This window comes from Chionomys nivalis, chromosome 12 (genome assembly GCF_950005125.1).
Source record: "Chionomys nivalis chromosome 12, mChiNiv1.1, whole genome shotgun sequence".
NCBI lineage: Eukaryota > Metazoa > Chordata > Mammalia > Rodentia > Cricetidae > Chionomys > Chionomys nivalis.
This window is the reverse complement of record NC_080097.1, coordinates 35,569,049-35,857,406: the sequence shown is the minus strand read 5'-3', so window position 1 is coordinate 35,857,406 and position 288,358 is coordinate 35,569,049. Positions and strand designations below refer to the sequence as shown.

Here is a 288,358-nt window from a genome sequence, read left to right as displayed (position 1 = left end):
GTTAGTGTTTCTCAGTGACCTTTAGCTCATCTCCTTATCCCTCTCAGGTGCTAAGGAGGCTCCTGAGTAAAGAGCTGCCCATCCCTGTTGGCCTCTGGAAGATCAGGCTGTGGGAAAGGAGTTAGCAGGAAATGGGGATACTGATCAGATTCCGTTTCCAGGACTGGGTTACAGACACACAGGTATGCTTGCTCAGCCCTAGTTCATTAAAGATGAGCACTCGGGATTGGTCCAGTTTTCTGTGCAAATATTACTTTCATTTAAAATATACGTTCCTTCCTTGGACTGTTTTCCAGCAGGCCTTAATTGTTGCAGACTACTCTTGGACCCAAAGATGTAAATAAAGAGTGGTGAACACAGTGGTTCCCTACTGTGCAGCTTCTCATGGAAGTTCTGCCTTCTTGCCCTTACCTTCTTTTTGCCGCCTTGCCTGGGAGGTACAGACTCGGGGACATTTCCACTTTCTTCACCATCTCCCTTCACCCAGAGAAGCATGATTCTATAGCCAGTCACTTGTGTTTGCTGCCTGAATAAATAGCTCTATCTGCTAAACTGTGTTTGTCTCTTCCAGGTACCTCTGCATGATATTTAAGTATGCAGTCATTAGTCTACAGAATGGCAAGTTCTTTTTCTCTAGGAAGTTTCAAATATTCATGGGCTGATGGCAAATTGTTTGGAAGACTGTCTTGTAAGTGATCTCTTCTGTTGGACTTTCTGATCCAAAAACAATTGCTGTTTTCTTGAGCAGTCCCAGTGTGCAATGGGATTTGACTTAGTCCTGATCAACAAGCTAACTGTTACTCCAGTTTCCCAGATGACGACTCTGACGTCAAAAAGAATCAAGCAATGGAGATCATCAGATCGAGTCTGTATTACTGATGGGAACAGAACACAGGACTCACAATCTCTTTTGGTGGCTTGAAAACGGGGCAATATTAGCTGAGCGGTGGTAGTCCATGACTTTAGTCCCAGCTTCAGAAGGCAGAGGCAGGCGGATCACTGTGAATCCCAGGCCAGCCTGGTCTACATATTGAGTTCCAGGATTGTTAAGGCTACACAGAGAAACCCTGTCTCAAATAATAAACAAACAAACAGAAAAACAACATAACCAGGACAGCACAAGGCCTGTCTGTCCCAACCTACTACTGATCCCCATCTTCCTGTGTAGCTCCGGCATATGACCCAAACTTTCTCACCAGAATCTCCTTCCTCCACTGTTTACTCTGTTCTAAATGTACTTGGGAATTGTTTAAATTCCTTCATTTAATAAACACTTCCTGAGCACCTAGTAAGTGTTGGACAGCAGTACAGAGGACACTTTAGCTAACAAGCGAGGTGCGTTCCTGATCTCATGGCTCCCACTCTCATTCCTTTCCCTGGCTCTATTTGGTTCCCTCTCTTCATAGCACCTTTTTTTCCTGCCATCCCTGCAAACCAGGCAAGTTCCTGTCGACCCACCAGAACCCAGATCACAATCGCACCTCCTCCTCATTCCTGTCTACAACTCCCTGGAGGTGACGTTACCGACATTAGTAACTAGTCTGAAGATGAGAATGGATATCAGATGTCATCTATGAGTCCACCAGACTGCTGCCCTGTCTCACTGCGAACAGGTAACTCCCCAGCAGTGGCCATCCCCAGTGCCACACCAACACTGAAAGGAGATGGTGCTCCCACCTTGTCCTCCTCAGACCCTTCCCACTACAGTCACACTGACCAACACACACGGATGTGACCAGGAGCTCCTGATAGGGGAAGAAGCTTTTCTCAGATATCCAGAAGACTCAGAACTCAGGTGAAACTTAATAGACATTCAGCAAACCTCCAGGATGTGGATGAGTCACATAAGACACGGTCCGACCTCCATCCCGTATGATTCCCTAAACACGGTCCCTGTTCAAGAGCCTTTCTGCTTGAAGACTCAAAAGTGATTTGACATGTGCTGGTGTCGTTTCCCTTGTTTTTGAGTTTTCCCTTTAATTGTTTTTTAATTATTACATCTGTTAGTGGTGTGTGTGTGTGTGCGTATACTTCACAGCTTATGTATGGAGATCAGAAGACAACTTGTGGGAGTCAATTCTCTCTTTCTACCATGTATATACTTGTGGGGTAAATGTGTTTTACTTTATAGATATTTTTTAATTATTATGCACGCACATATGTGCACGGGAGTGCAGTGCACACAGAGGCAAAGGAAGGAGTCAGATTCCCTGGATCTAGAGTCACAGACAGCTGTGAGGTACCTAATATGGGCGCTGGAAACTGGTAAAATGATATGTGCTCCTAACTGCTGAGTCATCTCTCCAGCTGCAATAGGATAGTTCATGTTTACGTCTTAAACAATTAAGTTAACCTAATGCATTCATTACCTCACATATTTGTGATATTTTGTAGCCAAAACATATAAATGTTCTTTTATAATTTTGAAATATGTAATAAATTATTAACTACAGTCATCATGCTATGTGCAACAGAACACCAGACGTATTCCTTTCTTTTAGTTATCATTTTTCTCAACCTAACACCCCTAAGATGCATGTGTGTATTCATTATTCCCTTTCTCTTCTTGGTTTCTAGCTTACAACACAACAGTATTGTTGTTAGCCAAACTATGCTTATCTGAAACTTTTAAAGTCCTAATGGCCAGTACCTCAAAATGTCACTGCATCTGAAGATGACACTTTTGAGGGAGTCATTGTGCTAAAATGAAGTTATCTGGGTCAGCCCTAGTCCACTATGACTAGTGTCCTTGTAAGAAGAAATACGGGCATGGACCCTGAGAGCAGAAAGATAATGTGAGCAGTCTCAGGCAAGACAACCGGGTGTGAGCCAAAGGGAGCAGCCTCTCAAGAAACCAACCCCACTGATGTCTTGATCTTAGACTTCTAGATTCCAGCATTGAAAAATAATAAATAAATAGATTCCTGCCACGATGGCCAGCCGGGCTGTGACACTTTATTACAGCAGCCCTAGCAAATGAATGTATCAATCTCCCTTGCAATAAAACAGTGGCTATAGCAAATAACACAGATTTTCAATGTGTATGTGCTACCTCCAAGTGAAATGAAACTTCTGGATGTTAGTGAATATGACCTTTATTCTTGAGACTCGCATACAGCTCAGCATCATTTACATATATAATAGATATGCACCAATCTTTAGAAGCCACTCCTGAAGTGACAGAACGTATGGGAAGCATTCTTGCTCTTCACCCATGTCAGGATTTCTCAATCTGAACACTTGTCCTATACAGGGTTATTATTTCTAAGATAACATGCCATGACCAAAAGCAAGCTAGGGAGGAAAGGGTTTGTTTGACTTACACATCCACATCCACAGTCCATCACTGAAGCAAATCAGGACAGGAACTCAAACAGGGCTGGAATCTGGAGGCAGGAGCTGATGCAGAGGCCATGGAGAGGTGCTGCATACCAGTGTGCTCCCTATGGCTTGTCAGTCTGCTTTCTTATAGATCCCAGGACCACCAGACCAGTGCTGGCACCACCCACAATGGGATGGGTGCACCACCATCAGTCCCTAATTAAGAAAATGCCCTATGGCCTCATCTCATGGAGGCATTTTCTCATTTGACGTTCCTTACTGTCAGATGACCCTAGCGTCGGTCAAGTTGACATAAAACTAACCAGCACAGCATTCAACAATGTTCAGATTGGGCGCCAGACTTTTCCTTGAAGAGGGATGTTCTGAGCACTGCAGGATGTTCACTGTACCCTGCCCACGGGATGCCAGTAGCAGCCACCTGCGCACTCATGCTCCTGTGAGCCATAGTGTCCCCAGACACTGTCAAGCAGCTCCAAGGATTCAAGTCACTCCTGGCTGAGCTCTTATCTTCTCCTCTGCCTCTCACCTCCATCTAAATGATTTCCTGCTAATTTTTTCACAAGTTCCATGCAATTTTGAAGATTTTTCTTAAAGAATAATTTCTATCATGAGAAGGACCCCAGAAAAAAATGGGCCATAGGGATGGAGGAACTGTCTGGTGTGCCTTGGCATGGGATCTAGTGAGGTTACTTGGTCAAAATTATCTATAGTAAGAATAGTTTCTGGATTGAGACAAGTCCAAAGAAAAGACTACAAAATGTCAGGACCGTGGTTTCTGCCAAGCCAGAAGCCAGACCTCTGGTCCCAAGATTTTACCTTCTGGTCACTGATCTTTGCCTACGGTCAACACAGACAAGTAGTTATTTCCATCTCTAGTAGCGACAAACTATTTTAAGTGAATTCATGGTTTGGTGTCATTTCTTAGTAGACAAATTCCCACATCACAAAACCCACCAGTGAAATTGTCACTAATTAGCACACTCGTTAACAACCCCAAGGAAGAAAGTAGCGGCTAAAAGAGCCGGATTCCCCAAGCAGTAGTCTCCTCTTCGAAGCTGGCCTGGCACCCTGGTGCTGAGAACAGACATAAGGGACTCCGTGGCCTTGTAATTCCCTACACACTTTCCTTTTGCAAAAGCATCTCAGGATTTTAGAACTGTCCTTCAGAGTCCGTCAACGGATGGTGAGGTCTTGCCTGTACAGGAAGCTAAAATGAAGATGCTGAGCGGTACAGTGTCTTCCCCTGCCGCACATCTGGGGAATGCTGAGTCACGTGTGTGAACCCACTGGGTCCAGCCTGACGCAGTCTAGTTTAGGCCGCTGGCTGTGGGGCTGCTACCACACGGCCCAGAGGGAAAAGTCAAAGCTGAAGAGACATGAGCCTGGAGCTGTAACGGGAAGGGCCACCATGCCAAGACAGCATTTGGGTTATTACAGCTCTCATCGACTTCCCGTCTTGAGAAGTAATTTTGTCTGGTGTTTCTGGGGGAAAACGATAATGGTAGAAACAGCAATGGCGCTATTGGAAACCCCAGCAAAGTATTTATGTAGACGTCGTGACAGGGGATGATAAAAATCTACCCGGGCAGAAGCACAGAGTGCTCCTACACCTCTCCGGGAGCAAAGGAGAGAGCAACCTTTCATATTGATGTAAAACTCAGAGGCAACCCTCTTGACACTTTCAGTTTTCAGGTTCCGAATTAATCACTGCACTGTTTACTGCCGCAGACGCACGAAGCAGGGCAGCGAGACGAAAACATTGCCTGCACTTGGACTTAAAAGGAAGTCTGGGCTGTGTCTCACACCTGCTCCCTCTTGCTCGACTCTGCCCTGGGTGACAGATGCAAACCTCCTTCAGACATGACTCACTGCACTGCGACCCACAGGCCACAGACTAAATATGTCAGGGGGAGTTTTCTAGGGGTCCCCATAGCTTCCCCACTCCCTCCCAGCTAAGCAGCACCTTTATGGTTTGATGCTTTTGAGGGGGGGTTGACAGATACAAAGGGTGCATCTCTTTCAAGAAGGTGTTTTTAGTGGCCATCAACCATCATGTTCAGTGCAAACTACCTGTTATTCTTATCACCATAGTTTATATTATCATCTATGCTATTTTCTGTGACATACTAAACCTCCCATGAACAGGTCATTTTTCTATACACTCCCTATTTAGCTAGAAAAACAGATCAAGATGGTTTAATGCTTACAATAGTTTACTGTTATTGTACTAGGTTACAATAGCCACAGTGTTGTTTTAAATCTGTTAAATTAAAATTTTTTAATTTAAATTTAAAATTTGTTTATTTCCCTGTGTGTGCAGGTACCCCCAAAGGCCAGGAAGGGGCATGAGAACCCCTAGAAATGAAGTTGTGAGCAGTTGTGAGCCACCTCACATATGAGTGCTGGGAACCAAACTCTGGTCCTCTGGAGGAGCATCTTAGTGCTCTTCTTAACCACTGAGCCATCTTTCCAGCCCTAGCACAGACGTCTAAATTCCACATAAAAGTAAATTAATGAATTTTAAAAACAGAAATAAATAAAAAAGGAGTGGAACTAGGTGCTCAGGCTGAGAGTACAGAGTGTACTAAAGTTCCCTATGATATGAAGTTATCTTCATCCACTGCCTTTGGAAAGAGCGTTAGAACGTCATAGTCCTTGAGCATATTCTGTGTCGCAAAACCCTTCACCCCGTGAGCAAGTTACAAATGCGGGACTTTAAAAGACTTGTAAGAATCGGGGTGCAGCGATTTGCCGTCACACAGCTACTACCCCCAAAATGCAATGTCTCACTCTGAAGTGAAGCCTATTCCCGTTAACAGCTCTCTGCTAAAGGGACTGAGCAGCCCTGATGGAAGCCTTACTGCTCCGTGCGTCTCCCAGTGGCCCGGGTCCTTGCTGATCATGTCCATGATGATAACAACTCCTGCTGGCTTCTCCCTCCTCCTTTCTTTTCTCTTTCTGTCTTCATAACAGATTTTCACAAAGCCAAATTCTTATTTCCAAGTGTACCCTTCTAGGTGTCCCCCCATTCCCATTCCCAAGGACGTTGTTCTCATCTACAGCAACTATCTTTATCCCACCCCAGAGGAGAATTAAAGGGAGTATAAGAGCCACCTGCTGCTTTTTAAAATGCTTAAGTAAGACTCTGAAGTTCATGACACACCACACAGAAATCAATCAGATCCCTGCCTTAGGGCTCCAACTAAAACCTGAAGAGTCCGCCACGGGGGATGAGGAGGAAAATGAGCTCGATTAGTGTATTACACCCGCACAGGAAAATCCTTACAACACTTGGGAGTTGGAGTCCTTTCCAATATCTAGTAACAACTAAGAATAGAACACCGTTCACACAGCGTCAACAAAACAAGTGTTCAGTGAGACAATCTCCACCTACTTTTGTTCATTTCTACCTATCACTCACTTTCACTTTTTGTGAAGATATGAGTCAGTTAGAAGCACGGTATTTTGTATTACAGAGATATTGCCAAACTATTGTCATTGTTACCTCCGTTTAGCGCAATCCAGCTTTTATTCTTGATGACTTTGGCCATCATAAAATGAAGAAACCTGTGACATAAGTACCCTTCACCCCAAAGCCTTTACAGAATTTTTGGCAAGTTCAGAATCATCTAGCACCAAGATCAAATGTGCTGGTCCAAAACATATTTCCTATCCAATATGCTATGATTTGGATATGATCTTCACGTCTGTGCTGGCTACTTTTATGTCAACTTGACACAAGTTAGAGTCATTGGAGAAAGAGTCTGAATTGAGAAAATGCCTCCGTCCCATAAGATTGGACTGTAAGGCATTTTCTTAATTAGTAATCAATGGGGGAGGGTCCAGCCCACTGTAGGTGGGACAACCCCTAGGTAGATGGTCTTGGATTCTGTAAGAAAGCAGGCTGAGCAAGCCATGGGAAAGCAAGCCAGTAAACAGCACCCCTCCATGGCCTCTGCATCAGCTTTTGCCTCCAGGTTTCTGCCCTATTTAAGATCCTGTCCTGGCTTCCTTCAATGGTGAATAATGATGAGGAAATACACACTGAATTAACCCTTTCCTCCCCAAGTCACTTTAGTCATGGCGTTTCATCGTGGCCATGGTAACCCTCACTAGAACAACATCCCATGACGATTATGAAAATGCAAGAAGGACCAAGTTCTGTGGAATGTCAGTCTTCTGGGTGGCTTCTGGCATTTGCTGAAAGCATAACTAATTGTTGGCAGAGAAAGCTTCTAAAGGAGCCATGAAGAATAAAAGATGCTATCGGCATATAAATTAAGAGATTGTTATGTTCTGCTCATAAAATGAATATGCTGTTATAAATTTCAAATTACCAGAGCACCGACTGATAGAAAGCTTTTTCTGTTTAGAAAATGCCTAAGAGCATTACCTACTATAATACGTTGTCATAATGTGTTGTGTGCATGGCTTGGCAAAGGTAGATGCCCTTGGGAATCATCAGAGCAGTAATAACAATAATGATAGTAGCTATAATTTCTCTAATCCTAGCACTTCTTGGGCACTATGCTAAATACTTTGACCCAGTCTTATAATTTTCACAAAAAGTTTTCAGGATAATATGGAGTGTTGTTTTCATCAGTGTTTGTGCCTGGGGTGGAAATATCTAAGAGAGCACCAATGCATCTTTAAAGCCATGGCATGAGCTAAGCACAAAGCTGAGATTCAAATCCATAGTAACTTTTTCCTGGTGCTTCACAAAGACCTCTAGCACCACCATACTCCATGGTTGGTATCTGATATGGGCGTCACATTGCCATATGTAGCCACTTAAGTTGCTCCAAAAAGTATAGATACTGAGCTAGACATGGTGTTCATGCCTGCAATCCCAGCACTCAGCTAGCCGGGAAAGGGAGACCATGAGTTTGAAGCCGGCCTGGTCTACACAGTGAGTTTTGAGTTAGCCTGTTATACAAAGTGAGACTTTCTGTTGAAACACTAAAAGCAAAACCAATAATTCTGAATATTTATCTCAGGGTTTCTATTGCTTTGATGAAACACCATGAGCAAAGTAACTTGGGGAGGATAGGGTTTATTTGACTGACACTTCCATATTCCTGTTCATCATTGAAGGAAATCAGGACAGGAACTTATCCAGGGTAGAAACTTGGAAGCAGGAGCTGATGCAGAGACCTTGGAGGGGTGTTGTTTACTGACTCGCTCCCCCATGGCTTACTCAGCCTGCTTTCTTGTATAACCCAGGACCACTAGCCTAGGTATGGGACCACCCACAATAACTGGGCCCCCCCTCCATTGATTACTACTTAAGAAAATGTCTTACATCTGGATCTTACAGAGGCATTTTCTCAATTGAGGGTCCCTCCTCTCTGATGACTCTAGCTTGTATCAAAAAACTAACCAATACATATGCCAACACAGCTGGCAGTGATGTGGTATTTCAATATGAACTTGGCAGATGGGAAGCTCACCCATTCTGTCATGTCTATCATCTCTCTCAACACGCTGTCTAATTGTAATGGATGAATGCCAGGCCCTAAGTACAGAAATAAAACACATGCCAGTCAACAAGAGTGCTTTAATTCAAACCCTCCCGATTAGTCTGAAGTAGATAAGTATATGTATACCCTGCTGACGTAGCTTGAATGTGGCACTATCAAAATCCAGTGCTGCCAACATGGCAGTATGAAGCAGTATGACCTTCTGGGGTATGTGGGTCATGAGGACTCCTTTCTCCTGGGTGGAATTAGATGCTCTTGTAGATGAACGTTTCTTTGACCATAACGAAAAGGCATTTATTTCCTGAGAGGACAAAGCACTCAAGGCACTCTTACGGAAGCAGGACAACTTAACCTACAGCACCCTAAGCTAAATCTTATTAGCCTCTCTGACAGCAAGAAATAAGCGTCTGTTCTTTAGAAATTTCCAGTCTCAAGTATTTGGTTTTAGCAACACAGAAAGCAGTCAGATGCCTGCATCTTCTCAATCAAAAGAAGCACGAACCGGGAGTTGTGAGAAGATACTCTGTGTAAGCTTAAAGTCCTCCTAGTACTTGGTAGAAGACCTTCACTACTACTGGTGTGCTATGATCGTCTATAAGAGTGTGTGTGCACAAGTGTGTGTGCATGTGGAAGCCGGAAGTCAGAGGTCAACATCAAGCATCATCTTCTGTCTTTTCCCACCTTATTTTTTATTGCTTGTTTGAAACTGTTTCTCACTGAGCCCTGTACTCACCAATTAGCTTCTGATGGTTCTGATTACTTCTGAATTAGTCCCTACCATGTTTGTATCATTGAATCAGTGCCCTCCATCCTCCCAAAGGGGAATTTGGAGGGAAGAGTCCTTATTTTACAGTTTGCTTCATTTACCCCACCTTATTACAGCCCTAGTGACTTCCCACAACTTTGTGTGTGTGTGTGTGTGTGTGTGTGTGTGTGTGTGTGTGTGCTGGAGAAGGAACTGAGAGTCCTTCATTTTGATCCACAGGCAACAGGAAGTGAGCTGAACTAGGTGTAGCTTGAGCATAGAAGGCCTCAAAGCCCAACCCCATAGTGACACACTTTCCTCAACAAGGCCTCACCTACTCCAACAGACCACACCTCTATAATGTGCCTCTCCCAATGAGTTTATGAGGCCAATTACATTCAAACTACCACAAGGAAAACACTGATACACATAAAATCAAAATGAAATTTAAAAAAGATTTGTGGTGTGTGTCTATGTATACATGTATGTGTTGTATTGACCAAGGAGGCCCAAAGAAGGTGTCTGCACCCTTGTAACTAGACTTATAGAATTTGAGAACTTAGGTCCTCCTGCTTGCAAGCCAAGCACTTTACACACTAAGCCATATTCCCAACCCCTGGTGTTTTTTTTCTTTGTTTTGTTTTGTTTTTGTTGTTGCTGTTGTTTTACAATGAGGTGGTGTGATGGTGAGAGACTGAAAAGATGGCTCAGCAGTAAAGAGCACCCGTTATTCTTCCAGAGGACCCAGGTTCTGATCTCAGCACTCACATGGCAGCTAGGTATTATCTGTAACTCCAGAGCTAGAAGATCCAACACTCTCTTCTGGCCTCCACTGTACATGCACAAAAAACCCATACACAAAAGTAAAGATAAACTGTAAAATAAGTAAATCTAGCAAAAGAAAAGAAGACATGAAGATGGAAGGGGGATGTGCTGGTGGAAGGGTCTGAGAGGAGTTGAAGGAAAGGAATGTGGGGTAGATATGACTAAAATACATTGTTTACATCTAGGGCATTCTCAATGAATAATGTATTGTTTTCTTCAGAAACGCACGTCTGCTGAGCTGGGAGCTACATCTGCATAATTAGGATCCATTCTTGCCACATGGATTGTGACCGTAGCACTGCTGAAGAAGGCCACATAAAATTTTCTCACACAGAAAACCTTTTAGATGCAGCACTACCATGGGAGGGGGAAAGGACAAGCCTGCTAAGACTCTGAAGAAGTCACCAATCAAAACTGGCTCACCAGAAGGAAAGTAGTTTGTCTTACTTAGGGTTTCTCTGGCTATAAAGAGACACCATTACCATAGCAACTCTTATAAAGGAAAACATCTAATTGTGATGGTTCACTTACAGTTCGGAGGTTTACTCCATTATCGTCACGGCAGGGAGCAAGGCGGGGGTTGGGCAGATGTGGTGCTGAGAGTTCTTGTTCCTGGAAGGCAACAAGAAGTGGTCTGAAACACTGGGCGTGTCTTCAGCAAATATGAGACCTCTAAGCCCGCCCCCACAGTGACACACTTCCTTCACAAAGGCCATATCTACTCCCACAAAGTCACACCTCCTAACAGTGCCACTCCATTTGAACTTATGGGAACCAATTACATTCAAACCACTACAGTTTGTATGGCTTTTTCTTGATGCTTTGTCAACTTTCTGCTCTTACGTACTCTTAGCAAATGATCAAAGTCCCCTAAGATTACTATTTTTGTGTAACATGAAGGGGCCTGCTTGTTGGGGTTTCTGTCCCACCTGGTACCCCACAGCAGACAAGCCCCAAAGAAAATCACACAGAGATCTCTATAAGTTATAAAGCTAATTGGCCCATTAGCTCAGGCTACTTATTAGCTCTTGTAGCTTATATTAACCCATTGTTCTTATCTATGCTAGCCATATGGTTTGGTACCTTTCTCAGCAGGGCAGCTCACATCTTGCTTCTTTGGAGTCTGGGCAGGAGTGGGAGGAATCAGCTTCCTCCTTCCCAGAATTCTCCTGTTCTCATTGCCTCACCTCTACTTCCTGTCTGGTTTTTCCACCTATACTTTCTGCCTGGCCAATCAGCATTTATTTAAAACATGATTGACAGATTACAGACAATTCTCCCGCACCATTTTTTTAGGTGACACATATTTATATTTACTATATGACAGATTAAAACTAATAATTTTTCACTATCTATGGATCTACTTAAAAAATAATGGTGAATTTTGCATATTAGAATAATGTGTTATTTTTATAAAATTGCATTCATCAAAACAAGAGAACTAGTGGGAAAATGACATTGTTTTCTGTTTTGGTGATTCTCCTTAATATCTGGTTAAGAGAGAGAGAGAGAGAGAGAGAGAGAGAGAGAGAGAGAGAGAGAGAAAGAGAGACTTTGGCTGAAATGCCTGAAGAAAATCCCGCCTCACAAAGACATGTAATAGAAAAGGCAGGCAGATTTCAATAGCCCTTGAGATTGCCAAACCTCAACAATTGGTGGTTCTTAATGCTTAGCTGCAATGAGTATCTAAAACCATTGCATCAAAGCCCATTAGTCTTTTTGCAATTTGAATTTTGTAATACCATGCACTGGTCTTTTGGTCAAATCTACTGGCAAATCTTTGAAATGCTGACACTTCCATTATACAATGTCAAAAGCTACGTTTATTCCCATCCCTGTTGCTGTCAATGTCAGAGCCTTGAAGTATTGTAAAGCTGCCAAGCTCTTAGTGGCTGATGCAAACGTTCCCAAATCCCAAGTCTCACTTCAAGATTTGAATTTTATCATTGACCATAAACACTGCCGTTTGTTTCCCCTGAAATGTCACGCTCAGGTTTCCCATTTTTTGAGAATATGTCTGCCAATATATTCAAGTCTGAATCACACAGCGCGGCTGTCAGTCATCCTTTCTAATAACTGTGGCACTCTCCAGGGGAGGGGCCCAAGGGAAGCAGCCAGCTGGCTCAAGGCTCAAATAATCCCGAAAGTGTTGTTCCTCAAGAGCCTGCGCCAATTCATCCAAAATGTAAAATTGTACTTATAAAACATGCTTAAATAGTAGTGACAAAGTAATGACGGATGGGTTGGTGAAAGACATAATGACAGTCACTAAATATAGTGCCAGTGCCTGGTTTGGAAGAATGCAATGAGTGTTACTACAGCCCTGCCCTTGTGCATGCCGACCTTAGGAAAGGAACCAATATGAAAAGTATTTGAGCCTAATGGTCAGATGCAGGACCCCACTGTGAGAACCGCTGCCTGGAGAACTGGCCACACTCATCTTAACCTAGGACTGAGGTGTCTTACGGTCCCTGCACCTCATTAGCCACACAAACGACTTATCGTAAGTATAAATTAATGACGTTAGCACCATTCAATGACAGTTCCACATTTCTGGGCCATTGAGACCAGCGGTTCACAACTGGCCACAGCAGCTATTGTTTGATGCCAGAAAAAAATAACCCCAATTACCAATTCTCCTTTGTCCTTAAAAGCAAAAGCCGTTTCCAACTTTCTCTTCAACACTTGGGTTTTAGAAGGGGGAGTTTGAATAAGAATGATCCCCATAGGCGCACAGATTTAGATGCTTTGTCTTTATAGAGTGGCACTGCTTCACAGGGATTAGGGGGTGTGGCCTTATTGGAGGAAGTGTGTCACTGGGGGGGTGGGTTTTGGGGTTTCAAATGCTCAAGCCTTGCTGGTTACTAATCTGGATGTACAACTTCCAGATCCTCTCCAGCCTGTCTGCCTGTGCACCGTCCTGCTTCCTGCCATCATGACGATGGACTGAATGTCTGAAGCCTGTAAGCCTGCCCCAATTAAATATTTTCCTTTATATGAGCTGCTGTGGTCATGGTGTCTGTCTCTTCACAGCAATAGCAAGAACACTGACTAAGATAGAGCTTTTTATCACATATTCCTGTGTGCTTAGTATAGACTGATTGATAAGTCCAAGGGTTAGAAAGAGATTCAGAGATTGACAGCAAAGCATACCACACAGGGATTCTAACCTGCTCTTTAACACAGGACTTTCTTCCTCCTATTGTAAAACACACCCACTGTATTAAGTGCTTTTAGATACTTTGTACAGTAAGGAAAGTATATTCCACAATACTTTATAAGACCCTCAGCATTCCGATTGCAAAGATAGAAATATGATGGGAAAGTAAACACTAAGAACTTCATATATGGAATTTGTATGAATATGTGTATCTGTGTGTGCAGGCACAAATGTGTGCCAGAGCTCTCAGAGGTCAAAAAGCGATCGTCATAGCTCCTGGAATTGCAGTTACAGGTGATTTCAAGCCATGCGAGGCAGGTGCTGGGAAATCAAACTTCAGACCAATAAAAGAGCAAATCCTCTTGGTGGCTGCATCACCTCTCCAGCCCCATATGGAGGTTCTAAAAGTGGCCCAGATCCCATCAGGAATTCTGCAGACCTGGTTGGCATTCAGAACAGTCTGTCTCCTGCACCATCTTACATTGGTCAAAAACAGTATTTAGTCATTAACAGATTCTACTTTAAAAAGAATTTTAGCTATATAGAAAACGTTGAGTAAATAGCATAGAAAGTTCCCATATACCCAGTCAACTCAGGTAGAGGGGTTTTTTTTAATATTAACTTTTTGCATTGCTGTGGTAATTTGTTATAATTATAGATGAGACATCAGATGCATTTTACCAACTAAACCTTGCGTTTCCATTCATATTCCATGTGTGTGTAATATAGCTTTCTAGATTGATCAGTTTTACTACTCTAAACACCCATGTTTCACTCAGCTTTCTTACCTTTTCCCTTCCAAACCTTGGGCATTCACTAGCCTTCTGCCTTTTCCAGAATGTCAAGAGCATGTGGAGTCAAACAGTATGGACCTTTTGAGACTGGTTTCATTGACTAAGTAAGAAGCACTTGACAGTTAAAATGTTCTTCTGGTATATCAGGGAAGCAGAATTCGAGTCCCTTTATTGCTGAATATATCCCATTGTGTGATATTTGTTCACTTGGTCGTCTGTGGAAACACACCTAGGTTTCTCCCAGTTTTCCAGGACAACAAATGGCACTGTTATGAACATCTGGATGGTGGTTTGCACATGGCTCAGAGTTGGGACTGTGATTGCTGGGCCATTTGGTGAGCGTGTTTGGTTCATTGGGTCAAATATTGAATGCTTTCTTTCACATGTAGAATCTAGATTTAAATATTGTGTAACTATTTATGTATATATATATCATATATATAGATATACATTATATAATTGAGAGTAGAAGGGAAGCCATATGGAAGGAGGAAAGGATCTAAATGGATAGGAGGAGAAAATGGGGGGTAATGGAGATAGATGATAGATAGATAGATAGATAGATAGATAGATAGATAGATAGATAGATACTTCGTATTTGCTACCATATGGGGAATCTAGATTTAAGTGAATATGTAAACATGAAAGGAGAAAGACCGCTGGTCTGGGTGGAAGGAGGAGGCCAACAGGTGGCAGCGACAGCAGACGATAACTCATGCAGATGTGAGTCAAGAGCAAGGTCATGTGATTCATACGGTGTCATAGTGAGACGCCTTGTTCTATACACATCTGAAAGGATTCAGTATAAAAGCCAGGCCAGGTGGGGCAGGCCTGCAATCTCAGGGAGAGGCAGGAAGATCAAAAGTTCAAGGCTAGCCTGGTCAACATAGTGAGAGCCTGCCTCAGTGGTTTTTAAAAATTCAAGAGCACTAGGGACACAAGTCAGTGGTACATGGCTTGCTTAGTGTGCAGAATACCCTTGGCTCAATGCCAGTACCACACCAACCATTAAGAAAAAAGGAAAGCAATTTTAAAAGATTATATTGGGTTGGGGACTTAGCTTAAGAGCTAGGGTGCTTACTTAGCATCCACGAAGCCCTGGGCTCAGTTCCCACAACCCCATCAACTAGTCATGGTAGTATTCACCATTAATCCCAGCACTTGAGAGGTAGAGAAAGGAGGATCAGAAGTTCGAGTTATCCTTGGCTACAAAGCATGAAGGAGGCCATCCTAGACTCTAGACCTTATCTCCAAAAAATAAAAATATTTCTTAAGACACTTTGTAAGTGTAGCAAAGAATGGGAGGCTTCAATGCACTACATTTTGTCTCAGTGTGCAAACAGACACACAGACACAGAAAATGTGAATGTCCTTCAAACTGCAACTGGCTAGACTGTCTTTTCACACCCAGGAAACTCTCTCTCTCTCTCTCTCTCTCTCTCTCTCTCTCTCTCTCTCTCTCTCTCTCTCTCCCTCTCCCTCTCCCTCTCCCTCTCCCTCTCTCTCTCTTTCTCTCTCTCTCTCAAACAGCATTCTACTGTGCATTCTGACTGTGGTTTGCTGTGTAGACCAGGCTGTCCTTGAACTCACAGACGTCCACCAGCCTCTGCCTCCCAAGTGCTGGGATTAAAGGCGTGTGCCACCAAGCCTGGCTGGAGGAACGTGTATACTTTCAGAGGTGGATAACACAGGATGGATAACTGGAAGTGAATGTCCTCACCAGCTGTTTCCCAGCGCTCACAGAATAAGTTCATAGTCACTAATGGGGCCAACTGAATCCCAATCCCCAGCCTCACCCTCTTCCTTCAAAGCTCTCCTCTTTTCTCCTTCCTCTAAACAGCTGTGTACCTTTACCCAAATACATAGACTCTTTTACTATGAGCCTTCCTGCTCCTTCTGTCAAACCCCCCTCCTCTCTTCCCTAAAGGTCAGTTTAATGCACTGTCGGAATCAACTCCTTTCTGCAGTTCTTGCTTCACGTTAGCAGCTCCCCTCCAGGCCTCTGCCCTGGAGCACCGGCCAGCTGGACTCATGTATCTGCCTCTCTACCTTTCTGTGGCAGCAAGCTACACTCTGGCAGCAACCCTGTCCTTGCCCACAGCACCTAAACCACAGCAAAGAGGAGGCTCTGAGATATGCCAGGCTTAGCTGAGGTGGGTGTCCCTGGACAGCAGCTCAGACTCTGGAAGTAGCGGACCCTAGTACACTTTAGTGGTACAGACAGGGAAGCTTAACCTAGGGAAACCAAAGGGAGAGGTTTGGGCAAGGCTGTGGAGAACCCTGAAATCCATGTCAGGCAGAGAAATTACTGTACTCAGAGTTGACAGTGACGTCCTTACTGGCCGTTGAGCAAGTCGTCTCTGACCACCCCTACGCAAAACCCTCCATTCAGTCCTTGTCTAGCCCAGGGTCAAAGTCACGCCCTATAATGGCAGGATACCCTCCCCGCCTCCATCTCTACCTGTCTACCACTCTCAATATCTTTATAAACCCAACTCCAGCTGACTTGCTCCTGTTCCTTTGTGTTCACTTTACACACCCTCACGGCAGGACGTGTGCATGGTCTACCCTTTGTCCCTGGGACACTCTCCCTCCAAAGCTCCCGTAGTCACTTACCCATTCCAAACTCCAACCTTCACCCCTTCCCTCCTTCGGAGCTTTGTTCCCACATTAAACCTCCTCTACCTCAAAATCCCCGAGAAAAATGTCTTCCTCACAGGATCTACCCAATACTGTTGAGGGAGAGACAGCAATACCCCACTTAATGTTAACCTCAGAAGGAAGGATTATCTAAGTTGAGCCAGGGCAAGACCAGAAAGAGAGAGTGAGGGATACAGACTCACAAGGGCCCAGCTCATGGGTGTGGCAGCCTCCTTCAGGAACAACAACTTCCCCATGGTTGTGCAGCCTCCTTTTAGAAACGAACAACGGCTGTGCCAGGGAAGCGGTCCTGGAGGGGGTAACCAGTGCACTTTGGATCTGTTGCTTTCTAAACCATTTAGCGTGGCAGGCCATTAGCAAAAGAGAGCTTCCCTGACCAGCCTTGCGGTTGCCTCTGCCAAAGCCTGGCTCCTTCCCGCCCACACCTCCACTGTAGTTAGCTGAGAGCTGAAAGGATAGCACTGGCTTCCAGACTCCCAGCTCAGAACTCCTCCAGCCTCTCCCCAAGGCTGCGACTCCCTGACAAAGAAGAAGAGGTGCACATTCAAACTGTTTACGGTGATTATAAAGTGATGTACACGCATGGAGTCGCAGACGTTTCTGGAATCTGCAGCAGTACTGCTTTTAGGTGCATTTTTTTAACGTAGTGAATGTTTCTGGTTACCCTGCAATGGCCAAGATAAGGTTCCTAGGGCTCCCCAGCATAAGGCCCGCTGGCACAAGAAACACATGCTCAATTTGCATGAGGACCACAAGAATTCTCAACAATGACCAGGAGGAGCCCCTGGGAGAAAACTGTTAAGGGTCAACCCCAAAGAAATTCCCTATCGGGCTCTGCAGCTTCCCACTCTGCCTTGTGCTGCCTCCCACCCATGCCTCCTTTTCTTCCCACACAATCCACTCTAAGCATAAGTAACTCCTACTCTTACTTTGAAACTTGACTCAAATGTCATCGTCATCTCTTTCTTGAGGGGTCCTTTGATATCCACATTATAGCACAACGAATTGATAAGTAGTCAGATGATAAGATGGAGGAAATAAAAGATAGAAACAATTGTAACATAGAGGCAGAGGGCCTAGGTCAGTCCCCCGCAGGCTTCCTGGGTGTCGGTTCAGTCTCCGTGAGCCCCTGCGAGCTCCGGTTAGCTGATTCTATGAGTTTTCTTATTACAGTTGTGTAGCTTAGTCCTCGTGTGGGACTCCTAACGGTGGGAGCAGAGGCTGTCTCTGGCCCTATTACGTGTTTTGGGGACCCTTTCCTCCTGCTGGATTGCCTCATCCGGCCTTAATAGGAGAGGAGGTGCCTAGTTACTGCAACTTGATATACCACAGCTGACGGGTATCCATTCTGAAGGAAAAGGAGGAGGAGTGGATGGGGCCAGGGAAGAAGGGAGGTGGGGGGGGGGGGGCTGGGAGGAGAGAAGGGAGAGGAAACTGTGGTTGGGATCTAAAACAAACAAAGAAAGAAAGAAATACAAAAAGAGGAATATGAGGTGGGAAAAGAAGAAATAACATGTAAGAGTAAAGTGAGAAGGCAATCCTCTTACAAAAGATGGTGGCTAAAAATAAGAGATATTGACAGCTTTCTGCTGCTTAGCAAACCGCTCTAAAATGTCAGGATGTAAAACAGCCCTTGGTGTAGTTTTATGGCATATATATACATACATATATATACAAATACATATACATACACATACACATATACATACATATACACATATACATATATACGTATACATATACACATATACATATGCACATATATACATATATATACATATGCATATATATACACACACACACAAAACTTTTGAGTCCTTTTCTCAACTAAGCTGGGTTCAGCCAATCTTGGCTGAACTTGTTTGTGCAGCTGTTGACAATTGCTAGGGTGGCTGAGGCCCTGTTGGCTGAGGAGAGCAGGGACCAGGGACTAGGCCAGCGGGGACCCTTGCCACCTCTTTCTACCTCGCTTTCAGTCTCCCACTGGCTGCCTAAGAGAGCTTACCTGGTAGCTGAGAGCTACCAGCAATAGGAACAAAAGTTGTGTGGCATCCTGAGACATAGGTTCAAACTTCCACAAAGAAATCAGATCAAAAAAGGCAACAAGAATATCTTCTCTCTCTCTCTCTCTCTCTCTCTCTCTCTCTCTCTCTCTCTCTCTCTCTCTCTCACACACACACACACACACACACACACATTTGGAGGAAGAGGGATGGAACTGGAAATTAATATATTAAGAGGAATTAGCCAAACTCAGAAAGACAATGCCATGGTTTCTGTCTTTTGTGGAATCTTGATTTAAGTGTGCATGTATAAAAATTAAATGTATGTGCATGTATACACAGATATGTATAGGCCAAATAGAAAGGGGACCATTACAGGGTAGGAAGAGCGTAAGCGAGGTAGGAAGATGGGGGGAAAAGACCTAGTGAAATAAATGTCACGTGAGCTCAGAAAGTAAGAGAGACCCTGGGAGCAAAGGGACTGACGAAGGGGCACCTGGGAAGAATGAGGATGAAGCACAATGGCCTCGGTATGGAATGCCACAGTGAAGCTCATAGACTCCCACAATAACTTCAAAATACACACTCAGTAAATAAGTGCAATAAAAAAAAATGGGATGATGTAGGACATGGCTTTACAGGGAAAGGCACTTGCTGCCGAGTCTGTGCCCCGACTTGGATTCTCAGAACACACAAGGTAGAAGGAAGGAACCAACAATTCCCACAAAGCTGTCTTCTGAATTCACAGGAGCTCCATCATGCCCTCATACGCGCGCGCGCGCACTCACACACACACACACACACACACACGCACGCACAGCATGCATGCATGTACACACAAAAATACACATGCATGCACACACAAAAGTTCTTTAATAAAGGTAAAAATGTTTAACTAATAAAATAAAAGAAATGGCAAGCAAGATAGAAAGGATGGAAGGACAGGATCTACCTTTTCATAAAGGGTCAGGAAGCTAGGCAGCCATGCTGGAAATCCTGGAAATCAGATCTCAGGCTGTACCCTCCACACTGCTCTCAATTCTCTATTTCTCCTTGTAATTTTGTTATGCTGTGCGTGTGTGTGTGCGCGTGCGTGCGTGTGTGTGTGTGTGTGTGTGTGGTCAAACCCATGGGATCCGCTGGAGACGGAGCTAAAGTGGTTGTGCGCCACTTGATTTGGGGGCTGAAAGTTAAACTGAGCTGCAAGTGCGCTTAGTCACTGCACTCGCTCTTCACCCTACCCCTCTTGTAATATTTTATACGTCAATTATCCTTAGTTCAGACTCTTATTTTCTTCCCTACAAGCAATTATTCTGTTTTCACTTTTTAAAAAAGTTTTTGTGTCCAGATGTTTAGCCTGCAAGCATGTCAGTGCTCCACAGATGTGTGCGCAGTACCCACAGAGGACAGAAGGGGGCATCAGATCCCCTCGATCTGGAGCACCTGTGATCGTGAGCCATGATGTCGATGCTGGGTTTGAATCTGGGTCCTCTAGAGGAGCAGTCGGTGTTCTTAGCCACTGAGCTATCTCTCCAGCCCCTTAAGCATCCATTATGTGTTCATTATACATCTGTTTGTTTATGTTCCTCTTCGGGGCATGTGGGTGACTTACTTTATACAACAGGTATTTCAAATATTTCTCACTGTGTTACTCCTATTACAGATTTACTTTTTGTGCCTTTCAGATCTGTCTCTGATGCTGTGATCCACCTAACAGCACTTCTGCATTTTATAGGAACACCCTCCTCCATCATGATGTGTTTAGAGAAACATTGTTGAATTTATCTAGTTGCTGTTCTATTTAAGGATTATGAGTTTATCTGTTGAATTTGTAGTAAATTATCTTTAAAGCTTAATAATTTGCCTGTTTGTCTTTCAATTCCTTTTTTAATATTGAAGACATATTTTTTCATACAATTTATTCTGATTATGGTTTCTCCTCCCAGATCCTCCCCACCCACCCAAATCCACATCCTTTCTCTCTTTCTCATTAGAAAAAAAAATCTAAAAATAATAACAATACATCAAAAAACAAACCAAAGAAGGACAAAACAAAAAAACAAAAAGGGGGGCCAAAGAAAAAGCACAAGAAATACAACAGGTGTGCTCTCTCTCTCTCTCTCTCACACACACACACACACACTTTTGCACACATAGAAAACCCATAAAAACAAAATCAGAAACCAAAATATCTGAGCAAAAGATCTTTAAAGTAAAATGAGCAAATAAATAAATAAGTGCCCAGACAAAGCATTATGAGACAAAAAAAAAAAAAAAAAGCCCTCCAAAAATACCATTGAGTTCATTTTGTGTTGGCCATCTACTGCTGGGCATGGGGCCCGCCCTTGAGTGTGGTTTGTATACCTAGTGAGACCCTTTTCGGGTGGCTGTCAGTTGTAGGTAGTGTCTGGGTGGTAGATGGGGGCTCGTGTCTACTTCCCCTCTCAGCCGTGGGCCCCCATGTGGCTTACACTCGTAGTCAGTCTCTGTGAGTTCGTATGTGTGTCCGTCCTGTTGTATTTAGAAGGCCTTGTTTTCTTGGTGTCCTGCATCCCCATTGGCCATTACAATCTTTCTGCCTGCTCTTCCACAGGGTTCCCTGGGCCCTGGGAGGAGGGGTTTGATAGAGACATCCCACTTAGGACTGAGATTCCAAGGTCTCTCACTCTCTGTACACTGTCCAGTTATGGGTCTCTGGATTTGTTCCCATCTGCTGCAGGAGGAAGCTTCTGCAATGAAGGCTGAGCAAGACACTGATCTATGAGTACAGCAGAATGTTGTTAGGAGTTCATTTTATTGCTGTGTTCCTTCAGCAGAACAGTGGTATGTGGTTTTCCCATAGATCTGTGGCATATCTAATCTACTCTCTTGTCAGGCACGCTCTCCATCTCATGCAGCTGGCCTTAATGCCAATCAAATGGTGGTTGGTGACTCCTACAATGTTTGTGCCACTATTGCATCAGCACTCTTGCAGGCAGGTCACCATTGTAGATCACAGGGTTTGAAGTTGTGTTGGTGTTTACCATTCTCCTCTGGTAGCAGTACCATGAACACCAGTAAATGGGGGAAAAGGCTCTAGTTACACAGCAGATAAACCTCTCCAGGTCCAGTTCAACAAGAGGACATTACCATCAGTTTGTGGAAAACAACCAATAGCTTTTGTTGTTTGGGGGTTTTCACTGGGGCCCTTTAGCCAGCAACTAAATTAGACATAACCCACTCGTGACATTGAACGTTTCATTGGGTGATGAGAAATGTCAAGCTGGGGCTCTGCCTCCCCTTTTATTTGATGATTCCATTTAGATTTCTTTCGTATGTGTATATATATCTTAAGAAGCTTCTACTATTTTAGGTTTCTAAACAACCCTTCAAATGACCCTTAGTTTTGACTGTTCCTCCTAAATTGATTCCCCTACCCCCTCTTTTTTTCCCCTCCCTGTTTGCTCCTCTCATTCCAGCCCCTCCCCCTTCTAGAACTATCTATTCTATTTTTCTTCCTAGTGAGATGTCCCCCTGAGTCCCTTACCCTATACCTAACCTCTAAATTAAATGCATCATAGCCTGCTTATTGAAGACTTAACACCCAGCATCCACATATAAGCAAATGCATATCATATTTGTCCTTTTGGGTCTGGGTTACCTCACCCAGAATGGTTTCTTTTTCTTTCTTTTTTATTTTTTTAGCTCTGTCCATTTACCTGTGGGTCTTATAATTTTTTCCCATAGCTGGGTAATAGGTATAGAGCTCTCATTATCTTGCCATGGTCCTTTAATTTGATTTAATTTAATTTCCATCTGTAACTCTGAGAAATTCATCCCCATTTACCCAATTTCTTTTTAATTTTCTACTTCCTGGGACTCCCACTCGACGATACAAATATCGGACGTTATTTCTACTTCTGCCCTCTTTGACAATTATGTCTTGCCCCTTCCTGCATCCCTCAGTCTGATAGCCTAACTCACGGCCTAGTCTCAGCTGCACTTCTAAGTATTTATCTTTTATCATTATTCAACTATTAAACTTCCCATACATATTTCAACTTGTTCTTTCTCGCCAATCTTGTTTCATATTACAAATATCACCCCTCGTCTCTCTGGAGACATTTAGTTATGCTCCAGTTTTAGATGGTAGTGCTGTTCAATTCATTGACTTTAAAAATCACCACTATGACACATTTTTTGAGAGATATTAGCTCCTCTTTTCTGGGAAAGAGCCGCAAACAAGGCCCTACTCTGTGTTCCTATGGATGAGGGGAAGGAGGTTACCAGGTGAGCCCCAGGCCTGGGAGTATAGCAACAAAGTTTTGCTGAATGTCCACATTTGTCACCTCCTCTCCACTCAGCTACTCCAGCTGGAAGCCAGGCCTCTCGGTGCTAGATATGTACACCACAGGACACATTCTTTCCACCAAGGTGCTTCCTCTCTAGCCTGGACCCAGAAGAAAGCTGGAAACCTGCGTGCCGTCTGTATCTGCTCCCTTACCTCCTTCCTCCAGTACTTCACACTTCCGGGGGCTCAACCCAGAGCCCACCACCAGATAAGACCCATATGGTTTCCTATTAGTCATGTAATGAGCAACCACAAACTTGTGGCTTCAAACTATGACAAAAAAATGTATACCTTCACAGTTCTGGAGGTCAGAAACCCAAGGTGTTAACTGGATGGTTCTTCTGTGGTTCTGAATGCTCCAGACACAAATCCATTTCCTTCCTCTTCAATTTCCAGCAGCTGCCTGAGTTCTTGGGTGGATGCCTGCCCTCCCCCTGCCTCTGCCGCTTCATCTTGACAGAACTTTTCCCAAGCCTCTGTTTCAATAGCCAATCATCTTCTGCCTCAATCCTGTCTCCCACCTAGAAAGACTTCCGGGCTCAGAGCAGACCCACCTAATCATCCCTGATAGCCTCCTCATCTTTTGCACACCAAAATGATGTTGACAAGTTCAAGCGATTTGGATGTGAACACACAGAGATGGGAGCCATTACTGCGTCTCTTGTAGCCATTTAAGCTCATGTAGATCTGAAACCAACTCTGTGCAGAGTCCTCTGAGGAGAGGCTGCTAAGAAGTGTGAATGGAGCTTATCAATACAGATAAGATCGTATCTCTGCCTACAGAAATATTTATTGCACCGAAGTTTGCCCAAGACAGACATGGAGATGAATTGGATGTGCTATAAGTATAGACTAAACCAGAGAGAAGGCTCTTAAGTGTTACGTCCAACTCAGTCATGGTGGCACGGCCATGCTAGAAGAACCTTCAGTGCTGGGGCACAGACACCTACTTGGGCTCAACATGGCGGCCTCCATCTTGCGCTCTCCATCTTCCTTATAAGACAGTTCTGTGCCAGGTACTTGGGACTCAAAATGAGGGGGGTGTTGTGAAGAGGGGTAAAAAGCCAAACTGCTCCTTGTTCTTAGAGAGCTCAGTCAGGAGATGCACAGCTGAGGAAGAGCAACATGTACCGGGGCGGGTATCACCAGGGACCAGGAAGTCTGACTCACCGCCAGCCGTATACCAGAGAGACCTTGGCGAGGCCGGAAGGAAGAGAGGAAGCCCAGCTTTGACTGAGAGAAGCCAGTCCTGAAAAGGCCAGAAAGAGCCTGCTGTATCTTGCAAAGAGAGCGATTCATCCCGTTTGGAGCCTCCCTCCTCCTGGTTCTTAGGAAATCAGCACAACACCCCCTTCCCTTTCCCTGGAATTTGCCTTCTCCCTCACCTTTCTTCTTCCTTCTCTCCCCACTTTGATGGAAGCAGGAAAGAGTACGCTGCCTCCCAGCCCCTTTCCTCCCTCTACTCCAGCGTTCATACAATGACAAGCCGGCAGAGGCTTGAAGGTTGAGGGGCGGGGGAGAAGCGGTGGCCGTGAATGTTGTCAGCCCGCCGAAGGCCTCTGACCATCGTTTCATCTCAGGAAGCTTTTATCTCTCATGCTTACAGCACCTGCCTTCAAAAGCCTAAGAACTTATGGGTACTCTCCTGCCCTCTGCTTTACAGCTGGGACAGCGAAGCCAGGAGGACAGCCACTCTCCTGAGCCGGTTTCTCAAGAGCTGCAACGCAGCTCAGAACCGCAAACACTGACTCCAGGCACTGAGCCCCAGAGAAGGACGTTTAAGCCACAGATTTGTTGTGACAGAACAGACTCTGAAAATAATAAGCTTCTTCTCCACGTTGACTTGAGTCACGATCTTATGGCACACATACCCTGCCCCCTGTTGCTAGAAGGGGGGGAGGATGACAGAAAAGAAGGCACCGCCTCCTTTCAACTTCCTCCACAGTGATATTTCCAGTGTCACATAAGAGAGCATTTCAAATTGGCAGAAGGATGGAAATGAGAAATCACTCTTGTATAATCGGACTGAACCGGATGCCACACCGTTAATAGCATTTCCTTCATAAACACTGACTCCGGAAATCCACAAAGACCACGCTGACATCAGAGTTCTCTTCTTGCTAATAATGACTCCCTAACTAGACAAAAGCAAAAACAGCACCCTAACTTTGGCGCCAAGCCTTGCTCAGTGCACAGGCCTCCCTGGAGGAACCTTAGAGACTGACACGGGGTGGGGGTGGGGCGTCTTCAGAGCCCCAGGTTGGAGGCCAGCGCTACTGGGCATCAAGGTTGGAGCCTGTGTCTGCTGCAGTTTGAACTAACCTTGAGGGAAGTGGAGGTTAGTGCCCACTGCAGAGGGCCTGCTGCAGCTGCTGTGAGACCAGCCTAAGGGAGCTGAGCTTGCCCACATCAGCGGCTCAGACTTCATATTCCTGAGAAGTAGCATAAACAACTCAGGCAGGTAAATGAGGACACGGGGTTCCAGTCCAGTGCCAGCCTTCACAGCGACAGAGAAGGGAACTCTGGCTGATCTCTCCCTGAGGAACCACTGGGGATATTCGAAAAACCACCATCCCGAAACTCTTATGGTAATTTTATTCACAGTTTCCATGGGTTGCTCGAGTAGGCTGTGTTTGCCCTATGAATAATAACACAGAATGTAGGGCCATGTTTTCCCCCCAGATGTGTAATTAGATCATTCTTTCAATCATGCATTTCCTATGCTTAAAAACAAAAGGCTGGTTATGTTGCATGGGATCAGTTTAGGGCATTTAGGCAAGCCCTAAACATTTGGTTTTGATGTTTTTGTAGCATTAAAAAAGATCTGAACCAGAGAATGTGAGAATCTTTAAGAACACTGAAATGCTTTGAACCATATTTTTAAAAATTTCAAAAAAGAATGAATTGAGTGGTTTTCAGTCTACAGCTTGCAATAAATTAAAAAAGAAAGGTTTGGAATATAGATGCAAGCATGTGAGTAGTCTGCTAAGTTCCTGCTTTTGCATGAAGGCCCACCCAGAGTTGGCTGGGCTTGCTTCTGCCTGGTTACGGTGTCACTGTTAGCCAGAAAGCTGCACTTCTGTAAGGCCAGACCCACTCCTAATACCTTCCATTGTGTCTCTTAATGTGCTTAACACGACAGATGCAAGATAAATACTGCTAACGCCCACACGTTCATTCAGCATTCACTCACTCAAAGTTTTTTTTTTAATCATTCTTTGTGAGATAGGTGCTCCTAGGCTCTGAAGAAACAACAAGGGAATTCTGAAAAACAACAGACAAGAAAATTTTTGTCCTACGTCTCCTGTTTTAATGTTTTCTAAACCATCACTAATAGAGAAAAGAGGAAGAGCAATGAGATCATAGATCACAGGCCATATGCCTTCTGAGGTTCTAGGAAAAGGAAAAGGGAGGTGGAAGAGATGGAATTAGCAAGCAGGTAGCTGCTTCGTTGGAGGCCGATTCATTGAAGCCATTTACAAGTTCTTAGAAAATAAGTCATTTCTTCTGTGGTTAGCATCCTTCTGTGTCAGAACCCTCTGCCTTGAGCTTATCCTCAGGACCCACCCAGACAGTTCAAGACAACTCCTCGTTTCTAGAGTGTCTCTCTTTCTTTATTTGCAAAACTCGTGATGCTATTCAAGATAGTATCTATGGATGTCAGGGACAAGACTTTATTTTTGTTTTTATTTATTCTTTTTTTTAAAAAAAGAAAACAAACTATCCTTTTTTTCATTATACATACCAATCCAAGTTCTCACTCCCTCCCATCCTCCCATTCTCTCCACAAACCCTCCCACTTCACTCCCATCCAGTCCTCAGAGGAGTAAGGCACATTTCTTTGGGGAAGGTCTAAGGCCCTCCCTACTATGTCTAGGCTGAGCAAGGTATCCATCCAAAGAGAATAGGTTCCAAAAAAGCCAGTACATGCAGTAGGGATAAATCCTGGTGCCACTGCTAAAGCCCCTCAGTCTGCCCTAGCCATGCAACTGTCAACCACAATCAGAGAGACTAGTTTGGTCCTATGCTTGTTCCTTCCCAGGCCGGCTGTTGTTTGTGAACTCCCGTTAGCTCAGGTAGACTGTTTCAGTGGGTGAACCAATTATGTTCTTGACCATATTGCTCATATTCTCATTTCTCCCACTCTTCAGCTGGACTTTGGGAGCTCAGTCCAGTGCTCTGATGCAGGTCTCTGCCTCTGTTTCCATCAGTTGCTAGATGAAGGTTCTATGGTGAGATTTAAGATATTCATCAGTCTGACTATAGAGCAAGTCAAGATTGGGCCCCCTCTCCTCTATTGCTTAGCATCTTAACCAGGGTCATCCTTGTGTGATTCCTGGGAATTTCTCTAGAGTCAGGTTTCTTGCTAACCCTATAATGGCTCCCTCTATCAAGATATCTCTTTCCTTGCTCTCATCTCTGTCCTTCCAGTCCTTCTCGACTATCACATTCCCACAAGTTCTCCTCAACCCTCCCCTTCTCTGTTCCTTTTCCCCTTCCACCCTTTCTTTTCCCCCCACCCTCATGCTCCCAATTTTTTCAGGCAATCTTATCTGCTTCAACTTTCGAATTCAATCTATATATGTTTTTCTTAAGGTTCACCTTATTACTTAGCTTCTCTAGGATCATGAACTATAGGCTCAATATCCTTTGTTTATAGCTAGTATCCACTTATGAGTGAGTATATACCATATTTATCTTTTTGGGACTGGGTTATCTCACTCAGGATAGTGTTTTCTAATTCCAACCATTTTCAATCAAAATTCAAGATGTCATTGTTTTTTTTTACTGCTGAGTTGTACTCTAATGTGTAAATATGCCACATTTTCTTTATCTATTTTTTGGTTTAGGGGCATCTAGGTTGTTTCCAAGTTCTGGCTATTACAAATAATGTTGCTATGAACATAGTTAAACAAATGCTTTGTAGTATGATTAACCATCTTTTGGGTATATGCCCAAGAGTGGTATTGCTGGATCCTGAGGTAGATTGATTCCCAATTTTCTGAGAAACCGCCACACTGATTTCCAAAGTGGCTGTGCAAGTTTGTTTCACACCAGCAATAGAAGAGTGGTGTTCAATGAGGTTGCTTGTTTGTTTCCCGGCTGCCCAGACTCCTGAAATAACCACACAGAAACTGTATTAATTAAATCACTGCTTGGCCTATTAGCTCTAACTTCTTATTGACTAATGATTTTACATCTTAATTTAACCCATTTCCATTATTTTATATTTACCACAAGGCTCGTGGCCTACCAGCAATGTTCTGATGTGTCTGTCTCTGGCAGTGGCTCCATGGCTTCTCCTGACTCTCCCTCCTTTCTCCCAGCATTCAGTTTAGTTTTCCCTACCTATCTACTCTATCAGGCCAAGCCAATTTCTTTACTAACCAATGGTATTCACAGCATACATAGAGGAATCCCACATCACGTCCCCTTTTCTGTTTAAATAAAACTGAAGGTTTTAACTTTAACATAGTAAAATTGCATATAACAAAATAGTTATCAAGCAAAAATTGCAGTTACAATATTTTTATCTACTTTATCTTTCATAATAACTAAGAAAAACTATAACTATATATTCTTCAACTTCATCAAAGACTCCAGAAAGATTATCTAAGTTAACAGGAAGTGAATTGTAAGCAACTTCCAAAACTCTAGAATTGATAGAGACACCTCACTGACTGTACAGTCACCCAAAGTTCTTCTGTATCATTGGAGCATCCATCTTCAGCCTATAGGCCCATAATATCCCAGACTTTTCCATGAAGCAGGAAATTTCAAACATAGTTCTGCCTATATTAACAATTTGTCAGCCACTTTCTTCTGTGTCCTGCAAAATGTCTGGCAGCCTCTTTCATGAATCAGGAACCCTGAAGGACCATCTCACCTTTAGGCAAGTTTAGCAGTCATCTCTCTGTGGGTCCTGAATGTCCAGTTTGTTCCCCTTACTCCACATCCTCTCTACCATAAGCTATCATTGGTGAAAGACCTATTCAACAAGAACTTTAAGTCTTTGAAGAAAGAAATTGAAGAAGATACCAGAAAATGGAAAGATCTCCCATGCTCTTGGATAGGTAGGATCAACATAGCAAAAATGGAAATCCTACCAAAAGCAATCTATAGATTCAATGCAATCCCCCATCAAAATCCCAACACAATTCTTCACAGACCTAGAGAGAACAATAATCAGCTTCATATGGAAAAACAGAAAACCCAGTATAGCTAAAACAATCCTGTACAATAAAGGAACTTCTGGAGGGATCACCATTCCTGACATCAAGCTCTATTACAGAGTTACAGTAATGAAAACAGCTTGGTACTGGCATAAAACAGGGAGGTTGACTAATGGAATTGAATCGAAGACCTAAATATTAATCCACACCCCTATAAACACCTGATTTTGGACAAGGAAGCTAAAATTATACAATGGAATAAAGAAAGTATCTTCAACAAATGATGCTGGCATTACTGGATGTCAACATGTAGAAGAATGAAAATAGATCTATATCTATCCCCATGCACAAAACTCAAATCCAAATGCATTAAAGACCACAATGAACCTGATAGGAAAGAAAGTGGGTAGTAGTGTTCAATGCATGGGCACAGGAGACCACTTCCTAAATATAACCCTAGTAGCACAGACACTGAGAGTAACAATAAATAAATGGGACCTCCCGAAATTGAGAAGCTTCTGTAAAGCAAAAGACACAGTCCATAAGACAAAAAGGCAGCCTACTTAATGGGAAAAGATCCTCATCAACCCCACATCAGACAAATGATTGATCTCCAAAATATATAAAGGACTCAAAAAATTAGACATCAAAATTCTAAATAACCCAATTAAAAATGGAGTACAGAACTAAACAGAATTTTCAACAGAAGAATCTCAAATGGCCCAAAGATACTTAAGGAAATGTTCAACATCCTTAGCCATCAGGGAAATGCAAATCAAAACAACTCTGAGATACCATCTTACACCTGTCAGAATGGCTAAGATCAAAAGCACGTATTCACATTTTTTAAAGATTGCGCTGTTGCCAGGCGGTGGTGGTGCAAACCTTTCATTCCTGCTCTTGCGAGGCGGAAACAGTACAGATCTCTGAGAGTTCCAAGCCAGTCTGGTCTACAGAGTGAGTTCCAGGCCAGCCAGGACTGTCACACAGTGAAACCCTATATTGAAAGAAAAAAAAAAAAAAAAGATTGTCCTGACAATAATTTGAAAAAGGAATGAGGGGAGAGGACAATACGATGGAGGAAAAATTACCTAGGACGTGAAAGCAACCATCTTAGTGAGCAGAGGCTGTGGCTTGGACTGTCGTCGTAAAGTGGAAGTTGGAGGAGGCAGATGTAGCAACTGAGTAGCAGCAATGCTGGCAAGAGCTGCAAATGAATTGCATCTGGGAGAAGACTATCCCAAGGATGGCTCCTGGTACTCTGGTTTGCATAAACGATGGGACATTCGGAGAATCTTACAGAAACCAGGATGGAACACTGAGAAAAGGGTGGGCTATATGAGGCTTTGTTTTTTTTTTTGTTTTGTTTTGTTTTTGTTTTTGTTTTTTTACAACCAGTACCCAAAGGATATTTAAATAAGGAAGACTAGCAGGTGCCGTGGTCTGGAGCTCAGGGATGTGCATTTGAGGATCATCAGAACGTTGTCACTGAAGTGTGTGGGTGGTGATGTATCAAGAGGGAGAAAAGATAAAGAGGGGTACAGCCTTTAGGAACACTCACACTTAAAGACTGGGGAGATAAAAATCTGCAAAAAGAGAGTGAAAGGGAATAGCTACAGGGAGAGATGTTATGAAATCCAAAAGAAATGTGTATGTCTAAGAGGAATTGCTTATCAGCAGAACTAAGTAGTAATAGAAGGTGTAATGGGAATGAAGGCCAAAATCTCCACATTCATACACCCTGTGCATTGTTATTGATGGATTAGTCCAACAACAGACCCTGAATTGTAGGAGAAAGTGTGCTGTGTTAGCAAAAACACAAGCTTTGAATCCAAGACCGGATGGTTGCTAACTGTCATGAAGAGTATCAAGAAGGATCAGAGCCTGGAGGTACTAGGGAATGCTCACTAGAAGAAAGCAAAAATCGTGCCCTCGTGTCTCTATGAAAGGTACAGGGGTTTCCTTCTTGGGGTCATTTGAGTCATTTGTATATGTCGTTTGAGAGAAATGAGGGGAAATTGCAGGGTAAGGGAAAGCCTCCATTAACGCTGGGGATAATAAGGGGAACCATTGTGACAAAGTCTCCACATAAGAACACACTGAGCCAGGCATAGAGGTACATGTGTGTAACCCCGGCACCTGGGAAGAAGGCTAAGCAAAACCAGGATCGGGACTGCAAAGCCATCCTTGGCTATGCAGTAAGGCCACTCTGGTCAACTTGAGACCCTTTCTCAAAACATGAACAAAAACATTAAAATTCAAGTCTCGCTTTTCAAGAATATTGAATATAATAAATTCACAATGTAAGCAATATATTAAGTGATGTATCAGCTTCAATAATTCATACCCATTCATAGGACAACAGAAGACAAAAAGGTCTGGTTCAAAATGAGTCCATCCTTTAAAGAAGAGGAATAGACTATTACTAGGTAATGGCCTTGGAAGTTTACTTTTCAAATTAGCCCCAAAAGGGATGTCACATACCACACATTAATTGGGGACACCTGAAAAAAAAATGATTATACTTAAGAAATCTGTTTCCTGAAAGTAAAACAAAAGTTATTTGTTTTGTAAACTCTAGAGTGGAAAAAAAAACCATAAGCTCCTATGAGGCCCTTTCAGAATTACAAATTCCAAAAGGAATCCAAATAAATTAATTTGGAAAGCCCCTTGAATTCTTTGGACTGAAGTTAAACTTGTGGGTCATCCTTCAAAGTCTTGCCATGCCTACTATCAATATTTTATGGTGACATTTTCCTAAACAATTTGAGCAAGGACAGAACAGTATAATCAAAGATGCTTGAGTAAGTAATAAGCAAACAGATGTGTTTAAGATAGCATTTTTTTAAGGGCAACAGCACATTTTTAAGAAACAAAATACAGTAGAGGCCTAATGTGTCCAACATTGTTAAGCAATGACCTTGTCTGTACGAGGACATTTTCCAGATAACAGCTGATTTGACACGACAACACTTCAAAAAACGACCTTGATAAAGATGATTTTAAGATGTAATATGCACTTCCTCTTTGGCTCTCTGGAGCTAATCTACTGTCTTTGTTATTCTTTCAGTGATTAAGGTCTTTGGCTGTTATTATCTATTGAGATGTCCATAGGACACAGACATTCATGGGCAGGGTTGACTACAGTTCTTGGGGTTTAGCTCTGGACCCAGTGACTGCGTGTTCTTATCTGCCCCCTTCTTTCTCGTCCCCTTTTCTTTTTAAGATTTATCTTTCATATGTATACTGTGTATCTGTGTGAGTATATGCCTTGGGGTGGAGGGAAATATTCTCAGGAGCCAGAAGAGAGCTTTGGAGTCTCTGGAGCTGGAGTTTCTGAAATTTTTGCAAGCTGCCTAACATGGGCACTGGGAACTGAATTTGGGTCCTTTGGAAACACAACACTCTTGCTTAACCACTGAGCTATCATCTCTCTGGCCTGTCTTTCCTTTTCTCAAAACTGTCCATGTAGTTTTCTCTATTGGTCCTTCTTCCTTTTCATACTTCAGAAAGTGTCTTTTCTAATATGTTCACTCCATAAAACTAGAAATATGGAAAAATTAATAAACAGTCACCTCATATACAGATGTCCTGCTTGCCATTTTTTCAAACTCATGGTTAGTTTTTAAAGCATGGGCCAAGAGCAATAGCTGCAGTAAAAATAGATGTGTGTTCCACTTTCTGAACTTAATGTAACAAATGTCTTTCTTCCAAATAAACATTTTAAATGTGATTTGCCCCTCCCGTCAAAGCTATTTTCTCTACTCACAATATTCTCCTTGCCCCTCCTGTCTGGGTGACTTCCAGTTTTTCTATACCATCCGAAAGCTGAATATCACACTTCACATCAGGTCTCTCAGGCAGTCACCTCCCAAAGCGTTAGAGGAAAATGAAACCCACCCTGAAGGCTTTATGTAAAGTCATGGATGTATATACTTTATAATTTAGAATTTTATGATATCTGCTAACGTGCACATGCATTGAAGTAGTTTTTGCAAGGCCAGGTGCGGTGGCATAAGCATTTAATCCCAGCACTCAGGAGGCAGAGGCAAGTGGATGTCTATGAATTCTAGGTGCCTGGTCTACATAATGAGTTCCAGGCCAGTCAAGTAGTGAGACATTGTCTCAAAAAGAAAAGAAAAAAAGTATTTCAGCACTGTTCATATGCTCCAGAGACAGAGCATGCATGACTAAGGGATGGGTTTAACATACATATCCAGGGAACTATCATGACTTTTTAAAAAGGTTGATATAAGCCCATATTGTAAATATGGAATGATCACTAAGATGTGTTATAATAGGAATCTATATGCTCAGATAACTGTATACACTCCTGCACCTGTACACATTGCAAAATCAGAGACAGGAAGGCATATACGTGCACATGCTTTCAAAATATCAGTTGTTTCTGGAACGATAGACAGGAGCCAGCCCAGTGACAGCCTCGGGTTGCAGGCACTGGGGTAGGACGTTCTCTCCCTGTTACTCACCCCGCTAATGCTAACAGAGTTGTGGTTGCCTCTGCTGCTTTACCGTGCATGTGCACATCGCTTTTCAAACCCCTGTGAATGAACTTAGTTTCTTCCATTTCTAGAAAACAATAGCAATATCAGATATCTACAGATAGCATTTTCTCAACTGAGACTCCTTCCTCTCCAGGGAGTCTAGCTTGTGTGAAGTTGACGCTGTTTAATCTGCGCCCTGCCAAGGCGTTTGTAAAGGTCCAATCCCCTTCCATGCTCACAGTCATCCTGCAAGGCTGACAACTGTCGAGTTCAATCTGTTGATAAAGGAACAGTAGTTTAGGTCATTTGGCTAAGAGCATTCTGGGTAGAAACAGCTGAGATGTTGACGGGAAGATAGGCCTGTGGTTGCATTCTTAAGTCCTCAAACAAAAATAAAGGCATAAATCTATTGGCAAGTCCAACCGGGCTTCATGGAGAAAAGAAGTTACTCACTTAGGAAGGGGAAGATCCCCACAGATAATAGGATGCTAGGATGCATTTCTCCCCCATATCTTCTGCTCAAAACTGGAAGCATAGAACAGCGGTGAGAAATGGCAACATTGGGTAAGGACTGATGCTGGTATTTTGGTGTTTGCGATGTACTCCTTCCAGGAAAAAAAAATGTTTTTATCTGTATCCAGCCATGTGTGTTCAGATGTATACAGAGACTGGAAGAGGGCTCCCGATCCTCCGGAGCCAGAGTTCCAGGCAGTTGAGAGCGAGCTGCCAGGCTAGCTCCGGTTCCGGGATCTGAACTCACGTCCTCTAGAAGAGCAGCAAAGGGCAACAAGTGCTCTTGATCCCTGAGCCATCTCTCCACGCCTGCAATGTACGCATGTGTGGTTAACACAGGAATACTTAGAAAAATTATTTCTCTACTACGAAAAGCTCCTCCTGCACCCACCCCATGCCCTCGCCGTTTTGTATTTCCAGTCTCAGGGGTGCACTTGAGATATCTGAGGACAAACGCCGCCATGCCTCACTCCCGACACTGTTCTGTCCAACATGCTCTCTCTATAGTTGCCTGTCCCTATAGCCAGAATCACAGAGACCTTTTAAAGCCCGACCAGAGTCTGCCTCCCAGAGCGTCCCTACTCATTCACATCAAGGCTCATCTCTCCCTCTTCTCCAGAGCTATCTTCAGTAATCCTCTCACTGGAAACCCAAAGAATGGGAAAGAGATGTAGATTATGAGCACATCTCTAGCATCTGTTTGTTTATTTGCTATCTGTCTGAGAGCTGCTCTGCTCACTATAGCAACAGATGGCAGCAGCCTAGCTGTCCGTCAACAGAGGAATGGATGCTGGAAACTCAGTCTGTGTACAGAATAGACTATACAACTCAGCCCTAAAGAAAAACGAAACCACGAAATTTCATAAGAATGGATGGACTTAGAATATATCCTATTAAGTGGAGTCACTCAGTCTCAGGAAATAAAGACCTGATGTGCTCCCTCACTTGCGGATCACAGCCTGGGGTGGTTTGAATGAGAAATGCCCCCATAGGTTCACGTGTTTGAATGTTTCCTAGTTGGCAGAAGTGTTTAGGGGAAGCATTGGAAGCTATGGTTTTGTGAGAGGAAGTATTGACGCTAGGGATGGGCTTTGATGTTTCAAAAGCCCATGTCTCACTCTCTGCCTCATGGCTGTGGATCAAACAGCACGCAGCTATTGCTCCAGGGCTGTGCCTGTCTGCTGGCATGTCCCCTGCAGTCATGATGATGATTGTAGACTCACCCTCCGAAACCGTAAGCAAGCCCCTGGAATCAAACGCTTCTCTTATAAGTAAGTTGTCTTGGTCATGGGATCTCTCCACAGTAATAGAAAAGTAACCAAGGCATAGCCTATAATGTATAGATGTATTTACATGGGCAAAGGTACATGTAGGCACATCAGGACATATAGTAAGGAAGTCATGAAAAGGGTAAATGTGAGCTGATGAGGAAGGACAGCATGCAGACATAGACACATGAGTCACGCAGGAGGGTACAGTTAATTGTTTTTCTAGCTTTGACTCTGTCGTTGGCTGTGTGTGTGTGTGTGAGTGTGTAAATGTATGAGTGTGTGAGTGTGTGTTTGTGTGTGCTGGATACATATATAAAATATAATTAATAGTGAAACTGTAAAATCCAAAACACATTCCAGGGTTTCAGAATGGCTCTTCTAATGGTACTGAAGTTCTCTGAGCTGCATAGACCTGGAGCTGGGCATGTGCTTATTTGATGGCTATGTTAAGCTTGCTGTATGGTGTATTTTATTTGCAAGTCCTTTAGAATAAAATGATTTTAATTTTTTTTTTTTTAAAAAAAAGTATCTCCCTTGTAGTGTGGGACTCAAAAGAAGAAGAACAGTATTTTTTATCATTGAAGTGCCACCCTTGCCCTGTGTGGTACTGAAACTGTTAGAACGGAGCACTGCACATAGCCTGATCGAGAGAGCCTGGGGTAGATGGAAATGGAGCATCGGGGCAGCTGGGCCAGGTTTGTGTTGTTGGTGTGAGCAGCCTGGCTGGGCTTGGGCTGTTGGTGTGAGCAGCCTGGCCACTGGGCTTGGGTTGTTGGTGTGGGCAGCCTGGCCACTGGGCTTGGGCTGTTGGTGTGAATAGCCTGGCCACTGGGCTTGGGCTGTTGGTGTGGATAGCCTGGCCACTGGGCTTGGGCTGTTGGTGTGAATAGCCTGGGCACTGGACTTGCGCGGTTGGTGTGAACAGCCTAGCTGGGCTTGGGCTTTGGTGTGAGCAGCCTGGCTGGGCTTGGGCTGTTAGTGATCGTTGTTCATGCCAGGGTATGAGACAGAAGCACACAATCCTCACACATGAAGCTGTTAGCTACCAAAGGATGTGGGTTTTTTTTATATAAAAATAAGAGGTGATGGAGGTATGTATTTCTGTCATGGTGAGATCTATGTGATGCTGGACGGACCAAGAATCCTCAGGCTCCCGAGAAAACTGGTAGCAGCAAAGGGGTGTGTTTGTCCACAGCCTCATCCTATATATACCTGCTGTGTGTGTTTACAGTGGGAAGACGCCTACAGCATCTGCATCTAAATTTTGTAATTAGCAAGAGTGGGGGTTGAGTTCTGAAATATTTTGCGAGGTCCGGGGTGGAGGCCCAGTATCAGGACTGATCTTGGGGGTCATGTATTTGAAGCATGTTAAGGCTCTGCAGTCAACGGAGCTTGTCTCTATTTGGACCAGAATTGTTCTTGTTGGATGGGATGGAACCCAGAAGGACAGAGGGAGAAAGGAAAGGTACGAGAAGGGTCAGGAGGAAAAGGGATTCTAAACTCAGGCAAGGGTAAGCTTGTCTCACCCAAATGGAATCCTTAAAGGGCCTGGAAGGAGTCCCTGCCCCATCCTGCGGCCCTGGGTGTTTCCAACTAACCTTCAAGGAAGGGTCCTATCTGCTAATGGCTAGTCGACCCTTGGGTGCCACTGCAAGGAAAGTCCCTACAGCCTGGTCACGTGGGAAAGTGGGAGCCAGACTTGAATGGAACCTGTCTGCCATGAAGACCTCTGTGAACTGGAGAAGAAAAACTGGGTGATGAGTTAGGGTTCAATCACACTGAGCCTCCCATAGGAAGGGAGTAAAGGTAATGGCAGGGTCAGAGCTGATTGGCCAAGAGCCAAAGTTCTTGGGAAAAGGACAGGAAAGTACCTCCTCAGTGGACGCCTGAAAAGGGATCAGCAAGGGAAAAGGCAGGTCAAGCAGTGAGGCCACAGAGGACACCCTGAGGAGACAGGAGTTCTGCAGCTCTGGGGCCTGCACTAGTCCTGGCGGCTGGACTGCTGGCTCTGCCCAGTGCTTTGTTCAGATGCAGAGGTGCGCAAAGACCTGTCCTCTTTCAATTCTCCGGCCACTTCAACGCTGCTCCCTTAAAGTTTGGCTGCTTTGTTTTATTGACCCAGCAAGGCTTCCAGCCCAATTCTCGTTCTCCACCTTTAGAAGCTTCATGAATATGTAGGGAAAAATCACTTGCGTGGAAACCACAGCCTTCTCGTGACGGTCCCACACAGACAGATAATCTCACGAGCTGCCGGAACAGCTCTCCGGGAGTCCCGGGAATTGCTCGGCGCAGATTTGTACTAGATTATGTCATATGCGTCTCTTTTTTTTTTTTTTTTTTTACTTCCTTTAGGAACAAAATGACAAATTCTTCCCAGGTGGCAGGAAGAAAATTAAAAGTACAGCCCATCTGTACTCTTGCCTGAAATGGGGAGAAAAAAGAGAAAAGACAAAAATCACATTTCATGTGAACCTCTGCCATAAATTGAAGCCTGTCAGCAGTGGTGGGAAAGCCCAGTGAGTCACTTCGGCACCCGGTCCCCTGGGGAAGAAAACAATAATTCCCTGCACATGCTAAGAGGATCCATGCTTCCGGAGCACCACAAAGTGTGGCAGGAAGCATACCTGGAGGCCAGGTGCTGTTGGTATGTAGAAAGTTCTTACATTTCCTCTGCAGGAGTGGGAGAGAGTATACGAAGACGGAGAAATGGCACTGGGAGAGAAGGGAAAGATAAATCGAACTGGTGACTGGGAATCTCCATTGCAAGGACCAACGGCTGAGACTCAGCCACAAGAGCAGATGTCCGGGGCTTTAAGAACGTCTGAAGAGCTAAGACTCCATCTGAGTGGTTGTACCACTGGTAGCAGCACTGCCAGCCGCATTCTGAAAGGCGAACAGCTATTGGGCTATGGCAGAGAAGCCAAGGCAAATCTGGGATCCAGGAGGAGCCATGATGAGCTGATAAGCAACATCCTTCATGCTGCAGGGTGTGACAGGTATTTTCAACACCACATAAGGTGATCAATAAAGAGCTCAAAAATGGGTTTCGAATGTACCTTCACCATTCACTGACAACACAGCTTGCTGGGCTACGGTGACAATCTGTTGATCTAATTTGGCCGTTTCCAAGGTAGATAGAAGTATTCATCTATGTATAAGTCTCCATGAACACACACACTCAACATCCTATGCAAACATGGAGTCCCGTATAATGACCTAGGTACTCCGACAACCTGGCCTTCCCCTCATCTAGTCCTTGCTGAGTGCTCTCCAGTCCCAATCCGCAGCTAATCATTATTAATCAAATCTTAGACCTGTACCAGGCTTGCTTTGGGGCCACCAACCAGCTCCCAAATCATGACACAGAGACTTAATATTAGTTTTGATTGTCCAGCCTTATCTTATGCTTGTCTCACTAGCTCTTGTAACTTAAATTAACCTGTTTCAACTGTGTTTTGCCTCAGGGCTGTTTACCTTTCGTCATTCGGTGGGTGCGTCCTACTCTGTGTCTAGCTGACTGGCGGCTGATCCTGAGTGTCTCCCTCTCTTTCTCTCTTCTTCCCTCTCTCTTTCCTCCTCCTCCCAATCCTAGATTCCTCATCCTACTTATTCTCTCTGCCCACCAGCCCTGCCTATCCCTCATCTGCCTAGCTATTGGTCATTCCGTTCTTTATAGACCAATCAGGTGCCTTAGGCAGGCAAGGTGAAACGGCCACACATCTTTACATCATTAAACAAATGCAGCATAAACAAATGTAACACATCTTTATATAATTTAACAAATATTCCACAACATAGACCTAAGTCTTTTCTTTGTAGAACTGAGAGAAGTCTCTAGAAAGTCCTGGGGAGCCGCTGTTATGATTCAGCGTCTGCTTTGAAAGAGGCTGGATTAGTGCAAAGAAACCACCATCTGCTCCCACTTCAGTGGTGCGTCTGTGACCCCAAACTCCGAGAGGCCTAGAAACCCCTTCACTGGTGATTATTTTGAGTCCTTATTCTCTCTGTTCTTTAAAAATAAAGATATTTTTTAAAAGATATTTTGGGTCTTAAAGGTCATTCATCTGGTAAAGCTCTTGCTATACCAGATTAAACCTGAGTTTAACCTCCAGAATCCACAGAAAGGTAGGAGGGGAGAATCCACCCCTCAGGGTTGTCCTCTGATCTCCACATGTCCTCCATGGTGAACATACACATGTGTGTGCGCACGTGCACACACACAATAATAATTTGAATTAATTGATAAAAATCATATATCTATGGTATAAAACATGATGCTTTCAAGTATGTATACATATGGAATGACTAAGTCAGCTAACTAGTGTGTGCTTTACCTAACATTTTTTTCTGGTTGATGTGTTGCTAAGTCATCACGTTGTAAAACAGTCCTATTGAACTTCATATGGACCTGATTAGGTTTGAGCAGCTGCCTCTTAGTAGATATGACCAAGTGTCCTGGCTAGTTTTAACTGTCAACTTCACACAGTCCAGAGTCACCTGGGAGGAAACTGCCTCCATCAGATTGGTCTGTAGTCTGTCTGTCTGGGACTGTCTTGATTATCAATTGGTATTGAATGGCCCAGGTCACTGTGGGCAACACTTGCCCTGTACCATAGTCATGGGACGTATAAAGCCAGAAGTCGAGCCAGAGAGTGAGTGAGTAGTGTTCTCCCATGGCTCCTGCCTCCAGCTTTCTTCCTTGAGTTCCCTCGAGGATGAACTGTAACCTGGAAATATAAGTCAAATAACGGTGGAACACACCTTTAGCCCAGCACTCAGGATGCAGAGCAGGTGAATCTCTAAGTTCGAGTCTGGTCTGGTCTATAAAGAAAATCCAAAGACAGCCGAGGCTACCCAGAAAAACCCTGTCTTGAAAAAAAAAAAAAAACAAAATAAAAATAGTAATAGGTCAAATAAACCATTTCCACCCAAAGTCGCTTTTGGTCTGTGTTTTGTCATGGCAACAGAAAAAGGACTAGAATACTAAGTAAACTGAGTATTTCAAGATACATACAAATTCTTTGATGGCATTTCAAGAAATGGATTTAGTTCCAGTCTCTGACAATGTGCAGTACATTTGGAAAATTCCAGGCTGAACTGATTGAACATGACAAACCTTGAACTTTAGCTCGTGATAAAGCCTGCTTAAATGTTTATTCCTAAAGTCTCTAGTGGCAGCAGAATGATCCAGAAATGCTCCCAGAACCCTAAGAAGGAGGTGACAGAGAAACAGCAGGAGAGGGAACCTGGAAGTGACAGCGGTCAACCCCAGTGCTGAGAACACACTGTCCAGAAAAGCAAAGCTTCCCCATAAAGGGCGCTATCAGAGAGACACACAAAAGAATGTCACCACACACACTAGGTACAAAAATCAACTTCAAGCAGATCAAAGATGTCCGTGTAAGACCTAAAGTCATGAAACTGTTAGAAGAAAATGTGAAAAATGCTCCAACACTGGACCACGAGAGGGGGTCCTAGACAAGACCCCTTACAGCGTAAAAAGTAGATGCCGCAAAACACGAATCTGCCAAACTAAAAAGCTGTTCACAGAGGGAAGCAAGCAACAGGGCGGAGAGACAGCCTACACAATGAGCAAATGTGTTTTTCTTTTTACAAACTTCAGCTGATATATCAAGGATCCATAAGAAACTTGAAAAGCTCTATTACAAAAATAATGAAGCTGGTTTTTAAGTGGGTAAGTCTTAAATAGACATTTTTCAAAAAGAAAACAAAAAAACGCAAAACGGTGATGAAACGTGTTGAGCAGCACAAACCTCACGGCTGAAGCTGGACGGAAAAGAAAACCCTGCCTTGCTGCCGGTGGGAACTGAGTTTATTGTGGCATTGCTGTATACAGCATGGAAATTCCTCAGAAAAATTAAAACAAGAGCTGGCATATGATTCAGGAATCCCACTCTTTTTTTTTTTTTTTTTTTTTTTGAGTCAGGGTTTCTCTGTACCTTTGGAGCCTGTCCTAGAACTCCCTTTGTAGACCAGGCTGGCCGGTGGTGGCGCACGCCTTTAATCCCAGCACTCGGGAGGCAGAGGAATCCCACTCTTGCGTGTATACCCAAAGCGCATGAAATCTGTATGTTGAAGAGACATCTACGCGCCTGAGTCTATGCGGCACCATCAGCAGGGGCCGAGAAAGGGTAACAGCCCAAGTGATCTTCAAATGATGAATGAAGAAAGTGAAGTTCATACACCAAACAACAGCCTAGACCAAGAAAAGAAGGAAGTCCTGTCATTTCTTACAACAGACAAGGAACTACGGGCCCCCGTTCTAAAAGAAATATGCCAGAGACAGAAAGACAAGCGCCACGTGATCTCACTCATGTGTGCAATCTAAAATAAGTTCTCAGAGTCGAAAGTCAAACGGTGACTGGCAGGGTCTGGAGGTAAGCGTGACCAAGTAAGTGGGAGCGAGGAGCTGTGGTGTGCTATTACGTGATACAGTGACTCCAGACAACACGTGTGCGCTGTGTCTCAGAAAGCTAGAAGAAAGGACTTTGAGTATTCTAACCATAAAAATGATAGAAGTTTGAGGAGGCAGAAAGAGATAACCTGACTGAAATACTCTACAATGCGCATTGTGTTTGTGTGTCTAGATTAAAAACGAAGTTGCATGTCAGTGTGAAGGTCAAGCTGGTAAAGGTGCTCTCTCAGTCAATGGACTAAAATCTCCTGAAGTCACAAACTGAAATAAATCTTTCCTCCCTAAATGTGTCCCATAGCCATACAGAGGTGACAGAGCACCACACATCCCTCACATTCAGACAGCCACCTAGGAGGCACATGGAAATGCTCTGTGCCTTTTATTTTATCTAGTTATTTTCTTTGAGCTAACCACTGTGGGTTGTAAGAGGTGAGGTCTTTAAAAAGGTTACAACTCAACCTGTGGTATGTGTGTGGTATGGATGTGGTATGGTGTGTGTGTGTGTGCATGCGTGTGTGTGGTGTGTGGGTGGTGTGTGTGTGCATGTGTGTGAGTGTGTGTGAGCATGTGGGGGGGGTAGCGGTGTGTAGTGTGTGGGTGTGTGGTGGGTGTGTGGTGTGGTGTGTGTGTTTGTGGTGTGTGTGTGTGTGTGTGTGATGTGTGTATGGGGGGGTGATGTGTGGTGTGTGTTTGTATACTGTCTCTATTGGCAATGCTTTCATTCCCAATTCTCTTTCTTGCTTCTGGGTTTACACTGTAACACTCTGCTTTTGACCAAAAGCAATGACTGTACAGCTTAACCAACACCAGGGAGCATTTACTGTAATGTCTAGGTTAGCAACCTTTTAGAGGGGTCGTGAGCAGGTTTTGTGATTGGAGAGCAGCCTGTGTTTGGAGATTTTTGTTCTGAGGTGAAGAAACGTAGAAAAAAATATTGAAGAAATTCGGCCAAAATCCATATTGCCAACCTCAAATGATTAGTTTCCATACCGAAAACAAAATAAAGATGAAGACAAGATAAAGCTGGGTTCCAGGCTGTTCCACTCCATGAATCATCCCAACCCAGTAACCAGGATATTTCCGTCCACAATACCTCAAAGCAGACTCAAATGGCAATGAAATAAACTGTACTTCCCCGTTTTTAATGGCACAAAGTTCATTTGAGTTAAGCAGTGACCTCATACAGGAAGGGGGAGCAACATTTAGCTGTCTATTACTATGGCAGACACATTTCAAACTGTATATTTTGGACCTAGGGTGCATATGGAATCCCCCACAGACTCCACACATCAGTGTCAGGGCGGTAGTAAATCAACTGGCAATCTTCTCAAACTCTGTTCAAGGACTACTCATTGCTGGAGGAAATTATTTCTGATATTTTAAAATCTTTCTAAGCAGATGCCCGAATTAGCTGCCACAGTTCTCAGCCCCAATGAACGTAAACATTAGCAGCTGTGATAACAGGATTAAGGGATGCTAAACTGATCTTGAAGCAAATCAGAGGAGAATCAAATTTTCAAAGGCAAAGTTGGTCCCTTGATTCTGAGCTTGGGGCATTTTTCTCTGCACCTGCCGGGAAGCGGTCACAGACAGAAGTCGGTGGCTGTGCGTGGGTACTGCTTGGTATTTGGGCTACAAGGCAGCCTTCTGGTTTCTCTGCTTGACATTTCTGCTGAAAATGGTAAATGACCCCAGCCTGGAAGGGAGAGACAGCACAACCAACGCTGGTCACAAAGGGAAAAACCCAGTTTGCTGCATCCCCTTAGACCACAGCTCCTAGCTGCTCCGGGCGACTGTGTCTGAATGGACTTGTCAGCTTTTGTCAGGACGCCGAGGGTTCACTAACACCGATGCCGCATACTCTTTGTCTTTCTGAGCATGTGCTAGACATTCTTTTGGGTGCTGAGGACGTAGAGACCCATATAGGATTCCACCTGTGATCCAGTCCCAGAGGACACAGGAAGCCTGGCTTTCTCTAAGAACCCAGCCTGGATCTGAACACTGTCACTGCTCAGCACTAAGAGAATAGTCACTCATCAGGACAACTGTTTCTTACCTCTCAGGGATCCGGCACTGCTGCTCTGCCCAGGAGAAGCATCCTGTGGGCCAGGAATGCAAGCCATAGCTGCGCTTTCAATTTTTATCAGTTGCATCTTTAAATGCAGTTTTAATGAAAAATAATGTGTTTCATTTCATCTAAAAAACCAATTCAAGATAGTGCCCTTTTGACATATAATCAATAGAAATAAAATATTAGAGATTGTTTTTTATTTTTTACTTTTTCCCACTAAAGATTTGAAATTTATATGCATGTGACACAGTACGGTTTGAACTAGTCACAATTCAGGCAGTCACCTGCACATGACTAGTGGCTACCACACTGGATCAGCTGTTCTAACACATTACACAAACATGGAGCCTTAATATGTAGCTCCCGCCATTTCAAAGTTTCAGAGGTCAAGACATCTAACACGGGTATTCTCGGGGCACCCTCTGTCTCCACAGGCTCCCAGAATCCATTCTCACCCTTGCTCGGGTTAACAACAGCAGTCTGCACTTGTTGGCTCGGGGCCTTTCTCGGCCTTCACAGCAAGGATAGCACATCCCTCTCAGCCCCTCGTTCTGCAGCCACACTCTCCAAAAGCCAGACCCATCTCCCAATGGAGACTCACGGAACTCTCACAGATAGTTATGGTTAATCTCCCCATCTCAGGGTCATGACCTCCGGAGGCAGAACAATCGGGAGTTCAAAACCATTGTCATCTACAGAGCCAGCTGGAGGTCAACCTGGGCGGGACAGAACTCTGTCTCAAGAGAAATAAACAAATGAAAGTGGGCTGTGATAGTGCACACCTTTAATCCCCAGCACTCAGGATGCAGCGGCTGTGAGTTCGAGGCCAGCCTGATCTACAAAGCAAGTTCCAGGTTAGCCAGGGCTACGCAGAGAAACCCTGTCTTGGGAAAAGGGATAAATAAATGAGTACTAAGTGAAGAAATAAATCTCTCTTTACCACGTAAGGTAACAGATTCAAGGATTCCAGGGTTCTATATCTGGACGTATTAGGGGCAGGCATTATTTTTGCCAACTAAAAGTAATGTTCTGTCTTGATTTATTTGAAGACTAAAGAGAGATGACTGGGGAGCGGGCTCAGTGTGGGTGAAGATGTTTGTCACCAAACCTGATGACCTGAACCCAATCCCCAGGTCCCACATGGGAGAAGAAGAGAACAGTTACTGGAACTTGTCCTCTGACTTCCATGGGCATGTCATGGTAGCATGTCATGGTATGCAGGTCCACACACACACTCACACACACACACACATTCACACACACAAATAATAAAAATGCAGGAAAATGATAATAAAAACCCATAAGAGATAAAATCAAGAACTTGAAGTTGGGGAACCCTTGGAGCTACATGGATAGGTAGTCTCTTCAGCTTGGCTATCACCAACAGCCACTTTCAGGAAGTTTTAATTATATCCCAGCAGACAATTTCCCCCTCCTGCATGCTTCTGACCAGTCAAACAATACTTTAGTATGTTCTAGATCCCAGCGTGAATCGATCCTATAACACATTTACAAGCTCATAGCAAGACGAATTAGGACAGAAGGCGATAGTAAGGGGGTCCTTTTGCTACGAGTTTATTTTGAATCCTTTATCATACTGGGAGTGAGAGTGTATCTATCATCTTTCAGGAAATAATGTCGCTGACTCAAAAAATAACACAAGAGCCAAAATGAAGTGTATTTTTTAAAAAATCTTTGTCAGAAAAAAAAATAAGATCAGTATTGTCTGGGTCAGAGAGTAACTCATCCAATCATTTAAAAGTCGTGAAGAGGTTATAGGTCTGTCCACGCACACGGACGTACTTCTCCGTGCTCGGTCATTGCGCAGCTGTCAAGAATGAGGACTGCCACCTGGATTACGGCTCTGGCGCCTTCAAACGTGAAGTCTGAAAACCAAAACTTACTAGAAAAGTTACATTAGGCCGTGAAGTCCAGTGTGCTCCCTTCAGAGAGGACGGGTGCTCAGGTGCAGCATACAAGGTGCCCTGTGTCTCAGCTCACCTGACCGTCCGCCAGGCGGTTCCGACTTCCTCTCTGCCTTAGGCAGCCTGGCCCACACCAGGTGGTGGGGCTCAGGTCAGGCTCCGCGCCCACAGGAGCAGCTGAAATTGAAGCTGAGCTTAGGTAGAGAGGGGTTTCCTTTTTAGTAACTTAAGAAAACGCCCCAGTTCTGACTGGGGATAGAAACAGGCCAGCAAGAAAAGACCTGAAAATACAGGCTAAATTAGCACCCAGCCTGTTTGAAACAAGAAATACGGGAAACTAAGAAAGGCTTGGATCAGGCTCACCGGAATAAGGAGGCTTTACTGTGTTGTAAGCCATAGACTGGGCTGCTGTACCACCCTGAGGCACACAGCGGCACTGCAGCTTCGGCCTCGCAGTTAGCATCCAGACTTGGGCACAGTTTGTCCCATTCCAAAGGCTCCCTCTTATTGCCCCGGAACATATGTGCTTCTAAATCAGTCCCAAATACTATCTCGAGTGACCCACGAAGAACAGGCTGCAGGGCATTTGTGGGAAGGTAGCGTGTCCCCACAGCAGCCATCCAGCCCTGTAGTTCTGTGATCAGTCCACGCTGGCTGGAGGCAGATGGGAACCGCTGTTGAGAGCAGACTGCCAAAATACCACTGTGGCTGGCTAGCCGGAGCTCCAGCCTCTCAGTTAGACCCTGGCCTGTCAGCACTGCTGCTCATGCCCTAGGATCACCGTGGTCAGGGTGCAGCTTTGCCTTCCACATTCCCAGCCAAGAATAGCTTTCCTTCCCTGGCTCTAGCTGAAGGCCTGCTTCCTCCCACCTGTGCTGGACATTCTATGTCAACATGACACAAGCCAGTCATCTGAGAGGAGGGAATCTCAATTTAAAAAATATTTCCGTAAGATTGCGCTGAAGGCAAACCTGCAGGGCATTTTCTTAAGTAGGGAGGGCTCAGCCCATGGTGGGTGGTGCCATCCCTGGGCTGGTGGTTCTGGGCGCTATAAGGAAGCAGACTGAGCAAGTCATGGGGAGCAAGCCAGTAAGCAGCACCCCTCCATGGCCTCTGCAGCAGCTCCTGCCTCCAGACTCCAGCCCTGTTGGAGTTCCTGCTCTGACTTCCTTCAGTGATGAAGAGTGATGTGGAGGTGTTAAGTCAAATAAACCCTTCACTCATGGTGTCTCGTCACAGCAACGATAACACTAACTAGGACACTCCCCCAGTCCCTACCACCTCTTCCTCCAGCCTCTTTACAGGACTGCGGCCTTTTGTTCCCTCAGGCCTCAGCTCTGGCCCCGGTTTGGAGTTCCAATCTCTAAATCAGGTAGATGCAGTAATCCAAAATAAGAGCAGGACATGGGCATTGCAGACAGAGGAAACCTCTTCTCTGCCTGCAGCAGGGGAGCAGCAGGCTTTCCCCTCCCCCACCCAACTTTAATGAGCTGCAGAGAAAACCCTGAAATGTGTGCTTTCACGAGGGAGCAATTCAGAAGGTACAGAGATAACAATTTCTGTGTTTTAATTTTAATAATTTTCAGTTGTGGTCAAACCTTCAGCTTTCCTTCTTTCAAAAATTTCAGAAGCCATCTAACACACCCATTAATTCTTTATACAGATCTTATTAAGTAACATCTTTTAAACTAATTTCCAGGTTTGTGCCATGCGTGTAATGCTTCACCTTGAGTTATGGGTCAGGATGACCTGAAGACCCCTAGAATAACACAAGCAACTGTCATTTGTTCTTGCTTGCCCGCCAGAATTTGATGGTCAGACACTTTTGCTGAAACCACCTTTGGTTGCAGAACAAACTGTTACTGAGCCAGAGGCTGCCTCCCTGCCCTTCTAGCATTAATAGTATAGTAGGTGCTATTCAGGCTGCTGTGGGAGAGAAGCCATGAGCAGTATCACCTGTGGGCCCTGTGAGCTAGTCACAACCAGCCAACCTGATGAGACAACCTCTGGGTGCAATAGTGGTATGAATGTTATGGAGGCAACCAATCACTTTCTGAGTGGATTTACAGCCAGCTTCACAGGAGGAAATGTATGCCTGATACTGTAAATCTAACCAAGAATCCATGAGGAGCTCATAGGCCCCAGAGATAAACATGATACTGTTATTTTCCTAAACGGATAGTATCAAATTGCCCTCTATACTGACTATACTGACTATAAATATCAACTTGGCACTATCTAGAGTTATCAGAGAGGAGGGAGCCTCAATTGATAAAATGCCTCTGTCCAGATACAAGGCATTTTCTTAACTAGTGATTAGTGGAGAAGGGCCCAGCCCATTGTGGGCAGTGCCATCCCTGAACTGGTGGTCCTGGGTTCCTTAAAAATGTAGGCTGAGCAAAGCATGGGGAGCAAGGCAGTAAGCAGTACACCTCCCCCCCCCCCCATGGCCTCTGAATCAGCTGCCACCTCTAGGTGCCTGCCCTGCTTGCATTCCTGCCCCCGGTGCTTTTGAGAATGAAGAATGATAGAGAACTGTAAGCAAAAGATTCCTTTCCTCCCTGAGTTGCTTTTCGTGGTGTTTCATCACAGCAACAGAAACCCTAAGACTCCCTCCAATTGCATACCTCTGTGCCCAGGTACTCATCGGGAAAGCAGAAGCAGTCAAACCTTAAAAGATTTAGGGTCTATGAAGCACTCAGTCCCAAATAGGTATCACCTATTATAACACTCTCTACCCCCAAAACTCAGGGAGCATAATAAGGAGGGGACATAGATTAATATAAATGGGCCAAGTTATAAGAGCTAGTTTGGAACAAGCCTAAGCTATAGGCTGAGCTTTCATAATTAATAAGAAATCTCTGTGCCATTTTTTGTGAGTTGGTGGTCCAAAGAGAAATATTACAAGTCTTTGATTACATTTGAGAGGTAGGTAGGCTGTTCCTTTATATCCTTAAATTTTTAACAATTCTTTGACAATTTCATACATAAATACAAAATGTATCTTTAATGTACCCACTCCAACACTCCAGTCATTGCCCCAGTCTCTAACACTGTCCCTTCCACCTTCGTGTCCTCTTAATTTTTTTTTTTTTTGAGACAAGAGTTTTAGCCTTAGAGATCAGGCTGGCCTTGAACTCACAGAGAACCACCTGCCTCTGCTTCCCCAGTGCTGGGATTAGTGTATGCCACCACCATGAGGATTCTCTGTGTCTTAAAAGTGACAGCTACTTTATATTCTAACACCAGTCTGTAAGCTGGTTCTAATTCTATCACTTTCACTAATGGTTTTACAATTATTTTTCCTAAAAACTAAACTTTCTCATTTTTCATTTTATTTTTTGAACTTTAGAACCTTTATAAATAACTAGAAGTCTAAGGCGGATATGGGCTCCTCAAGACTTTTTTTTCACTTTGACAGGCATGGAGACTTAACAGAAATATGTTAAAGCAGCTCCTAGCTTTGAACATTTTAAACCACCCACTTAGGGTCAGTTGAGGCTGCAGACTCACATGGGCTCATAAACTCTGGGGTAGTTCCCTGCCTTTATTCATGGTAAAGACTAGACAGAAGCTTGTAGAATTTTTTTCCCTGTTTGCCCCTAACTTTACCCTTCTGTACAGTCTTCTAAACTTAAGATGTTTGGGCCGCTTAAGAGAAGATCTTGCTATGTAGCCTAGGCTGGCCTGGAAATGACTCAGGGGCTAAGGCAAGAAAACATCTAGTGAAAAGCCCAGCCTGGATTACCAAAGGCAGTTTCTTTCTCAGAACAAAATGCCTCCATCCACAGGCCCCAAGAAACAGGAGCAAGACACAAAGTATGACCTTCCGGAAGCAATGGGACAAGAGGCAATTGCCATTCACCTCCTACTGGATATTATTGTATTGTTGCCCCTGAGCATTCAAATTAAAAAGCTGATAATTCAAAGCATATTTAAATACAACATCTGCATTAGTGTTAGTGCTTACTTTTAAAAGATCTTCTATCAATCCAAACATATGAGTAGAGTTCTATAAAAAGTCCAGCAAGTCGGCTCAGTGAGCACAAGTACTTGCTGCCAAGTCTGATGACCTGAGTTTGATTCCTGGAACCTATAAGGTAGAACAGGGCCAGTTCCCACACATTGTCCTTTGATTTCAACATAATACTGTAGCATGTGAGACTCCACCAAAAAAGAAAAAAAAATTTTTTTTAAAGTTCAGTCTCAATCACATATTGTAAAAGAAGAAATCCATTTATTTAAAGTGGAGGGGGTAGTACATAGAGAACAGCTAATCTTAGGGCTTAAGTCTCTTCTCAGTTTTATTTTTAATTAACATTTTATTAGTGATAGTTAAAAAGTGTGTGTGTGTACACACTTGTGTATTTGGACAATTATGTGGATCAAGTCTCTTCTCCGCCTTTGCATGGGTCCTGGGGACTAAACTCAAGTGTTCAGGCTTTGCTCCTTAGCATTTTACCCTGCTGAGTCATCTCACTGGCCCTTGAGTCCCCTCTCAAATATTTGTCACTCATTTCAGTCTGCATATTTTCATCCTTGGCCTATAGAACAACAGTAAAATAAGTGTGTGACATTCGCAAAACTACAAAGGACAGAGAAAATGTCCTATCTCCTCTTCATTGCTTTGCACAGTGTTGTAAGCAGCTTTGAGACTGCTTGTCCCTCATTCTTTCCATAGCACATCATGTAGTGCTCACCCCATGTAGTGCTCACCCCTGCACACACGAGCTTTCCATACCCATCCCTGCATACACAAGCTCTCCATACTCATCCCTGCACACACGAGCTCTTCAAAGCCATCCCTGCATACACGAGCTCTCCATACTCATCCCAGCATACACAAGCTCTCTGTACTCATCCCTGCATACACAAGCTCTCCATACTCATCCCAGCATACACAAGCTCTCCGTACTCATCCCTGCATACACAAGCTCTCCATACTCACCCCGGCATACACAAGCTCTCTGTACTCATCCCTGCATACACAAGCTCTCCATACTCATCCCAGCATACATGAGCTCTCCATACTTATCTCTGCATACACAAACTCTCCATACTCATCCCTGCATACACGAGCTCTCCGTACTCATCCCTGCGTACACGAGCTCTCCGTACTCATCCCTGCATACACAAGCTCTTCACACTCATCCCTGCATACACGAGCTCTCTACTCATCTCTGCATACACGAGCTCTCTGTACTCATCGCTGCATACACAAGCTCTTCACACTCATCCCTACATACACAAACTCTCCATACTCATCCCTGCATACACAAGCTCTCCATCTTTCACACTCAGAAAATTGTATGGATGCTTCAAGCCTTGCACCTCATTCTCAATTCTGTACTCACCAAGAACTAATCACAAATGATCACTTAACTCACTCAAAAAGAAAACCTTGCTACACATCTTATTCTTTGGGACCATTCTTACTGGAATCTCCCTTAGTTTGTGTTGGCATTTAATTGTCTTCTTTATGACCATAATGTACTTAACACACAAGGTTTACATCTCTTGCTATTATTTCTAAGCATTTTGAAACATTAATAAGCTCTTCTCTAGTTTCTGGGTATCAAATGCTTGCCAGACAATGAATGTACTTGTATGACCTAATAATAATAATGTGTGTGTCCAAACTCACAAGGATGTATAACACTAAGAGTAAACCTTAACACACATCATGGGCTTTAGACAGTAACAGCGTGTAGGTTCATAGATGGTACTAAGTCTCACTGAGGTATGGTATTGATACTGAAGAAAGTTTAAAGTGGGAGGTGAGAGGAAGTAAATTAACAATTGTACTTTTAGTTCATTTTCCCCATACCCAAAATTTCTAAAAATAAAAAACATTTAAATTCTACTAGTAAAATCCCACTGTAAATTTAACTCACATCTTCACATCCACCAATGCTACTTTCCTCCCCTTTGCTGCTGCAGACTAATGTAAGTCTGGAGTTCCACTACTACTGTTACGAGGGGCTAACTTCCACATGGATTTTCTCACATACCTGATGGGTCAGGAGGTTGATCTCCTGTATATTACCAAAGAATGCTCAAACCAGATCAAAAGAATTTTAAAATCGTGCCCATGTTTGAGGCAGCATCCTTTTTACCCTTGCATTAAATCCAAAATGAACAGCCTGCTTCAAAGCCCCTACAGGACCCTTATGGCATCTCTGAAATCGACAGAATCTAACGTTCAACTAAAATATTCCTAACTTTCACCTGCCCTCAAAAACCATGACATAAGGTGGGCATGGTGGCACATGCTTTTAATCCCAGCCCTTGGGAGGCAGAGGCAGGCGGATCTCTGAGTTTGAAGCCAACCTGGTATACAAAGAGAGTTCTAAGACAGCCAGAGCTACACAGAGAAACCCTGACTCAGAATACAATACAAAACAAAGCCATGACATAAGCACGTGGCCCTTTATGTCTTCTAACATAGCATTCTTGAGTGCCTTTGTTTTAGTTCAACAGAGAATGAACACCATGCTACAGAATGAAAACCACAGCTTGACATTTCTTAAATTTATTGAATAATTCTTAGCTGGAAGAGGAAAGATCACAGGCTTGAACAAGAGTAAAGTGAAAAGAACAATTAATTGCAAATTATTACAAAAGCAATTTCTGAAACATTTTCTGAGCCACTGCTAAAACAACTCAAATGCATCTCGAAGTTCCTATTTTGGTAAATGAACATTAAATTACTCAAAAGCAAAAAGAAGAGTTACTACTACACATTATAAGACCTTAATGCACTACTTGAGCAAACCCAAACAAATGGCCACAATTATTCAAAGTAGCTTCTACTTAATATTCAGTAACTGAACAAGAATGCGGATTACTTTGAAAACGGCACAAGTAACCAAAGGCAGCAAGAATTCAGCAACATATAAGCCTGGCATTAAATAGTGTTCAAACCGTACGACAAACTGAAATAAGAACTTGAAGAATAACAGCTCTAACTACATGGAAGGAATGTACAAATGGTCAAAATAAATAAATAAAGTGGCAGGAGTGACCAGCACCGCACCCGCCTGTGCAGAGCAGGCGCACAGGAAACAAGGGATGCCTACAGGGCTGTGCTGACAATGAGAAAGACGCACTTCGCTTGAGTACGGCCCTTCCAATTCTCAGATACTCTCTACTTCTTAAGTGCTGGTGACAGGCAGACAGGGTTTTAAATGGAAAGCATTTTCCCTACTCATGTGTGGACTCGGCATATTTAAACTCTGTGTAAAGATTTCTCTGAAAAATTACAAAATAATACACTGATTAGAAACTGGTGATAGTAGCTGTGGAGAAATAGCAGGCAGTCGCATGGCTCCGGGTTCAAAGATGGAGAACATGTACCACCACTGTCAAAGCTGCCGGCTGTCAAATGGGTCAAGTATCTGCACTCTACACAGTGCATTTAATACATAAACCTCCCTCCCAGCAACATAAACCCTTTGCTAAGCAGAATCATAGTAGCATGAACTGAACTAATTCACATTAAACATCTTCAGGAATAAATTAAGCATTTCTCAAAGTACAAAGATACTATATGTGATCACTGAAGGCTGCTGTAAAGTCAGCTTTACATCACAAAGAGCCAGCCCATATCTACTGCCATTTCTTCTGTGGTTTTCTGGTGACATTTCTCTTGAATCAGGAGATACTTTCCAAAATCAACATTAATAACATATAAATGTCATTTAAAGTCGACTTAGGCAAAGATGGACACAAACAAATGCGCTTGCTATTTCAGTGTGAGATCGGTCCAGAAGCTCCTCAGCAGGGGTCTCTCACTTTCTGTCCATCACAGCACGCCTTTAAAATTGGCAAATCAAGAATCAGCTCACTGTACATCACAAGTTTAACATTGTCCAGTAAAATATATTTCATTGGGAGCCAAGTGTACATGATGGCAGTATACAATGTCCATTACAAATATGTCACAAGATCTGTGAGACAGAGCTACCTCAACAGAGGTGCCCCAAAGACTGAACACGCAAACGGATGGAGCAAGTCTGGGGAAAGCACAGAAGGCTTCACAACAGCTTGCTTTACACTGCACCTGGTCCATGGCACTGCTCGACACGCAAACACTTTCTGTAGGAAAACGACCCACACATCTGCTCGCCCTACCAATACTTCTAACGTTCTCCATGTTCCGGCACAGAACTGACACAATGTGAGTCCTACTATTATTGTTACAACTCAGGCCAGCGCCTCTGGCTGTTGTCAGCAGGTAGCATTTAAATAAAGAACACTGAGCACAGAGCAGCTTCACCAAAATGCCAAAAAAACAGGAACATAAGGGGAAGCTTGCCTCAAATGATTATACCATTAACATAAACAAGCCTAAAGCAGTTTCCGTTTTATAAAACCAATACATAGCCAATTACACTTCAAAGAAATTTAGAACTCAGTTTTGCTATTAATCTAACCAATACATACACGCAAATTACATACGTGTAGTGTGATATTTTCTTGTACAAGTACAGTATAAGCCCACAATGCACAAAAGCACACCTGGATATATTTCCCTGCACTTCCCAAAACTGAAAAATATTTGAGAAAACAGAAAAATGTATGTTTAAGGCTGGCCTTGTTTCTATGTTACACTGAGAAAAACTAGAGTTTATAATGTGGTTCTGGAGTAAAGGAAGGTGAGGCTTTCTTGTACAATACACTTCTCCACCATAATTACTAACGCAGGTCCATCTGAGCGCCTGGTAGGTGCTGTCTCCTACTCATCGCAGCTTCTAGGAAGTCAGATCTTGGGGAGGGCAGAGAAAAACCACAGCCCCACAAAACTGATTTACCCTTGATTCCAGACTCTCAGTGGAGGAAATGTGTGCAGCATCTGCACATCCCAGACCCACCTGACACAGAGCCTGGGTCACCTCACTCACATCAACTTGCTTTTCCTCAGCCAAAGACGATGTATGGGAACATCACAAAACAGTTAGGTCTGCTGTGCAGGGAGGGTGCCTACTATGCTAAAAGAGAATTATTCTTGGGGAAGTGGGGATTTTTTCTTCTTCTTCAAAAACCCAAAGCTGAAGATCATTATTAGGCTTCTTTGAGTATATTTCCACATTAATTATTAAAATTTCAATGTGTTTTACAACCTGAATTTTCATTTGTGGAATAAATCAAAAAGACAAAATTCTTACTGCACAATATTTAGACATTTTATTTAATGTTAGCAGTGGGTTTCTAACTGAGAAAACACTAAAGTGAAAGAAAATAAACTGGTGGAGAGGTTAAAGCTTATTCTCGCACACGCTCTCACAACACCCCCCCCCCTTCTCATTCCAGGATGACAGGCAGCAGTAGCAAATAACGTCACTTGATGGAAGAAGGCTAAGGAAACTCACTCGCGGTGTTCACAGAATCCTAAATCACTACGTGTATGCTAACGAATTAAATGTCTGGGGAAATCTACAAGTACCAATAGCTGTACTATGGAAATAACTGTTCTAAAAGAACAGTACATAAAGATTACAAACTTATCAGAAATAAACACACAACAAAATACCAGCCTCTGATTTCTTCCTTGATGTCAGACGAATTATCGTCAGTCGCACTTGCTTCCAAAGGAACAAAATCATCACTTGGGCCAGGCCAGCCGCCTCAGCCCTGTTTGCAGCAGCACTAAGTAGATCCAAACAAAGGCTGTTGGGCAACGCCCCCAGCCTCAGCATTAGATCCTCCTTCACAGACATTTCTCAGCATCACAACACAAAGACATGTACAGAAGAATAAGAGAATATTCTGACAAAGATTACAAAAGTATGAACTATATACAGTGTGATGACAGAAAGCATTTAAAAGGCTTCTTTCCTCTCAATTCAATTAAAATGTTAATATTCTGCATTTTAATTTTATTCTAACTATACTAAACATCAGTTTCTTTACTTCCGAAAACAAACAATAAAATATACTGGTCTGGAGTTTGACCTAGGCATTTTCCAAAAGCCAATCGAACAGCGACTTGCATCTTTCCTCACTTGAAGTTCTTTCCAGCACTTCGTAGTATTTAAACACGGACTGCAGTACATCTCCCACTCTCCATCCTTTCTCTTTCAATTGTTTCGAAAGCTAAGAAAGAAGGATTAACAGACATTAACACACATCAACAGAAAATGTTTTAACAATTATTTTTCATTTTTATCTTCAGACAAAACTGGGAACCCTGCTGTTGACAATGAACTATTCTTTCCCAGTTATAAGATGTCCCCTCAGCCACCACCCTTTCCCCAAACTGAACATTTTCCTCTCTTGCCCTTTATTAGCATGTCTCCACAGAATGGCACCTCAGGATCGCCAAAAACAGGACACAAACCCTGGAGTGGAGAGTCTGTGTGGGAGTGCAGTCAAACCGTCTGCAGGAAATTCTTTGTTTTGTTCTGGTTTGTTTGTTTGAGACAGGGTCTTTCTATGTATCCCTAACTTTGCCAGAACTCCCCCTATTTAACCCAGGGTAGCCTCAAACACACAGTAATCCTCCTGCCTCTACTTACAGAGTTCTGGGATTAGAGGCCTATAGCACATTCTTACTTCGTACCTACTATGCACTCCCACACAGACTGTCAGATGTTCTCCACAACAGCTTCCCCACTGTAGATTCTAAGAACTGTAGGAAGGATGCAGTATTTCCACATCCTCCTACACTTGGTAGTACCCATCATGACAGTTACCCTGTTGAGTGTGAAGAGTGCAGTGGTTTTGATTTACATTTTCCTAATGTTTTTATTTTACAAAGATGTGCAGTGTACTGGCTGACTTTGTGTCACCTTGACACAAACTAGATCTGTCAGAGAAGAACGAGCCTCAGCTGTGGAGTGCCTCTGTGAGATCCAGCTGTAAGGCATTTTTTTCACTTAGTGATCAATGGGGGCGGGCCCATCCATGGTAAGTGGGGTCATCCCTGGGCTGGTGGTCCTGGGTTCCATAAGGAAGCAGACTGAGCAAGCCAAGAGAAGCAATCTATATTGGTTATTCCCTGAACTGTTTTATAGTCTATGGTAAGATTAATATAAATTTTCATAAGGAAAAGCAGGAGAGAAACACTCGTAAAACTACAAACTGAAAATCCCTATTAACACAATGCTTGGTACATATTAAAAATACTCAAGAAAAGTATATTATCTACTCTGTTATTGGTTTTTCATTATACCAGCCTTCCATTTGCATGGGATAAGAAAGACCTAATTAATGAGGTACGATTATGAATCAGTAAAGTAGAATAGCTGGATCTTTTATAAAGAATACATTAGCTGCTTATTACTGACATTTAAATTTTAAGGTTAGGGTTAACACTTCTTTTTAGAGTATTATAATTAATCCTCATAAACCTGCAAGGTAAGTCTGTATCCTCTAATCCCACAATGCAACTAAGAAAACCAAGGCATTCACTGACTCCCCTCTCCAAGGTTACACCTACTGGAAAGCGGCAGGGCTGACTTCTGAATCCCAACTGTGAGATTCCATGGCCTACATGTTAATATTGTGCAAACAGCAAGCATTTTGCTAACCAACAATGTAGTAAGATTATTATATAGTGTTACTATTTCTTCACAACCACTCTAGAAGGGAGGTACTTACTAATATAAATTCCTTCTTTGAAGAGTCATGGAAATAAAGTTCTTCAACTTCAGCCTCAGAGGCAACAAGCCACTGAAGAATAATCCTTAGTTGCGGATCTACTGCTCCTGGTTCCATGTCAATGTTCATGATTAGCATAGTCTTTCCATTCTGTTGCAAATCTAACAATAAATTTAAACAATATGAAGTGAAATTCATCAACTCAACTTTCAAAACTCTGGTTTCAATTTAAAGATTTGAGTGAATGCTTTCCTTAGCTATACCATAATGTCAAATAAAGCATGTCTTAAGGACAAAATAATGCTTAAAACAAAGGAATAACATTGATTGTTTACTTGGAACAAATTACAAATTATTACATGGAACAAATGTAAAATATTGTTTGAAGTGAATTTAAATATAATATAAAAAGACAGGGCTCTCAAGTTTATTTTCTTGTTAATGAGAATGATGCTTTCAATCCAGAGGAGATAGCCTAGCTGGCTGATGGAACCAACACCATGTTGGATACTCCTGCTTCAGGATGACTGAGTACAAAAAGTATCAAGGGCATGCTGACAGTCTGCACACCAGTTGGAGATGTTGATGTTGATGGATATTTTTCTGTTATATGGAACTCTAGACCACTACTAATCATTTTTATAATTTGTGTCGACCCTTTATTTTTAATTCACAGTATTCTCAGAAATTTATCTTTTCTTCCTTTGTGCCAGTTAGTCTCAATCAAGAGTATGTCTAGTGTATGTTTCCTTTCCTATGCAGAATCAACATTTAAATATGTACATGTATACATACATGCACATGTGTATGTCTGTATGAGTCATGAAGGTAGAAGGAAGACTCCTGAGAGGCAAAGAAAAATAATCTTAAGGGGGAGGGAAGCAAGGGTAATGGGAGTCATGTGACATGAGCAGAAGGGAAGATCACGTTAGGGAGAAGGAACACAAGAGGACCACAGGGAATGAGGGACAATGAGAGACGGGGATGAGTAAGAGGAAAGTATAATATATATTCAGAAAACACATGAAATCCATCCATGATTTTACATGCTAAACATCAAGAACTAATTTAGGAAACGGTTTGTCTGTTTGTTTTAAAGGAGGTCTGATATACTATAAAACAAGACACAGTGTCTAAGGCCCTTAGTAAAGCCTGCAGTGTTTCTGGGATTGGTAGCTAGTCACTTAGTGGTTCTCTACACTGCTAGGGTTTCCTTGGTTAGGGCATGCTGGCTGCCCACCTGATGGGAAACTTCAACAGAGGTTAGGGCTGATGCCTCCTAACCAAAATAAATTAACAGGAAGGAAGGGAGGTAGGTTTAAAAGAAGGTTTAAAAAGCAAGTATCTGTTGTTGTAGGAATCCCCTAATTTTGAAGTTGTAAATCTAAACCAATCTATCTTCTAATGGAACAAATTTAGAAGCTGGATGTAACTTCATATATGAGAGATGCCTATGATGTCAAGAGCTGAGGAATAACACAACTGCATATAATTAACCTCCTGGTTTCTACTTATAAACATAAAAAATTCTCAGGCCCACTGATAAGTTCTTTTAATGAATTATTTTATTCTTATTAACTTGCACTTCTTTGCTTTATCATTCCTTAGCGAAGTTAGTTAAATAAAAACTAGGTAATAATAATAATAACAGTAATAACATGGCATGCATATGTTCATGAATAGTCTTTGAAATAATTATATCCATGAGAGTTATTAGGGAGAAGTATATGACTTTTAAAGGCCAATATTACCTAGATTATTACTAATTCTAAAAATTATAAATATGACTTGAAAGATGACTTAGTAGCTAAGAGCACTGGCTGCTCTTGCAGAGGAGCCAGATTTGACACCCAGCACCCGCATGGTAGCTCCTAACTGTTTGAACTCCAGTTTCAGAGGAATCTGATGCTGGCCTTCTTGAGTACTACACAGGCAGATGTAGGCAAAACATCTATTTGCATAAAATAAAGATAAAGCTTTATTAATAATCTGGGTTAGTTGGATGGCTCAGCTGGTAAAGGCACTTCTGGCAAGCTTGACAGCCTGAGTTTGAATCCTAAGTCCCACATGGTAGGAGAGAACTGACTCCACGTGAGAAGCATGAACAGAGTCAGTCAAGTGTTCACAGCTATGTGCACATGCATGTGCATCATACAAAACAAATAAATGTCATTTAAAAATTTTTAAATAGCAATAATCTTAAATCTGAGAATTTCGGCTTAACAACTATTATGCAACTTCCCTGAACAAGAGCACTGTGGACAAACTGGTTGGAAACTCAGGGGTTATATCCTCTACTCAAGAAATCCTCTGGAGCATCTGTCAGTGTCTCAGTGCGCCTACATTTGTGGCATGAGGGTATAGGGCTGTACTCCCAATATAGAACACACAAAGCCATCCTGAGCCTTCAGTTTTCTTATTTCTAAAGAAACAACAAAATTTCACTAGTTCAAAATATTAATAGTTATATTAAACAATATTTTTAATTCAGATGTGCTGTTTTATAGAAACTATTATCATTTTTATACTTTAAGAAAGATATGAGGAGGGCATACAAAAACTATCTGAACACAATGAAAACAGGTTTGGTGTGAGAAGTCTCTAGGCTCATTGGATATTTTAGTATATGAATTAAGATCACAAATCATGTTCAAAATTCTACAGTCAATGATACCTAATGTTGGCATAGTAAGAACTCTATTCACTAAAGAAAGGATTACTTCCTTCAAATATGTGTATATGTAAGTTCAGAATTAGAAGAGAGAGAAGGGAGGGAACATTTAAAGTGCCTTTCCATGTTTACTTTTCAGCTCACGGAAATTTGAGAAAAATACCAATTCTAAGTTACCAATTTGAAGGAAAACATAAGAGATATTGTTTGAATGAACTTCTGGTCCCCAGGTAAGTGGCACTATTTTGGGACATTGTGAAATAATTATTATTTGGGGCCTGACAGAGGCAGGTCCGTAGGGGTGGGCCTTTGAGTAGTACAGCCCCTCTGCCCCTGCTGGCTTCCTGTCTGTCCCTCCTCCAGCCAACAGCTCCCACTGCCACGCACCCTGCCAGAAACTCCTTCCCTTTCTGAAAGCACTTTGTCACAGCCACAAGAAAAGTAACTAAAACACAGAGTAATAAATAAAATGCTGTAATTACAATAAATTAATTTTGTAACGTAAGGATTTTAGACTTAAATTTTGGAAAGAAAAATATATCCTAAGCTTCTTCCTCAAACTTTTTATTTCTGAGACTGGGTGATTTGTGTGTTTCATACCAACAATCCAAAACCCATCTGTAAGTGGCATAAATACAAACCATGAAGACTTACACAAACAAAGGCTTAGAGAAGCAAATTGTGACTAACCTTCCACACCATCCTCCTGATCGTCATCTCTATCATCTGGTCCATCACTTTTCAAAGAAAACAACAGAAGCAGTTAAAAAAAAAAAAGGCTTAATTATTAATGGATTAAACCACTTCTCAGAAAAGTAGTAAGGAATGAAAATGTTACAATATGACGTATGACATTTAGAAAGAAGGAAATGACAATCAGAATGAAGCTTTGCTTCTCACATTATTTCATGTTAAAATACAGGTTGCACATAGTGCCTATAGAAGCCTCTCTTTATCATGACATTTAAAGCCAAGCAACTTCAAATGAAGGTGAAATATTCTAATTTGGTTTTAAGCAATATACTATTTGAATATCACAGAATGTCATGAATAATGAAGCATTACTGTTTCTACGAATGCCACTTAATGTTTTAAAACAATTTTTCTACTAATTATATATGAAATTAAACTACATAGGAAAACAAAACAAAACAAAAAAACAACAGAAATCCTGTAGGAAGCAAGCTCTTTTTAATGAAATCATTGGTAGAATGAAAAATAGCAAGCAGAGCAACCCATGCAAACAGTCACACATTTTGCAATTAGATGTCAGTCATATTTTAGCTAGTTGAAACTTTCATTAGATGTAAATGTATCGAGCAGAATTATGTCAAAATTCAGGAGAAAAGCAGGTTGATACATATTCTCTTAAGAACATGACATCATGCATTAGTGGTGAAAGACTCATCAGTTTTTAAGTTTCTAAACTGGACCAACCTGTCTGATGTTGGAAAGGATAAATTGTCCTCATACAAATCTCCTTCTAAACCAAGACTGCTCCAGCTACTGCTGTTACCATTACTGCTGGAGGGAGAAAAGAACAGAGCTGAACTAGAAAACGAATAGTGAAGACCACCTGTGCTTCCTTGAGACAGCGCCTGTGGAGTGGAGCACCCACAGAGGGGACAAGACACTGTCACTGCTACTCCATAGAGGGTAACTGGCAGGGCTGCCGACTAGGGAGTTTTTTTTCCTAGACAGAGTTTCTCAGTGTAGCCTTTCCTGTGTAGGCTGTCCTGGAATTTGCTCCGTAGACCAGGCTGGCCTTGAACTCAAAGAAATTCACCTGCCTCTGCTTTCCAAGCTCTGGGATTAAAGGTGTGCTCCACCATTGCAGCTTAGGGATTCTTTGCATTGTCCTCAAAACATCATGGAAGCATTCTAAAAGTACATTTGTTTTGTAGATAAAGACAACAGAATTTTTAGAATGACAAATGATAAAATTAGTATCTCACAGCAAATCTTAACATGTAATTTATAAAAAACAAGAACAAAAAATGCAATACACTTTCCTACTTCTCAGTTTGGATAAAATTTTAAAAAGTAGAGACCTAAATTGAGGTCTTCTGGTATTTCTGAATAGTACACAAAAACAATGATAAGGTGTAGGGGAGACTGTCTCAGCCATTCCTTTCTCATTACAATGCTATGCCAATTACCTCTATTTCTTACATTACACATAGGGAGCAGGTGGTAACAGCACATACTTTCTTCAGAAGAAAGCTAGAGTAAGAGGGCTTATTTAAGCAGTACGCTTGTCTGGCTGGCCAGTCGATGCCACACACAGCTCTACCTTCTTCTATCACCTAGCCAAAAGAACAAAGAGGCAACTCTATCTACAACTGCAGCAAAGCGTTGTTTGCAAAGGGAAAAAAGCAACCATATTCAAAAACAAAATTACAGTATATTTTTTCAGATTAAAATTTTCAAGATGCAACTTAAAAATTCTAATCATTCCTAATTATTAAAATAATTAGTAAGCACATTAGTTTGCAGTGACAAGCAGCTTTACTTCCTACTCTTGGCTGGTCATCATCTATACAAAGCTGAACTTTGGTTCTTTAACATCAACTCACTTCTTGTGCATCAGGAAATGTTGTCAAGGTAACCAAAGTCATGATTACCTAAAATAAGTAGTTTCTAAGCATTTTCAAGTAATTTACTTACCCATTTTTACTTTAACAGTATCAAACTTTCACAAATTACAATGCATTAAAGAATAAAAATAAAACTAAGCCATCTTTTCAACATATCCTCAAATAGAGTTCCATTATAAAACCATAAAGACAACCAAAGTTTTACCATTAGTCTGTCATTGGGCAAACGAAAATACAGAAAATATAGAAGCACAGAACACACAACTATAAACAAAAGAGAACAACCTCAAGTCCTATCTTTTACTTTAAAAAAATGATTCTCTAAACAAAGAAAAGCACAAAAGTAAATTTTTTGCCCATATTCTATTAACAATGATTTTTCAATCTAGTCAGTAATAAAAATCCATCATTTAAGTATTAGATAAACATGGGAAGTACATCTGAGTAACAGAAAGAATAAAATGCTCTTTAGAAGCCAGGCAGAACAGTATAATCCACAGCCTATAATATAATCCAGCCCAAGAGGCTGAGGGAGAAACTTCACTTTAAGATCAGCCTGAGCAACACCACAAAAGCCATCCCCTCAAAAAGAATTAAAATAAAACCAAACCAAAAAGGCACACTTGGAATAATAAAATAATGCTAGAAATATGAACATACTGCCAAATTGAGAATTTCCAAATAATAATGTAAACCCATTGTTCACTCTGCTGAAGTCTGAAGACCTTTATCACACAATTAGCTATTAAATCAGTTACCTTTCACTGAGATGGTGAAAACTGCTGCTTTCATCTTGATGGTCATCCTCAAAACTTAAGTTGGACCAGCTACCAGTACTGTCCTCACCAACACTGAGGTTCAGTTGTTGGCTGCCAAATGACTCAGTTGATGGAAAATCTTCCATTTCTTTTGAACTAAGAAAAGAGCACATGGTAATAATTTTAAAAATAACAGAAGCATCATAGATTCTGACAAGGAGGCAAAATGATAGAGATGACTCTATGAAATTATATTCCAAGTCACACTGACATCCCCTGAACACTTCACTGCACCCGCAAACAATGAGACTGAAGAACAACACAGCAAGAGCCACACGCTAGGCGGGGACATCCTGGGTATCATTCTCTGCATTCTCTCTACAGCAGTTCACACTTCTCAGAAGTGCACCTTACTACAAGGTCTAAGCGCATCATCTGCCCTGTAAAAATAGGACCTTCATTTGCATCCGAAGGAGACGCCTGCTGGTTTTAGAACAAGAAAAATTTGAAATTCTAGCTGTGTCAACCTGGCCTATATTCAAACTAGACAAATCTCTTCAGAACATGAATCATAAACATCTCTCTTAGCAGAGAGTGATGGCACAGGTCTTTAATCACACCACTTGGGAGGCAGAGACAATAGATCTCTTTGAGTTCAAATCCAGCCTGGTCTACATAGTTTTATGCCAGCCAAGGCTACGTAGTAAGACCCTATCTTTAAAAAAATATATTTTTTTAAAAGAAGGGACATTCATATTTTTATGACATGATAAAAAAGCCCATTTAGAGCAACTATAATAATTATCCCATCTGTATGTATGTATGTGTGTGTGTATATATGTGTGTGTGTGTATGTGTGTGTATTCAACACAGTTCTCAATAGTGATGTTTTATGTATGCAGAGAAAAACCATTAGTTCATCAAACCTTCCTTTGGCTTCAGAGCAATCATGATGTCCACTTTCTCACCTACAGTCCCCCAAGTCACTCAACACAAGGTCTCCACTGCCTCACACACATGCACTCCAACTCTTCACATGGATTCCAGCACGCCCAGATTCCCAATCATCTTTTCTATCTTCACTTTTGGTTCTTGGCTTAAGTGTTACTCCATTAGTTTTGTTTCTCTGCTACCCAATTCAAAAATGCAAGCCAGCCCCAACAGTTCTTGCTCATCTCTGCTAACAACACTCCCTTTCTTAAGGAACTTGCAATATGCATTTTTAAAATATTTCTTTTAATTATAATTACAACATTCCCCCTTCCCCTACCTTCCTCCAACTCCTCTCATATATCCCTCCTTATCATCTTCCAAATTCGTGACTTTTTTTCATTTATTGTTGTTACATACATGTATGTATATGGACAGACATACACATTTCTAAATACAGAAATTCAAGCTGCTTGTCTGTAGAGTATTCCTCGTATGTTTCAGGGCTAACCACTGGGTGTTGGATAACCAACTGATATGCTCCTACCTGGGGAAGACTCTATCTTCCACTCTCAGCATTCCTGTAGGTCTCCGTACATGGCTGAGGCCTCCTGACCATCTGCCTGTCCACATTAGCATGCCTATTGTTGTCTTTGTTCAGCTCATTTATCTGCTGTTTGTCTTATTCTTCTATAATATAAGCTCATTTCTTTTCTATCCCTAAAACCTAAAATAAGCCCTGAACTGCCCCTGCCCTCTCCACTTTTTGGGCAATTCTCACTTTGTATTTAAGATATAACAACTCAGTTAAGTTCGGTATTCCAAACACAGCCACCCTGCTCCACGACTTTATTTTATTTAACAAATTTTCCTCTTACCTACCACTTTTTATTTTTTCTAAAAGAAAATGACCCACAGGAGGAGGCTAAAAAGGGGGCTTGTAATGACTTAGGTAAATGGGCTCATAGTAATTGAAAATAAAGTCTATTATTGGTCTAAAATTCCTCTATAGTATGCTTTCCTATTTGATATTCATATAGCACCCTGGTGAGCTAATATTATGGGTTTGTGACATTCTACTATATAGTCTATTATGATTACCTTCATTAATCAAACATTTATGAGAAAAGGAACATTAGTGAAACCATTCAGTTAATATCCTAGCAAATAATCTATTTGAATCAATCATTCTTCAACATTAAATCATTGTGACTTTATAAAACTGTGATACAGAACTCCATACAACCACATGGACTTTGAAAAGTGCTTAGAAAAGCCTGGTACAAGTGCTAGAATAGAAACAGGAGCAGAAGTACAAAGAAAGTCTGTGCGAATATCAGCCTGGATAAAGACAAGCTCACAGAAAGAACTCAAGGCATGTCATTAACCACATCTAAAGAAGAAAATGAATATTCTGAAGAAAGAATAGCAAAGTTATTTGCCAGGTCCTGGAGTGAGGGCTTAGGAACTTCCACTTAGCTTCCTCTTATGAAACTGCTCTGATGGGGAGGAGGAATAAAAACAGTCCAACGTCACATGTAGAAAGCTTCTCCTGCCACAGAACAGACGTTAATCTCAGAGTAGTGAATATACGAGTCTAAGTTTGTGAATAAAATTCACCTGTTTCTTTATTTTTACCTGCTTCTTAGCTCCATAAATTTGAGGTCATTGTTCTCTCACTCATCTTCCAGCCCTGTAAATGGATGATACTGTCCCTCAAAAAGGATTGGGAAACAAATACTTCACATGGCAACCATGCACAGGATATGAAGCCATACACATGTGGACAGAGAGGAAAAGTTAGCTTTTCATTTTATCACAAGGCCCCAATGAAGATTTGAAACCTACCTGCTAACAACATGCTCCGCATGTGTCACAGCTGATGTCATGATTTCTGTGGTAAGGCTCTCAGCAAAGCTAATGCCATCTTGTCCAATGCCACTATCAGCTGCCAGGCTGGTATTGCTCAGCTCTCTCTCTGCTTTTTCAATAGCTTCAGCAACTATCTTCTCTGCAAGCACTGCCCTTTTATCAAGATTAACATGAATCTGAGGAACATCAAGATGAAAGACTCTCGATTTCAGATGGATGCTACTAAGTTTCGAATGGGAGCCTGGCTTAGCACTTGTACACACACTCTGCTTTAAAGGGGGCTGAGAGGGACTTCTGGCACAACCATGGCGTTCCTTAAGGTCACAGTATCTACAAGCTCCATTTAGGAGTGGTGACAATTTTTCTGCATAAGTGATTCTATCTGCTGATGTTGTGGTCTCTGGAATGTGGGAAACTGCAGGTCCTAAACTTTGCTCTAAAGTGTCATCCACTACTTTTCTAGCATACTGTTCTACAGCTTGAATATTCTCCCCATGACTATGTCCACTTAAACTGCCTGTATTCTGGCAGAATTCATGGTTTTGCAATGGTTGACGAGACTTCAAAAATTCTGGTCCAACAATACTCTCGCCATTGTCAATACATCCAGATTTTTCAAAAAGACAAGATTCTGTTAAGGATTGTGGTAAGTCAACTGTAGGTGCTGTCAGCTGTTTCTTCACATCTCTTGTTATGATGCTAGCAAGAGAAGCTGAAAAACTGTGTAGTTCAGAAAGTTCATTTCTACATGGATCCTGTGTCCGTTCACACGGTTGGTATTTGCAAAGATGGCTGCCATTTCTTTTTCTTTGTCTCTTTTTATCTGCTTCCTGATGATGCTCCTTGTTTATTTTCACATGAGAATTGTGCAGTGAAAACATTTTTGAACTGCACTTCATTTTTACTGTCTTAGCTGCTTCTTGCACTCCTGACTTGACAGATCGATAAGCCAGCCTACTGGCATACTGGTCCATGATTAGCTCATCATTGCCACCTTCCTGTTTAAGCACTTGGATAACATGACCTGCGTATTCATCAGTCACACTTTCACAACTGGGGTACCTGTATGTCAGACCTGGTGTACAACTTGGTAAGGAAAGAACAAACTGATCTACTTCTCTCAGGTGTGCAATATTCTCCACATTCAGCTTCTCTCCTTTAACTTGGTTAACATCAACATGACAACTGTTCCTTTCCTGCCTGAAAAGCATACAACTTCTAGTTTTTGCAATTTTCGTGGCTTCTGCAATGACATCAGCTACCATATCACTTGCAAAACTGCATGCCGGTATGTTTTCATCCGAATGATTTAGAGAAGTACATAGCACACTTCTTTGACTCTGAACCCTGGATTCATGATCGCTTTCATGATCTAAATGGGAGGCTGCCATCTCAGTTGCAAGAGAAATGATCTGTGTAGCTAATGCTTCTGCAAACTGAACTTTCTTTCCTGAGTACTCTGACTTCATATCCATTTCTGGGTGCTCTTCACCTTCACTGCTCTCAACTTCTTCTGAAAGAGATCGCATGAGTTTCAACATGAACTCTTCCTTTTCTATAGTATTCTGTTCATTCTCAGACAAACTACCAACAGAGGAGTTGTGAGGGGTAGAAGGTGGTGTTGCAGGTGCAAATTCTTTGGCTAACTCCCCCTTGAGCTTTTTGGTTAACTTTTTGATGTCCCATTCAGAACTAGTCTGAGATGGTACTAAAGGAGTTGATGGAGGGGTATCAGGTATTCCGTTTCTGTCTCTGATTTTCTGTTTATCTTCTACATGCAAACCATCCACACAAGTAAGCACTGCAGATGATAAAGCATGTGAGTGACGGAAGGAGTTTTCCTGTCCAAAAGACAAGGGCTCAAGTGCAGTATTATTTACATTATGCTTGTTCACTGGCTTATCCTTCACAAGTTCCTTCAAGTCAGATTTCTGACCTGTCATCATTGGACAAGGTGGGAGTGTCTCTAAAGAAAATCCAAAACCCACAGAATCTTTACATTCTGGAACACAATGGTTTCCGACCAAGAGTGAACCATGAGGTAAGTGATCTGAAAAGTCATTGGGAGATTCCTCCAAGATTAACTGTGATTCTTCCCCAAGAACAGGCATGCGTTCCTTACTAACTGTTTTGTTATCTATATTTGGAAGCATTGATTTGCTTTTATCCAGGGAATGTTTAATAATAGACTTCGATAACTGCTCAGCAAACATGTCCTTATTGCTAGCTTTGCTCTGTTGTGGTGCTGCTTGGTCACAAAGGGAAAGAGGACAGGCTTTTCCGTTTGCTTTAGTTAAATAATCTGCGTGTGCATCAACAGGTTTTGTAGCTTTGAAGGTTGTCATGGACTCTAAGGACTCATTGACTATTGTATGTACCATTCCTGCAGAAAAGTTGCTAATAATCACAGGACCACTAGTTAATTCTGAAGGACTCTGTATGTCAGTATCACCGTTGGTTGGCCTGAAGTCTTTCTGGTTACATGGGTTGAGTTCTGAAGGTAGAAGGGTATTTCTGAGACAATCCACTTCATCTTCACTGTTTTCTGTGGTGATGTGCTCTTGGGTAGAACCGCCATTCGCCTTACTATCCTCTAATGAGAGATGAGATCTGGACTGATACAAAGTAGATGAAATGTGATATGGGAGAAGGGCACTACCTGCCAAGGGTACTGGTATAGAAGTGACAATTCCCGAAGTACAAAACAAGGCCTGCTGCACCGTGTATTCCTTCTTATGTTCCTGTACTGGTTTTGTCATCGTAACTGCTTGACTGCTAAGGGATGAGGAAAACGTGCAGGTCTGTGTAGGCGGCACTACATTTTCTGTACTCACATACTTGACATTACCCATAGAAACATTAACTGCTGCTTTCGTTGTGAAGGTCACGTCTGTCTGTGACAGTTCTATGAAGGCTTCTTGTATTACAGATTCAGACAAATCTTTGGCATAAGACTTCACGGCTTTGTCTTCAAAGTCAAATGATGGACACTGTTGAGATGCAGGTGTCGGAGGACATGAAAACTGACACACCTCCATGATGCCTTCAAAAACAAGCTCTTCTGCAAGGTCTGCGGCAAACCTAGCGACTGTGTTTGTAAACATCTGCTTTTTCACGTACTGTAAATCTTTCAAGGCATTTGATAAGGCTTCACTTACCAAAAAACTAGCCAGGCTACCAATGGCTCGTTCTTTCAGTGAAAATGCACACTGTCTTCTAAGTTCATTAAATGCCATCTGAAAAACAGATGATGTCAATTTGACAGCCAAGTGGCACAATGCATTGGTACATGAAGAAACTCCTTTCTGTAAGTCTTTAAATGCACTGCCAAAGCTTTTTCCTACAAGATCTGCTGCAAACTTCTGAATGCTGTCTGTAATCATTGAAGATTTATTTTTACATTTATTTTTTTGATAAGAATTCCCAGGCTTAAAAGCTACAGTATAATTTTCTTCCCTTTTAATACTATTAATATCTGACATTGCATTTGCACATTGAGAATGAAGAACTGAGCCTAGTACTTCACATGAAAGATTATTTGCATAATCTTCATAAGTACAATAAAAGGGATCCTGATTTTCATGAATCCTATCTCTACCAGTATCCATTTGGCAAAAACATTCAGCAGGAGTACAGCTTCCAGGAGGACTAAAAGCAGAGGCTCGAATAGGGCTAAACAAGCCACTGTCTTCTGACGCCATCACTGGACGAGGGGAATCTGGAGCATCACACAGGTGACCAAATGGAGACTCAGGCTTTCGTGGAGTTGGCTTTCTAACATTAGCTGGAAGAGCTGGACACTCAAACTTGAACTTCTGAGGATTCATACAAGATTTCTCATGTCTATGCCCTATCTTCTGTGATGGCTTCCCCATGCCAGGATCTTTCATAAATGGACAAGAAGTCTCTAAAGTTTGCTCTAGTTCATCAAACTGATCAAAGCTATCAAAAAATTCGCTCACTTCTGAGTCTGAATCCTCTACATCATCTTTTGTCACAGGAATTTCAGGCAGCTCAAGTTTTGCTTTTAAGCTTTTTTGGTATCCCTCTTCATCCAGAAAAATTACAGGACTTGGGCTGGAGCACTCAGACTCTGAGGAATTGGCAGGCGAAGGAGGAAGGAGTATCTGCTGTGTGTCCCTGCCTTTATCTGAAGCGCTGGGTGACCTGTAGAGACTTCTTTGTGTCCAGGGCTCTGAAATTGATGTTGTAACTGATGTTTTCACAGAAGATGCTTCTTTGCGTCCCAGAACATGTGAAGATGAAGGCTTAGCCAATGACCTCTGTGGTCCATAACTGACCAGCACTTTAAAATCATGGGTTTCTAAATGGTGACCAGAAGTAGTTTGAGAGGCAGCATCACAGTGGCTCCTTAGTGTAGCAATATTTATTTCTAACGGGAAAAAAATAAAGTTCTTATGTTACTCTTAAAAACTTGTTTTAAGAAACTGACATAAAACACAAAATATTTACATCATAAATGTTTCCTATAGTATAGTATAGTATAGGAAATTTCATTCTCCCTAACACCCAGGAACAAACGTACCTTTTAATAAAACAATCCCATTTCACCCTATGCCTTCAAATAAATCTATGACCTATTGTCATTTATGTTAGAAAAATTACTTGTAACTGCCAGCTAACTGTTTTGACATTTGAGCATGGCAAAGTTTCAGAGAGTAGGGTCCAAGATAAACAAGGCTTGAACAATACTACCTAAGAAGAGAAACAGCAAATTAAAAAGTAGCTAATAATGAACTTAAATATCACAGAAAAATTAACTCTTCTGTAATAAGTAAAACTATTAAAATGCTTAAATTGGATCAAATTTCAAAGTAAATTTCAACTGTTAAGTCTTTTTTAAAACTTCAAAACCAAACTTTCAACTTCAATCTATTTCTAGGAAAAAGTCCAGCAAAAGACACACACCATCATTACACAGCTTTGCACTCTCCTCCTCCTCTAACTGCTCAAAGGCTGTGACAAAGTCATCCTCTATGGAAGACACAGACTGGTTCGTATCATCATCATCTTCATCTTCATCAGCGGTCTCAAGGTGGTGCTTCTGATGCAAGTGTGTGTCCAGAGTGTGTCTTATACCAGCAGCATATTTACTTAGGAGACTAAAGATAAAATCAATTCTGAGTCCTGGTGATGTAGGTGACACTCTCATGACACAAAGCATTCCAGAATGATGACTCTTGGGAGAGATGAAAGATGATAAAAATCAGTTTTAAGTTTAAATATAAAATATTACCTGGAAGTAAAGCCTAGCAATAAGCCAGAGGGAGGGGGAACAAGAAATGCATGCATCCTGAACGGTACTTTAACTCTGCAATGTTTAATGATTTTAAGTATTTAATTTTTCTAAAGTTATCTAAAGAAGTATATTTATTTTTCCATTTAAACCTCACTTTAATTTTTTCCTTAACAATCTTTTTTTCTCCCATGTATTCAGATTCTTCCCTCTCTATCTCCTTAGATATCAAAGAACCTACTGTCAATCTAGTCTCTTGGGAAATTAATTTTTTCTATATTAGTGTCTATGTTTGTAATGTGTCTTACTTAATCATTTACCAAACTCACCCACTACACTGTGAATGCTTGAGAGCTATAGGAAATATGGAATATGGATCTATCTAAAAATAGATCCAGGATCTATTTTACTTGTTATTCCATTTTCCAATGGCTCCCAGCATGTCAGCTTCCCTACCAAAAAAGAACTATTCTTATCTTTTAATTTATATTTCTCTAGTATTAAAACTTACAATTTTGCTTATAGCTTTGATTAAGAACACGAGCCATTAGTTTTCCCTATGCATACTGATTTTTAAATGCAAACATTGATAAGGAATTTATTTTTAAAAAGGAGAAACCAAATATAACAGATAATCACTCTTTATGTCCCAGCAAATAAAGCCAATATATATGAGTGAACAACATGATCCAGGAAACAAGGTAGAATTCTAATCATCAGACCTCAAGATTAGCAAAGCAGCATTTTAAAGCTACAATAAGTTCTCCAAATTGTAAAGTATTCATACAATTTTAAATATCATACTTCCTAAAATGCAAAGCATTTTTCTTTCATACATTATCAAAAATACTTACTTACGAACTAAAGACTGTCTTAGGAAAATAATATCATTCTCCATTTTACATGGAGAAATCTTTAGCCAGAAGGTTAACTGAAAGTCCATTTGCTAGAACATGCAGCATGGAACACATGTAAATATGGGGTAGCCATGAAATAGGAGCAGTCACACACATTATACAAAGAAATCTGAAGAGTAACATTTCACTAGAAAATTAGTATGTGCTTGCATACTGCTGAGAGAACTTCACAGGGGGGAATTTAGTTTATAAGCCATGATCAAAATTATTCTATCCTTCAACGCTGGCAATGTTTTGTTAGATTTTTATCAATACCATTTTCTTGAGACTGAATTAAAATAACAAGAAAAGCTCCAGCCACTTAAAATTTCACTATTAATGAGCAAATATAGTAAAAACCTGCCCTGAAAAACCTGATTAGAAATGATCTATCAGTTACCTGATTTAGAGGACTACTGCTTACAGCTGATGATTTACTGACATCCTTCATACAAATGATTTCATTTTCACTTAGACTGCAGAAATGGAGTGAATTCAGAAGGTCTGGAAGTTCCAGTGAAACTGCAGCTAGATCCTAGTTTTAAATAATAACAGTGACACCAATGAGTAACACTACAGAATAACACTGTCAAGGTGTCCACACACTGTCCATATCACAATAAACTGTCTGCTTCATAACAGCGCACATATACAGTTAATCTACAGAGAGCCATTTTTCAAACTCAAAAATAAAGCAAACTAAGGCTATTTAGAACTGATTTATAGTTTTCAAGCACATTGCTGCTGCTCTACCTAATCAATTTTAACAGGGCTCCTCATACATCTATGACATTAACATCTAATTGTTTTCTAGCAACGGTCATCCAGAAATCCTTTGGTGTGACTAGTTTTTCATGCAGAAAGCTACTGAACACCCTTCTTCAAAGCTTGAGTTTTAACTCTGTAAAAATACAAGTCCATTTTTTCTGAAGGTCTTGTAGTAAGCCTTCAAAGATTTATGAAGGCTAAAGAAAAGCTAGCTTTCTTTTTCACTTTCTCTCCTTTTTTTAGTAACTTTTTTTTTTCCAGCTCAAGACTCAGTCAAGTCTTTGACCCACAGAGAGTAGTGGCTTTGTAAATATGATCTTGTCTGCACCTCCTAAGGACCAATAGAACACTTTACAAGTGTCTTTGTGTTTTGATTTTGAGATAGTCACACTCTGTGGCTCAGGCTGGTCTGGAACTGTGCAGCCCTAGCTGAACTCACAGTGTGACCCTCGATCAGTCTTGCACACCCAGTTATATCTCTGTGTTGTCTGGAGAGACTGTGACCTGCCGTAGGAAGGCTGCCTGCTCGTTCCAGCCACCACAAAGAACTAATATAGAATCGCCATGTCTAACTGCAGCACGAGGAAGAACTGCAGTTACAGTAACTGGTCAAGCTTTCCTTTACTGGCCTCAAAAGTTCATCCCTCTATAAACAGCTAAATGAAACAGGCTAGAAACATGTGCACTAATTTATAAAAGGGTAAAAAGTGAGACTTTACAAATTTGATCTCTTATATTTAATTCTACTTTAATAAAAATACAAGAATTTTTACTGCAAAAGTCAAATTATGAAACTTATTAAAATATACAAATGTCGCATACAAAATGGCCTGTGGTTTAAAGCTTTCAGCTAAATGATTTTGATAGTCAAACCTAAAGCTCCTTTCCATAGCAGAATTATTGGCAAAAACCCAGGCATGATAGCACACAGTTGTTATCCCAACCTATGGGAGGCTGAAGCAGGATTTCTACATGTTCAAGGCCAGATCACAGATATATAACAAGACTTTGTCTCAAAAATAACAACAGAATAATCTTTAATAAAAATGTTGAAAGTGAAAATGTACATAACACACTCAAAATATTGATCTCAAATGTCATTTTTGTTCTGGGGGAGACAGGGTGCGGAGTGAAGGGAAGGGACTCATTGTGCAGCAATGGAACATATTATACAGAACAGCCTGGGGCTAGGCTGCCTTTGCTTTCTGAGTTCTGGAAATAAAGGCATGCACCACTATGTCTAGCTTCAGCCTTATCTTTTAACTTTAAAAGATACCTTAAAATTGTAAATTTTGATCATTAAAGTAAAATTTTCAAATCTCAAAAAATTTTAAGTATTCTCCCAGTCTTTGCCAATTCAATAAATTGACCACACCTGTATATGAGCAGCATCTGTTTCTTCATTAAATCCCAGAAATGTGACCTGAATCAAAAAAAGAAAGAAAAAGAACTCTCCATTACTTTACCTTTTAAAGTCTTGTCTCAGAGTGTTGATTAAGCACAGAGAGTATGCTGAGTACACAGGACAGGTAGCACTTCCAAAGATCATGGTTTCCATCACACTGTAGCTCTCGAAACTCCTACCCCTCATCCACCTTTCCCTCTAGCAAACTCACCCAACTGCACCCTCAAAGCATAGCTCAACATCCCTACTTGTCCCCATCCCCACTGCCATGCCCTCTTTCCCACTATCACTGTCCTTGTCCACTGTCATGCCACTTGTCCATGCTTCCAAGTGTTGCTAGTGGATGCCTTCAAGCTGCCCTCATTTTTATTCAATCCCATGGACCCCTTTTCTAGGTCTAACATATGTCTTGTACATGACTGCTTAAGGCTCTGGCCTCTGTATCCCCTTGATATGTTCTCTTCCTCAGGCACTTCTAGGCCTGGCTCCTCTTCATCCTACAAGTTCTTCCTCCAGGAGCCTTCTCAGAGAGACCTTCCTTGTGTAGAACCCCCAGGCTCCTTCATCATTGGGTGTGATTCTCCCTTCAGCACCCTCCAGCTACTCCCAACACAAGGTCACAGACATCAGATTTCTATGCATTTTCTAATGGCACAAGGAAATATATAATTAAGTAAAAAGAACAAATTACAAAAAAATATATAATATGCACATAATTTGTTCCCTTATTCTTTAAAAAAAAAAACATAAACATGAAAAATAATACTGAAAGGCAATGTACCAAACTAGCTAGCAGTGATTAACTGGGAAGTTTCCTATGACCTTATTTTCCTCACTGCTGTCCTCTGTTCTCCCTAACTCACAGGACAAACAACATTCACTTTTTTTTTATTCTCAGTACACCAATTTAGACTGAAAAAAAATATAGACTGAAAAGCAATTTTTTAAATGTATATTTATGTCCTTGTCATCATACTAGCACCTTTCCTTTTGGAAAAAGTATTGTGAATTATCTACCAAATCAGTGCTGTTTCTAGAAATATTTAAATAGCAATTAACACACTGGGGAGAAGTGGGATGGTTAAGATGTAAAACTACACTGAACACTCTGACTCCTTTCGGAAGACTCAGGAGATAATCAGAAACTACACTGAACACCCTGACTCCTTTCGGAAGACTCAGGAGATAATCAGAAACTACACTGAACACCCTGACTCCTTTCGGAAGACTCAGGAGATAATCAGAAACTACACTGAACACCCTGACTCCTTTCGGAAGACTCAGGAGATAATCAGAAACTAAAATTACCCTGACACTTTACTCTCACAAACTAGGGCTACTAATTCAGTGGAGTGTTAGGTACCCTCTGGGCATCTCTCTTGGCATCTGGCAAACTGTTAACCTATAGAAGCCTGTTTCTCATAACGTTTCCAGGCAATAGCAATATAGTTTCTCTCCCTAAAACATACGCACTTATTTCTTTCCTTTTTTCAAACATATTTATGTTCCTAGATTTTATACAATCACATAAAAAATACCCATTTATGTATTAAATGAAAGAAGTAAAATTGTCTAGAGAGACACGGATTAACAGAAGAGAAGAGATGTAGAAAGGGAAGGTATGGGAAACAGTATAGGGAAACAGATGTGACATATAATATATACCTGTAGGAAAACTTAAACAACAACAACAAAATTTTAAGTCAGCCACTGCCAAGTTGCAACAGTACTTGGTATTCAGAAATACTTGGCTTAACATGAACCAGTACACTGGGAACAGGAAAAAAAAAGAAAGAAAAAGAAAACAAGACTCAGGCATTTGAGATGTCCATACCCTAAAGTGGGACGGAGATCTCTTCTATTCTTTCAAGGTTTCTTGCTAAAAGAAAAAAAAAAAGCTGTCATTGGGTCCCAGAGATACCAAGGGAGCCTGCTACCTCTGGGTGACAGGGAAGACCTCATGAAGGAACAGGCTGGAAACACAGGCTCCAAAACTGAGTGGGAGGGCACAGGAGACTTATCACACATGGCAACAACTGAGTGAATTAAGAATGGCTCAGCCCTACTAAGATAAAGTGAAAGAGGGAGGCAAAGAAGATAAATCAAGTGACATAATTAGCTAGTCGACAGTGGGGAGATTCAGGTGGCAGAACTCTCTTCACCTAACAGGTTCACTCTTCTTTCTAGGGAACATCAATCAGGGAAAGAATCCCTCAGGAATAGAAACCTCCCACCGCCAAGCAAGAAAACAAAGTTTATTAGAAACCTCATTTCAGCTAGGCAGGGTTGGTCAGGTCTACAAAATGAGTTCCAGGACTGTTACACAGAGAAACTCTATCTTGAAAATCCCCCTCCAAAAAAGAAAACTCATCTCAAAAAGGGCAGTTCTAAGTCTGAGTACCAATTTTTTAGCTGTGAAGACCGAATATCGCTTTTTTTGATCATAGATACTAAACCTAGTCTCTGTACATGCTAAAAAAATGATCTATCCTCAAGCTATAGTATTAACTCCCAATACCGTATTTCTTAATTTGTAGTATGGATGTGATGATGGTACACAGATGCTTTAAAGAATATCACTCTTTCACTGGGTGGTGGTGGCGCACGCCTATAATCCCAGCACTTGGGAGGCAGAGACAGGCAGATCTCTGTGAGTTTGAGGCCAGCCTGGTCTACAGAGCAAGTGCCAGGATAGGTTCCAAAACTACACAGAGAAACTATGTCTCAAAAATCAAAAGAAAATATGTTACTCCTTTTAATAACAATAAATTCAAACAAAGATGAAAACACGGGCTATTGCAGATAAACAGATTAGAAAGATAAAATATATAAACAATATATTCATCCCATTCCCAAGTGGTAAGTATCTTAATTCCAAAGACAAACTTCCTACTTTATACTTTAAATCAAAGCTCTGAAACAGTCAAGTGGCCGGGCGGTGGTGGCGCACGCCTTTAATCCCAGCACTCGGGAGGCAGAGGCAGGCGGATCTCTGTGAGTTCGAGACCAGCCTGGTCTACAAGAGCTAGTTCCAGGACAGGCTCCAAAACCACAGAGAAACCCTGTCTCGAAAAACCAAAAAAAAAAAAAAAAAAAAAAAAAAAAAAGTGACTACATGAAATAATGTTTCAGGATAAAAAAAAAAAAAAAACTTAGTATAAAAGTTGCAGCCACTGAATTAGCTCTACCTGCCCAATGAGAGGCCAGTAACACCTCTGCACTTACAAACAGGCTGATAACAGCCAATGATGTTAGCTATGATTTAAAATATACACTTATTTTAAATCACATTTTTATCAATTATTAAGAATTTCACCCAGTGTATTTTGATCATATTCACCCCCCAACTTATTCCAATTAACCGCTAACCCTCTTCCCACCCAACTTTGTGTTCTATTAAAAAAAAAAAAAATCAGGTCCAATTTGTGTTGCCCAAATACTCTTAGGTATGAGGCCTGCATTGGAGCATGGTCAACATACCAGGTCACACCCTCAAAGAAACCAACAGTCTCCCAATACCTATGGTAGGATTATGTACTAATTTTTTTTTTTTAAGACCCTGCAGTCCTACAAAGGTACATGAAAACATACTGTGCTTGACTGGGAAAGGATTCAAAAAGTCATGTGCAAACCTCAGTGAAGTGGGCGTGTTCATCCTGGTTTAAACACTCTCCTCCGGATACACTGCACAGCTCCTTCTCACTCTGTAATAAAGACTTCACAGACTGGAACACATCTTCACTGAAGCTCTGGGGAATAAATAAACAAGACAACTTAGTTCTAAGATATGGAAAAAAGCTAAGTTACTGAGTTTTACAGAGTTACTCATTCTTCAATTAATTCATTTGACATTTTTTGATATTATTTGAGAAACTCAGTTCAGCTAAGAAAAAAAAGTCAAGTTACTCGAAAACCATACAAGTCGTATGCTCCAGATTTGCTTACACTTTCCTTACACTAAAATTAACAAATCGTGTATTTTATTTCCAAGTCACTAGCATAACAGAAACAATTCATATAATGTGGGAGATAAAGGAACTAGAATGGCACATCAATACCAATGATTCTTCCCTTTACAGACAGAGAAAACGATAGTAGCTAAAAATAAGATTCTCCAGGTCTTAAGGTAGCTGGATGATAAAATAAGGCAAGAGACTCATGTCTGGGAAAGGAAGTTGTCACAAATGCAAAGCACCCGAGGAAGGAAGAGGACACTGAGTCAGACCGAAAGGCAGCACCCACTTCCCTCTGTCTCCAGGTACTTACTGCTCTTCTAGTCTACAGGAATGCCTTACTCTGCAATCCTGACCTACAGAAATGCTATCCATGCCAAGACTGAAGATCTCCCCCATCCCTTAGTCTAATTTTCTCCTATACTGTTTTCAGATTAAAGCCACTTGATCTATATCATAACATATTATGATTATAATACTCATATGTTTATTTTTTCTACCCATTGAGCCAAATCATGGAAACTATATTCCATTCTCTTTTTCTTCTCACATTTTACATGAAGTCAACAAATAGCTGCTAACTATGAAAAATTTTTAAATACAAATCTATAATTTAAGAGATAACACTATTCAAGAAAAAAGTATATAACATTAAATTTCAATCTCACCTATTAACATTAGCCCATATTTCTTTATATATATAACCTTTTCCACTGAAGATGCTTGGAAGCAATGACCCCCAAGTAGCAATGAGCAGATCCCATAACCTGATTTTGGTTTTTAAATACCAATCATATATTAAAATAACCAGAGTGCCTCAAAAAAATGTCTGGTTCCAGATCATAGACAGAGAACATACAAAAAAGCTACACCCTCTAACTGTGCCAGACAACAGGGAAGTGTTCACAGACTAATAGGGCAATTTCAAAAGAACACAGAAGTCAGTGTATTAGCCAGGAATCCCTGCTGGCTAAATCTGGAATAATCAGATCAAAAAGAACAGAAATGATAATGCATCCTAACTCCTGCATTCAGTTATACAGCATGCTTCTTTACCTATGATCACTGGTTGACAAATATAGACAAACTGATACCATTAGAAAATCTTCTTTGTAACTCTCAACGTAATTAACTGATCTGGAAAGAGTTATCAATGTATCCTAAATCTACTGGGTTAAAAGCTTTGGGGAGACACATGACATAGTTTCCTTACTAAACACTTAAAGTTATTTTGCATTTATACTAGAGATAGCAGATGGTTACAATCCTGACCACTTCCTCAAAAACATCAATGCTTTTCCTAACCTGATAGCAAAGAAGAAAACAAAGCCTTTGAGATATTCCAGATGAACAGAATTACACTGAAAACTAACTTGGGGTGTTTTACTGGCTGTTTTTCTCATGTGGTATCATGAGAAAAAAAACCTACACCACTGGAATGGCGTAAAACGATGGTAATAAAAATACTCAAATGCAGTATGTGAGAAACCTGAGCAGACCCTAGGTAAGAAACAGGAAAAAGTTATGAGGGCATCTGAGATGACTGGGGGTACATCAGACTAAATGTCAGATGCAGTTTCAGACAAACAGTTTTCTTAGGAGTATAAATAAAACACATAAAGCAAGACCCAAAGGGCATTTTCCACATAATTACTAAGAGAAACATAAGGTATGCACAGGGAAGAGAGTGGATATGGCAAGATGCTAACAGAAGGTGAATCCAAGTAGAAAATACATGAGTTGCTTATGGTTCTGAGTTTTTTTCCAACTGTTCAGTAGACCTTAAAATTGCCAATATGTACAGTTTCGTTTTCATTAATGAATGGAGATTTTCACCCTAATCTGTGTACATAAACAAAAAAAAATACAAATATGAGTTTGAAGTATCAATATAAATTTATGACATTCTTAGAGCAAATGGCATTTCTAGGCAGAAGTCACTACAAATAAAACCACAAGGTAAAAGCCTGACTTCAGAGAAATACAAATAAATACCAAATGTGAGAGGGTAAACAATGTACTTGCTACTGCAGAATATGACAAGCTTACAGTACAAAGGTCAGAAAGCTGACACTGGTAATTAAAAGGCCTTTACCCACCCTCACCCACCTTAGATGAATAAGCATTCTCAAAAGAGAAAAGAGTCATCAAAATATAATTAGAACAGCAAGGAAAACACCTTAATGAACTCAAAGATCTTGTTCACGGGCAAGGTCAACAGGGTCATAAGAAGAGGCTGAAGTCCAGGAACTGACTCTCACCAGACAGCATCCTCTAATCTCCTTTCTCCTCTTCTTCCTCTAGTTATAGCAAACACAAAACCCAAAGTCGGAATGCAGACTAAGTAAACTGGTTTAGGAGGAGTAAGTAATGATGAGAACTAATGGCCAAGCCTGTTGCTACAGGCTTGCACTCCTCGCTACCTGGGAGGACAGGCAGGAGCAGTGGCGAGCTCGGGGCCTGTCTGGCACACAAAGCTACTTCAAAGTCAGCCTAGCTAATGCACTAAGACCGTATATCAAAATAAAAAGTGAAGGGGTGGGAAGAGGATGTGAAGGGGGGCTAGGAACACAGCTCAGTGGTAGAGCAACTTATTTGCACATTCAAGGCCTTGGGTTCAATCCATAGCACCATACACACAAGAAAAGTAATTTTTCACTACCTCATGAATCACTCAACATCTAGCATAGTCCTGACATACAACAGGCACTCAAATGCATTTTGCTGAATAAATGAGTGGTTAATATTTCTTATACACTTTTAAGGTAGTGATAAAGATATATAAGATAGTTAACTCAAAAAAAAAAAAAAATCCAGATGGAAAATGTCTGTGCAGAAATGAGAGGCATTGTGCTCTGAGCAGTAAGATTCTAGATACTAACATCATTACAACCATGACTTCACACCATTGTTTTCATACACGATGGCCTTTGCAGTATTTGAATGTTAGAAGTTAAGTATTAAGCTTCATTTAAAAACTAGAAAAGAACCGACATATTTTTGTAACCTTCACTGAAAGGAACCTAATACTGTGGACTTACTTTCCGGACAGATGCTTTATTCTTTATGTGACTGCTCCTGAAAGGCTGGAAAGCCGCCATAATTGTATGACTGCAGTATGCAATCGCTGAAGAGTAAATTCACAAACCACCTAAAGGAGACACATGAAAAGAAAACAACTTATTTACTCATTTTTGTGATTCAAGCAAGCATTTTATACTAAAAAATTTCTTCAAATGCATGCATTTAAAGAAAAATATGAACAAAAGTACTGAGACCTAAAAGCTCATTTAGCAACCATATATATGTTATATGGGGAAAACATTTATAAACTTGTACACTGTCACAAGAAGGAATCCATTTCTGTGGCCCAGAGACACTCATCTAACCCTGAAGCAACAATAAACACTGCAACTGAAGGTTTTAACACTACACAGGTGAGAATGTGAAATTTGTACATGTACTGTAAAATTACAGGTGAACAAAACCAAAATCCTCATCTGGAAGTTTGAGCGTATACCAATGCCTAGAGATCAGAAAGGGATTGGTAGAATTACATACCTCACACACAAAGCTCTCAAACTAATACTAAACTTTTTAATGATGCTTTCATAAAAAAACTTTTGGGGACTTCAACCAACTAAGAGCATTATACAGCCAGTCAGCTGCTCTATCTGTGCCGAATGCTGTCCATTCATTTAAGGTCTACTCGTGCCACACACTAAGGACAGTGAGAAAACAATGGTCTTATTGGACCCAAAGCCTCATGGGGAAACGGATTACAGTAAAGGTCAGAAGCTGAGAACTGAATTCTAAATAATAAAATCAAAAAATTAAAGCAATAAATATATAAGAAAAGTTAAGTTTCAGTCTCTTCAGTTAGTTAAGCGAGTCTCTTTAAGGCATGCCTATTTGAGGTTTCTAAGCCAGTCACTTCAGCACAACTTCATTCTAGCCCCCCCCCCCCGATTTTAAAAAGACTAAAGTTTAATAAAGTGCTAATTTCATATTCTTTTCCCATACTTTCACTACAGAGATAAAACTGAGGTGTGAGTGTATATCATACATCATCATCTCTCTTAGTCACTGTTCTATTGCTGCGAAGAGACACCATGACCATGCCAACTCTTAGAAAAGAAAGCATTTAATTGAGCACTTGCTTACAGTTCCAGAGATTTAGCCCATTATCATCATGTCAAGGAGCACAGAGACATGCTGCTTTGTATTTAACTTAAGTCAAATACCTACCAAAAGAATATCTGTGCAATGTAAAAGAGAATCCGTATGGAATGACATGGCACTCTTCTGGGAAAAATAAACAAAACAAAAACTGGAACTGCAAAGACAGGTGGAGGACAAAGAAAAACAGCAAGGGAGGATTATTCTAGTTTACAACTGCCCAAGCAAGCATGTAACATCTTCCCATAAAATACTGTTATAACAAGCTGCACACTTAACACCTGCTCATGCCCTATTCTGGATGAGTAAGGAATTCTAATCAAGGAATCACAATACAGTAAAAAAAAAATAAGAGGGAACTTAATTGAAAAGATAGTGCTGAGAGACAAACCTAGCAGAACGCAACAGCTAGAAGTGGAATAGCTAGAGCTCAGGGAAGAAACAGGAAATAAAAACACTGCTAACAAATCTCTTAAGGAGCAACACAAAAACAATGTGCATCAACAAACAACTGCACACACATATCTAGAAGAAAAAAAGATCACAAAATTCATAAAGAGACATAGAAACGATTAGAGAAACAACTATAAAGAACTCAGAACAGAGATGCAGGGTGCTGAACAAATATCTACACCTCCGATCCTGCAACTTCACATCTCAAACCTCCCAGCATACATGCTTCCACAAAACTCACAAAAAATAGTGCAAGACTGGTCAGTGAACCAAAAATAAAAACTAAAAATAATCTATAAGTTCCTTGATTTAAATAAATTCGCTTATTATCCAGATGTGGAAAATGATGAGGAAGCAGATTTTCAGAATGCTGCAAATGATTTGCACAAACCTAGGAAAGGAAACATCTTGAAAACAGTTCCATAAACTGATAACAAGAACTTTTTTTTAATGTTACAAAATACCATCTATCTTATTTTATGAGAAGATAAAAAATTATCAAATAAGGCCAGTTCCAGCATGCATGCATTATCCCACCCAGTGTAAAATCTGTAACTGAGTGTGCGTAAACGTAAACACACACACATGTATATAGTAGGCAGGCTACAGATAGGGATTTATCATGGATAATTATCTTTTATTTTTCTAGATGCACATAAATTCTTTAATGATTAAAAAACCCACAACTTCTCAAGCCTTCCTACTTCATCTCCAGTTTAAGAACTGTTCAACTCAACTCCACCTGTAACTTGACCTTTTTACAATCAGAGGACTCAGGCGTAAAACACCTTCCCACCAGAAATGACACCTCACAACCCACGATCTTCACTAGCTCTCAAATCAAGACCTATAAATCAGATTGTTTCTAAAGCCACACACTTAGAAGATCCAGTTTCGTCAATATTATTTCTTTCCTTTAATCCTTGTCCTCATTAGTTTGCTTCCTTTTAGTTTTCCAAAGATACTTTATCTGTGGTTTAAACTACACAATTACGTTCCTAATTTAGAGTTTCAGTTCCATCCTATGCTTCAGTTTCAAATCCTCTTATCTAAATGTTCTACTAGACATTTACAAGTAAGCATCTCTGCTAGGCTTTGGACATGGCCTGCCCCTAGAGTTGGTCATGAGAATCGTAAAGACAGTGGAACATTAAAGAGTTGAGGCTCTGGGGATCTCTAGGCCCTGGAGGCACAGCCTTCACAAATAAATTACTGTTGCTCCATGGCAGTTCTGACTCCCATGGGACTAGATTAAGCACCCATGAGCTGTAGACAACAGCTCCTTCCAGCTGTCCAGCTTCCAGTCCCACCACTTATCTCTTCCTCCAGCACAAACTTGGGCCATAATATCATCTACTATGTTGTGATTTATCTAGAAAGCCTTGACTAGAGGCTGAAAAAGTGGAGCTACTCAATCTGGGGCTTTGAGTCTCTAAATCTGTGAGCTAAACAAATCTATTCTCTCCAGAAGTAACTTACCTTAAGTATCTTGTTACAGCAACACAAAACAGACTAAGTCAAGTATAATTACTATAAAAAAAATAAGTATTGTTAAGCCAGATACTGGGGGGGGGGGCACACCTTTAATTCTAGCACTCCAATGCAGAGGCAGATGTGTCTGAGTTCAAGGCCACCCTAGTCTATAGAGGGAGTTCCAGAAGAGTCAGGACTACACAGAGAAACTCGATCTTGGATGGAAAAAAAAAGTATGCTTAAAACCCGAATAAAACTTCTCTAAACACTCTCCAATCTATTTCATTAAAAGTCAGCAAACCAAGATCATAAAGTCAACCACAACTTGTCCTCAATCCATACTGTTGATCACAACTAATAAATGACCAATCCCTGCTAAGTCATGCTCTAAACCCACTCACTCACTTAGCTCTAACCTGCACTCATTCTTCATGCATCTTCAAGGATTTCTCTCTGAGGAAAGCTTGACTCTTCTCTCATCTTTCCCTGCCCCCTGCCCAACATTCAACATCTCCTTTATTCTTCCAAGTGGTTTGTCCTTTAATTTTCAGGTGCCATTGTTTGCGTACATCTATTTTGTGAGCTCAAATTTGTATCTGAACATGGCAGGATTCAAACAGTTGCTAAATAAAAAGTAATCTTATGATTGCACACACATGTAATCTTAGGTTCAGGGCTGAGGCAGGACTAAGAGGTCAAGGCTGGTCTAGGCAAGACTCTTAAAAAATAAAATAAATCTCTTTTGAAATATGTAATAAATGTACTTTAACACATACCAAATGACCAAGTGTTAAAAGGTAACTTACCATCAAACTACAACAAAATAGTGTAACATACATACAAAACACTGGTTTTCAAACATCAGACAACAGCAATGCAGGGTGTGACTGATGCCTCAGAAAGGAAACATTGCTTGCCAGCTACTTCCAGGTCACAACACAGGATAGCAAAGTTTGGCAGTCACAGTGAGTTTTGCAAACAAACATTCATATTACGGGACAGAATGTTAAAGGGAGAATGCAAAGACAGTAAGAGCACCTGAGGCTGGGGAATTAACCAGAGAGCAGTATACCAAGCAGTATTTAAGACCAAACAAGGTTTGGAATAGTTCACACTCTACTGAGCAGAGTAGGGAAAACAAAACGTCCTTGTTGTGGCTCATCAGGCAAGAGCCAGCTCTCTGGAAAAGTGCACATCAATTAATAAAGAAAAACTCAACTGTGGGCAGACAATTAAAGATGAACATGCAAAGGAGGAAAATCTGACACTGACTGGACAAAAAGGACAAGTGTAGACCTAGAAGTGATACACTGAAAAAAAATAACAATGAGGATCGGAGCAGAAAGACTGTGAAGTCACAGTGTAATGGTGTGTGACAGTTGATCTTGGTTGTCGAGTTGACTACATCTAGAATCAGTGAAGACCCAAGCAGCTGGAGCCACCTGTGAGGGATTTTCTTGTTGTTTGGGTCATTTGAAGTGAGAAGACAGAGGGAGCCCACAGATCTGAGTCTTGCTCTGATGTGAAGATCCTTCTGTCTATGTGCTGCTTTTATTGGTTAATGAATAAAGAAACTGGGTTGGCCTATAGCAAGGTAGAACTTAGCTAGGTGGGAAAAGCTAGGCTGAATGCTGTGAAATAGAGGGCAGAGTCAGAGAGAAGCCATGGAGCCACTGGAGATAGACACTGTAACTTTGCTGGTAGGCCACAACCTCGTGGTAATGCACAGATTAATGGAGATGGGTTAAATTAAGATGTAAGAGTTAGCAAATAAGAAGCTAGAGCTAATGGGCCAAGCAGTGATTTAAATAATATAGTTTCTGTGTGATTATTTCAGGTCTGAGCATCCAGGCAGCCAGGAAACCAACAAGGGGCCCCTCTTACAACATTGTTCCACCTTGACTGAAGGTCAGAGAGTTTGAGCTTATTTTTACTCTTTCAAAGAAGTTGACAACATGTGTGGCTACAACCAAGATATCCTGACTGAGGGTGTGTTTACTTGGTGTTTTAGACATTAAGATGCCCAAAGAGGTGGATCTGCTCCACCCTGACCAAAGGTCAAAGAATTCAAGCCTATTCCTGCTCCTTCTTTAAAATAGAAGGTTTGACATAGGGAGTGGCTGCCTACAAGATACTTGGTCTAAACTGTATTCACTGCATATACTTCCCAAAAAACCAGAATGCTTAACTCAGGAAATAGTGGCTTGATGTCTCAAGTACTGAAGGAATTAACTGTTCTGGTTGTCTTTGTATCATGTTAAAGCGGTCTTTTGCCTTCTTCTCTCACTTTGAATTGGGGTATATATACATATAGAAAATAAACACAGGCGGATTCAGTATTCATTGAGTTGTCCTCCGGGCACTATCCTATGTCTCTGTATTTCTTTGTAGCTCTGTCTATTCTGCCTAACATTTCTAATCCACGCATCCCTACCCTAGAATGTATGAACCCATTGTGTCTGGACCGCAACAAATGTAACCCCAATATATGGTCTATGACAGAAGACCCATCTTAAATCCAGATCATGTAAGGACAGGAGACCCACCCTAAATCTGGGCTACACCTTCTTATGGTAGCCTACATCAAAGGACATGGAAGAAAGCTTTTGCTTTTAAACTGCTTGCCGTCACTCTTGCTGACAAGTTCACTGATCCTGCTGCTGAGGCATTCCTCGCTGGTATTAAGAACCTAGCTCTACAGGATTCCAGCACAGACTGAAGACCAGCCAAGACACTGAACATCATGGACTGAACAACTACCAGATTTTGAGCCTTTCCATTAGGAGACAGCCACTGTTGGACTAGCTAGCTTACAGCATGGAGCCACTCTAATAAATCCCCTTTTAATATACATTCCTCCACAGACTCCTGACACTGTGTTCCACACATACAAGGGTGAGGAAAACACGGTCATGATAAAGGAAGAAATACTAGACACCAAAGACTAAAAGAGAACTTTAAGAAGGCAAGAAGGGGAACCTTGCAGGTGGGTAGATTAAGCAAAAAGGAGTGGGTGGGGAAATGGAAGAGAAGAAGTGAGGAGTCAGCCAAAACCAAGGATTATGAAAAGCCATACATATGCATCATACTTGGTGAGCTATCTTTAAAACAAAAACAAATCTAAGTATGAAGAGGTAGCCTGCACAGGTTATTAAAAGTCCAGGGCCAGGGGATGGGGGGTACCTCCTTATGGGCTATTAGTCAGGGAGGTCCCTAAGGCCCCCCAAACAATACAAGCAATTGCCACTGTTGGTGGCTGTCCACCAGAGCTAGACAGTAGATGTTATTACTGAAGACACCACATAGCTGATCACAGGAAATGACATAGGGCTGCTTCCTCCCTGCTGGGCAGCCCTCACAGTGATGGAAATCGCGATGCAAGTATCTGGGGTTAGACTGTCATCAACAGGCTTACTCATCTGGACTACATTACTAACCTGCCAGGCAAGATGTGCCCACTGATGCAATAGGAGCAAATTACAGGAATAATCAATGACTTTCTAATTAGAACAGAAGGGAATTCACTCTGGTACTATAAACTGGTAAAAGGCTCCCATGGCTGGGAGGTCACAGGCCCTAGTGAAGTAACTACAGCTGTAGACTTACAGAATGAAATGCCCACCAAATTATCTTCTAAATTACTATGTCTAGGGCCACAGATCAATGCTGCTGTTGACTTTGATTAGACCAGTTCTTTTTGCAATGGGCAGTGGTAAAATGCAGACTAAAACACGAACAGTGATGAGAATAACTAACTGGCTAGTGAAGGCTCGGGAGACCTGTATTATCCCTCTAATTCAGGGACCATCAACAGAGGGGATAGGGTGGGATGCTGTGTTCCCTATAAGGCTTGGCATGGCACTCCTGAACTCAAAGCAGCTGTAATCACCTATATGAGACCCATAGAAGATTGGGCTCATTAACATCTGTCTGTATTTACAGGCAGTTAAAAGTAGCTATGGAGTAGGGCTCCATGAGACCCCCCCCCAAAAAAATCCATAAACAGTTAATAGTTGCTGAGGGAGTGAAGGAGGCTTCCTTTGGTGGTGTAGTCACTATAGTGAGGTGCTCTATGGCCCTGTAAATAACCCCTCACCTATATTGCCTAAACAACCCTGAGAGTCACTGGGTCACCAAAAAAAAAAAAAAAAAAAAAAAAAACCAACTCATCAAAGTAGAAAGAGACAAATTGGAAAGTGGAAGGGAATCACCGGAATAGAAGGAGAACACACACATAATAAGGTAATGGGGTGAATATGGCTAATACATCATATTCGTGTACAAAATTGTTGGGACACTATGTATAATTCCTGTATTAATAAAAACATTAAAGATGAGGGAAGCATTTCTAAAATGAAAAAAATGCTAGATGTAGTAACAGCAGATTAAACACCAAAGTGAAATTGTAAATAATAGAATACAACTATCAAAGCAAAACAGAGGAATTAAAAAACAAGCAATCCCACAGTATCAGAATTTATTAAGCATAGTGTGTGTGTGTGTGTGTGCGCGCGCGCACGTGCACACACACAGGTAGCATAATTAATAAAAACTCAGGGTCGGAAAGTGGGGTTCAACCTGAAGATCCGAAAAGCAATATAGCCAGTCACTGGCTCTTACCTTTCCCTCACTCTGAAACAGCAATCCTTCCTCCAAGAATCTCAGAATAATACTGTGTCTGAGAGCTTTTCCTCCCTGCCTCCCCCTGTCTTATATTCCTCTCTAGGGCTGGGATTAAAGGCATGCACCACCCGACTTCTATAGCAACGCTACTGGGATTAAAGGTGTGTGACATTATGGCTACTGGGATTTAAAGTGTGTGTTATTGTGGTTACTAGGATTAAAGGTGTGTGTCATTGTGGCTACTGGGATTAAAGGTGTGTGTTACCATAATCTGGTCTGTAAGGCTGACCAGTGGGACAGCTTTACTCTCAGATCTTATTAAAATACAATTAAAACGCCACTACATATGTGTATATGTGTGTGTGCGCGCGCACACATGCGCGTACGTGTACACATGGAGCCCAAAAGTCAGCTGGGGTACAGAACCAAAAAAAGGAAGGCAAAATAGTCACTGGTCCAGAACGTACCAAATCTGATGAAGACAGTGACAGCTCCAAGAAAATCCAATGAATATTAAGAAGAAAAACATTTCTAAAAACACTGAAGCAAAACACAACCAGATTGTTCGAAACAAAATGCAAGCAATCAGGAAGGGGCGAGTCCCTAATGCAGAGAGAGGACGCCAGCACTCCAGACAGCTAGGCAGCCTGAAGCCGGCCATCAGCGCTAACAAGTCAAAGACAGAAAAGCGTTAAAAGCCACACATGCTAAAAAATATCTTTCAAAAATTAATACAAAATAAATTTCTTTTCGCTAATCAGAGCTGAGGGTTCATCACAAGCTGATCATATAACTATGAAAAGAATTTCTTCAGGCGAACAAGAACAACAGATGGAACCTGGACCTACCAAAGTAACAATGAGTGCCTGAAATGGTAACACAATGCTGACATAAGAGGTGGTGGCGGGGAGAAAGCAGAAATCTTTAATAAATAAATAAAGAAAGAAAGAATATTTCTTCAGAGTCGCTTTTAAGAAAGAACTTTAAAGAAGCGATTGATTAGACTCCGAAGTGAAATGCATGACAGAGAGAACAAAGATGTGGTGGGTGAGCAGTTAAAGTCAATCATTAGATGTCTACGTTGTGTATGGAAACGTTCTGTGCGAAGCCTGTGCTGAGCTAAAGCTACAAACCCTACAGTGGCCACCAGGAAGCAAAACAGAATCAACCCTAATAATGAGCAGTGGGATACAGGCTGGCGTCATCCTCTCATGGCAGAGACAGAGGCTAAGGTTCACCCTCACAGTGAAGGGCGACAATAGTATGGCAAACAGGACACAAATGCTGGCTCCTCCCTTCAGTGCAGACCTGCTGCTTGACTTACTAAGTCTAAAAATACCACAGCTATCCTAACTGCTCTCCAAAACAATAGCCAGTTATATTAAGAATGAGCATTCCTAACAATGACTAAGACTCTTGCTTTCTGATAGTTTCTGGCTTTTTACACTTTACTCCTAAGTCAATCCATTCTTCCGTGTACAAAATACACTGTGTTCTTGCCTTCATAAAATTCTCTTCGCAGCACTACTGGCCAGTCTTTGTGTACAGTGGATCTGCTGTCCACTGGATGCCAGCAGCACCTACCCAGCTGTGAAAATCAACTCTCCAAAAGTCATCACACTTACCTGGTGGAGCAAAGCTAACTTCAGCATTTGAGACTGTGGTGCTTTGCATTACAATTAAAAGCACCCAAGTTTATGGCCTGGGTTAACTCTAAGTACTAGCAACATTCAACTGCCATTGCCGAAGTGTCTAAGTAACAGTAGTTAAGACCTAGTGCCCAAGTGTCTTGATCTTGCATTCACTCAATAGTTCACGCACAAGCCTCAGTTATCTCTCAACATTTCTCAAAGGCCATATCAAAACCAAAACCTTTATTTACTGAGCTGAACAAACTGTAAGGTGAAGGGAAATTTCAAGCACATGAAAGGGCATGTGCTAACAAGTGACATCATCCAATAAAGAGAAGGGTCACCTAAGCAGGAGCTGTTTGAAGTTAACCCATATCTGTTTTCTTGAACAGCCATAAAAAATTGTCACTGGTCTTTCTACCACATTCCAGGTTTGGTCTCTCTTCTGAAGTATGTCTGAACCCAGCCAGTCACTGGTATTTCAAGTATCAGCACGGGCTCCAATGACAGACACTAAATATGAACTCTTTGTTACTGTCTTCAAACTCCCCTACAGCAACTGCAAATACAACTTCAAAAAGAAAATACACAAACTACAACCATACTGTCAGGACCATAAAGTCAGGTTCTTAATATTACGCATAACCCTCTAAAAGACAGTTTCTAAACAAAAACGCATTAGAATTTTAGCCCAGAGAACAAACTTCTCTTTATTACAGGCACCTGCATCTCCTGGACACTAGCAGTACATTACTGAAAAGCACTGACGTAGTAAGACTCTGCCCCGGGCTGCCTGAAGCAAAACTACGTGAATGGATCTGTTCTGCAAAAGGTGTGGTGCTTGGCTCACACGAGAAACCCCATCAGCCTACACAGAGGCTATTCATTGACAAGATATAATTAAAGGGATTATTAAAAATAACAAATGTGAAATACAAAGTTAAGATTTCCAATTTAGAAAATCAGAAAAAAGGTGGAGCCTTCACCAATTATGCAATAATTGGAAGATGGCGCTTTACACCAGTATGGTACTATCCAAAAAGCAACTAATAAGACAGGTTTAGTTAATATCAAACCTGGAAATGTTACACTCAATCATCCATATATTTGGAGTTTAAAGCTGACCAAGAGAGTAGGAGAGAATCTAAGATTAACCAAGAACCTAAAGGAATAATCACCATTAATGGTTTGGGACAAATAAAAAGAAAAAAAAGTGGGGAACCACAACTACATGGAATCTAAAACACAGACAGTAGACATTTTTAAGAAACAACTCTACATATGATCTAAGACTGAGGAGAAAAATGCTAGAAAGAATTAAATTGCTTCACACATGTGAATTCACAATTCTACACTATCGCTACACCTGTCAGACAAAGTATTTAAAGTAACCTGTCCAACCTTACAAACTTGGAGAACCTGTCCTGAAAAGGAACCACTGAATCCAGTTACATCCTACCTAGCTGAGACAGGTGCAATGCAGTGCTTAGGGGAAGAGCTCAAAACCCTGAGATACTGCAGTACACCAAAGGTACCAGTGTCCATTTTCTCCTGGCCTACAGGCCTTCCCTGTCTTAAAAGCTGAAGTCCTAAAAGTTACCAGGCATGCCTATATCCCCACCATCCATCTCCTCTCCCCATCTTCCTACCCCACACACAAACAACGAGGAAAGCTGACAACGACATTCTCTCTACACAAAGACATTTAGAACTAAGACTTGAAGAGATCTGCTCGAAACCATGATGTAAGTCGAGGTGGGCCAGATGGGGACTCTGGCAAACCAGATACAAAAGCCAAGCAGTTTCAAGAGAAGAACAGTGTTTAACAATCTGAATAGGGCAGGCAACAGTGGTAGAGAACAAAGAGAAAATCCGATGAGTTTCAACCTGAAGACTTTCTGGTCCCCAGGCCACTGCGCTGGAATCACAACTAGGCCTTAGAGGCAATGCTCCAACAGTATGACCAATGCCTTTTTCAAGTAAGCTAATTCAAATGGCTTTTTGATTCTTGCAGCCAAATAATCCTCAAGCCATTAAGGAAGGTCAAAGAAAAGACACCAAGTAAGCAGTGGCTAATACAAAATTGCTAAATTTCTCCTTCTGGCGTGTCCTGTCAATAATCCATACATTCCAAATGCTTGGCTCCAGGGAGTTCTTTTCATTTCTTTCTGGAAGGATGAGCAAAGGGAAATATATGGACCTGCCCCACTTGCTTTTAAAATTGTAAAGCACTTTTCCTTGTGCTAACAGTGCCAGTCTGGATACCCTCAACTAACACTCAAGCTAGGCCCTAAGAGTTTCCTACCCTGCCTCAAACACTCGGAGTGGCTGCAATTTTTTTTAACTACTTGGTCCACTTCACACACACACACACACAAAAGGAAACAAACAAAAAACAGTCTCCATAATTAATACGTTAAATAAGTAATAAATAATATATTAAATAAATTACCCCGATTGCTTTTCAATCATGAGATAGAGCCACCAATGCCCTCCAAGTTGGAAAGCCTGACTGCACAGTTAGAAAGACCAGCAACAAAATAGCCTTTCTCTGTGCCAAGACAAATGGGAGGCAACTTCTGTTATCTTCCTTTACCCCTTCACCTAAGTTTTTCACATCTTCGTGTGTGGCTAAGACTTCCCTACTTAGGACTGGAAATTCCCCTTTAAACAACCTGCTACATTACGATTTGCATTGGTAGAGTTCCTTCCCCAGATACTCAAGCTTTGGAGTTAAAGTAAAAAGTACCATCCTTCCTCTCAGAGGATTTCTTCTGCTTCTAGACTTAGCCCCGGAATGCAAAGGCTAGAAAAGGCTAGAAAAATCTCTCACTGTAGTTCTGGGGCCTTGACTGCAGTATGTATAGTCAACAACTGAGAAAAACCACAGGGTATACTACAAATTCCTTTTCCGATCCATTGAGCATCAGTCGCAGCTCAGATTGTGAACCCGCTTCTTCCCCAATTCCCTAGGATCCCTTTATGTCTCATAAGTCAGTTACTGACAGCAGAACTAATTGTTCAATTCACTGTCAACCCGTGGCTCACAGCTCTTCCTGAAGAACACATCAAGTATGAATAACCAGAATATTCCTTGAAAAGTGCTCATGTATTTTGAAAGATTAAGTGGCACTATCTGAAATGACATCAGTCATAGCAGGCACTAGGCTGCCATTTACAAAAAATAAAAAAAAAAGCTTAGACATTAAAACAAAATCATCTTTGCATAAATAAATACTCCATCTTCCCTGAATATTCTATGTTCTAAGTATTTTCATACATAAGAAATTTGAGTCTCAACATAAATAACACTGCTAACAAGGTAGGAAGAAGCAAAGGAAACAGGCGTTTTAGAAGCAACTGAAAAATTACAAAGCTAAAAAGAACTGCGAATATGAATTCCAGGATGCGTCAAGGCCATTAGCGCCGTGTCTCAGCGGTATTGCTCACCACCCAATAAATGCCTTAATGCCTGAAGCTAAGCCACCTCCAACTGATAGGTTTTTTAAAGAGGGTAAGCAAAGTGAACGGACTGTCACCAAGCCATACCAGGGCTTTAGATTGTACTGTCACTGTGGTTTTAGCCAGACCATTTTCTGATAGCGCAGTCCGGTTGCTTGGCCAGCCTGGGGGCGACGTGACAGCGATGCAAACAGCCGCACCTGAGGTTCGGGCAGCGCCGGGACCCGGGTTCGGACGCTGACAGGGAAGGATGCTGCTGCGGACAAAGTGCACCGTCCTCCTCCCGCCCGCGCCCCCAACGCAGCGAGGCCACAGCGCCCGGCCGCAGTCCGGACCCGGCCCGCTGGCTCCCCGCTCCCCCGCCCCGCTCACCCGGAGGCGCAGCCTCTCAGCTCCCGGGCATGTCACCCGCCCGTCACGGCCCGCAACGCCCGGTGGCGCGAGCCGCAGCGCAGCGGCGCCTCCCTCGCCCGCCCCGGCCTGAAACGCCACCGCCGCCGCCTCCCCACGCCGCCCACTCACTCTCGCGAGAGCAATCGCACCTCTCGCGAGAACGACCCCGTGGCCGAGCCCGCGCAAAAGGAACAAGGGGGGGTAAGAAAAAACCTTCCCACGTGCTCTGGAGGGCAAAGCTGCGGGCCTGTCACGTGACGCCGAGACGCCCTTTCTATTGGCCAGGTGCCCCGTGGCCCGTGGGAGCTTTTAACGCGAAGCTGACCTACGAACTCTCCGCTGACGTCTTGCGCGCTTCCTGGCCGTTGCCTTGGGAACGGCTTAACCCTTTCTGCCTGCGGAACACCCTAGCCTAGCTCCCTTGCCTCAGTCTGTGTGCCTTGGGCCGCCCCGCCTCCCAGGGGCTGGTTCCCCACATCGACTGCCCACTAGATGGGGGGTCCAGGCACCATCCATCCTTCAGAATGGCTCTGCTCGGTTCCCAGCACCTTCAGGGAAAACCACGCGTCTCGCGCCAGGCTTCGGGCCCTATCTGAACCTCCAGTCGGTCCAAGGGGAGCGCTCCCCCCATGTGGCATCGAAATTGGGAAATAAGACCCCGATCACCAAGAAGCCAAACCTCAGGTGACAAGCTGTGTGACTCCAGTTTAAATCAGAAGGACCAGTGCAGTCAAGTTGCATGGTCCTCTCAAGGACATCCGTTCCTCAGATTGGCTGATTGATGAGAAAGACATTTTGAAGTGTTCCCTTCTTTTGATTCGTCCTCTTCAGGGCAGAGGGATAAGAAAGAAAGAATGCATTCTGTTTTCCTACACGTGTTAGGCATTATTCCCAGTTGTCTACTGAACTATGATGAAGACAAATAGTCTTAAGTTGTCGAGATCTGTAGGGAGAGGGGGAATATCTGTAGGTGTTAAACAATTGAGCCAAACTTGGGGGCGGTGCTCTTGGTGGGGAAGGGGGAGATTCAGGCAGTGCTTTGGGTAACAGCCCTACAAGAAACGGAAGAGCGTTTCTAGCAAAAATAAGGCTACTTCACAGACCGAAGACTGGGATCAAATCTAGCGTATTTGGATGACAGGAAATAAACCCGCAAAGATACTAGAGGCTAGATTCCCTACAGCCTTTTTAACCAAGAAAGGAATTGGCAATCTAGTCTACAGTGGAAAGCATTGAAGACTCACAAAAAAAAAGGGGAAATATCCACAATTAACTTAAAAAAATAGTAAGGGCTTCCCTGTAGCTAACGAATTTTACGGAAGTCAAAGAAGAAGCAAGGGATCTTATACAGATGAGAGACGACTGTGCGAGACTCAGTTTCCAGTGACCTAGACATTCTCCCAAATCTATTAAGTCAGCACCTGTGCTGCCTCCTCCCTTCTGTTAAAATATTTCTCCTACCTAATAGGAATAAATGGAAGGTTTTGCTTTTGTTTTGTTGTTTTGTATTTTTCTGTTTTGTTTTAACTACTTGAGAAAACGAATAGCCAGAAAGGGTTCTCACCTTTGGTTTTCTTCCCTCCATTTTCACTACACAGATACCTGCATCTCTAAGTTAGTTCCAAGCAAAATGGAATATAAAATAATGTTTCTTGTAGATATTTATTAGAGTGAGATTTGAAAAGATAGAAGTTGGAGGCTGGAAAATAAAGAGTTTAATAAAACAAAACCAGGAAGTCTTCCATTGTGAAACCCTCCCACTAACTATGGACTAAATCAAGGCTCTTTATGGTCCTGAGTTTCAACTTCCTGGCATATAAAACAGTGCAATTCGCTCTCCACACAGGGTGGTGAAGACAGAATTCCATTTTGTGATGCAGGCACTGGCAGAGGAGGTCGGGAAGGGAAATGAACTTTTATGAAAGGCATAAGAGTCAACAAGCAGCACAAGCCAACTGGGAACCTGTAACTGATGGAGGCAGATACCAGGAATGCTTTCCTAAGAAGTGCTGGTCCTGGGTGTGAAAACGGAAGAACTACCACCTGCTCGGCCTCACAGTCCCTTTCCCTGGAGCCACTGTGAGTCTGTGTAGCATCCAAAACATCAAATGTGCCTGGTCAGAGTAAGAACGAAACTGCAAGTAGTCTTTTAAAGGTCAGAGGCTACGTCTGAAAGTTAACACCTTGGTTTTAATACAAAGAGTTAATTTACTTTTTAAGAAGAGGAAAATGTGTCAGAAATATTTTAACCAGACAGTTAGTTAAAATACCAAATAAGGCCGGTTTCAAGGCTGGTTTAGAGTGCATTTTGAAATGTCTGCAGCTCTCAGGATGATTAATTGAAGCAGCTGCTTGGTGTTGCTAATTTAGATGAGCAGAGGGCTCAACTCTACCATCCTAACATATTAACAGGATCATAAAGCATCCTGACTTACTCTAGTAGGGAAGTGGTTGTGGTCCCTTATGCTTGCTGTTTGGAATAAAATGTAAGAACTCCTACAGAGGTCCTAGTTCTTAGATTCTTTTAAAACATCACACACACACACACAGTTTTACTCTAATATAATTTACATGCCATGCAAGTGCATGTTTTCTGTACAGTCACAGAACTGTGCAGCTATCACTGTAATCTAATTCTCAAAATAACTTAGTTCTCCTATTTTAAAAAAAAAACTGCCTATTAGCAACCAATAATCCTCTATTTCACCCTCAACCCTAAGCAATTGATAATCATCTTCGTTTCTATTAACTTACCTAACCTGGGTACTTAATATTAATGAAATTAAATTGTAATATGGTCTTTTATGTCTCAGTTTATCCACTTAGCGCATTATTTTTCAAGGGTCACCCATAGCATGACATTATCAGTTTTTCATTTATTTTTATTGACAGATGATGATTCTATTCTGTGCATATAGAACATTGTATTGATCACTGTATTAGTCGATAGACATGTGGATTACTTCTACTATTGTGGACAATTTGTGTTGAACATTTCATCACATATTATGTGGTATTGTTTCCCATTCTGGTGGCACACACCTTTAATCCCAGCACATGGGAGGCAGAGGCAGGCAGATCTCTGTGAGTTCACAGCCAGCCTGGTCTACAAGAGCTAGTTCCAGGACATGCTCCAAAGCTATAGAGAAACCCTGTCTCAAAAAAAAAAACAAAACAAAAAGTACAAAACAAAACAAAAACTATGTAACACATTATAGGGCTGAAGAGATGGCTCAGCAGTTGGAGCCCTGGCTGCTCTTCCAAGGGACCTAGATTAGGTTCCCAGAACCCACATGACAGCTAACACTGCCCACCACTACAGTTCCAGCGGACCCCATGCCCACTTCTGACCTCTATGGGCACCGCATGCACCTGGTGCACCTACGTGGATGCAGCGAAGACACATACATAACATAAATCTTTCTAGAACTAAAAACACATAAATTTCTCTAGCATACAAAGTTGTTACTTGAGTCCAAGCATGCTTTCTCTGTTCCTGCGGCTTTTCATTTTTAGTCTGTTCTGCTAAGCATGATAGTACATTCACAGGAATATCTGTGCTCATTTACACGTGACCCTGTCATTCACCTGCTTAAAATCCTCGGGCTCTCCCCATGGCCTGCCTTGATTTCTTGGCTCTCATGTCATTCAGCTTCTCAGATCGGGAGCAGGCCCTGCCTCAGCCCCTCCCCTCAGACAGTGCCTTCGGTAGCTTTGCCTGTATACACCCTTCATCTAGGACCGCCCAGAACCCGAGGACTTTCAGCTCTGCTGTCACTTCTTCAGGAACCCCTGTCCTAAGTCCCTATATGAAGTGCATTCCCCTTTATGGAGGACTCTGCCTTCTCTCTGAAGCATCTGTCAACACAGAACGGTTTTCATTTGTGTGGTTATATTTAACCAGGGACTGTCTCTTCCACTAGACCAAAGGATCGGAGCAGGAATCACACCTATATTTCTTAGCAGTGACTGGCACACTATAGGATGGAGGAAGAAAGGAGGTGGAGAGAAAAAAAGAGGTCTCCTCCATGACTATTATGTTTTTCTTGACTTAAAAGGAACCATCATTAAGATCTAGGTAAAATTACAATCTAAACTTGTGCTGGGCTAAGGGCAACTGATCCCAAGGGCTGCTGTAGGCTGGTTCCAAATCAAAGAAGAATCCGAGTGTCCCCACCCCCAGAAAAGGAGTGAGAAGGAGGTCAGTGTACAAAAGACTGAAGACAGCCGGCTGCCAAGTTAGAGAACACAGTCTGAGTCTAAGGACACCTATGAAAGAAAGCATCAGAGAAGCCCTCTCCCTGCCCTGGCAAATATTTGGTTTTTGCTTTTGTTTATTATAGGCCTGAGAATTGAACTGAGGGCCTCAGGAATACTGGGGTATGGACATCCCCAGCCCTGTTTTTACTTTCTGTTCTGAGACAGTGTCCCGCTAAATTAACCCAAGCTGACCTGGATGGAACTCACTTTGAGTTCTCAGGCAAGCCCTGAGCTTGGGATCCTCGGGCCTCACCCTCCTGACAGCTGGGATTACAAGCCAGGCCTGGCTCCACAGGGATATTGTAGTGGACTAAGTTTTTAATGGTCAAATCAGTACTGTCCTCGCTGTTGTCTTGTAATTAGTGGAAATGATGCTTTCACTTGTAGACGTGGTCCAGTGGAGCCAAGATACTTGTGTGATAGGCACATAAAAGAATTATGGCCCAGCAACATTGAATGATCACATCCGGCACTAAATGTCATAGTTCATACTACAATCAAGTAATGAAGTCTGGCCCTGCCTTCCAGTGAAACTGAGCATACTACACAAAACTGACTCTTGACTTAATCCCCCCGATGCCATTCTGACTACAAAGGAAGGCATCATCTTTCCCCAGAAGCTTTGGGGCTTTACACCAGCAAACTTGGATAGCCAAAGCAGATTCCAGGTCGTTTCCTGTTTGAAAACTTGACTCTCCCCTTGGCTGAGTGGCTGGATTCCTCCCTGAGCCATGCTGCATGAGTGATGGACCCAGCTGTCAGTTCACTTGTAAGAGCCATGTCAAGTCCTCGTACACATCCTTCAGTTCTTATATTTGTTTTTTTTTTGTTTTGTTTTGTTTTGTTTTGCTTTGTTTAATGGGCGTAAGTTAATACATACTCATTGTGGTGAAAATTTAAGAAAGGAAAGAGAAACCCTCTTGTATTGTGGTTGCTTTGCATGCATTATTACTTGATAATAAGCCAATGTAAGGATTCTGTAAGTAGAAAGATAAAAGTTATATAGACCATTTCAATACATTAAGGGCTTTCTAAATTGAAGTGACGAAGTTTTACAGTATTTTTGTTTGTTCGTTTCCACTTTGTTTGAAGTGGTGGGAATCCAACCCTGTCTTGTATTCTACCACTGAGATATCCCCTTAGTCTCTATGGCTTTGTTCTAAGACTGTACTAAAGTGTTAGTGTTACATTGTTGTAATAAAACACCATTCATGACCAAAAGCAATTTAAAAACAAAACATTATTTTAGTTTACGGTGCCAGAGGGCCAGAGCCCACTAATGGCCGGGTGGCAGGAGCAGGAAGTAGATCACATTTTGTTTGTGCACAGGAAACAGAGCGAAAGACAGCAAGGAGTGGTGGAATGAGGTATAAGCAATCAAAACTTGTGTGTGTGTACATTTTGTATGTGTACATACTTGTGTACATACATACATGTATCCATACAAATAACATACTTCCCCCAGCAGGACTCCACCCCCTTAACTTCTCCCAAACAAGAGTCACTGACTGAGGACTAAGCGTTGGAATACTGAGCCCATCGTGAGAGGGACGTTTCTCACTCGGACCACTACAAAGGGCCTATATATCATATTCCAACCTATTAGAACGTTTATAACTTATACAGATAATTATTTTGTAGTAAGTCTCTGGACCTGAGAAACACGACTACACCAGTTTTAGAATATAATACTTATTAATGTTTTAATATATAGACAGTGGTCATTAAATACTCAAATGATTCTAAAACCATGCCTCTTCTTTCCATTTGTGTGTGTGTTTACTGCATATATGTATTCATTCATACATGTGAAGTCTACAGAAGCTAGCAGAAGGTACCAGATTGCTGTGAGCCCCGAAACATGAGTTGAGAACCAAACTCTGGTTCTCCTCAAGAAGAGCAAGTACTCTTAAGTGCTGAGTCATCTTTCCCACCCACCAAGGTTGTATTAATAAAGAGCACAGGGGCTAATACAGAAACACTGCTCCAAGTTAAAGCCTTCTTGACTAGAAAAGAGTTGAAGTGTTATTACATATCATATGCAAATATAATTCTCTTGATTAAATCATCAGAGTGTTAGCTAATCAGTAACTTCCAATGTATAAAAGTCAGGTGTATCTTCTTTTAAGAAAATGTAATGTATAATTATCTAAAATCCAAAAGTAAGCATTCTTGAAAGGATGTAGTCAAGGCAATAGCCTTTAACTTTCATTGCCCTGCTTACTTTAAATGGCCAGTATACACTGTAGCTAAGTGTAGAACAGAAGCACAAAGCCGTATGAAGAGATACTTTGAGATGTCACAAGTTTAAAAAATTATGAAAGTTACCAAGAATTCCAAGAATACTTGGGGATATCTAAATGGAAAAATAATGGCCAATTTTTCATTCAGTTTTTCAAGTATAGCTTTCTCAAAAGGTGAAATAAACATCTTCATCATGTGACTGCATGAGTTGTTCTAAAAGATTCTAGATAACTCCCCTTAGACTATAGGTTCATATGTCAAGGGCAGTTGGTTTTTTGTTTGTTTGTTTGTTTGTTTTTGGCATGCCCTCATAATCACCCTGTGAGACAGACAGAAGAAGATCTTAGAGCAGGATGTTCCTGTGGCCACCATTCCCAGTCTTTGGTTGTTTCTTCTTTTCATGCCAGGAGGTGTGTCTTCATTCATTGGTTAACATGAAATGCCCACATAAGACGAGAGCTTTCCCGAGGGCCCATGCATGTGGAAGAGGAATGTTGTATGTGCACTTCAGTCACTGGATGCTGTACGTAAGTCTAGGGCCGAAGTAGCAGAGCTTGGAAGACACTTGGACTTTAGGAATTCTCTCTTCTACTTGGAATTTTAAGCCATTAATTTATGCTAGATAGGTTTAGTCCTGCTCGCCACCGTATTTTGGTCCCTGTTCGTTTTAGATTCTTTGGGGGACATCTTAAATAGACCTGGCCGCTTCCCACGATGGAGCTTATGAAAGCCAGTTCTATAGTCTGTCTCTTTGGACATGAAAGTAACTGCCATCACTGGCCTGCATCCTTCCCAGGTGAGTTTAGGCTCCATTGTCTGATAGATGTGTCTATGGGAGAAAGAGTCGCATGAGTGTTAGTATAATGCTTAGAACAAAAGAGGCACAGACTCTGCTAGTCTGAGCTAGTCATTCCTCACATTAACCAAGTGAGCTAATATCAGAGGGGAGGTGACTGGGAAACACGTTAGATACAAATTTCAACCTGATTTTATTCCACCTATACAATGGAAGACCTGAACGGATCATATAAACTAAGGTTGAAGGGCCAGCATGCAAGAAATGCCTCAAGTCTCTTTTCCTCTTTCAGGGGAAAAAAGACATTTTTGACTCAAATAAAAGGTGAAAAATAATAATTAGAACTCTCTTAAAATGAGTAAAAAAACAGACTGGCCCTGAACTCAAAGAGATCTGCCTCTACTTCCTGCAGATGGGTTCAAAGGTGTGCACCAGCAAGCCTGGGGGAATTTTTTTTTTTTATGAAAAAAAGCTGTCAAATTTTTTTTTTTTGGAGACAGGGTTTCTCTGTGTAGCCCTGACTGTCCCAGAACTCACTCTGTAGTCCAGGCTGGCCACAAACTCACAGAGATCCACCTTCCTCTGCTTCCTGAGTGCTGGGATCGAAGAAGGCATGAACCACCACCACTCAGCCAAAATACTTCCTAGTATCTATAGTTTTTAAAAATTATTCTCTGTAGAGCCCAAATGTATAAGCTCTTATCCTGTCATTTTATCATATTCTGTTCATATTTCCACACTGATTTTAAAGTTTTTCCTTTGTGTGTCTTTATACCACGTTTGATGGTACAGGCCGCTGCCCTGCTCTGTTAGCGTAATGAGATCCGAGAGACCTTCTTATCTATAAACCTGTGGCCCAGTATAATGGATGCAACACGATTCCCCTGACCTCTTGTTTAACAGTCAAAACCCTTGTAATTTTCTCTTTGTTGATGGCCAGGAGCTGACCCGAAGTCACCGTGTAAGCTCCAGAGGGATGTGAGAGCTGTAGCAAACAAGGCCTCACTTGCATGTCTGGCAGGAAGACGTGACATTTTCAAATGGGAAAGAAAAGTCCCTGTTTCCAAGGTGTCGCTTGGGCTCCAGTGTTAAACTCTTCAAACTTTTCTACGAGTTGACATGTTCTGTAGATTAAAAAGAACAGCAAAAAATCCCACATTTCTTACTCACTTCACTCTGTGTGATCCTGAGACTTCCCCAGCAATTAAGTTTCCAGAATCCACTCAACCGATCTGCTGAGTTTCCTGTTAGCTTCTTAACTTTTTTCTTACTTTTCTCTTCCATCCCGGCATCTTTGGAATCCTTGGAAGTACCTGCAAGGCTATCTATTCTCTAGCTGTTTGGTCACTGTTGTTTTTGATACAAAATCCTCCCATTTAGGTGCTACTAAGGCCATTTTATAAGCGGGTTCCCCTCTCTGCAGAAACGAGTCTTATCCTTGAACACCACACAATACAGTCTAGACCCAGTCATTTCTGTGCATGTGTCCTCCTCCTATCACGATGATCCACATCCTCCCTATGTCGCTCCAGTTTCAAGCTATGATGGAGCTGGTACTGGTCCTCTTGGGGTTTGTTCTGTTTTGTTTTGAGACAGGGCTTCACTAGGTAGTTCTGAACATCCTGGAACTCATTGTGTAGACCAGGCTGGTCTCTGATTCAGAGATCCATCTGCCTCTGCCTCCCGAGTGCACCACCACACCCAGCTGGTCCTCCAGTTTTCCACTCAAGAATGACAATAACCTACAGAGACAAAGCTAATTCTTTGCTTGCCCTGGGTAAGAAGCACCTCCCAAATACTTGCTAGTCACAGGAGAGGGTTCTGAACCCTGCCCCTCTCTTCATTTGTCCACTTTGGCTAATTAATCTTTTATTTTCCTCCAATATTTGATAATTCCAGTTCTTAAAGTAATGAGATGTAAATATATACAAGACGCACAAAAGGCAGAAGTTGCCGCTGAAAGCAGCAAGTCCTCAGTGCTCTGTGCTATGCTTTGTGTCACTGAGCTGCCTTTGTCATGGATCTGTCACTAAGCTGATTCCTAGAACTCTCACCGCACCTCTGTAGCTCTTCCAGTAACACAGGGCTCACTTCTCTTTGAACCAGAGAAGCACAAAAGAATCTCCCGAGTAGTCAGGTGTCCTTCTTTAATGCCACAAAATGTGGCTGCTGCTATTCATTGCGCTTTTCGGAGGACAACCCTTGGATTCAGGTTCAAGGAGACTCTGTCTTCTGCTTGGCTACTACAGTCACAGACATTGCCTGTTAGCCCTTCTTTTCAAGTCATTATGGGAAAGAGGTTATATAGATACTCTTAAAAGGAACCTGTTTTGGTGCTGTCTGTCAAAATGTCTCCAGATACCACAGCCAAGATGCTAGGCCACAGAAAAACAGCCAAACCCTAACATGTATCGTTGGTGCCGCCTTTCCCTCCACCAAGACAACCCTTCCTCCATCCAGCTTGCTTGCTCAAATGTCACTCCCACTCATCTCAGAGCACACAATGCCCATCAACAACATTTCTAAATTAGTGGGCTTAATTATCCTTGCCAACCTTTGTAGCTATAGGATAGACTTTGGAAAATTCTGAGGTAACAGGCATATTTTCTCAAAGAAGTGAATAAGTTAAAATGCTGTGATACCCAAATACAACCCCAAAGAATCCTTTGGATAACAACTTGGCAACGTCTTTCCCTGCAGTCCTTCACAAAGCTCTATGTGCGGTCCATCTCCTTGTCTTTATGAGAGTCTCACTGGCGATAGGTTTCTATAGCTCCTGATGTCCTCCGATTCCACAGTGGACTGCATCGGTTGTCTCTGCTTAATCCTTCCTGATTCAACTCTTCATACATAGTTCATGTCATTCCAGAATCTCAACTCCATTAGAATCAGATATGCATCAGCAGGTATAATCCACATGCGGGTGCTAAGAGGCCGACACTTTCTCTCTGCCTGCCATCTGGTGTCTTTGGGCACTGATAGAAAAGACTCAGTGTGGTGGTTTCAGTAACAAACATCCCCCTTAGGCTCAGGCATTTGAACATGTGGTCCCCAGCTAGAGGAACTATGTCACTGGGGGCAGGCTTTAAGACTACACGACCTCATTCTTCTTCCAGTTCAGTCTTTTAGTACCTCTCCCCAGCATGATCTGGAAAGCCCCATTCCTGTCTCTCTTTCCAAACCCCGCCCACTCAGTCTCTAAACAAAGGCAACGAAAAGCCCAGTTCTGCATGCTTGGTGGCTACTGCAGCTTCCTTCCCTGAAGCTGCCAGTCATGCAAGTACCCATCTACAGCATTTCAGCTTTTGACCGTAAATGGGCACAAAGCCAGCTCGTGTGGACACATCATCACTCCTTGTCTACAACTTATATAATCTCCCTGCTTTAGTTGAGGGTGGGCGGCTTCTCTGGCCTCCATCTTTGGGACTGGAGGATCTACCTGGGAGTTGCTTCGCTCAAATAAACCTGTTGTGATACTTTTTAAATTGGGTTTGATCTGGCTTACTGCATTGGTGGAGAAACCTATTATGGGGTCAAGGGCAGAAACCTTATCAATGTGCTTTCTCAGCTTCCTGTTCCTGCCTGCCACCTGCCGCCAAGACTCCCGCCATTGATGGGATCACCTGTCTGGAAGAGCAAACCCAAATAAACTCTTCCTCCTAGAAGTTGCCTTGGTCCTGCTATTGTGTAACAGCAGCAGAAAACAGAGCTGCAATTTCCAGAGCCCTTTGTCCGCTTAGAGTTCTTTACTTACCAACTTCAACAAATTTCAAAGGAATTTTTTTTTTTTTCGAGACAGGGTTTCTCTGTAGTTTTTTTTGTTAGGAGGTCTACATGAGCTAAATTCAGCCCGGGACATTGGTTCACCTATTTTACTCACTACTTTACTTGCTTCTACACAACCAATTTGATTACTGTGCCACTTAAGCAGTCAGAAACTGAGCCTTGTTGATACCAGATCTAACACAGAATTGGGAGACAGGCATTAACCGGAGTCCAAGCGTATCTCTGCTGACCCATAATATCTTCTAACTCACTCTTTTCGCAGGGGCCGTGCTAATCTTCTCTGTAGCATTCCAATTTTAGTGTATGTGCTGCCAAATTCACTCTTTTCATATGCTTTCTGGAGTCCTGGCCTGCGAAATGGTCACCAAGCCAGGAGCAGACAAGGAATACGATACTGGCAGCCTGGAGAAAAAAGGGGCTTCCAGGTATGATGTAGTCCAGTTGCTAAAGTAGCTAAGTTAGGTAGTTTATGAGCTGTGTGTGATGGAGTAAGTAGAGGTGGCTTAAAAAAGCAAGAAGTCAATTTAGTGAACAACCAAAGAGAACTCTTCAGACAGCAAAAGGGTCAAGTTCGTCAAATGCAGAACTGAAGGCAGCAAGGTACCATGTCTCACAAGGCAAATAGCTTCCAGGTATGCCTTTTTGGGTACAACTTAAAGACCACATGTGCCTCTATCATTCAAAGCAAAGGGTTCCACTTCCGAAAGGACTTTAGATCTATGGCATTTAAGAGGCACTGAGGGACAGCTGTGTCCTAATAAATTTTCTATTTTGAGAGTCTGGCTCTCAAGAGGGCTTCATATGATCAGTCTGACACAGGCTAGGACGGAAGTTGGAAAGCTTAGCAAGTGCTGAGAGCTCCACGTTTTCGTCACTCTTATCTGGGACTCTCTGGCACTCTGCACCAAGCTGGGACAGGTTTCAGGCAACAGAGTGAAGTGAAAATCCAGGCTGGACCAGCTCAGCGTTCTGTATCCCAAAGATAGCACACAAATGCAGCAGGTGTCAAACAGTTCTACACCAAGTATGAGAGAACACCCCACATGCAGACCAGATGGAGCATCAGGGAATCTAGGTTCAAGAAACTCAAAAATACAGGACAATTTGGCTTTTGACAAAGGTGCCAAAATTGCACATTAAGAAATGGACGCCAGGTGAGACTCTCTGTGAATTTGAGGCCAGCCTGGTCTAGAAAGCACAAAAAGTGTGTGAGAGAGGGAGAGAAAGAGAGAGAGAGAGGGAGAGAGAGAGAGGGAGGGAGGGAGGGAGAGAGAGAGATTATTAACAAACAGCACCAGAAAGCTACGAATGAAACAAGACCTCCATCTCTCACCTTGTACAAAAATGGATTAGAAGCATTGATGTAAGACTTGAAACTCCGAGAGTACTATAGGAAAATTATGAGGGGCCTCATTCTTGTCTAGAATCCCTGAGAGGACTGCCTGCTCGGGAGGCTCCAACACAGGGGTGTCCAGAAGAAGGCTCTTGTCACACCCATCACGTGATAAGCACAGGCAGCTGGGAGGCTCCAGTGTCCACCTCCACTCCACTGATCACAGCAAACCCAGGAGGTTCCAGTCCAGCCCATCACCCCAGAGGGGACTGCACACCTGGAAAGTTCAGCCTCACACACTGGGCTAGAGGGCACAGCATGCGCAGAAGGCACCAGCCCTTCCTACAATCCCACAGAGCATAGCGTGTCTCTAGGCTAGATGTAAAGTCACAGGTTAAACCCATTCTCAACAATAGTGGAAAACTTCAGTATCTTACTGTCATCAATTGACAGCCCGGGGGAAAAAAATAAAACACCTAAACCAAATGACATCATAGACAAGAGGATTTAACAGACATCTACATTCTGTCTAGATGCTGAAAAATCCATGTTTTTCTCAGCAGCCCATGAACATTTTCTAAAGTAGACCATACATTAGGATATAACAAACATTTTTTTTCTTCTTTTCTTTTTGGGTTTTTTGAGACAAGGCTTCTTTGTGTAGCCTTGGTTGTCCTGGAGGTCACTCTGTAGACAAGGCTGGCTTCAAACTCACAGAGATCCACCTGCCTCTGCCTCCTGAGTGCTGGGATTAAATGTGTGGGCCACTACACCCAGTTTACAACAAAAATCTTTAAAAACATAGGAAAAGTAAAATAATTCCCTGTATTTTATTTGAACATAATAGAATAAAAGTACAAATTACAATCGAGAGAAACTATAGAATAATAAAACATTGTAACTAAAGCTATCAGAGATTGATGAATAAATATGAGTAGGGATAAGAGGAATTCACAAACAATCTTCGGCTTTTTGTCTCTCTTTGATCCCATTTTCACCCACTGTATCTCGTTATGCTGGATTCTATATGAAGTCTGTCTCAAGATAATTTATATCGCCATGATAACAGAACCAAAGTGTACTTTTAAAACCAAGAATGCTTCAGGCAGAAACGTTAGACGCATTTGTCAGCTGCTGTAATCACTTCCAACCCAGCAGATAGTCTTCAACAATCTGATTTCCAGTTGGAACTGCACAGCTCATCAAGTCGTAATTAAGCTAATGAGAGTGTTACATATTCGTGGGTTTTGTCAGCTGAAGATTTGTCATTCTGGAGTAATGAGCTTTCATACACTTCATCCTTGAGATCCTTAATATTCTGATCATCGGTGAAGGGGCATTGGCTTCTGTCCTTCAATCAATTATAGAGACATTCTGAGATGAGCTATGCTAAAGTTCAGACTGCTCATTAATATTGTTCATGGGACTGCTCTTTGCTCAGACTCTCCAGTTTGTACACCCCAGGTTGTTAATATTTTTTTCTTTTCATGCTACTGAGGAATATACCTTCAATTCTGTGCATACCAAGCAAGTACCCCACTATTTCCTCATATACCCATCCCTCTTTTCACATCTTTTTTTTCTTTTGAGAAAGACTCTAAGTTACTCAGGCTGGTTTTGAACCCACTCTGCAGCCAAATCAGGCCTCAAACTTGTGATCCTCCAGCATCAACATCCCAAATAATTTTATATACACACATATAAGCAATATGTACTTTTAGGCTTATGTTGATGTTCAACAAAACAGCACTTATTTTCAGGCATGGTGCCTTCATTTCTATTCTATTTTTCTTTGCGTGTATGGTGATACGGGATTCCCCTTTGTATGCGGTGAATATGCTTTATTAACATTGGTTGTTAAAGAAGCTATTTTGACTCATGGCTTAGTAAAGCCAGGCAGGAAATCTGAACAGAAGTATAGAAAGTAAGTGGAGTCAAAGAGACGCCATGTAGCTGCCGGAGAAAGATGCCCGCAGGACCCTTACCTGTAAGCCACAGCTGGGAATGAACAAGCAGGCTCTATCTACATGTATGGTGTATGTGCATGTGAATACAGATACACATATAATGTGTGCATGTACATGTGCCCATGGAGGCCAAAAGTCAACATTGGGTTTTGTTCCCCAGATACCCACCTGGTTTGAGGCAGGACCTCTCATTTGAACTAGGCTCACAACTAAGTTAGACTGGCTGGCCAGTACCCCCCCCCCCCCAGGGACTTTCTGTCTCTACCTCTCAGTGCTGGATTAGAAACACATACCCTACAGCTGGTGTCTTTAGCGTGAGGTTCTGAGGATTAAACACAGGTCCTCATGTACCATAGTGACTATCCTACTTAGGATTTCTATTGCTGTGGAGAGACACCATGGGCACAGCAACTGTCATAAAGGAAAACATTTAATTGTGGTGGCTCTCTTATAGTTCAGCGGTTTAGTCCATTATCATCACGGCAGAAAGCAAGGCAGCATGCAGGCAGACATGGGCTAGAGAAGGAGCTGAGAGTTCTTACCTCTTGACTCACAGGCAACAGAAAATGGTCTGAGACCCAGGGAGTGGCTTGAGCATACAGGAGATCTCAAAACCCACCTCCACAGTGTCACACTTCCTTCGGTGAGACTGTACCTACTCCAACAAGGCCACACCTCCTGATGGCCCCCAGTCCCTTTGGGGCCCATTTTCTTTCAAACCACCACACTGCCTGAGCCATCTCCCCAGCCCGGAATTTTAATTTTTGCCCTGAGTAATAATTAAAATAACACAAAGTTCAAAAAAAAAAATTACATGAGGAGGTAAGTGATCTCTCTCACTCACGGCCTTGCTCAGTGACACTGTTTTGTGGCAGCAGGGATCTGAGTAGGATGGGGAACCGTGTCAGGAATGGAGGCACGCAGAGAACATGGGCTACTTGACTACGGTTCTTAGAGTTGTTTCTACCTATTAGCGTCACTCTCCCAAAGGACAGTGCCCCAGCGCCCACTTGTATTCAAAATGTCATTGCTAAAGAAGCACTAGCGCCACGGAGAGAGGATGCTCAAGCAGAGCTAAACATCTCCGGTGCCATGACTCACTGTAGACAAAGGTCACAACTGAAACACGCCCCTCTGCTAGGATGACACTGGTCTCGTTTTGTTTTGCTGCCGCTGTTGTAGCCTCTTTTTTTTTTTTTTGGTTTTTTCGAGACAGGGTTTCTCTTTGGTTTTGGAGCCTGTTCTGGAACTAGCTCTTGTAGACCAGGCTGGTCTCGAACTCACAGAGATCCGCCTGCCTCTGCCTCCCAAGTGCTGGGATTAAAGGCGTGCGCCTCTCATTCTTGCATGCCGCCAAAACCAGATTTTGTGAACATAGCAGTGGTGACACCAGGCCAAACAAACACCAGGCCCAGAGCATGGAGAGCAAAGATCCCAGAGGTCTGAATGGCTCTTGATTTTCTCAACAGGGCTATCAGCTATACTTGGATTTCCTGGTGAAAAAAATCCCAATTTGCTGACCATGGAAGCCATTAGCTTCTGAAAGCAGGAACTGGATGTGATGATTACCCAAGACAGAGCCACACAAACAGATCGGATTAGTCTGTAAGACAATATAATTTGCATTTGGAAGTGATCTGATGTAATGATTTAGAGAGTCTATCAGAATCAGACGACGCCATGGAATCCTCGTGTAGATGCATAGAAGCCCAGGCTAATCATGATTTATTTTTAAAGGGATAATTAGACCACTCTTTTGGAGTTTAAGTTCTGGTTCAACTATTTCCAAATGCAGTTAGGATACCTATTTTGTATTTATATGTGATCAACTGTAGAAATGAAAGGGACCTATGATTAGAAACCAGTCCTCTGATTTCACGCAATCATTTCCAATTTATTCAACTAATAAACATGTGCTTCATGTGTCAAGCACCGTTCCACACACCTGGATGTAGAGACAAAACAGTTCTCTTTCCCATATTCCCATGGGCAGGGTAATGGCTAATCTTGGTTATAACTTCGGCACTCCTGGGAAGAGAAAATCTCAGTTGAAGAATCATCCCGTCCTGTTGGCCTGTGGGCATGTCTGTGACACATTTCCATGATTGCTAACTGACGTTAGGAGGGCCCAGTCCACCAAGGACAGAACCAATCCTAGGCAGGTGGGCCTGGGGAGTATAAGGAAGGAACTAAAAAGCCAGCCAGCCCTTTCTTCCTGGTTCCTGCCCTGACTTCCTCCAGTGTGGGATTATAACCTGGAAGTGGATGAGATGATCTCTTTCTTCCCCATCTTGTTTTTGGTCAGTGTTTTATGACAGCATCATAAAGCAAACTAGAACAGACAAGTAGTTGCTGGCCAGTTTTTGAATCCCTGCCTCATAGGAAATCTTGTTTTTTATGACATCTAACACCTTTAGACATCACAGTGTTCAATCAGTTTCAGGCATCTCGTTTGCCAGCCGACTTACCATGGCAATTCCATATTCGAACCAGCTCTTTCATCCAACTTTACCTCCTCTGGTTTGACCCCACTCTCAACCACCTTATAGCCTGTGTTCTAAGCTCTGAAACCTCCATTCCCTCAACTATTACTCCTGGGCACGATCTCTCCTCCACCCTCTGAATGGGTGAAGATGGGTTATTCTAAGGGAAGGTGTGTTACTAGGCTTACTGGCAAACATGGAACTCTTCCAGTCTCTCAGCTATAAACACGCCTTGTAAGCCACTGCTGAGGTCCTGGGCATGAGGCTCTGCAAACAGCGTCTCTGTCCCACCACCTGCCTTCCCTTTCTACCCGTAGGAGCCTGGGAGAGGCTGGGCAGCAGCAGGAAGGACTATCGTCCGCCATGTTACTGTTGCCAGTGTCCAAACAGTGCAGCTTCTCAGTCAGGCCGAGGCAGATGGCTCCATTTTCTAACTTCTTCCTCTAGTACTGTCAGAAAAATCAGGACAGCGCCCTCTCCTCTGGGTCTAACGCTGTGGGACTGCTGTGTTCACAAAGGTCTTTTAGGAAAACTTCACTCTCTCTTATGACTTTAGCTCACAAGAGGTTGCCCTTCAGGTCTGTATTTCTGTCAGTAACTCTCTCCAATTTCACGGCTGCTGTCAACACCCTAGAGCCACTTGACACTGACCCAGACTCCTTGAGTTCATCCTCCTCATTCATCTATTGGCCATTTCCACGTCCAGGCCATATGTCATATGATTGGCATATTACCTGCATATGTGTCTGTGTGACTTTGTCAGATCCCCTAGAACTGGAGTTACAGTTGTGAGCTGCCATGTGGGTACTGGAGATTGAACCTGGGTCCTTTGGAAGAGAAGTCAGTGCTCTTAACCACTAAGCCATCTCTCCAGGCCCCACACTGTGAACTCAACAAGTATTTTGTAGTGAACTTCAGGACTTATTTCCATAGGGGTAAACCAAATTGTGCTTTTAACATTAGTAACTCTACCACATGGACTAGTCAAATCAATAATTAAAAATTAAAATTCAAAAATTAAACAACCCCCAAAATCCACACTAATATGTATATTGATTTGGATGTATCCTGGGGATAAAAATCATATAAAGTCATGATGTATATAATTCTACTAATATAACCTTCTTGAAACAATAAAAGGTTTTAAATGGAGATAGATTAGCAGTTGCCTGAAGTTGAGACATGGGTGAAGAAGGCAGGAGGTAAATAGCTGTGTTTATAAATGAGCAACAAGAAAGAAGCCTTGTAGTGGGTCCTTGGGGTGACTCAACTGTTGAGCAACTTGACCATATCAGTACCAGCATCCTGATTTTGATACCGTCTAGACTATTCCTGTTTTTCAAGATGGATGTGTGTACTTGGGGGCGGAGGTTAAAGGAATGAAGGACCCCTTTGTACTTTTCTTCCAATCATCTCAACGCCTCCCCTCCAGAAAGATGCAGGCCTCACACTGTCAGACGCAGTCTTTTTTATTTGAGAAGGTCACTCTGAAGGCAGTGCCCTTGGGAAAGACATCTCTCATCATCTCTCATCATGTACACCAACCATTACTCTCAGCAAAGCACAAAAATACACACATCAGTGACTTCCTTACAATAAATACATAGTCGTGCATCTCACGATAGAAGGCACCGAAACTGGTCACTTAGTAGTCATAAAAATTATTAGCTACATTAACAAAGTCACCCAAATTATCTGTACAAGGAAATGTAACAATATATTCCAAAGGTGAAAACACATTAAAACATCTTTAAAATAGTATGCAATAAATATCTCAATTGTCATATAGATTTTAAAAATTATGCCATTGTAAACAGCATGTAAACAAACAAAAGTCACGTCTTATCATTATTAAAAGTAATTAGAGCCAAAGTTATAACCTCTGCTCTGTCAGGTATCTCAATGGCAAGTGTGCTAAGCAGGTAAAAATTTCACTCTTTTCTGGAGCAAACAGAGCCCACTGTGTAAGAAATAGGCAGACTTTATCTGCGTCTTTCAGATACAAGTATTTAGTTTCAAAACAGACTACCAAAATGTAGTAAATTCTTAGCTATAAATATGGCAAGGCCAAACTAAAACTACTTTTACAATAGAAGGAGGAGAAAGAGCTATGCTGTTCGGCTCTCATCGTGATGGTAACAGGAGGAAAACATGTTCTGATTATCTTTATTGAAAGTGAAATGATTGTGCTGGGTACAAGGCCACAGTGCCCAGCCTTCCTTGCCCCCTCCTTTTGTGGACCATTTACAAAGCTGAACTAAGCAAAAAAAGTTATCAAGTTGAGACTTTTGCTAAGGGACATAAAAATGGTTGATATCTTATATGGCAGAAAATAATGACTTCAATATATACTTGTTGAAATAGGAAAATACAAACCAGCAGAGACCCCACCCCCACCCCCACAATCTCACTGACAGGAAAGATAAAGACATTTTTTTCTTCATTCTACTAAAGGAAACCTATAGCCTACCCATCAGTAAATATTTAGAAGACACTGCCATATCTCAAACACTTGCTGTGTTTCATCTACATATCGGAACCTTGCAGCATACAAATACCAGGATATTACTATATGCTGAAGTACATATGCTACCCGTTAAATGCCACTGCTTCCTGCTCTCCATACCTAAGGTGCTGACACCAACCTGTAGCTTCAAACAAAGCTTTCCCATTTCCTAGAAGCACGACTGTGAGACCTCCATCCTTGCCTGTGGGTTTACAATGTATTTTGCTATAAATGTCATGGATTTCTGCCTTCCCAGAAGAAAGCCTAGTTTTACCCTGGTTCCGTAAAGCAGATGCTAGGGCTCAGCACAGCCCCTGTAGTAGCAGAAGCAGCGAAGTATGGGGTTAATGAAGCACACACTTGATCAGCGATGGCAGGAACTATGGCCAACATGAAAATCTAACGATTGCGGAAATAAAAATGGGATTGCTTCTTGATGATGTGGATTTGGTTGATTTTGGAGGACGGCGGGGTGAAACTGAAACAGCCTGAGAAAATTTTTAAAAATTCCTACTTGTTTCTTTAAACAGACTTCAGGAAGAGCACCTTGAGAACAAACTTAAACTCTACCAGACACAAGTCACGTCTTAGTTTTCCATTGTTAGGATCTTAGTCAGTGCCCAAGTTAGAGCAGTAGGGAAAGCTTACCAGTGCCTGGAAGAGAGCGCTCCACTTTTACTATGTGCACTGATCGGTGTCCACTCAAGCAATTTAACTGAAAGAGCACTGTGCTCACTTGTCATTACCTAGGGACACGGTAGGATGGCTTCAGCCAATCATAGGGAAAACAGGCCCATGGGTAACAGCAAATGTTTCAGTCTCCACGCTAAGGGCAATGACAACGACAGAGCTTCCTACATTTGTCATACAATCATGATTAATAGTAAACGGCCTGAAATCATACGAATTTCACCTATGCCTTCTTGAGTAGATGCTGTTTTAAAAATTCCACTTTTACTATTGTTTTTATTCTTTTCCAAATCTCACAATCAATATGCATTTGTCTATGAAGATTCTACGTATTGAGTGTACAGAATAGAAAGACAATCTGTAGGGCAAGTATATGAATACAAGCAAGATTTTGGCAGTGATGTTGAAATTTATGTTTCACTTTCAGAAACAAGAATTCAGATCTGGCAAACACTTGTGACATAAAGAAACATAATTAACAAATGGTGATCCTTGACAAAACAATGACTTTGCCTGTTGATGTTCTGTTTGTCTGCTCAGAGGGCATGTGTCCTCACAAACATAAGACTTTCAAGGAGTTCTGAGTTTTTATTTGTGACTGTATAAAAATATAATTCAAAAACATTAGTCAAAAAGTCTCAATAAAACAGCCATTTAACATGAACATGGAAAACCTGAGACTGCCTTAACTGAAGATGTCAGGAGTGAGTTTCCAGTTGAAATGAATAATATATAGATTAAAAGACCCATGATCTACTCTGGTTACTCATTCAACCTCACCTGCATCTTGTTCTTTCTGCTCTTGCCATGTGGGAACTGAACCCGTTGAGGCTTCAACCGCGCAGACCAAGTTCTCTCCTGTTGGGCCCCAGGCTCTTCCACCTCTACACAGAATGTCAAGGGTTACTAGATTTCTCTTTCCGTTAGAACTAAAATGACACTAGGAAAGAAATCGTAAATTGAGGTAGGACTCAGGCTGATATCTGTCCTTTCTTAGAGTGGAAAAATGATTAATTACTTGCAAGTGGCTGTGTTGGGCAACCCTTCAAACGGGGAATCCCAGACATCAAAATATATTGGTTGTAAAAAAAAAACCACAATGAGCCATGACAGGGTGGAACTGAACGAACCTCTTCAGGTAACAAAAGGTGAGTTCTCTATAAATACTATAAATAAAAGAAAAAAAAAACGAATCTTAAGGAAAAAGTATCAGAGCTAACACATTTCAAAGCTCAGCTAATTCATGAAAATTTCTTTGGTCTTCAAGTTACAGATTGAGTCACCTTTACCATGTCCTTCACAGGAGTCATCTAAGCCCCTGTGACTAGTTCCCCGCTGCCTACTGCTGAGTTGAGAAAGCACAGACATCTCTACCACGTGAAATAAACAATTGCAGGGGCTGTTCTAAATGCCATAGGGATTAGGTCACCCAAACCGCCTCCTCAATTGACCTGTAATGTTTTTGCGGTAAACGTGCTTCCTGGAGAGTTAACCATCTAACTTCTAGGAAGGACCTCAGCCCTGACCGATGGAGCTGGAGCTTTCTGAGGTGCACTGCCCACCAGGTCATGTATTTCGTGCTCTTTCCTTCCACAATACAACATGAAAGATATGTTCAAATTCTTTCTTCCTAGGCCATGCCAAACTGCCCCAAGTTCCTGGATCAGCTACGAGTCTAACATAGTCTCATTTATTCTATCCTCAATAAATGCATCTACAACAGTATAATAGAAAGCTTTGTCATTAAAAGCAAGCTGATTCTTAATTTCCTAAGAGGCTTAAATAACCCACAACTCACCTGCTGTTCACATCAGAGAAACCGGTTGGATTAAAGTGTTTTCTTAGCTTTACAACGTTCAGTTGGAGTTTTGTTCCTTCCCTGACAACAATACTGGGCAACTGCCTTTTAAATGTTTGGGTTTTTAAATAGTTGAGTCAAGAATGTCTCCAAATGAAAATCAGAAAAAATTTGCTAATTACTTGACAGAAGTAAGCAAACAACATCCACCAGGGTACCATTTGCAGCGTGGCCCACAATCACATAGAAACAGAAGTCAAGCACAGCCTTTAGAACAGAGGTTTAGACATTAGAGGTCTGAGATCTTTGGGAGGATTCAAGATTCAGTGCTTGTCGGAATTGGCCAGTGCAATCAAAGACAATGCCCCCGCCACAAAGCTAAAAATCCACAGAAGGAAAGAGTTACAGATTGAAGGCATAACATACACGGGGCAAAATATAGCAAGGCAGATCTCTGGACTACACTATTCATTCTCGTGCCTTCTCTCTACTTTGTGACTTTTTAGATATAAAAATCATTTTATAGAAAAAAGTTTCTATGACTATTCAGTTACCTAAGACAGGAAAGAAAATAGAATTTTGTATTTTGGTTTTTTTTTTTTTCTGTTTTGTTTTTAGGAAGGAAAACACTGGGCATCTGTTTGACAGAAAAGAGCATTTCAAGTATATAAGTCAACCATTAACAGAGCTATTACACTCCAGGCAACAGCAGTAAAACAAAAGGAGTTCAAATACGCATTCTGTATAAAGAGTATATTTCACAACAGAATAAATAAGGGCACTGATTTATACAACTGGTTCTAAGTAATACTGCCTTCAAGGGACGGTGCTGACGTCAGCACTGTCTCACAGAGAGAAATTCAAAGGTACAGTTCTTGCCCCTAAAGCCACAAAATATACAAAGCTTTTATATCTGTTTGTTATTAAATGTTTTATCTGCTAAAAGGTTTGCAAACTCAAATACATCTTGGCAAGTTTGAATAACCAGCATGATAATCCTTTTGGTATAAAAAGGTAAGAAAAGTTGTAATATGAAAATTAATAATACCAGTAAAGGAGACAGCTGTTGTACAATAGATTTAAACATACGAGTGACTTTTATCTCGTTGACAGAGAAAAGCCAATGCAATTTCCTTGAAAATAATTTCCATATTTACCAGCTCTAGATAATAAATATATTACTCCAATGTATCAGTCATCTTCAGTATACAATATATGACTCACAACACTGGATGTGCTATTCTACCCAAGTCTTCCGCATCCCCAGGTAGCACTTACCAGCACTGTAAGCAGCCTTCGGCTGCACATGTGTTGAAATCTCAGAATGTAGCCATGGAAAGGGCTAAGCTGTGCAGAACCACACCGCAATCCAATAGTAAGGGTCATAAACCACATTCCTTGTTGGCTTACATATTCAATTGCATTATCCTACCTTGAGAGCATCAGCTGAGTATGAAATGTCCTTATATTAATGCATTTTATACGTAACCCTGTGTTCGGCTGGCTAATCTACTCTTGAAATCTAGACAGTATGAATTACCCAGACTAGTCACAAAGTCTTACACAATGTGTAACTTGTAACTGAAAGAAAATATTTTTACATGGATTTAAAAAAAAAAAAAAGTTTAAAGCTGTGGCTCGCTTTTTATTTTCCAACTAAAACTTGGAAGTGCAAAAAAATTAAGAGTATATTAAATAATGTAAATACAATATCTTAAATTACATAAAAAGAAGTAAGCTGTTCATCTATAATATATAATGTGGAGTCTATCTTAAGCATGGTTATTGAGTTAATACAGTCTTAGCTACTCTGTTTAATTTCTTTACCTGAAAATAACAGAGACAAGTATAGAAAAAGGCAGGTACAGTCCAGCTGTTTTTAGCTCTCTGTCTTTTCTATCAACAAACCTTTATATATTTTCTTCTAACATAAACATCTCTAAACAAACCCTGGAAAATAATAATAATAAAGAAAAACAAGGCTTTGCTTATTATAAAACAACAATAATTATCACTCTCCAAGAGTTCTAGTTACATCTTTGTGAAGGGATCCTGTTGCTAAGGTACCAATAAGACAGAGATTGTGATACAAAAGTCAACTGAGGATACCACAGCAACAATAAACTAGGGGAGGGGTCACGACTCTTGGGGAGGCCCAGCAGCCAAGTCCTGGAAGCCACAGAGGACGCTTCATTCCCAATTCCTCCCCCGCTCAACACCTGTACTGGGGAGAGGTAGGTGTTTGAAAACCTAACACTACAGAGAATGTGTCCATTGAGAGAGACACTAGAAATCAGAGGTGAAAAAGGAATTGATTTTACAGCCTAATCAAAACTGACAGCCCCAAAGAAATGACCCTTGGAAAATGGAAGTTCACCCTGTTGGAGTGGTAAACGATTTATTCTGCAAGGGCTATGCTGAGGGGCCACCGATATGTTTCATTCGTAGCTTGTCAATTCATGTCAAAATAACCCATGGAGTCAAAAAGAGTTAAGATCTTATAGATCAAAGTAGTTAGGAAGCTATGTTTGGGTAATTTATATCAAAATATCAAAATAATTAACAGACAGATTCCTGACAATAGATCACTGGGAAAGAGAAATCTCATTATAGAGTTAACAATTTGAATTTGGAGGCCAAGAACATATTGTTTTTCAGGATCTATTTTTAAGGGATCAAGAACCATGTAAAAATCCAGGAGTCGGCACACGACAAAGGGACCCAAATGTAGCAAAATAGGCCTGCTTTCAGAGTTTAAATGGCATTCACTTTCCTTGTGATCATTTTGATTCTTTCTCTCTCTCTCTTTCTCTTTTTTTGTTTTGTTCTTTTGCATAGTGATTCATCTAATATGTGTGGGCTGCTTCGTGTCTCCAAACATGAACTAGGTTAACAGGATAATCTACTGATACAAGAAAATGAAAATGTGCAAGTTGAAGAAGACTGCCTAATCTTTATCTCAGGACATATTCTTCTGGGACGTTCAGTGTGAATAAAGTCATGAGCCACTGAGCATATCACATGAATAACAAACTGCACAACTGTGGATGGGTCAGTGGCAGCTCAAAGTCTCTAGGGGCTGGAGAAATAGGACTAAAAGGAAGATCCGGGTCCAGCAGATCTGGAGTGGACCTGAGGTTCTGCATTCAAAAATTCATTTATTTATTATTGTGTGTGTATGGATGGCACATGTGGGTGAGCATGCTAGGGTGGGCATACTGAGGCCAGAGGACAAGTCTCTAAGTGGTTTTCTTCTCCCACTTTTATGTGGCATCTGGTATCAAACTTGTTGCTAGACCTGCTGAACCATCTTGTTCACTTCAAGCTTCTGCAATTTTTGTAAGCTCCCAAATAACATCGACGCTGATGGACCCAGGGACCACATTTTGAGTAGCAGCGACCTAGTCCACTGCTGTCAAATGGAGTATTTTTGCCATGGTGGAAATGTTTTGCATCTATGTTTACAGGGCCCTCAAAATGTGGGTGGTACAATTAATAGATGAAGTTTCTAGTAAGAATAAACACATTTAACAGCCACAGGCATCCAGAGGCTGAAATACCAGACAGCACAGATCTGAACACCCACAGTTTCTCTCTCCTCAACCACAGCAATATATTTCTAAATGACCTAACCCATCAATTCAGTTCAATTATCTAGCAAATTGAAAACTTATTTAATTGGCCCCAACATTTTGCTAAATGACATTGAAAAAAGAAATCTGGGGGGTGAAAGGTCTCACGGGGTAATGGAGAAAGGGGAGCAGAAGGCAGTAAGAATTTGGGTGACCCGAGTCACCCCGAGTTTTACTTAAACCTGACTCTGTTCCTTTCCTTTGGGGTGGAGGGCAACAAATGAACCTTAAATAATTTAGAGACAAGAGCAAGCTACAGACAGGTGCACAGGTGAGCATCTAGTCTCTCTCCACTTCATCAAGGATCAAAGACACAGTCCTCTACATTCCCAGATGTGGCTGGATCTTAGCGAGAGGCAATCCCCACTGTCCTGTTTCTGAAACCCTACTTAGGATGAGACGGTTTCCTCACGGCACTAGCAGAGACGGATGGAGTCTCCGAGAGCACACTGCTGGTAAACAGGCCTCAGCACTTACTGGAGTCCAGCCCTGCGGACATGGATTACAGAGAAAAACGTTCACATGGGAACAAACCGCTGGTCCAAGGGTTTGTCATCTTAAAGGATTTCCATCATCCCAAAGCCATTCTACTTAAAGTTTCCATGAGTTGGGATTCTACAGGATACATAAAAGGTGTTGGCAGGAACTGCAAAGATTATCAAACAAAAGCAAAGCCCATCACTGCCCACCCCTAGGGAAGTAGTCAATAGAACATTGTTTTTTCTGTTGACAAAGATGTATTTGGGGGAAGGTGAAAACTCAATAATTATTTTTATAGTAATACACTCTTTATGCTGGAGCCCCAGCCCCAACCCTAGCCCTTTCTCCTGAGCAATGATCTGGGGAGAGTTCTGTGAATCTGACCTCCGATAATCTGGTTTCACAGAAAGTGTTGGCAGGGTTCTCACCAGAGGGTATACAAAAGGGATTGCAAAGGGCACATTCAACTTCCCAGGTGTGCATAACATTAAAATTACTAAATGGTTGGCCTATTATCAGCTCAAAAGCCTTGATATGAATTATCTTTGGAAAATTTCCATTGTGCACAATTTAGGTAAAAAAATATATAGTCAGACACACTTATATGGTCAGGAACCCATCGAGATTGTCTGTTGATTTTTTTTGGTTTTGCCGTTTAAGGTATCTAAATTTTGTGATTTTTTTTTTTTTTACTAGTAAATACCCAAGCTAGAAATAAAAATGAAATGTCAAACATTGAGCAAATATTTGTCTAGAAAATACCAGGGATACTGTATCTCAAGACACTATGTAAAGTGTATATATGCAGGTAAGGGTATATGGGCAGGTATGTGTACACATGTGTGGGCATGTTTATCTACTGAGCACCTAGCAAATTACTTTATCAAAACAGTCTCCGCTGGACCAGCAACCTGCTTGCTCCTCTTATATACAGAACTTGCAAATATTCCAATTAATTTTTGGCATATAATGACCAGAAAACACTTAAAAAGATTTTTTTTTTACTTTTTTTTTTTGACATATATACCTTTGGCTTTCAAATACTTGGTAATTCTACTGAGCAACACTGACATATAATGGTTTCTTTAAAAGGGAAATGATATCTACCTGATAGACTATCAAAATTTGTATAAGATAGTAATACAAAAGCCCTTAAGAAACAAAATTAAAATCTTCCATTAAATTTCCTCATGTCAGTAATTGCTTCAGCTAGTCCATACAACTCAGGGTGCAAATCTCAGCTGAGACCTTGGACAACTCCTCTATGCCAAGAGTCTTACCAATTCAAACAGAAACTCAAAATGGTTTAAATTGAAATGAAAAAAAAAATGGGAACAAAATGTGAGGTTTGGAAAGTTGCAATTTAAGTTTTGCTAGGCAACAGAAGGTGTAAAGCTTATGAAAATGCCCAACAATTCTATGAATGCACACACCTATGGTTTGGGACAGGCAAATCAATTTGGTCTGCATAAGATGTACATCATTTGTTGATCATGGCACAGAGTCTTAGGTGTGGGATATTCTTTCCCAAGTCCACACTGAAGAAAAGCGCCCTTAACCAACCAAAAAGTGCTTGAGTAGTCAGGTGGTAATAAATTAAATTCCACTATAACAGACATTACAGCTACTGAAGTACTACAGTAATATACATGACATGCAAGAAAAAGAAAGACAACTCAGGCAGGAGCATCGTGCATTAGATTCACGTCATTCATAGTATGTGATGGGTTGGTCCCACCATACTCTTTGACCAGTGGATACTGGGAACTTAGGGTGAAAACACTCAAAATACAATTCCCATCTTCATCTCCTAACCAGCGGTGTCTAGGCGGGAGCCAATGCCTTCACTGAGGAAGCCTGAGACGGTTCGGCTGCATACTGTTGACACAGCTACGCATGCGTGGAAGAGCCTCCTGCCAGTCCTGCTCTAGGCAGAGTGGAGGGTCGCAAGTGAGAATTCCACCTTTCAGACAAGGCAACTGCCTCCAACCATTCCCCCACTTCTTCCTACTGCAAGCATTTTCTAGCATGTCAGGTTTGCACAGTAAGAAAATGGCTTCGTGGAATGGGTTGGGTTGTTTGCTTGCTTGTTTTTGGCACAAAAATGATTTTCTAATACCTCAAATCCAAACTTTCACCCACAGCAAAACTCCAATCCAGAGAGGTGCTTCAGTGGTGCATATCTACCAGGAAATCACTAGAACAGCAGTGGCTTCCAAGAACTCTGTATTGAGACCCTAGGACTTCTCTTCCAGGAAATAGCACCTGTGCAACCACACCTCAGAGCAAGTTGGGAGGGTTTCTCTCAAGCTCTTTAATTCCCTGGAGAATTCGCTTCATGTGACCCACTTTCGGGATCCCCAGGTCCTAAAAAAGAAAAGAAAAGGAAGAAAGAAAAAAAAAAACAAGAAAAACAGAAAGATAAAAGGAAGGGAGGGAGGGAGAAAGAAGACAGGTTTACCAATAAGGAAGACTGGAAATTAAAATTTCAATTAGTCATTAGCAGAATTAGCATTTACTTCATCCATTTTTTTAAACAGTTTTTAGTCAATGGTTCTGGAAGTGTCAGCTGAAAAGCTAAGCTACTAAAGCAAAAATAGCCTGATACTGAGAAAGGGACCAATCAATAAAAAGATACCATGTCCTATACAAAACCCTCTTAAATGTGGTACTGTCATGAATTATGTACAGCTAGGGACACCATTCAAGAGCCAAAGCTAATATGGTTTCTTCCTCTTTTCTTTTTCTAAGGACAATCTCTTCTGCACCTGAGGCAAACGCTGGAGGAGGGCAGGTCTCTCCAGGCATATGCTTCTACGTGTCCATGCACACACACATACATTCTTTTTCCTTCTTGAGAAGAGCCCTGCCTCCTTGCCCAGCCCTACTCTTTCCTTTTTTTTTTTTTTTTTTTTTTTTTTGGATTTTTCGAAGCAGGGTTTCTCCGTAGCTTTTGGTTCCTGTCCTGGAACTACCTCTTGTAGACCAGGCTGGCCTAGCCTACTCTTGACTTCAGCGATTCTCCTGCCTTAGCTTCCCCACCTTAGAATTATGTGCCACCAGGCCCAGCTTTTGTGCATTATTTCTGTTTTGTGCTCTATGACACTGAACAATTGCAGCCTGCCAGGCATAGTGGCACGGGCCTGAAGGCCTGCGACTTAGGAGACAGAAGTCAGTGGAACAGGATCTCAAGGTCATCCTTGGCTATAGAGCAAAGTGGGCTACGTGAGACCCAGGCTTTGGGGAGAAAACACCATGAGACTTGGAGGAAGACGCCAGTGCCTCTACCTAAAACTTAAACCATAAATTATTCTGTAGTGCCGGGCGGTGGTGGCACACACCTTTAATCCCAGCACTCGGGAGGCAGAGGCAGGCGGATCTCTGAGTTCGAGGCCAGCCTGGTCTACAAAGGGAGTTCCAGGACAGGCTCCAAAGCTACAGAGAAATCCTGTCTCGAAAAAACAAAACAAACAAACAAACAAAAATTTATCTGTAGTGGCATCAAGAGTCCTGATTTGACTGAAGGGTCTGATTACATATTCTTTATTTGTGTGTGTGTGTGGGGGGGGTGTGCACATGCATGCATGTGCATGTACATGTATGACTCTAGGCATGCACATGTTACAGTGACCATGTAGAGGCCAACTTTGGGTCGGTTCTCTCCTTCCACTATTCTGAGGCAAGGTCAGTCCTCTTCAGTGCATGACAGGCTAGCTGGCCCTGGCACCTCTAAGTGACTCTCCTGTTTTCGCTCTCCTATCTTTCCAGGACGTCCTCCGCCCCAACGACCACAACAACAAAAAGTTCACTGCGAGATGACTTGTGCACAAAACGGAAATGTTCTAAGAAAGTCCACTTAGCTCTGTCTCTAATGTAAGGGCTGAATTTACTTTTAAACTTGTAAATGAGACAGATCAAATGGATTTCAATGAACCCCATGCACACTGCATACATGATCTCTCTTACACTTCAGAGTAATAATAACTATCAGTCTAAATCCTTCCGGAAAACAGCTTTTCCAAAGCCAGTGCTGGTCAAGCGTGAGATCACTTCAGGGTAACATTTTTATCAAACTTAACTGACCCAGAAAAACAGATGCTCTCCTGTGCTACCAGGGTAAGCAAACTCAGTCCCAAGGCCCTACACATTTCATGGGTGTGTGATAAGCATCACACCTGAAGGCAAGGCTAAATCCATGCCAGTGGCGCATGTCTGCAATGTAAATGGAGATGGCTCAGTGACTAAGAGAGCTTGGTCCTTTTCCAGAAGACACAAGTTCAGTTCCTACCACCCACGCCAAGTGGTTTACGACTCCCTGTTAACTCCAGTTCCAGGGATCCTGTGCCTTCTGCTGGCCTTGTGGGCACTGAACACATGGCTGACACTCACATATGCACATACATAAAAAAATCATTTTTTTTCTTTTTTTGCACAAAGAAATGCAGATGCTACTCTTCAGAGTTCCCATTCAAGCAGAAGACTTGTTCTTTAGACTTTGTAGTAATATAGTCCTCAGCTTATAGAATATATTTTAATATTAAATACCTTATTTTTAGGCCATATAAACACACCTTTGGTATTCTACTCAGAATGACTGCTTTGGTACAATGGGAGGAACGTTTACTAGAAGGTAACACAGTTACATTGGCTTCTTTGCTACAGCTTCTTACTTGGAGCAAATTCAGTATCTTTATGTCTTCTAGCTGTTAGGTTATGATAAAAGATTCACCTTGACATTTGATACAGCTGTCATTTTAGTGGGTGTCATATGCTTGTATCACCGTGTATATAGTTTTTATGTGGAATGTGTTTGTGTGTGGACGTATGTGTGCAGACAGGTGTGTGGCTTGTACGTCCATATAGTAACCAGGGATCAGGGTCTCCTTCTTTATCTTTTTCTGGCTTTAGGACTCTGGTTCCTGGCCATCCAGGCAGTGTCGGGGTGGGCTCCCTCCTGTGGCGTGGGTCTCAGGTTGGCCCAGTCATGGTTGACCACTACTACACACTGGGAGCTACCTTTACCCCAGCACATCTTGCAGGCAGGACAGATTATAGGTCGAAGGTTTTGTGGCTGGGTTGGTGTCCCAATCCCTCCACTGGAAGCCTTGCTGGTTTTGAGATTGGATCTCTCTGAACCTGATTTGGCTAGATTCCTGCCCAGTCTCTCCAGACCTTTATACTTATTTTATTGTAATCATACTTTATTTCTGACTTTTTGTTTCTTTGGATGAATAGACAAAATTTTGCCAAAGACTCTTTTGAAGATACTGAGCTATCCTTGCAGCCAGCCATATACAACTTTCCCTCTAGTAACCCTCCCTACTGTGTTCCATTGCCGGCTTTCCCCTCCACTAGAGTACGTTAGAAATGTATCTCTTTGTCAAGTGTCTGGGTATTATCTTCAGTTGTTTAGTGACCTCCAATGATAAGGGAGGGACGCTTGTTCCAAGCCCTGGGAAGGAGCTGACTGGGTGAGGGGTAGTGAGAAAAGCAGGCAATGAGGACATATCCTTATTGTCAGAAACAATATTTTTAAGCAACTGAAAGGAGGCCAAAGTGGATGGGTCATGGGCCAGTAACAAGAGGGTGAGTAAACAGGCAGTGTTTGGGCCTCCACAGAGATGGACACCATTATTCTCCCAAGAATGAGAAGCTGCTGGAAGATCTGAAGCAGAAAAACAACATGCTTGGTTGAAGATGGCAAGGCATCACAGTGATTCAACATGGATTATGAGCTGGAGAGACAGAGGAACAGTGAGAAGACCAAGATGAAAGGTGGTCCTCCATCAGAAGGTGGATGTGGGATGCAGGGAAGATGCGGGGTACAGTGTGAAGGATGGTCCCGGGAAGATGTGGGATGCAGTGAAGGACGGTCCTGGGAAGATGCAAGGTACAGTGTGAAGGATGGTCCTGGGAAGATGTGGGGTACAGTGTGAAGGACGGTCCTGGGAAGATGTGGGGTACAGTGTGAAGGACGGTCCCGGGAAGATGTGGGGTGCAGTGTGAAGGACGGTCCCGGGAAGATGTGGGGTACAGTGTGAAGGACGGTCCTGGGAAGATGTGGGGTACAGTGTGAAGGATGGCCCCAGGAAGATGTGGGATGCAGTGAAGGACGGTCCTGGGAAGATGTGGGGTACAGTGTGAAGGACGGTCCTGGGAAGATGTGGGGTACAGTGTGAAGGACGGTCCCGGGAAGATGTGGGGTGCAGTGTGAAGGACGGTCCCGGGAAGATGTGGGGTGCAGTGTGAAGGACGGTCCCGGGAAGATGTGGGGTACAGAGGGAAGGATGGCCCCAGGAAGATGTGGGATGCAGTGAAGGACGGTCCTGGGAAGATGTGGGGTACAGTGTGAAGGACGGTCCTGGGAAGATGTGGGGTACAGTGTGAAGGACGGTCCTGGGAACTTGGGAGCAAAGATGGAGCAAAATCTACAGTGTTAAGAGTTTGGCTAGAATGGTAAGGTGGGTCAGGAAGAGGGAGGTGCTAAATCTGACTCTGGGTATCTCTGCTTCCAACACCCAAAGGGCTAGGGGCATAGTTCAGAACAAAGCAGAGTTGGGGATGACACAGAGAGGGACAGAAGATGAGAGTCCCTCTGGGGACATGGGGATCTATTCCCTCTGTGATACTCAAGTATCAGCAGTCAGCTGGCAACAAAATTCTAAAGTTCACTTCTGAGGTCAAGGGCTAGAGGACACTGAGAGTCACTTAGGGGTAGGTGTTGAAGCAATGGGAGTGGGGGAAACAGCTCTGCAGTAGGCGATTCTCTCCCAGCATTCTTTGAACTAGTCTACTGTGGTCTGCTGCTTCCGACAGCTCAGACACAGAGGGCAGGGATGCAGCTCTTCAGTTTCAGGGTTTTGTGCTCCAGGAGGCTCTCTCTGTAAAAACATCCCCTTCCCATTGCCTATACCCTAGTTGAGGACCAAAAGGGTTAGGTGGCAATACAAATTTCTAAAGGAACGTGTCAGAGGAGAGAATATAATTGGCATGAAAATCACAATGGAAACAAAAGCAAATCCAGAAAAGCTAATGAGAAAGATTGGTAAATTAATTCTTAACCATCTCCTTTCTTCCCTTTTGTACTTCTGTGTATGTATGAGTTTGAATATTTGGCAAATATTTGCTACATTCAATATATATGTGTATGTACGAGTACACATCTGTGCCTTGAGTATGTATCTGTATATGGATTCACATAATGTGAACATGTATGTATCTGGGTGTACTTTAACATATACAAGTTCAGCATACATATGACGTGAGCCTCTAGAAGGCAAATGGCACTGAGGGACCCTGGCACAATCCTTAACAAGCAACTGACTAGCCAATAAATATTGCAACCTGACAGTGCTACCGAAAGGTCCATGCACACTAGCCATAGAAAGACCCTACAGCTCTGTGCATACGTCGTGGGTATGCACGTGTGCATGCATTCAAGTTTTGAGATCAATCTTTGCTTTACAAACGTTAACCCAGTGTATTCTGAACTGCATCAGTTAGGACACACAGGATAATTAATCTATTATTTCATCATTATTATAGCTAACAATGTTTAGGTAGGAATAGTATTCTCCTTTCGATCTGCTAAAGCACTGAACAACTCCATAATAAAGACATGAACTTCACACTAGCCACTACCAGGACCAAGATTTCTGCTAAATTATGCAGATGAAAGCACACAAGTCACGAGTGAGCTAGAAGAGCCATAGCTGTGCATTCCAGAGCATCATCTATTAGGAAGGGATTGCTGCAGCAGTGATATTTGTTGCAGTTTAAAATGGAAACATGTAGCAAGAAAATATAACACAGTAAACTACTATGCACACTTCCCTGCAGGTGCATGCCTGTGGAGGCCAGAAGCCAACTTGTGCCTTGCTCTATCACTCGTGACCACATTTTTTGAGGCAGGGTCTCTCACTGAGTTTAGAGATAGATCATCGGCTGAACTGGCTGGCCAGAGAACCCTCCTGTCTCTACTCTACAACTTAAAACTCAGTTCTGTCTCTACTCATCCCCAGTTCTGAGGTTTAAGACACACGGTACCACGCTACTGTCGTTTGCACGGGTACCACGGCTTGACCTTAGGTCCCTGTGCTTGTTGTAGGGGAGCAGCTTTACTGACTGCGCCATCTCTCCAGCGCCTATCATTCTAGTCTTAAATCTTGGACAGAATAATCCTGCCTCGGCTGGTCTACTGTTGAGTATGTACCCAGAGAAAACCAGGGCATTCATGCGCATCATCAAGGAAAGGTTTCCCTGCTTTGGCATACGTGACTGGGAAAGCAGCTATGCAGATTTTTAGCTCTATTTACTAAAAAAAAAGGTCATTTCGTTTTGAAACTATTAAGATATCAACAATGTGTCATGGAAAGGAAGTTTTGATTTACTGGTTGGGTTATTCATGTGACCTCTAAAGTCCAGTTTAGAAACACAACAAAATCATAAGACTCTAAAATACCACTATTGTCTCACAGAAACTTTCATATAATAGAAAGATGTTCTGATTGTTATTTTACATTAATTTTTAGTCAACCTTATATTCAATTCATTTTTAGCCTTTCCCAACAATAGCCATCCACCATCCATGCAGCTGCAACACAATGAGATGACAGAAACGCGAGCAACTTGGAAACATTAGGACAGGAGCAGCCACACCAATGGACACAGACGGATGATCGGGTGCATGCTGAGCTGCAGCGATGAGCATCAGAGAATGGCTCTGACTGGAAAACACTGCTGACATTCTCACTGGAAAAGCAGACACCCAAGTCAGACCAGGAACAAGGAATGTGTGAGATGACTAACCGTTTGCAGAACACAAGCCAAACTGGGAGCGTGTGACAGACAACACACAGGGAGAAAGGTTCTGTGTTGCAAGCAATGTTCCAAAACCAAAGAGAAGCTCAAAAGGAGTGGGGGGGAAAAAGAGAATACCTTAAGATCTCGTCTTTCCAGATGCAAAAGTTCAGCCCCTCTGATGTCATGACGGATGAAGATTTCTTTGTACTCTCCCAAATTGAGCAGATCCAGCCAAGCAGCAACTTCCTCTGTGCCCCAATTCTGAACTACCAAAGTTAAGAGCAAAACCCCCTTAATTTTCACATGCGCGATGCAGTCACAAAGCAGAGGTTGGCCATAGAAGATGCAAGACAGACAGACAGCAGCGCTAGCAGAAGGGCAGGCGGAAGGCGGTGCTTCGCGAAGAGGCCCTCCCCTCCCCATGCAGGTTATGGACTGCCAGCGGATGGACGCGAGGAGGATGTGACGATACAAAGATGTGCGCCACCCGCACTCACGCCTTCACCTGCAGGTCAGCTTCTCAGCTGAACTACACAATGTGTGCTAGGGCATTAATTCTGCACCCTTAGGATCAAGGATGCAAGAACCATAATGAGCTCTGATGCCTTGCCTTCCTAAGACCACGAGTGAAAACGCTGAGTTCGAAATGAGCTCCAAGTGTTAATTAAAATTAGAATATGATCTGGGCTACTAGGTCCTATACTTTCTTCTACTTGAGGTCTTGCCGACTTCAAGTGTTGCCTTCACTGACTCTACTGTTCTTGACAATTCGAACAATAAATGGTTACAGGAAATGGCTACAGATCACTTTAACGTCATTTAAAAACTGTTCAGACTGCTGCTACCCAAGATTAGTTGAATTATACTACTTTTTAGTATGGATAATCGTTTTTGTTTTTTAAACCATTCATTCAATGTGAGTTAGCATAATAAAACCCTATTTTTTTGGCTGCGTTTGGTTTTTCAGCACAATAGCTATTCCTGTAGACGTAAGGTTTTATATCACTTTTTAAATAAAGACCACAAGGTTAACTCAGAAGAATTAATGAAATTCTTCTAAGAATTTATAAAGTGATTTCATTGTGAAAGGCAGGTCTAGACATAGAACTCCCAAAGTGCTGGCACAGAAGGCATCCAGTTAAACTTTGAGGGAAGGGGACCAGGAAAGTAGCAGGGTACAGAAGGAACAGGCACCAGCATTTTCAAAGGGAGCGCTGGCCTGAAAACTGGGAAACGAGGATCTGTAACTTCAGTGAAAAAATATATTTAGCAGGCTGAGAAAAAGAACAAGTCTATGTCCCCCTCATCAACACGATCTGGATTGATAACTCTGAGAAGAAAATGAAGTTACACACTGACGTCTGAAGCAGCTGCTGAGAAGATAAAGACCCGCTTGAATGGACTCACTGACTCAGCTGGACAGAACAGAAAGAACTAGTGACCACCTTGTCTTCTCCTTCCATTTGGAACCACACATTCTCATCAGTTACTGGACATGCTGGCTATATGACTTGCATGGTTCAATGTAGCATTTTAACCAAAGTGTACAATCCAGTAGTGTTTAGCATATTTACAGTGCTGGGAAATGCTCACAGCTGCCTAGTCCTAGAGAATCCTCTCATCCCCTCACTCCTCCACTGTGGGGCCACCTACCAGGCTGTGAACTTGTTTTCTGTTTCTGAGCCTTTTCCTTTTTAAACTTTGGCACGATGCGAAAGACTGTGCTTTTGCTGTTTCTCTTGGTGCAATCCATTGGAGGTTCCTGTTCAAACCACGGGGAGGAAAGAAGTCACAGCTTTAGGAGTTATGGGAAGAAAAGAAAACCCCACTTCATTAATAGGGATAAAATAAGAATGGTGTCCTAATTAGGGTTTTCTCTTGCTGTGATAAACACCATGGCTTAAAAGGTTTATATTTCAGCTTATACTTCCATATCACAGTCTATCTGTGAGGGAAGTCAGGGTAGGAACTCAAACAGGGCAGGAACCAGGAGGCAGGAGCTGATACAGAGGCCATGGAGGGGCTGCTTACTGGCTTGCTTATCATGGCTTGCTCAGCCTGCTTTCTGATAGAACCTGGGACCACCAGCCCAGGGGTGGCACCACCCATGATAAACTGGGCCCTCTCCCATCAATAACTAACTAGGAAATGTCCTATAGGCTTCCCCACAACCCAACCTGGTAGGGTTTTCCAACTGAGGTCCCCTCTTCCCAAACAACTCTCGCTTGTGTCTAGTTGGCATAAAACTAGCCAGCACAAACGGGTTTGGAAGACCCACCATGCACTACTCTACTAACTGCCCATGCTCACAAAAGAGCCCTTCCTCCCTCCCTTAACAACAAAACATTTCAAAGTAGTATTCAAAATTCATTTCCGTGAAATGTCTCTTCTTCAAAAGTCAGTTCAAACACTAAAGTCTCACTGCACACATTCATCAGCAGGCTGAGTTTTCCATACCTCATCCTCATTGGGGCGGAGGATGTAATAAAGCCAGGGGATCTCTGTTAACTTCTGCAGCTCCACCTCCACAGAGTGTAAGGCACTGGATACCAGCTCTTCATGGGGAGATTCCAACTGCTAGTCATGGGCAGAGGGAGAAACCAAAACAAAGCAAGACTCAGCAACCAACTTCATGGAACAGCAAGGTCACTTAGAGCATCCTTCCTTCTGATAATAAGCTGGTGGATTCCTTCTACCTCCTGCTCCTGACATGTACAACTGGAGCTGAATAAGTTCCCCTCCTTGAACACGATACCTTTCCCTTCCCCACTGCAATTTTCTCCTTCACTGCTTCCAAGCACATTATCTGCGAACTGTCACATATGGGTCAAAATTTTATGACTCACAGACTTTGTTCCATGAAAAAAATGACAGTTTTAAAAACTCAAATACCTGTCATCTAAAAAAACACATCACAAAAAAATCTGAAAAGCCAAAAGAACAGTTTAAGGGAAAAATGAATCTCAGAAAAAATAGTGATGAAGAACTATTACAAAATCAGTATAAAGCTGAAAGCCAAGGGGCTGGCAACCGGGAGCCGGATGTAGATACTTCAGAGAGAATACGACTGCCATTTGTTATTCATAATAACTAAGCAAAGGCAGTCATTAAAATATACAGAATTAGAAAGCAGTAGGTGAGATTCTAGTCCTGGGTGGTTACTAACTATGCAAAATTAGAAGGGTACTGAGTTTAGGCACTTAGTCTCCTCTGTGTTAGAAAGAGCACAGCGTGACTAGAACATTTCTGAGGGCTTTTTTCTGCTAACCAGTACCTTTATAGACCATTTTAAAACTCCACAGTACCTACACCGATGTTCGCGGAACAACAGAAAGGAAAGTTCTGAGATTATCTTTATGGTTTTTTATAAGCATTTTTCTGTTGTTGACTCTCCGTGATACTGAAAGTATCTCCCAGCAGTTAATAAAATAATGAGATTTTCCACTCTACTGTACGACATTTACCATTTTCCTTTTAGTATAAGGAAACTGATTAGATGATTTTTCACATTTGTTCTGGAAGTAAAATGAAAAATAAACTTTAGTTGTTCTCAAATACAATAAACTATTGTAATATCACTATTGCTAAAAGTTTGGGTAAGTTTTACTGGGACATATTTCAAACCAAGCACCCATATTTGAGGATCATGGAAAATTAGAAATGGAGGGGGATGTTCTTATATTTTAACATAATATAACCACTAATTATAATACATTAGAGCAAAGGAGTTATTTTTTGATATAAAGGACAAATGCTTCTATTTCTTATCATGAATGACCTTCAGGGACACAAAGAAGCATTTCTCCATTTAAAAACTGGGATCTTATTCACAGTCCACAGGATTTCTGATGGGCTTATTGTGGAAAAGGCAATAGAAGACTCTGGTCAACAAAAGTAGTGTTAACGATAGCCAAGAAGGGAGTAACCAATGCTTCTTCCTCCCAGTTCCGGGTAGCAGGCATGGTAGCAGCCACCCTGTGACCTGGGAAGCTGTTTCAGCCCCCCGGAAGGTGGTGAAGAGCATTGGAGGCTCCGGTGGCAGCATCTTGTTGGGACCACAGCCACAGCCCAGCAGGGAGTCCAATTCTCTAACCCACCGCTTCAAGTAGGATGACGTTAATGACTTCTATCATTTTATTGAGGTTTATATTTGCCCAAAGGGATGAAACTACTATCAGAAGAAATGCTCTAAGATCACTGAAAGGGATACAAGGAAGGGAGAGACAGCTAATGCATTCAGTCTTCCACACACCTAATGCCACAATCCAGCTATAGGTGGGGACAGGATCCAATGTTAGAACATTCAAAAACCATTCAGGTGTTTTTACAGAAAGGGCTGGTCTGTATTTATGCTCCAAGCCTGCAGGCTTTAATCAGATTCACACTTTCATATGCTTGATTTCCAGGGCCAAACTGAGTTAAAACAAAAACAGTGCTTGAAACACAATGTTTATAGAGCAAGTCTGAATGACCATGCCAACCATATTTCCAATATTCGCTGGGAGAATGAAACTGACTTCTCCTAAATGTGTGCACGCACCAAGAGTGGAGGGATGTCTACTATCCTTTAAACAGCTCACATCTCTCAAAGTTGACCGGGAGAGAGGAGTGGCATGAGAATATGGTGGCCTGAATCACAGCTCTAAAGTTTAGCATGGCTTTCCAGAAGGCAGCAGTTTGGCCGAAAGGGAGGTCAAGAATGGAGGTCAGGGGTCTGCTCAATTCACACACTCCCTAACAAAGCCAGGCTCAGATTTTTATCCCATCATCTGCACTACTGTCACAGTTAGCATCAGGGGATAACTTGACACGAGCCTAGAGCCGCAGGGGGAAAAGGGACCTCAAATGAGGAATTTCCTTCATCAGACTGGCCTGTGGCATGTCTTTAGGGCATTTTCTAAATCACCACTGAAAGAGGGCATAGCCCTCAGTGGGTAGCACCATCCCCGAACAGCTGGCTCTGGGCTGTTAAAGACGTGAGCATAGAAGCAAACCATTTTCTTCTATGGTCTCTGTTTCATTTCCTGTCTCCAGAATCCTGCCCTGACTTCCTTCAGTGATGGATGAGGACCTGGGAGTCGTAAAATGGAACAATCCCTTTCCTTTTTAATCTGCTTTGGGTCACAGTGTATCACAGACAAAGAAGCAAGCTAGAACAGCTAGCAGTCATTTCTTTTCCTTACCAAAGGAACCCGGCCAACGAGCAAAGACTCTGTTTCATTATATAGGGCCTTGACATTGATGGCTATTTCAGTGGCAGTATCTCTCGTAAGGCTCTAGAAAAGAATAACAAAGACATATATTTCCACAGTAAATGAGGATTCCATCACCAATAAATCCAGTAAATTTTATTCTCATTATAATGATTGTTAAAAAATACCAAAATTCTACAACAAATTCAAATTTTCATACACAGGTTTGTTAGTATGGTTATTTCTGCTAATTAGTAAATCAAAGAATCAAAAGGATGACCTAAAATGTATATATTCTCAGGCTCACAACTCCTACTATAAGTTCATATATGATGGAACCCAAATATACATAAATGTTCCCATAAAAGGTAAATCAAAGAATTTTTGTTTGTTTGTTTGGGTGTCTCTGTCTAGCTTTGGAGTCCTATCCTGGAACTAGCTCTTGTAGACCAGGCTGGCCTTGAACTCACAGAGAACAACTCAGTCAAAAATGACACTCAGTATCAGAACGCAACCAAGAAATGACTGCACCTCTCCAACCAAGCGCGTGTGGTCATTTCTAGGTTTTTCCTTTAAGATCCAGGGGAGAGGAAGAAGGAAGAAGGAAAGACAACAACAGACGGACGGCATTAGCCCATGAGATGACTCAGTAAGTCAAGGTGCTTGCTACCCGGCCTGCCAACTCGGAACCCATGTGGTGGAGAGAACGAGCTCTTGCAAGCTGTGTTCTGACCTCCATCCCCTGGCGGGAGGTAGTCCTCTGAGGTACAAGGCAGCCAAAGGTGAGCCTGAGAAGCCAGCCAGGAGGCAGTATCCCTCCACGGCTTCTGCTTTGATTCCTGCCTGAGTCACTAAGCTAACTTCATGACGGAGACATGTAAGTCAAATAGACTCTTTCCTCCTCAAGGTGCTTTTGGTTAGCATTGTAATCGTAACAACAGAAAGACACTACCATCTTTCACAGGGAGGGTTTCTACAGGATGGTAAGTAGTTGAAATACCAAAAGAATCTGTGGAAAGAGGATTTACCATCAAATCCTCACCTCCGGGAAGCGTGGGTTGGCTTTGTTCAGGGCATGCGAGCATGCATTTACTGCATGAGCCAGTTCCTGCTCCAGCAGACAGTGAATCGTGGCTGCATCACAGATCCTAAAAGTAAAGATGAGACCAAATAAACAACTTGGGGCACTGCTGAAGACTCGCCTTGAGAAGCGTCTCCGCTTGCCTGGAGACAGCAGTGCTGAAAGGCCACAAACAGGGTGGCTTTCAAGTCTCCAGGACATCTGCTTGCTTGCTGGTTTACTGCGGTGCTGGGTTGAGCCCAGGGCCTTGCCCATACTAAGCTGGTGTTCAATCAATTTCACCCCAGTGCGGAAACGCAGACACGACACACCAAGGGACAACTCACCATATTTACTACCTACTTGCTGATCACAGCCCACGATGATAAATTTTCCCAAGTCTGCAGATGAAGACATGGAGGCTCACAGAGATCAAATATATATACAGAGCCAATAAACGGCAGGCTGAGAATTCACCACTCCTCCTTGGAAGCTAAGTTAGGTGAAGAGGGGTCAAGGATCTCGTCACAGCCTTTCTCCACTCTGAATAGTGCTTTGTAGTGATTTTTATATCTTTGTTTGCTTTTTTTTCAAGATAGGGTTTCTCTCTATGTAGCCCTGACTATCCTGGAACTCACTCTGTAGACTAGGCTGGCCTCGAACTCACAGAGATCCTCCTGCCTCTGCCTCCCGAGTGCTAGGATTAAAGGCGTGTGCCACCACTGCCTGGTCGATTTTTAGATCTTTTACATTCATCAAACTCTTTTTTAAAGATTTCTTTCTTTTCTGTCTAGGAAGATAACTTATGTGTGGTCCTAAACCTTTGTGTGTGTTTCCAGACTTCTTCCAACATCCCATCCACAGTGAGCAATTACAGGACAACATGTAAGTGGGTAGAACAGAAACACTAACGAAAAGTGCACTATGTGGCGGGGCAAATCCAGCATCGCTTCCCCAGCTATGTAAGATACAGGTTACAGGGGCATCAGAAGCACTTTACCTAGTAATGAGCTCCTCTGCGGCCTGGGAGCAGAGCCGCATCTGCGACACTTCTTCTGCTGCCAGGTCGGCGGTGGGATGGATGTACAGGTTAGTTCGAAGAACGGGCTTGCCGGCGTCACACTTCTGCTTGTCTTCCCAAGACTTCAGAGTGCTTTCAAAGGCCTGTTTAGACCAGGATTGCAAGGAACGGTTAAGATAGCGTTCAGAGACTGACAGAACTAACTGATTAACCATATATCTGTATCTGTATACACATGTGTATACATACATTGTATATACAGATATATGTGTAATATTCATGCATGTATACTTGTGTATTAAGTATATATGTGTATTCATGTGTATATGTGTGTATATAGATAGAGCTAACTGTATATATATTTATGTATATACTTACATATGTATGTGTATACTCATGTGTATATATGTATGTATATATGTGTGTACAGATATAGACATATGTGTATATATTCATGTATGTATGCTTGTGCATAAACATATGCGTGAGCATATATGAATATACAAGTATACATGTGTGAATATATATATATACATATATGTATGTGTGTATACAGCTATAGATATATGTATATATTCACATATATACAAATATAGATATATGGTTAATAAGCTAATTAGTTAATAATTTACACATACAGATAAAGATAAAAAGATATATGCATTTGTTTATTTACAGTTGCATTTCTTTCACCTTGCCTGCCTAAGGCACCTGACTGGTCTAATAAAGAGATGAACAATAACTGCCAGGCAGGAGGGATAGACAGAATTGGCAGGCAGAGAATAAAGAGGAAGAGAAATCTAGAAGGAGAAGAAAAAGAGAGAAGAGAATGCAGGAGAAAGAGAGGGTTATGCCTGGTGCTAGAAGCCAAGTAGTCAGCTAGTCATAGAATAGAACCTACAGATGCCGGGCGGTGGTGGCACACACCTTGAATTCCAGCACTCGGGAGCCAGAGGCAGGCGGATCTCTGTGAGTTCGAGGCCAGCCTGGTCTACAGAGTGAGTACCAGGACAGGCACCAAAGCTACAAAGAAAGCCTGTCTCAAAAAACAAAAAAAGAACCTACAGATGTAGAAAGATAAAAAGTGCTGAGGCAAAACATAGATAATGAGAAATCGGTTAAGTTCTAAGAGCTAGTGGGACAAGCATAAGATAAAGCTGAGCATTCACAATTAAATAAGTCTCTGTCATGATTTGGGAGCTGGTTGGTGGCCTAAAAGAAAGTCTAGTACACATCGCTATTAATAAGGAGCATGCATGCTTCAATCTTTATTTATTCAATTTGACCAACCGTAATTTTATTTTACTTTACTCTTTTACTAGATACTATGGATAGTGTCAGCCATATTTGTCAAGGGCTGACCTTAATGAGAAATGCTTTTTATTGGGGGGGGAGGGGAGATCAAACTATGGAGATGGTTAGAGGAAGATCAACGGCTGCCAGGAGTAAGGGTGAGGGAGAAAGGAAGACTATGTGGAGCACAGGAGAACAACAGGAAGAATAATGCCACCTAGGAGGGAGGGAGAGAGAAAGTGTGTGTGTGTGTGTGTGTGTGTGTGTGTAGGTGCACTTGCGCGCACGTGTGTGTGTGTGTGTGTGTGTGTGTGTGTGTGTGTGTGTGTGTATTTGAGACGGTCCCACTGTATATCTCTGACTGGTCTGGCACCAAGTATGTAGACCAGGCTGGCTTGAGCTAATAGAGGGTTGACCTGTCTCTGCCTGCCAAGTGTTAGAATTAAATGAGGGTGCCACCATGTCTGGCAGCTAACAATATATTATTAGATTACCAACTGTAAAAACTGCGCCACAAATACAAAATATAAGCAATAGGGATTTATGTGTGCTGGGGGTAGAAGGAAAGAAATATACAGAAATAGAATTGGAGTTCTATGTACTTCCTGCTTAATTGCTCAGTACACCTAAAAACTATAAAAATTCATTTTAATTTAAAACAAAACTGAGTAAACCTTTGCTCATGGTTAAAACTTCAATAAGCTCAGAGATGCACACAGGCTAAATGGCATATTTAAGCAACAATCTAAATTCCTCTCAATGTTTCCTGTGGTTTTTTGTAACTTTCAACTTTTAAGAAGGAGTTTACAAAATTCTTGAAGAATATGAAGGACAGAAAGATGGCTCATGGTGAAGGGCATGCACAACTCTTGCAGAGGACACGGCACTTACATCAGATGGCTTACAATCACTCCAGCTCCAGCAAGGTGCAACGCCCCCTCCTGACATGTGTGGACACTGCACTCATGTGCGCACATGATGAAAGGTTACCATGAGAAGACTGTTACGTACTCTGTCTCTCGTTAGCATCTGGGCTCTGTTTTTGTGCACGATCTTGATGATCCCTGGAGGCTGCACCCACGCTTCGCCATCCACCTGCACAGGGACTCCCTCATCACCAAATATGGTGATTTTCACTGTACGGCACTGAAATAAAAGCCAATGTGTTACTAGAGAACACAGATCAGCCTGAGCGCCTCTGTGGAATGGAACGCTATGCTTTACCACTGCAATGACACTGACAGACAGACAGTACTTTACGGAAGCTTATCAGCACAGTAGTCATCAGAGACAGCCTCCTTCCATGCTCCATGACCCAGGAAATACAGTGTGCTGTGATCTGGGACACCAACCTGTGCTATCCGGTGATGCTGCAGTTTGATGACCCTTGATACTGCCATCTGCACACTGTCAAACACGGCAACGACTTCCAGAATCTTGTCATCGAATGATGGCGCAGCAAATATCTAGGAGGGAAAATCAGTGGTGCTCATTTCTACCCATGGTTTAGATAGAGGGGAACCTCAAACTCTGCCACATAGACACCAAAAACCTACAAACAGTGAAGAGGAGGTAAGTATCGGAAATTAACAGTCCAGGGAAGTAATCACCGAAGACAGCTTAACACAAACGTCCGTCCAAGAAGGGTTTCAGCATCCACAGGGTAGTCAAACATCCCATTCAGCGCTCTCTAGACCAACACATTTCTAATTACTTCATCTGGATATGAATGTGGCAAATACCTCACAAATAATTGATAAACATTATGATTAGATGACATATAACTTTTGAAAATCTACAAGGGCCCAAAAGTTGATACTGATGAACATGCAAACTGTGATTCTATGCACTCAGCGAGCTTTAAAGACAGTCTTTCAAGGTGTTCTAGGCAATACACATTGCTGCTGTTATCTTTTTTAAAATATTTTTTTAATTATAGGCATGTGGGTGTACCTGTATGTCAATGTGTGCAAGTGAATACGGGTGCCCAAAGAGTCTCACTATATAGTATAAATAATTATGACTGAAAAATACTCACTCTAAAAGAATATCCTAATTAAAACCTGCATTAGGACTATGAGCCCACAAACTTGCTGACGCTGATAATTTCCTCTAATTTCTGCTATCAGAGCACCTGGATTCAAGTTGTTCCTCTGTTAGCAACTGTGGAAATGCAGGGATCTCAGTTCTGATCCCCGCCGTGCGCACACATGCACACACACGGAAGGAAGGGAAGGAGGGAGGGAGAAAGGGGGAAGAAAGTCATGTGGATATCAAATAACGACTATAAAGCCCTTCTTAGTACCTAGTGGGTGTTTTGGAATGTTGACTTTATTTACTCTCACTGACTTCACACCGTTAGAATATCTGAGTGGTGTTCTACTGGAGAAAAGAATGGGTGAGTTGGTTGTTACACTTCAGCAGAACCAGAATCGAGCCACAGCATGGGCATTATACCTTGTATGCTCATTTAAGCCTAAAACCGAAATTGGGGTACAAGTCTTCAAGACCATGGCAATACATCTGTGGTATGCCCAGTTCAATACTTGTGCTTCTTCATTCTTTTGAGAGCAACAGTATTTATACCACACAAATGTGACTTTTTTTTTTTTTTTTGTAATATAAGGAAACATAAAAGAAACAGAAATAGTGTCACGCCTTGCCAGGTGTGGTGGTGCACACCTTTAATGCTGGAACTCAGGAGGAACTTTAGAGTGTATTCATGAGAGAGACTGTTTACATAAGAAGCTATGAATTCCACCTCTCACCTTCCAAACATTGTAAAACATGTGTCAGGTAAATATCGATATGAAAACAATATCATCAAGCACATTTTAAAAAATTAGACATTCTAGTGATTTTTATGACCTTTGAGGAAACAAACTCTAAGTCCACCATGCTACTTACATCATCCTCTTTGGTTCCGCCCCAGAAGTTGGTGCCTCCTGCGTAGCTAGGGATGTTCAGCACCGCTATGCCTTGTAAGCTGGGTAGAGGAATGTACTGCCCATCACACTGCAAGGTAAAATACTTGGAGGTTAGAATACCTATAATCCCAGCACTTCAGAGTAGACATAGGAAGAGCAAAGGGGTTCATGGCCATCCTCATCTATGCAGCAAGTTCAAGGGCAGCCTGGGCTACATGAGATCCTATCTCAAAAGTAACAAGTTTAGAGGTCAGACAATAAGAGTAAAACTGTTACTTCAGGGTACTAGGACAGGAATGTGTCCACAGTGCTTGCCTTCTTGTTGTTTTTTTGTTTTGTTGTTGTTGTTTTTTGAGACAGGGTTTCTCTGTGTATCTCTGGCTATCCTGGAATTCACTTTGTAGATGAGCCTGGCCTCGAACTCAGAGAGATCTGCCTGCCTCTGCCTCCGGAGTGCTGGGATAAAGGCATGTGCCACCACCACCTTTCTTGTAAACACACTCTTCCACATTACAAAGGATGAGATACAGTGTAACATGTCTGTAGCTTTCTTGTAGGTAAACTCTTAAATATTACAAAGACCTTTATCTTACTTTTTTCCTAATTAAAATTTTTTTTAAAGTATAAATAACTTTAAAAACAAAAGCTGGACAGTAGAGGCATACACTTTTAACTCCCAACACTAGAGAGGCAGAGGTAGGCACCTCACTGTGAATTCAAGGTCAACCTGATCTAGCTCCTTGATCTAGCTGTCCTGAACTAGCTCCAGGACAGCCAGGGTGATTACACAGAGAAACTCTGTCTCAAAAATCCAAGGGAAAAAGTATAAATTTCTACAAAAACTGAATCAAAAATATGCTTTCCTCTGCCTTTCCTCATACATCAGGCAGAACTTTTCTTAAACCTCCTTCAGATCACTTCTAAAAATTCTAGCCTTCCTAATCCTGTGACTCTTTAATACAGCTCCCCATGTTGTGGGGACCCCCATCCATAAAACTATTTCATTGCTATTGTAATTTTGTTACTGTTATGAATTGTAATGTAAATATCTTACATTATAATAAGTTGTAATGTAAATGGCTTTGGCAGCCCTGTGAAAGGGTTGTTCCACCCCCAAAGAGTCACAACCCACAGGTTGAGAAATGCTGTTCTAGCCTGTATTGCTGAGGTCTCTCTGTGCTTGGTCTAGGCACCCTGTTAAACACAAGCCCTACGGGAGCAGGCTCTGACCCCACCCACCTCACTCAGAACTCTCACAACTGGGTACTTGCCAGGGTTTGGTAACTAACCAGCAACCATCGAAACCGAAAGCTGGATGGGGCTGATGAGATGGGTAGGTGGGTAAAGGTGCTTGCCAATGACCCTGACAACCGGAGCTTGCCAATGACCCTGACAACCGGAGCTTGCCAACGACCCTGACAACCGGAGCTTGCCAACGACCCAGACAACCGGAGCTTGCCAACGACCCTGACAACAGGAGCTCAATACCTTAAACGCACACACATGCATAGGAAAAGAACCAATCCCCCAAGTTGTCCTCTGACCTCCCCATGTATACTTGGAACACTGGCACAGACACACACACACACACACACAGAGACCAAAAATTTTAATCAAAGCTGTGTTGTTTATGTAGCTAGATGCAAAGGCAAGGGGAAAAATGCATATTGAATAGTATTGTACACTCCCACCCTCAATTCAACTAAAGGAAAATTAAATTATCACTTAGATGGGAAATGCACCTTTGACTATTACAGTAATTACTGAGTAGAGGCAAAACTAGCATTTTCATAAATGTTGCTCCTCAAATGTATTTTCTTTTTTTGTTTTATTATATTTATTCATTCTTAATTAAAAATACGGATACTGAGATGGACACAGGCAGTTAACGAATGAAATGTCTGAAGAGAAAATATGTTTAAGCATACACTATATATATGTGTATATATATATATTTATTTATTGGTGCCCCATAAAATGTATGTTTTATGTGTCAAGAATATTTCAAATTATTTTAAAACTTCTCTTATAATTATCATATTTAATTATTTAAACAAGGCCATATAAGGTTTTTCTACATAAACATTTGATGGGGCTAAGCCTTCATTTCAAAAGAAAAGTTCTTGTAGATACCATATGTAAAATAGATGCTGTGTCTCCAGTTTATTAATTCTTACATTAAAACATGGTCATCAAGAACACATTTTAATGTCCAACCAAAATTATTGCTAACCTTTAAAACAAATGAAAACTCAGTGCGAACCAGCTTTTACAAAGTAAGCAACCGAGATTTCCTATTTCCCCATGTGCCTATTCACCGCCACCTGTATTTCTTATAATTGTTTTCTTTACCAAGAGGTAACAGGGCTGACCACTCAACAGGGAGCTTATTTCTCAAAGATCCACCCTGGTTCCTAGCGCTCAGGAACACACCTGCACTTGGTGTGCACTCAGCGTACAGCTGGAACAAAGAACCCGCTAGAAAAACCAGCTACAGTTCCTTGAGAAAGAGCTATTTAAAGTCACATGACTAAATTAACGAAGGTATTTTAAAATGCTATTTTTTGCAAATAGAAAATAAGTTTCTTTGTCTTGGTCTGCATTTTTAAGACAGGGTCTCACTCTGTAGCCCAAACTAGCCTGGCATTTGCAGCAATCCTCCTGCCTCAGCCAGCCCCACAAATACAGGATTACAGGCATGTACTACCAATAGTGTAAAATTTTTTTGCTGGTTTTTTTTTTTGTTTGTTTGTTTTGTTTTGTTTTAAATTAGAACAGGGTTGGGGCTGACAAGGTGGTTTAGCCTTTAAGAGTACTGGCAGCTTCCAGAGAATTCAGGTTCAACTCCCCATACCCATATAAGGTTAACAACAATCTTTAACTTCAGTTCCAGGGAATTCAACACCCTCTTTTGGTTCCCACAGGTCCTGCATGCATGTAATGCAGAGAGATACAGACACAACACCCACATAACATATTTTAAGAATCTGAAGAGATGCTAAAAGGTTTCACAAATGAATACAGTTCGCTTGCATCCACTAATGATGGGCATTCCCACACACAGTGAATTTGACACATGTGCACTGAACACAAACCCTGATGTTATGTATACAATCTCTATTTAACTGAGTTCATGAGGAAACACAGGCAGTATGGATTTGATAAATTAAGGTCACATGTCTGAAAAATGTCTTATGTCCTAAAAAACCTTCAGGAAATCTGTAAAAAATAAGAGGGTGGGACAGACAGTCTTTAAAGAGTAGAAAAACAGGCTGGAGAGATGACTCAGTGCTTAAGAGCACTGACTCTTCTTCCAGAGGACCCAGGTTCAATTCCCAGCATCCACATGGCAGCTCACAACCGTCTGTAACTCCAGTTCAAGGGAACCTGACACCCTCACATAGACATGCATCTGGGCAAAGCACCAATACGCATGAAATAAAATAAATAAATTATTTTTTAAAAAAGAGTGGACAAGCCCATGTCAGGGAACGCATGCTTAGAGGATTTTAGCAGGCATTCAGAGATGGGTAAAGGGTAAGTTAGAGTTGCGAGTCAGAACTCAGACAAGTGAGCAGACAGAAATATTTGGTTCTCGTTGCCTTTTAAAATGGGAGAGAAAAAGCTCTAGGTAAGATATCTTCTTTAAAATTTCAGCCACAAAGACCATTTCCAGTGATGAAGACCATTCAGCCGCCGAGGCTGACAAGCAGTCATTCTCTTGTTCATTTCTTGTACAGCACTCTGTAAACTTACGTGAGACAGTCAATACTTACTACAAAGCAGCCGTTGGATCAGGACATCAGCTATGGGCCAAGTAAGCATTCTGAGCATGTGTGGGGCTGGCAAGCCCTTGATAAGTTGTTTAAAAGGCTAGGCTTATTAAATGGTTTCGTAGTTGTTTTGTTTGCTTTTTTTGTTTGTTTTGTTTTGTTTTTAAGGAGGGGTCACTCTGTGAGGCCATGGCTGACTTGAAACGCCAGACCTGAATGTGGGCAATTGCCCTGCTCTATTAGAAGAGTTGGGGTTACAGGCATGTGTTTTTTGAGTTCCCTCTCCCCCAACTAATTTATGCTCAGACTAATTTATGATCTGGAGGAAGCAGTAGGTAAGTGAATGTGTGTTGTCAACACAGGCAGAGCCATGGCAAGGACCTGGTACCCTTGGGCTCAGAGGCATAGGAAAGGCTCAGAAGGCAAGGCCTTCCTCAGTACACCAAGTACCAGCTAGCACAGACAGAATGTGCAGAAAACATCCACCATAGCCTTCTGCCCCCTGAATGTTTACGGCCTGAAGGCAGCACACTTAGAGCATGTTCCTACCAAGGTTAGCTGAACCTGTCTCCTGGATCCAGCAGTTTACCGTAAATCCCGCCTCCTTGGTTATCATCATGAGATAACCCTGCCTCCCTGTTCAACCCTATACCCCCCCCCCCGCCCCCGCTATGCTCCTGGAATGTTGGCTTTCTCCTGCTGAGAGACCAGACCAACCGACCCCAGTTTTCTGTCCAAATGTCGGTCTGTCTGTCATTTCTTCATTCCTGCATGCCCCAGTCAGGTCTGGAGCCATGCTGGAAATGTCACTCATCACAAATTGAGGAGCATCTCTCCTTATCAAATTATCTGATTCGCTACTCACTTCTTCCTCAAGGCAGTGCCAGCTACTGTTACACACTAAGGCTAACAACAATGACTACAGCTCTCTACCTGTTCTTAAGAAGTGTGGTCAACTGAGGACATGGATCAAAAAGGAAGGAACACATACGATACGATACCATACCATACCTACGAGGGCACCAAAATTGACATGCGGCAGGACTGTGGAGGACAGCCTTTGCAAAAGGTGAACCTTCCTGATTTTGAAGCTGCTCACCTGGAAGTCTCTATTTTAATTTTATTAACAACCACAAATCAAAGCAGCTGAATGCCTGGTGATATTTTTTAGAGTGGAAAGGACCAACGGGCTTATCTTCATGACATCTAATAGCTCATCTAATAGATCATCTATTAGCCTACACCCCAGTGTTAAGACAAGGACAAGACAACAATACTCAGTTTAGTCTAGTTAACCAAAGCAGTTAAGACTTACTGTCTATAAATTTCTCTGTACTAGTGGTATACTTTAAATTAAAAAATGCTCTGATCACAAAAGGAAATGAGGTGGAAAACATATGCCCTGGTCCGAGCATGAAAGAGGTTTACAGTGATCGATAAACTCCAAGGAATTCTAACCATCTTTTCTCTGCTACTACAAGAAATTAAATAATTTTTGTTGTCTGTTTCTACTTAAATTAGAAAAAAACTGTCAAGATCCTATTTTTGTTATGTTTTCTTTCCTTTTTTTTTTTTCAGAAGTTGGAACCCAGGGCCTTGCACTTGCTAAATCCCCAACCCCCAAAATCCTATTTTTAACTGACTTGTTAGAAATAATTGGATCAAAATAGGTGTAGATTGAAATTAAAATGTATGCACTACAAATACTACTTTCCAGGACTCTATAAAACATTAGGCATTATAGAACTGGAGCATCTGAGTAAAGAAGTCCCTCATCGAAGACACGGTCCTACTCAAGTCCTTGCAAGACTCCACGTTGGTAGCCCCAGCTTCACAAAGGAGGATGGTTTAAGGTTGAGCCTGCTGTTTCTACACAGGGTTGACTCTATCTTCAGAATACACTGAATCATTAATTAAAAGGAAACTAGGTTAACTTCGCTCTACAAATTACCTATGCAAGATAAACTAAAATGTCTTCACTTCAAGATGAACTCACCTCAAGCTGGACCCTCTGCTCCAGGTTTTTGTATGATCTCTGTAATAACTCCCGGGTCCCCAGGACTCCGTACCACATCAAGTTTTTGGTTCGGCTTCTGAAAAATATTGTTGTGCAATCTCAGGAAATGTTATTTATTTACTCCTTAAAGTAAAAGAGACAACAAATGAAATTAAAGTAAAATTGCCTTCGCGTAACAAGATTATCGCCATTCCCGAAATTACCTGCATTTTTCAGGGTGCTCTTCTCTCTTATTATTAAATTCTAATGAAATTTTTGCATCTAATCCAATCCCAAAGTAATTGTTCATGACACATTTTTCTGAGTATCCGTCTCTATGATAAGGGAAAGTACATAAAAGTCAATTTCAGATGCGTTGCAACACGTCCAGTCTATTTACACGGTTACACTGAAAATAACTTAAGCATCCACTCTTCCTAGAGGATCAGAAAGCAGAAGTCATCCCCACAGACATGCCAAGTGCACAAGCACAGTACAGGTGCAGAATTTTTAGTAAAACCAAAGCAGAGACAAATATTGTTCTATTGTCCATTTAATTTGGCAGCCGTTAGCCTTCTGTCTGCCACATACGGCGGTGACTATACAGGCTGATGACGGTATCTACGGGAGAGCTTTGAAGCAAGTGCCAGTAGTCCTCTTTCTTAATTATAAGAAAGTCTCTTCCACTCAACCCATAATAATAGACAAACAGTAAAGACAAACTTCTGAATTCAATATATTATTATAAATACTGTTAATACTTGATTCTCTTTTATTTTCATAATTACTTTTTTATAGGGTGGATGGGTGTCTCACACATATCATAGTGTATGGAGATCGGGGGATAATTCGAAGGAGTTACTTCTCTCCTCCCACCACTGGTAAAGGTGCTTAAAACCAAACCTGATGACCTGAGTTCATTCCCTGGGATTCCCATGGTAGAAGGAACGAACTTGACACCTACAAGCTGTCCTCTGATCTCCAGATACATGCCATGATATGCACACATACATGTACACATACACGCACACTCCTAGACAAATAATGATAATAATAATAATGATAATAATAATAATAATAAAAATAAAAGGCCTGGTGGTGGTACAGACCTTTAATCCCAGCACTTGAAGGCAGGCAGATCACTGAGTTCAAGGCCAGCCTTGGTCACTCTGGTCTGCAGAGTAAGCTCCAGGACAGTTAGGGCTATACAGAGAAACCCTGTCTCAACAAACAAAACAAAACAAAAACAAAAAAGGAAAAAATTTTCCAAAAATAACATATAATAAATGCTATCCTTGAGAAATGCCAATACAAAAAAAAAAGTTTTGTTTTGTTTTTTAACAAGAACATTTCTGAGCTAGGAGACAGGTCAGATAAATGCCCAGTGGTCAAGACAGTCAGCCTGCAGCCAGCACACACAAGGAAGACACAGGTCCCAGAGCAAGCTGTCTACCTAGTCTATACCAGCCAAACTAACAGGGGGTCCCAGGGGGGACCCTGCCTCAACCATCATACAGGAGGGAAAGTGGGGAAGAAAGCCTCTCAGCTTCAAACTCTGGCCTCCACACACGTACATGCACCCATACAGACATGGATGGACACACACACATTCACAAAGCAAATTTTAAAATGAAAACAAAAATAAGTATATCTCCCGCTGCCAGAAGTGTTTTTAGGGAGTCTAGAAAGAGGCGAGACCGATGTGGGTGAGAAGCTGGGAACAAGGAAACTGCAGTGGGATGTGGAATTGGCAGGCTGAGAAGAGAAGGCGGGGGAGAGGGGGCATGGCGTAGATGCAGGCGCTAACCGGCACTATGGCAAACCTTCAGGAAGAGGCAGCAGTGCTGCCCCAGGTGAGAAAGGGACAGACCACAGAGCTGATCAATACCAACTTCTGAGCACGCTCACCACCCTTTCTGCAGATGGAACCATACACTCTGGGACACATGCAAAATGTCAGGATTAGGACAAAACAGACAGTAAAAAGTTGAGGCCGAATAACTAAAGTGTTTCTTACAGTGAATCGAGATCCGGGTCAATAAATGGTGTGGCACCAAAAGGGTCGATGTTGGCCAGCAGCACTTTGTTGATGATGGAACTCCCGGCAATCGAGGCGGCAAGGCCTGCTCTTAAACCTGACAGAAATTCATCAGGGGCACAGGTTAGGAGAAAGCAGAGGCAAACCTGCTCCACTCAGAGCCTGGCCTTGCTCCAGACATCTTCTACCAAAGCCCATGACCACTCAGGAGCCAACACTCAAACGGGATGCTACTTAGAAACATGCAGGTCTTAATATTTCCAAAGGTGTGTGTGCTATAATAAATAACTGTGGAGAGAATAACCTGAAAAAGGTATCTGTGATATTTTCTCACTTACCTTTCGGCAATTCTACAATTTGTCGTTTCCAGTGTTTCACTTCCTGGGTTAAATTCATTCCTAGTGTTTTTGCCATTTTTGGTGCAATTTCAAGGAGAACTTTATTCTTAATTTCATGGTCAGATTGTTCAGTTGCAGTGTATAGAAATATAATGATAAAGGTGTAATTTTTGCAGACTGATCATTTACTGTGTAATCTTAGTACACTCGCTTATTAATTTTAGTGGTTTACCTTGCTTGTGTGCACGTACAAGCATGCATGCACATGTATGCAACCCTGGGGGTTTTCTATGTTCAAGATAAATCTGGGAAGGTATATAGTTGTTCTTTCCTTTCCTTGCCTTTTTCCTTCCCTCCCCGTTCCTGGCCTTTTGAGACAGGGTCTCTCTATGTAGCCTGGTCTGCTCTGGTGCTTACTAAGCAGAGTACTGTACTGGAACTCACACCACTCTGCCTGCCTCTGTCTCCCAAGGTGTGTGCTACCATGCCTGGCTTTTCTTTCTAGTATTTTATTTCTATTTGTTCTTTTTTTTTTTTTTTTTTTTTTTGGTTTTTCAAGACAGGGTTTCTCTGTGATTTTGGAGCCTGTCCTGGAACTAGGTCTTGTAGACCAGGCTGGTCTCGAACTCACAGAGATCCGCCTGCCTCTGCCTCCCAAGTGTTGGGATTAAAGGTGTGCGCCACCACCGCCCGGCTCTATTTGTTCTTGAATGGGGTTTTTAGTTCATGTGGTTTTAGGCATTTGCCTGTTTCCTCTGGGTTTATGTTTCCATCAGCATCTTATCTCAAAGCTCCATAAAGATGCCTCAAGCCTTCTCTCATTCCTGATTTTAGTGATATGAATCTTTATTTGACTTTTTTTTATTTCCTGAGTTTTTAATTCTCTTATTTACACTCTCATATTATTATTTGTTGTGACCAGTCTGCTCCTGTCCTAGCTTCCCAGGGTGACTATCAGGAGACTGACGAGAGAGAGAGAGAGAGAGAGAGAGAGAGAGAGAGAGAGAGAGAGGGAGAGAGGGAGAGAGGGAGAGAGAGAGAGATTTTCCAGGCAGCATTAACAGCTACACACTCCACTCTAAGCACATTCCAGCCGCATTAGCTAGGTTCCGGATGGTGTGTTTCTGTTCTCTACTTTATCAATTCTCTATTATTTTCTCTAGTTGACTCCCCTGCATGTTTCCACATCTGTGTACTGCCCAAATCTCAATTCTCTCATTGGTTCTTTCACCCCACTGGGCTGAGATTAAGTACCCAAGCATGAGATCTTGATCCTTTTGATTTTACTGAGAACGGTTTGTGGCCAAATTGGCTACGGCCTGTCTCAGAGAATGTTCTACATACTCTTGAGAAGAATGTGTATTCTCCCGTGGCTGAGTGTACTTTAGACATGGACTCTATTCCCCATCAATTTCCCTGATCATCTGTCTGATGGTTCTATCGGTACTGAAAGGGGGAAGCAAAGGTCTCTAACCTTATTTGAATTATAAAAACCATTATTTGAAAGAACTCAAGAAATTACACTTTAAAATGCTAATTAACCCAATTAAAACATGGGGCACTGAACTGAACAGAGAATTCTCAACAGAAGAAATTCGGATTGGCCAAAAGACACTTAAGGTCATGCTCAACCTCCTTAGCGATCAGGGAAATGCAAATTAAAACAACTCTGAGATACCATCTTACACCTGTCAGAATGGCTAAAATCAAAAACACCAATGATAGCCTTTGCTGGAGGGGTTGTGGAGTAAGGGGTACACTCATCCATTGCTGGTGGGAATGCAAACTTGTGCAACCACTTTGGAAATCAGTGTGGCGATTTCTCAGGAAATTCGGGATCAACCTACCCCAAGACCCAGTAATATACCCAATATATCTCTTGGAATATACCCAAGAGATGCCCTATCATATGACAAAAGCATTTGTTCAACTATGTTCATAGCAGCATTATTTGTAATAGCCAGAACCTGAAACAACCTAGATGTCCTTCAATGGAAGAATGGATGAAGAAAGTATGGAATATATACATATTAGAGTACTACTCAGCAGTAAAAAACAATGACATCGTGAATTTTGCATGCAAATGGATGGAAATAGAAAACACTATCCTGAGTGAGGTAACTCAGACCCAAAAAGATGAACATGGGATGTACTCACTCATAATTGGTTTCTAACCATAAATAAAGGACATTGAGCCTATAATTTGTGATCCTAGGTAAGCTAAATAAGAAGGTAAACCCAAAGAAAAACACATAGTCATCCTCCTGGATATGGGAAGTAGACAAGATTGCCGGTCAAAAACTGGGAACGTGGGGGTGGGGGGGAGATGGGGGTAAGGGGAAATGGGGTGAGAAAAGTGAGAAGGGGAGGACGGGGGGAGGCTGGGGGAATGGGATGGTTGGGATAAAGGAAGGGTGGATATGGGAGCAGGGAAGTATATATCCTAATTAAGGGAGCCATCTTAGGGTTGGCAAGATACTTGACTCTAGAGGGGCTCGCAGGTGTCCAGGGAGATGTCCCCAGCTAGTACCTTGGGCAACTGAGGAGAGGGAACCTGAAATAACCCTATCCTATAGCCATACTGATGAATATCTTGCATATCACCTTAGAACCTTCATCTGGTGATGGATGGAGATAGTGACAGAGACCCACATTGGAGCACCGGACTGAAATCCCAAGGTCCAAATGAGGAGCAGAAGGAGGGAGAACATGAGCAAGGCAGTCAGGACCGCGAGGGGTGCACCCACCCACTGTGACAGTGGGGCTGATCTATTGGGAGCTCACCAAGGACAGCTGGACTGGGACTGAATAAGCATGGGATAAAACCGAACTCTCTGAACATGGTGGACAATGAAGACTGATGAGAAGCCAAGGACAATGGCACTAGGTTTTGATCCTACTTCAGGAACTGGCTTTGTGGGAGCCTAGCCTGTTTGGATGCTCACCTTCCTGGACCTGGATGGAGTGGGGAGGGCCTTGGACTTCCCACAGGGCAGGGAATTTGGACTGCTCTTCAGACTCAAGAGGGAGGGAGAATGGAATGAGGGGAGGGGGAGAAGAGTGGGGGGAGGGGGAGAGGAGTGGGGTTAGGGGGAGAGGAGTGGGAGGAGAAGGAGGGAAATGGGAAGCGGGGAGGAGGCAGAAATTGTTTCAACAAAAAAAATAAATAAAAAAAGATAAAATAAATAAAATAAAAACCATTATTTGAATTATAGAGCTCATCTTTAAAAAGAAATTCCATGAGAAGCTACCTTTCAGGTCTAAATGGACTCCAGCAAACAAAGATCAAAGGATTTTTTACAACCATCATAAATTTAGGAAGCTCCAAGACACATATACTTCCTCCAGCTCCTTAGGAAGCTCTGAGACACATATTTTTTCCCTCCAGCTTCTATCTATAGTCCCTGGTGTCTACTAGCCTAATCCAAGATAAACTCATTTCATCAAAGGTGGAACGGATGCGAGGCTAGAAATCTCTGCAGAGAAAGCGGTGGCTGACAACCACAAGGAGAGCAGTGGAGGTGCTTGAAGGTCACAGAATGGAAGGGAAGCTCTGTTTCAGAGACAGAAAGTAACCTGGGACTCCTGAGCTCCAACCTAGAACCAATGGGCTAACATCTCTCGGAGCAGGGCCCAGAAGCATGTGTGTGAAGATGCCCTATGCAGTGAGACGTGGATTACTCTAAAGACCTGGATTACCATGACTAAGTTTGGCAAGAATGCATTATGTCACACAGCTGTACTACCTGGGCAGATAATTCTGGTGTTGAGCACAGGGAGATTTTCTTTGGTGGCGGCCACAGCTGAACCAGCGGCAGAATCAGTTTGGAAATGACCACGACTTGCCTGGGCATCAGGAGACTGAGATGAGGATTTGGCTGTTGACAAAATATCCAGATTAAAAAAGGGCAAATGAAACCAGTATAAAATTGAATAAGCCCCTATAAACTCGACACACAACAACAACCACCAAATGCCTATTTAAAATCAATGAGTGGGAAGGAAGATGTTGATATTTACCTTCATTTATCATTTTATTTTCATTTCCTTGAGACATTTGGAGAGTATCTATCTACCAAGGGAGATACAGTGATCTCTGGCTTTGAATAGATGCTACCAGAACCCAGATATCTACTATCATTAAAAGTCAATAATATGCTTAATTTGAAAGTGATCAACCCACACTGGATAAATAGAAAATTTACAGTCTGGTGAGCATTACGACGCACACTACCAACATTACCTGCTACTCATGAATACTGGGTAAATGATCCTATTTAGGGGACATGACTCCCAGCAGAACACATGAACGCATGTGAAACAGGCGCTAAAACAGTCTTCAGTTAGTGGAGACCCTTGGCTGGGACTCAGATCAGTGCACCACTTAACCCTCATCAGAAAAGCTTCTTCTTGTAGAAATGGCGTTACCAGAGACCTACAACTAGACAGTGGATGGAGAGTCAAACACTTCTTCGGCGCATTCGGCCCTAAATGAGATACCTTTATCAAACTCCTCCCCTGAATGCTCAGGGAGCTAGACAGAAGAGGAGGCAGACAGAGTCTAAGAGTCAGGGGAGGTGAATGGCATCATATACAGAATCTGCATGAATTCAAATCAGGCAAAATACCAGGATGAAGAAGGGGAAGCAGACACAAAGTCCCACCTCTAACCAAGAAGCCATTTGTAACTGATACTTAGTAGGAGAGAAAATCAGTTTTCTTCAATGGAGTGCCACTGGGTATATCAGCCACATCCAGCGTAGGTTCCAGGCCCAGGAGTAGGTAGTCAACACGGAACAGAACTCTGTGTGTGGGGGGGTGGGGGGGTGGAGGGGGTGGGTGTGGTGTGCGTGTGTGTATGTGTGGGATTGTGTATTGTGGTATGTGTGGTGTGTGTATGCTTCTTGTATTTCATTCCTTTTATTGGTTTGTTTGTTTTGATCTTTGCTTTTATTAGTGGGGAGAAGGGAGGGAAGGATGTTTTGTTGAGGGGAAGGGTGAGTGAAGAGAGGAAAGGATCATGAAACTGGGTTGGTCAGGAGTTGGGGGGGGATCTGGGAGAAGCTGAGGGAGGGAAAATAATACAATCAAAATATTTGATTGTAAAAGTACTGTTTGTTTCTTCGATACAGGGTTTTTAGTGTAACAGCTCTGGCTATTCTGAAACTTCCTTTGCAGACCAAGCTGGCCTAGAACTCACAGAGATCCATCTGCCTCTGCCTCCTGAGTGCTGGGATTAATGGCATGTGCTATCACCACCCAGTTGCAAAAAAATACTTTTTTTTTAGGAAAGTCTTAGGAAAAAGAAAACAGAAATTAAATGGGAAGATACCATTCACAAAGGACTTTCCTTGCCATCATTTATTCAAATGATGCAAAGCTGCAAATAGTTTTGTTACTTTCTTGTACAAGTTCAATAGTTAAAAATATTCAAGAAAATAACAAAAAGGAAGATTTAATTCTATCTGAGGCAAATTAGTGAAGGAAAAACAGCACCTTGATCTAATCTAGAGACCATCAATAGGTATTAGAAAAAAAAAACAGTAGTCATTAAATTCAATTTAAAAGTACTCTAAAACTTAATTATCTTCACTCTCTCTCTGACTAATTACAAAGCTAACTGTATTAATTTTGTATGCTATTTTCCTGATCAAACACGGTCCACTCTGTTGTGTGTGACAGATGGGAATTCTGGGGCTAATCTCTGACACAAAGCAACTTTTGATGTTCACGTCTGATAAAAAGCAGAGAGTGCACTAATGACTAAGATTGATGCTTCAGTGGAGGGAATTCAATTAGTCCTTCATGTTTCCTCCTAAATAAAGCATCACCTTGAACACATTAATAGACTGTATTTCTCACATCTCAGACACCCATTGCATAATTTAATAATGACACGATATGGATGATTCGATAAAAGTAATGATCACTGAACACAGGAACACTTCTATTGCCAGTGATTTTCAGTAAGTTGGATTATAGGCAAAATTGCTGTCAAATGTGGCAACATTAAAGACTTTCCTAAATCTCTGGTGACCTCTCTACTGAGCACGGATAGTATCCTTCAGCTTCCTGTCTAACTGATGGGAATGCTGGGATCATGAGGGTGTGGTAAAGTGAAGAATGGCTTGGTGGAAGCCATGGCAACAGTGGACATGGTGTATGGATACCCTGCTACTGCAGTAAGTAGTTTTTAACAGATGAAAATGTCAAAGGCCTGATGACCAAATTCACAGATAAAGTGCACTGGAGATGGCAGAAGAATTAAAAAGATTTTAATAGGTGAAATGAAGGGCTAGGAAGATGAGGGAAAGCTATTGCGTTAAACTTGAAAAGAAATGCAGCAGTCTGGGCAACATCAGAACGTGCTGGATGAGCGGCATGAATATCTACGCTGTTGCCTTACAGAAAACACCCGGGGTTTGTTCAGAACATTCTAAGACAGACACAGACCACATGGATGCAGCCAGAAAAATAAACAATTTGAAACCACCATATTATAGACGAGTGGAGGAAGCTATGAGACACCAGATATGAAGGAAGACATCAGATGCAGCAAGGTGATATGACCCTGTAAAAGCCTTTCACAGCATCATTTAAGGACCGCCATAGGGAGCAGGGGGAGATATAGCCCCAGAAGATTCATCTTGGAAATCTTGGAACTGGTAAAATACCATGTGGGGAATTAGACCATAAAAAACACCATTGAAATGCCAGAGTTCATACTGCCAAGATAAATGATACATAATAGCCACCATCAGAGGTTGAATTTTAAGGCAGGAAAACTAAGGTCATAATAAAAAAATAATCTAACAATCCTGCTTCTAACAATTATAGCCAAACTCGAGAGAGAAAAGTACTAGAAGCAAATGGCCTGAGTTGTCAACGCCATCTGTGAGGAAAATCTCAGAATTTGCCGGTAGATATGTATGCTCAGTATCCGAACTTCACAGAAACTAATTTTAATTTCTTTAAGAGCCTTAAGTACAATCAAACAAATTTTTCTCAGTCAGTAATAATAATAAAACAACAATAATAGATAGCAAACATTTATAAAGCACTGCATAACAGACACAGTCCTGGGCACTTTTGTACAGTAAACTGGCCAACCTTCAGTGCAAGCGGATTAAAATAGTGTATTACTATCGTCACTTTTACAGGCAGGAAAACTTCAGAAAAATCTAAAATCAATCAATTCAAGCTTGAAAACAAAATCTTAATAAGCTATAGGAAGAAACAGTTCTGATATACCCTGTTGACTTCTCTTGGTACATGATGATTATATTCCCACTATCTCATATTATTAATATTCTATCTTCTGCTTATATTATCCAACAGTAATTACGAACTTTTCACCTATGCAAAATTCTAAAAGGGGAAATTCATTTCCTATCGAAAGCCAAAAGGCAAGGAAACAGTTAATAATCTTCAAGTGATCATATATCATTTCTAGGTAGAAATAATCTGGTAAAGAAAGGGTTGTAATCAGAACGCTTGTGACTTTTAAAGCTTCATCTAACACAAGCATTGGCTGATCAGCAAAATGTGAGAGATTAAACTTGGGCGTGTGAGGTCAGCCATTTTCCCAGGAATCTAGAGCTGGGAAACTTGGGTGTTTTTCTAAGACACTTACTCATTTTTAGCTCCACAGTGCTTCGTTTATTGTTAGTCTCTAGAGTACACAGGAGAGAAGAGACTACCTGACAAACCTACCTGACCTTTTTCCTATTATTTTAGTGTTCATGAATAACATACACTTCCCAAAAGCCTACTGAAAAGTAAAAATTCGACAGTTTGCCTCCAACTGAAAAGTACACGCAAGGTTACTTGTGACTGATCTCAGACGGAGACCACCACCGTTTTCTCACCTGCGGACGACTCCTTCGTGTCATCATCTTTAGATTCATCCGTTTCTGTGCTGTCATAGTCACCAGACTGACTAACTGCTTCACAGGGGTGAACTGTCTGTTCATCCATAACTTTAAGTAGTAAGAAGGGAAATAGATTTGTGTAAGTGAAAATCAAACAAGACATGCTTAGGAAGAAAAAACTGAACCAAGTATCAAAAGAAATTCTACATTCATAAAGAAACATTGCTTAGTAACAAAACTGGGAGTGGTGTCTGTGGATACTGGAGAGGATAAAACCAAATAAATCTGTTAAGATTATATATTTACCAGAACAAAATTACATATGAATTTAAAGCAAAATACACAGCTCGACTGATTACAAGTTACACACCTGGGAGGTGATTCCCAACATTATTTGTTTTGAATTCAACTTTCATCTAGTTGTAAAAATGTAAGCAGTATTTACATTATACTCATAAAAATTTAAATCTAGGTGCTGGATACATGACGAAGAGCAAAGAGCACAGAATGCTCTTGCAAAGGACTCAGGTCTGGTCCTCAGCATCCACACTAGGCAGCTCCCAACTGCCTGTTTACTCCATCCTAGAGGATCCAATGCCCCCTCTGGCACCTGTGCTTCCAAACACACACCCACACACAGATACACACGTATACACAGAATTAAAAATAAGAAGCAACCCCCCTTTTTTTTTTTTTTTTTTTTTTTGGTTTTTCGAGACAGGGTTTCTCTGTGGCTTTGGAGCCTGTCCTGGAACTAGCTCTTGTAGACCAGGCTGGTCTCGAACTCACAGAGATCCACCTGCCTCTGCCTCCCAAGTGCTGGGATTAAAGGCGTGCGCCACCACCGCCCGGCCTAGAAGCAACCCTTTTAAAGTTCAGATACAGATCTACACATTCTTAAACATAAACCACATTAAGAAATCAATGCTAAGAAGCTATTGTCTCTATTATCGGCAGTTACACGGTTGATTTTAAGAATTAAAGAGAAGCCAAAAAAGTAAGAAGATTGAATTTTTCAGACTTGTTTTATAAGCTATTATTCTACTCAAGTTGGGATGGAAATACTGCAACTTAATTTGCTTCTGAAATCTGATTTTCTGAGTCATTGCTGTGCTGATCGCACTGCCGAAAGGGTATACAGGACTAAGTTCAAATTTCCCACTAGTGAACTTATTGTCTTCTACCATGAGACTCTTATTTTTTAAACGTGTACCGAATCCGAGCATTATGCACACTGCGGTGATGTTGTCGGCCTCTTTGAAGCTAATTTTGTGTGTACCTTTTCCAGCTTCTTCAATGACTTGCCTCACTGCCTTCTTGAGACTGTTTGCACGCAGCATTATTTCCTGGGGTTTCATGCCTTTCTGGGAGGAGGGTTTGGCAACGTCATTCACGAGCTGGTCCTTGCTTCCACCCAAGGACTCTTCACTAGAGGACTCCACGGCATCCTCCTCGGGGATTGCAGGGCCGACCCCCGGGGGCACCCGACTGGCCTGAGCGTCTGCGTGCAGGGCTTGTAGCAGCTGTTCGAGCTTCTCATTTAGGACTGAGCACTAGGAAAACCAACAGAACATGAACAACAATGACAAGAAAGTACACAAACAGCAACGACAGTGATGAGGGAGAAATTCAAACACATTACGTTGGTAGACACAATATAAGATGTGTTTTTATGTAAGATAAATCTGGAATGTTTTTAATCACTGGCGACAAAAATACCAACATTCAAGTAGCTACGGTATTTTCTTCTGTAGATGTTTTGGGTGGAGGATATATCCATTTTCAACTTAGTGAAGACAAAAAATGATCTTTTTTTGAGTGGCTCTTAAGGTCCAGAAATGCTTACTATTAAGTGACCGATAAAGACGTACCGTATGAAAGGCCGAAAACAGAAGTCCGAGAGCTGCCTCTTGATTCAGACTTCTGGATCGCTCAAAATCTCTCTCAGGGTTTAAAGTCTTTTCAGAACAATATTTTATGTACATGAGAGTTTTGTTAGAATGCATGTATGCACACCATGTGTGTGTGTGTGGTACCACGAAGCCAGAAGGGGTCTCAGGTCCCTTAGGACAGGTGTCACGGATGGTTGGGAGCTGCCATGTGGGTGCTTGATACCAAACCTGGGTCCTCTGCAACAGCAGCAAGTACTTATGACCTCTGAGCCATCTCTCTAGGCCATGCAGGTTCAAATCTTTACAACCTATGTCAAACTGCTGTTCTTCCTTAGAATGCAACCAATACTAAGTTGAAAGAGATACAGTACACAAAACACCAGGCTTTGTTTAAAGTCATTGACTTGGGACACCCTTTTTAACTTCAGGAGCTGCAGGCATGGCTGAGCTGAAGCTCTGTAAGTGCCAACAGCACTATGAGGTCCCAGAAAGAGCAAGAAGAAAAATGTACAGGAATAAAGAGAAAAGGAAAGGGGATGCAGAAAGAAACACAGGTAAAGAGGTTTTCTGCTTCTCCTGTTTTTCTACAGGTAAAGAGACATTTGGGATCAAAACTGTTACAGCACTTTCGGTCTTCACAGAACTATTGGTCTGTCCCCTTTCTTTCTCTGTCTCTGATGAAAAGCCAAGGCGAGAACACAGTGGAAGGACTTCAGAAGCAAAGGTGTGGCTAAGAGGGAATCCCCGCCTACTGAAACTCTCCACAGGGATGGAAATGAGCTGAATCCCACAAGGTTTACTTCAGTGCTGTTGTCATTGATACTCAAGAAGGCTACTGGATTTGAAGGGTTAATTTTGTATCCTGCCACTTTGCTGGACGTATTTATCAGCTCTGAGAGCACTTTGGTAGCATCCTTAGAGTCTTGTGTAAAGAATCACAACATCAAGCTGGATAGGTGGTTCAGTGGTTAAAGAGCACTGGTTGCTCTCTCAGAGGTCCTGAGTTCAATTCTCAGCAACCTCACAGTGGCTCACAACCCTAATGGGATCCGGTACCCTCTTCTGGTGTGCAGGCATACATGCAAATATATATACACAGACATATGTGTGTGTGTTTACATAAATAAACATTTTTTTTAAAAAAAAAAAGAATCCTAACATCTACATTGGGACTGTGGATGATCAGCTGTGGGTGGGACAGCTACATCAACCCCACTCCAAGCCCCAAGATTTGGGGAACATGGCAGAAGAAGTGGGAAGAAAGAATGTAAAAGCTGGACGATAGGGAGGAGTGATGTGGCTTCTAGACATGACATGGCTGTTACACACATGAACTCAGCAGCTGTGGTCACGTACACAAAAACAACAGTTAAATATCCCACCCCAGGGCTAGCGCACTATGGGCAGCTGGAGACTCCTTGGTGGGGAGAGTCAGTTGTCCTTAGGACTGTGGCCATGGATGGACTGCCCCAGGCCCCAGAGGATGACCTCACCCCATGTCCACAGGAGCAGCACTAACCTGGTCCTGTGGGTTAAAAAGCTAATAATGAAAGGAGGACAGGAAGTCGGAGAGGAGAGGTGGTGGGGATGCGGGGCCTGAGGGGAGTGAGGGTGGATATGATCAAGATACAGTGCATATGGGTATAACATTTTCAAAGACTAAATAAAAATTTAAAGAAAAAAAAAGTTTATTTTCACTTTCTTTTTCTTCCACTCAACCCATTCCCAAGCCAAAACCATGCAAACTTCATGTAAAAAGGCCCTCTCGTGAACCTGAGCCGTAAAGACGCTGGCCTGTAAAGTAGGTGTGCTGTTTTTAGCAGCAGAAAGTTCACATAGGGGGAAGAAGTCTGTAAAGGCACGAAAAAGTCACGGAAGAAACAGAACTTTGGGAGACAAGGACTGGCATGGAGAGGACGGAGGACTCTGGACCACCAAATCTTATCTGACATGGAGAGCCAGGCCTGACCCAACGGGACCACTGGTCCCACAGCATCTTCCCCTGTCAGGTTGACAGTGCGTCTCTCTACCATGTCAATCCCTGTGAAAGGGATGTGAATCATAAAATATGGTTTGCTGAATCCTCTCCAGCAATGCAGCTTTTATGCATTTTAAAGGATAGCCATAAACCAGAAGGTGTTTTTGTAAATTCTCGTATCTAATTAATAAAAATCACTTTTTCTCTTTAGCTACTTTGGCAAGAGCACACCGAGGCAGTCTTTAAAGGCACAGCGCAATGCTCATGGTGTCAACCAACAACTTCCATGCCCGTCATCTGTTCCCCTTACTTTACTGGCCACGGCCTCGGCTACTACTGTATTTTCCAGTGTTTTGTCCTGTGCCTTCTCCACTTTGGCAACGAAGTCCCTCACGGTTTCACAGAGGACCCTTTGAGGAAGAGAAATCGCACAGTTCAGTCAGTGTGCTCTCATGTACAAACATTTGTAAATAAGCTATAAGAGGCAAACTCAAAACACCCAGGATCATTTTTACACAAGACCACACTCCCATCTGTGTTAATATAGCTCAGACACATTTAGGGCTTTCTAAGTGAAAACGGATACACGAATAAGCCTCACTATCAACACTTATAGTAACACTGCAGTGAACTGTTCATGCTCAAATAAGCCTTACAAATAATACTTTCAGATTCCCTAAGAATAATGCAGTATCTTCCACAGCTTAGGTACTTTTCTTCGTGTAGAACAGACAGACACAAGTTCTCCACTGTCTACAAGATCTACTGGACCTACTAGTCAGCAAGTGAACATCTTGGTAGCACACTGCTCCTGAAGAGGAACGAGCTTGTGTATTGTTACCAACCAGACACTCGAATTGAGTTATGTTCTCTGTAAACACATCCATTTTCCCCCCTTAAGATAACCAATACAATAATACATAAGCCTAATCCAATTGAGATCTCATTAGTGTCAGCAATATACAGTTGACTTGTTTGTTTCTTTTAATTACATTTGGTATCTTTGCAAAAGAAATCATCTAAAAGAAAAAAAAAGTGCATAACATATCCACCACTCAAAAAAGCTGCGTTTAAAAAAAAAAAAAAAGCCGGGCGGTGGTGGCGCACGCCTTTAATCCCAGCACTCGGGAGGCAGAGGCAGGCGGATCTCTGTGAGTTCGAGACCAGCCTGGTCTACAAGAGCTAGTTCCAGGACAGGCTCCAAAACCACAGAGAAACCCTGTCTCGAAAAACCAAAAAAAAAAAAAAAAAGGCCAGCAAAAGGTATAGGTATAGATTGGTTTTGGCAACATGTGTACACTGATAGAAACATCTTGACTGTGAAGCATTTCTATCATTGATAGAAATTAAAGAATTTAAGGAAAAAGATAAAAATGTTCCAGTAGGTTTTTTTTCTATTAAGCTTACAACTTTCTCTGGTAAGTAATAATGGCAGTTTGATTACAAAAATCAAACAATGCAAATCAAAACAGGCACAAGGTACATGTGCATGCATCCACATATACTCCAAGCCTTTGAACTGGTCATCTAGGCGTATTATTGCTAACAATTTTTGTTTTATTTGTTGCTAGCCATCTATCCTTTGACCTGCTTCCTGATGTCAGGAATAGAACCCAGGCCTCACACATGTTACGCAACCATCTAACTACTGAGTTACAATGTTAGATTCTCTTGACATTGGCTGATATTTCAAATTCCAGTTTCTGTTCTCTGTCTTTAAGATTAAAAAAAATTATGATTGTGTGTGCTTGCATGTATGTATGTACATGTATAACATCTATGCGGTGACCAAGGAGTAGAGAAGGTGTCAGACCCCCAGGACTGGAGTTGTAGGTGATTTTGAACTGTGGTGTGGGAGCTGGGAGCAAAACTAGAGTCCTCTGCAAGAGCAACAGACTCTGAAATGTTGAGCTGTCGCTCCAGCCCCTTAAATTCAATTTTTTTTTTTTTTTTTTTTTTTTTTGGTTTTTCGAGACAGGGTTTCTCTGTGGTTTTGGAGTTAAATTCAAATTTTTAAGGGAATTAAGAGAGTGTAGCTTACCATTTATTAGAGGCTCGTCGATGCACTCCACATAAAACTATTAGTCTTTGTTAATCTATAATATGCTTTTATAGAAATTCTTGAAACATGATGCCAGGGTACCATGACATTTCTCGTACAAGAGACTGAAGGAAAAGCCTGATCCTCTATACCTTGGGTCTAGAGGGCCGATGCACTGGTGTGAAAGTTAGAAGAGTGGCTGGTACTGAAACTGTGGGACGAGTCAGAAGAAACATTCTGCCTTGTTCTCCTGTGGTTCCATACTACAAAAGGAATCAGGGCTGTTTAGATTCTGGAGGAACGAACCGATCTAGAGTTTAGAGTCTCTATAGTGAAACCTAAGTAAGGTGGGCCAGGTGTGCAGGTCTACAATCTTATCCACTTGATGCAGGAGGAGTCTAGCTTCGCAGACTGCCCAGAATACAGTGAGTTCCAGGCAGTGTCCCTTTAGGCTTTCTACAGACACACATCTGATCACAGAGCAAGGCTGACAAAGTCAAATGTCTACTGGGGCCAGTGAAGTAATAGGTGGGCTGAATCCAGGATGAGAGAGGCACAAGTGTGTTGAGGCCTGAGCAATCTGAAAATGTCTCCATTTCTGGAAGTAACACAATTCACTAAACAATCACAAAACAGCCGGCAGCTCTGCCCAGTGTGCTACCCGTCTCTCTCTGCGTCAACCACAGTGGTCCACTGCCTGAAGCCTGTCCGTGCTGGGTCCTGTTCCCTGGGGATACGTCCGCAGAAGCAGTTGTTCCTGCATTCGCACTCCTGTCAGGAGGAAACTTGTTCGTAGTGACTCATGATGTTTCTTCTTCATTACTAATTAAGTATGTAATCAACCAAAATTTGCATTTTCCTTCTCAATTTCCTACTGTCTTCTGTCCCTTTGCCCCATCTTTTCCCTTCACTTCCTGTATAATAGTAATATATTCACTGAGCAGGATCTTAAAATGCATTCCATCACCTGTGAGCTGAGGATTTCAGCTGGCCCCATCCCTTCCCCCAGATGACCTTTTCATGATACGAGTACTGGATATTTCAGAAGTAAATTTGAAATTCCACATTTGGGATAACGACATTATGAAGCTTTGGCTCCATGTATGGAATTAACTTAACTAAAATCTGATAACTTTAAACTAAAATATAATTATGTGATTTAAATATACTGAGAAATGTCATTTTGAAGAATCTCGTTATTTTCCTTTTAGTGATGCAATAAGCAGTTGCTGAATAAATACAAATGTGTGTGTGGGAACTAATAAATATAATGAGATAGGATTTCCATGTTATAATTAATCATTGATACTTTCCAACTAGACATTTAAACTCTAAATACTTTTTATACTTTCCTGAAAAAAAACCCTTCAAAAGAAGCAGCAAAATATACTGCCTCTGAAGAGATTCCATGAAGATGCTTAATGTAACGAGAAAATCAAGTTCAAATTATCGTATTTACTCCTTTAAGCTACTTCACATAAATTACTAAGGAAAACTACCAGAGATGGCGTCACAGCCAGGAAACACCCTTCCCTTTCAAGTTCTCATGGAACTGTATTTTCTTCACGTCAGCCCCACAACTCACTTGGCAGACGATATGACCACTGCGTGTTCGTCAGAATTGAGGATTTTCGAAAGGTGATTGGCAACCGAGTCTTCATAAATCGTCATCTAGAAAAGAAAACCCTATACTATATGACTGCTGCTGGCATCTTGACAACCCAGTTATGACTGCTTCAGAGATGTGCTGTTCGTACCGTACAAGACTGCCATGGAAAGTGTGGGCGAGGGGCGTGGTCTGCCATGGAAAGTGTGGGCGAGGGGCGTAGGCTGCCATGGAAAGTGGGGGAATCATTGTACAAAAAGTGTGTATGTTGGGGAGGTCATTATGCAAAGTTTGTGTCGAGGGGCAGCCATTATACAAAAGAAAACTTCCCCTGACTCCTATTTTCAGGTTCTGGAGTTCTTTACATTTTTAGAAGATCCATTAATTTTTTGAAAATTATATATAAATGAATTATATAAAAATATATCCTGACTATAAGAAGTATTACTTAAAATGAATACAGTAAAAGCCAGACTAGTGCATATAAAATATAGACAAAGACCTAGAAACCCAGTGTTTGACATTCAGTTTCTTTGAGAACCTGGAGAATACAAACTGAAAACACACACTGAAGAGCTAAAAGGCAAAGAGCAGCAAGTGGGAGCCTGACAACCGGCGCAGCCGGCAGGCGATAAAAAACTCTCCTACATAAAAACCGATAGGTCTTAGGAAGGTGCTGGACACTGAAGACAGCCTAACTGTAGAGGACCAAGAAACTCAAGTCCTACGTAGACACCCAGGGAAACAGATGTGTGGGCACCAAACGACAGGAACTAGATGAGATGTCCGCGGGGTGTGAACATAATGTGTGTGTCCCATGGAAATACTCCAGGATACGGGACACTGAAACGTGTGTGTCCCATGGAAATACTACCGGACACAGGGCACTGAAATGTGTGTGTCCATGGAAATACTCCAGGACACGGGACACTGAAACGTGTGTCCCACGGAAATACTGCAGGACACGGGACACTGAAACGTGTGTGTCCCATGGAAATACTACCGGACACAGGGCACTGAAATGTGTGTCCCATGGAAATACTCCAGGACACGGGACACTGAAACGTGTGTGTCCCATGGAAATACTGCAGGACACGGAAGGGAAAGGGGCACAAGGGTGCCACAGTACAGATGAATCTGACAAACACTGCGTAGAAGGAGCCAAAGCAAAAAGCACACAAAACGATTTCCATTTTATATTCTATGTCTCCATTTTCATAAACCATGCAGAATTAGTGTAAGCTGTGGTCAGGACAGTGGTCATTCATGAGAAATATGGGGCTCGGGGGTTTTACAAGGGCAGGAGAGGGGCTTATCAAGGCACAGAAATGGTGTCTTGGGATCTGGGTGTCAGTTACATATGGCTTACCTAATTTGTGACAGTGTTCCAAGCTATACATCTAAGATATGCACGCTTTTCTGCCTATGCATAACACTTCAGTAAAAAAAGGTTTTTAAAAACTCAATTGTGGAGCCACACAATCCGGTAAGCAGCCATAAAATCCTACTTCTCCTGAAACACACTACATTCCCTTGCCCTGTACTTCCTTTTCTACTGAACTCAAACCTTAACATCGTATTGAAAGAGCACATCTTCCTGATATGTAAAAATGCGCATGCTATCTAAACAGCCTCATGCACAGAGGTTTCTGCCAAACATTTTCGTCAAGTGCATCCATGTCATAAACCAGAATTTTCCAAGAGAAATGGTAGCCCCATTCAAGCTGGTCCCCAATGGTCCCTCGCCCTCACATATCTCACTCTTTTTTGCCCATTTGCTCAGAAATAACTGAAGTTTCAGTAAACATTTTCCTCCATAATGCCACTCTGATTAGCATTGTCTCAAAAAAATTTCATTTTAATTTATAGTCAAGTCCATCCATTGGTAGCTAATTTGCAGTTTCTACCTCACCTCCTTCAAATGCAGGCCACACCCAGAAAAGCAATTTCATGCCACAGGTCTCCCAAGTTACATAATATTGCCCCAGCCCTCTAATCACCTGATTTAAATACAAGAATTGATATCGTTAAAGATCAGAACAGTGGAAACACATTTTTTAAAAAAATGCAAAATAGGGCAATATTCTTCAATGATCAACTTATTCTCTTCACAACAGAGTAGATAATATGTTACATGGCCAGTAATGCTATGAGAAAATGCATTAATTAATTTATTAATTATTATGGTTTGATTAACGCTACTTGAAGCTTATATTTATTTTTTATTAAAGATACTCAAAGACAAAAATATAACTTTCTGAGAAAAAAAATAATCTTTAGGATCAAGAACAAAATTTATAGATGCCACATTCTAATCTATTACAATGTCACTTAGCAGGGTCATGACTTCTTTTCCTCATTTTGGAAAAAAATTAGCATTTATGAAAAGGGCTACTGAGAAAACTGGCTTCTAGAGAAACAGTCGTGATAGGTACAGTCAGAGAGAATAATATTATAGTTGCAAGTTTTGCTGGAAATTAAACAGTCGATATATTAACCTCAACAGTGAGTACCTCTAGGTGACCTGGTTGTACTCCATTTCTGTTTAACATTCCATATGAATACCACTTTTTCATGGTTTAGAACATTTTTAGTACTTTCATGTCTGAAAAATACATCCAGTCTCTCTCAGGAATGCCCCGGGTTTCTATTTGCCATGCTTTGCCTTAGTTTTGACAAGATAATAATTTTCTCAAAGGCAAAACAAAGATTTTAGCTCTAGAGACGTGAATTTTCCAAGAGGGAAAAACATGCTGTTGTAGATCAAAGTCTTAATGAGTCAGAGGTAATCTCCTGGAAGGCCAGATCATTTTGGATTTCCATTGCTCCGAGGTCTAAACCTATCTGAAAATTTTAGACACTGGTCGTCTGTGACAGGGATAGAAGGAAGTGAGCAGCACTTCTTCCTCGGCTTGCTCAGAATCAGTGGGTTAACATGGGTCTACTATCCGCTCAAATAGCAGGCAAACTGAAGAGACAGTGCATGGCCTTCCAGCCGGGAGTACTGTGACATGGGTGGGAACGTGGGTGGCACGTGGGTGGGACAGGTTTTCTGGAGCTGCACTAACAGCTGCCTATCAAGCAGGTGCTCATGACCGATGCAGACGACAAGTGAACGCTCACCAGAGGCTGCTAGCGTCCTGAGTCGTGAGGATGGGACCTGGCATGCCCAGTGCTTTACACATCTGCATCATTAAATCCTCACAGCACTGTGGCCCATGTTACAGTGAGGACCACGAAGGTCAGCCACTTAGGGTTCATGGTCACAGAAAGGTTCTAACCTGGATCCTCAGGATTCTTTACTCTGGGAGAGAAGGCTGGAGGCAGTCAGGGACACCATGAAACAAGCATGCCACCACTGCCATTTCCCCTGTCTCCAGGATACCCCATTTCAAATGGTCAGTAGACAAAGGATTAGTCTTACAAAAAATTCTTCCGATGCTTCTGTGGGTTCAGGAAGCAGAGACGTCTTCGCTGGCAATTTGAGTTCGTACGTCATTATACTCCACCTGAAGAGAGAAAACCCTTTGCTCTGAAATCTCTTTAAATCTTAATGAACTATTTTCATGTCCACACACACACACACACACCACACAAACACACCACACACACACACACACACTACACACACACACACACATTTGTGGCCTACAGTTTTATTCTGTCTTAAACCAAGGATGGGACAGAAACAAAGCAGTGATAATCCCATAAACACTGGATTTACCTGATTTCTCCAGTTAGCAGCATCCAAACATTCCAACACCAGCTCACAGCAGGAAAAGCTGGTCATCCCATGACTTACTACCCTTAAAAAAAATTATTTCTATTTTGTGTTCATTGGTGTTTTACCTACAAGTATGTCTGCATAGGGGTGTCAGAAGCCCTGGAACTGGAATTACAGACAGTTGTGAGCTGCCACGTGGGTGCAGGGAATCGAACCCAGGTCCTCTGGAAGAGCAGCCGGTGTTCTCAACAGATGAGCCATCTCTCCAGCACCAACTTACTGCTCTTGATGCAATGCATTCTGGCTTTTCCCTTTCTCTTCTACTTTCTAAATAAGGTTCATTGTAAAGTACTAACTAAATTATGTTATTAATGAGCCAAAACCCAAAGGTCTAAAATAATGTCTTAGATTTAATGAATGCATATTACCTACTAAAATAAACTATTTCATATTTAGCAACTGCTCCTGGCAAAAGGGTATGATTGAGGGAGTGAGTGTATGTGTGAGAGTGGGGGAGGGGAGAGGGAGAGAGAAGGAAAGAGGGAAAGAGAAAGAGATGAAAATGAGGTAAACACTCCTTAATTCAAGAAAAGATAATATAAACATGAGATGGAAAGAAATTAGTTATAGAAATAATACTTAATTTAAAAAAACATATTTCAGTTATTAGTAAGCTATTACTAAGTCTCACTAAGTAATAATTCAAAAAAATTAGATCATTAGGAAAAGCCATCAACGGGATAACTCCAGATTAATATCTAAAACAATTCTAATTTGGGGGAAATAATGGGGTTAGGACATTATTACAGTCTAACAAGATGAGAGACAAGGAATTTTATAGATACAAAGCATTATAAAAGCAGTATCACAACACAAGAATTTTATAAAGAGCATGCACAGCCAATGATAGAAGCTGCAGAAAATTCCAAAACTCGCGTCTCATACACTAATAGATCCCAGAGTATGGTTCAGACTAATGCGAATAAGTCTTCTCATAAAAACCCCAATTTCCAGAAACTTCCCCAATAGGTGTGTGTTACTTAGACTATGTGAACTAAAACGTTACTTGTGGCTACCGTTCAACTCTCGACATGAAGACATAAACAGGGGCTGGAGAACTGGCTCCAGGACTCCAGCACAAGGCTAGACTTTGGATCCTCAGAGCCCACATACACGCCAGCTCCAACCTAAGAAGACAAGAGCTGGCTAGCAAGAGAAGCCATCTCAGCCAGCTCTGGGTTTAAATGGAAAAACAAGCAAGGATGACTTCCGGTATCAACCTCAGGGCTCTGTATGTGCAGGCAAATAACACACACACAAAAATTACAAGTTATAAATATATATATATATAATCTCAAAGTAAAAGGCGGATTCCACAACAGTGAACAGGCTTCCAAATGAAGCTCATGTGTTTGCACAGAAACTAGAAATCACACAAGTATCGGTTATCTCTACAAATAAGTAAAAGAAAACTGCAATCAGAAACTACAAAAATGAACTATTTGAAGCTGAACTACTTCTCTGGTCAAAAGACAAGAAGCAGGAGAGGATTCTGCCCCAAAACCACAACCTTCCAAGCTGCATCTCCCGGCTGGATAGATAGGAAACTCCTGGGGAAGAGGGAGAAGTGGCAGCAAGAGAAGAGTGGATCCGAGGTGAGCACCAGCCCTGGCGACAAGATGTTCTGGGCTTCTGCGGCACCCGCGCGCACTGTGAGGGAGAGACTGAACTTGACTGGGAACCTGAGCCTGGAGTCTGTTAACGACCAGCCCGACTGCTTACTGGCTATGTGACTCTGACCAGGTCAAGAATAGGGATGGCAATATGAGCTCACTTGGAACTGTAGAGAAGGCAGCATGAAATGAGTGCAACAGAACGCCGCCAGGCAAACAAGCTGTTCCTACTCCCACTGTCTCCAGAAGTCAGTGTACAACAGTCACAATGATGCTTTTGTAAACCAAGTCACAGTACAGCTCCAAAGACCAAATAAATATTAACGAAAAGCCTAAATAACACAGAATATTAAATTCATTTTTTCATCCCTTTTCTATGGGGCTAGGATCACTTGTTTTAAAAAAAACAGTAAAGTCACAAAGAAAACGAAACGATTCTAAGCTCCTCACCTTTGTTCTACTGGTTTAGGCATGCCAGGGGATATCAAGGACTTTAGCCACAGGGGTGCTATTTCTCGGCCAACCACTTGGGGGAGTGAATTTCTAGAGCCCGTTTCCTAGGCCCCATCAGGACTGCCCTTTCAATCTGTCTCATAGGAGAAGCATTTAAAATCCTCTGTGCTGCGGCTGGTCCGGTGGCTCAGTGAGTAAAGATGCTGGCGCTAAGACAGCCACGAATTAGAGCCACGAGATCCACACAGCTCAAGGAGAAAACCAATTCTGGAAAGATCTCCACACTCTCAATTGGCAAATGCAGGAACATGCACACAATTAAATATTTAAAAAAAAAAATCTTTAGCAGGTACTCTGAATTGTTCAGTAAGCAAAGCGTTGGACCATTTAGGAATTTCTTTTGGGTGCGCGCTCTCTCTCAAGCTGATTTTATTTCATTCAAAACCTTCTTTCCCCTCAGTTTTATTCAGGTTAAAAACTACCAAATACTATGTATTTATGACACACAACTGCTGTTTTGATGTACACAAATCTCACAAAGTCACCACAACACCTGAGCGACTTAACTGACCATCGCCACACTGTTATGCCCCCTTTCTGTTTCTCTGTGTGTATATATGAGGTGTGAGTGCATGCATGTGCGTGTTCACGGGTGTGAGCTCAAGCAGGCACGTGTCAGAGCCTGTGTGTGGCGATCTGGGAACAACTCTGTTCGTTGGTCCTCATTTCCCACCTGGTGGGAAATCAGGTCCCCTGTCCGCAGCAGTGTACGCCAGGCTGGCTACCCTGGCAGCTTCTGAGGTCGCTCCTGTCCTTCTCCCGTGACGTCAATGGGAGCGCTGGGATCACACGTGTGCCACTTCACTGGGCTTTGAACGGGTTCTGGGGAACCAAAGCGCTTGAGCCACTGAGCCCCTTCCCCAGCCCCACCCCTTTTCATTTTTCCTCCTTCCCTTCCTCCCTCCCTCCTTCCTCTCCTTCCTTCCTTTGGAACCTTCATACTGAATTGAGCCCCAGCCCAGATTATAAATCATCATGGCTCAACTGAGTGTCACCTTCACGTGATTTTGGATAAACATAGGCTAAGGTCCTACTGCCCAGCTCTAGTTTCCAGGATGTTGTGAGCAATGGAATCCAGATTACAGCACCGGCAAGCATTACACGGTCTGACAGACAGGGTTGCTGTGCTGAGGTTATCGCTCATCCTGGGATAATTGCATCTTTTTGACTGGTGACTCCCTGATGCGATTTTGTTTTCAGGAAGAGTTCCACAGATGGCTAATCCTATCAAAGTTGTTCTGATTCATGCGAGCTCAAGTCTGTAATGATATTTTCGTATTTGTCTTGAGCTCTTGGGGGTGGGGTAATTACAGCTTACTGAATCTTATTGTTCCCTAAACCCAAATTCTAAATGCCTTCACCACAGAAATCAGGCGACAAACACTGTGATTTCTGTTTTAAATATTACTGCTCAGAGTGGGGGAAAGGAGGATAAGAGGGAAGGGGAGGGGGTCAAGGACAATGTAAATACAGTGACAACTCCTTCATCTTCACCTGTTCCAAATCCTCTCTTCCTCCCTTTGCTCAACCCTGCTCCCTCCCAGGGCAAGAGCTGTATCCCCAGCCTGGGCAGGAATCCCTGGGCATGGTGGTACACTTCTATAATCCTAGTACTCAGGGATGATGAGACAGAAGATATCAAGTTTGAGATCAGGCTGAGCTATGGAGCAAGATCCTATCCCCAAACCACACCAAAACAAAGATTAGTGACTCCGTAATATTTGCATTTAAAATAATGAATTCACCGGAACCATTTTTCAGGGGTGTTTTTGGGGGGGCATTCACTCAAAAGCATCTTTCACTGAGTGTCTACTTTGTATAGGTTTGATTCAGGATCTCAGTGATCAAGAAACAAGACCTGGAAATTTGGACTTTCAGACTTGAGAGTTAGTGAAATTGAAAGTATACCTGTCCAACATTTTGGTACTGGCTCTTTCCAGCTTCTCTAGTATCTGAGGAAGTTGGGTGTCATCATCATAGGAACCACCCCAGCCAAGAACTCGAGCAAGGTCATTGCCTGTCCCCAAAGGCAGGACCCCAAGCTGGCACTGCAAAAGAAGGTAAACATGACACTTTGAGAGACGGGAAACGGGGCTGGGGTTCAAGGCCGGCTTAAGCTACACAGCAAGACTCCCACCCCTCGTCTCAAGCACCCCGGAGAACTCTTACCTGTTTGTTCAAGTTCAGTTTATCGATCTCTGACAAAACCCAGCCTACACTTCCATCTCCTCCACAGACAAGAATCCGGAAGTTGTCAAACTTCTGAAATAACCTTAAGCTGAAAGTGAAATGTCTGTTTTTAGTGTAAGTACATAAAAACCCTTTCTCCAACTACTGCCCACTTGACATTCTCTATTATCCACATTCATTTAAATATAAGAAATATAGAAACATAACAGCTAACTTGAGTGCAATAGTTAACTCAAGAAATGAATTCTAAAAAGGAATTATAAGCAGAAACAGAGATAAATTAGGAGGGGAAAGAAAAAAACAAAAGAGCAAAAGTGAAGCAGAGAAAGGGAATGAAGGCAAAGTGCCGGGGAAGTGGCATTTCAGGTCCTGTCATTCCCTGAGGAATTACAAACAAGGGAGGAACATCTCAGGGCTGTGAGGGACACTGAGGCCGTAACTAAGGATATCTGTAGCCCTCACCAATGCAGGCTCCCAGTATCCTCCACTCTCTCGGTCTCAGCCCTTCCTTTCGTTTCCATCCCCCTTCGTGTCAACTCTGTCCCTTGGAAAACCTCAGGTCCTGTGCAACAGCCTCACAAGGACAGAACCTCAGGTCCTATGCAATAGCCTCACAAGGAGAGAACCTCGGGTCCTGTGCAACAGCCTCACAAGGAGAGAAGCTCAAAGGTTTAGAGAGTAAAAGACCCCTTTATGAGAAGACACAGTATCACCTCCACAGAAAATTTTATGCAGAAAGGGGGTTGACGTATCCCAAGGCATATTCCCTCCAACGAAAATGCCAGGTAGTTTGTATTTGTTTTGGGACGTTAACTTATACAACACCACAGAAAACTCAAAGGACAGTCAGCTAAAGTCCCTTACCACGTATCTGATGTCAGCCCGAGATCCTTCAGGTACTCCCCTGAGGTGCCAGACAGCCCCCTTTGGTTATGTCACTGACCGTGAGTATTGATATGAATCAACACTAGTTTCCACAAAGGTGATTCTCCGATATCAGCTTCCACTTTTACATCTACACAAGTTTATCTTCCCTAAAGCGACGTATTTGTCTGATGCAAGATACACGCTTGCAATATTTTTATACACATTTTAGAATTTGGAAGTTTGGTAACAAATTTGTAAACAGACAGAAGAAATTTTAGTAACATCAGAACGGTTGCGTTAAATATGATTTAGGGAACACATCTTTAATCACAGAGTTGAGGAGGGACAGACAGGTCATTCCCTGTGAGGCCAGTCTAGTCTACATACAGCCCCAGGTCAGCCAGGGCCTCATAGTTCTGTCTCAAAAACAACAAAAACAAACAAACAAACACAAAAACAAATAATTAGAACTTTAAGCTAAAGATGTCACTTAATGATGAGGACTTGCCTGGGATAGCTACATCTGTAGGGTCAATGACCTACACCAGGCAAAAAGAACAACACGAAAACAAAACTTGACAAAGCTCAATGAAGAAATAGTGAGGGTAACAGAGAGATGGCCAGTGAAACTGTAATCTTCTGGGGTTTTCATTTGTTTGTTTTGTTTTGAGACAGGGTTTCTCCATGAAGCCGTGGCTGTCCTGAAACTCTCTCTACAGACCAGGCTGGCCTTGAGCTCAGAGATCCGCCTGCCTCTGCCTCCCAAGTGCTGGGATTAAAGGCGTGCGCCACCACCGGCCGGTTTGAAAATAGAAATTTTCATGTGGAGAAGGATCGGACGCAGCTCATGCTCAGGCCATACTTTACCCAAGTAAGATTTATCATTAGTGAATTACCCTAAGTGAGGCCCTCCGTTCATTAAGTCAAACACCTGAGCGGGGTTGAGCAGCTGCTTAAAGCGACGAAGGAACTTTACTCCCTGGTTATCTCCACTCTTAGAGTTGACGAACACCAAGAGAGGGCTGACACAGAACGAAAAGGTCGCTCGACAGAAACCTGAAAAACAGACCCAGGACACGATTAGTACGTACATCTTTCCCTCTTAAATTATTAACAGACACTTAGAAAAAGGAAGAGAAAAGGGCAAAAATAAGGAACCTTCCTGATTGCCGGCACATTATAATCTAATCCCCCAAGGGGGCTAAGGCTACTATTTATCCAACAATATAAAACTCACATTTTAGAATATGCTCTGTAGTTAGTGGGGGAAAAAATCACATCAAAGACAATAAATGCCTCAATCACAAAATATTTGAAACAGACCACCAACCTTACTAATTATTTGTAAGAAAAACAAATCTAGGCTATGGGTTCCTAGCTGTTGTCAAATAATCCATGTTCCTGCTTGGTATTTTCTAATATCCCAACTGTTCTTGGCAGAGGTCTGAGAAAATACTTTCAAACGTATAGTAAACAGAAGATATATCCAGGGTGGGAGTATTCAAGAGGCCAACCTCTAAGCTTTACCTCCATACTTGCAAACGTATCAAAAGTCTGTGCATGAAGCAGAGGCTGAAGCAATACACTGCAGAAGATATCTGTAAAGCGGCTTGCAGAAAAGGAAGTAATGAACGCTCTAGTCCAGAGCTAGTGATGTTAGGAAGTTTCCTCAGCACTGACGGTTAGGCCTTGTCAGACTCTGGACAAAGCAATGCATTCAGAGGACTACAAAGTCCTTCAAGGAAATTACAGGAGAGCCAATGTTAATAGTAGCCTATGCTAACGGGCAGCTTCGATTATAATGAGAGAACACACGTAGATTAATATTTTAGTACTAATAATAAACAATCTTCCTTCATCCACTGGGATGCAAAAACAAAAACCTAAAAGTCTTATGTGTGGTGATCTGGCTAATGTGTTAGTGGCCACACTACAACCTTCATTCGAAGATACTCGTCTGGGCCGGGGCTGGAGCTGAGGGGCTGGACACATGCCTAGCTCTTCAAGAGCCCGGTTTCATACCCAGCATCACAAAAATTAATTAATTAGTTAAACAACCAAATATACCTTCCTGCATTTCTAAAAACTGACCAGAATAGCAAATTACAGTTTATTTATCATAGGAAATGAAGTCAACACTACTGTGCCAGAAATACACGTACTTACACGGCTGCTACGTACCATCAGAATCTGTGCTGTTTAGTGCAATCGGAGGGATGACAGATACTTTACACTGGCCGAGGGGACAGACGGGATGGTACAAATCTTTGCAGGCGGTGTGGACCTAACAACCAACAAAGAGACCTTCAAGAATCAAAAACAACAGTAAACCAATGCATTTCTGTTAAGTTATAAACGAGATCCACAGCCCTGCTCAGTCAGGATCAATGCAGTCACAAAAGGTTCAGTGATTAGCAAGCCGCTACAGGCACATGCCCTTCCGAGAAACAGGCTAGCACTGCACACTTGAGACCATCTGAGGAGTCTACTCCTGTGGCTGTCCAAAAAGTAATATGTATTCAGTGAATACCTAGTGAAGGGAAGAAGGAAGAGATGAGGGGGATATACAGGGGACGGAAAGAAAGAGTGCTGGGATTAAAGGTGTGCACCACCATCGCCTGGCTAGAGAGTTTTAAAATGAAGAGTGTAGGAGAATCCATCACAGCGCTGCCTGAGAAGAGCAGGGCTGAAGGGCACAGGCTCTAGTCTTTAAATTCCTTGTTGGAGCACCAGGGTGGTAGGACTTCAGGCTTTGGTGGGGTTCTCGGTTTTGTTTTTGTTTTGTTTTTTTTTTTCCTTTTGGGCCCTTTTCAACTAGATGGCAGTGGGTAGGAAGCACCGGGTATCCTCCAGTACAGTATTACCATCTAAAGGCAAAAGAGCAAGCACGCCAATCAATGGTGGTGTAGGGAACTGAGAAGTTGTGGAATATTCGCTTAAGATGTGTAACATTGATTTATTTATGCTGTGGAGCATTTGTTTAACCATGCAGAGATGTGCTGCATTCTTTTATGTTATATTTGTTTAACTCTGTGAAGCTGTGATGCTTTGCCTGTCTGAAACACCTGATGGTCCAATGAAGAACTAAACGGTCAACAGCAAGCCAGGAGGAAGGACAGGAGGAGCTGGCAGGCAGAAAGGGGATAAACAGGAGAACTCTGGGAAGAGAAGATAGAGAAAGACTTCAGGAGATAGTCACACAGCCATACAGCAAACCAAGGAGTAAGAAGGAAAGAAAAGATATAGAGAAACAAAAAAGGTAAAAGCCCAGAGGTAAAACATAAACAGGATAATTTATGAAAAGTTGGTTAGAAATATGCCAAGATAACACCAGGCATTTATAAGGAAGAATGAGTCTCCATGTATTTATCTGGGAGCTGAGTGGTGGACCCTTCAAAAGAGCAAAGGAATAAAGAGTTTAAAAAAAAAAGAGAGAAAGAAAGAGAGAGAGAAAGAGAGAGGGAGGGAGGGAGGGAGGGAGGGAGGGAGGGAGGGAGGGAGGGAGGGAGGGAGGGAGGGAGGGAGGAAGGAAACAACAAAAACATTGAGACCAAAAGCTCTGTCACAGGGGTATGGTAACAGAGACTAGTATGTGTAACTAGTACAGGATAGGGCAGGAGAGTTAAGTTTGCCAGGGAATAAAAGGGGGAGAAAGACATTCCAGAATGCTGCCACACATTCCCTGTAACAGCGATGAATTCTATAGGGCTTTTTAAGGCAGAATTTCCTCTTAAGTACAGATTCATTAGTTCAGACTGAGGTACTGCTGAAATTACTGAGCAAAGGAAAGTAAACACATGTACACTGCAGAGGAAGACAACGTACACAAAGCCTCTCCAATATTTCATCTCACAGAGATGATGCGCTCTTCTCTCCAAGTTAGAAGTGAACAGCTAACCCCAGACGAGAGAAACAGCAGATACTCGGCGGTAGAGAGCAGGAAACGAGAGGAGTCGTAAGCTACCAAAGGTAACAGTAGCTGAAAGGATGATTTAAAATGTTGTTTGTGCCCGGAAGTGGAGAAACGGAGAGCGGCCGAGTTCCCAGCAGCACAGACAAGGTGACTTACGCCCTTCCGTAACTCAGCTTTCAGGGGATCTGGAGCCATCTTTTGGCCTCCATGGGCACCAGGCTCACACCCAGGGCACAGACGTACACGCAGGCAAAACACTCACACACACAAAATGAAAACAACGTATTTAAAAAATGTTGTTTGTGTGTGACGGTCCTCTAAGGCGAGGACAGGGCTTTAGGGGTCGGGGTGTACTGAGATGGTAAAGACAGCTGTGACAGTCTACATGCTATAATGCTATGCTTGTGAACACAGCTTTTTTATAATCCTGACACATGCTTGGGGCATCTTGGAAGAGGGAACCACCTTTGTAAGACTGGCCCATAGGCAAGCCTGTGGGGCATCTTTGTGAGTGATGATTGAGGTGGGAGGGCCCACCTGGTGGTCCTGAGCTGTGTAAGAAAACAGGCTGAGCAAGCCATGGGGAGCAAGCCAGGAAGCAGCCCTCCTCTGTGGAATCGGCTTCAGTTCCACTTCCAGGTTCCCTTCGTAAGTTCCTGCCCTGGCTTCCATCAGTGATGAGCTGTGATAGGACCTTAAGCCAAATAAACCCTCTGTGCCCCACCTTCATTTTGGTCATGGTGTCTTTATCACAGCAACGGAAACCTACCAGAGACCAAAGTAAAATAAACAGCAACACGCATACGGTTTATAAGACAGAATGATACCACAGCACCAGGACAGAGAGAGGCACATTTGATTTAAAAGCTGTAAGGAGGCACAGGTCCCCTATCAGACCTGACTAAAACACTGCAGGATTTGCTCTGCTTGAGAGCCAGTCCCATTAACTACACAACCAAGTCACCAGCCTCCCACCCTCTGCCCTGTCCGCTGATCTGCCTCACATTTAACAAAAGCTCTGGGTTTTCCACATTTTAAATGTGTGTGTGTGTGGGGGGGGTGTTAACTTCCAAATTCAAAACACCAATATTAAAAAGACTGCAAGACCCAAAATACCAGCAAACAAATCTACCCCCGGAGAAGGCAGTCACCGCTGTGGCAGGACAGCAGAGAGTGCATTAAGCAGGAGTCCACACAGCCGCCTGCCCCAGCACTGTCTGCATGGCCGCTTCCCGACACTGACAGTTATCATTCAATCAGAACATCTGACAGAAACGAGACACGAGATGAGAATCAATCCCTTGGTTCGCATGCAAACTTTAAAAAATATTTATTTATATAACATTCGTATAATTCCAATCGCACCAATGCACAGCCTACTGAGTTTGGTATCGTGTCAGAGGACAGACATGGGGCTGCAGCAAAATTCCATTGGGGATATCAGCGGTAACTTGGTAGCACCTTGGAGCAGGGCTTTCTGGAGGCACCATGTAGTTTGTGGGGGAGGGGATTGAAAGTAATAAATTACAATGTGATGAAATCAATACAGAAAAACACTAAGCTGTGAGAAGGGGATCCTGTGACATATGAAATATCTGAACACAAGCAACTACTATAAATGGACCATTTGAAAAAGACCAGGGCAGAAATGAGAAACACACACACACATACATACACATACACACACACACACACACACACACACACGCACGCTCACATTAGAGGGAATACAGTTTAAAAACATAAACAGGTACCATTATGTCACAGAGGGGAGTGTGCATAACCAGGGTCTGCTCTGCCTCTGGCCCACATGGAAGACCAAGTTAGGGAGAGATGCTCACTTAAAAGCACAGAATAATGCTGCACCCTTACCATGGTCTTACACCAAAGGCATTTCCAATCTTGCAGGCGGAGGACGCTGCCGCAGGTTTTGTCACAGACTGCACACTTGGCACTCACAGGCAAGTTGCCTTCAAGCCATTGGTGAGGCATGGCGACCTACAGACAGGAAGAAAGGGTGATCAGAGCGACGCCTGAGGACACCATCCTCATGCTGTAGAAGATGGGACTTGATCCTGCTTGTGCTCAGAGTCCCTCACTCATCTGACCCACATTTGTGGACATCCTATCAAGCCTGAGTCCTAAAGGTATACAAAGGGAAGACAAAGGCTCAGTCTTTGTCTTGAGATGCAGTAGGAATCTAGCTGAGGGGAAGGGCATGCAAGGTCTAGGAGACAGCGATCTCTATAGGGTTCGCAGAAAAGATACAATGGAGTCCAGCTCAGAAGTGGGGACTATTGAGAGGAAGCCCAGAACCTGCCAAATGAACATCCCAGCTAAGCCTTGAAGGCCCCTGAGTCAGACAAAGGTCTTTAACAGCAGCCCAGGCGAGAAGAGCTCGCCAGTCTTACTCAGAACAAACTCCCCTACAGAGAACTGGGGAATGCTCTAAAGTAATCAATCAAAAATCAAAACTCATAATCAACTAACACTCGCGATCTAACACAAAGAGTCCACATTCCCACTTAACTCTCTGTCATTGTGGTCCACAAGAGCAGGGCGTGAGAGGGCGGGGGCGGGGGCAGGGAGTCACAGCAGCTTACACCGTCCTCGTCCTCGATGATGTCCTTCCCGATGGAGGCCAGCGTGGTCCATTTGCAGTTATTAGTGGCTCTCACCGCACATCTTTTGTGAGCCTTGAACTTACACACTAAAAAAAACCAAACAAACAAACAAATAAAAACCCATAAAACGTCAACGGTTGTCAAGGGAAGGAAGTTACAGGATGAAATTTTTAGGGGGTGGGGGTGGGGCAAAAGGAGGCAGGAGGAAAGTGAGTTTCAAGCTCCAGGAGCAGTAACTGAAATCTTAAAATGTGATGTCTTTGTATTTATGAAGCCGTTAAAATGTAATATAATAGATTGTTGCTAAGAAGAGAAATTAAATAAACACAGAGACCTGGCTCTTCAGAAGAGAAAAACAAAGACTTGCACACACACTGAAAATAACACGGTCACCAGAGCACTTGGAAACCATCACCTCCCAGTCTAGGTGTAGACTGCCCTGTTTGGATGTGTTTGAGGAAATTCATGGAGGTGTATATATTTCTGACCTTTGCATTGTTGTTTATTTATACGAGCAGTTTGAAACTGTCATAAGGTAAAGATAATCCAGAAGTGGGTTTTAAAGTTCAAGCACATTAAGAAAGCAGTCAGGCAGCTGGGGAATCAGTCACCAAGATGGCAGGGCAGTAAACTGGAGCTGGGCCTGCGGCGTGCGCCTCTGATGCCAGCACTGGGGAGCTAGAGGCAGGTGGATGGCAGATGCTGCACGGCTGGTCTAGTATATCGTGAGTTCCGTGCAAGGACATAGAAGATGGTAAAAATTAAAACGTTCCTTCCTTACTTCAAAATCTTGCCATTAAAAATGGAGCAGTTCATTTAAAATAAAAACCACACTTTATAATAAAGTAGACCTTGAGACTCACAGCCTGCATAACAAGTAATGGCAAACCAGACTGTTGCTATGGTCACCAAGAAACGCAAGTGACTCTTCTGCACCTCTATGTTGTTAGGTGGCAACTGAATTTCTTCAGAGAGGGCTGGAAAACAGCCCATGCCCTGGCCAGTAATGTCACTCACTGTCTCAAACCACAAAGCTCCACAAGTACTGTAGGAAACAATGACTTTTATTCCAATATGTAGTCTTTACCATGCTGGGTCCTCCTAAATATTAAACAGTAGTTAAGACAAATATCCATATTTATATATTTGATATTATTGATTTCTTAAAATTGCCATTTAAACTTGCTTTCTTCAGATACTATTTAAATAACTGTGAAGGGTAATTTCTCCCTGGGACTATACTTAAAATCCTCAATTAAATTAGGAAATTATGAAAAGTAGTATATTAATTTTTTGTAGTGCTGTCTCTGCCTGTCTGACTTTTGTTTTGCATGTCTTAAACCCAATCACAGTCTGAACAGGAAGGAGAGGAAGAGGGTGCAGTGGCAAGCTCCATCCAAAGCAGCGTGTTGCCTGAGGTAAACAGCTGATACAGTCGCAGTTCTTATTGTTTGAAATCCATTAAGAGTGACATTCTATCACTACTTTAACCTAAATCCTAATTACACATGCTCGAAATTACTTAAGATGTGATTGCATTCCAGAAACAACTGGTATCCATTCTATACATGGTTCAAAAACAGTACCCAACATTCTCTATTCTTTACACTGAAGAGGCATGAGCCTTCCCTTGGTAGCCATTGACAGATTTGCCTTTGGTACTCACAGTTCCTAAATTAAGTAATAACTCACACATCTTATAATTAAAATTATGGCATTAAAAAAGGATGAAAGTGATGTGATATTTCCCTCTGGGTAATTACCACTGATTAATAAAGAAACTGCTTTGGACCTATAGCAAGGCAGAACTTAGCTAGACGGGGAAAACTAAACTGAATGCTGGGAGAAAGGAGGTGGAGTCAGAGAGAAGCCATTTAGCACTTCCAGAGACAGACACTGAAACTTTAGCCAGTAAGCCATAGCCTCGTGGCGATGCACAGTTTAATAGAAATGGGTTAAATTAATATGTAAGAGTTAGCCAATAAGAAGCTAGAGCTAACGGGCCAAGCAGTGATTTAATTAATACAGTATCTGTGTGGTTATTTTGGTTTTGGGCGGCCAGATGAACAAGCCACCTCCTTCAACATGAAAGAGAGAAAGCACTAGCATGGGTCTTAATTTTAGACGACATTAAAGAAGTTCTGAACACGAGGATGAGATAATGCACAGTGTTTACCTAACACACACGAAGCTCTGGGTTCAGTTCCCAGTGCTGTGCAAAATAGAAAAGGAAACAGCAATAGGGTATCCAATTAAATGAAGCGTAAGTAAAGGAAAATATTTCAAATAATGCAATATCAATAACCATTAGGAATTCTGCCAAAGAGTATATACTCGTCTCCATAGTCAATTAAAACAAAGAACACTTGAATGCTTGCACCAAGCTCAAGGGATCTTTAGACAGTAGAAGCTCCGTCAAGAGACCACTGAATTTTGATGTATGCTTCCTTTCAAACGGTTTCTGATTAGCAACAGCATTTCCCCCAAATCAGTCCTATGTGTGTAGAGCCCAACCCTGAACTAGAACAAAACTTAAATCTTGACTTAAACATATCTCCCAGGCCTTGCCCCCACCAAGGAAGGTGTTTTTCTGCAGGGTGTCTGTCTGCTTCTTTCATGATGGTGTAGTACCCTACCCAGGGCAAGGTGTCTACAGCACTTCGGTTTTGTTGGTGGAGCACAAAAGCAGACGGCTACAGTACCTTCGCAGGACAGGCCGTGGGAGGTCACTCCGGAGAGGCTCTCCCTGCACACGTTGCAGAAGGTGGGCCGGGCATGGGAGCAGGCATACCAGTTATGCATCCCTGAGAAATGTTCCACATTAAACTGGGCCACCTGCAAAGGCAAAGTTAGGACAGAGTTGCCAAACAGGAGACCACGGCTGGCCACTCGTGACTATCTGCAACGTTCGTGCCATGGGGCGGGCCAAACTTTCAGCCCATTACTCGATCAGCAAGGCACTCGATGTGAAAACAAGATCCACTTTACACAGTTCTGCCAACGCTTCCCTCTGCAGGGCTAGCTCTGGCACGGGCTATCTCTGGCTCTGTGGCTGCTCTTCTGTAAGCCTGTGCTCTGAGGACAGGAAACAAGTAGACGGTATTTACCTCATACGGTTCTCGGCTCTGCACTGACTTCAGAGAGCTGATCCAGTCTTCCATCTCCTTCCTATTGTCAGCACATAGCATCAGCCTTCTGAATGGAGTGATTATCTGAAAGGGACAATTTGACCTAGTGATTATTAGTAGCCAACAAGAGGGGTTTACAAAGCCCGGCTGCTTACGAGGCAGTTCTGTCTCTTCTGGGTCTTTGTTTCCTTGATGAAGAAGGAGGGGAGCTCTGTTCTGTGTGATATACAGTGTGTCCCAGAAGAAAGGTACTCGAGATTCTCGGCTCATCTCTGACTCTGTTGATACTAATGAGGCTTAGCTCTTTCTAAAGACCACTCGCCCAAATAAACAAACATTCTTACTACATGGAATGCATCTTCAAAGCTTGTTTTAAACACACTTTGAAGTAATTTGAAATGACACATAACTTTCAATAGGGAAAAGAGTTTTAAATTAAAAATGCAGTATTAAAATTCCTAACTGACATATTTCTACTACCCGTGTGAATAAGATTCATATGAAGGCTTTTCCCTCTCACTGTGTAAAAATTTACTGTATTAATTTTCAATCAGAGCCAAGTGGAAGACAGCATAAAAATCCTGGAGGAAAGAAAATAATTGTGGCTTCCACTATTTTTTTTCATGACACTGAAAAAAGCAAATTAATTGTATTAAGAACCTTAAAGAGAGTGGAATGGAAAATTGCAGCTGTTTTAGTACCAAAGGTGCTTCCAAGTAAATCTCTAACTGACTTCTGCTTACTAATATAGTATATAGCAGATGCTGTCTTGAAGTCACTGAAGCCTAAACACTCATTGCAAGGAAGGGACCATTTATGTACTTGTGGTACAACAGTGTAACACTGCATTCCTCCCAAGAAATTAATTTCAAATAATATATTAGAGATTTATTTATACAACAAATAGAAAAGTTACCCAAGCCCAATCTCCTGATCAAAATTAATAAAATATTTTATTATATATACAGCAGATATCATAAGTGATTATGAAAGAATAATCATCTACAAGAAAAAAGAAAGGGGACCATCCCCTAAAGAGGGAAGTAGGGTACTTAACACCGCGGATCTAAGCAAGCAAGCCTACAGGGCAAGCCACAGAGGAAGGAGCCCGTCTGGGCCACTCACCAGTCATTGCTGCCTCCCATGTTATTAGAGGACACAGTCTTCCAGAAGCCCAGAAGCTTTTACTCCTTCTGACAGGCAGCTGCACTTAAATAGAGCAGCCGGCCATCACATGGCACGGGGCACCAACCGCCCTGCTCTGCGTCTTTGTTAATTGCACATGAAATCGAAGAGAGCCTCACTTGTGCATTTTCTTGTTTGAAACGACCTTCTTGGGGTAAAGCTTATTAGCAGTTGGTCACTTCTCTTCCTGAATAAATAGTTAATGCAAAGAGCAGTGCCTCTCTCATTACTTGGAAGCCAAATGGATGCTTTATTGCTTCAAAATGTTTTCCTAGGGCAGTTCATCAAATGTGGCAGAGCGGTACCATTAAATCATAATATACTCCTGGCTCTGGAGGCTGGTACAGCGTCCAGAGACCTCCATGTTTCACTGGCTCACTAATGTTAGCTGGGTAAGTACTGCTTCTACCACTTACTTGACTTTAGCTCTACGACAGGCTGTAAATATGAGGGTTCCTTTCAAGTGTCACTTCATTCTTTGATTTTGTTCTTTGTGACATTCTAGGCAATGCATGGTGACTGACAACCAAAACTAAAGATGCTTTTAAAGCCATCATGAATTTAAAAGGCAGGGGAACACAAGGCAGGCGATGGCTTCTAAATTTTCTTAGAGATTTAGGAACTAGACAGACGCTTCAATCCCAAGTGATTCCAGAAAGACTGCATAACTCAGTCAAGGGCATGCATGCTAATGAAGAGCGATTTCCACTTTTGAATGGAGACTTGCTTCAAGATGAGCAATAGTGAGCAAGCAAAAGATCATCATACACAAAAATTCTGACCAAAAATTAAGTTCTCCGAGGGCAAGAAGACAGTAGAGTGATTTTGACGGGCAGGCCTTGTGACTAATCACAATTAAGAATCTACTAATTATAAAACCACACTCTCAGAAGTCAGCGAAAAGGCCATCAGTCCTTTATAAGCGACATGGAGCAGAGATGGCTAGCCTTGTGGCTCTAGGGCCAAAGAGCCCGGCTGTCTGGGCCAAGTCAAGCTTGGCTCAGCAAGCAAAGCTGCAGCCTCCAGGCTGACCTCGTACCTCAGCCAGCTTCCACGCACTTGGGCTCCTCCCACTGCCTGTGCGGGAAGACGCCCACAGCCACAGCCACAGGGCTGACACGTGGGTTCTGGTTATCCTCCAGCTGAACGCCATCACCTCAGCCCCAGTTCTCACCAAATTTTATAAGGGAGATGTAGGAAGGACAAATTTAGAAAATTATTTGCTTCGTAGCTGCAAATTTATCTGACTCAGACTCTATTATGACCATAAGCAGCCCTGGCCTAATGGGAAGCTAGAACTCCTCTCACATAAGGCGTGGGGAGAGGGGCAAGGCTTTCTTCCTACATCTGTTGAGGGCAAATACAGGAAGTTTCTGGAACTAGCAGCGGTGCTACCTTCCTCCAAGGATCTGAAGCTGACCCATCCTAAAGTGCTCCCTACTCCCATCTGTAACTCTCTCTTCCTGCTACTCCGGTATACACCATCACTGCTTTCATGCCCATCTGAACCAGCGTCCCCGGAACTATGGCAGTCCCTGACACTCTGGGGCACACACGTGTGTTTACCAGTCATTTACTAAGTTTGTACAGAAAGCCAAAGCCAGGGGAACACTGCAGGGTTGGTCAAAAGAGTCTGTAAAGGAGAAGAGGAAGCCACCGATTCACGCGTCTGGAAAAATTCTATGGTACCCAGCGGTGGCATCGAAATTGGTTTCCTAAACAGTACCTAGGAAAGTAGAAAAACTCCCCATTAGTAGAATGCTTAGCGGTGGGAGTTACTGGCAAAGCCATCAATCCAACCACACTATCACTCACTTCTAAGACCCAAGACTCTCCCAGTCTGGCTGGCTAAGGAGACTCTCTTTCTTGTAATCCCAGAAACAGGGGTGGCTGAGACAGAAAACTGCTTGAGGCCTTCCTGGACAAGATAGTAAGTTCCCTGTCAGACTCAGCTACACAGTGAGACCCTGTTTCAACCTCTCTCCCCAAAATAATTCATCTGATAAAGCAGTAAATGTAAAATCCTGTGGAACTGGGCACTGCAGTTAAGACTGTATATACGCTAATGCGCACAAGCAAAAACACAAAAACAAAACCCAGATACACAGCCCAATACTATCAAGAGATCACAGACCAATTTAATATGCCATGCTTCTGTAATAACCTTTTTTTTTGGTTGTTTTTTTTTTTTTTTGAAAGACAGAAAGATGAGAGGTTTAGAATATAAAAATGTGCAGGAAGGTTTGGGTAAGGAAAGGGAAGGATGAGGGGGCCAGGATGAGGGACAACCAATACTAAAGATGTTCGGGAAAGCTATATGGGAACTTACTGTTTTACATGCTTCCTAGACAGTTTAACTGGAGTTATCCTCCATGAGGGATAAAGCCTGGTGTCAGAAGGGGATACCTGCCCTCCGGGTGCTGGTCAACAGTATTCCAAAGACCACACACACACACACACACCACACACACACACACACACAACAGAGGTTACTAGCATTGCTCTTGGTTGCCCATCAGAACTCCATGTTAAGACCCTGCTGCTGAAGACACACCATACACTTTTGTCTCAGGGCATGGAGAAGTCGAGTTGGTTCTGATCGGAAGTCATCCTCCCTGCTGGCTCGCTTTCACAGGGCTGGGAAGAAAGTACCTGGGATGGGAGCGGGCGCAGGGGGTTTACCCATGACTGGTGTGGTAAGAGGATGTGACCGAGGTAACCAACTGTCTTATGACTGGACTTGAAGCTCACTCCACAGGAGGAGATGCCTGCTAGAACTGTATTCCTGGCCAAGAGTCCATGGCTGGAGAGATCAGAGGCCCAGGGCAAACCTACTGCAGTTATTCTGCTAAGTGACACAATGTCAGCCTGTCCTCCAAAGGCACGGCTATAAAACCATACATTAGTGCAGACCTCTGACCTCATCCCAAAAGGTTCCTCTTAGCAATGGACAGTGGAGAATGCAGAAACCCGCAACAGATCAAAGAATAAACGTCTGTGGGATGCCCAGCGACGGAGTTATCTCAACCACGCCCACTCCCCATTCCACCCCACAGAGACCCCTACACACAAGGCTCAGGGAAAACGGAAGAAGAGGGGACAGAAAGGTTGTAAAAGCCAGTGGTCGGAGAGACTGGGGCAAAGCAGTTCTTCAGATCCATCATGACTAGGCCCCCGTGTGCTCACAGCGGCTACGGTTTCCTGCGTACGATCAAGGCAGTGAACAGTACAGCACGGGGCCAAGAGGGCTTGTGCATTCCCAAGCCTAACTAAGGAACTTCTGGGGCAGGGAGAGTCAGTTTTCTTCAAGTGTGTGACCCCTGATAGGTCAACCACATTGCAGCAGATGGCTCGACACCCGTGAGTAAATGAACATCACAAACTGGACTCTGGGAGGAGAAGGAGGAAGACGGTGGGTGTGGAGAGGTGGGAGGCATAGCGGGAAGGAACAGGGGAGAAAGGCGAGGCACTAATTTGATCAAAATAAACTGTATGAAATTTTTTAAAAAACAAAATTATTATGTTTTAAAAACATTAAAATATATGGTGGGCCTATGTAGTACCCCTTAGTAGTAAACTACCTAGCTGTTATCTATCTCAGAATCACCTGGTTTGTTTGCTTTCAAATCTCAATACATAAGCTACTTGTGGTGGTATTTTGTTTGTGATCTAACAAATAAAGCTTGCCTGAAGATCAGCGTGCAGAGCTGGCCACACTAGTTAGCGACAGAGACCAGGCAGTGGAGGCGCACACCTTTACCCCAGCACTAGAAAGGTGAAGATGGGAACTGATACGGCTGGACGGAGAGAGGAATATAAGGCAGAGGAGACAGGAGCTTAGGATCCAGTCTGAGGATTTGTAGAGACAGGATACCCCATTCGGTCTGAGGATTTTGTAGAGGTAAGAACTAGTGGCTGGCTGCTCTGCTTTTCTGATCTTTCAGTTTTTACCCCCTAATATCTGACTCTGAGGTTTTATTATTAAGACCAATTAAAATTCACACTACAGCTACTATTCTCTCATTCAACGAAGGTATAAGCACCAATCGGAAGGAAGGAAGGAGGGAGGGAGGGAGGGAGGGAGGGAGGGAGGGAGGGAGGGAGGGAGGGAAGGAGAGAGAGAGAGAGAGAGAGAGAGAGAGAGAGAGAGAGAGAGAGAGAGAGAGAGAGAGAGAAAGAAAAGAACGAACAAATGAACAACCCTTCCAGGTGACTCCAAAGTGGACCAAGTTTGAGAACCAACGTCTATGGGTAATTTTCCTTCTTTACAAAAAAGAAAGACATTCCTAAAGAGAAGTGAACTAGAGAAACTGTCTGGAGTCAGGGCAACCTAGCCTAAACCCCACCCCATCAGCCTCAGGGGCTGAGACCATGCTTCTGAGCCTCCGTGTTTCCGCAGCTAACTAGGGACAGAGGAGTAGCTCAGTGGTGGTCAGGGGTCCATTGATGAGACAGTCCAGGTTAGGCTTTGCTAAAGACAGTCTCTGAACACTGACTGAGACTGCACCTGCACTGTCATTGACAGACATTTGTGGCCCAAGATGAAAGTCAAGAGAGCTTTACTCAAAGACAGAGGTTTCCACCAATAAAATCCCATGCCTGGTAAACTAACACCCCTCATCCATTGCTGGTGGGACTGCAAACTTGTGCAACCACTTTGGAAATCAGTGTGGCGGTTTCTCAGAAAAATTGGGATCAACCTACCCCTGGACCCAGCAATACCACTCTTGGGAATATACCCAAGAGATGCCCTATCATATGACAAAAGCATTTGTCCAACTATGTTCATAGCAGCATTATTTGTAATAGCCAGAACCTGGAAGCAACCTAGATGCCCTTCAATGGAAGAATGGATGAAGAAAGTGTGGAATATATACACATTAGAGTACTACTCTGCGGTAAAAAACAATGACTTCTCGAATTTTGCATGCAAATGGATGGAAATAGAAAATACGATCCTTAGTGAGGTAACCCAGACCCAAAAAGAAGAACATGGGATGTACTCACTCATAATTGGTTTCTAGCCATGGATAGGGGCCACTGAGTCTATAATTTGTGATCCTAAAGAAGCTAAACAAGAGGGTAAACCCAAGGGAAAACATATAGATATCCTCCCAGCTATGGGAAATAGTCATGACTGATGGGCAAAAAATTGGAATCTTGGGGGTGGGGTGGGATGGAGATGAGGGGTGATGGGGAGAGAAAAGTGTGAAGGAGAGGATGAGGGGAACTGGGGGAATCGGGGTGAATGGGGATAAAGAAAAGTTGGATAGGGGAGCAGGGAAACTCATACCTTAGGTAAGGGAGCCACCTAAGGGGTGACAAGAGACTTGAACTTGGAATGGCTACCAGATGCCCAGGGCAATGTCCCCAGTTAGTTCATTGGGGCACCTGAGGATAGGGAACCTGAAATGAACCTATCCTATAATCTTACTGATGAATATCTTGCATATCACCATAGAACCTTCATCTAGCGATGGATGGAGATAGAGCCAGAGACCCACACTGGAGCACTGGACTGAGCTCCCAAGGTTATAATGAGGAGCAGAAGGAGAGAGAACATGAACAAGGAAGTCAGGACCATGAGGGGTGCACCCAACCACTGAGACAGTGGGGCCGATCTATTGGGAGCTCACCAAGGTCAGCTGGACTGCTACTGAAAAAAACATGGGATAAAACCGGACTCTCGGAATGTGGCGGACAATGAGAGCTGACGAGAGGCCAAGGAGAATGGCACAGGAACTTTCATCTGGCGATGGATCGAGAGAGAGACAGAGACCCAATTTGGATCAACCGTCTGAGCTCTTAAGGTCCAAATGAAGAGCAGAAGGAGGGAGAACATGAGCAAGGAAATCAGGACCACGAGGCGTGCACCCACCCACAGTGACAGTGGAACTGATCTATTGGGAGCTCTCCAAGGCCAGCTGGACTGGGACTGAATAAGCATGGGTTGAAACTGGACTCTCTGAACATGGCGGACAATGAAGGCTGATGAGAAGCCAAGGACAATGGCACTAGGTTTCGATCCTAATACATGAACTGGCTTTGTGGGAGCTTAGCCTGTTTTGATGCTCACCTTTCTGGGCCTGGATGGAAGTGGGAGGACCTTGGTCTTCCTGTAGGGCAGGGAATTTGGACTGCTCTTCAGTAGCGAGAGGGAGGGGGAATGGACTGGGGGGAGGAGAAGAGGAGTGGGGATAGGGGAGGGGAGAGGGGGGAGGGGGCAATGTGTGGGAGGAGGGGAGGGAAATGGGAAACGGGGAGCAGTTGGAAATTTTAATTAAAAAAGAATAAAAAAAAATATATAATAATAAAAAAAAAGAAAAGCATGGAAGCTAAAAAAAAAAAAAATTAAATAAAAAACAAAAAAAAAAAAAAAAAAAAAAGTGTGATAGTGACCTAGTGACAGCCTCCTTGGACAAAGAAAATTACCAATGAATTAAAGGGGGGGGGGAGATTCTCTTATTGCTCTATACCCAATCTTACTTAAAGCAACAGCAGTGAATGAAAAAAGCCTGCACAAATGAAGAGGCCAGAGCCACTGTCCAGCTGAGAGAATTCTAGCATGCCACCGTTACTATGCATCATACTGAAGCTATAGAAGACGGAGAGCTCCTTGCTTTAACTCAGATGTCTGCCTCTGCCATCATGAAAATTCTCTGACATTCTCTGGTCATTTTCCAAGTCCAACAACCCTTCTGTTAGGAGATCCTTATTTCTGACCTAATGTTCTAAATGGCTGCATGCACTCTGCTTAGGACAAGCTGTGTTTTAATCTGGAGCCACCTCGCTGCAATGAAAGTTCTCACAGAGTGAGACATGGTTCCTGGAGAGCAGGGCAGCAGCAGGTGTAATAGGGCTATACTGATGTTAGTGTCTCTATGTGGTAGAATGTGACTCTCTCCAGATTCATCTTCTCAACCACACACCTTTTTAACACTAGCTTTGCTATCCCTGTGGACTGTCAACTGCTCAGTCTTAGCATCCTTCTTCCAGCCTTCCCTATGAATTCTAGATCCAACGCTTCAATTATGTATGTGGCTTTTTTTTCTCATTCGTTTTTTATGGAGTGAAATAATTCACTTTGACAACTTAAATGTGCCAATGTGCAATATGGTCACACAATTTAAGGGACTGCTTCAGGAGCAGAGACGCCCCCGTTTTTCAGAGTACACTGGGGACCTCCACTATCCAAGAGCACAGATGTGCAACAGCACAGGTGTGCAACAGCACAGGTGTGCACCATCATCAAGACGCACCCAGCCCAGCCCCAAGACGACACTCGGAAGCACCATCCCAAAAGCTCTGAGAGGAGGCGAGGGCAATTTTCTATGTCACAGACCCCCAGGTGATTCTGTCACTCATCCTGGGTATCAACCATGAAAGGTCATTTAAGTGTCTAACTTTCCTGTCAGTAAAGGCAGTGCCTGGTCTCAATGGTGTCAAACAGTACTCTCTTAGCCTTCGTGTTTTCCTGCCTCTCTTTTGGCATCCTTCTGATGCCAAACCTCAGTACTCCCATTGCTCCTTCTGGGGTGATCAGTCTAAAACAGCCTTCCATGAACATCACACCTCAGGTAATATAATATACCACAAGATCATGGCCTCTAGTGATTCGTTTGGCTATTCTGTATAAACTTTGTACTACTGTGTTGTTAAAAACACACTAAAATCCACCAGAATCTGAAGGGTAGAAATACATACAGCTGTGGTCCTATCTGGACAATTCATGAACTTCGGTTAATACCGGTCCCTTTGGAGGTGTGGATTTGAGTTTTACATTCAGCTTCCCAAGTGGTCTAGTTGGGGGGGAGGGGGGGTCAGTATTTCTCCCAATTGATTTTCTCACTGCTCGAATCCCATCTGCTTTCTAAGATGACAATTAGTTACTTAATTTTTTCTGAAGTCTTAATAGATAATATTTTCTTCCACGGTTGCTTACACTGCAATGGAAGAAACGACATTATAACACTGGTAGTACAATACATTAGTGTGCTGCACATAATGCCACAGGGAGTTCATTCAGGGCGCTCTGACCAAGGAGAAGCGCCCTGAGAATTTTCAACTGACAGTAAAATTTAAGTGAACGTAATTTCAGGATAAGAATAGGCCCTGTGGTGCTGAGATACTGCTCAGTGACTAGGAGCACTTGTTACTCTTCCATGGGACCTGGGTTACTCCAACTCCAGGGGATCCAGCAGCCCCTCTTCAGGCCTCTCTGAGTACTGTGTGCATTTGGTGCACAGACATACTGATAAACATTTTAAAAAAAACTTTTTTAAAAAGAAGATACATTTATCAAATTGGTGGAATTTAAACACATTCATTTTATCTGCGTGAACATTATAGAATCAGCACTGGGTGATCAAGGAGAAAAGGTACCATGAAGTCCTAGAACACAAATTTCACCATATCCTAGATGAAGTGGAATAATTTATAAAGACATTATAGATCATTGATAAAATTAAGGCTGGTATGTGCACACGCGCGCGCGCACACATGTCATTACTGATCTACAGATGAAATTCACTAACAAGTTTTACTATATAGGCAGCACACTATGTAAACAGGACTCCAGCTCATTCCCTGAGGATGTCAGGATGTCACAAACCACTCATGTTTGTACACCAAGCACACACACAATCCTCTATTTACAATCAGAGTGCTTTCACAGGCAATCTGCACTTCTGTTTTAACTGATTCACACTTTGAATAACAAATAATTACAGATTCTGTGCAGGTAAGGGGGGGGGCGGTCCTGTCAGGAAGATCTGTATTCTCTAAAGTCAAACAGCTCCCAGAGGCACTCAGAATAAAGGGTGGGCTTATTACAAACACAAGGAAGTCTGTGCCCTGCCTGCCGGTCTGGCATGGAGAAGCTGTGTACCCTCTGGATGTAAGATTTGTTTCAACTAGAAATCAAGCAATTGCATATATATAATGACACCATGAGGGAGAATTCTACAGTTGTATCAAACACTGTGATAGGGGTCAATGAAGACAGGAATCATCACTGAAGACTGATCTCTGATCAAAACTTTACAAAAACAGAACACAATTCACCTAAGAAGTCGAATTACAGAGGCCACCCTTGCCAAGAGTGTGCCTCTCTTCTACTCTGTAGGAATACCTGTCTCCTGTTCTTGGCAGAAAGACACTGATCCCTCCATTGGCTCACAAATTAAGTATGAGTTAATTCTGTACAACATACTGAAAAAAAAAAAAAGAAAAAAAAAAGGAAAGGAAAAGAAAAAAAAACACTAAATTGTCTGTCCATAATTTGTTATTTCTTATGTAAACCTAAAACACATAACAGGCCAAGTGGCAGTGGAGCATGCCTTTAATCCCAGCATTCAGGGGGCAGAGGCAGGGAGATCTCTGTGAGCCTGGTCTACAGAGTTCCAGGGTGGCCAGGACTGCATACTGATAAGATAAAAAAGGTAGATTAGTGAACCTACCTGGAAGCAAAGCCAACTACTAGTTTTAAATGTTTTACATTAGATTGGACTTTTATATATTGTATACAAATTTGAGATTAATTTTGTTAAAACTAACTGTACATACGTTTCTAATCTTGCTCAAGGTATTATACCTACCCATAAAGCTCATTTAACAATGTAATACAAATTTCTAGTCCTTGAAAATTATTATTACCAACTGTTTAGGATAACAAGGAAATGCAGGTTAGTAATCGGTCACATAATACAATCGAACTTGTGGTCACATTAGATATGTTTTCAAGGTCAAACAGATATATTTTTAAATATATCATCTTCAAACACTTCAGAGATCTACATAATATGTCATTTAATGTGTTTTAATAATATAGGTTCTTTTTTCTTTTTTCATGACAATGAGACATGTCTGCTCCTGGCAGCACCAATCTACTTCAGAGACGATGATAGGCATCGAAGAAACTCCACATGGAGTTTTCTTTCTTTATGTCAAAAGTAAGTCAATGGGCAAGAACGTGCCCTTGCCTCAATTGCTGACAGTATGCTGTCCTAATGGGACAAGCAGGGCACACAAAAAAAATGACTGCCAAACCTTGCCCAGACAAGGCGGAACAGTCCTTCAAAAACCTTCCTTCATAGAAAAGTCTGTCAGATATTGTAGGCCTGTAGGCCAAAAAAGATTGCCCCAATGTTGCAGAGGAACTTTGGGTGACTGTCCAGGCAGCCAGCTGTTTCTGTCACTTGTCTATACTTCCTGCTTACTCAATATTATTAAACTCTGGAGTAGTTGAAGACTAGATAGTTATAGTTTTCATTGTTTACGAGACTCAAAAAAAGAAATTCACTAAAGAAATGTAAAGTATATAAGGATGAGAGATATCAAAAGGTAGTTTTGGGTGGTATTGCAAGTTACGAAAGAAGGTAAACTAGGTACAAGACTTTGGACTCACCAAGATAGGATAGATATGGAGTATTTCCTATGAATTTGTCAAATGCAAATGGACTAGACATTGCTGATATTGCCTGTATGTATTGTATAGTTATTATACTTATTATATATAGTTTTTTATATTAGTTACAGCCTTTATTATTTTAGACAAAAAGGGAAAATATAGTGATATTTTATTTATGTTTTAAAAATAAAGCTTCCAGATGATCAGAAAGTAAAACTAGGTCACTAGAGGCCAGGCAGTGGTTTCAAACAACTTTAATCCCAGGATTTGGGAGACAGAGACAGATGGATCTCTGTGAGTTCAAGGCCCCCCTGGGCTACACAAGATCTATGCAGAAACAGATCTGGATGGTGGTGATGCACACCTTTAATCCCAGCACTAGAGAGGAATATAAACTGGGATGAGACAGGCACTCATACTCTTTTAGCCTGAGGATTTCATAGAGGTAAGAGCTCTCTAGTGGACTAGCTGCTTTGCTTTTCTGATCTTCAGGTTGAACCCCAATATCTGTCTCTGGGTTTTTATTAATCACACTACAACATACTGAAAAACCCAGTCTTGAAAAAAGCAAAATAATAATAATATTAAATTAATAGCAACAGTACTGCTATAGCAAGGAAAATAAAGCTCTTGGTTTAGCATGACTGCATCATCTGATGGTGAACTGCACAGCTGTATTCAGGGTCAGCCTCCACCCCACACCCTCACACCCCGCACAGATTTAGGGATGTCTACTGGAGAGTGTGGGGTGAAGGGTTCTACTGCCTGAGCAATGTTTGGGGTGAAAGCGTCACTGCTGTAACTGAGGGGTGTCAATTTAAGTGTAATAAAGTGAGATTCACCTTTACACTTCAGATACAACAAGAGAATGGATGGAGCAATGAAATAAAATAGGTAACAAGGGGGGAGGAGCGGGAGGGGAAAAAGGCCAGGACAGAATCATTCTAAATGTTTGCCTATGTTTGAAATTTGTCATTTTTAAAAGACTGCTATGGCCAATCATGGATATTAACTTGATACACTTGGCAAGAGGGACGGACCCTCAAGTAAAGAAGTCCCTCCATCAGACTGGCCTGTGAGCAGGTCTGTGGGGCATTTTCTCATGGTAGGAGGGTCCAGCCTACTGTGGGCTGGTAGAATCCCTAAGCAAGCAGGCCTAGGCTGGATCAGAAAGGCTGCTGAGCATGAGCCATGGGGCGAGCCAGAAGGCAGAAGTGTTCTACGGTTCCGCCCTCTATTTCTGCTTGTGTTCCTACCATGACTTCCCTCAGTGATCAACTATAACCCGGAAGTGTAAACCAAATCATCCCTTTCCTCCTCATGGTCATGTGTTTATCACATCAAAAGAAAGCAAACTGAGCAAGCTCTGATATATTTCCAAACCCCAACCTAAACTCTTTAACGGATAGAGTGAGGGACTTGAATGTCTCAGTCCCCTTACAAGACACTAATATCCTAAGCAACGCTTGGCCCTGCACTCAAACAGCCGCCAGAGAGAGTGGCTGGCCACCTGCTTCCTTCCCTGACATCAAACTCATATTACACAAATAAATGTCATTTTCCTTGTCCCGGCAACTAAATGGCCACAGCAGCTCACAAATTAAGGCTTTTGAGCACTGACTGTAATGGGAAGGAGGTATTGACTGACAATAGCGCTCAAATCCTACTTCCATAATTCATGAGTGTCCGTGGCTTTTCTTAAGACAAAGCCAGCTTGACTCCCTCCTTACAAAGCCTTCTTGGAGGTAGGGGTGTAGCTCAGTGACCTGGTGTGCTTAGCATTCATGAGACCTTCAGTTTGATATTCAGTAAAACAAAACCAAATTCACCCATTTCTTGATTAAGGAATCATGGCTTCACGACAATGCCACTTTCCATGTGAATTTGATTTCCACCTACAACTGAAGTTATTTTTAATTATAAACATAAACTCTAATGTCTAATTCCATAATAAAAACACATGGATTTCGGTGCTCTCTTGACTACCAATACATATTCCCTCATATTCTTTAAACTGTAGAGAAGGTAAGAGAAGACATGAGGTAGGATGCAGATGGGATGCTGGCCTGGAACATGCCTTTAAGATCTGACTGCATGCTAGAAATGAAAAGGATTGATTGGCATCTTAAGACGCACAATTAATGGCCTGGGACATGGCTTCTAGTGTTGATGTTTAGAATTTTATATGTCCACATACTAGGAGTAGTTATTTATTGGGTAATTGTAACAGACCAGGAATATATACCTATTGTATAATATGCTGGCATAATTCAAACAGTAGCAATCTCTGTTTTCCTTGCATGACTATAGATTCAAAGGCTTTACAAGTCACTTAAGTCCATGTACTAGATTTGAACTGAATTCTTCCCACCTTCCTAGCCACCTAGCACAAAAGAATGGGAGAGGTTGTGCTGGTCACTCTAGAAGGACAGGCTAGTAATACACACTACTCGCTTTTTGTCATGAGTTAGAGGGCGTGGAGAGATGGCTCATTTGGTAAAGTGCTGCCCTTGCAAACATGAGGACCTGAGTTTGATTCTCCAGAACCCAAAGCCAGGCTGTGTACTTACCATATCTGGTAAGGTGGAAACAGGCAAAGAATAGTAAGAGACACTGTTTCAAAAACCAACCTGATGAGTGGAACCCGAGGAACGACAGCCAAGCAACGATGTCCTCTAGTGTACACATGGGTTAGGGTTGGGGAGGGTACGTGGGAAACAGAATTTCCTGCATTGATTGTGATGCTGAGGATCACAGTGTATCAGAAATTATTAATGCGGGTTGTTGCAGGCACGCCCGCTGTAAATTAGTGGTGTTAGTTAATGGGCACATTAAAAGTGTTACCATTCACTTAGTGTTTTCAGGCTGTCCCAGAGATCGGAGCAATGCATTAGCTTCATTCCCTTGGCACAAGCTGTTTGGTTTCTAACTGTAAATGGTTTTGTAAGCACACGTATGCAACGGGAAATTTCAAAGCAAAATAATGATCTTGCATTGTGTTGCTCACTACACAAATGGGAGGCTTCTAAAACTTAAATTTTCCATTAGTCCGTGCTCAAACTTGAGTACTGGAGAAGACACTTGGCTTTGCTGTAAACTCATTTTAAGCCACGGAAATAACACCCCCCCCAAATCACTTTAATAGAGCTGAACACACCTCACACTAATTGCCTGCTCCATGTTTCCAGGAGATCTTACAACTGCTTCAAATTCACGCCGTCCAGGACTTTTGTCCCATTTCCACAAACCCACTTTTACATCTACTTCCTTTCCTTGATTCTAGTATCCCCCAATCCAGTTCTTCTTCCTCTCCTTGCCCCTCACTCTGGCCATGGCTCTCTGTCCACACCTTCCTTCCCTCCCGTGGTAAACAGCCATACTGCCCTACCAGGCCTTCTCCGAATGTGGCGATATTGCCCAAGGTGCTTCTCAAGCTGATTCTAAACTCTTGTTCAGTGTACCAGATGGGAAGCTGCCAAAGACGGTCAGGAATACATAACTCTCGATAGAAAATTCCAAATACTTTTAGAAAAAAACGTCAGCCGCTTAAACCTGCCCCAGTTACCAACTTCCCTTCCTAAAGATAAACACTGGTCAGCTTCGTTGCGCATCTCTCCAGAGACAGGCTATCTATGCATGAGAACTATGCGCTCCCTTGCAGTTTAAATATACAAAAATACGTACAGACACAAGCACACGGTAACATTATGGGATCTTAACTGTTCTATATCTGAGTTTTCTCACTGAATAAATTCAGCCTGCGTTGTTACACACACAGCTAATTCAAATGGCTGCACAGCATTCTGTCGTGATGTGTTTCATAGTTCAATCGTCTCTGCCTGACATATCTGGGTTCTTTCCAGTCTTTTGCTATGACAATGTGCAATCAATGCCCCTCTGCAAGCAAATACAGAACGGTTCACTATCCTTCATGACTCCAGAGGCTGAGGCAGCGAAGGCTCAGCTCAAGGTATGAAGCAACTTCTTTACAATCATTCCTGTGACGTGTGTGCACCAAGGAAGACTGAAATGCCTAGTCCTTGTCTAATAAAGACAGTCAGCCTAGTGACCAGCAGAAGAATTGGCACTGTGAAGTGTGTGTACCAAGGAAGACTGAAATGCCTAGTCCTTGTCTAATAAAGACAGTCAGCCTAGTGGCCAGCAGAAGAACGGGCAGTAGACACTAGGTAGGCACTCTGACCGTTGCTAACTGCTATACTGTTACACATCCACTTCCTCCGTGCTTACTGGGTGATGAGGCGTCCTTGTGCACGGCCGTATCTGAACACATCCTATCAACAATGGTGATCCTCGGGGAGGAGAAAGGGCTCGGCATCAGGAGCACCGGCTGTTCTTGCAAACGCTCAGTTCTGAGTACCCCTGTAACAGCTCACATTATCAGAACTCCAGTTCCAAGGGACTGGACACCCTCTTCTGGTCTGCATGGGCATCAGACCCACGTGTGGTGCGCATACACACACGCCAGTGAAATATTCACAGACAGAAAAATAAAGAATTTTTAGAAGGCTTTACCAGGTTTAAATTTTAGGAGGTTTACCAGGTTACTACCATCATATGAGCCCAAAATTTCTAATATGCCATCCATTCTCGTAGAGAGCACTCAAAATTGAAATATTAACTATGCTTTTGGATAACTACAAAAGTTTACGCCAAGTTAAGTTCTCTGAACCCCAACCCCTGTAACCTTTCTCCTGGAATGAAGGATATTCTGAGGGTTTATTGAGATAACAAAGTGAGACATGAAATGAAAACCAGCCATGCACTCACTACTCGTGTTTTATACACCACAGAGGTTTCAGAAGTAAATTTGCTTTCTGCTGTATAAAAAAAAATACCTTCAATTGCTAAGATCTTGTAAAAGAACAGGCTTTTTTGGTGCTATTTTAATTTTTTAACATTCAACATAAAACAATTAAAATACATTTTTAAAAACTAAAAGATTGATAGTTGTCCAACAAAGCTAGAATCTGTGAGGTGTAAGGTTGAGTTCTAGTCTTCTGGCTGTGTTGGACAGGACACAAGGCCTTCAGAGTTCCGCTGCTTCATTTAGATGGATTTCGGCTAGGAGGCCATCTCTAGACATGTTCAGGTACTTAATATTCTAAATATTCTAATTTAAAATTATTACTCTGGCTGGTAACTCATTTGCCCACAATTAGGACCCTATTCCAGGCATTGACATGAGGCAGGATATTGTCTTTACAGAGTCCTTCAGTCTGTGCTAGAAATGGGCACCAGAAATCAGAGTTCACCTACATGGATATGGGGCCAGAGTGATTTTAACTAAACCCTTCATCTAGACAGGGGCACTAAAGTTCAAGTAAAATCATGTAGCCCTTCCTCAAAGAAGGACTGACTTCTCAAACTCAGTCACATGACTGGGACGGACAGGAGAAGCCCTTCACGCTGCCTGAACATTCCCAAATCCTCTCAAGAGCAGAATAACTACAGAGGCCATGGCTCCCAGTTCAGGGCCTGAGACCGGCACCCTTGCCAGTTTCCATGCAGAAATTCTACAGGGAAAGGACGGGTTCTCAATGTCTAACTCCACGTAGTTAGAGGGAACAACTGTGGATCAGGGTGACAGCGATGTGACCGGCTCAGGACCATGTATTTGAACCCATAAAGGGTCTTTTACATGAAACATCCACAGAAAGTACAGGTTTATCATTCACTGGGCACTGCAATATGGCCAAAACACTGTGTACCTCAGTCTAAGGCAGACTCTAAGACAGTCTGCCAAGGTTCGAGAAACTCCATCTGGACAGAAATGCTCTACTGGTCAAGTACAAAATGCCTCAGACTAAAGGCCACCTAGGACACCAGCTTTATGAAGCCCTGACAACAGGCCCAGCGATAAGTTCTTTTTTCCAGGAGAAAAGGAAGGCTGGCCTAGAATTTGTTATGTAGTCTAGACTGGCCTCAAACTCACAGTAATCCTTCTGCCTCAACCTCCAAGAAGTATGTTAACACAGAGTCATTTTAAAGCTTTATAAAATATTTGTATCAACATAGACATAAAATCATTAGACTGGCTACTATTAGGTTTCTCATATTTATATAATCAAATTGAGACCTACAATGACTAATAAGGGTCAAGAATCATGTCTGTAAGACTTACTGGTTTAAAAAATAGTCTGAGTTACTGTATATAATACAAAAATGTCATGAAGATGCAAATATTTTTGGAGCTATGAAGAAACCAAACATCAAGGAGGAAAATGGGGAAGCTCTGTGCCCGTGCTTAACATGAAAAGCCACTGTCTACCCAAAGGAAAAAACTTCATAGAGATCGTTCATTTTTTCACTCAACACAAACGCTTCTTTAATTCATTTGACAAATCTAGGCTAGCCCTGGGGAGTCAGCGAAGACATAGAATTTGAAGCTAGAAGGAAACCTGTTTTCATCAGCTCATCTCATGGCACCGACACACTGACACCAGGCCGCGGGACCCCTTGAAGCCTTCTCGGAGGAAGGTCTTGCCGAGTGGTCTCGTGATACGGCATGTGGGAAGGGTGGAGGTCACTGTGCGGTCATTTTAACCCATGTTTCTTGACCATCCCAAACCAACAAGAGCCCCGCATTTACACAGCTCTTGGTCTTCCAACCTGGAGAAGGTCATTTCAGCTCTGAACTTCGGCCTGTCCTGAAGACTCTCAAAGTCCCTTTCCGCTAACAGGGAAGAAGATGACTGGGGATTTCTAACAATGGGCACGGTCATTACCTCATAAGGGGCCTGTTCTATTAGATGATTCTAGTTAGAAAGTTCTTTTATGTTGAGTTAAAAATCAACCATGCAGGGCTGGAAAGATGGCTCAGTGGTTAAGAGCATTGACTGTTCTTCCAGAGGTCCTGAGTTCAATTCCCAGCAACCATATGGTGAGTCATAACCACCGGTAATAATATCTGGTGCCAACTTCTGTCTTCAGGGACACATGCAGGCGGACCATTGTATACATAATAAGATATAGATAGATAGATAGATAGATAGATAGATAGATAGATAGATAGATAGAGGATGGATAGGTAGGTAGGTAGATAGATAGATAGATAGATAGATAGATAGATAGATAGATAGATCAACCCTGTAAATTCAACCACACAAACATATCACTGCCTCTTCTATATAATAATTCCTCAAATATTCCAAAAACTTTAAAAATACCAGCATCATCATTAGGGTGCACACGTGTGGAGTTGAGGGGACATCTCTGTGAGGTCGGTTCTCTTCTTCCACCTTTTGTGGGTTCAACTAACCAGCCTCGGGTAACAAGATTCTAAACCTGCTGGGCCCATGTTGCTAGCCCATATTCCTAAACTTCCTTAATAAAAATTAAAAAAAGTCCTTGCATGCCATTCAATCCCAGGATCCCCAGCAGCTTTAGAATACTGCTTCCCTTCTTCTGTGACACCTTTTAGTCAACATTTCTCTTTAATATCCAGCACCCAGCATGTACTGTGAAGAGTCTAGACTGGCAGTGTACCCCGCATGTTTGCTGTGTATCTATCTGGTAGCGAACCCTAAGAGCCTCATTGACTTGATGTAGAAAAGACAGCTGACCATGGGGACAATCAGGATCACTAGCATAGTCGCATCTGTTTAAATGGCCAAATAAGGAAGGATACAATAGGGTGGTCAAGGTACAGACTGGCGCTACACGCCCTACCTGGGTTCTATGGATTAGGCTTGCTTCTCTGCTTCCTTGCCTACCCAGTAGCAATAACAACTGTCTTACCTCACTAGATTGGCATAAAAAAATTAAGTGAGATATCACACATAAAGCATTTAGAAAAAGAATCAGTATCGGGAAGGGAACTTAGCGAAGGGATCATCCTTCCAGGTGATTATCCTATGTACCTTTTACAGGGTGTGCTTTTCACAGACCACATGGGAAAAGGCAAGTCTCGGTCATTTCCTTAGCTGAGACATTACAGATGAAAGCAAACTGACACTCTCTTAGGTTCAAAGGATGTGATAGCCTTCTTCAGAGAGAAACAAGCTGAACTTTGTCAACTGAGAGGAAGCCAAGGGAAAGCAGAATAAACAGAAAGCAACTGCTACAGAAACAAACTCCCAGGGACATTTTCCTTCCCATCGGACCCAGGCTATTCAGTCCAAGATGGCATGGATGCAGAATTCCTGGGGTTATAAGGGCCACCACAGTCTGATCCCTTTGCTTACTGGTTTCTTTGAATGTAAACACTTCAGACACTCCTGACAGAATCATAACCAAGTGCCATACTGGTGTCTTTTCTGGCCACTGTGACCAAATATCTCGCAAGAAGCAAAAGGGAGAAAGGACTTGTCTGGAGTCACGGGTGGAAAAGAGACCTCTACCACAGCAGACTAGCCTTGGCAGCAATGCACAGTAGCTCCAAGGTCGCAGGAGTGGGTGGGTGGGCCGCCCCACCCTTGCCTCAGACCAGGAGGCGGAGAAAGGAGACTGCTGACACTCTTTAGCTTTTCTTCTCCTGTTCAGTCTAGGCTCGGCCTAGGGGATGACGTCACCCATGTTTACAGTGGGTCATCCCCTCTCAGTTAAACCTCTCTCTGTTAGAGCCCTCCTGTGGAGAGAGGTATGTCTTCTAGGTGATTCTACGTGGAGAGGAAGGAGTGTTAAAGCTAAAGCGGCATCCAGCATACCTGCTTGAGCCAGTAACCCTGGGCAGTAAGAGCTCTCTGCTCCAGCACTCTTTCGGATCTAGACGTAAGAGCTTTCAGTTCACATGGCGCCTCCATTTGACCCAGCAAGGGACCAGGTAGACTCACACTAACAATGGAACTTCACACATAGCTCAGTGCCTACTGAAAAATGCTAAGGATGGGTAACTTAACCAACAAATCTCTGCATTCCTTCTGAGTTAAACAAATATGCAAACAAAAACTCCGTGCTGCTTTCTGCCCTCCTATGTCAGGGGTTCCTAAGGATTGGGCCTACGGCCCCTACATCCTCACTCTCACAGTCAGCACCCCCCACTTTTATTTCACAACTTATTGAGATACAAGGTCATCCTCAGCTGCCCGGTTTAACTAGCCTGGAACTGTCCTGCAGCCAGGCAGGCTTGAGTCTTGAACTGGAGAGTCTTCAGCCTCGACCTTCAACTGGGATTACAGGCCTGAGTCACAAAACCTGGCCAGTTATCTCCCTATCTCAGAAGATTTAAATACCAAAACAGCTTCTTTAAAATAATTCATTTGAGCCGGGCGTTGGTGGCGCACGCCTTTAATCCCAGCACTCAGGAGGCAGAGGCAGGCGAATCTCTCTGAGTTCAAGTCCAGCCTGGTCTACAAGAGCTAGTTCCAGGACAGGCTCCAAAACCACAGAGAAACCCTGTCTCGAAAAAAACCAAAATAATAATAATAATAATAATTCATCTGTCTGAAGTTTATCTTAATCTTCATTAAAGTTTAAAGAGACTCCTCTAAACATGTCTAGAAGCTGTGACGGGGGTCATGTTTAAATCACCAAAAAGCCCTCTTCATTAGGAAATAACACTACCCTACCCATCTGCGATGGCCATCTCATTGCTGATTGGTTGCTTTTCCCAACCATGCTCACTAACATAAGATGAAAAGTGGACATAAATCTTCCTTATACCTCTCAATGAAAGGCAGGGTGGAATGTTTCCTCAATATGGGATTCATCTTCATAACCTTCGAGGTTCCCAAACTTTCAGAAATGGGCCTCACACTGCCAGTTGTGAGGGGGAAAGATGGGCAGGACATTCAGGATAACAGCCACAGTGGTCTACTAAGCTGCAGAGACTCATCACTGCCCTAGGTATTTTATAGGTTATCACATTAATCTGATATTGAGAGTCCTAGGAAGCAGGTCCTCACTCCACCGCTGCAGATCTCTTTAAAGGGATCAGCTAATGTGACCACTGCCACATAACAGGGCTGAAACAGGCTCTTTGACTTCGTAACCTAAGCTTGTGAGCTCTGCCCATCATGGTAGCATTTACACTAGAAATAACTTAATGAACACCAACCTAATTTACTCATACGACAGTAAGAAGGATAGGAAAGGCAACATGGAACGGTAGGCTACGTACGACAGTATGCACAGTGTACACAGATCTTAAACCACACCCACAGTCTCCTGGCTCTCCTGTCTTGGTGCCCATGTGCCTCCATGGGACTCAGACATTGGATGCAGAAGGGACCCTGAGCTGTGTCAAGGGTGGGCTAGCAGTGACCCTGCTCTGTAGGACACTCATGATAGAAGCCATCTTCACAGAGCTGAGCGTTCATTTTCAAGAAAAGCCTAAGTTTTCCATTTTCCATCAACTATTTATAGATTGCCCGTGTACTACCGTTTCTTGTCAATATATTACCCTTAGGGACTTCTGGAAGACCAGACTTTGGCCACTCTTACTCCAACCGCAATCCTATCACATGGCACCATTAACCTTTGACACGAACCAGCTAAAGGAGCGTCAGGAGCTGTCAGGATGATCTAGGAGGGCAGGATATTTAAATATTTAAGCAGGAGGATTGTCAATTACCACTTGAAAACATGCCTTTTGCTGCATTTTATACTGGGGAAAGTTCTACCAAGCTCCTATTGTAGCGTAATGCCCAGCAGTCTACCTTTTCAGCCTCTACGTCTCCAGCCCACAAAACTTCAGAAAGAACAGCTGGTCGACGACATATCCAAGGCTCCACCTCATCTCACGCTGACAGACACTTTGGTCGTGTGTGTCCAAACCAAGGAACACTTTTGAATAAGGTGCTACAAAGCCCAAAAGTAGACACAGCCCCGGCCATCAGAGAGTCATGATAAAAAATACACCTACCTGGGAGCAGAGCAGTCTAGGGCAAGCTCTGTCTACAACAAGGGTAAACAAGTGCAGCTGGAGGGCAAGCAATAGTCACACAAGTGACTTCCACAATCTCTCCAAATGCAGGCTTTGCCTTTGCCTGCACCTGCTCTAAGCCCCAGGCCTTCCCTTTACTGAAAATCTAACCCTTAGACCATAAACTCTGGGACCCTCCTTCAGATTATCTCTAGCTTTCTTGGGTTAAAAAATGAGGGAATGAATGAATGAATGAATGAATGAATGAATGAATGAATGAATCAACCCTTGTTCACTCCCAGAGGAAGGCGAATGGTACTTTCTGTCTTTGCCGAGCCCACCGTCCCTTGGAGGATGGAACAGTAAGCAACATTTCATCTCCAAGGCTCCTCGCGTTTACCCGGAGCCTGCTCAGTTAACAGCAAGGCTAGTTCTGCCTTCTGTTGCTTTATCCTAAAGCACCGAGCATAGAGAGGTGGTGAAGCTATAAGATACTGGTGTTTCAAGCATCCAGCATTACTTCTAACCCTCTGCCCCAAGGCCTTATAAACCACCGCTTTGGATCAATCTATTTGTCTCCTCTCTATTAATTTAAAGTCTATTCTATAAGCACAGACGAATGGACATGGCTAAAGGCAGTCTTCAGTGGACACGGTTTACAGGTCCCCAATGGTTTCCATGCCGTCTCCACAGAAGCTATTCTAAGCCTTCCCGAGCTCCCACTCATAGCCACACAACCCGGTCTTTGGTTGCACTGAGAAAAAATGGTACTATTTGGGCTTGAAATACGCACGCTCACTGCCCACACCTGCCTCTGCCTTGGCTCTGCTTGCACCCTGCTCTTACACCCGTCGGCTCACTCAGCAATCTGGCCCCATCTAATATCTCTCTCCGTTCTTCACGTAAACACACTCAGAAGCAAAGCGAAGAGAAACGCCGAAACCACAAGGCTCCAGGCAATCTGCGCTCCCAACAGTCCGACCTCAGAGAAGAGCCTGCTGTCTCTCTCCGATACCACCCCACCCTGGAAACCACTCGCAGCCACGAGACCACACGAACCCCAAGTTCACAAATCCAAGTCACCTTGTCAATTCCTCCAGGACCTGCCCTCTCCACAGCACCTGACGTTTAGCAACTTCCGTCTTGAAACTCTCTGACGCTGGGTTCTTATGACATCACCGCCCGGTGACCCCACCGCTTCACTTAAGAATGCTCTTGCTCGGTCCTCTGGCCAAACCTTACATTTTAACATTTTCCCAGGATTCTATTCTTGGCTTTCCTCTTCTCCAACTAAACTCTCCCTGGGGAGAAGGAGCGGCAAAGCACTGTTTACACTATGAATTATCCCACATGCCCATAAATCAATAAGACTAAATTTGAATGCATGCGCTTCCTCTTCCCACTCAACTGCGCACCAGCGCTCACCTCTAGCATGGTCCTCTCTGTGTGCTTATCTGGCTGTCCCCCGTGCTCTGTGCACCTGAGGGACAGACACTAGTGTCAGTAGCAGCGACGTCCTGGTGTGAGGGCTGGAGGTGTGGGTAGGTGTGCCGATTTAGCAGAAAGGAACACATCACAGGGGAGCTAAGTACTGCGTCACTGCAGGAAGAACCACGGGGATCTCCCTGAACTAAGGAAAAATCTAGAGGAGAGATTTACATATGCAAAGAGATATAGATAGAGATAAGTATCTCCTTTCCTGCATTTCTCTGCTTATCATAAATGCCAGTGATATAAAGGGAAGTCAACTTATATTTTGATTTTATAAATGAAAGAAGCAGAGAAATGGGAGAAGTGGTCAGATTTCAACTACCACAGGTAGAAAGAAATGGGGGGGGCAGGAAGGCGGGGGCTGTGCATGCTGGGCTGCAAGGTGTGGAAGGCCAACGTCAGGGCACTGGAAGGAAGAGTACAAGATCTTTTTTTTTTTTATTTTGAGTGGTGACACAGTTTGTAGGTGGCAGCGAACAAGCGAGACCTTTAAGCAATGCACCTTCTGATTAGAAAAGAGGCTGGACCAGAGGGGCCCTCTTCAAGAGTTCCCTGATGAATTACCTCAGTGAGGAGAAATGGAAGCCTGAACTACAGCAACTACAGTGAAAACACGAGAAGAAAATATTGTTTTTTGACTGTAGAAAAATGACAAAGGTTTTGAATACTTAAATGAAGGATAAATTTAAAGGAAATAAAAACTTTAAAAACACAAAAATTTAAAAAGTGAAAAAGGAGCAGGGCAGTGGTGGCACAACGCTTAGGAGGCAGAGGCAGGCAGATCTCTGTGAGGAAGGCCAGCCTGGTCTCCAGAGAGAGTTCCAGGACAGCCAGAACTGTTAGACAGAGAAACCCAGTATCAAAAAAACAAAAACAAAAAACAACAAAAAATAAAAGTGGAAAGGAAAGCAATTCTTGTTTGTTTGAAACAGAATCACTGTGTAGCCCAGGCTGTCCTAGAATCCATGGCAATCTTCCTGCCTCAGCCTCCCAAGTGTTAGAATTACAAGTATGAGTCTCTCTCTCTCTCTCTCTCTCTCTCTCTCTCTCTCTCTCTCTCTCTCTCTCCCTCTCTCTCTGTGTGTGTGTGTGTGTAAGAGAGAGAGATGTAAGAACGCATTAAAGTGTACATATTCAAAGACATATATTTGAAAAACACACCTAAACCCAAGTTTCCTGAGCCAGTAACTGATCATATATTTGGCGTTTAGAATGTAACAACATATTTATCAGAGTCAACTGTTTCAGTAAGGACTGAACTGAGCATCCGCACACGCTTCAGAAACGCTACCCTCCAGCCCTGGAACAGAGAACTGAACATAGCCGTACCGTGAAGCTGTTGTTGGCATTTTTTGTGCTTGCTTCAGCGACACTGGCATCTGAGAGGTCAACTTCATCGAATATCAAGGACTGTTGATGGACAAGAACACAAACACGTTATGGAGAAGGCCAGCTCTTAGGTGTGTTTTCACTATCAGCCCATGACGATGGAAGTGATGTCAAGAATTAGGAATCAAAATCGAATGTTAAATTAGGGACACTACACAAGTTTGTCTCAGGCGACCCTACTGCACAAATGACCCATGTCTTCCGGAAGCCTGTCTGCTGTGAGTAGGAGAACCAGCTGAAGGACACTCACACTCCCACACCCTAAAGCTTGAGGCAACTCTGCAGGCAGTTGAAGACATCATTGCCCACAGGTTTGTCGAGTGGACGCCGCGAACAAGCCCTGGCTCAGATCACGGTGACTTACCAAATGCTTTGGACTTTACTGTCCTTGTCTATCAAAATGGGTCCAAATAAGATGGTGACCGTGCTCTGCAAACAGAAGACTGAGTTTGTCTCATGCTCTTAGCCATTATTTCACTCTGAGTGCGTCAGTGGTGAAAGCTCCAGAAAAAAAAAAAAATGGGAATTTTTTTTTTAAAAGGAGCAAATTCACCATCTGTAAATATGAATAAACAAATGCACCTTTCCTATTCTGAGTGAGTTAGTAGTTGCTCAGCTTTCAAGCCAGTGGACTTCCCACACAAGTGGAATTATTGTTCACCTCCATGTCTGCATGAAACACGTCTCCCCTTCCTGATAGCCTCCACTCTCCCAACCAGGGCATCATGTTAAGGGAGTTGCACTAAGTTTACTATGATTTTATTCATTTACTTTAATTCAACTGGACTTGTTTCCAAACTGAAAGGGCCGTACAATATGGGTACGACATGAAACAGACAAAGCCCACTGCAGCACAAGTTAGACCCTTAAACATGGAGGGTCGGCAGTCACAAGGAAATGCTGGGGAAAGCACCAACAATTCTCTCAACAGAAAGCAAATTCATCATCTTATCCAGGACAATTTGAACGGCACCTGAACGGGACACTTGGCCAAAGTCACAGGTAACCAAGACATCACTGTTTCTACAGAGGAGGATGCAAAGACACAATGGAGCCTGACTAGGGACAACGGTCAACATCAAACTTTTAAAATAAGATTACCTTGTTATTACTTTAACCTGAGAATTCAGCTATTCCTTCTACTACTGGTCCACAAACAAGAATTAGGTTTGCTCACTGGTTGCTTTTTCACCTTTACCAATGACTCTACTGATTATGAGGAACATGCATTTTTTAAACTGGAAATAAATGACTAGGCTTTCCGCCATCCTAATGTTTTCTTTCCAGTCAACATGAAAATATCAGTTTTAATAGGGATCTTCTTCCCAAACTATATTATATTACTTCATTCATTTGTTACATAAAAATGATTTTAAGTCTCAATTTTATTATGATGTGATTTTTCACTCTTAATTGCTACGATAATGAAGAGATTATTTGTGCCCGGGGTTGTAAAAGCACTCGGCATGTATGGTCTTAAGCCTTCTCTCAGTAGCACACAGTAGCCACAGGCACACTGTGGTCTGTGCATGAGCCGGGCTGTGAACTTCTATCTGCCCCTAGAATGTAAATTCCTAACAGCTGCAACAACTCTCAACTTTTTCTTATAGTCCAAAAATATTGAAAAGGGGTAAGGGGAGTGACCCAGAGTTTTTAATTTATTCTGTTATTTATATCATCTTAATTAGAAGAAAAAGGGAATCATATATTTGACTAGCCGACCACATGACTTGATAGCTCCCCCTTGAGGCGGAGTGCAAGATGACCACATCTATAATAAATTAACAGAACTACTAAGCTATAACGAGGCTCTAAGGCAAATGTAGTTTGTATGATCAGAGGTTTCCATCTACTCACGACATTAACAGTGCTTGGGACCGGTCTTGTTGAGTTACCTTTGAGTCTTTTGCATAATAAAGTGTACGGCCTCGAAGCTTGAAGTATCTCTTTTTCCACCTTTGGAAAGAGCTGGTTTGCTTCAGCAGCTGTCCTTCTTTAATACTGGTCTGGGGACAAAGCAGAGCACAAGGACAGAGTGAAAATCAAACCCAAAACCAAATTCCATCCAGAACCAATGATTCATGCACATTAGAATTCTGAACACTGCGGCTAACATGTTACAAATTACAAGAGATAATATTTCATTCCCATCACAGGTCAATAAAGAGAATGTACAGAAAGTACCAGAAAGTAAAAGTGAGTTTCCCATGGTTCTCAAAAAATTTACAGGTAGAACTGGCTACTGATGGACTCCGGAAGACAGAGAGTCATTGTCTTCAGCTGTGTACCCACAGTTCCACCAGGCTCCACCAGACAGTTCCAAACCCAAGGCCACACAGACAACCCTGGTTAAACTCACTGGGTCACAAAACAAAAAGACATGAACTTGAGGAAGAGCCTGGGGTGGGGACAAGGTAAAGAAAAAGATTAGGGAAGGAGGGGGTAAGGATAATCAGAATCCATCAACGAAATTGTCGAAGAACAAATTTGATCAATTTAACAAAAGCATTCGTAGACAGAGTGAAAGGCACACGTACATAAGCTAGCATCCGCCATGGAGCATGACTCCCACACCGCATATATACAGGGAGGACATTAGAGGCACAAGGTCATGTGCTGAGCACTAAAGCAAATGGCCTCTGGAGCCAGACAGTCTAATTCCTAGCTTCAGTACAAGTAATGGTAAGTGTAGGCAAGTCACTAACATCTTCATGTTCACTTGCATCAGAGCCCAGAGAAATACACAGCATATGGCAGGTGATAATTCAGAGGTCAGCCCACCAGAGGGGTGATCGGCTGATGGAGGTTAATTCTGTCCAGGCAAAGCCTGTAGGACCATTGACTCTGGAAACTGTTGTTTATATTTGCTAAAGCAGTTTGGTATCTCCCCAATACCTGCATTGTAGTGTGTAATCTCATGTGATGTGTATATGTCATCTCATGATTGCATCTCTTTTTTATATGGGATGTATTTATACACATTTATGGGCATATCCATCTGTGGGTGGTCAGGAAGATGACTTTTCACTTACTATATGATTTTGATATATAGAACACAAGCTTCATAACCAGATCTACTTGTCCCTCGAGGACTGTAAACACTTAAAATCCTGCTTTGTTCTTCTGCTCAGACTAACTGCACACAATTAGCTCACTTTCACCTCAAAGCAAGTTCAAACTAGACTGAAGGCGTTTTGCAAATGGATCATAAGTTACAACTTTACAGCTATGCACGAGGTCAGAGTCACAGATGTTGCTACACAAAGCACCCTAAGAAAAGCATGCCAGTTCTTCGCTTGCCAGTCTGCTGACAATAGACCTGTGTCTCAAAGTCTGTCACCGGGCACCCAGTCTGGTCATGATCTTACTCCCGTAACCTTGGAACTTTGTGTTGCCGTGACAATGGCTCAGCTCCCTACCAATTACCCCAGGAATGTGCTCTTGACCAATGAAAGGTAACTCTTGTAATTTTTTTTATTGATTCAAGGCCCCTGAAAAACCCAAATGGTGAAAGCTTGGTCACCAATGGAGCAGTGTTTGAAGACTGAGGCCAATCGTGAGGGCCTGGACTTCACTAATCCATTGATCTATCTATTGCTGAGCCATTAGGAGCCGGAAGAGTGCTGCCTACCTGAAAAAAGTGCATTACTGGAGGGGGGGCAGCAAATGGATACATTTTGTCCCCACACCCTGGGACCCTGAGGTGAGCAGCTTGGCTCAGTCACGTGCTCCTTCCCATGGTGCTCCATTTTACCACAGGCCACAAGGCCCACTTTCAATTGCTCTCCATGGGGATTTTGTCACAGCAATAGAAAGCAGATCAGCACAGGCTTGAGACTGCATGACACCTGGGGACTCTCCAGAGAGCATTCTGTAGCACATATCTAGAAGAGTTTCCAGGAGATATGTCTGGAAGAGGCAGGGGAGCCTTTGTGGCTCTGGACTGGATTCTGTAAGTGCTTTAGAGAATGTCAGTTCACTTCTGCTGTCTCCAGCAAAATACTCGAACCTCTCTGACCCTACCTAGTCTCTGATTCTCTCGTAGACCCTTCCACCCACAATGACGCTTTTCGCTTTTAATTAGGAAAGCATGGCTCAGACCTGGGTGCTGGCTACTACTGCCTGGGCTTATCCTGCTTTTCCCTCGAGAGTCATCTGGCTAACCTCGCACTTCCTTCAAGTCTTTGCAAAAGCCAGGGGAGGATGTTCACTTGTGTCCTGATACATGTCCACATGCTGATGCAGGCACATCAGTGCACATGTGTGTGCATGCCTGCAGAGGCCAAATGATATTTGTGGGTGTCATTCCTCAGGCATCATCCACCTTTTTTAAAAGATGGGGTTTCTAACAGGCCTGCAGTGCACCACAGAGACTAACGTGCCTGACCACTGAGCACCAGAGGTCCTCCTGCCTCTGCATCCCCCACATTGGGAGGCCACACTTCCTTCAAGCCTTGATCTCAGTGAGACCCAACTCAATGGCCACCTGTTCGATACTACAGTGTGTTCTTATTCTCCATGCTTCTCCACAAGACACTTCTACAATGCAATTTACTTACTTTACAATCTGTTTTAAAATACAAAGTCCCTGAGTTGATTGTATTATAATAAAAATTTAATGTTTTGCTTTAACTGGAAGATAAAGAGATAGGAAAGAGCCTGTCTATACAACTGTACTCAAGGGACACATCATGACACTGTATTCAAGAGGGGTCCAGGATGGCTCACACTTATTCGGAATTCAATACAAGAATAATAATGCTACAATGAGCCTCCAAAGCAAAAGCAGTGCAGAGAACCGAAGTCCTAAACTGTCCCACCAGACTGCCATGGGGGATCTCAAATGCCGAGGACGTTACCTCCCACCAGCTAGTGGGGCCTATATGAATGGCTGAGATGAAACCCTGTCTGATTTTAGAATTTATGTGCAAGTTTGATAATAATGCCTTATATTATCAATAAGCTAGAAAAGGTGAGAAGAGTTTCCTGCTCGGAAGGAAATGAGGTCATGTTAATGTTTAGTTTGATTTTCTGGTTCACTTTGCAGTGTGTTCTGGGAGTGTCCACCGGGAAATCACTGCAATTTAATGGAAAGAAGAAGAAGAAAAGAAAGAAAGAAAGAAAGAAAGAAAGAAAGAAAGAAGAAGAAGAAGAAGAAGAAGAAGAAGAAGAAGAAGAAGAAGAAGAAGAAGAAGAAGAAGAAGAAGAAGAAAAATAACACTTCTGAAACTTTAGCACCAGAGAACAGGTCTAAACTCAGGCAGACTTCAAGCCAAGCTCTACAACATACTAACAGCATGAATCTAGGACACTCTACTGCTTTATGCCACATTTCCTATCCAAAAAAAGGAAGTTCAGAATACCAATTTCACAAGCTTATTGTTTCTAAGTTCATGATACAGTATGTCGGGAGAGCACTTACAACAGTATTTGGGCTACAGAAAACCTCAGTAAGTGGCATCAAGTATTATTATTGATGATGATTTCATTGGGCTATTAAGTTCCGAGAGTATTTTCCAGGCATGAATTCTAAGAGCTTCCTGGAAAAGGTAAGCAAGTGTTCACTGGCCACTGTCGAGGCAAATATCAGCTGAGTGGGTGGAAAGAAGCAAGACAGGAAGCTGCAAGAGATGAGATTCAGGATCCGCCAGCCATGAGGAGGAGCCCGCCTTTTACTGTAAGTGCAAAAGGCTAGTGAAATGTTTGAGGCAGGAGAGTAGCTTCTACTGGGCATGCTGGACACTCAAGCCCAGGAGACTTCATCCAGGACAGCTAGATGCCGGAAACTGGTGAGAACACGGCTGTAAGGGGAGGGGGAGCTTTGGAGAAGCAAGGCGCGAAGATCCGTTCTTACAATCATTGCGGAGCACCACGGGAAGGCTGACGCACTCACTGCAGTGAACTCCATAGTACAGGCAGAATCCCAAGTCACCACCAGAGGCCACTGGTGAAGTGCCAAGGCTGGGGTGCTGTGACCCAGAAGTTCATACTGGGGGCACACCTTCGATGGCTCAGGAGAGTCTACCTTGAGTCTGAATCCCAGGCTTCGAGTTGATTCTGATGAAGTTGGGGAGGCAGAGACCAGAAGATCCTTGGGGCTCACTGGCCAGCCAGCCTAGCCAATCAACAAGTTCCAGGTTCATGGAGAAACTTTGCCTCAGAAACCAAGATGCAGAGCAGCTGATGAAGACACCCAGTACTGACCTCTGCCCTTCTCACACCTGTGCTCTGCACATAAACACATGTGCACATACAAAAACATACCATTTTCACTCCGGGTTGTCTATTCATCCTGGTTTATTTCAAACAGTAATTAATTAGCATGGTGGAACCATCTTGGTAATCTGCTTATTTAGTTTGAGACTATGGAAGATCTTACTTATGCCTTAATTTCCAAGAGTGAATGACAGTTTCCAATATTAATCTATTCAGTTTCATGTCTAGGAGCGTGCACAGGGCCCCGCTCTGCATAAGATCACTGATGTCTTTTCTGCAGAAAAGCTAGATGAATGGGGATGTTAGTGCCATTTAGAGTAAAGAGCCACTATCAAGAAGAGCATGGGGGTGAATTAGGCTAACAAAGGGTGAGGAAGGTAGAGAAGGCTTTACCAGCAGGGCATGGGGCTGCATCAAAGGTTAGAGCAATAGATTTCAAGACAGACAAATAAAAGGAAGGAGATTGAAAGCAAAAGGAGCCTGGCAGTCACAGGTCAGAGGCCAGAGAACATTACACCCAGTCTTTTCTGATGCCTGTGGGTGTGGGTTTGGTAGTGCAGGCAGCACTCCATGGGGAGGTGGAAGCAGGTTATTTGTGTCTTAAAATAGCGCTTGTGTAAGTGAAATAGGTCCTTTTTATCTTCTTGATCTTTTTCTTCATTATGTTTAAAAGAACTTCTGCTTATGTATTTTTATTTAACTCTTCACTATCTTAGACAGAGCTTAAGGAATATCCCGATATCCATGCTCTTGTTAGCAGCATGTACACTAACATTGTAACAATACAAAGATTAGCACGGCCACCCGAGCAAGGATGACATGTAAATGTTTTTACAAAGAAACAGTCCAGACACAAAAGTACTGAAGAGAATCCTTAAAAATATGAACTCACAGCAGCTAGGGTTGCCAGTACAAAACCCATAAAAGCCAAAAGCCCAGCACAGATGGTGGGGTAGACATCTCCAGGCCTCACCTCATACAAACCTGCCAGAATTCACAAGCAATGTACCTAAAATCCTTGAAGAACACAAGAAAGAGGAAAAGAAATATTCTTTTTGTCCTCTGAGGGCTGTGACTTAACAATATTAAACTGGGGCAGAGTTATTCATGTGAAAGTCAGTCCTCAAATGGAAACTTCTGTGCACACATGCCTAAACACATTCCTTATGAAAGGTACGTGACAAAATTATTGCTGTCACAACTCTAGAAAATATATTCACATAATCAATGTGTGGTTAAGGAGAAAAAACGTGGGAGAGTGATAAGGCTTCTCAAATTTCAAAATAGTGAGTCTACAGAGTGAAGAAACAAGAGTCCATTTTTAAAAATCACACAACTATATTCAATATATTGAGCTACGACAACAGATGATAGCAAGTGTAGCAAATAATCCTGATCAGAAAGTGATGGTTACAAATGAAGAAAAGAGTGCGCAAGAGGCTCAGCAGGTAAGGATTCTTTCAGTCAAGGCTTGACGACCTGAGCTCAATACCCAGAACCTACACGGTGTCAGGAAAACACTGATTCCCTGAGGCAGCTGTCGTCTGACGCTCGCAAGCACACTGTGACCACAAACCAATCAAGAACACATTGAAAAGATCACCCACCATCATCAAGGTAGATATACCCCGGAGATGCAGTCACAGGTCAACAACAAGATCGATAAATGTAGTATGCACTCACACCAACACACGCACATGAGCACACACACACACGCACATGAGCACACACTCACACACACATGAGCACACACACACAAGTAAATTAAGCAAGTATGGCTTTAATTTTGTTCTTAAGATTTTGCAGGGTAAGGGAACCTCAGTGCCTGGGAAGCCGAGGCAAGAAGACAGTGAGTTTTAAGACAGTCTGGACTACAGAGCAAAACCCTACCTCAAAAAGCAAAACAAAAAAACAAACAAAAATCAATCATTTAAAAAATGTTTAAACATTTCATTTGTATCTTGCTGGATTTCTAAGACTATTTTCAGTCCAATGTCAAAGCTGCCAAATTGTTCATTTTCTGTCCCTTGCTTAGAGCAAATAAAACTCTTTATAGAAATTGTACCTACACACAGATGCCCTAGGACTGGGCCCGCATCTCACACGTTTATGCCTGGCAAAAAGGGAGACATTTCAACAAATACTGAGGAAATTCAGAAAATCATAAGAGCATATTTTAAAAATATTCAACCAAAGGAACCAGGAAGTTAAAAAAAAAAAAGAGGGTAAGTTTCTTGATAAATACCACCTACTGGTGTTAATTGGAATGAAATAAATAATTTAACAGATCCATAAACCTCTAGCAAAATAGAAGCAGTAATTAAAAATCTCTCAAAAAAAAAAAAGAACAAAACAGATTCAGGACAGAATTCTACCAGATTCCAAATAACTAATGAAAATATTCCTCAAATTATTACACGAAATAGAAACTGAATGAACATCTTCCCCATACCAAAACCACACGAAGATACAATAAAAAAGGGAAAGAAGGAAACTATAGATCAATATCTTCTATGAACATAGATATGAAATTCTCAATAAATTACTTGCAAACCAATCAAGAACACATCAAAAAAGATCATCCACCATATCAAGTTGGATTTATCCCAGAGATGCAGTCATGAATCAACAAAGAAAATCAATAAATGTAATCCACCACGTAAACAAGACAGAAAGGTAAAAACCGCACAGTGCTCTCATTAGAGACAGAAAAGGCCTTTGACAAAATCTAGCATCCTTCCATGATAAAAGTCCTGGAGAGATCAAGAATACAGGGACATAACTCAACATAACACAGTCAATTTACAGCAGCTCTGTAGCCAACAACAACCTAAATGTAGAGAAACTCAAAGCAATTCCATTAAAAGCAGGAACAAGACATTGCTTCCATTCTCTCCATATGTATTCAATATAGTACTTCAAATCTTAGCTAGAGCAATAAGGCAACTGAAAGAGGTCAGTGGGCTACAACTAATAAAGAAAGAAGTCTTCCAAGTATCTTTATTTACAGAGGATACATATGTGATCCTGCAAAGTCTATCCAGAAACTCCTACAGTTGATAAACATTTTCAACAAAGTAGGAAGATACAAAGTTAACACACAAAAATCACTGGCCTTCTTACATACAAATGACAAACGGACTGAGAGGGAAACAATACATTTCCCAAAAGCCTAAAAGAAAAATCTTGAGAGAACTCCCAAGTAAGGGTAGGATAAAAACTTTTAAGACACTGAAGAAAGAAACTGAAGAAGAATCAGAAGATGGAAAGATCTCCCCATGCTCGTGGACTAGTAGGGTTATTATGATTAAATTGGCCATCTTACCAAAAGCAAACTATAGATTCAGTGAAATTCTCATCAAAATTCCAATACAGTTCTTCACAGAAATTGAAAAAGTAATCTTAAACAAAGAAAACCAAACTACCTAAAACAATCCTTAATAATAAAACTACAGAAGAGGGTATCGCCATCTACAGAGCTATAGTAATAAAAACAACATGATATTGCCATAAAAATAGACACATCGATCAAGGAAACAAAATTAAAGACCCAGATATAACTCCAAACACCTACAGGCACCTGGTTTTTTGTTTTGTTTGTTTGTTTTTGTTGGTGGTGTTTTAACAAAGAAATCAGAACAGACCCTGTAAAAAAGACAGCATCTTCAACAAACACTGCTAGCCAAACTGAGAAACTGCATGTTGCAGAATGTAAAAAAAAAATCTGTATTTAAACAGGGTTCTCAAGGATGAAACATAGAGAGCTAAGCACCGCTCTGCAAAAATGTCCCACATCCTTGGACATCAGGGAAAGGCAAAGAAAGCTACTTGAGACTTCATCTCACTCCAGCCAGAATGGCCAAGATCAGTAAACGAATGGCAGTAAACACAGGCCAGGACTGGGAAGAGGGAAACATTCATTCACTGCTGGCAGGCGGGCGTGTAGACTGGTAAAGCCACTGTGGGATCAGAACTTACCAGTGCTCGCCTGAGCAGGGGCTCAGAACAAGTGAGCAAGGGGGTGAAAGCAGACTGACATTCAAATCACCTGCTGACCAGCTAGGGAAAATGGACCTCCAGGCTGTTGTTAGAGACTGCTCAGGACAGGAAACCTGGCTGCACGCTGAGGAACAGAGCCAGGGGGCCTCCAGTAGCCAGCCTGGCTCTGGAGGATGTTATGTACTAACATCCCACCATTAAGAGACGCTGTCTATCTCAACAGCACTAATATTATCCTTGGGTGGTACAGGAAGAGAGGGCACACCTATGAAGTGTGTGTGTGCATCACTGCTGGTGCAGGAGGGGGCACACCTATGAAGTGTGTGTGTGTGTGTGTGTGTGTGTGTGTGTGTGTGTGTGTGTGTATGTGTCCATCACTGCTGGTGCAGGGGGGATACACCTATGAAGTGTGTGTTATTCCATCACTGGTGACAGAATACCTACAAGGGACGACAGGTTTATTTTGGCTCAGTTTAGGATACAGTCCATTATGGCAGAGAAGGCCACAGGCCACACAGCTGGGTAGTTCCCTCGACAGCAGCCAGAGCTATGGCAGCAGGAACTCACAACCTGTTCATATCTCAGCACATCAGGAGGCAGAGAACTGAGCAAGAGGCAGGGTCTGAGCCAGGAATGGTAGCGATGCCTGTGATTCCAGCACGCAGGAGGCAGAATCAGGTAGATCTCCATGAGTTCAAGGTCAGCCAGTGCAACTCCTTGTCTTCCAAAAAGAGGAGAACGGGGAGGCTACAACCCTCATATGCCCAACAGTCAGCTCTTCAACTCCAAAGTTTCCACAAGCTCCCAAAACAGTGCTGGTAGTCAGAATCCAGGATTCAAACAAACGGTGGAAACACACACACACACACAGTTTTACACACAAAACCTACCAGATGGCATAGAGAGAAAGTCTATCTGTAAAATGTATACAGCAACTACTATACCTGTAAAATCCATACCGTGACTACTATTTAGAGCTGTGATGGTGGGACCGCTGTGGGATAGGGCTCTTGTACCCTATAACGATTTGGCACTTGTGTTGGTTTAATAAAACACTGATTGGCCAGTAGCCAGGCAAGAAGTATAGGCGGGGTGACCAGACTAGGAGAATTCTAGGAAGAGGAAAGCTCAGTCTGAAGCCATCATCCAGACACAGAGGAAGCAGGATGAGAATGCCTCACAGATAAAAGGTACTAAGCCACGTGCTAACCCATAACAAGAATTATGGGTTAATTTAAGTTGTAAGAGATAGTTAATAATAAGCCTGAGCTAATAGGTCAAACAGTTTATAAATAATATAGGCCTCTTTCTGGTTTTTGGAACTGAACAGCTGCGGGACCAGGCAGGACAGAAACTTCTGTCTACACAACACATATATTCAATATATAATATTGCTTGTGAGGTGGTCATACACAAACTAGAAAGAAAAGCCTGTTTTACTTCACATCTTTTAAACTGGAAGTTTGCCTTCATGGGGTTGGGAAGGTGGCTCACAGGTTAAGAGCATGTTATGGAACATTTGTACACTGCGTGAAGATGTGTTGCTATGATTGGTGTAATAAAAAGCTGGATGGCCAATAGCTAGGCAGGAGAGGATAGGTGGGATTTCTCTGGAGAAAAAGGAAGTATCTAGGCATGTGAATTTTGCCAGAAGAGCAAGTTGGACATGTCATACTAAGAAGAGGTAACTAAGCCATGTGGCAGAGCATAGGTTAAAAAATATGGATTAATTAAATTGTAAGAGCTAGTTGGGAAAAAAGCCTAAGCTAAGGCCAAGCTTTCATAATTAATAATAAGTCTCCAGGTCATTATTTGGGGGCTTGGCAATTCAAAGACAGTCCAACAAGAAAGCTTGCTACAAGATCATTTATTGCTCTTCCAGGGGATACAACCTTGGCTGACATCACCCATGATGTGCAGCTCACAGCTACCTGTAACTGTAGCTTGAGAGAAATGATGCTTTCTCCTGGCCTCTGAGGGCACCTGCGTACATGTGGTGTACATCCACACAGACACATATACATATCTACACATGCATAAAGATAGGAATAAATGTTAAAAAAGAAGTCTGCCTTCACTACAGGTTTGTGCCCTGGTGCATCCCAATGTGCTTCTTTGTTGTTTCTTGGTCTTTCTTAGTATTTCTGTGTGATTAGAAAATACTATTCTCCCCACACAAACATGCCACGGCCCTTGAAGGTAAGCCATTTGATCTCCTTCTAATTCCTCCTGTGAGCCTCTTTCATCAGTCACCTGTGAGACTGTCACCAGCCTGGCTCTTCCCTCACTCTCTAATTTGCCCTCCCATTCCTTGTGATTCCACACCCACTTAACTTTGCACCTTGCAGCCATCTTTCTATCCCCTTTGAAATACTATCCTGCCATGCACGTCCTGCCTTAAAAAAAAAAAAAAAATTCAAGCTGGGGGTGTGATCAGTAGTAGAGCACTTGCCTAGCATGCAGGAAACCCTAGGTTCAATCCCCAGTACAGTAAAATAAATGTTAAATAAATTTAAGTCTCCTTGTTAATATATATACACACACATTATTAAATTCTAAATATATACTGTAGCTGTTCAAAATCCTGCTCATCATTACAAGGAGGACTTTGGAAATATTAACAAATCTTACTTCACCTGGTAGGTTTTGATTCAATATCACAGAGGACACAGGAGCCTATAAATATTAATACCTTTTGAGTCAGGCCTGATGGTACAGGTTTATAATCCCAGCACTCAGGAGGGAGGGGCAGGAAGATCACAGGTTGATGGCCTGTCTGGGTGAGCCCTGTAAAAGGTATAGATAATTCAATATTTGGGGTTCTTTATTCCTGTTATTGAATGTATACATTTACTCTTACCTAGCTTTCAGCATTTTAAAAATTGTGACTGGGGCTAGAGAGAAGGCTCAGCAATTAAGAGCACTTACTGCTCTTGCAGAGGACCTGGGATTTGTATCCCAGCATCCACAGGGGGACTCACAACCACCAGTAACCCAATTCCAGGAGATCCAATGTCCAATGCCCTGTTGTAACATAAGTGGACTCCTGAATACATATCACACACACACATACACACACACACACAATTAATTAATTAATTAATTAATATCTCAAAAATTTTAGTGTCAAATTTTTGACAAAGCACATTCATAGGAAACTACTGTGTCTCTTCGTCATTATGTCCCTTCTCTTGTATGGAGCCCCAGTTTGTGCCATTCAGCCCTCTCCCCAGTACCACCACACGGATCCCAACCTCAGAAGCCAGAAGGGCAACTGGGCTAAATAACTGAGCATGCTCAGTCACCGCAACTCTTCCCTTCTTCCTCTCGAAGGTCAGCTGCCCACACTCAGCAAAGTGCACCCAACTACAGCTCAGACTGACACTGGATGGAGACGAACAGACTGGTACCTGAGGTAGGAAGAGCACAGCAGGTGCATGTGCTCAACACTGCCACCCAAAAGATCTCTCCTTCCAACTCTGAATTAACTTCTTTATCAAAAACCAGCAGCGCCGGAGGAGAAACTGCAGTGGGAACAATGAGAGGTGCTGATATCCCAGCTCACGGAAGAAGACGCATGCAGATAACTTTCTGGGATCAATATTTAATAAAAACCAGAGTCTTTCGTCATTTAGAATATCATAACCATTCCCCTGGTTATAAACTGCCTTTGGTGCGGTGCCCTCAAGCAGTTTTGTGTATCAGAACAATCTGGGATGCTTTCCCAAAGGTATATAGCCAGACACTTTGTGGGGTGACCCACGGTCAGGCCGGCTCAGGTTCCCGGCACAGGATGAAGCCCCTAAAAATCTACATCTCGGCAACAGAGGTCAAAAGCCAGGGTCAGACATAAGATCAAACTTCACAATAATTTTTTATGCACATAAAAATATAAAACCAATTGTTAAAACGGTTAATGAGAAACAACTGCTTACTTTCACATATAAAACACACGCCAGTGTACACGCTGCCACTCCAGTTCTCCGCAGTGGCTGTGATGCCTGGTCACCACAGGGTTGCAACAGTGGGTCCCTCCAATGCGGCCACACAAGGGTGATTCAGCAAGGGCGAGCGAGTGGTAAGCTGTGGGAATTCCTGTGACCTCATCTCTGTGTAAGGAAAAAGCTCACTTTGCTAAAAAGCGAGTCCATTATACAATAGGCGGAACAATGGGGGGAGGAAGGATTTATACCTCTCCGAAACTGGAGCACATAGATGCTCATGAAAGCAGGATGAAGAGGGGCCCCTGCACCTCTGAGTAGATCCAGAAGACCTAGATGAGGTTGTTCTGTAAACTGTTAGGACATCTGTGCGCAAATTAGCATGTTCTAAAGCAAAACAATAATGACTATATAATGTAGTCTAATGATCCTTTATAGCACATTCCCAGTAACTTCTAATTTATTCTGTTCCTTATACTGGTTTATAATTTTCTTAAGAAAAACTATAAAAGTATATCACTTTGAAAAGTAATTGGATTCTGTGAATACTTATTTAATTCCAAAAGTTAATCATTCTGTTTTTAATATATATCTTCTTTATTGACGTTCATGAGAATAAATTTCTAATTAATATTAGAGAGATAAGATTACACAGTTTTATAAAAGGCTATTATATTGAAAATGTACAAAACGTCCCTGTATCCTTATGTCAGTTCTTTCGTAACTTACAATGAACTGCAAGATCTTACCACAAGGTGGCAGTGGTGTTACACAGATGATCAGTCCTGCCTTGGGAAGCTTGGTGACCTTTCTATTATGTAAACCGTTGCATGTATTTCATGAATGGCATAAGGGAACTGTCATAAGGGGTTATAAGACTTAAGCGAGGTGTGGTGGTGCATGCCCTTAATCGCAGCACTTGCGACAGAGGCAAGGGGATCTAAGAGTTCGAGGCCAGCCAGAATTACATAAAAGTCCAGGGCAGCCAGGATTGCAGAGAGCCCTAACTTTTAAAAAATACAAAAATAAATAACTTTAAAACCTCTTTTAATTCTGAATTAACTTCTTCTTTATCAAACTCCAAGAATAATCCGTTTTCTCACATGTGACATTTTGATGTAACCACAACGATAAAACTATTTTGATAGGGCATTTTGGTGGCGCCCAAAGTAAACTACTAAACACAATGTCTACTTTTTTAACTAATAGCTCATGCAGAACAGAGGCTCTACACCACTCCTGACCCTTGGCATCCCAGAATTCACCATGCTCCCAAAATAGCAGTTCAGGGCTGGGGAAGGGCTGGGGTCACTGCTGTGGTCAAGGACAGGACGGGACCCAGTGAAGTTCAAGGAGCCAACAGACTGACTGTGCGCAGCACCAGGATCACATGTGACCATCCACACAGATACCAGGAAGAGTTGATTCTCTTTCTGTACAAAAGATGGGTTTATTTTCTGGTATTTCAGCTATGTATTCAATATTTTCATGGTTTCTAGTTCTTCCAAGAGAATATCTGGGTCCTGATGACACAGGAATTTCTCATTTAGATATTTGTCAGCTCACTGAATTCAGTCACATGGACAAATTTACACACAGACAGATATGCACGCTGTGCCAGAAATTTCGCTCAGAGATGGCTTGCATGAGCAAAATTTATACCCCCAAAAGATAAGCTAGTTTGTTTAAGTATCATAATTGCACGTGCATGTGTACACACATGCGCGCACACGCACAGACACACACACAGAATTGAAACACATTTGATGTCTCCTATACTTAAGATGGGACAGAGGAAGGATCAGAGATGAAATCTGAGCAATTACCAAAGTAACAACAGTCTGCCCCCACCCCCACAGCACAGGTTCTAGACCGCTTACAGCAGCCTGTTCCCTTACCTGGATCCATCCCTGCTGTACTGGCTACATTTATCTCAATCTGACACAGACTGGAGTCATCAGGGTGGGGGAAGCCTCAGTTAACAAACTGCCTCCGGAAGATTCAGCATAGGAGCGTAGGCGAGCCTACAGGGCATCTTCTTCACTAGTGATCTGTGTGAAGGGGCTCGACCTATTATGGCGGTTCCATCCCTGGATTGATGGTCCCGGGTAAGTCATGGGGAGCAAGGCAGTAAGCAGCACCCCTCCATGGTCTCTGTATCAGCTCCTGCCTCCAGGTTCCTGCGCCTTTCGAATTCCTACCTTCACTTCCTTCAGTGAGGGACTAAGATGCGGGTGTGTAAGCCAAACAAACCCTTTCCTCCCCCACATCGCTTTCAGTGACGGTGTTTCATCACAGCAACAGAAACCGTAGCTACGACGCCTGTCTTCTGATATCCCCTTCAGAGACCTTCACCACACTGCTCATCCAAAAAGGAGCTCGGCCCCTTCCTGCTATTTCTACATAGTGGCCTTATCTCGAGCTTTATATCCAATGATGTAAGTTGTCTCCCTAAGGCACAGAGCTACAGAACCTTGAGCAAATCGCTGACTCGTTGAACCCTCTCCTAACGAATAATAATGACAGCCCCAGCGTGCTGAGGTGCTGTGGGCGCTGAGTCTCCCTCATCTCTGCACCCCGAGCACCCGGTCCTGTGCCTGTCACCTCAGAGGGTTGCTATAGTTTGTTTATAGCCTTGCTGCACCAGCCTGAACTCTTTCTCTGTGTCTTCTATGGTCATTCCCTCTCCACCTACTTTCCTTTCTCTTCATAAGTGTTATCTGGAAAGTAAAAGGCCCCTTCTACGACGGAAGCCTTATGAAAGAGCTGCCCCACCCCCCCGGGACCTGACAGCTCTCTCTCCTTCCACTTCAGACCTCCCATCGGCCGGTCCCATTTACAGCCTGTTTGCAAATCTGACTGAACTCCTTCCACGGCCCCAATTATCTCCTCGAAATATATATGGATACACAACTCCCAAATTAAGTCTCTATCTTTACACACAATTTGTCACTGTAGCTCCATTTACAGCCACCTGCTCAACACCACCACCTGAGCTACTGTCCCACCTCAGCCGCATGTCCTGCGGTCTCGGGCTAGCAAAAACAGGGCGTCCTGGCTCCAAGAGCCTAGATTCTAACAAACTTCCCGTAACTAACCTGGCCTTGTTTGTTTGGTTGGTTTAGAATCTGAGGATCTCTCTGGTTGCCTTTCCACAGTCCAGTGTGCTCTTCCCCAGGGCTCCTTCTTCCTCCCTGCTCACTTCAAACCTTCGTTTCCATGCCTACCCTTCCAAACGCCACCCAAGCAGAGCTCACCCATCTGCAATTCCAAGCTCTGTGCAATTCACTCGCTCTTCATTCATAACAAATATTAGACTCTTCCAGGTCACTGGCACACCAAGGGTCTGTTTACCTTAGAGACTTATATTCTCATTCATGTCCCCCTCCCCCTCTGCCCCCACCCTCTCTTCCTCTTGTGACAAGTCAAGAAATCCTCTCTGGACATGTCCCTTGGAAGGTGGAATAAATAAGGATTATTTCAACTGGATGCCTAAGTGAGGCACGTCCATGAGTTCAGAGGGAAAAAAACAGGCTGAGTTGCTGCTCGAGAATGTGTTGTATTCTACAGCTCCACAGACACACACGCCAAGTACCAACTAGATGGTAGGAACTGCTCAACCTTTGACCTAGAACAGCATGCAAGCTGCCTGACCTCACTGATGTAAGGAGAAACTGGAGGTTATAGCTTGGATGCTGAAAAAGATTGTAACATCTAGATTCACTTTACCTAAGTAAACAAGGGAGCAATCCACATGCCTATTTACAACTCTTCCTAGTTTAGAGGTGTGACCAAAAATGGAAATGCCAGGCTGAAGAGAATCACCACAGGCTGAAGGCCGCACAGCAATGCACCCAGGGACCAGGTTTCTGAATAAGAAATTACACAGCCACCTCAGAGCCGCAGAATCAAAGTCCAAACAGGCTTTGAGAAGATAACTTGTCACTCGCTTCCAAAAGGACATCTAGTTTTGTTTCGTTTGTTTTTTAAGTCAACCCTGGTCACTGCTGTGATTTGAATGTTTCCCCCACCCAGTCCGGTGCATACAAGTTCACAAGCGGGGAGCTCGGGGTCCTAAGAGAACACTGTTGAGAGGCTAAATCTCATTGGAGGCGAGGTGCTTGGGTTGTGAAGATTGTATTCCATGGGTGGGTGGGTGGGTGGGTGGGTGGGGGGTGGGTTGGATGGATGGATGAATGGGTGGGTGGGTGGGTAGATGGATGAGTGGGTGAATGGGTGGATGGATGGGTGGATGGATGGGTGGATGGATGCCATCATTCCACCAAATCCTCTACTGTCCCCCCTCCTCCATTCCTCTTCTATCACCCTTCAACAAAAGAAAGGTACTTCCTAGATTCTAGCCCTACATGCTGATCTTGAACTTGCTGGCCTACAGAACTGTGAGCCAATAAACTTCCATTCGTTATAAATTACCCAGTCTCGGGTGTTCTGTTACAAACAGAAAAACCACTAAGACAGTCATAAAAGCTTAAGACTGGGGGCTAGAAAGGCAGCTACGTGATGAAGAGCAAGGAGTGTTCTTCCAGAGGACCCTGGTTAGATCCCCAGCACCCACATGGCAACTCACACCCATCTGTAACTCCAGGGACCGGACACCTATTGGCTTCCGTGTCCACTGTATGGATGTGGTACACAGACAGACATGCCAGCAAAACACCATACATGAAAATTAAAATCAATACTACAAAAATGTTTTAAACTAATATATACAGATAAATACTGACAGACTCTACCGGGACACAGCCGTACACGCTGTTTAGGAGTTCGTGTATATTAAACGTTGTATAAAGAGTTCGCCAATACGGCTTCACAGCTGCTATCATCTGTTCCTCTGGTGGCGGGGTGACAAGTGACCAAATGCAGCAAAGTGCGATGGTGACGACCGACTTTCAACATCAGGAAAACACAACTCTGCTCGATAATGAAGTCCTTGCGTGCAGCAGAGAGAGACCTCTGTGAGGCAGAGGCCGCTAGCAGCCCACCACAATCCACTCTCCCCTGCCCCCTGAACTTGGCCTCCTAGCTGCAAACTACATTTACCAATCTCCCTTGCGGATGGCCCTGGGGACTACCTGTAAACCAATAGGATGTTTAACAGAAAGGACAAAGGCAGGGTATACATCACTACCCCACCAGCGCTCTCCCCTTTCCGCTAGCAAAGGTAGTAGCTTCTGTGGTTTTCAGCCATGGCTTTACAGTGAGACACACCCCCCACACACACACCCACTTTTTAAAAATAAAAGTGATTTGGATAGAAAGAAAAAAAGAAAAGGTATCCATCACTTCCGAATCCGGAAAATAGATGGCTCAGCATTTAGGAGAGTTTGCTACTCTTCAGGAGTTCTGGCTTCAGTGTCTAGCGCTCACTTCGATGGTAAACAACCACCTGCTGTAAGATCTGATGACCTCTTCTGGACCCTGTTCAGCACCTGGCACACACACACACACGCACATGCACATGAAATAATAAGTCACTTAAAAAAAGAAAATCAAGAAGGGCTCTGGTCACCTCGAGTCGTAAAAACATTTTACCTTTCAAGAGGGAGAGAATTTCAGACTTAAAACTCGGGACTTAATTCCTCCACCCCCACCTGCCAGCTACTCCACACACAGTAGGCGTCTCCTCTTGGCTCTGTCAGCTGCTCCTCTCGCTTCACTAGTCAAAAATCACTCCTCAAATCGGGCCTTTGTTGTGTTGCCAGCCCGGGGTGCCGGGGTGCCAAAGGTTCTCCCAACCATCACTGAGAATGCTGCATAGCCCCAAACCTTTGCCTCTGAAGGGATTAGTTAGTCCCAGCATACTGTGATGGCTCACTGCACTTGGCAGGAAGGGCTCACCACCTAACCCTCTCCTGGCCCATGGAAATCAGACCCCTGTTATCAGCCAAAAACACAGCTGGGTCCCCTGCAGATGTCTCTCCTGCAGGCAGGCAGGTGTGAGCCCAGATTCAGTGTCTCCAAAGCCTCCAGAGAAAGCAGATCAAATCAGGAGAGCCGAGGGATCTTTTTGTCAGCCTCAATGCAACTTGAGATGAGCCTGAATCATTCCTGTCCGACTAGCCCTCAAGTCTCACCTTGGCCTCTTCAACCTTTACCTCCTCTTTGAGATGTCGAGCTGAGCCCTTGCCTAGCACCGGGTTCCATCCCAGGTACTGGAGGTGGGGGGATGGGAGAGGAGCGGCATCACGCTAGGGGCTGCAAGCCTTTGCTAGGCAGTGTGGGTGTTCCTGCCACACACTGTTCTGTCTGTAGCATTTTGGGACCTCAGCCCAAACTGAGGCAGAATGAAACCTATTTCAACATCCTGCTACAGTCTTTTCTTCCCAGCATCCAGTGTGTCTGCCTCCTCCTACATATTCTTCTTCCAATGTCTAGAATAGATTCTCTAGTGCGCCTTCACGGATGCTCTTTTCCTCCTCCGTCCTCCGCGCCCCCACCACTCCTGGTTCTCTCACTCTCCTCTAACTTAGCTGCTACTTTCCCCCTTCTGCCTTTTTCCTGCCACCATTGGCCTCGAAAACCAACAGAACACACTCAACACCACGCTAGCTTCATCAAACCCTTCCTTTTGAAGCTGTCCACCATGATGCTGTGTCAAGCCCAGCCCACAGGGTCTTTCTGTAGCATGGAAATGATCTCTGTCTGTCTACGCTGCTGGAGTGGACCATGGGGATGGCGGATGGTAACACAGAATCTGAATTTTCTGATGGTCATTGGTTTTCATTTAAACAGACACGCTTAGCCAATGACAGCAATGCTCTCTCCACTCATCAAATGACCCAACCAACTTCAGTCCACTTTAAAGCTGAACTGTTTCTTCCAAGAGATTATCTCTTGTGTTTGGGGTTTTGGTTTTCTGAAACAGTCTCACTGTGTATCCCAGGCTGACCTGGAACTCACTATGTAGTCCAGGCTGGCCTCAAACTGTAGCATGTCTTGACTTTCTGAGTGCTATGACTACAGGGGTGAGTTACCATGACCAACTCCTGGAAGGGCTCCTTAACCATGACCAGCTCCTTACAGGGCTGTCTATAAAGAACGTGAAAAATTCAAATTAGTGAGCCAAAGAGGACAATCTGGACTTGGGAAACAATATGCGCATATTCAGAGCATGTACAGTAGGGGTGGGAAGAAACAGAACCAGACAGCATGAATATGCTAGAGCAGAGGACATGAGCAGGAATTAATACAGGTGAGGAGCTGGCTGCAAGAGCATCAGGAAGATCAAAGTTAGGGGCAAAATCACAGGCGTAAATATGTAGCACAAAGAGGAGAATGACGAGAAAAGAAAGGTTGGCTTAGGATCAAAGCTCGTTGTGGTAGAGTCACAGCTAGTGTCTAAGCCCACTTCCCCAAACAATGGGGTTAGGGCCTAAAGCTTTTAGCTCGAGCTTCAAGAGTCTCTCCTTTGGTCTTTATATCATTTGGGAGGCAGAGGCAGGAGGATCGCTGTGAGTTCAAGCCCAGACTGGTCTACAGAGTTAAGTTCCAGGACAGTCAAGGCCATATAGGTGGGCCCTGTCTCAAAAAACAAACGCAAGAGTCTCTCCAGTAATGGATGTCAATGAGAGAAGAGAAAAAGCTGGAAGGACTGAGAAAGCAACCATGGTAACCTGCGAGCAAAAAGAGTTTCAGATATATTTGGCATTGAATTCTGTCTATAATGTCTGTGAACTATTTCGTTCAGTTCCTCTTTAGGTTAAACTGCGTCAAATCATACTGTAAAGTCAATCAATACAAACAAAGATGTGTTGAAATCCAAGCCTTTGTCCAAGCATAAGATACACAGTGTCACAAATTAGTCTGCCCTGTGGGTGGCATCCAAGTATGAACTTCTGAATGCAATGGCTATGTTTGCCCATGATCTGTTTAGCCAGTGCTTTCAAAGAACACTAAGAAATAAATATCCAGTCTAGTGTTGTGGCACCCACCTTCAACCCAGCACGAGAGGCAGAGGCAGTTTGAAGCCAGCCTGGTCTATGTAGCAAGCTCCACGACAGTCAATGCTACGTGGAAAGACAAAGTCTCAAAAACATATAGATAAAATAATAAAATAAATTACTAAGTATATGCTCCTAGACCCCATGATGAACTTCTGTAGCTTCTGTGGATTCTTGGGAAATCATTAAGCTACAGATTAGGGTCAAAGAATCCGATTTCACCAACCTGTCTGGCTGACTTCTCCTGTTCACTCATGCACCATCAACACATCTATCTAGTTAAGGTCCCTGCCTATGAAGGCAGAGATTTCCGTCATGTCTATATCCAGTGGCAAAACAGGTAGTTGGAACATAGTTGACTCCAATATACACCTGCTTAATAAATAAAACACCAAGCTTTACCCTTGCTAACTAGAGTTTTTTCACAGTGAAGCTGCGCTCGGCCCTAATCACACATCAGCAATACTAAACCACACTCAGCTACTCTCTGCTGTCTCTGGTTGTCAACCCAAATGTGTATTGACCAAGGCTGCCCTGGAAGCCTTGGCGATACACAATACACAGCACGTAGGAGGGGCTGGATGAAAGTGTGGAATGCTGGAAATGGCTGAACAGACTGGAGTAGCTAACAAGCCTGGAGAAAGAGAATAAAGAAATGCAGGCAGGATGAGCTAGAAATGGCCAGGGAAGAGCCAGGGACATGACTACCTCTAAGATTACTTCCACATCTGTCCTTCTAGGAACCGAGGGGGATGGAAAGAAGAGGAGCTCAACCTTAAACACAGGCTAATGACAAGAGGTGACCTAAGCAGGTCCTTCCCAGCCCACAAACCTTCATGATACCATCGCTTCTACAAAAGCATATACTGAAAGGAACCAGCAAATGGTTTATACTGGTGAAATACTCCATTCAGATCACAAAGGAAACAGCAGCATGCTCAACGTGTATAGAGAAGGAAGACTGGAAGGGTCATACTTAAGGGACTTATTTTGAGACGTTACCCCAAGAAATATCTTAAGATACAGCACAACCGTAATCACATATTAGCAAACATAGCTCTTTGTGGCTGTTGGATTTTTTGTTGTTGCTGTTGTTTTGATTTTTTTGTTTGTTTTTTGATACAGGTTTTCTCTACGTGCCGCCCTGACTGTCCTGAACTCACCCTGTAGACCAGGCTGGCCTCAAACTCAGATCTCCCTGCCTCTGCCTCTTGAGTGCTAGGATTAAAGGTGTGCACCACCACCACCTGGCAGCAAATAGATCTTAATTATTAATGCCTCGCTTATGATATTAACTCACAGTATGCTTTTAGTTTTCAAATGCCATTTCTAAACTGCTGGTTTTCCACAAGTTTCTCAGGGCTATTCATTCCCATTTCTTCTGAGTTCCAGGAGAGAGATTTCTAAAAAGGCATAAAATTATGAGGATCAACAAAAAACGCGAGAAGACCAAAGCTGCCACATTTCCAGGCGATGAAGCAGATGGACAAATGAGAACTGACTTAGTGCAGCCATACGGCGGCGGTGGGAATAGCTGAAAGCCGGCCCACTTGAACAGACAAGCCCCAAATGGCTCAGGAACTGACAGCACCAGCTACCTCTGAGCGGCTGAGCAAGGGTGAAACCACAGGCATCGGCTGAAAGTCTGTTTCAGAACCACTGTCCTCCTCCACCACCAGCATCCACCATCCCCACTGCTCATTCTTCAACCTTGCTCTCCCTCGGATGTCCCTCTCCCACGGCAGAACAAGACTGAGGGCTCATTCTGGAGAGGGTCAGATGGAGAACGCCTAGAACGAAAGACCCAGAAATAACTGAAGGCAGAGAAGCAGCGCTGTGTAGACTTGAACAGCGCCAGCTCCCTGGACTTGTTATACGACAGATCTCCAAGTTAATGGCAGCCAGGACTACAATTTGCCACTGGAAGGCCCTTTGCTGGGGACCTGACAAAGCTGGGGGCGGGGAGAAGATGTCAGGGGTTATCAACAAAAAAAAAATCTAGTACAGTTATAGAATAAAACACAGCCCACAGCTGACAAACCTCACCTGCAAGGAGATCCCAAGCAGCTTCAAGGGGGCTCTTTTTCTGGTATACTCGTGTGTGTGTGTGTGTGTGTGTGTGTGTGCTTCTGCCTGTCTGCCTGAGTCTGTGTGTGTCTGTGGGTTCTACATTCAGGAGTCAATTGACCTCAAATTGAAAATATTTTGGAAAAAAAGACATTTTTAACACAACTTAAAATGGATGCCCTTTTTCTTGCTATTGTTCCCTAAACAACACAGCAGTGCCACCATTCACACGGCATTCATTGACACACTGCGCTAAATCTAAGCCATGAAGAGGAGTGTGTGCCGAGTGCAAACATGCACATTATACAACATGCACTTTAGCGGCTGTGGACTTCCTCTGCATCCTTAGGGAACATTAAAACCAAGCCCAAAGAGATGCTGAAGAACGATAACCATCGCAGGAAACTGCTTGTGCACACACAAATGTTTGTATATTTACCCAAAGGGAAGTGGAAAGACAATAGAAAGGTTGCAAAATGAAGTCAAGAAATCTCTTAGGAAGCAAAATGAAAAGACAAAATGCTAGAAGACGGGAGGGGGTGGGGGTGGGCTTGGCAAAAATGGGAAATTAGATGGCAAACCCAGGAGGAGGCCAACGTCCAAACAATAATGATACCAAACAGAGTGAGTATAACAAACAGAAGGGAGAAGTAACTCAGCCGATTGCCCAGAACTGAAGACAGAATGGGGAGAAGCCCATACAGGAGATGGAAATAAACCCACACAGCGAATTCTGCTGTGAGGCTGCAGATCCCTGAGGAACAGGGGCGATCCCGAACGCTTGCAGAGAGAAAGGTGGGGGAGGCATCCCACAAGGCATCACGGATCCAGGCAGCAAAGGTTTCTCCATGCTGGGAGTCAGACAACAGCAGAGTGGTGGCCTCAGTGTTCTGGAAACGCAGCTTCCCACTGTGCAGTTTTGTTTGTTTGTTTTGTTTTGTCTGACAGCATGCTTTCAACTTCTTTCTTGCTTTTCTTCTCCTTGTTTATTGCCACAAATCATTATAAGCTCCATAAAGACAATTTTTTTTTAAAGTTTAAACCCAGTGTGAGAGGAAACAGGCATCTTCAAACATGGAAGCCCACACATGTATGGCTCTGTCTTACCAGAGGGTCAAACCATCACAACACAATCATTTTACATGCTTTCCTTTCTCAGATAATTCCTTCAACTCCACTAACAATAAGCACCTTAAACCATTCAGAATAGGAGCGCTGTCTCCCAAGAAGATAGCACATTTATTAATCTCCGCAACCCGCACCGAGCCTTACAGAACATGCATCTCTGAGTAGGTATAACTGAAGGGAAAGAGTGGGCAAGGCTGGAGAGACAGGGGAGTTTACCACATAAACAAGATGCAATTAGTTACTTTCCTATTGCTTTGATCAAACACCTGATAGGAAGCAGTTTAAAGGGTTGTTTTGCTCACAGATTAAGGAATACGTCCATCCTAGTAGGGAGGCAAGGCAGTAGAAGCTCGACCACACTGGTCGCACAGCCCCCACAGTCTGGAAGCAGAAAAGAGACAGGAAGTGGGGCCAGGTTATGAATCCTCAACGCCTACCCTAGAGACCTATTTCCTTTAGAGGGGCCCCACCTCCTCAGGTTCCGCCACATTCCTGGACAGTGACACCAACTGAAGACCCAGTGTCCAAACCCACGGACCTGTGGGGAACATTCCATGTGTGAATCATAACAGATCAGAAGGGAATCCGGTCTTAGAAAATATATCACTAGTGATCTCAAAGAAAACCTTCTTGATTCACAAAAACAGAAAAGTCTATTATGAAAACAGCAAAACATAGAAATAAACATAATTTCAAAATAAACATGACATTTGCAGGCGTTTTTCTCTTCTCCTAACTTTGGGCGGGGATTTGTCTCACATATAAAGATTTTATAGTGGAAAAGTGACAAATGAATAATAGCCTGTCAATCATTGAAATGTCAAGTCAAAACCTTAATTAAGCTGCGTCAATTACGGAAACTGTGAGCTCGTGGTTATACACAGATTGAACCAACTATTTTATAGATGCATAAATGTAAAAATATATAGATTCACACCAACGCATAGCAACAGTAACATTTTCAATTCTCTCTCTCTCTCTCTCTCTCTCTCTCTCTCTCTCTCTCTCTCTCACACACACACACACACACACACACACACACACACAAGAACTGGTATCTCTCTAAGAGAAGGAAACAGAAATTGCAAGGTACAAAATAATTACTAATTATCAGTGTTTAACTCGAGTTAAAAGTTGAAGAATGAGCTAATCATTATTGCCGTCCTTGAATTCCTTCTCCCAGCAAGTATTCACAGTTCAGTCAGCATTCACACCATTTCTGGAGCACTGCTGTTCACACTGAGTGCAAGAAGAAACTGTGAAGTCTTTGAGGGAACCCACTTGGACTCCCAGGGTCCCTTGCTGTCCAGATGGTCCCCTGCCCTCCCATCTTCACCAAGTTTCCTGATGGATTTCAAGGCTTTTTCTAGCCAGGGAAACCTATGACGTCATACTTCCTATTTGTTTGCCCAAGAACTTTGCATGGATTTTCTTTAGATGAATGTTAGCTACATTCCAGATGTATCCTGTGAGCTAGGACTCAGGAATCTACCCATCTCCATGTTTACCTGAGACTAAAATAACCAAATTCCAAACCTCTCTCTTGACAGAAACCTGACAGAATGAAATTTTACATCTTTTCAGAATTTATTTGTAAAATGTACAGTGCTGGACATTGGGTTCTTAATGCCTGCCAACTGCGAGTACTCAGCTCAATATAGACATCTGTGCCTTTAAGACGCAAGAATACACACACACACACATACACACATTATATAAAACCTGTGTGAAGCAGGACCCTACAGGTAAAGTTCTTTGAACTTTCTCATTTTTTTACAGACCTGTGCTGAAGTCCAGTATTTGCCCCCGAAACCCAACTTGAAAACATCGAGGAAAACGCTGACAATTTTGAGTCAGCGTGTGCTTCTGAAAGTTGCTGCAAATTCACAAGTATATGCAATGCGGAGCTGATCAACTGTTGCCAAGCACTCATTATGTTGAAGACGTGTGTGTGTGTGTGTGTGTGTGTGTGTGTGTAGCACATGCATGCAGGTCTCCATGAAGACCAGAAGAGGGTGTCAAATCTTGCAGAGCTGGAGTTCCTGGTGGTTGTGTGCTCTTCAATCAGGGTGCTGTGAACCAGATTTGGGTCCTCTTAACCACTGGGCCTCTTTTCCAAGCCCCACCATGCACTATAATTGAGTTTTCATAGAGTTTCTGTAAGTTGCTTTTTTATTGTGGTAAAATACAGGTAAGTTCAAGGCCAGGCTCGTCTACAGAGCGAGCTCCAGGACAGCCAGGGCTAGAGAAACCCTGTCTCAAAAAACCAAACCTAAACCAAACAAAACAAAACAAAATACATCAGTTGTTAGGACACCCATGAAATGTTGCTCAACCCCACAGACTAGGAACTTCAAATCAAAACCATAATGAACTATCCCATCTTTAATACTAACACTAAGGAGGCAGAAGCAGGCAGAACTCTAAGAGTTTGAGGCTATCATCATTTGTATAGGTAGCAACTTCCAAGCCAGCCTGGGTTACATAGTTCGTTGTCTCAAACAACAAAACTAACTAAAAATAGGTTATGGTCTTACATGTATTTGGATGCTTCCTATAATGGGGGGGGGATGTTGAAATGTTTGAAAATAAGATAAAAGGAATGTGGGAAAACTGGAATCTGGTACACTAATGGTGAGACTGTAAAACAATCTCCTAACTGTGGTGGAGATTGGTCCCTCAAAAGTTAAAGACAGAATCACCCGATCATCCGGCAGTTCCACTTCGGGTCAATATTCAGAGCCATTGAATTCCAGCTCCTGAAGTGACATCTGTATTCTAGAGTCATTGCATTTTTATTCACGTGACCGAAAGGTGGAAATAATAAAGGTGTCAGGGAAAGACTGAAAAGGTAACACACTGTCTTACACAGGAAGGAAACGGACACACAAGGACAGGGGCACTGCGCTAGGTGAAATCAGCCTCCTGGAAAAGAGATATGCACCTAGGTGAGCTACCTGCAGTGTGCACATTTGTAGGGTCAGAAAGTGGAAGGGTGGCTGCCTAGGGTTAGGGGAGGGCAGGGGAGGAACTGTCCAATAGCTGTCAAGTTTCAGATTAGCAAAATGAAACGTCTTGGAGACTGGTTGTACAGCAGCTTAACACCTTCCAGCTCTCCGCTTAAAACTGGTTAAGTGTGGAATATTATGCTACATGCATTTTACCACAATAGAAAAAGCTTATAGAAACTATATGATGCCGTTGGCCTTCTAAATGTTCTCATTTGTGCATGAAAATGACCTCAAATAAGCTCATGGGGAATGATATGGTTTGAAAGGATTAGGACATGTGCCTTGTTGGAGTAGGTATGGGCTTTCTGGATGAAGAGTGTCACTATAGGAGTGGCCATTGAGGTTTCAAATGCTCAAGCCAGGTCCAATTGCCTATGGATTGGGATGTAGAACTCTCAGCGCCTTCTCCAGCACCACATCTGCCCGCCTGCACACCTGCACACTTCCTCCATGATGATAACGGACTAAACCTCTGAAACTGTAAGCCAGCCCTATAAATGTTTTCCTTTATTAGAGTTGCTGTGGTCAGCTGGCCATAGTGGTGCATGCCTTTAACCCCTGCTCTCTAGAGACAGAGGCAGAAGCAAGTGGATCTCTGTGAGTTCAAGGCCAACCTGGTCTACATCGTGAGACCCTGACTGGGGAGGGAAGGGAAAAGTTGCCATGGTCATAGAGTCTCTTCACAGCAGTAGAAAACTGACTAAGACAGCATCCGTGTAGCGCGCGCGCACACACACACACACACACAAGCTTTTGGGCGCTGCAGCATCGTCCTAGTCTTGTATCAGAAAGTGTGAGATATCCATTGTGGTCTCCTTTTCAAGACGATAGCTGATCTGGTATTCCCTGAGAATTACATAACTTTCAAAAGATGCCACTGGGGTCCTAACAGGGCTAGTACCAGCTCTATAAATCACTTTCCCAACCCCAGACCCAGTACATCTCTCCTTACTTAGAGTTCATAATATGCAGCACACACATTTTTATACAGTTTCTAAGAAAGTATCACTAGGTATTCCATAACTGTGTGTACAGACCATGCCTACTTCTATTAAGTAATTCATTGTTTCCGTCACGCTTTCTATATAATTAGGTTGTCTCTGAATAAAGGTTTTCTTTCTTCCTTCCTTCCTTCCTTCCTTCCTTCCTTCCTTCCTTCCTTCCTTCCTTCCTTTTTCTGTTGTTGTTTGTTTTGTTTTTCGAGACAGGATTTTTCTGTATAACAGTCCTAGCTGTCCTGGAACTCACTCTGTAGACCAGGCTGGCCTCAAACTCACAAGAGATCCGCCTGCCTCTGCCTCCCAAGTGCTGGGATTAAAGGCATGAGCCACCACCAGCTTGACTGTTTTCTTTCTTTGCAAACAGGATGTCTCTCAATGTATTCGCTGCACTAACTAGGACCCCCAGCACTGATGCTGAATAGTAATAATGAGTGCACATCACAGGCTTAATTTTATCTGAGGCTTTGTCCTTCGGGCCTCACCAAGTTGGTTTGTTTACTGTTCCTATGTGCGCTGATAGACTCCCGAGTCAAGAAAAAGACCTCTGTGACTCTCCACACATCAAGCAACAAGAGAAGCTACACTAGTGTCTCTCATCCCTCACTGCCAAAGGTGACATAGAGAGACCAGACAAACACTTCCACATGCAGAAGCCTGCACTACTGAACAATGAGCGTTGGGTAGCTTCTCTTGTTGCTCTTCAAGCAGAAGGGAAAGTAAAACAGAGGACTAGACAGATGTTGGCATGAAGAAAACCATCACTGCTGCTGAACACGGCTGAACTAGAACAGCATCGAAAAAACGTAAGCGACCTTTGGAAGGAGAGGCCAGGTGGCAAGTCTTCGCCTCCGGCCTCCAAAAGGGACCCTGATATATGATTTTAGCCTAGGAAGACCCAATCTGGACTTTAGACTTCCAGATCTGAAATATAACACATATTTTGTGTTAAGCCATTAAGTTTATGGCAATTGCCACCATATCATAAAAAAAATTGAGGACACTAAAGCCGTTGAGACTGGTTTATTACCCGAACACATTCCCTGCAGGGCAATGCTCTTCAAAAGAGTACCATCATTGGGCTGAGTGGCCTACAATTACCAATTAGTCCAAAATCCAGAGAGATGGGTGTTCACGTCTTAATGGGCTTGGTATTGTCTATTGGGAATTTTTTTTTAATTTATGCCCTGGCAATGATGAAGCATGCATGGGTAGCCCATATATGGCGGTTCTGTTGAACTTGTCCATATTGGGTTTCATGGTCTAAGTTGATGAGGACGACTGACCAGGTCTCTTCCTCAAGAGGGCACCAGATCTCATGACAGACGGCTGTGAGCCACCTCATCCTATCGGGAAATTTACAAACATGATGAAAACCCACCTCCTTCATTCTAATTTGTTTTCCCTTAGGTACTTTAAGGCAATTTTAGCTGTCTAGGCAGTCAGAACCACCGAGTCCTCTCATTATCCCTGATATTAACCTTTTTCTGAGTAACCTTTAAAGATTTATTTATTTTTACTTTATATGGATGAGTGTTTCACCTTCATGTGTAATGTGGACACTGCGTGCATGCTTGATGCCCTTGGAGACCTGAAGAGGGTGTTGAGTGACCTAGATCTGGAGTTATCTACAGGCGGTTGTGAGCTGCCTGCGTGGATCCTCTGTAAGAAGGCCGGAGCTCTTAACCTCTGAGTCATCTTGTGCTTGCTTAGCGCTTGCATACTGTAATTTATTTTATTTTTTATTTATTGATTGATTGATTAGATTTTCAAGACAGGTTTTCACTGTGTAGCACTGGCTGTTCTGGAACTCACTCTGTAGACTAGGCTAGCCTCTAAATCACAGAGATCCACCTGTCTCTGTCCCCCAAGTGCGCCACCATCGCCTTGCTCATTGTTTTATATTTAATATAAGTGGACTGATAAATTTGAAATAAATTTCTCCTAAGACAGCAATAGTCGGACTGACCTGATGTACCCACCCTAACAGGTCATTCAAAAGGGAATGTCTTAACCAATCACAATTACTATGGCTACCAATATGGTTGATGGTTTCAGCTGCTCTTTCTTCCTTTTATCTTCTTTTAATCTATCCTTTAGTATTCAATATTGTGATAATCAGGTTATTTTATAGTTATTTATTGTATGTACATATGGGGAATGAGGCACTCATGTGCCATGATGCCCATATGGAATTCAGAGAGTTGGTTGTATTACCATATAGATCCCGGGACTCAAGCCCAGGTCATTAGACTTGGTAGCAGGCACCTTTATCCATGGAAGACATCTCATTGGCCCTTTAATTGCCAGGTTGACATGCTCTAGAGTCACCTAGAAAGAAAGCCATTGGTCTACTCCAAAGATCAGGTTGGCCTACAGCCATTCCGTAGATCAGGTTGGCCTACAGCCATTCCACAGATCAGGTTGGCCCACAAGGATTTTTCTCAGTGGGTTAACTGGGGTGGGAGGACTCACCTTGGCATGACATGGTTTCACGGGTGGGACTCTGGACTATCAAAGAGCAGAGAAAAAGAGCTAAGCAGAAAGTGCACATCCTCGTTCTCTGTGCTCTTGACTGTGGACGGAACCAGCCACTTCAACTCCTGCCTCTGATTTTCAGAAATGACAATTGACCTGGAACAGTATAGACCCTTTAGCCCTTTAAATTGCTTTCATCAGGGCATTTTATCAAAGCAATAGAAACGGAACTAGGATAAATATTCTCTCCATTCCTGGCCTGCCAGTCCTGCTTCTGGCTAGCTTACTTGCCACCCCTCCCCCCTTTTCTTTAGGTTTCGATTTTTCAAAGAGATTTCTCTATGGTTTACCTCATCCGTCTCTTCAATCTACCACAATGTACACTCAAAAAGTACTTTCTTTGCGTGGACACAGTGGTAAACATCTATTTCCTCCACCCCCACGGCCCCACCCACTCCTTTGTTCTATTGTTATCTCGGATTTTATTTCTACTGCTTTATAAATTCCACAACACACTGTTAGTCTCGCTTTAAAGGTTGACTGTCCCTTAAGTTTGAAGGCAATCAGAAAAGGTATTTATTTGTATTGACCCACAGCCTCTCCACTGTTCTGCAATCCCGTCCATTGCCCCGAGACCTTCCCTACTGTGTCTTTCAGGAAGGTCTGCAAGGTTTGAATTCTCTCAGGTGCCCTCTGTTTGAGTCTTCGTTCACCCTTTAGAGATTTAATTACACGTATTGCTTGTATGTGTTTTGTATGTGTGTGGGGGTGGGGTGTTGGCCGCCATAGCACTACTGTGGAACGAGAGAACAATCTTCACAAGTTTGTGTCTCCGCTGCGTAGGTCCCAAAGACTGAACTCAGAATGTCCGGCTGGTCAGTAGGTGTCTTTCTTGTAAGCCCTTCGCCTTCTCTCGGGAATTTTTGCTGGGGATGTACTTCCAATTTGATAGAGTCTAGCAGCAAATTTCATTTGAACATCTGTGCGGCTTACTTTCTGCAGAGAAATTAGCCTGTTCTTACCTTTGTTCTACATGTAATTTACTTTCCCAGCAGCACGAAGGGCTGTATCCTTCCTTATCCCTGGTTTCCAGCAAGTGAATATAGATGGGCCTTCATGCTGTTTTCCTTGGCTGAATTCCCTAAAGATATGCATCTATAGCTATCAAGTTTAGAAAAACTGTGGCCATTCTTCCTTTTATTTGAAGGTGAGGTCTCATGTATTCCAGTCTGGCCTTGAATTTGCTATCTAACTAATAATGGCCTTCAATCTTGAGCCCTCTGCTTCTACTCCCCAAATACTGAGATTACTGATATACAATCATATGTCCAGCCTGTTGTTTCTTCAAAACCATTTTCTTTCTATTTTTTCATTCTTTTTCTACAGGAACTCCAATTACTTATAGATATATAATTGTGTATATAAGACGTATTGAAAAAAAAATAGCAGAACACCAACCTTCCCCAGCACAACTGAGGGAGAAATCCAAAGCCTCGTGTACACTAACCGAGGGATCTATCTGCCAGTAAGCTAGAGTCTCATTCTATTTCTTCACCTTTTAACTTCGGAAATAGGTCTCACTAGGTTGCCCAGGCTGGCCTCCCGAGTACATAAGATTACAAGCACTCACCACCAAACTGGGGTTTTATTGGATATGTTCAGTCCATGTCATCTAATTCACTGTATTTTCTTCTGCAGTGTTTAATCCACAATTAATAACAGAGTATTTCGTTATTCAAGAGAGTACACTGTTGATCGCTAGAAAAATTGGGGTTATTTTCTGTGTGTACAGCATATGTGTGCACACACATTTACATGTATGTACATGAGCATTCCAAGACATGTGGATGTGCGTGGGTGTGCAAGTGGAGACCAGAAGTCAGTGACAAATGTCTTCCCAGCACCCACATACAACTTCCACCTATCTGTTACTATAGTTCCATGGGATCCGATGTCCTCTTCCGGCCTCCACAGGCACTGAACTCACTTGGTACAAACATACATTCAAGCAAAATACACATAGAGATAAAACAGCAAAAAAGTGTATTAAAAAAGAAAAGAATCAGTATAATTTTCAGGCCTGTTCTGATAACTGCATTTGAACACCAAAAAGGAAGAGGCTTCAAGTGAAGCTTGTTCATCTCATTCATTAATGGACACTCTTTAAACATCTGTTTCTAACTCGGGAGATGCTCTAGGCAACAGGACCAATGCAGAGATGCCTAAAGAGCCTGTTCTTATTGCTCTTATAGGAAACATAAATTGAGGCATTGAAATAAAAATATAGACATCATAGATTCAGAAAAGTACATAGTAAATATCATTAGAGGTTTTTAAGTTTTATGGAAACAGGCAGAACAAAGGGAGGCCTCGGACACGTACTTTAGGTATGCCTGAATAATGCAAGGATTAAACTTTAAAAGCCATTCGAGCTACCCCAACCTCAAGCAACACAACCACAGGATTAGGTCTCAGAGCCAGTCTCTTTGAAGATGCTGACTCTGGAATGGGGCACCCGGCACCCAGCAGGTGGAGACAGGGAGCCTAAGTCCATATTTGCCTGTATATTTCTGTGCATTCAAGGCCAGCCTGGACTACATGAGACCTTGTTGCAAAAGAAACCATCTCGCACAAACTAAAGGCATCCTCCGCTGTGAACCTGCCATGCTGAGGTACCTCTTAAAGCATTTCAAGGTGTGCATGTGCTATACCAGACGAGCTTCGTGGCTCAGGCACTGCCAGAGGTTTCCAACAGTCTCCTGTCATAGACTCTGAACCAAAATCACAGCGCTCACCTTTGGCATCCGTCTATCTCTGTATACTCATGTTGCTGTGGCCATCCTGAGGTTTAGGAAGATGGTCAAAGACAAGATGGCCATGGGGTGGGGGTGGGACTGGTAGCAAAGGGAAGTCCCTGAAACGATGGTGTCCAACCGTATTTCACAAATATGAAATTTATTACGACTGGCATATCATTGTCATATCCTCAACCACTGAGATTATTTTAAGATTTGTTCAGTTTGAAAAAGTATTTAATCCTCTACTGTGTTAAAGCTTACACATGGTAGAATCTGTTTTTAGAGTGGGTGGGGAAATGAATGACTCGGTGTTTGCTGAGCAAGTGTGAAGGCCAGAGTTAGGACCTCCAGTGCCCTGCAAAAGCCAAGCGTGGCCGTGCTAGACACAGACACACCCCAGAACACACGGCTCATCTGGAACCCCAGCACTGGGGCACTGGGGTTACTGGGGGTAGACACACACCCCCAGAACTCACTGCTCATCTGGAAGCCCAGAACTGGGGACCTAGGCATAGACACAGACACAACTCCAGAATTCACGACTCATCTGGAAGCCCAGAACTGGGGTACTAGGGGTAGACACAGACACAACCCCAGAACTCACGGCTCATCTGGAAGCCCAGAACTGGGGTACTAGGGGTAGACACAGACCCCCCCAGAACATACAGCTCATCTGGAACCCCAGAACTTAGGCACTAGGAGTAGACACGTCCCCCTAGAACTCACTGCTCATCTGGAACCCCAGCAATGGGACACTAGGGGTAGACACAGACACCCCCAGAACTCATTGCTCAGCCAATCCAGCCACTAAGCAAGCTCCAGTTTCAGTGAGGGATCCTGTCTCAGACACAAAGCGAAGAGCAACTGAGGAAGACACCGGATATGGACTTCTGGGCTCTACATGGACATCTGCACACACAGGCAAACATACACCACATGCATACCTAAACACTAAAACACAGTTTGGGGCAACTACATCTTCTATTTATGCAAAATGACCCTTTGTGTCCATTTTCAATTATGAAACTCTCGAGATTAATAAAACCATTGTGAATAACCTCCCACCACACACACACAAAATCCCCTTGTTTTAAATATTTACACCTCAGCTAAAACATCACACGCACTCTCGTACACAGCCCTGAATAGCAGATGGGATCATTTCCTATGATGCAGTAGCTAAGAAAAAAAAAGAACAGACTGTTCTATTTATGTTTGGACAGTGAGAAGAAGAACAGCAAAAAACGCCCAATAGATACCTGTGAATAAACAGAGCCCAAACAAATTGTTTCTTAAATGGCTTTATACCTCAAGTATCTGTAAACACATAAAGAACACATATGTACACACATCTTCAGGACACATATTTAATATGCTAACACGAACACAGGTATATGAGAGTCCTTTAATTACTAAAATCACATCCACTTTGGGATTAAGGTTTACGAGCCATTTGAAGCCATGGCTCCTCTCGGTCTGGATTTGGATTCGTTCACTTCCTCTACCTGGAATGCCCAGCACTCCTCCCCAGAACTGAGTTTAAAGGCTGTTTTTCATCTGTTTGTTTGCTGTTGGGTATGTGGGAGAGTCTGTGCAAGTTTATATGCACATGTTCAAGCAAGAGAAGTTCGCGGAGGCCAGAATAGGGCACTGGGTCCCTGGAACTGGAGTTACAGTTTGGGGCTGCCATGTGGATGCTGGGAACTGAACTCCGGTCCTCTGCAAGAACACAAGTACTTTGAACCACTGAGACATCTCTGTAGCCCCTCCATACTGGGCTTAGTATCAGATCCGCCTTAATGTGTTTTGAATAATTCTAAAAGAAAAAAACTGGTTAGCTATAGGGTGTTTTTCTCTTTCTTTTGAGAGAGATAGGGCTGGATTTTGTTCTGTTTTTTCAGTATTTATCATAAGCTTTTAAAGCCTGTTCTAGCAATCCAGGCTCCCTGGAAAAGGAGCAACAAGGGAGAGAAGATAAAACAAGGAGAGGAGGCCGGCAAGGAAGAGGGTGTGGGTAGTGGTGCAAGCCGGAGCTTCCAGCTGGTGAGTGATGGAGACTCCAGCTCAGCTCAGCAGAGTCAAGGGCTAGGTATTCTCCCTGGTGACGCCAGGGTAGGTTAGAGCCCCTTCCCCACAGACAGCTCATCCCAGCTCCTTCCACAGGACAGCTCTCGCTGGCCATGCCCTGTAAGGTGGCTCTGAATCAGAGTTGAACCCCTGTATTAAAGCATAGCTCGGCGTGGTTTCTCCATCTGAATGTCAGCACGTCTCTAAAGGAAAGGTGTGGCCGGTCCTCTCCCATCTTATTGTCATTTCCTGGCATCACCACCCTCCCTCACACCCGGACGGGTACGGATCGCTGTGGATTTAAGCTGAGAGTTCCTTGAGGCAAGGTCTCGATCCCTCTTTGGCGTTTGGTTTGTTTGTTTTATTTTGACTTTTTTTTTTATTTTGCAGCATTCCTAAAAGCAGACAACTGGCAGCATCTTTACCGAGGGTCATCATTAAACTAAATACCATACTTGAATCCATTAATCTTCAAAATTCATGTGATCCAAAGTTTCTGCTTCTCTGGAGTACTGAAGCAGTGCATGTGTTCCTGAAGTTACCACTGCTGCTCTGGCTGAAGCACAAATTTCCAGACTGTATTTCCTAAAACCTGAATAGAAAGAGACTTTGAGCGGCAAGAGCCCCTGGCATAAACCCTTTTAGCTCTCTATATTGCCAAGGTTCTAGAACTGATTCTTCATGCCTACACTCTTCCTTACAAGATTCAAGAAGTCCTGTGCCAGGCACTGGGGTAACTTAAACCAACTGAGTAAGTTTAGTGGCTTTAGTGAGAAAACAAAAATAAACTGCAAGTGTAAAGAATATGGGAATAGGGTGACACTCCCTTGAGGAGTGTAAAGAATATGGGAATAGGGTGACACTCCCTTGAGGAGTTCATATTGATACACATGTACATCTCATTCTTTCTCTAAGACCCTCTATATCTAACCAACTCCTGTCCTCAAGTCTATGTGGAAATTTCCTTTTAATAAACTCAAGAGAGAGGGGGAGATTAGAGGGAGAAGGAGAGAGAGACTAGAGATTTATATTGCTATCCTAAAGAAGGGTATTGAATCCCCTCTGAGAAACGTCAATATTGGCTGCCTCTCTCTGAACAAAGTAAACAGGAATCTAAAACTAAATTAAATTGACAATATTAATACCCCTGTGTGGCGGCGCAAACCAGCAGTCGGGAATCAAGGTCAGATAGGCTACTAGCAAGACCCTAGCCCAAACACCGGAGGGATCAAGGCGTTTGAATACTGGCAAGACTTTGTTAAAGCACAAGCAGTGTGATCCGGTATTTAAAGCCTCAGATGCAACCACGGTACCCGGAAGTTTAAAAGGCCTCTGCTTCAGAAGGGTCTGAGAATAAGAATATAAAAATGTAGAATCCAGAAGCAGGAAATGTAGAAATAAAGAAATAGAAAGTTGTAAGCCTAGGAGAATGAGAACAGACCCTCAGAAGCTTTCTCAGCAGCTTAAGGGTTAACTATTAACAGTGGGTTACTCCATTTTACAACCCATAGCTCTGTTCACAAGGCCTAAGCATCTCTCTGCAAACTGAGAGCTAGCCTACGGATATGAGCTGAGTCAACTTTTAGGAGATGGATATATGACCTCTGGGTTACGCATTATCCCTGCTATATGAAACTGGCACCATCAAAGGGGAGCGCACAGGGCTTCAGTAAACACCACCGGGAAGTACCAAGGAAGGCAATAGATTAAGTGCAAACACTAGTTTAACTGAAAAACTCTGTTAATGGAGATTGTAAAGTAAGGCAATCTGTATCCGAGTTTTGCCTTGAGATTGTAAAAATTCCTTTGTTCAGACCTAATGTTTGGTGCCCCTACCATAAGGCTCAGAAAACGGCCTTGGCCACAGCCTAACAAAACCCATCTCTGGCTGTGGTCTTAGCTAGCTAAGCTTTTTGTGCCCTATGGAGATGTTATATTTTATTTTATTTTTATTTATTCCTGGATTCTGGTTTCTGGAATAGAGTTTGCTTCTGGTTTATTAGACTTTGGTGGTCTGTCCCCATCTTTGCGCGACACCCCCCCCCCCCCCGCCCCAGACCCAACAGGTGACAAGGTGGAAAAAGTCTCCTTCAAAAGAGCAGAGTGAGGGCTGGACGGATGGCTCAGTGCTTAAGAACAGTGGCTGCTCCTGCAGAGGACCTGAGTTCAGTTCCCAGCACCCACAGGTTGAGGACAGCCTGTACTTCTGGTCCCAGGGGAACCCGGCACTCCCCTCTGGCTTCCTCAGGCACCAGGCACACAGACACACATGCAGACAAACACTCACATACACAAATAAAATTTTAAAAAATAAAATAACTAAGGAAGAAAGGAAGCAGTCGCAGAAGATTCTGATGTAACTAACACTGAGGCCATGCTCCCCCTTCACCGACCATCACCATCGCTCAGCCTCAGTAGCTTCCCCAGACTCTCACTCTCTGGAAGATTCCTTGAGATCGCTATCTGAAATGAAAACAATGCCTCTCTTCCATTGCACCAACCATAATCGCCCTCCAAAGGGCTTCATTTGAACACTGCCAATGCACAGGTCTCTGAAATCATAGTGTAGATGTCAGAGATGTGGGGGAACTTAGAGGCCACCCCACTTCCCATCTGCCCGGGGGGGCAGAACCCATTTCCCATCAAGAACCCACCTACCTCTACAACAGGAAATTCAGCACTTTCTAAGAACAGAATGGCCCAAAACTGGACCTCTCAATGCACCCCCCCAAACCCTAAATCTGATCTGAAGCCATGAGTAGTTCTGTGAACCATACCAAACCAACATGCCTTAAGCAAGGCCAGAGAAATCTAAATTACAGCATGGAACAGAACTTAATGTTTCTATTTGGGTTTAAAAGAAAAAGGACATTAGATCACCAAGTTTCAAGGATAAAGAAACACAATCTGGGTAAATTCTTGGAAGGTGGCAGCAAGGGAGAGGTGTGAGCTGTGAGGAAGAACAGTCACGGTGGCACACCTACCTATGAACGGAGGCAAACAACTAAGATGTTGTGCTCTCCTTTCTGAAAACTATCATCTAGCTATCACTTATCTGTCATCTATCTTTATCTATCATCTAGCTATCTATAATCTACCATCTATCATTATCCGTCTATCTGTTTATTTATCACCTATCTATATCTATGATTTATCTATCTCTAAGAGAAGGGCCACACGTATCTGGAACAGAGTACCTATGATTAACTGTAGTTATTTCTGGGAAGCAGATTCTAAGACTTTTTGAACTTTTGGTTTCTGCACTGGCTGAGGACAGTTGGCAGATGGCATCCACATGCATGCCCTGTGGACTCCTTGCCCCTCACAATGCATGAACTGCAAGCTAAATGCTGCATTTCTGAAGCTCCTGTAGGTCCTGCCAATCAAAGGCACTAGATTTGAAAAATGAAGGAAAAGCTATGTTCTAACTATTGGGCAGTCAACAAAGTCCCAAAGATGTCTCTGTGTGCAGTGACAGAAGCCACAGTCTATAGACTCTAGAGCAGCCCTGTAGTATGAGCAGAAGGCACACCTGGCACATATTATGGCTGTGGGTGTACTCTCAGAAACAGTAGCAGCCTCGTGACCCCTGGATGGTAACCATGCCAGTCGGCTCAGTGGTATCCTCGGACCTGCATTCATCCAAGCATCTCTAGAATTTGGTAAAACCCCAGTCTTCCAAATGAATCAACCCTAAAATACTTTGCATTCTGCTTTGGAACTTCGCTGACGCCACACTCTCAAAGGAATCCTGTGTACATTACAAAAATATCATTCTAGCTTAAGAAGTAAAAGAATGGGCTCAAATCTAACACATGGTCATGCTGCTTTATAATTCTGAACTATGAAACTGTTTAGGATTTTCTACATCATCTTCCAAAACTTTCTTTTTCACGGCAATAGTATTACTTTAACCACGGAAAAAGCAAGCCCGAAATCAGGCAAAGGATTCAGAATGCTGCTGCAATAACCCCAGACTCCCCTTGTAAGCCGCATTATAACCAGGTATTTTTATCCTAATTCTATTTGGCTGAAATGGAAGTACCCATGTAACGTGGGTACTCAGTGGTACACTGACTCCCTGCTGTCTTCTTTAGACAGAACAATAATGAGCTCCTCGAGCCAACAGGTAAAGTCGTGTACCGTGTCTCTCAACAGGCTGACCTAAATCACCCTAGCACTCCATTAAACAGATGAACAGGCCAAGACTATGGCCAGGGCCAGTGAGTTACTTTCCAGCTTCAATTCTGCTTTTCATGAACAGTAGTCAACAGCATATCCGTCAGCCATCTGGATGAGCATACCCTAAGCTTCTTCTGATTCCTTCCTTCCTTCCTTCCTTCCTTCTTTCCTTCCTTCCTTCCTTCCTTCCTTCCTTCCTTCCTTCCTTCCTTCCTTCCTTCCTTCCTTCCTTTTTGGTTTTTCGAGACCGGGTTTCTCTGTAGCTTTGGAGCTCTTGTAGACCATGCTGGCCTCCAACTCAAAGAGATCCACCTGCCTCTGCCTCCCAAGTGCTGGGATTAAAGGCGTGCGCCACCTCTGCCCGACCCTGATTTCTTAACTGCTCGTTCATGGTTTGCAGCTGAGTCAGATGCCACCAGTAATAACGAATACCAAAGTGTCCCGGTGCCTTCCCTGGGTTGTGTGCTCTGAAGTTTGCAATGTTGTCCTTTTCGGTAGTAAGCTCCTACCTGAGTTCTAGCCAAATGGAGAAAATGTGTCATTCATTATCTTAGACGTGTTAAATTCATACCATAAGCAGAAGACACTAAAGCACTTGGTTTTGTTTTGCTTTTCCAGACAGGGTTTCTCATCTGTAGCTCTGGAGCCTGTTCTGGGTAACGCACCTTCTTTGCATACGGTCTTCTACATATGGCCCTGTTTCTCCAGGGCAAGGCTGCAGAATTTATTTATTTATTTATTTATTTATTTATTTATTTATTTATTTATTTTTTGGTTTTTCGAGGCAGGGTTTCTCTGTAGCTTTGGAGCCTGTCCTGGAACTCCCTTTGTAGACCAGGCTGGCCTCGAACTCACAGAGATTCGCCTGCCTCTGCCTCCCGAGTGCTGGGATTAAAGGTGTGCGCCACCACCGCCCGGCCGGCTGCAGAATTTATTAACGCTCTGGCGGATGGATTATTACCAATGTGTCGTAACAGCACCAGGAGGAAGCCCTGGGCCAAACTGATGAAGGGGGTGAAGAAGTGTTCAGAAAAAGCAATGCATGAATTTTTCACTTTATTTTTTTTAAAAAAATTTACCTCAAGCTTTTTTTTCAAAAAAAAATTTAAAACATAGTTTAATGTCCTATGAAACATCATAAAGAAAAGCTTTGAAGGCTTTTATTTTGGTGGAATAAAAGTCTTAACTACAACTTATAACAATTATAGAGAAGACTGCTTTCTTTTTCTTTTTTCTTTTTTCTTTTCTTTTTTCTTCCCACTTGAGACAGGGTTTCTCTGTATAACAGCCCTGGCTGTCCTGCGACTCTCTTTGTAGACCAGGCTGGCCTCGAACTCACAGAGATCCACCTGTCTCTGCCTCCCGAGTGCTGGGATTAAAAGTGTGCACCACCATGTCTGCTTTAGAGAAGACATTTTAAGACACACAAACAAAAACAATGGCTCAGTCTACAATTGCTTTCTTATTACTCTAAAAGCTGGGTCTAGGCCAAATTCCACTGAGTACCCACAAGCAATTTCCCTGGGATGAACTGTGCTATCAGATCTGTAACTAAGAAAAATCTGAACAGCATCTATAATCTGTTGCTAACATATTCTGGAAAGAGCCACATGACACTTGAAAAAAAAAAACCTAAAGAACCAAAATTCTAATATTAAAACTTTATAGCCACAGAGCCAATATAACGAAAAATTAAACTAAACTTAAAAGAGTTGCAAGATTTCTGGGAAAATGGGATGTAAAAATGGTTCTACTGCTTTCTTACAAAACATTACCAACATGAGCAAGGTTTCTTTCCCTTCTACGCCTATGCTGGAGGTTGACTCTTCTCCTCAGCTGGCCACTGAGTAATAAGCAAACACGACAGGCTCCCAAGACTGTCAAAACACCCACACGCAAGATTTTATGCTGTCTTTCACTGTTTAGTCCAGCCACAAATGGAGCTCTCTTTTTTGTTGTTTTAAGCTATATATATATTTCACCTGGTCTGTTTGTACACTGTGTGTGTGCCGTGCCCTTACAGGTCAGAAGCGGGCATGGGATCCCCTGGAACTGGAGTTACAGATGGCTATTAGCCTTCAGAGTGCTGGAAATCGAACCCAAGCCCTCTGGAAAAGCAGCCAGTACTAAGTGCTAAGCTCTCTCTCTGGCCTCAGTTGATCTATCTACTATCCATGCCTGGAATCTGTGACACAGGCAGCAAACCATGGAAATAGTAATTTAACTTGGGGGTGTGGGGGAGGCACAGAATGCATGTGTGTGCGTGTGTGCATGCGAGTGTGTGCGTGTGTGCATGCGAGTGTGTGCATGTGTGTGTGTGTAGGCCAGAGGTCAATATGAGGTGTGTGTGTGTGTGTGTGCACGCACGCATGCATGTGTGTGTGTTTATAGGCCAGAGGTCAGTATGAAGCGTCTTCTGTTGTTCCACATTTCATTTGGGGTCAAGAGTCTCTCATTCTGTGATGCTGGAGCTCTCCATTTCAGCAGAGTTAACTGCCCAGCAAGACCCCAGAATCTGCCTGTTTCCTTCCCCCCACACACACACTAGGGCTACAGGAACACACTATACACCTCTGATTTCGCCGCCCCCCCCCCACCGTGAGTCGCTGTAGATCCAAGCTCAGGTCCTTGCGTTTGCACAGCAAGCAAGTCACTCACCAAGCCTTCTCCCCAGTCTCGGTCAAGGAACATCTTTTAATTTATTTTAAATCAGTGTCTTGAGACTTTTTTTAATTATAAAATAACTTTTAAGAACTTCATTGACAGAAGGTTTCTGGCATAGTATTTATGAACACCAGTCTGGAATCCCTCGTACAAGGCTCTAAGAGAACCGCGAGCGACAGTGCAGATGCAAAGTGGAATCGCAACACCAGCGGCCCCACATGGAGCAGAAAAGCTATCATTGCATGAGATTTAAAATCGTGTAAAATTGCTCAAGAGATTTAGCTCCTTCAAAAAAAAAAAAAAAAGGTTTCTGTGAGAAGTACAGAAATCCAGGGTGGCATGAGGTAACACTGTAGAATGGAGGTGATGAGCTTGTGAAATGAAGCCGGTCCAAAAATAGGAACGAGTGGGAGGAGGCTGCTGAAACAGGTAGCAGCCAGCCCTTGCCATGGTAACTATGATCAACAGACGAGCATCCATCACAGCACAAGGCTCAAGAGAGTCCCCATCTGTGCCACACTCAAATCTCAGTTTCTGGGTGCAGCTACCACCAGGAGACATTAATAAATAACATTTAACTAGACTCAACAACCTGAGAGCAGCAACGCTGACTAGCGGACATATCTGCTGAGAGCTAGATGTCAAAGGGACCTCGGGAAGATCTGCAAATTAAGAGAACGACCGTGTTTTATTTGTAGGTTGACGAAGGTGCACAACTAAGGCTGGAGGAAGCGAGGCCTGGGATGGATTGCGCTGATACACTCGCATCTCATATTCATTGATGTCCCCGGCCCCAGGAGACATGCTTTGGCGACGACGTAAATATTTGAGTTCCAGAATTCTTTCCCTTTCAAGCAGTGAGGAGCTATGAGGCAGCGTGGCCACCACAAATCTGCCAGCTCGAAATTCATACTCGAAGGGTTTTGCCAAGTCCGAGGGATTAGCATGCTGTCAAACACCACTAGTCAATTTATTCGCAAGCATAACAAACGGCACCAACTTGACCTAAAGCAGGAAAAAGTACGGAAGAGACAGGAAGACAGAAGCTCACTCAGACTTGGTTCCTTTGGTCTACAGAACAGTCTCGAAGGGGGACTCTAACGGTCTTCGTTTTCAAAAGAGAAAAATGAGGCTTTTTGCAGGTGTTCCTATAGTTCACCTTCTATCATCAGTTCCTATCCATGGGAGGCAGAAGTGAGGAGGGCCAATGGCAGAAGGCTTGACTGACGTGCAAAGGCCCTGCTTTCAATCTGCAGTACTGTCCCTAGAAAGCCCAAACAAGAGGCAAAAGGCCAGTCTGCCCTAGACACCCAAACAACTCAGTTCCCACGTACTGTAGCTCTCCAGCTGTGAGAGAGGCCCAGACTATGCCCATTTTGAGTGGCATACACTTAGAAATCCTTCATTCTGCTTTTACAGGATGGTGAAGCAAAGCTATGCACTGACTAAGAAGCAGATCTACTGCTTTTACAGACACACCAGCTAGCGAACAGCTAAGACGCAGACAGGAAACCAGACATGGAAGCGCACACCTAAAATCCCAGCAAACAGGGAAGGCCGCTCCAAGTCTGAGGTGAACCTGAGCCATTCAGGGAGATTTTGTTTCAAAAAAATGAAATCCAACAAAGAGTAAAAATGCAAAATGCCCATAATCTCCATAACTCTAGCACATGTAAGTTCAAGATGCCGGGAGATGAGAGTGACTGCTTGGAGGGTGGAGGCGTTAGGACAGACGGACGTAGAGTAACCTCTGGGCATCGCGTGTCGCAGGAACCACAGATGTACTGGACGCACCACGGTACAGCAAGGGCAGCTTTTTGAACTTCTATAATATCGGTCATTTCGAGAGATACCTTAAGTGTGGTAGTGATAAACAAAAACTTTGCAAATGTTTTCTTTATTTAATGCAGTCAAAGGAAAAAGATAAAAGCTGGGGGCTGTTCACAACGGAGCTTGCACGATTTCAGACCCGAGGTGAATAAACAGAACCCGGCAGGAGACAAACTGTAAAAATAATCGGGTTTCTTCTCTGTGTCCATGAGTGTGCAGGCGCCCATGTAAGCACACCAGGTTTCTTCTGTGTGTCTGTGAGTGTGCAGGCGCCCACGTGAGCACAGGTGCTCACGGACAGAGAACAAAGCTGGTTTTGATCCCTAAGCCACAACTTGGTTTTTCCTCTGCACGGGGAAGGTGTTTTATTGGAGGAAGGCTCTTTTTCCTCTGCCTAAGAATCCCTTGGCTCAAGCCATATCTGTGTTCTATAAGATGGTGGTTATAACCAAAACTCCATCCTTCTGCCCCGGTCTTCATCCTAAGATCTCACAATCTGACAAATTCAGAACCCATCTAAGCAAAACTAACAGGAGGCCGCTGCTTACGACAGTAGACACACTTCTGATTCTTTCTTTTTGTTTCTTTCCTTTTCTTTTTTGTTTTTGGCTTTTCAAGACAGGGTTTCTCTGTGTGTAGCACTAGTTGTCCTGAATTCACTCTGTAGACTAGGCTGACTTCGAACTCACAGAGATCCGCCTGCCTCTGCCTTTGAGTGCTTGGATTAAAGGCATGTGCCACCACTGCCAGGCCACTTATGTTTCTTTGTAAAGGCAAGCATTTCCTCTCCCACTCAGACGATTCAAGTTTGTCTGAGGCTCTGAGATTATTTTGAACGTTGAACTTACTGTGGCGCGGCTTCTGTTTTCTTTCAGCATAAACATAACTGACCAAGAAAGACTGTGTTCTCGCCATGCTTACAAACACCTGTGCCATTTAAACGCCCAGGACCTTGAGACAGACGCAGTGATTACCCTAACGTTAAAGATGAGTCTTGTGGGCAGGGTCACTTGGAAGACACTTCGACATAAAAGCAGTCCTCCCTCTCTCAAACGATAAAGCCCACAGCCTTACCCTCCGCACTTCCTTACCCACTGCACTCCCCTGCCTCAGTCACAGCCTACAGCAGCAGCTCAACAAGCCGACTTAGTAACTGTTCCAATAGAAACTCAACTCCAAAGGACACCTCAGGGCAAAAGTTTTTCTTGCAGTGCAGCTATTAAGCAAGTGGAACTCACAGAAGCAAAAACACGGCCTCGATATTTAAAGCCCGTCTTGGGAGTCTACTGTATAAACACAGCAAGCAGTGACACCAGAAGGATCAGGACAGGGAGGAGAGATCAAATGGCCTGTCAAAAAGCAAAGGAAGTTGCCCTCTCCTGCCTCTACGAGCATTTCTGGTCTCAGAGTTGCTCCACTTACATTAAGCCAACATCTCAATGAAAAATGTATTATTGATAGCTAGATCAGTTGTAGCAACAATTAATAATTAAAGCCGATGATTAAGAACTAATGAAAAATGTTGGTGCTAGCACACACGATGATATATGCTTGTCATCTCAAGCCTTTCTGGACTTTCTGGGCTAACAGCCATTTTTCTACTCTGTGACATAAACAGGTTACGTCAAAGCCAAATGTGTATTTAATGTTGAGGAGAAATGGGCCATCTTAATGAGCAAATCTGTGTTCTATCTTCAAAATTCTTTTTTCAGTATGGAAAATGAGAACATTCAAACATAATGAAGAATAACTACATTTACTAGACTGCCAAGAAGATTTTTTGATGTGCTATTCTGACTGACAGGTTCTGAAGTAATGGGTTTCAGCACAAATACTTTTGACAACGCTGTCCCTTTCAAGTGGTTTCCTGAACCATTGGCTCACGGTATTTGCCACTGTTGTGTGCTAAGTGGCTGTGTCACTGAAGGAACAGAAGCTGAGTTAGTGGGGAATTGCTTCTCTTAGAACAGCAAACAGTCCCTGAAAGTGCCTCGTCCCAAATCCTTTGCCGCCAATCTGACGCCTTCACACATGTGTGCTTCTGCTTGAAGATGCTTTTGCTTTTTCAAAAGAAAACAGTTATATATTTGACTCCTGAGCGTTGAACTCCATGCTGAAAGTGTTGTAACTCAAGCCTGGAAAACAACCTCATCTTCAACACCTTTTCTCCATAAGACACCTCAACAGCTTCTTGATTTTAGGAACCCAGGACCCCTGTTAGCACTAAACTGGGGGCCATTTGAAACAGCAGGGCACTACCAAAATGCACAGAATTGGGGAAGTGGGATCAAGCCCGTGTGATGGCACGAAGGATGCCTGTTTACAAATGACTGATGGGAGCGCACGGAACACCCCGTGAGCACCTCACTGAGGAACGTGTACACTAAGGCAACACAAACTTTTCATCGTCTTAAACATGTCCCCAGATGGTCGCCCGATACAGCACAAGAGCTGATTTTGTAGTTACAACAGAGGGTGTTGTTACAACAGTTACTTACTGAGAGGGTGGAATGGCAAGTTGGGAAGACAGGAATGAACAATTAACTGTCAAATGTCAAGTACATCCACATGATTCTTTATTATATGAAAAACTCCAGTAAATACTGTGTTGAATTCAGTAACACAGGCAAATTGCACTAAAAGGTACCTGATGGGGCTAAGAAGACAGGGCTTAGTTGAAGCATGAGTTCCTGGGGCTTCAGATTCATGTAAAAAGCCAGGCATGGAGGCCGAAGGGATGGCTCAGCAGTTAAAAGTACTGGCTGCTCTTCCAGAGGACTTGGATTCGATTCCCAGCACCCTCACAACTGTCTATAACCCCGGAGGAATCACATGTCCTCTTCTGGCCTCCACAGGCACTGCATGCACACGGTGCACAGACACACATATAGGCAAGAGACCCAGGCAAATAAAAAATAATATAACAACAACAAAATCCAGGTGCAGTGATACTAGGGTAAGAAGGAGAGTAGTGACACACATGGATCCCTAGAGCCTGCTGGCCAGCCAACCTAGCCGACGCCTGGGCTCCGGATTCAGCAACAGATCTAAAAAAAAAAAAATAAGATGGCAAAGTACTAGGGAAGACACATACCCAACGCTGGCTTCCAACTTCCATACAGCTACCCCATCCCACACAACTATCCAGAGAGAGAGAGAGAGAGAGAGAGAGAGAAAAGCCATCACTGATCCGGGTCATGTATTTCATCTCTAAAATCAGAATTCACTTCACTGGTTTGTGCAGAGAACCATTTCTATCAGCACCACGCTCTAACAAACTGAGCTAACCGGCCACTGCAAGAGAACCATTTCTTTTTTTTTTTCTTTTTTTTTTTTTTTGGTTTTTCGAGACAGGGTTTCTCTGTGGTTTTGGAGCCTGTCCTGGAACTAGCTCTGTAGACCAGGCTGGTCTCGAACTCACAGAGATCCGCCTGCCTCTGCCTCCCAAGTGCTGGGATTAAAGGCGTGCGCCACCACCGCCCGGCAAGAGAACCATTTCTAAGAAACACACCTAACACTGTTCACTGAAAGGGATTTCTCATACGAAAGTACATTTTTTACCAAATAAGCTTTTACCAATATCCAACCAGTTCATTATTGCTAAGTACTTTTTACACAAATAAATCTGATACTACCGATAGCCAAGGCTTTCTATTATAAACCTTTCGTTAAGAAGCCTGGGTGTGCAGGACCACAAGGACCCATCCCTGGGCCCTGATAACAGCTGTCCCACCAGCTCTTGGCCAGGTGTATGAGACTCCCCTGATTCTAGAAAGGCAGTCTCACCACATGGGCCAGATGTTGAGACAACGTACAAGGCACACGATCCCCACCGTAGCTACTTTGTTCTGTCAGTCCCAGTAAAAAAGAAGCTGTAGCGACCTTCACAGCTCACGATGCGGCCTTACTGAGGATGCTGGAGGCTCTGTGCACCCCAAAGTTGTCTGGCTGATGGGTGTCTGAGGTTACATCCGGAACTACCTGAGATCAAAGGGAACCTAGTGTTTGAGCAGACAGACCAGAACAAGCACACACATATGGGCAAGGTGTATCTACCAGGCTTGCCACTTGAGACCAAGAGGTCTAGATTTCCTTCACAAAAACTGCATAGTACACAGAGACCTGGAGCCAGAGAACATTCTAGTGACAAGGAGTGGGAGAGTCACACTAGCTGACTTTGGCTTAGCCAGAATCTACAGCGGCCAGATGACCCTTACCCCTGTGGTTGTTACACTCGCCAAGTTCTTCTGTCGTCTACATACGCAGCGTGTGTGGACATATGAGTGTTGGCTGTATCTCTGCAGAGATGTGTCGTCAGAGGTCTGTCCCCTGTGGACACTCCTGATCTTTGATCTGACTGCGCTGCCTCCGGAGGACAACCAGCCTGGAGACCTATCTCTCCCCAGATCCTTTTTCCCAGAGGGCCTCGGCCAGCACAGTCCACAGAGACAGAGATGGAGGAGTCTGGAGCACGGCTATATCTGGAAAGCTGACTTTTAAACCACATAAGCGAATCTGTGCCTCTGAGCCCAGCGGCGCTCTTATCTACACAAGAAGGCTATGATGCTGAGAGCCACGGGGTCACTGTCGTCCGCCGTTCTGTCCACTTCTGTGGAGAGAGCACCACTGAGAGGTGAGCTCTGCCTTCCCCCAAGGCTGTGCAGACTCATCCAACTTTTTACTTTTTTAATTTTTATTTATTTATTTAATTATTTAATTATTTATTTATTTGGTTTTTCAAGGCAGGGTTTCCCAGTAGCTATGGAGCCTGTCCTGGAACTAGCTCTATAGACCAGGTTGGCCTCGAACTCAGAGATTCACCTGCTCTGCCTCCCAAGTGCTAGGATTAAAGATGTGTGGCCATAACTGCCTGGCAACTCTTTACAACTTTAAAAGGCATTTCCCCTCCTTCTGAGCCTCATGTCTTGCTATGTCCTCTCGACCTTATATCAAGGTCCCTATTCATACAGGAAAACAAAATGAGATAAAGAAAAGGGCATACATTTAAAGCATAGATCAACCTTGAGGTAAATTAAATTTATAAGTCCGATTGCTCTGTCCACAAATAACTGGTAAATTTTAATATGCTCTTTTAGAAACTATTGATTCTATTATCAATATTCAATCCTTTACTCACAATAAAAAAATCTGGCTATATAGACTAATTTCAACTCTAAATATCTCAATACCATCTTTTCTTTGGAACAGTCTAAAGAACTCCCTAAGAGTTGGGATTTCAGGTATGAGCCACCATACTTGGCTTCTTTACTCTTATATTTTTACAGAAACTATAAAGTACTGAATTCGGGCCGGCAAGATGGTTCACAGGACTAAGGCATGTGGTGCCAAGCTTGACAACCCGAGTTCAATCCCTGGGATCACCTAGTCCAGCTCCTGTAGCTGTCCTCTGACCTCCACACGCAGGCTGTAGCAAGCTCCTGCGCACAATAAATAAACGTTAAGTTTTAATCTTTCAAACACTAAATTACTATTATTCAGTTCTTCTTTCATGAAGAAATAGAACTTAATACAGTGTTAGAGGACAATTAACACCATTTCTTACTATTGCAACAAAAATATTTTATCTCCCTCTAGAAATACGAAGTACTGTGCAATCTAATTATTAAATGTTTTATTAATACAGACAATTTGTCCTCTTGAATAGATTGTAAAATTTCAAATTTTCTTTTTGCATTTTTGCAATATAATGAACTATATCCAAATTTAAAAGCTAAAGCTTTTATTAAAAAAACAAATGTGTTATCTACAAAAAAATTATGAGAATTTGCAAAGAAAAATAAAGAAATAAATGATAAATGGTTCTGGGACTGGAGAGATGGTTCCATCAGTGAGGTGCTGGAACACAAACACTTAAACTGTATCCCCAGAACCCACATAAACATCTGGGAGACAGAAGCAGGTAGATCTTTGTGAGCATGAGGCCATCCTGGCCTATATAGTGATTTCTAGGCCATCCAGGGCTACATAATGAGACCATGTCTCAAAAATTATAATGATAATATAATAATAACAATAATAATAATGAAGACAAGGAAGAGGAAGGAGGAGAAAGAAGAAGAGAAGGAGAAGAAAAAAGAGGAGGAGGAAGAAGAGGAGGAGAAGGAAGAGGAGGAGGAAGAGGAAGAAGAAGCAGAAGCAGAAAAAAGCAAAAGAAGCAGAAGAAGCAGAAGCAGAAGAAGCAGGAGCAGAAGCAGAAGCAGAAAAAGGAGAAGCTGCAGAAGCAGAAAAGGCAGAAGAAGCAGAAGAAGCAGAAACAGAAAAAGGAGAAGCTGCAGAAGCAGAAGAAGCAGGAGCAGAAGCAGAAAAAGCAGAAGAAGCAGAAGCAGAAAAGGCAGAAGAAGAAGAAGCAGAAGCAGAAAAAGGAGAAGCTGCAGAAGCAGAAGAAACAGAAGCAGAAAAAGCAGAAGAAGCAGAAGCAGAAGGAGCAGAAGGATCAGAAGGAGCAGAAGCAGCAGCAGCCGCCTCCACAGCAGTAAGGCACTGTAGCCTGCATCTGTAATACCAGCACTGGGAGGCGGGGACAGAAGACTCCCAAGTACTGGCCAGCTGTCCAGCCTACTGGGCAAGCCCCAGTATTTTTAATTATGGGAAAATACATGTAACAAAATTTAACATCTTAGCCATCAGTAACTATGCAGTTCAGGGGCACTAAGTATGTTGTTGGGCTGCCATCATAGCCATCCATCACAGAACTCTTGAATCATGCATGTGAAACCCATTTAACAATTCCCCACCACCATGCTGTCCCCAAGCCCAACAGCCACCATTCTTTCTGTGTCTATGATTTTGACCTCACTTGCTCTTCCTTCCCGATCGGGTTATATCACTCAGTCTAATGTCCTCAAGGTTCATCCACAATGTAGTATAAATCAGAATTTCCTTCCTGTATGAGTCTGAGTGATATCCTACTGGATGCATTACCTACCACGTTTTATCTATTCAATATCCATCAATACACGCTTGAGTTATTCCTTTTGGGTGGGGGGTGGGGGAGCCAGGTAGTTTGTTAACTTGACACAAGCAAGAGTCACCTAAGAGGGAACCTCAACTGAGAAAATGTTTCCAGAAGATCAGGCTGTAGGCAAGCTTGTAGGCCATTTTCCTAGTTAATGATTGATGGGGGATGCCTGATGTGGGATTCCCCTCTGTATGCTGTGATTACCATTAATGAATAAAGAAAACTGGCTTTGGCCTGACAGGGTAGAACAGAGCTAGGTGGGGAAAACTAAACTGAATGCTGGGAAGAAGGCAGAATCAGAGAGAAGCCATGTAGCCCCGCCAAAGACAGAACTTTTCCTGGTAAGCCACACTCTCGTGGCGATACACACATTAATATAAATGAGTTAAATTAAGATATAAGAGTTAGCCAGAAATATGCTTAAGCTATTGGCCAAACAGTATTGCAAATAATATAGTTTCTGTGTGATTATTTCGGGGCTGAGCAGCCAGGAACCAACAAGCTGCCCCATTACAACAGAAGTCCAGTCCACTGTGTGTGGGTACACTCCTGGGCTGGTGGTCTTGGGTGCTATCAGAAAGCAAGCTGAGAAAGTCATGGGAAACAAGCCAGGAAGCAGCCCTCATCCACGGCCTCTGTATTAGTCCCTGCCCTGTTTGGGTCTCTGGGCTGGTTTCCCTCCGTGATGGAGTGTGTTGTAGAGGCACAAACTTAAGCCCTTTCCTTCCCAAGTTGCTTTCGGCTCTGCTGTTTCATCACAATAGTGACCCTAAGACAGGGGGTCTTATAATTAATGCTTCTGTTCTATATGCATGGACTTTTAGTGCTTAGCATGTCACATGTTTACACTGTACTAAGTTACCCTGACTTCACCAGCCTGTAGGTAATCAGACGAAGAACAGAATCCACTAGCTTTCACTCTGACTCACATGGGACCCCAGGCTTTTTCTCTCGCCCAAGCATCTTCCAGGAAACATCTCCCTCAGAGGCTTCCCAGATCCACCATCTCCTCTCCCTCCTGCTGCTCAAGGAAGCCAAGTGCCTGTGTGGCCCTACTTGGTCCAGCCCCGGGATTACTTCACACAAAGAGTCTTAGAAACTAATGCCACCTAGTGACCCCCCCCCATTTATCTACTCCCCTCCCCACTCCACAAAAGGAATGAGCAGAGGCAACAAGCAAGAGTGTCTTCTGCTTTACAAGAAGGGTCATGACTGCTCGGATGGTTACGACTGAGGATCTTAGGACCGCTGTGACAGAATGGATGAGAAGGCAGACAGTGTTTGCTACTACAGACAGGTTTGATCGCCTTCAACATTCTTTTCTTCTTTCTGTGGAATATTAATATTAACTACATCTGTAAAAAAAAAAATCTGTCTACTCTTCAGATGAGACCCAATCTACAAAACAGGTTTACAAACAAAACTCCCGGTTTTCTGGCTTCTCAGAGACACAGCAAGAATTCTTTCCCCATGACTGTGAGGATTTCATTATAGCCCAGTCTGCTGTGTCCTTAAGATAGGGGGCACCTTCCTGTGGAAAGTGCCATTCACTTCAAGATTCCTGAACCTGCTACTGGCATCTACTGTGTGCCAGGCATGAGCAGAGGGTTTTATCTCATACCCCACAACAGCCTACTAGGGCTTCCTGTGGGGAGACTGGGCCTTTCAGACGCTATGCAGTTTGCCCAGTAAGCACTGGAAGCAGAGCTGAGAGTGGTGGTGCGTGCCTGTAATCTTGCCCCTTGGGCGACAAGAAGAAACGAGTCTGAGACCATCGTGGGCTCCACAGTAAGCTCAGGTGCGTGCACGAACACCATCGGAACCAGAACCCACTAGCATCACTTCAGGGTTTTGTATGTATTTTTTGAGTTACAAACTAGATTTGTTTGCAGAAACTTTCGCTTTCAATCTAGGTAAACTGTTCTTCAGATTTTTCCAAAAGGAGGTATACCAAACTTCACATGCATAATCTGGGGATTTCTCCCAGCCAAACCTATATTAATGCATCTCCGAGCCATATCTAAATGAAGCTGTACAGTTTCTTTTAACAGTCTTTCATCTTCTTTCTGTTTTAATTTGTGTAACCGGTGTTTAATTCTTGTGCCTCACCCCACGTCTAATCCCTCTCTCCCACTGCTTTGCTGTCTCAGCCTCTCGGGTCCAGCATGACTTCCAGAGCTTACTCCTGGACCCTCCCATTTGTGGGACGTCCCCTCTAGTCTTCCCATCACCTCTCACCTGGCCACGCCTAGACAACGCACATGCAACCCTGTCTACTAAAGCCCTCCATTTACTCTGTGCCTACAGCTGATCAGGGTCCCATGCCAGGCTGACAGTGCCTACATTCCTGGGCACTGCCCTCACACTGCATTCCCCAGCCCCTTGACTTCCACTCTTCAAGCCAAGGATTTTCCCCCAGATCAACTATCTCCTAGCCTTCCCCACTCTCCACATCCCCACTATCGTCTCGTCCACCTTGATTGTCATTGATAACTTAGCTACCTACTTTGCTGAGAAAATCAAAACCATCAGAGGACTTCTGGGAGTATCTCTTCCCCCATCCACCTCATGCTGAGACTCAGCTGATGGCTCCTAGACAGGACTATCTCAACCTGTTTGCAAGACTCCCTGTCTTCTCTCTGTTGCAGCTCCTCTTCCTTTCAACTGGACGGTCCTCTGGTTCATGTAGCTTCACTTCTTTTTAAAAAAAAAAAAAAAAAATGGCAAGGCGGTTGTGGTGCACGCCTTTAATCTTAGCACTCAGGAGGCAGAGGTAGGAGGATCTCTGTGAGTCCGAAGTCAGCCAAGGCTACACAGAGAAATTCTGTCTCGAAAAACAACAACAGAAAAATCCTGTTTTCAGATTGAAGAGGTGGCTCAGTGGTCTGGGCACTACTGCTCTTGCAGAGAAACCAAATTCAGGTCACAGCACTCAAGTCAGGGATCGCACAACCATCTGTAACTCTGGTTCCAAGGGATGATACCTCCACAAGCACCTGAGCACGCACGTACACGCGCGCGCGCGCGCACACACACACACACACACACACACACACGCACAATAAAAATAAAATTTAAAAGAAATCTTTTTTCTTAAAGACTGGTTTCACTTGACCTCCAAACCCTCTCCAACCTCCCCAATTCATGTCTCTACTGTGTTCTAGAGTTTAAATACTGACTTTATTCTCAAGATCAAACTTGCTACTTAGAACACCCACTGGACTCCGTCTACAGAAAGGTAACAACTTGCATCTGCGACCTAATTATATGCTCCAAGGTGCTAAGCAGTCAAGGGCAGTGTTGCAGAAGCCTGTGCTCAGCCCCACCCACTGACCTCCAACTTTTCCGTTATTCAGCAACCCTCCCACACACAATGCTCCAGGAACCCCGGCCTTACAGCCTGCTGGGTAGTGCCACAGTGCCAGTTGTGACCTCAAAGCTTTTCTCTGCATCCTCTGTTCTTTCTGCTTGCTAAGTTCATAGAACTAAAAATAATAAAACATAAATAAATAAAAAATAAAAAGGAAGGAGGGAGGAAGGAAGGATAAGAAGAAAGAAAAGAGAAAAATTCACACACATTATAGTAACACAAAAACGATTCAGGGGCTCATGGTATCAACATATTCTCACAACAGTGCCAAAACGTATCCACTGTAAAACTGTATAAACATGCTTCCCACACTGCTGTAGAAGGGCCTCATCATTTTTCTTTTAATGAAAGCCACCAAGAACTGTCAGGTTTTCCTCTGCACACTAACATAACATCCAGCCCATACCATTTAGACTGCACAGGAGTAAGTGGATAAACACGAGGTAGCCGAGTGCTGTATCAGAACCCAGTTTAAAAAAAGAATTATTCGAAATTCCCGATACTTACTCAAACTTCAGAAATAATTTGGAAGGTGGACGTGCACACCTGTAATCCTAGTACTTGTGAGCTGGAGGCAGAAAGGACCAGGACTTAAAGGCTTTTGCGACCTTATCTCAAAAAAGCCAAAGGAGTAAGAATTACTGAGACCTTTGTGCATGAAGTTACCCAAGACCAAAAATGTCTCACTTAGATCCCCATGACACAGCTGTCACTAAGCTGAAGTTTGGGTTTATATTCATCCAGGGGAGGATGGTACCAGGACTTCTTCTGCATTTGTTAGGATATAGGTAATGAGAACACCTTGCTTCATCCCTCACCAGTGGTACGGGAATGCCCGTGAGAGAGAACACATGGCTTGTCCTGTCCCCATCCCCAAAAGATCTTCTGGAAGGCTTTTTCCCACTAACTTTCTTGATAGCAAATTTACGATTCTCTTTAACTGAGCGCTTGGCCTGCTCCACACGCATTCTCTCTCTCTTACCTAATCTCTCAGTCACCCAGCCGTATTTTACAGAGTAGAATATAAAGGTACACAAAAATAAATCAGTGAGAGAAACAGAACGTGGGCAGAAGGGCACAGGCACACGTTCAGGACACCCCTGCCTCGCTCTGGACAGAGTCTGACATGACAGAAACACCGCCCGGACGGCCTCTGCCACCCGGGTACCTCTACAGCGCTCATCACTTCACTGCGCTCTAGAGCTCTAGGGCGATGTATTTCTCATCCATCCTTTCTTTTCTGCCCTAGAATGTTCTCTTACAACTCAATGTTTCCGCCTCTCTGTGAGTGCACACACAGACATAAAATTTAAAAGACCATCCAATGTGTAGCGCCCATGTAAGACCTCCTGCGGGTATCTTATTGTTACTCTGTTCACTCCCTTCTGACTTTCACGTGCTTCCCACAGCGTCCTTCAGTCCCACCGACCTCATCACCCGCACAGCCGCTGCCCCTCTGGTATCCAGGGCTCTTCTGAACATCACCTCCCGGTAGACACCTCCTCCTCAGCTCTTCCCACTACAGCCCGTTAGTGCTGCTTCAATTCCTGTAGTACTTCTCGTCTTCACATACGACATGCACTGAACAGGTTTGTAGGCTCATAAATTCTCCCTGCACTGATAGTGTCTATCTGGCTTCCGGGTTTATCCCTGGCACCGACCTCGGTACCTGAACTGCTATATTTTCAGAGTTCATGAACAGAGGCATGACAAAAGATTAAAAACAGAAGGCATACACAGGTGATGCACAGCACAGAAATTGTCAAATCAACGTGGTGGCTCGTGCCTGTAATCCCGGCACTCTAGAAGCAGGGGTAAAATAGTCACCATTTCCAAGCCATCCTGGGTTAGCACACACGCGCACACACAGACAGACACAGACACAGACACACACACACACACACACTGCACAGCCTGCATGTCTCAATTTTTTGTTATTGTTGTTTTAGGGATGGAGGGGTGTCGTTTGGGCTATTTTTTTTTTTTTTTGAGGAGATGGGTCTTGTTACATTCTTCATACTGACCTAAATCCCCTGGCCTCATGCCTCCATCCTCCTGCCTCACTTTTCTGCATAGCTGAAAACACACAGCTACTACCTAGTATTTTGTCTTCAAAGAAGGTGACCTTTTTGTTTTATTTTGCTTTTTGAGAGAGGATCTCGCTGTGTAGGCCTGATTGTAGACCAGGCCGACCTTGAAGTCGTAGAGATCCGCCTGCCTCGGCCTCCTGCATTCTGGGCTTAAAGGCGTGCACCACCACAACAGGTCAAATGGCCTTATTTAACAGTTGGGTAAATTACTAAATTTTCAAATGAACAAATCTGAGTCTGATACTAAAATTAAACTGCTGGATTAATGGAAGAGCAAGACTTCAAAGTTCCTGACACTTGAGCTCTGACGACCGTGGTGCAGGGAGCTCCCGCGGCTGGCTCTCCTGGCGAGGCAGAATTCAGGGACAGCTTGCAGGCATGAGGGCCTGTAGTAGGCGCCTGGCTTCCCCCACCTCTCTTCTTTTCTCCTTCCTCCTTTCTTTCTCTTTCATCCCACCCCTGCCATTATTAATATGTTAAATCTGTGATCCTATCTCTCACCACGGTTTAGATTTTATAATACCTTTTTACAAACGAATCCTGGTTTTTATTGATTAACCATGAGTAAACTTCTAAAATGTAATTTCAGATTTAAATAGTTCAGCTGAAATGCCCATGAATTCGAATTAAAATTAATAAAAATCACTGAATCATTTTGGCTGTTTTTTTTTTTATCCTCAGACATATTAATTTAGAGGAAAATGTTTCTAGGTACCTAACTTTTTGCACAGGTTTTCAAAGAAAGCTCAGTTTCACTCCTGTAAGGTGGGACGGTATTTTTAAAAGGTCACAGTACAGCTTAAAAGAATCATATGAAGTAATTTTCCACTTGGCCTATTAAGATATATTTTTGGAAAAATATGAGCAAAATTTATTTTTAACTAGGTAAGGAATGAAAAATGACAGGTTTTGGAGGCCTGTTTTTACCGCCCGACGATTTTATCTAGAAAAGAAAATGTACAGGAGTCTGTTCCTGAGCAGGCACGCCATTTTGACTTGGATCAGTAGCACGAACTCCCATGCCACTTAAAACTGCAATATTCTAATATCGACACATATGTAGCAATAAGACACGTATGTAACAATAAGACACGTATGTAACAATAAGACACATCTCCACCACACATGACACACCACAGCGAAACAGGCACCCACGAACCCAGTTCTAGAATGAGAATATTTTCTGTTCTTTCTTGAAAGACATCATTCTGTAGCCCAAGCTAGTCAGGAACTCACAGCAGTTCTCCAGTCTCTGCCTACCAAGTGCTAAAATTACAGGCATGAACCACAATGCTCATTTTTTTTTTTTTTTTTTGGTTTTTCGAGACAGGGTTTCTCTGTAGCTTTGGTGCCTGTCCCGGAACTAGCTCTTGTAGACCAGGCTGGCCTCAAACTCCCAGAGATCCGCCTGCCTCTGCCTCCCGAGTGCTGGGATTAAAGGCGTGCGCCACCACCGCCTGGCTACAATGCTCATTTTTAAACAATCAGTGATACCAAATTCAATGGTGGTGGTCTGGGAGTCCATAGCTATTCCACCTCCACAGGATAAAGTTAATCAGGTCTTCTTGATACAAAGTAAGAGCTACAGTCTTCCAAACAGCATCATAATACCCAAAGGTGGGAAAGGGATTGTTACTGCTTATGTTCATAGAAAAGAAGGAAAGAGGGAGGGAGGGAGAAAGGGAGGGAAGGAGGGGGGGAGGGAGGAGGAGGGAGGGGGAGGGAGGGGAGGGAAGAGAGAGAGAGAGAGAGAGAGAGAGAGAAGCAAATAAATAAATACAGGCTAGAGAGTTGCTCCACAGTTGAGAGGGCACAGTGCCCTTGCAGAGGGACTGAGTTCAACTCCTATCGCCAACATTAGGTGGCTCACAGCTGCCTGGACTTCAACTCCAGGGGATCTGATGCCGTCTTCTGGCCTCCTTGGGCATCTGTACTCAAGTGCACTTATCCAAACACAGACATATACTTATAGACATAATTAAAAATAAAAATACTTTTTAAGGACTCAATAGCTGGGGAAGGCCACTCGCTCCTGTCATCTAAGTCCTCAGAAGGCGAGGTAGGAGGGTGGCTGAAAGTTAGAGCTTCGTGTAGCCTGGGCTACAGAGTGAGACTCTGTCTTAAAAACAAAAAGAAAACCAAAAACAAATAAACCCCCCCCAAAAAAACTGTGAAAAACAGCATTAAAAAAGAGTACATTTAATTCTAAATCAAAGCTGCAACCAATAATAACTGGCCATCTTAAGTCACATGACTGAACATAAACGTGTCTCAAATAGCTAAAGAGCCAAAGGGAAACCACGTTTGTCAAGGGCGACTGTAATGTACTAACATGTTACAGTCTTTTTCAAAGTCTATTCTGAGATGTAAAACACACTCTCTTTAGTTAAAACCTTCCCTCGTGAACACAGTTCCTAAGGAAGTGAAGTCCCACAAATCCAGCATCAGAGCTACACCAACGGGAGCCCAGCGCTTTCCCAGACCTCTCTCCCACCCACCCTTAGAGCAAACACGAAACCTTCAACTAAGCAAAAGACTTCTAAATTTAGATACACTGAAGCAACACATCTTAAACTATATGTAAAGGTTCAGTAAATTATTTATGTCTTTTATCTTTAATAACGGGCTATCATGTTCGACTTGTAATCAAAATGGAAAGAACGCTGTTATACTATATATTACTGTACCAGGAGTCAGAGTTTCCAGGCTAAATTTAGTTCACATTAAAATGGAAGCAAAGACGCAAACCAAGCTAAAAATAAAATGTTCTACAAAGATGAGATTTCTTTTTTTTCAAATGGATTGAAATTTAGCTTTATTTGGTGCGTTAGATGCTGATATTTAGCAATGCTGTAATCTGCAGGGCTCTGGAAGCCAGACAACAGCATCTCAATCTTCTACGGCAGAGACCAGCCTCAGACGACAACCGCCACAGACCATCCCGTCAGCCACATCCTGCTGAACACTTGATTTCTATACAGCCAACAACTGAGAGAGGGTTTTACATATTGAAACAGGTTGGGTTTTCTTAAAGGACTATTTTTAAATCCAAGAATGTTAAATTTTCAAATTCCAGATCCTGAAATGAAGTTTCATTGGAGCACAAACTCGCTCACTCGAGTTTCCTCAACACCGATTCATGCTTCAGTGGCAGAGGCCACTACCGGGCGCAGTGGACAGGCTGGTTGTTTCTGCTGTCCTTTTTCTTTATTAAGGTATTGCTGACAACAATTGTAAACTGATACTGACAATGGAAAATCAGTTTAAGGGTGCGGCCCCTGGTAGGTCTCGCTACTCCTATGGAAGGCCCATCATATTTGAGTAAATGGTCAGCACACACTACACATGGTAGATGATGGAGGAGGAGGAGCTGTGGATCTGGCAAGAAATATGGGGAAGACGGGGTGAATATGATGAAAACGCCCTGTATCAAATTCTCAAAGAATTAATACAATAGTATGCTAAAAATTATAAGATGACCATGGTGACTCGTGACTATAGTCCCAGCTGCTCTGGAGGCTGAGACCAGAGGCCTACAAGAGGAAGATCAGATGGGCAATTTAGGGAAACCCTATCTCCAACCAAACTAGAAAAAAAAGCAAGGACAGGTAGCTATGAGCTCATCTCAGTGAGCAATTGCTTACCTAGTGTGCTGGTTAATCTTATGTCAACCTGACACACGCTAGAGTCATCTGAGAGGAGGGAGCCCCAAATGAGAAAATGCCTCCGTAAGACTGGGTTCACAGGCAAGCCAGTAGAGCGTTTTCTTAATTAGTGATTGGTGTGGAAGGGCCCAGCCCATTGTAGTCATTCCTGGGTTGCTGGTCCTGGGTTCTATGGAAAAGCAGGCTGAGCAAGCCAAGGGGAGCGAGCCAGTGGACAGCACCCCTCCATGGCCTCTGTATCAGCTCCTGCCTCCAGGTTCCTGCCCTGCTTGAGTTCCTGTCCTGACTTCCTTCAGTGATGGGCTATGGATGTAGAAACATAAGACAGATAAACCTTTCCTCCCCAACTTTCTTTAATCACCGTGTTCCACCACAGCAAGAGTAACACTAACTAGGACAGCTAGCGTGCTCTAGGCCCTGGGTTCAATCACAACACCACGAAAAAAAAGCATAAATAGCATATATTTATGTTAAATTATATGATGTTTCATATTTATGTTAAGTGATGATGTTTCATAAGCACAACAGTGTGCAATGATTGAATTAGACTTCTTACCATAAACTCTGCATTTTTGTAGTGAAAACATTTAAACTTTCTCTAACTTATAGCAAATTTCAATTTATAACTGTTATTAAGTATAACTACCATGATAGTTACAATAGAATTTATTCTATAATCCAGACTTTACCCAATCAGTCTGACTAAAATTTTGTACCCTCTGAACAACATCAGTCCAGCCCTCCTCCACCTCCCTCCCTGGTCCATCGCTCTCAGAGCTGAGGAATTCTGAAGGAGTTCTAATAGCCCAAAACTTAAAATCTTTAGTGCTTAGATCTTTAGAAAAGTAGGCAGAGTTCTACTCCAGAGGGTCAAAACACAGATGTTCCTCTTTGCCTCCACGCAACCTGTCTGTGGACTTTTTTTTTTCAAGACAAGGTTTCTCTGTATATCTCTGGCTGTCCTGGAGCTCACTCTGTAGACCAGGCTGGCCTCAAATTCAGAGATCCACCTGCCTCTGCCTTCTGAGTGCTGGGATTAAAGGCATCCATCACATCAGACAATAATGTTTTAATTGCAGAAACCGTATCTCATAAAGCAAAGAAAAACAAAAATCCAAACTGCCTCATCATAAAGCTACAGAGTTTATTTGTGATGAGTTTTCCTGATAAATTAAAACCACGATACTCATCAGACTATATTCTGTGTTTAGGTACAGTTTTGCCAAATTTACAGACTAACATATAGGAATTAATATATGAATAAATATAAATGCCAAACAAAATGTAAACCCAATTACCTAACCAGGAGGTATTTCTGACAAAGCTTTCTGACCTTGGCCGTGACAATTCAGCAGCTAAAACTCACTGAGACACTTTTCTTGTGTTTGCACCACTGTGTGGCAACCTCCAGCCATTGATGCAAAAGCAAAGATTACTGCACTCGAACACCAACAAAAGGCACACACGGTCTTCTTCCTGTTCAAAACCTGTTTGGAGTTTATGCATGTCATTTCAGACCGTCTCATTGTCAGCACCTGTGAAAGGCACTACAGCACCGCATCTCAATGACTCCAGCCCACAGGAACACTACGGAAGGGGAAAGAGGCAGCAGAAGAAACCAGAGAAGAAAGCAACCTTACTGCTGCCTTTTGGCTTTTTTACACCAACATCAGTTTCACTGCTGCAGACCCATTTGCCCTCGGGAAATTAAGTTGAATACAAAATTACCTGCCTAGCACATGGGAACCTAGATCTAACTATCTGAAGTTCTACTCAGCTGCCAGGGAGAAAAGATGCAAGGGAAACAGTAGAGATGACAGGAGATGTACTAAGAAACCATGGAGGAAAATGGAAGACAAAAAGAGAACAAAAACCATATATGCAACGGCGGGGGGGCGGGGAGGCTCAGAGACAGAGGAGACCACTGTTGAACCTACTCCCCTTTAAAGTTCATTCTTCCTCTTGGGCTGGGGCAGGGCAAACGTGTGAGGCTCTGGGTTCCATCTTTAGCACACCTCTCTCTCTCTCTCTCTCTCTCTCTCTCGCTCTCTCGCTCTCTCGCTCTCTCGCTCTCTCGCTCTCTCTCTCTATCTCTCGCCTCTCGCTCTCTCTCAGACACACATGTTTGCACACACACACACACCGTCCTAGTCTTTATTTAAAATGTCAGCATGGCCACTACAAAAACAAAAACGCTGAGAATAGCGTGCTGTCCTAAAACTACCCATTTTCTTCCACAAAAACTAATTACATGATCACATACCATGTTAAGTCAACCAAATGAAACTCGCTACCCTTTGCCAATTTTGAACTGCTGAGAGCAATTTGTGCAGCTCAACTGAAGGACCTGTCGTCACTAGAATGAAGTAAATAGACAGAAGACCGTTATAGAATAGCCCCATTCGAAGTTTTAGAAATAGGTATCTATTTATATGTGCAGTATATATACTTATATACAATATTCTTATATATATATATATATATGAATATCTACGAATATAAAAAGATAGTGATATTTTCCTTGTACTTACTTTTTGAGAGAGGGTCTCACTATGCCACCCAAGCTGGTTTTCATGGCAATGATCCATCACTGCCGCACAATTTCCTGTCGCTGTAGAGTCCCTTGTGCCAGTCAGCATGTCTGACTAGATGCACATACGTTGTTGTTTTGAGACAGCGTAGGCCAAGCCTTAGTCAAATTTACCATCCTCCTGCCTCAGCCTCCTAAGTACTGTAGTTAGCATACCAACTGCCAGTCTGTATGGCTTTGTGAATTAAGAAAATTATCTAAATAACTTTTCTAATGTCTCAAGTAACTTAATGTCCATTTTAACAAGCAAATCATTTAAAATGTTAAAAAGTATTTAGAACAAGGACACTTCAAATGAGGTTATTTACTTAAACTTCAGGCTTTTTTGTTTGCTAGATTTTGAGACAGGTCTCAGGTAGCCCAGGTCGGCCTGGAACTCCCTATGTAAACGAGGGTAACCTTGAATTCCTGTTCTCCCTGCCTCCATCTCCGGAGTGCTGGAATTACAGATGTCTGCCAACACAGCTTGTTTCTATGCAGTGCTGGGAATCGAACCCAGGACTTTATGCATGCTGGTAGCACTCTACCAATGAGCGACTTCCCCAGCCCAAAGTACTCTTCTTCACTCTAACCTGCCTGCCCAACAGTTTCATGGTCCTGAGGATCCCAGTGAGAATAGAAGTTACTGTTAGCCGTGTTTGAATGGTGCACATAACATGTACTTAATAACTATGCAGTCATACATGGAACGGTATCTGTGTGGATGTGTACATATGTGAGGAGGTCAAGGTCAGATGTCTTCTTTAATCACTTTGCTCTTTAAATTTTGAGACAGGGTTGCTCACTGAACCTCGAACTTGATTGGCCTTGACTGGCTGAGCCAGCCTCTCTAGCGTGTGGCTGTTTTCATGGTGCCGTGATCTAAATGGGAATGTCCCCAGAGTCTGAAGGATTTAAACACTTGGCAGTCCTCAGCTGTGGTGGCTTTGTTTGAGGAGGTTTATTAGGAGGTCTGGCCTTTCTGGAGGAAGAACGTCACTGGGGACAGGGTTTGAGAGTTTAAAGCTCCAACCCACTTTCAATTCACTCTCTCTGCTTTACACTTTCAGTTCAGCATGTAACTGATTCCTGTCCCGGCTGCCATGCTTGTCCCTTGCTGCCACACTTCCCCACCATGATGAGGTCTTACACCTCCACAACTAAAAGCCCAAACAAACCTCTATAAGCTGTCTTGATCACCATTTTTCATCACAGCAACAGAAAAATAACAAAGGCGCATGGGTACCAGGGATACAGCAAGCACTTCACACACTGAGCCATCTCCCCACCCCTGAGATATCTTCAGTTTCTATGGACAACATACTCAGCTATAGGCCCTGTCTACCTACACAGACAAACTCGATCAGGAGCATATTTACATCAGTAAGTAAACATGTATGTGTGTATAAGGGTGAGAATGCAGAACTAAAGGCACTAATGATACTCCTAACCCATCTTACTTAGTGGGTTTTGATGCATCTTCAAGAGGCATGAGCAAGAACTGTTAGCGCTGTCTCCAAAACTACTGAGCATTGAGCTAGATCTGGGGCCTGAACCTCTCCTCCAGCCTCTCCCATCTTACACCCTGTGGAGAAGATGAGGAAATATCTACATTTTTATAAGGGTGCTTCTCTTCTTATCCGGATAATACCCACTGTTACCTTTATTCGTTCTGCTTGCATTACGTCTCCCACTGACCTCATCTTCTTCCCTCAGAAGCAGTGTATGGTCTAAGAACCCCAGAGATGAAGCTTACGGCACATGGTCCAGTCTGAGGCCCACGAGTCTTGTCAACTTACTGCTCCAGCCTCAGATGTTTGTATTTGGAAACATTTTATATAAATATTAACATATGAGTAAATATAAAATGCAGATTTTTTGATGCATAGTTAGTAACTCTATTATGAATGAATTAATCAGAGGCAGTATCCCAAAGCTTGATAATTAGCCATAATTGTGGCAGATATTTATCAGAAAGTTAAACAGAAAACAAAAAAAAAATGCTTTTTACATCTATTTTAGTCTTCATAAAAATGTTTTATCCCAAAATTAAACAATGCAATCTTAGCTATGACTTAAGTTCATTAAACTCACAAATTTTAGTAGTACTTCCCAACAAGTTTGTTGTTTAACTTTACTTACTCAGTTCAGTTTATAACCATTCCTAAATTTTCTTTTCAATGGCATAAACTTGATATGAATATGCATGAAATTTTGGCCATTTCATATAAGTGTATGATGTGCCATTTTTCTCATTAACCCAATTTTATGGAATTTTTTTAGATTAAGATTTCAAACGTTAAAATCATTGTTAGTAAAGTCTCTATACTGGTTGGCTTTAATCTTTGAAAAATACTCTAAATCCCAAAACACTGCAAGTGCTATAAAACTCCAGAATCATCTCTATTAAAAGCAATTCCAAGATGAGAGAGTAAACATCGATTGGAAGCAACCCTTGACTCCTTGGTAAACCTGCATCTTTAGAGCCACTGTGGTGTGCGCATCTCCTCCATGTCGGAAGTCAACTGACACTAGAACACTAAGCCACGGGCATACAGTAAAACCATTTCCATGTACAAGCCTTAGGAAGCTGGTTTACATGAAAATAACTGCTGAATAAATTAACTTTTGCAAATATGTTACCGAAGGGGGAGCATCCAATGATTTAATGGGTTCCCTACTCAAATTCCTCCTCTAAGTCCCTCCCTGACAACAGCCTAGGTGTGAAGACTTTGAAACTAAGTTAAACTTCAGAATATATAAATCAGTTAATTCCCAGCAGCCCCTGCCTTGTGTATGTTCATCATCAAATGAAAACTCAACTTTGAAATGGTCAAACAACTCCACAAAAGCACCACACAAACCATCCTGCACATAGCCTGAAGAGGTAGCTGGTGAAGAACCACCGTGGATATGCAATCTGAGTTTTGTACTTTGTGGGAACCTGGAACATAGAAGCTTAGTCAGCCTGTAGGCAAGGCGCACCAGAGAAACTGACCAATCTACTCTCTCAAGTTGCTCCCAGAGAGGAGCAAGCAGCCTGCTGTGGATAGGAACGCAACGAAGCGAGCGCAAGACAGGCTCCACAGGACTTCCAGCGCAAGCGGCGGCAGAGTGAAAAATCCAAACTCCCTATTTCAGTTCCCTAAGTGGGAACTCGCAGCGGGGCTTCAACTTTCTACGTGCTGCCGCCAAGCCACTAGCTCTGACTGCTAGGCGAGCTTTCTGGAACACACCCTGGAAGTCTCCAAACCCCAGGCAGGAATCCCGGGCGCCGGTCCCGCCCCAAACAAGGCTCCGCCTCGTCCAGGCCGCGCCCCCGCGCCCCTCCTCCGGATCCTGGATCCCGGGATCTCCCCGGTGCTCCTGCTCCCTCCACCCACAGCTCTCCTGCAGGCCCTCATCTCAGCCTTACCTTGGTCCGGATCTGTCCAGAGGTGGATACTTTGCGGATCAGCTTCTGGGGTCCCTCCTGCTCAGCTTCACTGTCGGAAGAATCCTCTCCTGGTCCCGCAGCAGTGGGGGAAACGGTGCCGGCCCCAGCAGCCGCGACTCCCGCGACTCCCGGAGGGTGGTGCTGGCTGCCCGCTCCGGCCATCCTCTCCGGTTCCTGTGGGGTACACAACAGTGCCCCGAGGGGCTGTGGTCAACTGCTGGGCTCTTCCCGAGAATTCAAGCCCCGCGCCTAGCTGGCGCCATCTTCCTGGCCGCAGGGCTCCGGGGACCGGGGACCACACACGGCCCCTGCCGAGTCCGCGGGTTCCTCTGGGCGAGGCTCACGCCTGCGCACCCAGACTTGGGATGTTCTGGGGTTGCTGACCCACGACACCACCAGCACCGGAATGAGAGGATGAAGGTCGCAATGAGGCTTGGACAACCTACTCCTTCTAGGGTCTGAGGGCCTAGAGGGAATATGGGGCAGAATCGGGCAGGAGCGCAACAGCAGGTCAGGCGCGGTGGAGATGCTCTTCCCCTCGTTCTAGACTGCAGGAGTGTGGGGAAGGCTCCGAAGGAAAAAGGGAACATGGAGCCTCCTCCTATGCCCATAGGTGCACCCCTGGACCCCTAATCTCCACACACTCGGGCCTTGTGGCATCGTTCCAGCTAAGTAAAAGTTCCCTCTGCCCGGGATATGGACTGTATCTCCGGAGCCTGGGCACCACTACAGGGATCTTACCTCTCCTGCTTCTGCCAGGGAGTTTGGGTCCTCCTCTACCCTGTTTAGCTTAGGACCCACCCCCATCCGGCGCACACGGAAGAGAAGAGCATTTTCCGGGAGGTTCAGCTCTGCTCTGGGAACTTTTCGTTCAGAAAGAGCGATTCCCTTTGGCTAACAGGAAGCTGGGAAGGGCGTGGAGAGAGCGCAGAAACAAGAGAGGACACGCAGCCCAACACGACACTATACTGAAATAAATGTCTAAGCTAAAGCGCTTATCCAGAATGCCTGGAAGAATGCATTCAACAATGTCAACAATGTACTAAGAAAAAAAGTACATATATAGATATGTATATATACATACATATATATAGCGAGAGAGAGAGAGAGAGAGTCCTAGGAGAGGGGATCCACAGGCTGTAGCTTCACCTCACCTCTGGAGGCGTCCCTAGCTAGCTGCTTCAGGGTAGCAGCGGGCAGAGCAACCTTCCTGCACAGAATGCACACTCAACCTCCAAAGTTGGTGGGGGAAGGCTGAGGGGAAGACACTAAAATGACAAGTTTCCTGCTGTCAATCAAAGAGAACTTCACGCCCTTGTAAGTAGAAGTCCCTAGCCTACCCCGGGGGCTCTCCTTGACAGAGCAAACTTTATAGCCCCTGTCCTCTAGATTCCTTTCCTATTTATCAATTGACCGTGACCTTGAAAGTTCCTTGAAACTAAGACTCTGGGGGTGTTGTTTTCCTCTAGGTGCAACCTTAAGCCCAAGAATTATTCCACTCTGTGTCAGAGCTGCGAGCTCTAAGACATCTTAACTACACTAAAAACGGGAAATGTGAATCCTTCAGCAGAGAGTGTGCTGCCCTGTTACATGAACACAAAGACAACCCTCTCACGCTTCAGTTATTTCCTTTAGGAAAGGAAGGAGTGGGGAAGGAATGGACTTTAAGAGTTCTTATGGCCTGATAATATGAAATTCTGGATCTACAAAAACACACCGCTGGGAAATCTTTGAGAGACAATAACAGTAAACAATGGCCTAGATTGGGAATATAAATCAGTGCTAAAATTCTTGCCTAGTGTACAGAGGCCCATCAGAGCCAAAAACTAAATAATGTCTTTTTAATAACCTTTATCCTGGTCGGGCTATCTGATCACAGACAAGTCTAATGATTTGGCAACACAAGGGGTCTTTACATAGTTGAGACTTTCCTTTTAAGGTAAAAGACATTGAGGTCACAAGCTGGGACCAAAGGGGGGGAAAAACGTGTGATTGCAATTCTAACGTTCTCTTCTCCACACTATATATAGCTAAAGGTCAGTTTGGTTGTTATCTTGTACTTCAATCTACACATTAAGCTTTCAAGTTTTATGTAGCAACATTTTCCAGAATCTAGACAAGGGTGATTGAACTGAACGGTGGTTCAACACCCATGCCTATTCTGTGATCCTTGGAAGAAGGTGGATCACAGTTCTCTCTGAAAGGATGCTGGTTGCTTAAGGAGAGTTTAAAACAGCTTCCCATCCAGGAGCTTGGCAATCCTCCTCCACGTGCGAGTACTGGTGACTTATAAAAACTTAGCCCTCTAGCCAGCTCTGCTCTACAGAGTTCAGCAGGTTTCGAACGCCTGTACCTATGAAAGCAAAGACAGGCTAAGCGTACTTCATAAGCAAATGACTGTGGCTCTCGACAGCATCTGCAGCTGTGGAGGAAACCCCGGATGAAAACACTGTGTAGGCAAAGGAAGGAATGCTGCCTCATTTCCCACAAGAGAGAGCCCAGGAAAACCCCCGCTGGAGAACCATCTCTTCCAGACACTTCTAAGGAATCTCCAATTTAAATAATATCTGACCTACTAGCCACTTACTGGGTTCTATGGGTAAATGTCCAGAATGGGTATCTAGTCCAACTGAAATGCACCTCACCTTTTGCTTGCTTGTGTCTTGAGATAGCCTCACAGCACACCTCAGGCTTGTGTCTTGAGATAGCCTCACAGCACACCTCAGGCTTGTGTCTTGAGATAGCCTCACAGCACACCTCAGGCTAGTGTCTTGAGATAGCCTCACAGCACACCTCAGGCTGACCTGGAGCTCATCACGTAGCCCCATCCGACTTGGAATTCACGGCAGTTCTCCGGCATCAGCCCCTCTCTATATCTCAAAATGGCTACTGATATTTCAATTTTATGACATATTGCCTTATTTGATTTATAAAACGTTCCCTGACTTTTTCTTTAGTGTTTCAGATAATTTCTTATGTATTTATTACTGGTACTTTGAGATCTTTGCCAGGTAGTGGTGGTACACACCTTTAATCCCAGCACTCGAGGTAGAGGCAGGTGGATCTCTGGTCTTACACAGTGAGTCTCAGGGCAGCTAGGGCTGTACAGTGAAACCCTGTGACCGTGACGGGGGGGGGGGGGGGGAGGCAGTCCATGTGGAACTTATCAGCAAAACTGTTTAAAACGTGCATAGAAAAGGCTGCCCGACCCCTGCCCTGCCAGCAACAGAGCAAGCTCTTGTCTCCAAAAACATCAACAAAAATTCTATGGCTGTTACAATCAGGATTACATGGAAATGAGAGAAGCTGACCACTAACTGGCTTTCTACTTAATAACGTATCATACATACTCGATTAGAAAAAACAAAAAGTACCGAAGAGATATAAGCCAGACATACTTATTAAAGCTTTATGAAGCCGGGCAGTGGTGGCGCACACCTTTAATGCCAGCACTGAGGCAGAGGCAGGAGGATCTTTCTAAGCTCGAGGCCAGCCTGGTCTACAGAGGGAGTTCCAAGACAGGCTCCAAAGCTACAGAGAAACCCTGTCTCGAACCCCACTCCAGCCCCCCCCCCCAAAAAAAACTTTACGGACACTGTATTACACTATTATCTACAGAGGTATTTTAAATCAATCTACTAACTACAATCTGGACTGACAGTAACTTAAAGTGTTTAATCCCATGTTCTGTGGTTTTATATTCAAATTTTCATATAACCTGATGAGGTTTACACACCATACGTTGAAAAACACAAGTAGGTAATTAAGAAACCATGTTCTAGGATTCATGTTCCTGTTCAGTACAGAACCAAAAGACTGCAGACGGAACAAGCAAGGCCTGGGAGGCGGCCGTGACTGCAGGGTGGAACTATTTCCACAACACACCATTTGTTATGTATTCAGAACTTAACATTTAAAAGGTTTACCCTGGTGAAATTGCCTTAGTTGTTATCCAGATAACAAAACGTTCGTTCCAAGAGCAACAGTGCCATAAATTATAGGAACATACTGTGATCCCTGCACACAGGGCGAAACTCCTCATCCTCACATAAAGTACAACTGTGTAACCAACCTCTCATTTGTATCTTGGCCACTTTTGCTTTGAAACCCTTCCCTCTCTTCGTGTCCATTAATTCTGGACTGTTAACTGGTATAACGTTAACTTGTAATTCTAACTGGTAGAAAACCATTTAGAAATAAAAGCTCACTTTAGGGACTGAAGCACATTCAGGCTTCCCTCCACTAGAAAGGGCATGTTGTAAATACTCCTGCATTTTTAAACTGAGCCAGCAGTTTAACTACCTATCGGCTACCCACTCCCACCCGAGGTCAGGAACTGTGTCGCTAAATGTCTTCCTACCCACTCATTCCCAACAGCAAAATACTTTGACTCTGTTTCTTTATTTTAGGGAAACAAACCCAGGGCACTGCATAGGCACAAGTTCTACCACTAACCTACATTGCTGCCCCCAATTACTTTCTCTAACTGGTTTTTTGATAAAGAATCTCACTAGTTAGTCCCTGCTGGTCCCAAACTCTGAGCCTTCCTTAGCTCATTTGCTGGGAACCACACCCAATTCCCCAAACCCTCACTGATCTGAAATTTTAGTGATGCCTGTATTTTCACTAACACTTGGCTATATTCCAAAGCTAGCATCAATTAAAAAAAAAGAGAGAGAAACTTAAATGTTAACCTGTACCTTCTTTAAGTTCAATATTTATCCAGAATAATGCTAAGTAAAGTTAATATATCCAAATGTTCTGATAGCTGAATAACTTAATTTCACAGAGAAAATGCCATGAAGTCCCAGGATTTCCCTTAGCTCCAGGCGTTGGTATTTAGCCAAGAAGTACTATTTCTTTTCAGGTAGTCACAGTAATCTCCAAAGAATCCTTTGCTTTTCTGTCTAATAGTAGAAACCATATCATCAAAGTCTAGGCTCCATCAGGAAAAAAAAATGAGAAAACAAATTCTTACATGCATGCTGTTACATGCCATTAATAATACAGCAATCTCACTTACTCAACACTTATGTCTTTTATGAATGTAAATTTGCAAGCCTGTATGGTAAAGTAGTACAGTGCCTATATTTCAATCTTTCAAAGGGTTTTTAAAAAACTCAGAATTGGCCGGGCGGTGGTGGCACACGCCTTTAATCCCAGCACTTGGGAGGCAGAGGCAGGCGGATCTCTGTGAGTTCGAGACCAGCCTGGTCTACAAGAGCTAGTTCCAAGACAGGCTCCAAAACCACAGAGAAACCCTGTCTCGAAAAACCACAAAAAAAAAAAAAAAAAAAAAAAAACTCAGAATTGGACTCCAAGTGAAAACAGGTTTGTTTTCTTTACTGTTGTCTCACTTTGTTTTAAGAGAGAAAGGGTTTATTTTGGCTCAGAGGATAAACGTATCTTGGTGGGGACCGACCGGCAGCTGGGGCTCCACCCGTGGTAGCCAGAGCATGCACCAGCTGCTCATTCTGCGGCATCTACAGGAAGCAATGAGGGAAGCAGGTAGCCTCCACGCGAGAGACTCTGAGCACACACAGACTGGACTTGAGGAAACTTGTGATTCCACTGTGTGTGCGCGCGCACGTGTGTGTGTGTGTGTACGCGCGCGCGCGTGCATGCTTGTGTCTGTGCGCATGTGTGTGCGTGCGTGCATGTGGGTGTGTGTGTGTATGTGTGTGTGTGTGTGTAAAAGACAGTGGTTCCTTAGGGCTACAGAGGCTAACAGTTGTCTAAACACACTGTGTGCCACTTGACTGTATGCCATACAGGTTCATTCTGAAGGAAGCCAGAATTCCTTTCAGTCGGTCTTGAGATCACTGAACCAAACAAAGCTAAAGACCTTGATTTTTTTTTTTTTTTTTTTTTTTTGATTTTTGAGACAGGGTTTCTCCATAGCTTTTTGGTTCCTGTCCTGGAACTAGCTCTTGCAGACCAGGCTGGCCTCGAACTCACAGAGATCCGCCTGCCTCTGCCTCCAGAGTGTTGGGATTAAAGGCGTGCGCCACCACCGCCCGGCCCAAGACCTTGATTTTTGAGAACTCCACGATGCCTGGAATCCTAGTACTCTGCTGAGGCAAGAGCTTGGCAGGGAGTTCCGGGCCTGCCTGGGCTACCTAGGAAGTCACAAACCAGACTGGTGGAGTACACTGTGAGACACTGTCCCAAACACCAAGAAACAAAACCGATTCTGATGGACATTTAGATTAAGTTAACACCAACCCCTTTGCTCCATGCATCAGAAATATTTAACATTTAAACATTTTCTCTCTAGTGCACTCAGCTTCCTCTTTTATACGCTCCTTTGTTAGTTACGCAGGTAACTCAACTTTCTTAAGGAATTATATACAGATGTCCTCTGAAAATGTTTAAACGTTGTAGCCATTACAGAAGGTTCGGAATAAAATCACTATGGAGATAGGTCTTAGGACACACACTTAAAGGGGTTTCACTCCTTAGCTATATGAACGGAAGCTTTCTGGGGACAAAAACTGCCTGAGTCCTAGCAGCTTGCCCAACCGTCACAGAACAGAACATGATAGGTGTTGAATAAAAATATCTGCTGAAGAAATAAAATGCTTCAGCCATTTTAAAACGCCTACTTTTTAAAGAGTCTGCAGCCTAGCTAGTATCACCGCTGCCACGTCTCTGTGAAGGTCTTAGTTTTAAAAGTTCATGTTGGGGGGGGCGACTAGTACTGAATATTATCTGTAAGAATAAGAAAGCACTTTTGTTCTTAACACTTTGGAGAAGAAAACAGAGGTCTCTAATTTTCTAACTGGTAAGTAGCAAAATACTCCTGACATTCATCACCCCCCCAAAAAAAAAAAAACCACTACACGTTAACTCCGGGTTTCCCACTGTGACTGGTGGAGGATGACAGAATTTCTTTCATATAGTAAAGTTCAAAACAGGTCACTGGACTTAATTCTCAATGATCTTAAATGTCAAAATGGAACTGTAATTTTTTAACCAAGAATCGCACTTACTCCCCGATGGCGATGGCCACAGAATACGAGTAGATGGGCTACCGAACGTGCAAAACCACAAAAGCAAAAGCAGCTGCAGATGGATCAAAGTCGAAGGACACTTCTGAAAGGTCAGGAAGCAAGAGGCAGCTAAACGTACCCTGGCGAACCGGCTGAAGTCTACAGGTCAGAAAAGGAGAAGCAAGTCTGGCACCTGACCTACAAGCTCTCAACAGGCAGAGGGCCCGCCTGAGCAGACTCAGGAAGTCCCTGGGAAAACATCATCCTAACAGCACCGCACCACAGATGAAGCCAGAAATTTTGGACCAGCCTTTTGAGACAGGTTCACAACGTCAACCAAGAAGGAGTACCAAATACGCAGACAGAGCGTGCAAGGCCAAAATTCATTGTACACTTAAGATTACAGGGGTTTGCGTGGGACGGGTACTCCTGGGAGGAATGGGGGGGGTGGATAACTGAGGGTGCTGTTTGAGATGCACAAAATTAATAATAATAATAATAATAATAATAATAATAATAATAATAATAATAAGTTAAAGAGTTTAGGGGGAAAATTCTTAGACCCCGACTCTCCTCATCTTCACACACACAACAAACGCACCACTCTGGGTCCCTAAAATGACTCAACCTCCGCGTGGCGTGTGCTGTGAAATCTAGGCGAAAGCGAAGTTGACTCCTCGCTGGATCACGGACCAAGTCCCCTGACCCTCAGGGCAACCCGGGGCAGAGCAGCCACGGGAGTCGGAGGCGTGGCTCTGGCTTCTGGAGGCTACTCGCCTCCCCAGGCGGCGGTCCTCGGAAACCTGCGTGCCCAGGTGACTGCCAGGGCGCGGTCAAGAGGTGAGTCCCATCTCCTCCCGGCGCCACCCGCTGACCGCGCGGCCCCGCCGCCTCCTCTCCCCGAGCCGCCGCGCCACACTCGGGAATGAAGTGCAAAGTTGGGAAGCGGATGAAGCGCGGAAACGGTCCTCGAAGGACCGTCGCCAGAGGCCCCTCGGGGAAGAGCTCCAGCCGACCGGACAAAGGCGCTCCGGGCTGCGCGCGAGGAGGAGCCCGGGCGCCGGAGGAAGCGCTGCCCCGGCTGGGAAGCAGCTGGGGACCTCATCCCGGACCGCTTCCTGAACGGAACCCGGGCCGGGAGGGGGGGGGGGGGAGAGCAAGGACAAGCGGGAGGGTGGATGCGGACGCGGTACCCACCGGTTCCTCCCAGGCCGGGCTGCGGGCTGCGACCGCGGGGCGCACGTGCTGCGGCTCCATCGTGCCGGCCCGCGCCCGGTGGCCGCCGGGGCGCACGGACACGGGCCCCCGTGGCCGCTGCTGCCGCCCACCGCCTGTGACTCGCTCGCCGCGATAGCTGTCGCTGCCGCCCGGCTCTCGCCCGGAGCCAGCCACCGGCCCTCCCGCGCTCTGTGGCTTCCGCCGCGCTAGCTCGCCCCCGCTCTGGTCCCTTCCTCCGCCGCCGCCTCCGCAACCGCCTGCGTCCCGCTCCCTGGCACGGCCGCGAGCGCTCGGAACCCCGAGCCGCCGCCGCCGCCTCCCACGGCCGCAGAATCCGCCCCTTGCTGCTGTCTCCGCCCCCGACTCCCTCCCCTTTCCTCCTGCCGCCTGCCCCTCCCCCAGCCGCCCCTCCCGGCGGGCGGCCCGGGACACACGTGACCCCCTGCCAGTCCTTATAAGGCGCGGAAACGAAAGCGGCCACCGGGTGGTCACGGGCACCGGGAGGTGGCATCGCGGAGAGAGGCAGCCTCACCGAGGGGCCGGGCTCGCCAGGAGCCTCGGGGGGGAAACCGGTGCCGAGTGGCTCGCGCCCATGGGGCGCGTCCTGGCATCCCTGTCCCTCGGCCTCCCTCGCTCCGGGCGCCTGCAGCCCCCACTGGCCGCCTCTGGAGCTGAGGCTGGAGCAATTGCCCAGGACAATACCCGGCTTCAACAGAGCGAAGCTGCGCTTCGCACCCCTGAGCAACTCTCCAAGCACCCCTGCCAGGGGTGGTTTACTCTGAGCTGCTGGGATGACTGGCTGGTTTGCCATCCGCGAGAGAGGTTAACCTTGGAAAGCCCTGCTTTTACTCATTTTTCTGTGGGTAAAACGGTTTAGTGGAAAGAAAACCAGCTTAAAGAGCCGGTCTACCGTCCGCTGTGAGCGCTCCTCTCGAATTCGGGGCACGGGCAGTTCGGAGAGAGCCCTTAAATGTCAACTGTCTCCTCCTGCTGCTTTCAGAGAAAAAGAAAACGAAAATTGCAACTAGCGTTTCAAATCATCTTTACTGGCAGTGAAGACGGTTTCCATCTAGTTCCAGTAGAGCGGTGACTGCATTTACATGGGTCATTTCCTCTCGTGGACTTTCAGGCTCCTGCCAGCACCCTCTCATGGCACGGAGTCTGGTAGACAGACGGATCCAAACGTTTTGAAACCGAAAAATCAAAACACTTACCTGATCCAGCATGCCCCCACGTCATTCTAATTTCCATGGCTAATATTCCATTGAGGCTCCACTGATAAAGGTCACGTAAGGTCTGTGGAGAGCCTAAACCACTGGACGCTTTCCAGCCCTCGTCTTCTATGACCTCACAGATTAGATTTGTATCCCTGAATCTCTCCTTTAAATCAGCCCTTAATAGTTGGGTCTTCTTTGTCTCTGGCCATGCTTTGTTCAGTGACCTCTTACCCACTGAGGTGCCTAAGTAGTCTGCCCTCCGTTTATTTCTCGAGTTTATTTCTAGAGTCCTTGAGTGGTCTATCAGGTCCCATCATCCCTCGCTTTTTGTTTACCAGCCAGGTGATGAGAACTCACAGACTTCCAGCTTTTCTGATCTTGCTGCCTTCACCTCTGAGCTGTACAGTGGGACTCAAACCATGGCTTATTCATGCTAGGCAAACATCCTTTCTACCAACTAAGCTACATGCCCAGACCAGGAGCAAATCTTTTTTTCAAACATATTTTTTAATTTTTTTTATACTTTTAGTTTTCACTTACACGTATGTGCCTGTGTGTACATTTGGGCACCTGAGTGCAAGTTCTTTACAGAGGCCAGAAGCATCCCATCCCCCTGGAACTGGAGGTACAAGCTACCCAAGTGTGGGAGCTAGGACTCAAACTCCCCGTTCTCTGCAAGAACAGTGTGTGCTCTTAACCACTGAGCCATCTCTCCAGCCCAGAAAGCAGCCAGCTTCTTAACCAGAAACCTCTACCTCTGTTCCCCCTGGCCTTAAATTCAACCTGTCTAAAACAAAGTGCTTCCCTGACAGCTGATTTTTCTCTCGAGTCTTATATAAATGTCACCACAATTCACTTAGTCATGCAGGAGAGAAGGAAAAAAGAAATCCTAGGTTCCTCCTTTCTCTCATTGTTTCCCCTCCCCCTTGGTCTCAGGGGTGTCTCTCTCCCCCCCCACACACACACATACACTCTGGCTTAAGGGCCCTGGTTTCATTCAGACCCCTGAAACTTTGCATTACTTTCCTTATTAATTTTGAATTTCTTATTGTATTTGTGTGTGAGCCCATGTACAAGTGTGGAGGTCAGACACTAACTTGCAGGCACCGGGTCTCTCCTTCCACAACAAGCAGAACCCAGAAGTTCAGGCTTGGCAGCAGATACCTTTACCCACTGAGTCACCCCTCCAGTTCTACTTACTAATCATGTTGCCTCTATGGCATCCCTCTTGCTGGGACCAAAGTTAGCCTCCCCAAGAATAATATCCTAATATCTTAGCTAGTGCCTGCTTCACCAATTCCTTCAAATGCTCTGAGTTCCTGACAGGCAGGTTCCCCTCAGGACACTTGTTTTTATGCTGTGCCTTCTTCTGGAATGTTCTTCCTCTTACTCAGCCTATAAAACACCTGTTCCATCTTTCACTTTTCACCCTAAGGGTTACCTTCCTCGTAAAGGTATTCCTGACCTTGCCACGTGGTAAAAGCTGTCTGCTCCCTCTACACTGACTGTGTGCCGTCTCTGATCACCCCATCCTATCATAATGCCTTAGCAGACTTTTAAGTTAGCTTTTACATATAATTTTCCTGGTGGCAAATATTATAATTGACTCCATCTTCCTGGCTCCCGTACAGTTCTCAACATGTGTTTCTCAAGTTTGTTGAGAGAATTGTGGTATCGTTTGAGGTATATTTTTGAGTCTCTGAAAAAGAAAAAAATCAGTTTCTCCTGCCTTGTCTCATTCGGTTCTCACAGTTCTCCGTAAGATGTGTTAGTGTCTTTCACAGGGAACTACAGCTGAGGCTGCTGGGACCCGGGGGTAAAGGCTCACTGACCAGCCTGACTTTCAGATTCCCGGATGCAGCAGGTAGAAGGAGTAACCTGACTCCCAAAAGTTGTTCACACACACACACACACTTATATACACACCATGTTTAGTACTCTTGTACACAGACACACTTGTATACACACCATGTCCAGTACTCTTGTACACACTCTCTCTCTCTCTCTCTCTCTCTCTCTCTCACACACACACACACACACACACTAATATTTTAAAAAGAGAACACACTGAAGTTGGAAAAGAAGAAAACAGTTTGCCCGAGGCCCTCCCGTGTAAATCCCGGAGCCAGGGATTATAATCCAGATTGCCTCTTTACCTTGGCTGCATGTGCAGCTGTGTCTGTGTTCTGACTGTTTTGGTCTCTCCTGACTCCTGTTGAAGTACTTACGTCCATGAGCACTTCATCTTCATGACAAAGAGTCCTGATAGCAGACACGGTAAATGGGATTGGTGTCTTATAGAGAGGTTCAGGAGGAAGGGGGCTGGAGAAATGCCTCAGTGAGTAAGAGCTTTCGCTGATCTTCCAAAGGACCCAAAGTCAGTTCCCAGCACCTGTAACGCCAGCTCCAGGGCATCCGATGCCCTCTCTGGTTCAGCCACCTGCATGAACATGGCACACATATAGGCGTGCAGACACGTGTACACACATAAAATAATTCAAAAAGTAAATCAAGAAAAAGAATGCCATACCCGTTGTCCTGTTGCATTAAATTCTGTCTTGTACAGTACAGTGGTTTCTTTTACCTTCTGACTACA

At 43.1% G+C, this 288,358-nt stretch overlaps 2 protein-coding genes and 1 pseudogene across 8 annotated transcripts; all 3 read right to left on the bottom strand.

Moving 5' to 3' along the window:
• Positions 1 to 52,756: 52,756 nt before the first annotated feature.
• On the bottom strand, positions 52,757 to 95,270 carry Akap11 (A-kinase anchoring protein 11). Of its 5 annotated transcripts, none has more exons than XM_057785779.1 (12): positions 95,136 to 95,270; positions 81,984 to 82,093; positions 78,622 to 78,738; positions 74,960 to 75,007; positions 73,217 to 73,351; positions 71,593 to 71,863; positions 66,640 to 71,056; positions 63,862 to 64,017; positions 61,944 to 62,030; positions 61,197 to 61,243; positions 57,836 to 57,996; positions 52,757 to 56,329 (listed from the first exon to the last, which is right to left on the bottom strand). In XM_057785779.1, exons 2-12 carry the CDS (start codon positions 82,041 to 82,043, stop codon positions 56,189 to 56,191), a joined length of 5,640 nt encoding a protein of 1,879 aa, XP_057641762.1. In that variant the 5' UTR covers positions 82,044 to 82,093; positions 95,136 to 95,270; the 3' UTR covers positions 52,757 to 56,188. The 5 variants fall into 5 exon arrangements, with proteins under 5 accessions (XP_057641762.1, XP_057641765.1, XP_057641764.1 ...); XM_057785782.1 differs by having other exon boundaries at positions 61,944 to 62,027; XM_057785781.1 differs by lacking the exon at positions 95,136 to 95,270 and adding an exon at positions 94,964 to 95,081.
• Positions 95,271 to 106,473: 11,203 nt separating this feature from the next.
• LOC130885384 (U6 spliceosomal RNA) lies at positions 106,474 to 106,563 on the bottom strand (annotated as a pseudogene).
• Positions 106,564 to 113,489: 6,926 nt separating this feature from the next.
• Dgkh (diacylglycerol kinase eta) lies at positions 113,490 to 284,891 on the bottom strand. 3 transcript variants are annotated; one of them, XM_057785776.1, is made up of 31 exons: positions 284,525 to 284,891; positions 276,315 to 276,509; positions 210,782 to 210,892; positions 208,827 to 208,907; positions 183,571 to 183,675; positions 183,166 to 183,298; positions 180,443 to 180,549; positions 179,712 to 179,837; positions 176,108 to 176,210; positions 174,823 to 174,982; positions 173,039 to 173,147; positions 172,778 to 172,917; positions 168,384 to 168,468; positions 164,939 to 165,024; positions 161,623 to 161,722; positions 158,722 to 158,995; positions 157,440 to 157,550; positions 153,318 to 153,449; positions 149,213 to 149,330; positions 147,420 to 147,530; positions 147,196 to 147,292; positions 141,407 to 141,514; positions 139,852 to 139,965; positions 139,511 to 139,645; positions 137,186 to 137,349; positions 136,168 to 136,273; positions 135,117 to 135,209; positions 133,398 to 133,448; positions 132,391 to 132,510; positions 131,587 to 131,695; positions 113,490 to 123,498 (listed from the first exon to the last, which is right to left on the bottom strand). In XM_057785776.1, exons 1-31 carry the CDS (start codon positions 284,582 to 284,584, stop codon positions 123,446 to 123,448), a joined length of 3,597 nt encoding a protein of 1,198 aa, XP_057641759.1. In that variant the 5' UTR covers positions 284,585 to 284,891; the 3' UTR covers positions 113,490 to 123,445. The 3 variants fall into 3 exon arrangements, with proteins under 3 accessions (XP_057641759.1, XP_057641760.1, XP_057641758.1); XM_057785777.1 differs by lacking the exon at positions 133,398 to 133,448 and adding an exon at positions 130,069 to 130,199 and having other exon boundaries at positions 284,525 to 284,717; XM_057785775.1 differs by lacking the exon at positions 133,398 to 133,448 and having other exon boundaries at positions 284,525 to 284,717.
• Between the last annotated feature and the right edge of the window lie 3,467 nt (positions 284,892 to 288,358).

What these genes read in the sequence shown, in the direction of transcription:
- Akap11 (XM_057785779.1), bottom strand. Translation starts at nt 82,043, where the DNA reads ATGGCGGCTTTCCAGCCTTTCAGGAGCAGTCACATAAAGAATAAAGCA. An exon ending in AACACGCCCACTTCACTGAG is followed by an intron (nt 75,008 to 78,621) that starts GTTTGCACATGA and finishes TTTTTGATTCAG; the next exon opens with GTCACATTTCTGGGATTTAA. An exon ending in TGCAAAGCTGTGTAATGATG is followed by an intron (nt 71,057 to 71,592) that starts GTGTGTGTCTTT and finishes TTTTCCCGTTAG; the next exon opens with AAATAAATATTGCTACACTA.
- Dgkh (XM_057785777.1), bottom strand. Translation starts at nt 284,584, where the DNA reads ATGGAGCCGCAGCACGTGCGCCCCGCGGTCGCAGCCCGCAGCCCGGCC. An exon ending in GCGGAACCAAAGAGGATGAT is followed by an intron (nt 139,966 to 141,406) that starts GTAAGTAGCATG and finishes TTTCCCTCCTAG; the next exon opens with ATATTTGCTGCGCCATCATT. An exon ending in TCCGCCCCAATGAGGATGAG is followed by an intron (nt 131,696 to 132,390) that starts GTATGGAAAACT and finishes TGGTTTGAACAG; the next exon opens with GAACCTCCAATGGATTGCAC.